Source organism: Prionailurus bengalensis, chromosome E3, assembly GCF_016509475.1.
Source record: "Prionailurus bengalensis isolate Pbe53 chromosome E3, Fcat_Pben_1.1_paternal_pri, whole genome shotgun sequence".
Lineage (NCBI taxonomy): Eukaryota > Metazoa > Chordata > Mammalia > Carnivora > Felidae > Prionailurus > Prionailurus bengalensis.
In genome coordinates this window covers 6,759,018-7,027,193 of record NC_057357.1, presented here as the reverse complement: position 1 = coordinate 7,027,193, position 268,176 = coordinate 6,759,018, and the positions used below count along the sequence as shown (strand labels likewise).

General features: G+C 45.3%; 3 protein-coding genes, 1 long non-coding RNA gene and 2 other non-coding genes across 10 annotated transcripts; 2 read left to right on the top strand and 4 right to left on the bottom strand.

The window, feature by feature from the left end:
• Nucleotides 1-9,887: 9,887 nt before the first annotated feature.
• Nucleotides 9,888-70,913, bottom strand: LOC122471284 (myosin-16). Its single transcript, XM_043559683.1, has 43 exons — nucleotides 70,681-70,913; nucleotides 68,078-68,221; nucleotides 66,431-66,587; nucleotides 65,782-65,809; nucleotides 65,366-65,462; nucleotides 64,513-64,605; nucleotides 63,435-63,498; nucleotides 62,758-62,856; nucleotides 61,023-61,126; nucleotides 60,079-60,217; nucleotides 59,444-59,712; nucleotides 57,623-57,793; nucleotides 56,024-56,203; nucleotides 54,239-54,365; nucleotides 53,402-53,460; nucleotides 52,192-52,279; nucleotides 51,309-51,426; nucleotides 49,994-50,114; nucleotides 46,247-46,383; nucleotides 44,822-44,903; nucleotides 42,102-42,275; nucleotides 40,975-41,202; nucleotides 39,861-39,965; nucleotides 37,388-37,474; nucleotides 37,003-37,148; nucleotides 35,792-35,882; nucleotides 35,264-35,320; nucleotides 34,503-34,589; nucleotides 32,458-32,703; nucleotides 31,462-31,579; nucleotides 30,092-30,219; nucleotides 29,335-29,531; nucleotides 27,494-27,626; nucleotides 25,969-26,185; nucleotides 23,594-23,730; nucleotides 23,397-23,500; nucleotides 18,978-19,170; nucleotides 17,857-18,060; nucleotides 16,547-16,672; nucleotides 15,361-15,531; nucleotides 14,553-14,753; nucleotides 13,344-13,571; nucleotides 9,888-10,076 (listed from the first exon to the last, which is right to left on the bottom strand). The coding sequence occupies exons 1-42, from the start codon at nucleotides 70,888-70,890 to the stop codon at nucleotides 13,371-13,373; spliced, it is 5,838 nt and encodes a 1,945-aa protein (XP_043415618.1). The 5' UTR covers nucleotides 70,891-70,913; the 3' UTR covers nucleotides 9,888-10,076; nucleotides 13,344-13,370.
• Nucleotides 70,914-94,206: 23,293 nt separating this feature from the next.
• Nucleotides 94,207-118,093, top strand: KPNA7 (karyopherin subunit alpha 7). The gene is made up of 10 exons (XM_043559682.1): nucleotides 94,207-94,292; nucleotides 94,985-95,113; nucleotides 99,523-99,605; nucleotides 100,036-100,304; nucleotides 101,686-101,768; nucleotides 103,774-104,037; nucleotides 105,441-105,674; nucleotides 107,785-107,967; nucleotides 114,299-114,445; nucleotides 117,381-118,093. Exons 1-10 carry the CDS (start codon nucleotides 94,227-94,229, stop codon nucleotides 117,492-117,494), a joined length of 1,572 nt encoding a protein of 523 aa, XP_043415617.1. The 5' UTR covers nucleotides 94,207-94,226; the 3' UTR covers nucleotides 117,495-118,093.
• Nucleotides 118,094-138,394: 20,301 nt separating this feature from the next.
• SMURF1 (SMAD specific E3 ubiquitin protein ligase 1) lies at nucleotides 138,395-249,104 on the top strand. 5 transcript variants are annotated; one of them, XM_043559677.1, is made up of 19 exons: nucleotides 138,465-138,784; nucleotides 217,264-217,302; nucleotides 218,456-218,564; nucleotides 219,844-219,977; nucleotides 220,142-220,207; nucleotides 221,473-221,548; nucleotides 223,486-223,727; nucleotides 224,449-224,533; nucleotides 225,137-225,214; nucleotides 226,139-226,285; nucleotides 227,625-227,823; nucleotides 229,558-229,661; nucleotides 238,095-238,209; nucleotides 238,982-239,160; nucleotides 240,337-240,474; nucleotides 241,502-241,622; nucleotides 242,530-242,731; nucleotides 244,201-244,276; nucleotides 245,776-249,104. In XM_043559677.1, exons 1-19 carry the CDS (start codon nucleotides 138,730-138,732, stop codon nucleotides 245,873-245,875), a joined length of 2,265 nt encoding a protein of 754 aa, XP_043415612.1. In that variant the 5' UTR covers nucleotides 138,465-138,729; the 3' UTR covers nucleotides 245,876-249,104. The 5 variants fall into 5 exon arrangements, with proteins under 5 accessions (XP_043415615.1, XP_043415612.1, XP_043415611.1 ...); XM_043559676.1 differs by having other exon boundaries at nucleotides 138,466-138,784; nucleotides 244,192-244,276; XM_043559679.1 differs by lacking the exon at nucleotides 138,465-138,784 and adding an exon at nucleotides 139,470-139,942 and having other exon boundaries at nucleotides 244,192-244,276.
• On the bottom strand, nucleotides 179,658-179,764 carry LOC122472096. The gene has a single exon (XR_006294347.1). It is a non-coding gene; the product is annotated as a U6 spliceosomal RNA (small nuclear RNA).
• On the bottom strand, nucleotides 217,310-256,135 carry LOC122471282. The gene is made up of 3 exons (XR_006294162.1): nucleotides 255,750-256,135; nucleotides 254,726-255,197; nucleotides 217,310-217,646 (listed from the first exon to the last, which is right to left on the bottom strand). It is a non-coding gene; the product is annotated as an uncharacterized LOC122471282 (long non-coding RNA).
• A 6,673-nt stretch (nucleotides 256,136-262,808) lies between these two features.
• LOC122472103 lies at nucleotides 262,809-262,914 on the bottom strand. Its single transcript, XR_006294353.1, has one exon. It is a non-coding gene; the product is annotated as a U6 spliceosomal RNA (small nuclear RNA).
• Nucleotides 262,915-268,176: the final 5,262 nt, after the last annotated feature.

Sequence of the window (268,176 nt, the reverse complement as noted above, 5' to 3'; positions counted from 1 at the left end):
AGTCTGTGGCTTCTCTTCATTTATTATCTTAATTAATATCTTTCAAAGAACAGAAGTTCTTAGTTTTGAGGAAGTACATTTATCTGGTGTCATGTCTAAGAAATCTGTGCCTAATCGAAGGTTATATAGATTTTCTCCTATGTTTTTAATAGAAGTTTTACACATTGATTTTAGAGTGTTAAACTAAACACATGTTGTTGGGATAAGTCCTACTTGGTTCTTTCTAAAAAAAAATTTTTTTTTAATTTAATGTTTTTGACAGAGAGACAGAGCATGAGTAGGGGAGGGGCAGAGAGAGAGGGAGACACAATCTGAAGCAGGCTCCAGGCTCTGAGCTGTCAGCACAGAGCCCGACATGGGGCTCAAACCCACCAGCTGCGAGATCATGACCTGAGCTGAAGCTGGACGCTCAACCGACTGAGCCACCCAGACATCCCAGTCCTACTTACTCTTGGTGTATTATTATTTTTATATGTTATTGCATTCAGTTGCTAAAATTTTCTTAACAATTTAGCAATTTAAAGAGCGTCTGGCTTGCTCAGTTGGTAGTGCTTGTGACTCTTGCTCTTGGGATCTTGAGTTTGAGCCCCATGTTGGGGGTGGAGATTACATAAAAAAAAATTAAAACAATTAAATCTTTAGAGGCTATAAGCAACTTGCTCAAAGCCATACTATTAAAAGTAACAGCAAAGTATGGGGACCCTGGATGGCTCAGTTGGTTGAACATCCAACTCTTGATTTCAGCTCAGGTCATGATCCCAAAGTTGTGGGATCAAGCCCCACTTGGGGCTCCGTTACTGAGTGTGAGCCTCTCTCACTAAAATGGGATTCTCTCTCTCACTAAAATGAAATAAAAATTTTAAAAAGTAATAACAAAGTCAAAACAATTGCTTAAAATATTTAGCAATTAAGATCTTGGCTTATGAAGGATATTGTTTTGCAGTTTACTTTTCTTGTAATCTTTTTTTCTGGTTATTAGAGTAATTCTGGCTTCATAAAATGGGCTTAGAAGTACTCTTTGTCTTAAATTTTTGGAAAGAGTTTGTGTACAATTGGCATTTCTTAATTTCTAAACTTGGGAGTTTTATATTTTTGTTATTGATTTCTGTCTTAATTGCATAATTTCTAGCTTAATTACTCATTTGTTGTTGCTTGCTTATTCTTTTGATTACTAAGAAAGGTGGGTTAATATCTCTCAAGTGATCGTGGGGTTGTCTATTTCTACTGTCTGTTATTTTTTCTTTGTATACTTTGAAGCTATATCATAGGTGCCTCCATGTTATAGAATTGTTATGTGTTATGAATTGGACATTTTATCATTTTGAAATATTCCTTTTTTTTTTCAAGTAAGCTCTACACCTAATGTGGGGCTTGAACTCACAACCCTGAGATGAAGAGTCCCATGGACTACCAAGTGAGCCAGCCAAGTGACCTGAAATATTCCTTTCTGATAATGCTTTTGCTCTCAACATTTACTTTGCTGATATTAATATAGCCATATTAATATAGCCAGTTTTTTGAGGGGGTTAGGGTTTGCCTAGCATATCTTTTTTTTCCTCTTTTTACTTATAAGTATTCTCTTACCTTATGTTTTTAGATGTGTTGCTCATAAACAACATATAGTTGCAATTTATTATTATAGTATATTTATCTTTGAAATATCTATCCATTTACACTTAAAGTAATTGCTGATATATTTGAGTTTAACTCAACCATCTTGTTATATGCTTTTTGTCTTGCCTATTCTGGTTTTTTTCCTCTTTCTTGCCTTCTCTTGGATTGTTTTTTATTACTCCATTTTCTTTTTAAAAATTTTTTAATGTTTTATTTATTCTTGAGAGACACAGACAGAGTGGGAGCAGGGGAGAGGCAGAGAGAGAGGGAGACAGAATCTGAAGTAGGCTCCGGGCTGTCAACACAGAGCCCGATGTGACCTGAACCAAAATCAAGAGTCGGATGCTGGACGCTTAACCAACTGAGCCACCCAGGCGCCCCTTTCTGGGATCACCTTAATCTAATTTTAGGATTTGAGAATTTTCTGGGTCATCCAGATGACTCAAAGATGGACTTCAGTCTCTGGGAAAGATGTTCATCTTCTAATTCATCCTTACTCCTATTGTCCCATCCCAAAGCACAGATGTGATGGCTAATTTTGCCAACTTGACTGAGCCACAGGATGCCCAGATATTTGGTCAAATATTGTTGTGGATGTTTCTGTGAGGATCTTTTTGGATGACATTGACCTTTAGACTGGTAGACTGACTAAAGCAGATTGTCCTCCATAATATGGGTGGGCATCATCCAATAATAGCATCTGTTTACTACTCAATAGAACAAAAGGCTGACCTCTCCCAAGTAAGAGAGAATTCCTGCCCGCTGACAGCCTTTGAACTGGAACATTGGCTCTTTCTGGTTGTACAGCAGCTTTTGGCCTTCAAACTTGAACAAGAATATCCACTCTGCAGATTTTTTGCTTGCTAGTCTCCGTAATCATATAAGCCAATTCCTTTTATAAAGTCTTTTTATGTCTGTCTACCTGTATAACCGTGTATCTATTTCTATATCTACATGTCTTTTCTCCCCCTTTCTTCCTTTTTTCATTTATTTTATTTTATTATTATTATTTTTTTTACATTTATTTATTTTTTGAGAGACAGAGAGAGACAGAGCACAAGTGGGGGTGGTGGTGCAGAGAGAGAAAGAGACACAGAATCCGAAGCAGGCTCCAGGCTCCGACCTGTCAGCACAAGAGTCCGATGCGGTGCTCGAACCCAAAAACTGTGAGATCATGACCTGAGCTGAAGTCAGATGCTTAACTGACTGAGCCACCCAGGCGCCCCATGTCTTTCTTTCATTTTTAAGCTTATTTATTTATTTTGAGAGAGAGAGAGAGGCAGAGAGAGAGAGAGGAGAGACAGAGGATCCCAAGCAGGCTCCGTGCTGCCAGTGCAGAGCCCCATGTGGGGCTCCACCTCATGAATCGCAAGATCATAACCTGAGCCAAAATCAAGTCAGATGCTTAACCAACTGAGCCTCCCAGGTGCCCCTGTATTTCTGTCTTTGTTTCTGTCTTTCTCCTATTGGTTTTGTGTCTCTGGAGAACCCTCTCCAATATAATAGATGTTTACCAGGACCTTTGTCCTTGGAGGGTCCTGGACTCCATCTTTTGTCTCTGTAGTATGATAGACTATTAAAAGTACTGCTTGGGCTCTCAGCCAACTGGTTTGGAATCAACAAATAGTCCTTGGGGTAAAGCAGTCCTAAAATACTAGGCTCACTCTCTGATGTTCTCTCTTCTTTTGGATATTGACTTGTATTGACTACCTGATTAGCTCTCTCTTATCTCTGAGCAGATGTTTTGTATATTCTTCCACCTTTCTAGTGCTCATTAGCGGGAGAGTTGTCTGTCACCCTAGTCCTCCATTACCAGAATCATTTGGTAAGTAATTATTTTTAAAAATTGCTCTATTTTTAGGATGCCTGAGTGGCTCAGTTGGTTGAACATCTGACTTCAGCTCAGGTCATGATCTCGCAGTTCGTGAGTTCGAGCCCTGCATAGGGCTCGCTGCTGTCAGCCTGTCAGCTCAGCCTGTCAGCTGCTGTCAGCTCAGAACCCACTTTGGATCTTCTGTCCCCCTCTCTTTCTGCCCCTTCCCCATTTATGTTTTCTCTCTCTCTCTCAAAACCTAAATAAAACATTAAAAATTTTAAAAAAATTGCTCTATTTTGTTTTGCTAACTTCTATTGCATTTATATCTTTGTTTTATTATTAAAATTTTTTTAATGTTTATTTTTGAGAGATAGAGACAGAGCACATGTGGGGGAGGGGCAGAAAGAGAGGGAGACAGGGGATCTGAAGCAGGCTCTGCACTGACAGCACACCCCCTGACACAGGGCTTGAACCCATGAACCGTGAAATCATGACCTGAGCCAAAGTCGGTTGCTTAACCGACTGAGCCACCCACGCGCCCCTAATTATGTATCTTTAACACATTATCACATTGTTATTTGCTTTGCAATACATGTTTGTTGCAGGTTAAAGGGAATATTTAATTGTCATCTGATATAGTGCATATCATTGCATACTACTGGCAAATGTAATCACTATGGAGTGTTTATTAAGTGTTAAATAATTAGGTAGTGATACATATAAACATATAAAATGTTTATATTATGTGGAAATGTTTGGAGAATTGTTTTATGGGTGTTTAAGAGGGTTTTAGTGATATTTAGAGAAACCGGTTGGAGTTTTTGGGCAGACAATGCATGCATTCTTTTCTCACTTGAAATCTAATATAGTCTCCTTTGATCTTAGAATCATTTTCAGAAATGGATTAACTTGGGATGACTGTAGTTCAGTTGTGATATATAGCATACCTTTGCTTTTCTGTGCTCATATCCCAGATATATTTGTGGGTGTCTTATTTTGTCAAACTCCCAAATGAAGATGTTGGTGAAAAGTTGAGTAATTCCACACCTGGAGGGAAACTAACCAACACAAAGAGTGTCTCTCCAGGAACAAATTTAAAATGGTGGAGAATTGCAAATGTGATAAATATTTTTGTGAGAGGACTGAATGAAATAGCTGGTTTGCTTATGAGTATAACTGTTCTTGTTTGGTTCCTACCTCTGGGCCTGAACTTCAACTACTGATGAATTCAAGTTTCTGCCTCCCTCTGCACACACTTCCTAAGTGATCTCCGTAGGCTCGCAGCTTCAACTACCATACAGAGGTAGCTGACTTCTGATAGTTCTGACAACCAATGAGTTTCTCCATCTGATGTCCTTCAGCTCCCATTCCAATTCAAAATATATAAAACCTGTTATTTCTTGTCCCCTCCCCACCTCAGATTCTATTCTCCTCTCTACCTCTCGCTTCAAGGTATCATGCTCTACCACAGATTGATTACTGGTTCTCAGGCAGTTAGTTACCAAGTCATGTCACATCAATCACATCTGTATTTCTTACCCCCTCCCCCCAAAAGCTTTCAAACCTACAGAAAGATTGCAAGAATAGTATAATTAATATCAATATACCTGTTTACTTAGATTCACCAAATGTTAGCATTTTGTTACATTTGCTTTCTCTCTCATATAATAACAGTGGTTATTATTTGTTGAATCATTTGTAAGTCACAGGCATCATGACTCTTCAGGAGCCCTAAACACTTCAGTATTTATCTTGAAGAACAAGGGCCTTGTCTTATGTAACTATAATACAACAATCACATTCTGGATATTTAATATAAATTTAATATTATTTAGTATCAAAATAATTGGCACGTTAATTATAAAACTTGAATTATATAATACATAATTTTAAGTTTGTTATGTTTGTATTCAAATTTCACCAATGGTGTCCTTTCTAGCAATTTTTTTTAAAGATTTTTTTTTAATTAAGTAATCTCTGTACCCAACATGGGGCTCGAACATGCAACCCCGAGATCAAGAGTCACATGCTCCACTCACTGAACCAGCCAGGCACGCCTGAATTTCTTTCTCTTCATGCCAGAGCAAATCCAAGATCATTTATTGTATTTAATTGTCATATTTCTGTAGTCTAATAAGAAATAGCTCCTTAGCCTTTTTTTTTTTTTTGGCCTTTCACAACACTGACCAGTCTTGAAAAGTCCACACCAATTATTTTATCAAATGTTCTTCAATTGGGGTGGACACCACCTTAATCAAGTAATCAAACTGAACATCACAAACAGTGACACAAACTGACATCATGTATTTTCTGGTGTGATGCAGTGGGTGGGACACAACTTTGCTTGTTAGTAGTCCTTTCCCACAATGCATAATCTGAATTGAATTATGACAAACCTCTCTTGCTCTCCAAATAAAGTCCATACTCCGTAACAAGTTGTCAAGGTCTCCCATGCTCTGTCACCTTCATCTCTCACCATGTCCTTTGTGCAGCAGACACTGTGGCTCTCTACACATCACCTTTACTCTCTTGGCATCTCTACTTTTGTTCAGGTAGTTCTCAGAGAAGCCAGGCCCTTCCCTAGTCCGGGGAACGAGCCACAATTGGTCCATGCCTCACGTGGCAGCCCCATTGCTGCTTGCTGCTAATTGGCTTAGGGATGGGCGTGTGACCCATTTCTGCCAATGGACTCAAGAAGTTTCCTAGGGACCTTCTGGGAACAGATAAGGTCCCTGATAAAAAGGATGATGAGGAAGTCTTTCTTTTTTTCCTGTCTTAAACATGGTTGTGGGAAGATAAGATGGTTAGAGCTGTGGCAACTGTCTTAATAGACCTGAGAGTAAAGTAGTATGGAAAGGTGGAGACCTAATTCCAAAACTGTCTGGGACTGCAGGGGTTGGTGTGTAAGATCATTAAATGTCTCTATTGCTTGTGCCACTGTTGCTCATGTGCTGCTATCTGCCACCAAGCGCACGCTTAGCTGGTCCTCCCCACACCCACCTTCCGTTCCCACATGCTCTACCTCCCCTTTATGTTTAATTCCTGCTCATCCTTAGACTTCAGCAAAGACATGATTTCTTCTAGAATGCCTACCTTTATCTTCCAAGACTGGGCTGAGCATGTGTCCTGTACCTAACCCCACAGTAGCCTTTCTAATTGCTAAACTCTCATAATACACTTTTCCCCTTGGTCTAAATGTCTGGTTACTATTTTGCTGCCTATACTTAAACTTTTTTTTCAATGTATGTAGAGAAAAGTTTTATGGAATCAGTGCTTCAAAGCTGCAGGGTACAGTTTTCAGTAGTCTAAGCCAGGGTTCAGGAAGTAGAGGGAAGAATTGTCCCTTATAATAGCCAGCAGGTTTCCTTCCAGTCTTGCAATTTTACTGTAACTCAGGGTTGGCCTTTTCACAATAGATCTCCAGGCCCAGTTCCTGGTAGCTTATGAGTGGAAGGGTCAAGGGGCCTTTGTGATGATTTTGTGATTTCTGGAAGCACCCAAAGATGTGTTCCTTGGGAAGACCCAGACATGCTGGTTTCCCTACAGGGACTCAGGATTGGTTCACAAGTGAGAGGAGGGGGAAGATAATTGGCGTTTTTAAATGTACCTGGGATTTGTTTTAATGGGATATAAGACATACAGATATGGAAATGATCATCATGAGGGAAAGTTTCTATACTCACAGACCCATCCCTAGAAGCAGGAGCATTGGCATGTCATGCCCCTTGGGGCCATGTGGGGAAGCACCAGGGTAGGCCAGGAGGGAATGAGTGCACACAAGTCTTTACTGTGGTTTCATGGGCAGGAATGGGTGAGGCGAGGTGAGCAGGTTTAGGATTGGCTAGTTTGAATAATTTCATTAGGTTCTGGAACATAGCAGCTGTTCCTAGTTGTTTGGAATCTGGCCCTGGGATGATTAGGACAGAGGAATATTGCCTCCTAGAACATGAGAGCTAGATGGAGGAGGCAGTTTGGAGTGTGGGCTCTGGATTGGTTAGTCTATATGGAAGTCGTTTGCTATCTGTAAGAATTATCTAGCCCTGGGAGAGGCAGTGTCTCCTTGGTCAGAGAGGCCACAGATGGCAAAGTATCAAAAATACAGAAAATAAGGGACTCCCGGGTGGGTGGCTCAGTCGGTTGAGCGGCCGACACTTGATTTCAGCTCAGGTCATGATCCCAGGGTCGTGGACTGAGCCTCACATCAGTCCGCACTGAGCATGGAGTTAATATAATCAGCGATACAAAATTTAACAGCCTTGAAAGCTAGCCCAAAAACATTTAGCAAAACCATTTGAATAGTTGTTGCTCCATTTACTCTGCAGTACCTGGTGCCAGTGCCCTGATTTTGGTCATCGTGGATACTAATTTAATGTTATTATTTTGCAAAGCCATAGATTATATCCTTTTAGGCTTTTGCGCCATACTGAAATTACATGTCCTTGGGCAAAAACAGCATGTGTGTCTAAGTGAAGTCCATTCTCTCATAAATACTGGGTCTAAAAGCTTCCCTCACCCCACTCAACAAAGGATGTTTAGCTCTGTCATTAACTGAATGGTCTTGGGCAAGTCACTGAGCCCGTCTACATCTATTTCCTCTGCCTCCCCTCCCCTTCCCCCAGCAAAGTGAGGAGCTGCTCTGGAATTCTCCAAATGTGGGGAGACCATGAGTAGACCATCCACCAGGAAACAATGATAAGTTCTTAAAATTCCACGGAATTCCCCTTGCATTTGTCCAGCAAGAGGCTTGTTGCTATAAGCTGCTGGACTGGTAGGCCAGGCCTAGCCTCCCTTGGGAGATTGAGTGTTAAGTCCTAAAGAATGCTAGAAGAAACGTGGCAAGTGTCTAAGTGTTATGCATAATAGGCTCTGTGCCAGGTTATCTTGTTTAAACTTCACATTCCTAAGAGGCAGATACTGTTATTATTCCTCATTTAGTAGTTGAGAAAACAGGAGGTGAGATAGGTTAAGTTGCCCATGGTCTCACTGCATGAGAAAGAAAGAAAGTGGAACTCATATTTATCTGACTTCAAAGTATAAGAATTAGACTTACTTTATGTAATTACAGAGGTGAAGAGTAGATCAAAATGAAGGCAGAATACAGGGAGACATTTTGGTTCAATATTATTTTGAACCGTGAATGTCAGTCAAAACTGCAACGGGCTGCCTTTTTTTCCTCACTGGAAGGGTTCAGGTACAAGTTGGGTTACCATTTTTTCAGGGATGTTATAGAGGGGAATCTCCAATTGGCTAAGAGTTGGACTAGAAACCCTCTGAATATCCCTTTGAACCCTAAAATTCCGATATGTGTAATTCTAAGATTTTATGATTTGTTGTCCCCCAGAAAATTCACACAATGCCATTGGAGACCCCACCGCCAGAGGGCAGTGTCTCCATGTTTGATCCACTTGCACAGAAGGAACTAAGTGGTTCCCTCTGGAGCTGTCTAGAAGAAAGCCAGCACTGAAATGGGCCAATGTGAAGAGAGAGAGGGAGTCACCCACGGAATGTTAACATCCCTTCCTTTACCAGCTGAATAATGATTTCCGTAGGCCAGGGGACTGGAGAGAGGTCAGAGTGGTGAAAGTCAAGGGAAGACACCATTTCCAGAGAGTTGGAGAGAGGTGCCTTCTGAGGGCTGTGCACTGGCAGGGAGCCCTCCTGGTGCCATCTCTTCCAATCCTGCATTCCAAAGACTAGGAAAGTGAGGGGAGGAACAGGGTTGAGGATGTTAAAAGGTGACAGTGGAAACCCTCTCACACTTGAGAACGTTGAAGGACCCAGGTATATTCAGCCTGGAGAAGAGAAATCTTGGAGGGACTGTGGGAACTGTCTTCCTCTGAGGTTGTTATGCAGGGTCTTAGGTATCAAAACCAGTGTTAAAAAAAAAAAAAAAAAGATACCACTAGGGGGCAGGTCTCGGCTTGATTTAAGGAAGAACTTGTCCATGTCTGAACATCCTGGGAGATGCCTACATAGAGCATGTGGGGGCCTTGTGGGTCATCAGCCTGGATGGATCTTAACATCCCTTCAGGGATTCTGTAGCTTTCTCGGCTTTACGAGACCTAGTTAGTCTTCATATGTCAGAACACCTTTTCACCAAGACTGCATAGTTTTCATGGTTTCCAATAGAAGTAAGCCTGTGAGTTAGGATATAGGGATAAAACAGAATTCTGACATACTGAAAAATTGCCTTTGGGTTTGGAAACCTTAGAAAAATAAAATTTCTTCACTTACAAACAATCCCTAGTCTATTTTTCATGTTTCTTTTATTTAAACTGCATTGGGACAGGGCATTACAATTGTCCACATGAGGAATTATTTCAAGAAACAGCCAGGTCACACAGACAGTTACATATTCCGTCTTTGACATGAACATGTAGGATCTCAACTAAAACAGACCCACTGTTACTGTTATCCAAGTGCTTGCACATCTTGATACAGTCTCAGAGAAGCCACACTAATTTTAGTTCCTCTGATGCCTGGGTATTTACATCCCCAAACCCTTTCCTCCCACAGCTATCTTTATTCTGTAGCACCTCTTTCTGGCTTATACTTTCCTTTGCATAGTAAACATTCTCAGGATACCCAGTTTCCTGTTTTCATGTATTTTCCCTCTCGGTGGTCTGCTGTTGAGATCTGTATCACCCTGAAAGAAAAAAGAGAGAGAGGTTGAGAAAATCCTTGTGGACCAGAGCCAGGAGTTCTGACATCTCTGCCTCCTTCTTAATAGAAAGACAGTGTCCCCAGGATGCTTCCTCCCTCATAATGGACACCATCATTGGGTCATAGCTGGTTCATTCCGCCTGAGGTTGTGAAGGTTTAGACATCTTTGGGCTTGGGGTGCCCAACTGGGCCTGGACTCTATACAGGCCATCGAGAAGGCTGGAGTGCCATCCCCTGGGACAGAGTGCCCACCACGAGCCTGCCTGTGGTGTCTCATGAGGGGCCAGCAGTCTTGTTTTGCCATTGTGATATGTCTTCCCAAGAAGGAAAAGCTACTGCTCATCACATCCCACACGTGGATTTCCAAAATTAGCAAGATTTCCTTATGGAAATTATGGAACACTCGTACCCAACGGGGCCCCTCACAGCCTCACACATGGCAGTGGTTCTAGCTTCATCTCTCACCCCATTTCTCTCCCCTCTTCCTGAGCTCCTCTTCTCTAGCTATGCTGTTCCCTTGTATGAATCCAGCTTCGGCATTGTTGGCATATGAATTCCATCTGGAATTCTCTTCTTTCCTTCTCTATCTGGTGAGCAATCAATTTTACTTATTCTTTTTAATTTCCATTAAACATTTTGTTCTTTCTCATTTATTTTAATTAATACCAGAAACTAATACTTTTATAAAATACATTGATCATGCACTTGGATGTCATAGCAGTATCAATTGTTATAAAAGTTTCTAAAAGCTTCCTCTCAGTTTCTGTATTTTTGTTGTCTTGGGCAGATGACAAACAGGGACCACTCGTGGAGTGGCACCGCCTTAGGCTTTTCTACGGGTCACATCCTCCGTGAAGGTGCTCCACCCAGCCACCTCAGGTTAAACCAGTCACTCCTTCCCTGTGATCCTCCCCGGTGAGATGCAAACACAGCATCACAGAACATTTGCTCATAGCCCTGTGGTGATGTGTGCTTCTTCCTCTCCACCAGATTCCGAGCTCTGCCAGGGAGGGTGTCCTTTCTTATTGATTATTCATCTCTGTGTCTCAGAGTCCAGACCTAGGCCCTGTTCAGAGCCTGGTCAGTATTTGTGCCACTGAATATAAAGCCACTTTGGAAAACTAAACTCTTGTGGGGTCTTGGCTCAGTGTTGACTCATGTACTGGTTTGCTTATGACATCTCAGGGCTACGGATGGCATATCTAGCCTTGTGACCAGCTAGGGGAGATGGGATAAAAGAGCCTCATCACCTCTGGGTGCTTGTTGGCAGGACTGTGGCCTCATGGTATGGAGACAGAGCAGTTGGACCAGGACCAGCAAGCCCCAGCAATTAACAGTCCCCAGGCCAGGGCAGAGAATCTGTTTTACAAGATGGCTAATACCGGAGACTAAGACTTTGCAGGTGGAAGGACTCTAATACCTCCTGAGTCTGGGTGGTGAGTAGTAACCCCCACCAAGTGAGAGTTCAACAGAAGGGACCCCTTTTGGGTTTTTGCCCTGAAAGGAGATGGCTATACATTAATTGTAGGACTCGTCCAGAGGCAAGCCTCTGGTTTCCTTAACTTCCTGAGCTAACCATTATTTAAGAATTAGAGAATTAAGAAAAAGATTTTTTCCTATCTTTTGTTCCCTCCCTAAGCACATGGTAAGAAAAGGCTCAGCTTGAATTCAGAGGCCAATGAGGTTATCACTTTTGGCTAAAACCCAAACTGACCCAGTACTGAGAGAGAGCTGTGAGTGAGTGGGGAACCTTACCCTCACTGGGGGGCTGATTCACCCACATGTTTGAACACAAGGCCAGAAGAAAATTCCCATAATCCATGGGGGTTAAACCATCGGTACACAGAAACTTCAGTCCCCTTCCCTCCTGACCTAAACCAGGTCCTTGATCTTGAGTTGTCCTGGTTAATCCTAAACAGAGGGCAGCCTTATCAATCTCCAGAGTAATTAAAATAAAAGACAGTTTGCCTTTCCATAGCATAGGGCTCGTATGACCATGAGCAGGTCACTGAACCTCTCTGAACTCATTTTCCTCACCTGACAAATGGAGATATTTATATATCTCCTTATCATAGGGTAAATAAGATAGTGAAAACTACTACCATGTGCCTGGTTCTGATAAAAGGAGGAGAAACATCTGTTCCCTAGCTCTGCGTTTCTGTAAGGGGAGATTTCTGCTACAGTGTTGGTTTTAGCACACGTGATCATACATGTGATTACTGTAGGGGTGATTAAACCACAGACACTGGGCCCACCTCTGTAGCTTCTGACTCAGTAAATCTGAAGTGAAGCATAAGAATTTGCATATCTAACAACTTCTCAGGTGATGCTGATATTGCTACTGGTCAAAAGGACCACGTTTTGGGGGAACCACTGCTCTAGAATAATGTTCTTTGCCCCTCTCCTCATCTTTCCCTTGCTCCTCTCATGGAGGAGGAATGATTTATTCTGTGTTTGGAAGATGGGGTCAACATGTACCCCATCTGGCCTCTCCTTTTGGATCTGCCTGTAGGGTTGATGAATCCTGGTCATCTGTCTCCTTGGAGTAAGGGTTGGTCTTTATGGAGCAGGGCTGTGGTTGATCAGTTCTGCAGGTACCTTTAATTCTGGGGTAAAACACAAGGATGCCCAGGTTGGACACCCATTAAATTCTCAATCTAGAATTGTAACATAGTAAAACTTGCATTTTGACTTTTATATATTTGCCTCCTATACTTTTTTTTTCCTCGGTTGATTCTGAATTAAAGAAAACAAGAAAGGATTACTTTACGTTGTCCCCCTGGGGGACAGTAATAATTATTATTTCCTTAATATTAGAAACCTAAATTCAACCAGTATTGATGAAATCCTCAGGAATAATGATATTGTGGGGATGTGAAAGATGAACACATACTGCCCGTAGGCTTGCAAATGTCCCTGTGGTTCTCCACTGAAACAAGCATTGGCACCTGTCTGCCAGGCCTAGTGTCAAGTGGCATTAGACATTATCTCCAAGGAGCTTCCACCCAGACAGAGGAGTGTCATGACCGCTGGCACCTGTATCACAGGTGGAGCTCACACGCTCGAGGGCTTTGAGAATCCAGAGAGGGAGAGGGAAGTGTTGCAGCTGAAGGGACAGGGGAGGTTTGGAGTTGGCACTGCATGAGGCCAGGGCCTGGCAGACAGGAAAGCAGAGAAGTCGGAAGGAGCAAAGCGGGAGCAGGGAAGGTAAGCTTGGAGCACAGGCATCGAGAGTGGAGTCCATACCTACCGGCCGTGGGCTGGAACATGGAGAATCTCACTCCTCAGAAAGGGTTTTGGAGGAGCCTGTCTTGGACACCTGGATGATCTCCACGGAGGTGATGCCCTTGCCGGCCACGCGGTGTCTGGTGCGCAGCTTGTTCAGGGCGGTCTCTGCCATGCCAGCCCGCTCCTCAGCGTCGTCCAGCTCATGCACCGTCTTTCTGTAGCGAGCCAAGGTCTGGTTGGCCTGCTCCTCCTGTGGCAGAAGCACGGTGGAAAATAGGGCGTAAACCTGGGTTCTCCTGGTTAAATGTGCATCGTTATCGGTTGGTTCAACGTGGACACGTGAGAGTCCAGTCTTTCAGTACTTTTAGCTGATTCTTTTTTGGCCTTGACATCCATATTTCTAAATAACCTGTGCTGTGTTGATGCTTCTATAATTTGTAGTTTTAGCCATTAGCTACTGGTGCCCCACTATGAAAGGTGTGGATTTAGCATTTTTCCCCAGCCCCCACCGCACAGCTCCCACCCCCTTATCTTCCCAGTAGAATCACAGTGCTATTTCGGTTAGAACCATATGAACTGTAAGCCTGATCTTTATCGAGCCATTTGGGAAAGGCGCTGGTTGTGTGGGTGGCTGATGGATTCAGCGTAGTAGCCCCAGAACTGGCAGCAAACAATGGCAGAGTCCAAGTTCTATGTCAAGGTGGGGGTGGGGGCGTGCTGGTAGGCAGACGTGTGGTATAGGGTTGAGGCTTGAAGCCATCATTTGCTAACCATTTGACTTTGATTTTGACATTTGCTAACATGACATAAATATCCCACTCTGGGCTATGTCCTCACCTGTGAAACAGACTAAGAAGATCAGTGTTCCTGCCTTGTATTCGGAGGATTAAAGAAGGGAAGGGTCTTGTGTTTAACGGTCTGAGCAGGAGAGAGAAGTTATCCTGGCAGAGGCCACCAGGGGCAGTGGAAGCAGGACAAAGGCAGCAAAGACTTTCCCTGGTTTTAGATCACACCTTACAGGTGTTCTTGGGGGATATTTTCATTTTCTACGTGTTCTTATCTCCAGTGTGTGGTGTCCAGTCCACCCATGAAGTGCCATGGACACGAAGCTCACAGGGGCCATCTTTTGGCAGGGCTCGATTCCTTTCCTGTGGTTAATGCCAACCAGGTGCTGAGACCTGGACTGGGAAGGGAGGGCACGTTAGGGACACACATTAGGGCGAGCACCCACCGCCTCTTCAATCTGCCGCTTGTAGATCTTCAGCTTGTTCTGCAGCTTCTCCACCAGCTCCTGCATGCGCTGGTTGGTCTTGTGGTCCTCCTCCGTCTGGAAGACCAGCTCTTTGAGGCGACGCTCATTCTTCCGCAGCGTCTTCACTGTTTCCACGTGCTGTTTCTGCTCACCGTCCAGCTCTGTCTCTAGTTCCTTGATCTGAGGGAGGAAGAGAGGGACATGGCTGTGAGAACACAGGGTTTTGAACTTGAGAGCCCAGTGGCCTTGAGTGGGGGCATCATGGTGACAATGTCCATCCACCTCTTCCCCACAGGAGAGCAGGCAAACCCTGGACAGGAGGGTCACACAGGTTCTGCCCCTCATGGGTCTGCTGTGGTAGTCAGATGGGTCCCTTTCCCTGAGCCTCACATTTCCTTCTCTGGGAAGTGGGGGAGGGAGGGGCCTGACAGGGTCGCCCCTCTAGCTCTGACACCCCATGGGTGAAGACCAAGGCTGGTTTTAAGGAAGTTGTAAGGGAGGAACAGTGTTGGAAACAGAGACTGGGAACAGGCAGAGGAAGAATCCTGGGAGCTCCCCTGCTTGGGGGCACAGTCTGGGGGAAAGGTGACAGGAGAAGAAGGAAGAGGAGAGGAGAACTATGTACAAATAAATTACAGCTCTCCTCTCATTTTCCTTTCCCTTCCTCGCATCTGAACAATCCAGTTCCTCATCAAGCACTGGGTGCTTTGGGAAGCTTTGGGAAAAGGCCCCTGCCCAGCCATGTCTCCCTTCTCTCCCTCCTGGCCCACCTCGGGGTCGCCCTCACCCTGGCTTCCAGTTTCATGATCGTGCGCTTCCCTCCCTTCAGAGCCAGCTGCTCAGCCTCCTCCATCTTGGCCTGCAAGTCTTTGATGGTGATCTCGTAGTTCTTCTTGATTTTCTCCAGGTGCATGCAGTGGTCCTGCTCTTGCCGGAGCTCCTCCGCCATGCGGGCGGCCTGCGGGAGGGGAGCAGAGTGGGGACGGGAGCTGGGTTCCCATGCTATTGAGAGATGAGGGACCTTGACCTCTGGAGACCAGAGGACCAAGTGGTTGACAAGGAGAACCTTGCCGATGTGCTGCTGGGTTTTGGTGGAGCGGGTGCCCCATGCTGCTGTGTCTCTCCCAGTGACAGAGGAGGCGGGCTCATGCACTCACCACCAGGGCCCCCAGTCCCACAGACTCCCACCAGCCTGGGGCTCTCCAGCCACTCTTTGCTGCCTCCTCCATCAGGGGCACAGCACAGAGGGTGGGCATAGCGCAGATCTGGAGGAGGAAGACGAAGGTCTGCATGTAGCTCCTGTGTGGCCTTCAGCAAGTCACTTTACCCTCTCGTTCTTGCATTCATTCCACAAGTATTCATGGAAGATCTGCATGCTGGGTATGGGTCTGTTCTCTCAAGACCCAGCACTAAATAAGACCTGCAATGGTCCTGAGCTGGCATTTCAAGCAAGTGCAACAAGCCTGGCGATAGCATCTGTATTCCTTCGTCTTTAAAGTGGGGTGCATGGTATCTGCCGCTCAAGGTCGTGTGAGTCCCCAAAGAGAAGTGGGGCAAGACCACTGGCAGCACGTCCTGCTGAATCTGCCCCTGAGCACCTGGGCATGGCTCCCATCTTCCTTTCACTAATGCTTCTCCTCAGGCTGCTTTAATGCTCCTCTTTGCCAAAAGACCTGCCCAGGAAAGCCCACTTTCGATGGCTTCTTTGACCCATGTCCCCAGGCCTCAAGCTCTGATCTCTCACATGGTCGTGTATAGCTTGTAATTATTCCTTACTTGTATGTGTTTGGCTTTTCAGAAAGGCCTCCAGACTCCTTAGGACAAGGACCACAGCCCTACTGGCAGGGTGCTGGCGCTGCACAGTGACCTTTGAGGGGAGGAAGTGGCCTTCCCTGCTGAGGGTGGCCTGGTCCTCCACAGGCGGCCCAGGCCGGGCCCCCCTCCCACCAGCACCAGGCAGCGTGCACACTTACATCAGTCATGGCTTTCTTGGCCCTCTCGTCGGCAGAGCGGAACTCACTGATGAGCTCCTCGTGCTCGTTGGAGATGCGCTGGACATCCGACTCCAGCTTGCGCTTGACCACGAGGAGGCTTTGGTTCTGGAAGAGAAAATAAAGACATTGCCACGAGGCAGAAGTCTGCACAGCCCTTCCTGTGTCCAGGAAAGAGAAACAACTCTCTCACAGACATACTTGCCAAACCCCCCAACAGGAAATGGCCCTGGACCCCCTGCTTGAGGTAAGCGTCTCTCCCTGCATTTTTCTCTGTGTTTTAGAGCAGAACATGTATCACAAGGAGTCCAGGAATAACGCCATTTCGGCCTGGGATGGGTGGGAACTCTAGAACAATCCTGAACTCAGAGCTGGGAAAACCCAGGTTCAACCCCGGTACTTCTACCTATGTGGATAAATTCTTTACCTCTAGGCTTCGGTCTCATTTCTAAAATGGGGTTGTGATCCCTATATGTCCCATGCACATTTTTTCTTTTGGTGAATTCACATGAGATGCTAAGTAGGAATTAAGTTTGTGCTGGCAAAGTATTGCACTGTAAGCAGTATTGGTGTTACCGCTGGTAGATAAGGGTCCCCTTTTTTGACCACACATAAGCCACTCAACTCTCTGGGTCACGGTTTTTCATTTGTAAAATGAATGTCAGACTTTGTTTTTATTTACTGATTTTTTTTTTAAGTAGGCTCCATGCCCAGCAGGGAGCCCAGTGCGTGGCTTGAACTCACAACTCCGAGATCAAGACCTGACTGGAGATTAAGAGTCAGGCTTAATTTAACTGACTGAGCCACCCAGGTGCTCCTAGACTTTGGAATATTCTAGATCCCTTCTAGTTCTGAAGTTCTATCCTCAGTGACACTGAAGGTAATGGCAGTCCTTAAAATTGGCTAAATCATCAGAATCTCCTGAGGAGTTTAGATCCAAAAGTTTAAATTTCTGGAGTCCCACCACAGACCAGATTCTGGATCACAGTCTCCAAGGGAGAGAGTCTAGGAGCCTGTCTTTGAAAGCTCTGCACAACAATGTGCATGTAGTTCACACACTGTGTGTGCACTAAAAATGGTTAAGAATGGTACATTTTATGTTACGGGGGTTTTTGCCATAACAAAAGAAGTCTCTGCAGGTGAGTTCTGAGGATTTCCCAAGTGGGGACACCATCTGCCTTTGAGTTTTGAGGGGAGCCCACAGGGTTTGGGCACCATCCTGGCCCTGCCCCCACACGCCAAGTGTGAGTCTGCATAGACGCCCCCCCACTCCCAGGAAGCCACCATCCTACCTGGATGTTGACCTCGTTGTGCCGCTCGGTGATCTCTACCATCTCCTGCTCCAGCAGCTTGCGGGAGCGCTCGCTGCCCTCCAGGCCCGCGCGCACCTCCTCCAGTTCCGTCTGCAGCAGGCTCAGGCGCCGCTCCTGCAGGTTGTACTGCTCCCGCAGCTCCTCGTGCTGCCGGGCATCCTCGTCCATCTGCATCTGCAGGTCCTGGGGGGGCCAGAGGACCCGGCCTGAGCCCATCTCCCGGACCCTGGCATGGTCTGGGCTTAGCAGGGAGCTGGGGTCTGGCTGGGGAGTTCGAGGCCACAGAGGAGGAGAGTGGAAGGTATCGATCTGCGCTGGGGGAGTTCCCAGTCTGGCTGTGGCCTAGCAGGCCAGGGCCCAAGCGCCCCCAGAATTTGTCCAGTGAGAGGTAACCATAAGGTCAAGGCTGTTCTGAGGACAGAACACCTTGAGTTTCCAGCAGGCCCTTCTCACCGAGGCCTTCCTCAGTGATCTTGACCATTACACCCCCACTGGCTAACCCACATCTCCCTTCTCCTATCTGGTTGTTTCTCTGTAGCACGTATCGCCGTTTTTAATACTACAGTTTTATTTATGTGTTGTTTATTGTCTATCTGCAGGGATGTCTGTTTATTATATACATTCTTGTACCCCTAGCACCTAATACAGTGCCTACGCTGGGCAGGTCTCTAATAAAATGTATGTTGAATGCATGGATCCAGCTACAGATGCTTTAAAGACCAATGATAGCAATAAAGGAAGACTTCAATTCTATTTGTGTTTTTTTCTTAAGATGAGTGGTGGGCATATAAGTATTTACTATGTTCTTTATTTTTCTGTCCTGAATTCACTTATAATAAGTCAAATGACTTTAAGAACCAAGACAGGCCCAACTTTCTGTTTTCCTTCTTTCTTCCCTCTTTTTAGTGGTTCAGGGTATGGACTTAGGTGGTTGGAGCCTCTCATATAGATAGTCCCCAAGTGTCCTGTTCCCTAGACTTCCAGCCACCCCATGCTGCCACTTTCATGCTTTTCTCCTAGCTGCAGACATGCATGAAGTTAGTTTCCTGGACCTGCAAGCTTGGGGATGGCTTACTTGTGATTAGGTCCCAGATTGCTACCTTGATTTGCTGTTGCAGCCTTTTCAGGGTCTTTACAAGTTCGCTGTTGTTCTTGTTGGCATGGTCCAGCTGGATTTCCATCTCGTTCAGGTCCGTCTCCATCTTCTTCTTGAGCCGAAGTGCCTCTGCCCGGCCCTTGGCCTCTGCCTCCAGGCTGGCCTGCAAGGACTCGATTGCCCGCTGGTGGTTCTTCCTGCACGTGCAATCAGAGAAGACCCTGGCATACTGGGCCCGCTGGTCAGGCTGTGCTAAACCTCCCTAGTTAAGAGGTCTGTGAGCATCAACATGCATATGGCCACCATATTTGAAATTAGAGTGTATCTTCCCTTAAAGCATTTAAGTGGGGGAGCGTGTGCTTTGGGAAAGGACACAGAAGGTCAATGTTGACCTCATATCTTTTGTGATCTCAATTCATTCAACATGCAGAATAGCCCTGCAAGGAAACTGAGGCTCCAAGATGATGAAAAACATGCCAAAGGTTTAGCCCATGACAGAGACAGGATTCAAACCCAAATGCTAGCTGTTTTGTTTTTGTTTTTTTAATTAGAAAATGTGAGCTTTGGCTATACAAGCCAAAGCTTGTCTCTCTGTAAAACAGCAGTTATTGGTTGATTGTATTTAATATATTTAGTTATATTGTAATCAGTATAATGAGCATTTTCATAAAACCCTCCATAGAAGGAGACTAGAGGAGGCAATTTACATGTTCAAAAAATATTTGTTTCATTGAGGGAAATAAATGGCTAGCATGAAAGGATCCTGTCACCTGCCCCTTGTCTGTGGTGTTCACCTCTGCTCTACCCCTGCACACTTTCTATTGTGTAGGCACATTGCTGGATTTATAGCACTCTGAGATGTATTTAATTTCTAGACATGAGAGAAGGTATCATGAAATTCTCAAAAGTGAACAGAATTTTTATTCAATTTGACTTAAAAAATAAATACAAGAAAAAAACTATAAAACATGTTGAAAAAATATAGGTCTAAATAAATGGAAGGACATTCATGTTCATGGATTGGAAAACATAATGTTGTGAAGGTGGAATTCGGTGCAGTCAGTATCAAAATGCCAGCTGATTTCTTTGCAGAAATTGACAGGCTGATCCTAAAATTTATATAGAAATGCAAGGGACCCAGAATAACCAAAATAATCTAGAAAAAGAACACCAAGGTGGAGGACTCACACTTCCCAATTTCAAAGCCACAGTAATCAAGACATTGTGGTCATGGCATAAGGATAGACCTATAGATGAATGGAATAGAATTGGGAATCCAGAAATAAACCCAAGCCAATTCATTTTCAACAAGGATGCTAAGACCATTCAATAGGGAGAGAGCAGTCTTTCCAGAAAGTAGTTCTGGGACAACTGGATATCCACATGCAAAAGAATGAAGTTGGACCCCTACCTCATACCTTATACAAAAATTAACTCAAAATGGACCGAAGACCTAAATGTAAGAGCTAAAACTGTAAAACTCTGATCTCATCTAGGAAAAATAGGCAAGAATCTTTGTGACTAAATTAGGGAAAGAGTTTTTTAGATATGATACCTAAAATACAGGCTACCAAAGAAAAAAACAGGTACATGGACTTCATCAAATTTAAAAACATTTGTGCTTCAGAGGGTATTATTAAGAAACTGAAAAGGCAACTCACAGAATGGGTGAAAATATTTGCAAATTACATATCTGATAAAGGATGGGTCTAGTATTCAGAATATTTAAAGAACTCTTACAACTCAACAGTAGAAAGACAACCTAGTTTTTAAAATGGGCCAAGGATTAGAATAGACATTTTTCCAGGCAATATAGAGAAGTGGCCAATAAGCACATCAAAGATGCTTAGCAGGAGCAGCTAGGTGGCTCAGTTGGTTAAGCATCCAACTCTTGATTTCAGCTCAGGTCACGATCTGATGGTTCGTAGGTTTGAGCCCTGCATCAGGCTCTGTGCTGATGCGTGCTCTGTCTTTCTCTCTCAAAGAAACTTAAAAAAAAAAAAACAACTTAAAAAGGTGCTCAGCATCATTAGCTATAATGGAAATACAGTTCTAAACCACAGTGAGATACTACCTCCCATACACTAGGTTGGCTAGGATAAAAAAAGGTAATGATAAAATGTTAGAGAAGATCTGGAGACCCTACAGCCCTTATAACCCTGAGAATGTAAAATAGTACAACTGCTTTGGAGAAGAATCTGACCATTCTGCAAAAAGTTAAACACAGAGTGAACATATTACCGGAACTTCTAGTCCTAGGTACATACCAAAGAGAAATGTAAACCTCTATCTACACAAAAACTTGTATATGGATGCTCATAGTGGCGTTATCCATAGTGGCCAAAAGGTGAAAATAACCCAAATGTCCATCAACTGATGAATAGATGAATAGATAAATAGATAAAATAGATAAACAAAATGGGATCTGTCCAAACTATGGCATAGTATTCAGGAATAAAAAGGAATGAAATACTTACACTTGCTCCAACATGGATGAAGCTTGAAAACATGATGCCAAGTGAAAGAAGCCAGTCACAAAGGACCACATATTGTAGGATTCCATTTATATGGGATGTCCAGGATAGGCAAATCCAGAGAAAGTTGTTGGCTAGATTAGTTGTTGCCTAGGTCTGGGAGTGGGGGTGGTGGGGAGAAATGGGGCAACACTGCAAAAGGATATGGGGTTTCTTTGGGGGAGTGATGAAAATGTTCTAAAATTGCAGTGATAATTGCACAACTGAAAACCATTGAATTTTTCCCTTGTCATGGGCAAACTATGTAAATTATATCTCCAATCTGTTGCAAACTCTCTCTCCTCCCCTCCCCCCGCCACGCCACATAGTGGCATATAGCTAGATATTTAGGGTTTATTCTAATGGCTGCGGAGTCATGGGGCTTCTCCCTCCAGTGGCTCTGCCTACAGCTTTGTTAGGGGTGATTGTGGGGGATGTTGTAAACTCAGGAAGCAATAGTGCAGGAAGATTTCAGGCAGGCAGTTTAGGCAAGATGCCAATGTGGACAGTTGCAAATGTGTTGATCTTCTCAGAATCACAACAAATCATATTTCTGTAAACAAAAACTTAGTGCTGAGTCCAAAACTTACTGGAACCTCAGGCAGCAACAGTGGACACTGATTTAAAAAGAAATCTCCAAATCCAGCACCCAGCAGATCAGTTCTTTTCCATGACGTGGTGGATGTTTTCTGAGGGTTCATGAATGTTCATAGTAATTTATATCTGTGTGGCTTTGCAGGTTACGGAGTACTTTCATATTTATCATCTCAGTTAATCTTCACCACCCCTGAGAGGGGTGACGAGAAGCTGTCGTCATTCACATCTGTCAGATGGGGCAACTGCATCCATCTCACAGGGGGGCTTTCTGATTTTTTTTATTGTGGGAAAATACGCATTACGTAAAATGTCCTATGTTAACCATTTTGAAGTGTGCGTTTCCGTGGCATTAAACACATACATCATGCTGTGCTTCTACTGGCACCGCCTGTCTCCAGAACTCTTTTCATCTGATAAAACTAAACCATGTCCCCATGAAACACTAACTCCCCAATATCCCTCTTTCCCCTGGCCCCTGGCAACTACTATTCTGCTTTCTGTTTCTGTGATTGTGACTGGTCTAAGTACTTCCTCCTGTAGGTAGAACCATGCAGTATCTGTCTTTTTGTGACTGGCTTTTTTTCACTCAGTTATAATGTCCTCAAGGTTCACCCATGTTGTAGCAGGTGTCTGAATTTCCTTGCTTGTGAAGGCTGGATAAATTTGCACTGTGTGTAGAGACCACATTTTGTTTATCCATTCCTTTGTCAGTGGACTTGGGTTGCTTTCATGCCACAGCTCTTCTGAATAATGCTATGAACATGGTATACAAGTATCTCTCCAAGACCCTGCTTTCAGTTCTTTTGGGTAAATATTCAGAAGTAGAATTGCTGGATCATATGGTAATTCTATTTTAAATTTTTTGAGGAACCTCTATTGTGGCTTTCACATCGGCTGTACCATTTTACATTCCCACCAACAGTGCACAAACGTTCCAGTTTCTCTACATCCTCACCAACACTTGTTATTTCTTGCGTTTTGGATGGCAGCCATCCTAATGGGTGTGAGGTGGTATCTCCTTGTAGTTTTGATTTGCATTTCCCTCATGACTAGTGGTAGTGAGCATCTTCCCATGTGCTTATTGGCCATTTGTATATCTTCCTTGGAGAAATGTCTGTTAAAGTCCTTTGCCCATTTTTGGATGTTGATGATGATGATGATGATGATTATTAATTATCCCATGGTGTTTTGTGATCGCTGAAGTACTATGTTTCAGAGTATTCACCTAAATTGCCCAAGGCCAGATGACTAGTAGGTGGCAGAGGCCCGTCAATGCTACCCAAAGTCAGCCTCCCATCACCTCAGCCCCATACCTCGTAGCTTCAAATTCCTCTTCTTTCTCGTGGATTCTCCGGTCGATGTCAGCTTTAACCTGAGCCAGTTCCAGCTGAATTCGAATCACCTTGCTCTCTTCAACCTGCCAGGAATATAAACATCAGTCTTTCTGGCCAAGTAGGTGCATAGTCCCTGGCCAAGGGTCTAGCCTTCAAGGTGATGGCCACATGGTTACCTCCAGGGAAGATTCCGCTTCCTCCAGGGCCACCTGGAGTTCTTCTTTCTCAATCTCCAATTTTTTCTTCAACTTCTGCAGCTCATGCACACTCCGTCCTCCCTCACCCAGCTGATCAATCAGTTCCTTTATCTCCTCTGAGAAAGGAATATTCTCGTTAATAAGGCACACGAGGACCACCAGCTTCCCAGGGCCATGGCATGTGACACAGACATTCTTACATCAGGGCAGAAGCAGGCACTCCTAGCCTCACTATATCCAAAGAGAAGCAACATACTCCAAGTCGTAGACTCATGGAGCATCAGGGCTTGGGCATTGGAGAACAGTGAGTTCAAGCTCCTCATTTTACAGATGAGAGGCTGAGGCTCACAAAAGAATGGGTAAGCGCTGAACAGCTTGGGGGGCCAGTGCCCAGGACTCCCCAGGCCCATTAGGCCTAAACTCCAGGCCTTCCTTTCTCCCCCTCTGCATCCCCCCACCAGGTCTGAAAACCAAGAAAAGGTGGGAGGAGTAGAGCCTTTCTGATCTCCTTCCTCAGTTGGGAGACCTGTTGCCCACCCAGAGGAGCTCCCAGGGACCCACCCAGCACCTTGGAGCAGCCATAAATATCAGCCGCAACCAGAGGTGTCCAAGAAATGTGACTACCTTGACTAATCCATGACCAAACTCCATTCCTACATCAAGCCTCCCTGAGTTCAGAGAAATCTCATTTAATCCAATATCTTCCTGCTTGGGTTTCTAAGTTCCAGGTAGAGTGGAAAGCACTGGGGGCATCATCTAAGTCTCAGCTGTTGGGGTCCATCTGTGCTGATGTCACAGACACACTCATAGCCCACATGGCTTCCCGTCGCCTGTCCTGGACATAGTGGCTGTTTCCAGAACATTCTCTACTGCACTGCTCTGGGACCGTGAGGAATGCTGTGATGCTGCCTCACACCCTCTCAGCCCAAGTAAGCTGCTTGGCCATTCTCCTCCATGGCTCCCACCAGGCTGGGGCTACTTTACTTAATTTCTTTTTAATTTTTTAAAAATTTATTTTTTGAGGGGGAGCGAGAGAGAGAGAGAGAAAGAGAGAGAGAGAGAGAGGGAGAGCGCGAGCAGGGGAGGGGAAGAGAGAGAGGGAGACACAGAAATCCAAAACAGGCTCCAAGCTCTGAGCTCTCAGCCCAGAGCCCAACACAGGGCCTGAACTCATGAGCCACAAGATCATGATCTGAGCTGAAGTTGGATGCTTAACTGACTGAGCCACCCAGGTGCCCCTGACTGGGGCTATTTTACAAGGTTTGTGCCCACCTATGCTTCACCGGCCAGGTGAAGTGCATATTCCTCTGCTCTTAACTCCTAGGTTACTGGGGAGCTTTCTCATCTGCACCAGGAGTTGGAGGTGGGATGGGGGTTAAGGGAGGAGGCAGGGCCCTGGGACCTTCAGCAGAACCTAATCAGCAACCACCTCCTATTTTCTGTCCTCTCCTAGTCCAGGCAACCTTGATCTGGGTGTTCTGGTTGTTTCTCCCCTATATTAACTCAGGTATTTATATTTAAGACCTTTAGTATTCACACTTTTGAGACTACAGAAGCAGAGCCTTCATACCTCACATGCTGGGTTCTTGAGATTATACCCTGTGAGCTGACAACTCCCCAGGGAGGGACTCATAGGACCTTGGGCAGGTTTGGGGGACAATCAGGGACCATCTGCCTCTACCCTCCATTGCAGTGACCCTACATCAGGCACCTAACCTGAATTGAGGAAACCCTGTGTTGACTGAGATTTTTGCTGCTCAGCAGAACAGTTCTTGAAAACAAAAAAACAAAACAACAACAAAAAACCCTGACCTATCTTACACAACTGATTTTGTGGTTAGAAATGTGTACCTGCCATAAAAACTCATTAATGCAGTCAAATCCCTGTATCGCAAAACATTCTTCAACAGATAGGCACCAATTTTCAAACAACATCCGACAGAACGGAGTTCCAGCATGAGACTCCTATACGTAAGAAATCTTGCATGTGTGTATGTTGTGTGCATAGGACAGATGTAAGGGCTCAATACATAAAATCTGTTGAGCCCTCATTTCTGCCAGCTACTCTACTCAGTGAAGATTTTACACATTTTATCTTATTCCAACTGTCTCAACCTTACAAGGAAGACATTATTATTTCCCCAATTTACAGATGAGGAAACTGAGGCACAGAAAGGTTAAGTAACTCACCTGCTCGAAGTCATGTTGCTGAGTGCCCAAGTGCTTCTACAAATTGCTTGCCAGGCAGTTGGCATTTATCGTGTGTACCTACTATGTGCCAGGTACTCAAACATGTGATGCGCTCAGGAGGAGGGAGGCCCTGCCTGGGTCTTTGTCCCTGCCCTCAGACTCACCCTGCAGAGTCTTGTTCTCCTTCTTCACCGACTCAAGGTGCTCCAGGGACTCCTCATAGGCGGTCTTGATCTTGAAGCTCTCGGTCATGTACATGCGGCACTCCTTCTGCGCACTGTCCACTTCCACCTGCAGCTCTTCGCACTTCTGCTGCCACTCGGCCAGCATCTTGTCAAAGACCCGCTGCTTCTTGTCCAGGGCAGCAGCCGCAGCATTGGCCTGGGGAGAGGTGGGGATGATGGTCTCCGGGGGTTCTGACTCTCCAGCCAGTTCCTCTGCTTCTGCCCTCCTCCCTGCCTTCCCCAGCCCTCCCCAGTAACTCTGGTGACCACAGATTTCTTGGGGATTGGGATATAATTCAACATTTATAGCACAAGCACAGGGCAAGGAGCCTGGAAAGAGTTACCCTCCAGTTCTAAAACTCCTACTACTAGATATGTGACCTTGGGCAGTACATTTTATCTTCCCAGGCTAGGATTTTCTTAGGTGTATGATGAGGGATCTGGGCCACAGTGGCCTTCCCAGATTTATAACATTCACCCAACCCCCTGTAACATTTTTCTCTATGACTTACTAATACCTGTTACATGTCATTGTCCAACTCAGAGATGGGTTTGGTGTTATTTTTCTTGTGAATCAAAGCTGATTATTTTCAGACCTTATTTTTCATAGACCTTTCCTCCTTTTCATAAGTGTCCAGCAACTATGTATTTATTTTTTAATGCTTATTTTTTGAGAGAGAGAGAGAGACAGAGCGTAAGCTGGGGAGGGGCAGAGAGTGAGAGAGAGAGTGAGAGAGACACAGAATCTGAAGCAGGCTCCAGGCTCTGAACTGTCAGCCAGAGCCCTATGTGGGGCTCCAACTCACAAACTGTGACATGACCTGTGCCGAAGTTGGATGCTTAACTGACTGAGCCACCCAGGCACTCCAGCAACTATGTATTTATTGCTGTGCAATACTGGATTTTGTAAATTTCTGCTTCATTTATTAATTTTGGAGGAGCAAAACCTTTTCAGGTTTTGGGGCTATTTTCCTGAAGCCTCTCACATGGATATGCCCCTCTGCCCCTCACCACTGGCATGAAGCAGTTGCCCTGAAACACCAAGACCAGGTTCCTGTGTACCAGTTGAAATCTTATTTAATTTGGCTGAAGTCTGGCGAATCAGTCTGAACCAGGGATGCAAACAGGAATATTTAGCCACACAAAGTGTGTGTTATGTGGTTTGTGTGAGGAAAAGGGGAACAGAGACGATAGGTTGCATGACTTCCTGGGACTGTTTTGTCCTCACCACAGAGCTATTTGAATAGCGACCTGTTGGGTGTTAAGATAGCAGAATTATGAGTATATAAACACATTTGCAGGCGAGAGCCTGTGTTCGGTGGGCCTGAATACAGACCCTGTGCTCCATCCTGTTGGCCCACCTGTTTTTTCTTGGTAAGCCCAGACATGTGACAGTTTCCAACAGCTCCCTGGGGTCCCTTGGACCCAGCAAATAGGCAGCCTTCAAACATTTTGACCCCCTGACCTTCTCCAAGTCGATGGTGAGGTCCTCGATTTCTGCCTGGAGTCGCTGTTTATTTTTCTCAAGGGAGGCAGCCCTGGCCTGGGCGGCTTCGGCTGTCTCTTCTGCTTCCTGGAGTCTGGCGGCCAGTTTTCTCCTGTGGGTGAGGGCAAAAGAGGCCATCAAGGAAACATAGAAGCCCATGGGCTAGGGGGCTGTGTTTGTGGTCCTGAGCTCTGGGGTCACAGTGGAGAAGATGCAGACAAAATGGAGAGTATTAGAGGAAAGCAACCACTGTCTGTCCGTGCATCCATCCATCCATCCATCCATCCAACAATTACGTATTGTTTCTACTCTGTCAGGTATTGTTACAGGCGTTCGAAAAACAGCATTGAATAAAAAGAGACTAAGACTCCTGCCTTCACAAAACATCTGTTCTAGACGAGGGATAGACCTAGAGACAGAAGCACCATGGAGAAAGTAAAGCAGGAAGGGGAACACATGAGCGGAGGCCGGAGGGAGAGGAGGGCAAGGACCCTGTGGGTGTCTGGGGAAGAAGGTCCAGGCAGAGAGAGGTGAGGGATTGAGATCTAGAGTGAGCTTTGGGGTGGGACCAGGCAGCTGCTGGCCGCTCTCAGCAGAAAAAAGAAAAGGGCCAGAGCTCAGGAGCTGGAGGCTACAGGAAGGCAGATTTAGGCTCAATGTATGAAGACCTTCTGATAAGAGATTTACGTCAGCTGGAGGGCTCTGTGCTTATCCCTGTCATGTCGCCACAAATTTCCAGGGGGCGAGCAAGACAGGCAAGCAGGCCGGGGTACCCTCCCTGCCGGGTGCCTGGTGGCTCACATGCAGGGCTTCCCATGGGCAAGCAAGCCAGCCTGTTCTACAAGACGGTGGCTCTGAGCCACATTCACGTGTCCACTCTTACTTCCTCAGGCCCATCAGGCAGAATGTCCACCACTCTAGTTTGCAAATGAGGAAGAAGGCTTGCAAGCTTTGAGGGCATTTAGCACAGAGCTGGGGAACCAGCAGAGTGAGGACCTTTGGGAGTGTGGTCTGAGCCCTCCCAACATCGCCCAGAGGCCCCGCCACAGACCTAGCAGACCTGTGGAAGCTTCCTGAGCACTTTAAGGGCAGAGAAACCCTGCCTGGAGATGGAGGCCCTGTTCTTGACTTCCTTGCAGGAGCCTGAGCACTTTCATGCTGACATGTAGAGATCCTTGAGGATGGAACCCAAAGGCTGACAGTGGCTACTTTGCTAAGGGCACAAAGTGGGCTCTCCTATCTAGACACACATCCCCTCCCGGCCCCCACTTTAAGAGGAGCCTGTGCTCAGGTCATGATGTCACAGTTCATGAGTTTGAGCCCCACATCAGGCTCTGTGCAGACAGCTCAGAGCCTGGACCCCGCATCGAGGTCTGTGTCTCCCTGTCTGCCCCTCCCCCACTCACACTCTGTTTCTCTCTCCCTCAAAAGTAAATAAACATTAAAGAAAATTTTAAGAGGGGGCGCCTGGGTGGCTCAGTCGGTTGAGAATCTGACTTTGGCTCAGGTCATGATCTCGCAGTCTGTGAGTTTGAGCCCCGCGTCGGGCTCTGTGCTGACAGCTCGGAGCCTGGAGCCTGCTTCGGATTCTGTCTCCCTCTCTCTCTGCCCCTCCCCTGCTCATGCTCTGTCTCTCTCTTTCTCTGTCAGAAATAAATAAACATTAAAAAAAATTTTTTTTTTTTTAAATTTTAAGAGGAGCCTGTGAACTGCTTTCTCCTGGATGTGACCCTGGCCTCAGCAAGTGTCTGATGTGGTCAGACCACCAGCACCACCCACACCCCAGCCTTCCCAGCTCTCTGGCACAGGGTCACACTCACTTGGTCTCCTCCAGCTCCTCGGTCCTCTGGATGGCATCCGTCTCATACTTGGTCCTCCAGGTGGTCACCTCAGTGTTGAGCTTGGACACGAGGCGCTGCAGCTCTGACTTGCCTCCCTGCTCCTCCTCCAGCTGCTCCTTCACCAGGTCCAGGTCATGCTTCGTGTTGGCAAGACTCACCATGGCCGTGCTGCGAGACTGTGGGGACCAGCGGAGGCCGTCAGAGGCCCCGCTGGTCTCTGTGGACCCCAGGGCCGTTGCTTAGACATCCACAGCATTGGATTGACAGTGCAGCAAGTGAAGGGGGAAAGGGCACCGATTCTACAACCCAGGCCATCAGGGTTTATTTTCCTCATTTTGTTCCAATTACTGTCCATGAGGATATGGGAGTTCATCACTTTCATTTAGTCATACACGTAGCATATTACAGTTTTGTAGTTGACTTAAAAAATTTTTTTAATGCTTTTATTCATTTTTGAGAGAGAGCCAGCGAGAGAGAGCAAGCATGAGCCGGGGAGGGGCAGAGAAAGAGGGGGACAGAGGATCTGAAGCAGTCTCTGCACCGACAGCAGTGAGCCTAATGCAGGGCTCAAACTCACAAACGCGAGATAATAGCCTGAGCTGAAGTCGGATGCTCAACCAACTGAGCCACCCAGGTGCCCCTAGGTACCACTTTTCATGTTCCTTCTACATCTTCATAACCTGTAACTTTCTTCAGGAAGGTAGCTCTGTCACCCCCACCCCATCACCAAACAAACCTTGGATTCTTCATCCAGCTGCCTCTTGTAATCGTCCACCTGTGATGTCAGTGATGTCTTTATCCGCAGGATTTGATTGAGCCGGCTCTGTGATTCTTCATACTCCCGGCTCAGTTCACCATTTTCAGCTGGGCAGGAAGGGGAATGGGAGAAATAGTGGATGAAAAACTGGCTCCCCAGCCAGATCCTAAGCTATCCCAGTGCATCGTTCTCAAAGTACCCAATAAATATGATGACTTGGTCAAGTGGGCTGGAAGGGGGAGCAATGGCGAACCATTGCCGGCCGCCTAAAGTAAGCGAGCCCAGGAGGGGAGCAGTTGTCCAAACATTGGTGACATCCAGGTGTCTTGCATGAGGTACAGGGCTCCAGATAACGAAGTCCCAGCCCCGGCACGAGATCCCGCAAGGAAGTTTAAAGGAAACAGTGGGGCAGAGAGCCTTTACTTTGAAAATGTAATTGTCACGGTCCCAGAACGTATGCTCCTGTCATCTGTGAACTGATTGTGGGGGCTGGAGGCCAGGAAGACGTGCATGAGCCGGAGAGCACGAGCGAGCTTGAGTCCTGCCCTGTAAGTCATTCTGGTTTTGTGGGAAGTTACCTCGTCCCGCTGAGCTTCACTTTTCTTATCCATCAAAGGGAATATTGATTTTAGAAAGTATTCAGGATGTGGGAAATAAGGCCAAAGGATGCCAGCGGGTTCTCTGGGGTCACACTGCAACGTGGTCTAACTGGCCTGAGGAGTGTTTACTTCTCTCAGGGAGTATGTGTCTGTGAGGGCCCAGCCTCTGCAAGGTTAGGTGTTAAGTGAATAGTGATAAATCACAAATTATTTTTGTCCTAGGATGCAAAGGATTTCTTCTGGTAAAAAACAAAACAAAACCAAGAGGTTGCAGTATTACCGTGTGGTAGGACATTAACCTGTTCTGCCTCTAACTTAGTAAAGTTATTGAAGCCTCCCTTCCCCCAAATGACTATAAATCTCTGTCCTTCAAATGCCCCTTGAAGGCAAGTTCACCATTTTCTGGCTCCCTTACTGGTGACACATGTTTGCTCTTAATATGTGGGTCATGTTTTAAAATGTTTAAAAACTGAATTTTGTCTACCGCCCCTCCTGCTGATCTCTCAGGGTGGTTGGGACAACTGATAGGGAAATGCTTTGAATAGTGTCACTTGTTTTATGTTGCAAAGATGCTGCTTGGGGCAGTCCATGGGTGGAATCAGATCTCCTGTCTCATCACAGCGGGTGTGAAGTTTCCAAGGCCGAGAAAGCTCCGGGAAGAGGACATGGGTACTCTTTCGGTTTCCTTGAGCATCCCTGTTCTGTTCCACACACTGTTCCTCGGGAAGCTGCAGGGAGAGGCATGCTCACCTTGCAGGCGGGTCCTGATGGCATTGATTTCTGCCTGGTTTCGCTCCAGCTCAGCCACCTTGGCGTTGGCTTCTGCTAAACTGTCTTCCAGCTTTCGGATGTGGGCCTCGGCATTCATCTGCTCAAGGAAGATGTACCCAGTAGGGAAATGGAGAAGCCAGGCCAAACCCTCCCTGCTTTCCACCTGGGTTCCCCTAGTGCAGCCTCCTAGACTACCTCCCTCGTCCTTCTAGAACGTGCCTATCTCAGAACCATCTCCCCCGATCCCCCTCGCCCTGCCCCACCTTATCATTTCTATACATAAACTTAGAGTCTTTGGGTTGGCACACAGACCCTCACTCTCTAGCTCATCCCCCTTTTCTAGCCACTCTGGACCCCTGAGGACTTCACCCAGTAAGAAAATGCAATGGGCCAATTTAAGAAAAAAATACTAGCCTTAGTTCCAGGGTGTGCAGATAAGATGGGAACTGTGAAGATGCCTCATGAGTGTCTGAAGTTTGGAGATACTGGTTGGCTGAGCCAGGGACCCCAAAGCATCATCCTTGCTCACCCTCGGAGCCCCCTTTCCCTCATGTCACAAGAAGGCTCTTTCTGTGGCAGCTGCTTGATAAATGCGTGTTGAATGGCTTACTCGCTTTTCCTTCTTGCCATGCATCACTTTTTCATTATGGTGATGCATGCATTTCTGTTGTCACTCTTCCTAGTCTGTCACATTTATTGATCTTTTCTTATGTGCCAGGAACTGTTGAAGCCCTCACAACAGCTCTATGAAGCAGGGATTATTGTTATCTCCATTTTACAGAAGAGCACAGTTAGATTATGAACTTGGCCAAGGTTATACACCTTCCTGTGGGATCTGTGACGGGCTCATCTCGATTCCCTTCACAACATCTAGAACATGCCCCGGGCTTGCTGGGGGCTTGGGGAATATGTGTGAAGCAGTCAGATGCTGGGGCACGTCCCTGTGACTCTGGGGGGGGGGTTCCCCCACCTCACCTTGGACTTCTGCACCGTCTCCATGCTGGCATTGAGGTCGTCTATCTCAGCCTTCATGACTTGCTTGTCCTTCTCCAGCTTGGCCTTGACCCTCTGCAGGTTCTCCACGTGCTCCGTCAGCTCAGCCATGGAGTCCGTGTGCTTCTTGCGCAGTGTGGAGGCCGCTGCCTCACTCTGCAGGGCCGCCTCCTCCAGCTCCCGCCTCAGCTTTAGCAGCTCTGCCTCCCGCTTGCGGTTCTGCTCAATCTGGGAGAGAGAAGCAGGGCTTTAGCAGAACTGACCGGCACTGGTCTCCTTAGGGCAGACGCTGCCCGCCTGCTCAGTGGTGCCCCGATATTTCTGCGCTCCTCTAATAGGATGTCTTGATAGAGATGTCAGTCCCGAGCCTCTGGGTGGATTGCCCATAGGATTCGTTTAGATGGTGTTGTGTGTCCAATTGTGCCCCCCGAGAAGATATGCTCAGTTCTTAACCCCAGATACCTGTGGATGGAAACAGGGTCTTTGCAGATGTAAACAAGGTAAAATGTCATACTGGACTAGGGAGGCCCCTAACCCAATGGCTGGTTGTCCTTATAAGGGGAGAAATTTAGATCCAGGGAGACCTATAAGAAGGCCATGTGACCATGAAGGCGGATGTTGGGGTGATTCAGCTACAAGCAAGGAACACCAAGGATTGCCAGCAACCCACCAGAAGGCAGGGGAGAGTCCTGGGACAGATTTCCCCTGAGCTTCCAGAAAGAGCCCGCCAGGTAGGCCTTGCTCCAAGGCTCCCGATGTCACAGCCCCATGACCCTGCTTCTTCCCATCCCTCTGGTGCCCTACATCCTGTCCCATTGTCTTCACTTTCCCTGCATTGCTGGATGTAGTCCTTCCTTGATGCCTGTCACTCAAACCACCTGGGATGATTTTGTTTCCTCCCAGGATCCCGACCACAGCCACATACCAGCTTTGGTTCTCAGCACTACCCCCTACAACAAGCAGCCTGAGGCCAGGATGGTGAGGGAGTGGGGTGTGCAGTCCAGGGAGCCTCGGGAAAGGATGCCTAGCCTTCCAGTGCTCAGGGACCTCATCCACTTTCCTTCTCTCAGCTCCGACCCAGGGGCCACATTTGTAAGCGACCTGACTATCCGGAATTAGAAGGAGAGTTTCAAGCTTCTGTTAGTCTCCGTGATGCCTTTATGTGAGTTGGAGGAAGAGGCATTCCACACCAGAGGCCCAACTTGGATTCCAGCCCTGGCAGTATGGGGTCACCCCTCTGTATTAACCATGTCTCTATTTTCTGTATTCTTATGCCTTGTCCTCTTGGGGTTTTGCTGACCCTGGACAACAGCCCCTCCCAGGGTAAGCTAACTCCTAGAGATAGCAAACAGCTAGATTTCCAGTGCAAAGCAACCAGTCTAGAGCCCACACCTCCAGCTCCTCCTCTCTGGGGTGCTCATACTCTCAGCCACTGTCCCCCTGCTCTCATTACCCCCATGGTCAGGTACCAACTGGGCTCAGCCCTGGTGCCCCAGAGCCCACTGAAATTATCCAAACTAACCAGTCCTAAGCCTGCTTCCTCTGCCTTACCCGTTCCTTCCTCAGAAACCACAATAAAGGCTCTTGCCTGCAATTCTCCCCTGCCTCTGCCGCTACTGACCCTGCTGCTTCCCGTGTGGCCCTGCATGGCACGCCCCCTCTTAGGAACTGTAACAGACTGTCTGCACAGTGGCAGTCCTTCCCCTAATCGGCTGGCATTACCGCAGCTCACATTTTCTGAAAGACACGTTGTATCTTACAACGTCTGCCCTCTGCATTCAGTCCTGTGCCGCGTCTGTCCTCACCACTGAGCTAAGGATCCCCAGGAGAGAGGGGACCAAACCAGCCCCTCTCTGGCCTCTTCTTTATTATTAATTGTTCTCTCCTCAAGTTAGCCCCAGGAATTCAGCAACAACTAACTGGTCCTATTCTCACTGCTTCTCATCCAGGAGTTTTTTTTTTTTTTTCTCCCTGAAGGCAGGCAGGAACTGGGGTCCCTGGGCCCGTCCCCTCCACAAGGATGGTACCTGAGCAGACGTGGCTCCCCCAGCCTCTTCCAGCCTGTCACTGAGGTCTTCAAGATCCCGGGACAGGTCGCTGCGTTGTTTCTCCACCTGGGGGTGGGGAGGTTGGGTGACCGTGATGGGGAGCCATGTGGGAGCCCCTCCCTCTGGTAAAGACTGCAGTGACCGCATGGTGTCTGTGGGGCTGGGGGCCCGCACTTTGGGAGCTCTGCACTCTGCCTGCCACCCCACACACTCAGTGAAGGATGTCTCTGTCCTCCTCCCTGCACTGGGTGGGTCTCCCTGCCCATCCTACCCCCGGCCCCAGTTTGGCTGAATCTGGAGTTTAGGTGCGTGACGATTCCTCTCCCACTGGCTCTCTGGCCTCATCCTCATCTAAAGCCTCCTTCCACTCTTTGCTGGTCCTTTAACATCTTTGTACCTGTGCAGGGAGGTGCCGTCTCATTCCCTCCGTCTAGACATTCTTTCCCTCGTCAGCCTGTTGAGTTCAGTTCTCCGAGTTCCCAGGCTCATGTTGTCTCCTCTGCCTGCGCTAGGTGGGGCCACGCCACGAATCGTATCTTTACGCCTTACATCCTAATTGATACTGCACCTGTAGCACAGTGCCTGATGCACGGTAGGGGCTCAAGAAACAGCGAGGGCCTTTTCAGTTGGAAACCTGCCCTCCCCTCTGGTGCTTTCCTGAGTGGAGTGTCTACTTATGGTTGGATCGTGGCTGGCACTGGGTCCTTAGACTCAAGTAAGTGTAGAAGTAGTTCATTTACCTTGGCTCTCATTGCCCTCTCAGCTTCCAGTTCTTCCTCCAGCTCCTCAATTCGGGCCTAGCAGACAAATCGGTGGGGGTGGAGGGGTGGGATTTATCTCTTCTGTGTGAAGTTACACACTTACCCACTTGACCTTTTAGTAGGGAAGTGATGGAAAGGGGCTGAGCATGTGATGGACACTGTCAAAAGCAGAGGGAAACAGGGCACAGAGAGTATGTGCAATGGTCCTGAGGCAGGGGAGAGGCTGGGGTATGAGACCCCTCAAGGAGCCAGCATGGCTAGGGAGTGGGGGGCAGGGACGCTGGGTGACAAGGTCAGGGAGGGGGCAGGGGCAGATTGTGGAGGGCCTTGTCCTCATAGTGGGGGCGTTGACTTTAAGCCTGCATGAGGTGAATGTGGATCAGTGTCAAGGACTCTGGGGCAGCCTTGCTCCTCAGGAAACCCAGGCGGCCAAGCAGCTGATGGGGGCCAAGCTGCCTGGAAGGGCGTTTCAGAAGGAGAGTTGCTCCTTCTCGGTCCTGAACACACCTGATGCTCCTTCAGTTTCCGCTGGAGTGTGGAATTCAGAGACTGTTCATCCTCATACTTGGAGTTGACAGAATTGATTTCCATATCCCTCCTGCAAGAGAAGGTGTGATCTCCTGAGGAGGAGCTCTGAGGGGATACCAGCCAGCTGGTGAGGGAACAGAACCTGGGCTACCAGAGGAGGCCTTGAGCCTGCTGAAACCCATTCATCCCCTAACCCCCTGACCCTCTGCGGTGACAGCCCAGAAGTTCTCGCCCTACAAAAGCCCTCAGAATCTGCTGCACAGGCCTCCCACTCACTCATGCATTTGTTAATCTGACACACGTTTATTGACTGTCTACTATTGCCGGATGCTCTTTGGGGCTCCAGGGACACATCCGTGAATAAACCAGACAGAAATCGCTGCCCTGGTGAGCTTACATTCTAGGGACTCCAGAATCACATGGGCGCTTTGCCTTTTTAGGGAAAATTTTCTTCCAAAAACTTTCCACAAAAGGCTGTCTCCTTCTGATATGTGGGTTCCACGTGTCAAGGAGCCATGTGTGAGAACTAAGACACCAGAGACCAAGTAGGTGAGCAGGATGGTCAAGGTCACATGCAGCTTCTGGGTGTGCCACAGAAGAAACGAGCCGCGATGCAGCATTAGCCACACGCGTCTCACAGCAGCTCGTGGAGCTGTCAAACTGCCTTGGTAAAATGTACTTCAAAGTTGTGTCGTGCCAATTCTGCCCCCTGAAAGCTTGTCCGTCTCCTAATCTCCATCCCCTCAGCCTCTTGCTTTAGTTCAGGTTATACCTGGACTATTGCAGTAGCCTTCCGGTTGCCTTCCTGCTTCCAGTTTTTCTCTGCTCCACCTGTCCCCCATAGTTACTGCCACAGTGATATTGAAATACCCCTCGACTCCTTGTGATCTTTGAAAGCCCAGCTTACAGGTTTCTGCCAAGACTCTCTGCCTATTGGGGAGGGGCATTGTTCAGTACCAGCCCCCTTTCTGGCGCCCAGCTGGCCCTGTGTGAGACTAGGAGCTCCCTGTGGATGGGCAGCATCTACTGTCCCCTCCCTATGTGCTCTGTAGCGGGCACCGTGCCTGGCACATAGTGGGTACTAGGGACGTGCGTTAATACATGTGAAGCCCTCGGCACGGTGCCCAGCACCTGGCACCACACAGAAAGTGCTAATGTTACGGATGAAATGAATGACCACACGGGCGTACTTTTTCACCACTTCCTCGAGGTCCAGCTTGGACCGCTCCATCTCGTTGAGGTTGTCAATGGTTATCTTCAGGTCACTCTCAGCCTTCCGACGGGCCTTCTCCACCTCCGCCCGGATTTTCTTTTCTTGTTCCCAGTTATCCTCCAGCTGCAGAAACAAGAAGAGCGAGAGAAAATGCGTGTGTTGAGGGGAGCGGGGTGAGTCTGAGGCCAGAATGCAATTGAGGAACCAGACTGGGCCTGGTTCCTTAGCTGTGGCAACAGAAAGGCCCTCATTTCCTCAGGGGGACGTGTCAGTCCAATTCCCCAAATGTATATGAGGACCCTGGGCCCCATGACAGACCTGGCCCTTGAGCTATAGAACTGGCCCCAGCAACAGGGCATTACCTCATGGATCTGGGTGCTGAGCTTGCTGTTGGTCTTGGTCAGGTGGTTCACCTTGTCCTCCTCAGCTTGCAGGTCGTCAAGGGTTTTCTGGAAGGAAAGATCTTGTATGTCCCACGAGACATGCAGAAGCAGCTGAACAGACCTAGTTCTCTGCCATCACTTCGGAGCTGGGTTGAGTTGACTTCAGGGAACAGCTACTGAGTCCCTGGCCCTGGTGCCAGGTGAGGCAGGGGCAGACCCGAGCACCCGTTAGCTGTAGGTGGGCCCTCAATGGTCAGTGGGGCTCTGGCTCTCCATGGGGCATGCAGGAGGTCTGTTGGGGGGCTTTTGTTCACCACCATGATTGGGGGCCCCACTGGCACTTAGTGGTTCCAGGGATGCTGGACATGCCTCGCTCTGGACATGCCTCGCTCTGGACAATCCGGTACCGTGAAGCATAATTCTGTAGTCCGCACACTTGATGCCCCACCTGGGCATTCACGTACGTAAAACAACAGTTCTACTCTTCTAAACCCAGCAGCCAGGACCACTGGACACATAACTCAACTTTTTTTTTCATTTAGTATACACTATATTTTTAAAGAATGATCTACCATGAAAACTGAGAGATTTGTTATTGTCAAAATCTCCCTGAGAGTTCTTCACCATTTTGTAAACCCGCATCACTGACGGCAGCCACACTTTGCCGTCAACGTCACCAACACACCCTCTGTGCCCGTCCGTCTTCGGCCACCTAGGCAGGCTCGGGTGTTCAGCCGACTGCTCACGACGTCTTCTAGTGGATCCGCCTGAGCGCTTACACACGGACAGCCCCGTTATTTATTATAAATTATATTCCATTCATTTCCCCCTTAAAAAGAAGGGCACTCTATTGATTTTTTTGAAGGTATGTATTAGCTATAATAATGTTTATTTTACGATAGTAAAGAGAGGCTTCCAAAATGCAGTCTGCCCTCATTATTTGTGGATTATCTATTTTCCAATTTACCTACGAGCTAAAATTTATGTGTAATCCCAAATCAATACTTGTGGTGCGTTCATGGTCATTTGCAGACATGCGCAGAGCAGCGAAAAGTTTGCATCTTCTGGAGCGCACATTCCCAGCTGACGTCAAATAAGATGATGCCCCGCCTTCTTGTTTCAGCTCATACTGCAAACAGGTGGCTTTTTCATAGTCTATTTAGCGCCATGTTTTTTTACATTTTTTGTGCTTTTGTCTTGGTGAGTTTGGCTCATAAAATGGTGCACCAAGCACACTGGTACTGTGCTATCTAGTGTTCCTAAGCACAAGAAAGCTGTGCTGTGCCTCACAGAGGAAATTTGTGTGTTAGATAAGCAACAGGCATGAGATACAGGGTTGTTGACCGTGAGTTCATTGTTCAGGAATGGACAGTGTGTACCAAGTAGTGTCTTACACAGAAACACACATAAAACAAAGTAATGTATTGATTGATTGACGAAAACATGACCAGAGGCTTGCAGGAACCTAACCTTCTATTTCCCCTTAAAACCGAGGTTCAGTATTGGGGCACCTGGGTGGCTCAGTCAGTTGGGCATCTGACTTTGGCCAGGTCATGATCTTGAGGTCTGTGGGTTTGAACCTCATGTAGGGCTCTGTGTTGACAGCTCAGAGCCTGGAGCCTGCTTCGGATTCTGTGTCTCCCTCTCTCTCTGCCCTTCCCCTGCTCGCTCTCTGTCTCTCAAAATTGAATAAATGTTAAAAAAAATTTCAAAACAAAAATGGGGGTCCAGCATTTGTTTATTCAGTGTTTGTGGTGACTTTATGGGACATAACTACCTGGGATAATGAGAATCGACTGTATTTGTTATAAAAGGGGGCTCTGAGTTTGAAATGGTTGAGGGTTACAGTTTAAGGGGAAGTATTTCCAGAGGCAGCAGAGAGAGGCACTAAAGGGGATGTGCTGTGGGTTCATGGTGTCAGCAAACATGGTGATGGGGGTCTGCTGTCTGGTTCTGGGCTTCAACTTGCTCTCTGCACCTGTGTCTTCAGAGCTAGGAAGTGGTCTGTGCCAAGGTCAGCACTGGTGGCTGGTCAGAGCTGGCTCTGCCTCCAGGAGCCTGAGCTCATAACGGTCAAACGGGTCTCCTCACAAGAGCTCATGCCCTTTGTCACCGAGATGTATTGGGGTTCACTGGTGCTTTAGCACCGGCAGGGCACTCATCCTGATAAGTCTGGGGACCCTAGCTTCCAGTGCACCTGGGATCATCTCCTCATGCCCGCTGCCCCTCTTTCACTCTCAGACTAGTCTGGGTGATAAATTATATGGTCGCCCCACTTATAACAAACTTGGGAGGAGAACAACAAGACATGACAGTGCCCGCTTCTCTGATGAGGAAATTGAGATTTAGGAAGACTGACTTCCCTATAGGCCCCAGCTGAGGGGCAGCAAAACCAGGGTCTCCAGTCTCCGAGCTCCACCTGCTGTGCCAAGTAGAAGCCCGTGGTGCCTACCTGGTGCAGCTCCTCCAGGGCCCTCTTCTCCTTCTGGAGCTTGGCGATGGAGTCTTCACGGAGCGAGAGGTCCCCGGTTAGGGTGCGGACCTTGTGATCCAGGGCCTGGAAACGGGCAGGAGAGGGACAGGCCTTTAAGGCTGGGAACAGCCTTGGAGGGGGAACAAAGAGGGAGGCGCTTGCTCCGAGAGAGGGGCTCTTCAGCTTGGCTGCGGTCCAGAGTCACTTGGGAGCCTGAGAAATGCTAGTGCCCAGGGCACGCCCCAGGCAGGTCAGAATCTGAGGGTGAGGGCAGCAGTGAGAACCACCAGTCAGGCCTTGGCTCTTCAAAGCCTGGCCCTCAGACATCAGCAGTGTCTGAGAGACGTGGACCCTCGGGTCCCAGCAGACTTGCTGATGCAGAACCGGCATGTTATCAAGATGCCAGCACTTTGTGTGCACATCAGAGCTGAAGAGGCACGGGCTTAGGCAGCATACACCTTCCCCTGCTCTGGATCCCCCCCGCCAACTTGTGAGGGTAAGAAGGGGGCTTCGGGGCCAAGGGCCCACCAGATGGTATCAGGAGCCAGGGGCTCCCCCTGGAGCCGACTGGAAGGGCAGCAGCTGCTTGTTTGGGCAGAGATCCAACAGCTAGTGGTGGCCCCACGCTAGAGAGAGGGTTGTCTCTTCTGGGAAGAGGGGAGAAGGCAGATGTAGTGAAGAAGAACGTTCTGTGAGGGGCCCAGGGACGCTGAGTCTGAGTGGGCCACAGGCTAGCACAGACACCTGGGCTTCACGGGCACAAGGAGAACCAGTCAGTCCTGAGCCTGGATGTCACCATGAGGGAAAGAGCCCTCATCCCTCTAGCTACTTTGTCCCGACGGAACTTTCTGCGGCAACAGCCACGTTCTCAGTTCAATGCGGTAGCACTAGCCTCGTGTGACTATTGAGCACTCGAAATGCTGCTAGGTCAACAGAGGAGTCACGTTTTCCATGGCGCTGAGTTAAGTTAAACTAGCCCCATGTGGCTGGTGGCTAGGGTCCTGGGCGGTGCTGCTGAGGGGACTCCAGGTGGGACCCCCACAGGGTTTCCTGTTCCCGAGGGGGGTGTAGTGAGGCCCCAGGGCCTCCTCACCTGCTTCTCCTTCTCCATCTTGGCCAGTGTGGTCTCCAGACCCTCCAGGTCCCGCTTCAGGTCACTCATCTCGCCCTCCAGCTTGCGCTTGGTGGCGCTCAGGGAGGCCGCCGTGCCCTCCTCCTCCTCCAGCCGCTCCCGCATGTCCGAGATCTGGCTCTCCAGCTCCATTTTCGTCTTCATCATCTGGGTCAGGCGCTCCTCGGCATCTATCAGGTTCTCTTGCTCCTGGTGGAAGAAAGAGCGCCGGTCAGAGGGGGTCCCACAGGGGTCTGGGCACTGGCCCCGAGCTCCTTGTGATGCGTGTGACAGAACAGAGTCTCGCAGTGCCGTCCCCAGGCCACCAGCTGCATCACTCGTGAGCTGGTTAGGACGCAAGATCTCAGGCTCCACCCGAGACCTGCTGTGTTGAAATCTGCCTTTGAACAGATCCCGGGTGGTCAGGTGCACCTGAAGGATGTAGCCAGTGGTCCAGGACAAGTCGAGGACACACAGGCTGCACACCGCTGGTAGTTGGGGCTGAGCCCGGGAGTGCCTGTGCTTCTGTCTGCCAATGGGGAGTGACTATCTGCCCAAATGACTCCCAGCATCGATCTAGCACCTTTGTGTTAACGAACCATTTCCCACCCACAGTTCCTCCTTATAACGACCCCAAGAAGCAAGTGAGGCAGATGTCACTGTAAGCGACGGCTTAGAGATGAGGGACCTGATATTCGGAGGAGGTGGGGTCGTCAAAGGTCAAACGGACAGTACGTGGCAGAAGAGGGACACCCTGGGTGTCCACTGGGGTCTCCCCAAGATGGGGTCAGTGGCGTAAACAACAACCGGCCACAGACTCAAACCAGACCAGCTGTGTGACTTTCGGTTCGTGGCATAACATTACTGAAATTCAGTTCTTTGTCTGGAAAATAAGGGAAATCATCACTGTGAGGCATTAAGGGGTGGGGCCCATATGTAGGTGCTCCCATAAGCGGGTGATTCTTTTGTTACGGGGGTCTCTCTCGTATGCTGATTCTCAGAAGGCTCACCCCCCACCTGCCTCCCTGGGTCTGGCTCTTAGTGGCCCCGGGGATCCTGGTAGTTGCCAGGGCCCCCAGCTCCCGCCCTCCCTCCGGGGCCCCACATACGGCCTGTAGCTGGATGGTGAGGTCATTCTTCTCCTGGCTGAGTGTGGCCATCTTCTCCTCCAGCTCCTTTACCCTGCTTATCAGCTCCTGTGTCTTGCACATGGCGTTCCTCAGCTCCTCCTCCTTGGCCTTCATCTCCTCCTCTTGCCGAGCCACATTCAGGAGCGGCTTGACCTGAGTGGCGGGCGACACCCTATGGCGTTAGGGGGATGGGCCGCGGGGGGGGCTCGGCGGTGGGCTGTGGGCTCTCCCTCAGACAGGACCTCACACCCCCATCGGGGCGGAAAGTAGCCATGAGGGAGTCCCTCTCCACAGATGCCAGCAAGTATCTCTCGCCTCCACAGAGAAGGCCCTTCCTTGCCTAGGACCAATTCTCAGGGGTCTCTGCGATCCTGACAGACACAGTTAGGTGTTCCTCGGCGTCTAGCCCCATTCAGGGCTCACACCATTCTCTAAGCTGTGTGTGCCTGGCTGAGTTCAAGCTCCGGTTTCCCTTGCCTTTCTCCCTTACGGGGTCCTCCTCCTTGCTGTCTCCCTCTCTTCCTGTCTCTCTATCTCTGTCTCTCTCCCCGTTTCTGTGTCTCCGTCTCTCTGTCTGTGGGGACCTGGGATACTGCAGAGGTAAGTTCACATAAACGCACAACTACACGACATTTTTATTCAGTGAAAGCCTACCGGAACGTGTTGGGTTTTTTTCCCCACTGACTCATCCTATCTGGCTTAGATAAGACTAGAGCATAGTTAAAAACTAAGAGTAAAGGATTTTTATTTTATTTTACTTTTTTTACTCATTGGAACAGGACCTTGCTTTGCCATGTTCAATTAGTGAAGTGTTGCTTTCTAGTAAAGAACAGAGAAGTTTCCAGGCTTTGTCTCCTCATCTTCTCTGACCACTGGTGTCCTGCTTGGGAGGAATCTTAAAGGCTGTTGGTCTGGGGCTTCCCAGAGGGCAACACAAATACCGAGGGGGCAAGTGAGATAGATTTAAGCCTTGCATAGAAATGCTTTCATTTTCATTGTTACACAGTTACTTTAAAAGTAACTTTTTTAGGGGCGCCTGGGTGGCGCAGTCGGTTAAGCGTCCGACTTCAGCCAGGTCACGATCTCACTGTCCGTGAGTTCGAGCCCCGCGTCGGGCTCTGGGCTGATGGCTCAGAGCCTGGAGCCTGTTTCCGATTCTGTGTCTCCCTCTCTCTCTGCCCCTCCCCCATTCATGCTCTGTCTCTCTCTGTCCCAAAAATAAATAAACGTTGAAAAAAAAAATTAAAAAAAAAAAAAAGTAACTTTTTTAAATTTAAAATTGTCTCATGTTTATATGTTTTGAGAGAGAGAGTGAGCTTGAGCACAAGCGGGGGAAGGGGAATGAGAGAGAGAGAGAGAGAGAGAGAGAGAGAGAGAAAATCCCAAGCAGGCTCCACACTGTCAGCACAGAGCCCCATGTGAGGCTTGATCTATAACTGTGAGATCATGACCTGAGCTGAGATCAAGAGTCGGACACTTAACCGACTGAACCACCCAGGCACCCCTAAATTTCTTATTTTTTAAATTTATTTTTAGGGGTGCCTGGATGGCTCAGTCGGTTAAGTGTCTGACTCCTGATCTCGGCTCGGGTCATGATCTCACAGTTCATGGGTCTAAGACTCACGTGGGACTCTGCACTGGCAGTCTGGAACCTGCTTGGGATTCTCTGTCTCCCCCTCTCTCTGCCCCCCCCCCTCGAATGAACTCTGTCTGTCTCTCTCAAAATAAATAAACTTAAAATATATACAAATAAAAAGTAAAATAAAAATTTCAAAATAAAAAAGTAGCTGGCATCAGGAAAGCTCAGTCATGGAACAAGTGGGGGAAGGACTGGTAATGACCGAACTTTGAGAAATGCTCATCTGGACTGCTCTGGGATCTCAGGCCCTCGAGGGGGCTGGCCTGTGTGGGAGAGCCTTTGGGGAGGCAGAACTTACTATCCCTGCTTTGAATCTGTGGTCAGCACTGAGTGTTAGAAAGCGCTTTCCCATGGGGAGGGGAAGGAAGCTTCCACAGGAGCCTTGGGGGCCTCAGGGCCACCAGAGATGACCTAGAGCCTGATCCACCCTCCTCATGGCTGTCCCTTGAGACACCACCATCCTCCGACTCCTGAATGCAGCCCTGCATCCGGCCTATGCTGGTGCCCAGCAGCACGTTCCCTTTGAATGGAGGCCCGAGGTGGGGACCCCATCACCCAGTATGATTCCACCTGCACCAGGAGGAAGGCTCCCTGCCTGCTGCGTTGGTTAAGGGCTGACTCACTGCCCTCTCAGCTGTCTCGGAAGGACCTGGGAAATAGGCTGGATCCCACGATTTCCTGAGCTCGCTCCAGCTCTGAAGCTGAGGACCTCACTGAAGGAGCTGAAGATGCCTCAACATGTGCAGGGGGAGGGGCTGACGACCAAGCCCCCTTTTTGTACTGAGGGGCTTTCCATCCTAAGGGGGTGTTATTTGGAGGGATAACATGAGGCGGGAAGGTCCTCTGTGGTTTTTCTCAGGGAGGAATTAGCCCCTGACTGGAAGGGGACTAGATTCCTCATTTGTCTCCCAGGCACCCTCATTGGTGGACTGTCCCTGCTGCATCCTGTGGCCTCCCACCCCCAAGAGGCACCTCCCCCCCAGGACTTCCCCCCCACCCCCCCAGACACACACAACGCACTGGTAGCTGCAGCCCAGCTAGCCTGGCCCCTCAGCCCTACCTTGTTGTATAGCTTCCACCAGCCCCAGAAACGCAGCTCCAGGAACTTGCGTGTGTTCCGCTGGATGACTTTCAGGCCAATTCTGCAAAAAAAGGAAGCCGGGGTTCCCTGGATGAAAGTGCAGGTGTCAGGGCCTGGCCTCCCTGATGGAACGGTTCCACCCAGACAGCACAAGGCTGAGACAGACCACTCATTTCTTCTTACATTTCCTCCCTTCCTCTCCCTCATGGGAAATCACCCATTACTCTCTGAGTCCTATCCATTCTGCAGTCTCTGGAACCCACCACCCTTGTCCCCTCCAGCTTCACTGGACTGTCATTTACCGAGGACCTCCTGCGTGCCAAGGCCCTGCTGTCCTACACTCAGCCCCTAACTTGTGTCGCTGCCTTCAGTCACGGTCCCAGGGAGGGCGTGGGGGGGGGGGGCAGTGGATATCAGGACCTCATTATTGTTATTTGCTCATTACTGTTATTATTACTAATACTATGCCCACAAGGAACCAGAGTCAACCACAGGTCAGCCAGGGTAGCCTGAGTTATTTTCTGATGATCATTTTAGAAAGATGGCTGGAAAACACAATTCAGAGGGCAAGGATTTGGAGTGAGGACTTCTGGATTCCAGTCTTGACTCTTTCTGCCTGGATCTGGGCCGGTTCCTTCACCCTTCTGACCTCAGTTTCCACATCTGCGAAGCAGGGGTGCCAGCCCTGCCACCTCCCTCTGACAGTGTCATCACATGGACCAATAAGGGGAAGTCTGGGAAAGTGACTTGTAGGCTTTAAGAGAAGGGTCTGTATTAGGTGGTCCCTCTTATGGGTTGAATTGTGTCCCCTCCCAAAAGATCTGCTGAAGTCTTAACCCCCAGTGCCTGTGAATGTGACCTTATTTGGAAATAAGGTCTTTGCAGGTGTCATTACTTAGGTTAAGATGAGGTCATACTGGAGAAAGGTGGACCCCTGACCCGAGATGGCAGGTGTCCATATAAGAAGAAGGAAGGCCGTGTGGAGACACAGAGAGAAGGTCTTGTGAAAACAGGCAGAAACTGGACTGATGTGGCCATAAGCCAAGGAACGCCTGAGGCCACCAAGACTACAAGAAGCAAGAAAGGATCCTCCTTTAGAGCGTTCAGGGGGAGTGCAGCCTGCAATATTCCTTGATTTCAGACTCCTGGCCTCCAGCGCTATGAGAATTGCCATTGTTCTAAGACACCCAGGTTGTGCTGCTCTGTTCCAGCAGCCACAGGAAGCGAATACAGACCCCAAACAGGGTTCTCTGGGCCAGTGGAGATGTCGCCGCCCTCCCCTCATCTCACAGCCCCGAGTCGCTACTGGAGCTGACCGCTGGGTGTGTGGCCGGGTGCCCGGTCATTCTGCATGGATGCGCGTGGCTTCAGTGGCCCCACCCCACCCGTGTTTGTGAGTGCTACCTTCGCTCCAGCATCTTCTTGAACTCGATCCTCATGAGGAAGCCCCGCAGGCGACACTGCAGCATTGTCATGATCTTGGCCAGACGCTCGTCCCGCATGTCCTCAAGCTTAGCCAGGATGCCCGCTCGGAAGAATACCTGTGGGAAAGGCACACTCCTCTGCACGTGGCCCAGCTGTTGCCGATGGCGGCCACTTGTGAGGCAAGCCTCAGAGGTTCAGAAAGGGCCTTGAAAGTTAAGAGACCCAGTCTGGTGCTGGTGTTTGAGGCCCCTTGGGAACAGCTGGCCCTGGCCTGGACGTCCCCAATAGCGGGGCCACTGCCAGCCTCTGTGTCTGTTTCCTCTCAGCCTCCTATGGGTTCCAGCTCTGGCCTTGCACTCGCCGGCTGGGTCACCTTGGATGCGCCTCCTCACATCTCAGGGCCTCAGTTCCCCATCTGTGAAATGGGGATGGTGATCCCTCCCTGACAGGGCTGCTATAAGGAGTAAATAGAGATAACTGGGTGGGAAAGTCTCACGTAAACTGTGAAGTGGTAAGTAAAATATGATAGGCTGGGGCACCTGGCAGCTCAAGCATCTGACTCTCGATCTCACGGGTTCATGGGATCGAGCCCCACGTTGGGCTCTGCGCTGACAGCTCAGAGCCTGTTTAGGAGTCTCTCTCTCCCTCTGTCTCTGCCCCTGCCCTGCTCACACTCCTTCTCTCTCAAAATAAATAAACATTAAAAAAAATGTGTTAGATCGTCATAATCCTCACTGCTGTGGTGACTGCCCAGCACGACAGTGGCAAGGGGCCTCCTTTACTGCTATGCAAACGGCCTTTAGACAGTCACCGTCTCCCAGGATCTGGGAGTGAGAAGAGGGGGTGGTGTTGGGCGGGGGAGAAGTTGACTTTGTAGAAAGGATACAGAGCTTTACCAATGCTGCACAGTTTCAGGCACCCAGCTCTGGTGTGTGTGAGAAAGCTTTGCAGTGGGTTAGAAAGATCAGGAAATACCCAACTTTGCAGTGTGTTAGATCAGGAAACACCAGATTTCCAGCAAATACAGATTAAGGTTGCAAGGTAACATTCACTCCTCCCTCCACCTGTGACTTTTAAGACTTTTCGAGAGCACGGGTGTTGGCACGGTTGTGGATCAGGGGAGGGTAGGTTGGTACAACAGTTTTGGAAAAAGGGTTGGCATTCCCTCATCAAGTTAGTTGTTTGCATACCCTGAAACAGTCAACTGTCCTCTGCCGTGTTAGTACGTCTCAACCCCGGCTGCACATCTCTCCTACCTAGAGGGTTGGAAAGATACCGATGCCTGCACACAGTGATTTCAAACAATTTCTGGAGTGAGGCTCAGGCATTGGTATTTTTATCTCTCCCCAAAGTGATTCTAATGTATAGCCAAGGTTGAGAATTTCGTTCTGGAGAAACCTCTACATGGGATCATGTGCAAAGATACTCAAAGCAGCATTTGTTGATAACTGCAGGGGGAAAAAAAATCAATTTCCAAGGGCAGGAGAAAGGATAATTGTTATGTGGCTGTCTGAGGCAGCATGATATGGTGGTGACAATGAGTCAATGTCCTATACTGACCAACGAGAATGAATCTTGGAAACATGAATGAGTGTTAGAAGCATGCTACAGAAGATTATATCGAGTGTGGTACTTTCATGTGCATATGTGACAAAACTATTTTTTAAAAGGCAGGGGGATGGTTAGCATTCGGAGCAAGGGGTTACTCCTGGGGGTGGGGAGGAAGGGGAGGAAAGAGATGAGAAGAGATTCTGGATTTTTAAGTGGGCCCATGGGTGGTGACTTTATTATCAGTTATGTTTCATAATGTAACATCTTTTTATAGGCTTCCAATAGGACATGATAGAAACTTCTAGAGGGATAGAAGGAGCCAGGAGACCTGTACCTGGCCTCAGCCTCCTTGGATGTGCTATGTGACCTTAGCCAAGCCACTCCCTCTTGGGAGGCCTCTAACTCCCCTCCTGTTCAATGGGAGTGCAGGACCCTGAGTCCTCCCAGCTCTAAGACTCTGTAACTCCACACCTTGAGGCCAGGAGCAGAGCTCTTGATTAAATCCTTTATGCGGATGCTATGGATACCAACAGGAAAAGAATGGAAAAGAATGCTCCCTCCACCTGCCTTCCTCCCCCACAAAAACCCAAAGAGCTAGCTAGCCATGATGGGGTAGAGACATTGGGCTTGATTTCATAAAATGTTTCTTGATATTTCAAAATGAATTGTCATTGAGTTGTGTCCTTTTAGGAGCAGTGAGGTGAGCATGTGGCTGGGTGTGGGGACACAATTTACAGGCAAAATCATCCTGTTCTCTGTTCTGCCTCTGCCACCAGAGCCTGCCTGGTCCTTGTCCCCAAGCATGATATGGAAGGGACAATGACTGAATGTCATGTACCAACCAACACGGTTGAATCTTGGAAACTTGGGTGAAGCTTGGAAAGCTATCCCCAGGATCCCCAGGACTCTACCTGGACCTGAGGTGCCCAATGCAACATTGAACAACAGCAAAATGCAGTCCATTTGCCCAGCCAGTAACTGCATCAAATGTTGGCAACAGCAGCCCCATCCCCTTTCCCATGACCCAGTGTCGTGCGGCCTGGGGCCTGCTCCATTCTGCCTAGTACTGTGGAATTGGGCACATCACCTCCACGACCCTCTCCAGGCTTCCTCAAGGTTCCGCTCCTTCAAAGGTGGGGGTGGGGAAAGGAACCAGTCTCTGAGGTTCTCTCCCACTCAAGTATTCAGCGACTCTATGACAAAACCTGCAGTGTTCCTATAAGTCAATTTAGCTATACACAGCATTTCTCAATTGTGAAGGAGGCCAGAGCTCGCAGTTCTGGAGGATTCCAGAGCAGCATTACAATTCTGCTAATGCTCACTACCACGAATCGAGCTCTAGGGGCTTAGGGACTCTTCCTGTTCTGTTCACTGGTGTATTCCTAGAGCCTTGAACCATGCTTGGCACATGGAGGTGCTCTATGAGCATTTGCAAAGTGTCCACGTCCTCTACCAAGCCTGTAGGGAAGCCATGTTGCCTGTGCCATCCATGAGACTTGGAGAGGTAGTTGATCTGTCCTGGGCTACACAGAACTAGGCTTTGAGCCTGATGCTCCTGAATGTAAAGCTAGTACCCGTCCTGAGTCGCCCTGCTTGTCATGTTGGGTGCAGTCTGTTTGGGCAGCTATAGATGGACACCTTGCACCATTAGCCTGGCTGGCCCTTACAGTCCCGACAAGATTCTGCAGGGCCAGGAAGTGGGACAGACACACGGCAGCCCAGACCCTGTGAGTCAAGATCAGGCAGCCTCTCTGAGTCACCCCCAACTCACCTGCCAGCTCAGGGCTGGAGCTTTCGGTGTGGGTGGGCTGGGATTATGGTTCTTTGCTCTCAGACCTCACCCCCACACACATACCTCCATGCCCCAGTAAAATCCAGGACCTTGATTCTGATTGGGGCTCATACAGTACTAGGAAATAACCTACCATTTATTATGTACCTGTCCAAGCTGGGTTCTCACCCACGTTATCACTAATCACTGAATCCCTGAATCCCATGAGATCAGCTGTATCAGCCCTACTTTTGCAGAGGAGGAAACTGAGGCTCTCAGCAGCCGTGGGGCTTGCCTAAGGCAGGCAACTGGTCAGCGGCCAAGCTGGAACTCACACCCTGAAGCCCACCTTCTTGGGACGAGGCTGAGTGATGGAGGGAGGGAGTATCACCAGAAGCCCCTACCTTGGTATGCCCAATTTTGTATTCATTCACATCCAGGTCAATGGACCCGAGCAGCAGCTCTGAGGCCTTCTTGTTGTCTACAAACCCCTGAGGAATCACATTGGGGTTCAGCACTTGGTACCTGTTGAGAGAGAGATGATGACAGCCACCATCATGCCCAAGCTGGCAGTTCAGGAAGTACATCCATGCAGTTGACCCATCCATTGGTCTTTGTGATGGCCGTGGAATCATGGTTAGACCTGTTCTGCACATGCCTGCGGCAGGCACTGGGGTGGGACTGGCAGGAGACATTGGGGAGTGAATGTCTGTGTGGGTCAGGAGTTCAAAGGGCTGGTGCTCCTAGAAATGAAAACACTAAAAACTTTCCTTCCTGATCTTTTCTTCCAGACATAGGAGAAGCACTTCTTTTTCTGGCCTGCAAGCAGCCCCCTTTGTGATTTAGACAAGTCCTTCCCTGTTTAGAGCCTTCAGTGGGCTTGGACAGGATGACCTCTAATGACTTGTCCATCAACCTGTGGTCCTATGTTCTAGCATGTAGGGAGTGGGTAGAAGGGAAATAATCCCAAAGGTGGAGGTGTTACTTTGGGTTCCCCCAGAAGCAGACCCTGGGACAAGGTATCCACATGCAAATAGTTTACTTGGGGGATGGCAGATTTGGGGAGGGGGACAGGGCAGTCAATAAGAGGCATGTTATCAGGTCAGTTATCAGAATGGGCAGCTGGGGATTAATGTTGCTAGGGGGTACTGGGAACAGTGGTGTGCTGAGACCAACTCCTACCGGCCGGCAAGAGCCAATTGGGTGAATCTCTCCCCAACCCCACATTCACTGGTGTCACATCGCTTGGCTCGAAATCAGCCATGGGAGTGTTTACACCATGGAAATCTAAAGACACTACAAATCAGGGCTTTTTAATTTCTTAATTTTTATTATTTTTTAAAAATGTAACCTGGAGAACCTGTTGTTAGACATTTATCTGGGAGCCTCACTCATAGTTAGCCCACCAGAAGAGTGAGGGAATTGAAATACTGATATGCCAGTTGTCTGTAAGTCATTGGTTATGGGCCGCTCCTGGGGAAGGCATTAATTCCTGAGACTTTCAGCCTGCCAAGTAACAAAGCTGGTTCAAGAGCCAGAGAAAGCCCTCAGGCACAGAAATGCAGGTTCTGGCAGTTGAAAGTCAGGCCAAGGTGTACTCAGGTAGTGAGCTGCCGTCATCGTACCCGTAGCATCTGCTACAACAGGACTATATTTATCAATCAGTCCATCCCTGGAAACTGAGAACTGTACTCAGGCTATCAGGAAGACGTCACTCACCTCTGTTTGAACTCTGGGTACTGCATCCTGTTTGGGAAGCCCTTCCTGCAAATACGGATGCCTTCCAGGACTCCGTTGCAAGCCAGCTGGTGCATGATCAGGTGGGCGTCCACCACGCCTGCCAAGAGGGAGGGTGCAGGATGTAGTCAGTGTTCTAGGGTGGCACAGGCCACTCCTTGTCACTGCAGAAAGCTAACTGAACGTCTGTATTGTCAACCCCAGTCTCCTCCCGTCATTGCATGCAGGGCCCCACAATTCAGCCAAGACCAAAGGCCCTCCTGAGTATGACTTCTAGCTGGTTCTCACCCAGCCAGAACATGATTTTCGCTTTCCAAAACAGCTAGAATATGATTTTGGGGGATCCTTTCAGTGCCCCATTTTGTGCCCTAGTCATCCCTCATGATTAAAAGTGAACTTAATTCAGGGCACCTGGGTGGCTCAGTCAGTTAAGTGTCCGACTTCGCCTCAGGTCATGATCTCACGGTTAGTGAGTTCAAGCCCCACATTGGGCTCTGCATTGACAGTGCAGAGCCTGCTTCGAATCCTCTGTCTCTCTCTCACTCTCTCTCTCTCTCAAAAATAAAGAAACATTACAAAATTTTTAAAAAGTGGATTTCATTTATACCTGGCTCACAGTTTGTGTGCAACAAACATTAGCTATTAACGGTTATTGTTTCATTGGGTCAAAACTGTCCCAAGTTTGAAAAATTGGTGGGAGGAGAGGTTGGCAAAGAAGAGAAACAATACATAAGGTTTCAAAAATACTAAACTGCTCTCTACGTGTTCACTATGCTAAAAACAAGAAAGGGTATGTAGTTTAAGCAAACACTAACTTCACAGAGCCTGAGGACTTCCAGCAGGGAGACATGTCCCCATGATGTACCTGATTGCTTGAACTCGTTGGGCACAATGCAGCGGACAAAATGGGGAGCCGTGCTGTGGAGGGTGGCCATCAGCTTATTCAATTGCTCCTGGGGGTGGAGGAAAAAGGAGAAGAAAGACTGAGTTAATAAGCTCAGTGTTGGTGTTGCAGGATACCGATGCTCAGGACAGGTCTTTATTTAGATTTCAACTAATTCATGTCTTTTTAAAAATTTTTTAATGTTTATTTACTTTTGAGAGAGAGACAGAGCGTGAGCAGGGGAGGGGCAGAGAGAGAGGGAGACACAGAACCCAAAGCAAGGCTCCAGGCCCCAAGCTATCAGCACAGAGCCAGACACGGGGCTGGAGCCCACAAACTGTGAGATCATGACCTGAGCTAAGGTCAGATGCTTAACCGACTGAGCCACCAGGTGCCCCTAGAGTGCAATTAATTAAGTTAAAATGTAAATTCAAATTGAGTTCTTCTGCTGCACCAGCCTCTTTTCAAGCACTCACTAGCCATGTGTGGCTAGTGGCTACCATCATGGATGGCATATTGGGCAGTGGCCGTCTGTCATCTCAGAGGGACTTGCCCAAGGTGACGTGGTTTTCAATAAGCAGGGCCCTTCTTGATTCAGCGCTGGCTCATCATAGAGTCTCCATACTAGAAGGAACCATAGTGCCTGTGAGGACGAAGCCCTGCCCGTTGTTAACCTCCCTATGGAGGCTCCCTCCTCCTCTGCTTGGATTCCTCCAATGAGGTAGCCCACTCCGCTTCCAGGCGGCTAGATCCTTGGCAAATATTGAAATCTTTCTTCGGGCCACATCTCCGTATTGGCTGCCTTTCTGCACTTTGGAACGTATCCCCAGTAATGCCCCAAATCTGTGGAAGTTGTGACCGGCCCAGAGGATCTGCCAGCCAACTCTGGGGCTCAAGATCTTAGGCACTGATATCTCCAATGATGCTACTCCCTGGGTTTCAGTCCGAAATGATGTGATTGGACTGAACCATCTCTAAGGGTCTTTTCTGCTCTGAGGTCCTGTGGTTCTGTGACCCCTTTGGAAGGAAACAGACTCCTTACATGGAAGAGGCAACCATAGGCATAGAAATGAACTCATCCTGTCCTGGGCTGGGAGGTGGAAGCCAGACCACCACACCATTAGAAGGGAGTGTTCAGTGGAAAGGAGGGTTCACTGGATGCACAGTGGCCTCTGGGGCAGCCCCTACTCACCCTGTAGAAGTTGGAGACTGTCATGAAGGAAGACCCCCTCTTCTGCTTCTTGCTTCCAGCTGAGGAAGAAAAACACACGTTTCATGTCAAAACGCAGCATGGAGACAGGCAACCCCATTCAGTGCTCCATGTCGAGGAGACACATTCTCTGGTTTAAAAAGGCTTTTCTTAGGAATAGGTGAGGTGGGGGCCCTCACACCAGGAAAAGGACATCTACCAGGGAAGGGTTGAGTGGGATGACCATGGTCTAATGGTCAAAAGGAGCGCTATGCTCTCTGGAAAGGGTGTAGCCCTTTGTGACTTAGGGCTACACATAGGGACAAACTGTTCCCATTGCCTGGGCAGGAAGAAGAGCCTGCAGACCATCTGGAGGCATTGCACGTTGGTGGTGAAAACGTCAATGAATTCAAGGAAATTTGCAGCTCTTGCCCCACTGAGTGGCAGCCACCTTGGGCAGCTCCCATCCAGGCCGTTCCCTGTGGGCCACATGACCTCGATTGGGTAGGAGGCAGGGCTGGGCTTGGTCTGAGCCTCAGACAGAGGAGAGCAGGGAGCAGAAAATAAGCACACGCATTTGGGCATCCACTCTTCCAAAGCAGTATTGCTCCACCCAGAGGTGACACGGGCCCAGCGGGCAGTACAGTTGACGGAAGCTCTCGCAGGATGCACGCGCACCTCTCCACTGCACTGTCATCCATGGCCTCCCTCAAGTAACTTGTCACCCATTCATCCACTTTGCAGGAGTTGAATACGGTGAGTTTTGTTTCCTTGTTTCCATTTTGGCCACTAAAGGGCATCAGCACAGGGGGACTGGACACAACAAGGGGTCATTCGTACCTGGAGCCTCCTCTTCTTTGAAGAGAAGGGCCAGTAGCACCAAGGATGATTTCTGGAACAAGCCCACCACTGTTTCATTCAGGGGGTCTTTGTTCTTCTCCAGCCATCCTGTAATGTTGTAACCCACCTGGAGGGGACAAGCGCCAGTGGTTACCTTCCAGGTCTAGCATCCACCTTTTGGGTCCCACGGCCAGAACCTCTACCTACAGGTTCTGCCTGCTCTGGGTTCCCAAGATCAACCTCCAACCCCATCTCCTGGGGCTTCAGCTCTTGACCTGATGACTTTCCTGGAGTCCTGGGATGTCCCTGAACCACAGTAAGAGGTGGAGTCCCCATTATCTGCTTTCATGGGCATTTGCAGTTTGCCTGTTTAGGTCACCCTGTCTCTGAGCTTTCCCCACAAAACAGGACTCCCCAGCTACTTTCTGTCAGGGTGTGACCTCCTCTTGCAAGTCTGGTTCGGCTGGCTACTCTGAGCCTCCCTGACCTCCTGGCTCTTTTTCTACCCAGGTGGGTTGATCTTCTTCCAGGCTCAGCCCTTGCTCTGACTGACTGGCCTCGACCAGGGAAATCCTGAGCTACATGAAGAGCTCCCTACAAGGGTGTCTAGTCTCCCCTTGCTCAAGGGCACACATCCCTTGGCCATTGCCTGGTGGAAGGGGGGCTCCATCCAGCCACACCTAGGATCCATGTGTTTAGTTAACTGGACATCCATTAATTTCTATTTCCTGTTTTGCTACGTGGCCCTAGCTGGGGAGGCAAAGAGGAAGGCGCATTTCAAATTCTTCCACTGAGCGTAGGGAACCGAGGAAAACAGATAAGAAGCAGAAACCTTTGGGCTTTCCTTCCCCTGTAGAGCATAAAGACATTCATCACCTGCTGGCCTTACTTTAGAGCCTTCTTGGAGGTGCATGGGTCCCATTAGACTTTGAATATCCCATTGCTATCAATAGAGAGCCCTCTCATTTCATCGTGGGAGGTGAGGCGGAGCACTGCATTCGGCCTCCAAAGCTGCTGTTTACTCTACTTGTTGGCATAATTCATTTTGCAAGTAATTGGCATTGTTATGGTTGATGAGGTCATAAAATCCTGGCCCCGATGCCCGATCCAAGAGCAGCTTTCCTGACAGCTCTGTGCTAAGGCTGCTGTTTCCCTGCAGTTAAACCCACAGAAGCTCAACAAACTCCAGTGGTAACAGGGAGCACGGGCGTTTACAGTAATACCGCAAATCGCAGGGAAATAAAACACATTCTCAAGAGCTGGCTGAACAAACGTGGTCTCCCCTATCAGTTATTCAAATAAGAAGCTAATTCCCTCTTCCCCAAGGACTAAGTTTGTCATGAGTGAAAAAGCCACTCCAGAGATGTCGTTTTGTTGCTTTGGTGGCCATGAGCCGTCAGAAGGGTAAGTTAATACATTGGGGGATAATTGATAGGCTCGTGGACTTTTTTCCCTTTTTTGCACGTGTTGTAAATTCTGTCCAAGATCTAAGTGCAGCTGTCAAACCAAGGGCTGCAAACAATGGTGTGGCCCTGGCAGGTGAACTGCTGGCGGTTCCCTGGCAGGCATCCTTGGCTGGATTGCTTTGGATTTCTCAGAGGGAGAAGTGATGAGGAAGTATGAGTCAGGGGTCATTTCACTGAGCTGATCACCCTGTTCTATGGCCGCTGCACCAGCTGGAGGCAGGAAGCCTCAGCAAGGTCACGGCAGGAAGGACCTACAATAGCCAGAGCCGCCTGCAGCAAGAAGATAGATGGCCGCAGGAGGCGCCAACAGGGTACTCACAGTGCCTGCATAGTGGACGAGCTCGAAGTGGGCCTCGGGCCCCTTGCCTTTGCCCCCCTTGGGCTTGAGGAAGTTGCTGGATTTTCCCAGGTGGTTGTCATACAGGGCCGCCTTGAAGGTGGCGTCGGTGGCCTTGGGGAAGACACACTGTTCCTCCAAGATGGAGAAGATGCCCATGGGCTAGAAGGAAGAGCGGTGGATGTTGTTAGAGGAGGCCATAGGACCCCAATGGGGCCACTCAGGTGTTGGCCTGGGGGTGGTGGGAGGGGCGCCCCAGACACCCGCGTGGCCAGCCAGGAAGCAGAACTCTGGGCATAGACCCCCAGGAACGGTGAAGCTGCTCCAAGGTCTGGTCTTCGAATGCCAAGGCCATTTACACTTGAAAGAGACTAGAATTCATTGAGTCTAACAGAAGGGGAGATGGAAGTCTGAAAGGGCTACTTAGCTCCCCAAATGCTAATCCCTCCCAAACAGTGGTGCCAGGCAGCCTTGGCCCTCAGGGAAATGGTGAAATCAGTGACACCCGTCCTCTCTGCATTTAATTCTCTGTTATCCGCTCCTGCCCTCCGTGACATTCCCGGCTACCAAGAACCACATATGGTTCTTCTCACAGAAGAGGAGAGCTCACATGGGAGCTCATAAAACTGTCAGTGACTTAATATCTATGGAGGGTCTGGATTTCTAAAAATTTCTAGAAGAGGGCAGTGCTTAACCCCAAAGCTCAAACATGAGGGACATTTCAGGCTCTGTGACAGCCGGACAGGGGGGTATTTGTCGGTGTTAGAGGACAGGTGGATTGTGTGTGCAGCCTGTTTGGGGAGACTCTTTTCCTGGGAGGTTGAGGCTGCGCTCACATCGGGGACCCCAGCCTGCTTTCTCACCCCTAGGCTGAGTCTCAGAGACAACATATATTCTTTCTCCTATCTCTTAAATTTTTACTTTTTAATAATTTTAAACTTGCAAAAGAGTGCAGAGCATTCCTACACGTCCTTCATTCAGCTTCTCCAAATGTTAATGCAACCTTGGTAACGACAATGAAAACCAGAAAATTAACATTGATACAATACTATGAACAGACTGTTCACATTTTGTCATCTGTCCTGTCAATGTCCTTTTCCTGTCCCTTTTCTGCATTTGCTTGAACAGTATATATTCTTGAACTAGGCCATTTGCTAGGACATTCCTGATGGTGTGACTACAGGGGTGGCGATTAGGTTGTCTGGGTTAGAACCTGACTGTGCCATTCACAGGGTGTATAATCTTGGACAAGTTTCTTCCCTTCTCTGTGCCTTAATGTTCCCATCTGTGAAATGGTTGTATTGTGTCACACACACACACACACACACCCTGCCATATATATGGTAGCTTGTGATGATCCAATGAGTTGAGGCATACAACAGCCCAACTAATGGTGACCATTGCAATCACTGTTGTACCCATTTTGCAGAGAGGAAGCTAGAGGTCAGACCAACCAAGGTCATTAGTGGTGTTGCTGGTGTCACTTCCCTGCGGGTCCCCGTGAAGTCCCCTTCTGAGGGGCAAGCCCTGATCAGGGTCCTGGCCTCTCTCTTGAAGCCCCTCCTCTGAGCAGCGAGTTACCTTTTCCAGGAGATCAATGCAGGCCTGCAGGTCAAGGCCAAAGTCGATGAAGACCCACTCGATGCCCTCCCTCTTGTACTCCTCCTGCTCCAGCACGAACATGTGGTGGTTGAAGAACTGTTGCAGCTTCTCGTTGGTGAAGTTGATGCACAGCTGCTCGAAGCTGTTGAACTGAGGAGGGAGGGCAGAGAGCAGAGTGTCAGCCGGGACCCAGACAGAGCCTCCCGGGGGCCGGGACTGAGGGACAAGTGACAAGCAGAGCTCAAATTTGCCGAGGGCCAACTAGCGTCAGGCACTGCCCAGATGCCTGAATGCCGACCCCGGGACGGTGCTGCATCAGCCCTGCAAGAAGCCCTTCTCGGTGACCATCCCCTGCAAAGGCATAGAGCAGCTTAGCACCTGCAGAGGAGGGTGGGGGCAGGGGGGGGCAGAGGGAAGTAGGAGGGAAGGGGAGGACAGGGGGCGCCCAAACCTTGGATGCCGTCTCCTGTAGTTAATGAAAATCATTATGGAGGGGCGCCTGGGTGGTGCAGTTGGTTAAGCGTCCGACTCTTGATCTGAGCTCAGGTCATGATCTCACAGTTCGTGAGTTTGAGCCCCACATCAGGCTGTGCACTGACAGTGCGGAGCCTGTTTGAGATTCTCTCTCCCTCTCTCTGTCCCTCCCCTGCTTGGGCTCTCTCTCTCTCTCTCAAAATAAATAAACTTAAAAAAGAAAGAAAAAGAAAATCATTGCGGGAAGAATCATTTTTTTTTTTTCCAGGATAGAAATCATTTGAGAGGCTTTATGGATTCTGCCCTGCTGTGTGCCTTTGGACAGTTCTCTCTGTGTGTGTAGTTTTTTTAATCCTCATCTGTAGGATGAAAGGGCTTGAGGGGTTTACAAGCCTTTAACAAAAAACCAGAGAGTGCTTTCTCTTGATGAAACCCCAGGCTAAAGCAGAGGTGCCATTGTAGTCCCAGAGCACACACACGTGCTAGACCCTGCACTGAGATGCCTCTGCTTGAAACCTGACGAGGCAAGAATGATTAGTGTCCCCATTAATACGTGGAGAAACAGAGGCACACGGCTTGGAAGTGGCCCAAGATGGGATTCGAACCCTGTTTGTCTATAGCACACACTTTGCTGTTGGCACATGTCATCCTCCCTTCCTCTCGTCCCTCCCCTGCTGGCTCTCAGAGGCTCCCCAGGATACCAGGGAGCACAGTCCAGAAACTCTAAGCCTCCTTCTACCTACGAAATTAAATGACTCTCTTGGAAACGGCAGCCAAATTAGCCTTTTAGAGCCTGAAAGAAATTGGAGTAAGCTTTTTTTTTTTTTAAATCCATCTGTGGCCAGTAGAAATTCTTAAAATAATAGGATAGTGGAGTGAAATGGACTTTGTAGATCATCTCTCCCCGTTGGTTCATTTTAGACTTGAGAAAACTGAGGCTCAGAGAGGGATAGCTACTTTCCTAAGGCCACATAGCTAGTTGATGGCCAACCTGAGTCCAGAACCAGATCGACTGACTCCTAATCATGCGGCCTTCAGTTACAAAGCTAAAATATTCCTGACCCACTGCACTAGCCTGGGATGAGACCCGAGTCTCTCTTGTGTAGGAAAAAGGTGAGAGGTCACCAGTGTTGTGCTGGTACATTAGCTTGCTCACTCGCTCTCTCCCTCCCTCCCCCTCTAAATAAATAAATAAATAAATAAATAAATAAAGAGCAAATAACTGAGATTGGCCCGCCCCAGGTCCGAGATGAGAAACCAGAGAACCACGGTAAAGAAGAAAAATGGCCACCCCAAAGCAGAAACAGAATGCCAGGGCAGGCACACCTCAAAGATCTCGAAGCCAGCGATGTCCAGCACGCCGATGAAGAATTGCCTCTGCATCTTGGTGTCCAAGGTCTTGTTGATCCTGACCACCAGCCACTTGAACATCTTGTCATAGATGGCCTTGCCCAGAGCCCCGATGGAGTTGTGGCACTGTTCCATATTCTGGCCCTTCTGCACAAACTCATTGCCTACTTTGACCCGGGGCCTGGTGATGCCCTTCTGGAGCTCCCCGGAATTGAGACCCATGAGATGGGCAACTTTGTCAGCCACTGAGTAGGGACAGAAAAAGCAGGCGAGTGAAAGAAAGATGATGCCCTACCCCGGAGAAGCCCGGCACCATCTATTGTGTTTAGGGAAGGGGGTGGGGGCAGGGTGGCAGAGACCCCGTGTTGCCAATGAGAAAACAGAGGTCTGAGATGGTTTCCACACTCGCTCAAGGTCAAGTGGCAAAGCAGAGTAAAGAAACCGAAACTATGGCTCTGACTCTCTGTCCTGTCTCTCTGAGATTATTGATGTCTGGACATCCAAGGAACATTCTTGGTTTATAGCATGTCTCTGAAATGTTCACAAAGCCTCAGAGATCTGTGAGCCCCCGCCACTGGTGCTGCCTCCTCCCTGAACAGCCAAACACCTACCCTCCGTGGTGTCCACTTCAGCCTGCTCCTCTCTGGGCTTCTGCTTGAACTTCATGTTGCCAAAATGCATGATGCCCCCGGTCAGCTTATAAATGCCAATCTTTTCGTCGGCGCTGAAGCCCAGCACGTCAAAGGCAACCTGCAAGTCCACAGGGAAGAGAAAGGCAAGAAACTCCTGGCTTCTTGTTCCACAGAACAGAGGCCACGGCACTGCAGTTGTGGGCTGGCCCTGATGGGCCACTGCGATACGGTGTGGGCTCTGGAGGTCAGACACACCCTGGCCAGAGACAGGTCTGTTTTCCTCCCAGGAGCCCAGACCAAATGCTGTGCACTATAGTCATTTGTGTTTATCTAACCTCCCCGGCCTCTGTTTACTCATCTGCAAAATGGGGACAGTAGGTGGTCATAAGGATAAACTGAAATGATGTGTAAATGTTTAGGCCATTACTTCACACACAGTGAGAATTAGATACACAATAACACATTGGAGGTGGCATTATTATTACCATCATTATTACTGTTCAGGCTTCATGCTAGGTCCTGGGAGAGGGAAAGGCCAAGATGCATCACGAATCAATTCTACCATCAAAGAGGAGAGTGGACACAAATACCCTAACAGAAGTTACAGGTGCTTGGAGTGAGAAGAGGAGAGAGAGAGAGAGAGAGGGTGCGGTGGGAACTTAAGAGACTGGAGGGTCACTTCTAGCCAGGACGTGAAGCAGATGGCCCCTTAGGTTCTGTGGAATCCTAGTTCAATTCTGCTTGCTGTGATGGGCGGGAGAGAAGAGCCAGCTGCAGCCCGGGAGACCCCCGGGGGGAGAATCTGGGCCGCTGCCTGGCTGCTCTGGGTGGCCCCACCCCAATTCCAGTGGCAGCGCATGCAGGGCCCCACAGTTTCCGTCTTGGCTGTCCCTGTGGTGTGCCGGCCACGCCCACCCACTCACGTCTGTGATCTGCAGCTCTTCCCCGTCGTCCATGTTCTCCACCACTGTGACGCCCTGGCTCACCCAGTGGTACTCCTTAGGGTTGGGGACCAGCAGCAAAGTCTCTGCCAAGAGCAGGAAAGCAGATTAGCAGCTTGGTGACCTGCGGTTTTCTTCTCTTTCCTTTCTAAGCCGTATCCCCTAAATGCCTCTCATGTGCCCGGCATGATGCAGGGGGCATCATGGGGCTACAGAGCTGAATAAGATATGATCCCTACCCTCAGGGATCACCCAGAGTCATGGAGAGATTTGAAAAGGGTACTTGAGGAGTTTTAGGATAGCAAGAGGGTCTCGGGAACTTGGTTGTGTCCTCCATCATTTGGCCCAGTACCTGGCACCTCCTGGGCGCCCTGTAGATATTTGGGGAATAAATTAATTCCTATTTATTTTCCCCTTCCTCTCCCCTAGAAAAAGCCATTTACATTCTAAGGCAGAAGGTAACACAATGATTGCAGCGGGCAGTAACAATCACTGGCACGTAAGAAGCATGAAGATTGTGCTTTTACAAAGAAAGATACACACTTCGATTTTTCCTCAAATGTGTGCCCCTCTTGATCTGTCTTTGTTTTTCTGCTTTTGGAGGAGACGTTGGTGCAAGAAATACTTTAATTTTCCTACATCTCTACTGTTGAGAAAAACTAGAGCCCAAGAAGGAAGATAAATGTGGGCGGTCACCCTGCTCGAGGGTCAGGGATGCAGTGGGGCTTGGTGGGGAGTGTGGCAACCAGGAGAGCTTGAGCCCCATCTGAAGGGGCCACCACCATCCGACTGCCTTGATTGGAGCCGTGTGGGAGGGCAGGGCCATGGCTGCTGGATCTTCTATAACTTCAGAGAAACAAGAAGTTGGTGATGTTTTTGTTTTGTCTTGTTTTACTTACAACAGGGATTACTATCAAATTCCACTCATTGGTTCAGAGACCCTAGTGTTGTCAGTGAAAGACTTGCCCCTCATGGAGCACACTACCCACGCTTGTGAGTTTATCAACAAGCCAGTGGCCTCAAATCCAAGGGTGGTGGTTTGTTTTGTTTTGTTTTATGTGAAGTCTTCCAATTTCAAAATGCCGTCCGTTAATTAAAAGGGACAGTGTGTCCAACACAAATAAAGCCCACTTGTGAGTGGGGAGAGGTCCCTAGTCTTTGGTGGGGTTAGAAGGTGTGTGTGTGTGTGGAAGAGTGAGTCTTCATCTCTCCCCTGACTTTATACCCTGAGCAGGTCTGCCATGAACAGTTGAGCAGGTTGGTGCCTGCACAAGAGCATCTAGGTGAGTGAGTGAGTATACTCTGCTCATCAGACTATGCACTCTGTGGGCTCTGTCCACCTAGAGGGGAGCCTCTTGTTATTGCATGTGCAACGGTCCTGGGCTGACATCTCTGCTCCTGTCTAGCTCTGGGCCCAGAGGCAGCAGGTGGAAGCCCGATATCTCAGGTCTGTGTCTCGGCCCTGAGTTGCAGGCATTCCAAAGCCCCGTCTGTGGTATGGGCCAACAGCGGTGCTAAGTCTCATGAGGCTGTTGTGAAGAGGAGATGTGAGGAGAACCTCAGGCAAGTTCCCTGTAGCCTATGCACACAACTGTAAGAAATTCATGCAGAACCACAAGGGATGGCACCAGACCCTCTGCGTTCGGGAGTCTGTTTGTTACTGAAACAAGAGGAGAAGCAAGTTAAGGGGCAGGTGGACAGACATCACGATCTTTACCAATAAGTTCAGGCTTCTTGTTAGAGAGAATCTGGTAGAAGATGTGGTAGCCCCTCTCAGCTGCTTGCTGTGAGATGACACGAGATTTCTCTAAGAGATCTGGAGAGGAGGAAGTACAGGAACATGAACACAGACCCATGCTGTCTGGGGTGCAGGGTGCCATCGCAGAAGGGCTCCCCTCTCCGTATAGTCCCATGCGATAGCCAGCTCCGGGGCCATTTTCTCCACCCCAGACACAGCTTCTGGGGGCCTCACTGCCCACGGAGGGGACCCCCGGGGGGAGAAGGGCCAGCCCCCTGGGCATGAGACAGCAGGCTGCCTTCAGATGGGCCCTGCCCTGGTTTCATGTTCCTCTGTTGCTGTTTTGAAATTCTTAAAAACTTTTTTTTTAAGTTTATTTATTGTGAGAGAGAGAGAACTAGTTGGGGGGGGGCAGAGATAGAGGGGGACAGAGGATCCAAAGTGGGCTCGATGCGGGGCTCGAACTCATAAACCGTGAGATCATGACCTGAGCCGAAGTCTGATGCTTAATCGACTGAGCCACCCAGGCACCCCAAATTCTTAAATACTTTTTTTTTTTTTTAAAAAAGGAGCCTCTCATTTTCATTTTACCCCGGGCCCCACATGCTATGCAGCTGGTCCCTCCCGGAAGAACCCTCCAAAGGGGCCTGACTCACAGCTCTCGATGTCCGCTCCAGCCAGTTTGCCTGTAGTTCCGAAGTGGATTCGGATGAACTTGCCCTGAGCACGGAGGAAAGGGCCGTGAGGGAGGACGCGTGTGGTGCTAGACCAACACGTGGGCCGGGTTTGGCCACAGTCCCCCACTGGCAGCCCCCCTGAGTTCCAAGGGCGCTGTTTGGAATGTAACTGGGCCAGACATGGCTGTACGTGGAGCCGCGGATTTCCCGTGCAGAGGAGTTAGATGGGGCTTGGAGCTAAATTTAAGGTCCGTGGGGTAACCCCACAGGGTATTTGTGGGGAGAGGAGCACCAGCAGGAGGGACTGGGATCACTGGAAAGTCAGCTTAGAGGCAGGCATGGTGAGAATTTGACCAGCGGGCGTGGGGGGCACACTACTGAGTCTCTTTATTGAGACACCACATTCCTCTCCCTGCCCTTTGGCAGAACCACCAATAAATTCTCCTGGAAAGAGGCTTCTCTGTGTCTCCGCCTCTGCTCCTCCTGGCCCATCTGCTCACCTCTATTCCTCACCTGCCTCCACTTCCTCCCTACCCAGCCCTGTTTACCTAGGCTCCCCGCCAGCGCCCTGGTAATGAGGGGCCCCCCAGCAGGAGATTGGGAACCAGGAAGGAAGCCCCTCACATAGTGCCCCGGTAGAGGTCCCACAAGAGAGCTGAGCTGGTTCCAGAATCCACCAGGGCCCTTCGGATGGACGGCACCCTTCCTGCATCCCTCCGGCAGGGGGATGGGCAGAGTTGTCTGCAGCTGGGGGGATGGGAAGAGCTGTCCACAGCTTCCAGCCGCTGTGAATCTCTGGCTCCCCCGTCTGACTTCGCAGCCCCTCATCACCCTGTTACCAAGTCTCTGCATTCAAGCTCTTTGATTTCAGTACTGATGTGGGCTATGTGTGATGTAGACCTTGACAGATAAGGCCTTAAAACTCTCTGGGAAGGAGATGCTGTGACTTGCCTCATTCCATTTGCATGCTTAAATCAGCCCCAATTTGCTTACCTGGAATAGGGTGATGGCACCTGTCCCACCACCCCCAGGGGCCACTGTTGTTGTTCACACTTACAAAGCGAGAAGAGTTGTTGTTTCTGATGGTCTTGGCGTTCCCAAAAGCCTCCAGTACAGGGTTTGCCTGGATGATTTGATCCTCCAAGGACCCCTGGCCCAGAGAGAGACACACACACAAAGTTGGGTGCTGCCTGGGGATTCAGGGCTTTCAAATGACTCTGGCTTGTGAGCTGGGAACCAGGAGGGGAATGGCCTTGGGGAGGCCTGGAAATCAGGGCAGGAAGGAACCTGTGAAGAGGGCCACCCCCTGATGACCATCCCCCTATGGCCCTGACACCGGACGGCCACCTGTCAGATGACAGGCCCTGATTCTTAGCTGGTGCTGGAGAGACTCCAGAGTGAGCCTGAAAACCCTTCCCTGGGCATCCCTGGTCTTCCTCATGAGCCTTTCCTTTGTCGGCTTTTGTAGCTGCCCCTGGCCCGGCTATTGCTCCTTGGGCCCCGGGGCCATGGGGGCCTGTGGAAGCAGCTGATGAGGAGCTGATGTCCCCCATCCTCCCCTGCCAGGCACAAATGGCTCTGCCACCTACCCCTCTGGGGACAGACATAAAGGGGGGGGGCAGCAGAATACATCCTGTAGGGGGAGGCCCAGGTCTGCGGCCTCCTCCTCCCAATGTGATCCTTCCTACCCTTCTCTCCAAGATGCCTCCTCCTCTGTAAAATGGCCCAAACCCCAGGACACCTATGAGGGTCACATGGGCTCTGCATGTGTGCTCTCCTGTGTGTGTCCCCCTGTGTGTGTCCTCCTGTGTGTGCCTCCTATGTGTGCCACCCTGTGTGTGCTCCGCTGTGTGTGCCTGAAGACAGGGTGGGCTGGGGTGACAGACTCTGAGTCCGCCCATCAGCCCTACCTTTCCATCCGAGGACTGTTTGCCAGTTCCCCCGACATTGGCAAAGTACTGGATGACCTTCTTCGTGTTCTCAGTCTTGCCAGCACCGGATTCTCCACTGCAAATGGATAATAGGAGCAGAGTGAAGTGCAAGGAGGGGCTTGGCTGCAGAGAAGCAAAGCAATAAGCGGTGGAGGCTGAGTGTTGCCATGATTCATCCCTCAGCCGGGACACAAAGGTGGGGGAGTGGGGACACAGACCCCCCGCCCCCCAACCTCAGTTTCACAAGTGCAGCCTTAAGGTCCTGCTAAGCCCATTCACAGCCTGCAGATCTCCATACCAAGTCCCACCAATTAATTCTAAGAAGGCTTAATTACATGTGTAAGACACAGACCTAATTATATGTATATAGACCGAGAGACAGAAGGGACACTTACGTGATTAGCATAGACTGATTTTCACGATCTGCAGGGAAGAAAACGGCAACAGGAAGATGTAATTAGGAATCACTTAGGAACTAGACATTTGACATCGCCCTGGCCAAACAGTCTGCATCTCCCTGCATCCCACCCAGCTTAGAGGTGGGCTGCAGTGACCAGCAGAGGCCAAAGCCCCCAGATCCTGTGGAGTCCCCTTCTCTAGCATGCATGTTTGTAGAAGGGCCAAGAATTTACCAGCCACTCTTTCCACCAGCCCCATCCCGTATAGATAGCTACCAAGTCATTAGCAACATAACAGAAATTGCTTCACCAGCCGCTGTGCCACATGCCAGAGTCCTACAGGGAATGGTTAAGTGTTGGCTTGAACTCTGGGCAAGTCGCTTAACCTGGCATCTGTGTGTTTTGTGAAGCTTAAATGAGATGGGGTGTGAGGTAGGGCCAGTACTTGGCAAGCACCCTCACTGAGCCCTGGTACCCAGTGTTAGCATTACATGCTGCTGCTCAGCACTTTAGCAAAGAACGTCAGCAGGTGGCATGGAGTCCAGGTTGGGATTGGGTAGCCCATGGTTCTCATGCATTTGGAGCCAGTGGCAAAAGAACTTTTGTTGCCCACCCCAAGAGCCCCGGCAGCCCCTAGCCCACTCACTCATGAGCATGTCATGGTACGCATTGTCAGAGATGGAGAAGAGGTGGGGTGGCATCTCTGTGCGCTTTTTGCCTTTGTACATGTTGGCCACGCGGGCCCCGTAGATGGGCAGCCACTTGTAGGGGTTGACTGTCACACAGAACAAGCCTGAATAGGTCTGGTGGGAGGGAAGGGAGACAGTTAGCTGGCCTTTCCTCCTGGTGCCCTCTTCCTTCCAGGCCCTAGCCTGCCCTGGAGCAGCCTGGCTGGAGGTCACTGCCAGCCTAGAGGGATACAATGGTGTCCCCTCTGGATGCAAAATCTATGTCTGAGCGTCTATTCAGTAAGCAAAGCCATCTTTCTCTTTCATATATATGTGTCTCATTTTATTTTGGTTTAATTATTTGGATAGATAACATAGTAATTCGTATGACAAATAGGCAGCAGAAAGCCCGCCCCCACCCGCACCAACACACATTGCTCCCCTCCTCCTCCCACACACAGGTAAACATGGTGTTAATTTCTAATACCTGCCTTCTGTGGTTTCTGTTGCATATACATACAAACCCAGGGATACATTCTTATTGCTCCCTTCTTGTTTTTAAAACAAAAGATAGCTCTCTATAATACTGTTCTCTATCTTGCTTTTTCCATTTAATACATCTGGGAGGTTTTGTGTGAGTGTTCACAGAGAGACCTCTGTGGTGTTTTAACAGCTGCGAAGTGCTCCCTGTGTGGACACGACCCCTCCTGGCGGACAGCAGGGTTTGATCTACTCTTAAGAAGAGATGCCAGCTTCTCTTTTCATTATAAGGCAATTTTATAAGGAAATCAACCCATTGAAAAGAAAAAAAAAAATCAGAAAAACCAATGAGGTAGTAGAAGAAATTGTCTGAGGGGAGAATAAGTGAGGGCAGAATAAGTGAGGCCAAATCTGTGGGTCCCCATCCATGAGTCCCAAACTATCCTTCTCCTTGCTGGACACTCACATCAACCTGATACTCCTGCCCACCGCCCCCGTGCCTCTTTTCAGTTGAACTGAAATCTTCCACTTCGGCCTAGATGGGAATAAACACCCACCCTGCCCCAGCTTCTTCTTAGCATAGCTGTGATATACATAATGAGTTTTAAAAGATATCTTATTACATAGAAAGTGATCCCAAGAAAGAGAAACAAAGATGAGATAGAGAGAACCCACTTAAGGAGTTGAGAGTATGACACACAGTGTGTTACCCTGGAACTCCTGGTGCTGAGTCACTCTTTCCCGCCAGCCCTGTCTCAGGGTGGGGGTAAGGCAGACAGCAGGTGGATGGATGGACAGACGGACGGACAAAGGGTGACATCTAACAAGGCTGTGTGAAGTCATCAGGGGGGTAAATGATGTTTTGATTGGAGAGTTTGCAGGGGTGTGGTGGGGAGGAAGACTTCTGGATAACAACCTCAGCAAAAGGTATTTAAGCTGCCCATGAGATGGCACCGTCACGGAGACATCGAAGGCTTGGAGTGGAAGTTCTAACGTGTCAAGAGCATGGTCCCTGTGCCCTTGTCTGAGCCATACTGTGTGTTGGTTGCTGGGAAGGTAGAGGAGCAGCTGTGCCCTTCCCATCAGGAGAGGGGCAGAAGATCCGCAGTCACCCCTCATCCCCAACCCCAGCCCCAGACACTCACATAGATCCTCATGTTGGTGTAGCGTTGGCGCAGGTTGTTCAGGACGCTGGCCTCATTCAAGAAAGTCATGTCCGCCATGTCGTTGGCTTGGTAGAATTTGGGCGGGTTCATCTGCTGGACATCATCCTTCTTCACAGTGACAGTCTGGGTGAGGGGAGTGTCAAGACGCAGCAGGAATTAGGAAATAGTACTGTCAACAGCCATATGGGCTCCTGGCACAACGTACCCCATACTCTCTGGTATCCTGGAAGGAGCTAGAGTCAGGTGACCATTGCGCCCAACTCCTGGTCCAGCCATCACCGGGCAGCTTGGGCTGAGGAGGGACCTCCAAGGCCATATGAGCCCTAACTGCCTCCCCTATGAAATAGGGATGACAGAAGCTTCCTCAGCTGGTTGCTGTGAGAATTATATTAACGTAAGTGGGAGTGTCTAAAATACCTTATGAGCTATCAAGTCCCATTCCTAAATTCAGAGCACCTCTGGGCTCTGCTTCTCTTCCCACCAAGTCCATTCTGGTAGCTGATCAGAACTTGCTCTTTGATCCCAGGGACACTTTGCAGAGGTGTGATTCTTGGATCTCTGCCTTGGGAATTGGTGGTGGTTTCTAAACAGCAGTGAACTTTTTCATTAAAAAAAAAAAAAAAAAAAGAAAAGAAGAAGACATTTCCCTGCTCCTACCAATCCACCAAGCCACTTTGAAAGATAAAATTGAAAGCAAGCAAGCAAACAAGACAAGACCAAAACAAAAAACAAAAAAAAAACAAAAAAAAAAAAAACAAAGACAACAATGAGTGATGAGCAGTACATGTGTCAGGGTGAGGATAGCACAGGGTTGGGAGTCTGGAGCGCCTATGCATGGCAGGCAAATCCCGTCCCCCCTCCGCGCCCCAATTTCTTAATCTGTAAATGAAAACTAGCAGCAGCTCTTAAGTTCCAGCCTCTGGGACCGAAGCTCAAGACATGTGATCCAGAAAACAAACATCTTTGAGCTGCTACAGCCTGACGTGGGAGGCTTGAACACATACTGGGCTTTCTGGGACTTTTAATAATTTATGAGTCCAATAGGCAGATAATTTGAAACCTTGACAGTTCTGGAAAATCTACCCACTAATGGTCCCCACGCCCCCTAGTAAATCAAGCTGGGTTCTATTCAGAGTCCATTTCCCCGGAGTTCCCAGATCTCTGGGCCTCGCCCTCAGGCAGACACTTCTCTCTCAGCTCCAGCACAGGACAGAGGCCTTTGCCTTGATCTCAGAAGCCAGGTGAGTCAGTCTTTCTGTCCCAAACCTGCGGATTCACACAGAAGTTACGTGCTGTCCTTAACGTGTATCTAGACAGGGGCCTCCGGGGCTCCACACTCTCCTTATAACACTGCAATGCTCTGCCCTGCTGCAAAGTAGTTTCTCTGGAGAAGTGAGCTGGACTTTCATGTTCCAACTCGCTTGAACCCAGCGATGGCCTCATCTCCCTCCTGCACTCCCCTGGAAGCAAAACAAAGCACGAGGCTCAGATGCCACAAGTTGTGATCACACAAGGTCTCTGGTCTCATGTATTCCCGACCGTGACCAAAGACCGCCTCACGCTCCTGCTGCATAGCCCACCATGGAGAGGTGATGTGGTGGTGTGGGGGCATACGGGTGTTCAAGCCAGATACAGCTAGGCTTGAATCTGAGTTCATCATTTGCTGTCTTTGTGACTATGGGCAAGTTACCTAGGGTTTCCTTGATCCTTTACAAAATAGGAACTCCTAAAATCCTACTACATAAGATTCTTGAAAGGATTAAACAAAATGTCCAGCGCCTCACTGGGAGTCTGCTGTGGGGTAGGGGTTTAATTAACCAAACTTTCCATTCTCTCAAGTCATTCCCCCAGTCAGACACAGTGAGAGACTGTGAGAGACTGTGATGTCATACACAGCAGAGAGAGCGGTGTATTGGTAAACCAGCTATACAGGGGGTGGGGATGGGGAGAAATCCCTGATTTATACCATTTGTCAATTCCCATGGTGTACATACATCTGCCATTGTTGACATCAAGCTGCTAAATGTTTAATATGCAGCTGCAAAGCCCCTGGAGTTTTAGCATTGTGTCCTCACAAGCTAGGACAAACCAGCTCCAGCACACTGCCACCGTGCAGCAAGGGGATCTGAAGCCACCATCTATGCTCACACAGCTGGAGAGCCCCCGGGGCCAGCCAGGGTGTTCTGGGCCTGTCCCACACTCCTCAAGCCATCATGGGCACATAGTGCACCTGCTGATGGCTTCTTCTCACTCCTTCACTTGAAAACCATTTGGGACTTTGAAGGTAAGTAACTCCCTTGACGATCTGGTGCACAAATGGACTATTGCAACATACAAAGTACTTCCATGTGCCCTACCATGTTGGAGTCTCTATTGGGAGAGAGTCAAAGCTCAGAGAGGGGAAGTGTCTTGCCCAGGGCCACAGTCTGAGTGCAGCTGAGTCTGAACTTGTACCCGGCACAGAGGACCCAAGAGGCATCTACTCTTCTTTCCACTCTGCCTCTTGAGCAGAAGCATGGACAGCAGCACCTGGGTGTCTGCCACTCCCAAAGTTTCATCCTTGGAGATTATTCCTCACTCACCTGGTTGTTGACAGTCTTCACGGTGACCTGGTCACCCTGTTCAGACTGGATCTCCCCAGCGATGAAGCCCTCCTTCTCGTCTTTGACCCAGCAGGACCTCTTGATGTCATAGGGCTTGTTCATGGCTTCTATCCTCTCCTTTTCGGGAGGTGCCAGAAAGGGCATCGGGTCCACATCGTCCCCACATTCACCTTTGTATCCACCAGGCATCGCGGCTTGGCTAAGGGAGGAGCGGGAAGGAACCGAGGGAGGGAACCAGGACTTCCCAGGGTGCTGTTGGAAAAGCAAGGACACTTTGCCAAGGCTCATGTGTAGGCTGGAATGAGTGCCCTGAGAGATGGGGCTGCTTCTCTCATGTCACTTTGGGTGTCTTGCTGCCATTAGGTTTTTAAATTTTTATTTATTTTTTTTATTTTGATGGGGTGCCTGGGTGGCTCAGTCAGTTAAGTGTCTGACTTCGGCTCAGGTCATGATCTCATAGCTCATGAGTTCAAGCCTCACATCTGGCTGCTCTGTGTTGTCAGCTCAGAGCCTGGAGCCTGCTTGGGATTCTGTGTCTCCCATTCTCTCTACCCCTCCCCTGCTTGCGTTCTGTCAATCTCTCTCAAAAATAAATAAATATCAAAAATTTTTTTATAATGTTTATTTATTTTGAGAGAAAGAGAGTACGATCTTGATCTCACTCACTTGATCTCACAAACTGCGAGATCGTGACATGAGCCAAAATCAAGAGTCAGACGCCTAACCGACTGAGCCACCCAGGGGCCCTGGTGCCATTAAGTCTTAATAATTGAGAGTAAGAAATGAGGTAATAACTCCACAGAGTTGCTTACCCCCCACCAACCACAAAACACTTCTGTATCTGCCTCTCTCATATGCCCCTCACACCGGGGCTGTGAGGTAGGGATCAGGAAGCTCATTTTATGGAGGAGAAGATGAGAGCCTTAAAAATTTTAAAGTAAGGATTTCAACCATGAAATTGGGACAGGAAAACAATAACTACTTGGTTTCCGCTTTCCCTTAAGGTATGAGCAGAGGCCACAAGCCACATTAATACCACAGTCACACAGTTTCTGTCGGGTTTGTCCCCAACAGAAAGCACAGCTAGTCTCCTTTCATTTTAGCGTGGTTGCAGACATCTCAAAATAGTATTTACCCTCAGTTCAACTTTGAAATTATGGTTTTATTAGACCCTCGGTTAGTTGCTATTTAAATCTACTTATGCAGAAGTGTACTTTTAATTACTATATCACAAATTGACTTTTAAATATTTTGATAACTGTATTTTAATACAATTGGGTTTCCTTTGTAACCCTATGTAGTTTTTTTTTTTTTTCTAAATGTATTTTAAAACACTAATGTGAGCTGAAGTCTACAGGCTTCACCAGATGCTAAGCAAACACTCGGTTCAGAATAATTGCCCAGATTCAATGATTACCTGTCTTAAGACAAGGCCAGCCTAGGGTCAAGTGGGGGCCTCTTGGTCTCCAAATCTAGACAATTTCACCAAACCATCAGGAGGGAGGAGAACTGGGGACTCGTGGTAGCAAAGAGAGAAGTCAAGGCATCCCAATTTATCTTGAAGGGGAAGAACCTTCTTGAAAGTTTGGGAAGGGGTGTGGTTCTGACAAGCAACACTGTTCTCCAGGCTGAGTATGGCCTCCAGCTCTAAATAAACCAGTTGGAGATGGAAGGGTCTCAGGACTGTGCCTCCCAGGCCCCTGCTGCACAGAGCTATCCTCCAGGCAGCTCCAGCTTTTCCTGTCTGGGGCCCTGGTGTTTCCAAAAGAGGCTGATCCAGGATAGGCAAGAGGTGGCGGTGAAGCCAGATACTTCCTCCTAGTCTCACCTCTCTGTGGGCCCAGCTTAGAGAGTTCTGCTTGCAGCCTGGGTTCCCCAAGCCCAAAGTGGGTCCCTTTCACAGGAAATAATGAGGCCAGCAGGGTGGGCCTCCTGTGCCAGATGGTGATGTCTGTGTTCCCACTGGACACACTTTTAAATTCAGGTAGTAAAATGCATAGGGTCACCAAGGAAACAAACGGTATGAGAATATAATTAGCAAAATAGTAAACAACGCGTGGTATGGCAATCCACGTAATCCTTCACTAATGCATCAAATTACATGATCTAGGGGCGCCTGGGTGGCTCAGTTGGTTAAGCGGCCGACTTCGGCTCAGGTCATGATCTCGCAATCCGTGAGTTTGAGCCCCGCGTCGGGCTCTGTGCTGACCGCTCAGAGCCTGGAGCCTGTTTCAGATTCTGTGTCTCCCTCTCTCTCTGACCCTCCCCCGTTCATGCTCTGTCTCTCTCTGTCTCAAAAATAAATAAACGTTAAAAATAAAATAAAATAAAATAAAAAAACCAAATTACGCGATCTGACCGCAGCTCTGACAACCACTGTATTTCTGAAGCAACAATGGAAACTGACAGTCTTTCGAGCTCTCTGCATCAATTGTACCGCGATATGAAAATAGCAGTGATTTCCATTGCCGACAAAGTCACAGGTGTGGGTGACTGAGATTATAAAGGGTGGGGATGATACATTCCAGTCAAAGGATGTGAAAATCAGGATGGAACTGTTTTCCCACTGAAGATCCCTGAGCCTAGGGAGAGAGCCTGCCTAACCCGTCCTGAGTCCCATCCAGGGGAGCACTGGGCTGAGAGTCCTCTGTATCCCTGAGAGCTTCCAGCAGTTTGTCCAGCACCCAAGACACTTGGGTCTCCCTGGGCTCTGCCACAAGTCACCTTGGGCAGTTCAGTGGCTGCCTTGGGCCTCCCCCACCCCCTTTCTGGAAGAGAGGATTGTGCGACATAGACTTCCATTTGTTATTTGTTGTCCCCGATGGCTCAATTGCTTTGTCTTTTTGCTGCCTCATTTTCCTGCTTCTGTTTAACACAGATGGAAGTCACCAGGGAAATGAGACCAAAATCCACATGAAAAGAAAATGCAAGTATCAGCAAAGTCAGATTAAAATTCATTAGACTTGTTGTTAAAACAGAACCACTTTTAAGACTAGGACTGGGTGCCTTTTAAAATTGCTCTAATGTGGGAGGAAGGGCCAGAAATTCTTTGTTTATTCCAGTGAGGCTGTGTGTGTGTGTGTGTGTGTGTGTGAGTGTGCACGTATGTGTGCACTTCATGGTTTTGCCATGAACCACAAGCTGAGATATCGTGGCTATTGTCCTGACCTGGTGGCCCGGGGCACAGACCCCTGGAACCAGGCACTGCCCCAAGGACTATACAGGTCTTGGACACCACTCACCCCCCTCAGTGGCCACCAGCCTCTTGCTCAGTTGTGAGCTCACCTCCCAGGCACCCCCTGCACATTCAAGCTACTCCTGTCCCCCCAGACAACAGCTCTTTCCAGGCATCCTTGATAACTAAGCCCACTTTTTCTTTTTTTTTTTAATTAAAAAAATTTTTTTAGGTTTTTTTATTTTTTAAGTAATTTCTACACCCAATGTGAGGCTCGAACTCACAGCCCCAAGATCAAGAGTTGCATGCTCTTCTGACTGAGCCAACCTGATGCCCCTAAGACCCATTTTTTAAAATCATGAAGCACACAGAAAACACTCAGGTCAAGGAATGCAGAGGCTGAAAGGGTCCTGGAGGGGAGAGGGGGAGCAGAGATGCATTACAGAGGGTGGGAAGGACAGAAGGACAGGGCTAGGGTTGAGCCCGACATGAACCCAGCACCTTCTTCCTCCCCCACCCCAGAGCAGGGAAGGCAGGTGGTACAGTGAATGGGACTGATCTGGGTTCAAATCGCGATGGCTCCTGTCTCGCTGTGGAATGTGGCACGAGCCCCCCAGCAGCTGCCTCCTCACCCTCAGGTCCACGTCCCCTGGAGCACTGAATGAGGTGCTCCCTCTGCAGCCCCTGGGGCAGACTGGTGCTCAAAAAAATGCTCATCTCCTGATCCCCCTTTGCCAGTCTCTCATCATTACACCCACTTTCCTCAGGTGGCCCCTCCGCAGCCCCCACCTCCCCCTTTCCCATCTCCCCCCGCATCCCCCATGGTACCCACCTGAGACAGCACTGGAAGAGACTGGGTGCCCAGCAGAGGCTGGCCATTCCCTTTTATACCTGCCCAACAGGTCTGAGCCAGCAAAACCTTAAAAAAGAAAAGAACCCCCTCAGGGCTCTGGTGGCTCAGCTGGCTTCACCTTCCAGCGTTTGACTGGATGCTCCCAGGTCCCTCAGGGGGGGATCAGTGAATGCTGTAATTTTAGGACATCCTCCTTCCTCCCATTGCCCTTGTGGGGAAACTGATGACCTCAGCCCAGGGGTGCGGGCAGTGGGCAGAAATAGAACAGCTAGCTAATGTGTTTTCCACTTAAAGCTGGGAATCTGCTCATGGAGGGAGTCGACTCTCAAGGAGGAAGACCCAGGTTGAGTCATCTGAAGCCTTTGGCATGGATGAGCCCAGATAACCAACTGGTTGATGATTAGCCTGGAAGGCCGGTGTGAGCTTGGACTTCACTCATTTGCTCGCGGCCACAGGCCCCCTCCAGCCCACCATGGCCAGCAGAGATAGCATGATGTGACTCCAGCTTTGAGTCCTAAAGCCCGGTGGTCCCCAGTTCCTCCGTGGCTTCTCATGCACTTAGTGACCTTGAGCAGGTCATTGCCCTCACTGGGCTTGCCTTTCCCACCTGTAAAGTGTGAAGAATGGACTCTAAGTGACTTTTGTACCCTTCTCCAGGTCAGAGATGGTCTCTGAGTCTGGAAGCAACATGCGTCTGGAGGTCTTTCTTCCTGGCATCTGTCATCACCCTTCTCTCCACCCCCAGTCACTGTTTTTTGAATTGAGAAAAATTAATAGAACATAAAAGTAACCATTTTAAGTGAGTAACTCAATGGCACTGAGTACATTCACCATGTTGTGCAACCGCCACCTCTGTCTAGTTTCGAAACATTTTCATCAGCCCCAAAGGAAACCTGGGAGCCTTTAAACAGCCTCTCCCCAACCCTGGCAACCACCAGGCTGTTTTCTGTCTTTGTGGTTTCACCTATTCTCGGTTATTTCATGTGAATGGAATCATGCGGCATGTGACCTCTTGGGCTTAGCTTCTTTCATTTAGCATCATGTTTTCAAAGTTCACCCTCTTTGTTGCAGACGTTAGTACTTGACTCCTTTCTGTGGCCGAACAGTGTTCCATTGTATGTATCTGCCATACTTTATCCGTTCACCCATTGGTGGACATTTGGGTTGTTCTCAAATTTGGCTTTTGTGAATTGTGCTGCTATGAACATAGTTACATTTATTTGTCTGAGTGGCTGTTTTCGGTTTTTTAAAAATATATCTATCTAGGAGCCACTCGGGTGGCTCAGTAGGTTAAGCGTCTGACTCTTGATTTCGGCGCAGGTGGTGATCTCGCGGTTCATGAGATTGAGCCCCTTTTCGGACTCTACGCTGAGTGCAAAGCCTGGTTGGGATTCTCTCCCTCTCTCTCTGCCCTTTCCTCTCCCTCCCTCCCTCTCTCTCTCTCAGAAATAAACTAATTAAAAAAATTAAATACGTATTTACCTAGGAATAGAATTGCTGGATTGTTTGGTAATTCTGTGTTCAGTTTTTTGAGGAACCACCTGTTTCCACAGTGACTGAATCATTTTACCTTCTCTGTATCCTCACCAACACTTGTTATTTTCCTTTTTTGTTGTTGTCATTTGTTTGTTTTGTTTTGTTTTTAATTATGGTCATCCTAGTGGGTGTGAAGTGGTATCTCACTGTGGTTTTTATCTACATTTCCCTAATGACCAATGATGTGGAGCATCTTTTCATGTGCTTTTTGGTCATTTGCATATCTTTGGGAAAATGTCCATTCAAGTCATTTGCCCATTTTTAATTGGGTTATTTGTCTTATCTGTTGTTGAGTCATAAGAGCTCTTTATATATTTTTAGATACTAGATCTTTATCAAATATATGATTTGCAAATATTTTCTCCCATTCTGTAGGCTTGATCAATGTCTTGACAATGCCCTTTGATGTACAAAAGTGAATTTTAACAAAGTCCAATTTATCTATTTTTTTTCTTTTGTTGAGTGTGCTTCTGGCCTCATATTTAAGAAGCTACTGCCAAATTCAAGGTTATGAAGATTTGCCCCTACGTTTTCTTCTAAGAGTTGTATGGTTTTAGAGTTTATATTTAGGTTGTGGATGCCTTAATTCACTCTTAAAGGAAAAAGGAACCCACTTGAGCACAGAACTGATTTCCTTTTTTGTTTCTCTGGGTTTGGGCCTGTGAAGAAGCTACATTACTGTGGTAATCAAAGAACTTTTTTTCCAATGTTTTTAATGTTTATTTATTTCTGAGAGAGAGAAAGGGGGGCAGGGGCAGAGAGAGAGGGAGACACAGAATTGGAAGTGGGCTCGAGGCTCTGAGCTGTCAGCACAGAGCCCGACGGGGGCCCGAACCCACGAACTGTGAGATCATGACCTGAGCCGAAGTAGGACACCCAAATGACTGAGCCACCCAAGTGCCCCGGTAATCAAATAACTTTTAATGTAGTACATTTTAACATTTTGCAGACACTTCCCTTTTATCAGCTGATTCCTGTGGCGTTGTTATTGTGTTCTGAAAACTAGAATCCATCAATGAAGAATTGTATTAATAAGCAGTTATGACATGGAAACTTTATTAGCACCTGCTCTGCCCGAATACTTGACACCCTTCTCCCATGCTGGGCCTCAGTTTCCCCAAAGGTAAAATAAGAGTTTGGCTGAGACACCTCCAAGCATGGCTGTTATTGATGTTGCTGAGGTGCCATTCCAACCAAATTCTGATCACCTGACAGAGTTGTTTTCAATTTCTTTAGAACTTTGATTTTTAAGTTTATTTATTTGAAGAGACAGAGACAGTGCAAGTGGGGGAGGGGCAGAGAGAGGAGAGAGAGAGAGAGAGAGAGAGAGAGAGAGAGAGAATGAATCCCAAGCAGGCTCTGCACTGGCTGGAACCCACGAAGCTGTGGGATCATGACCTGAGCCGACACCAAGAGTCTGACGCTCAACTGACTAAGCTACCCAGGTGCCCAGTGGCAGAACTTTGAATTGGCAGATCTTTGTACAGAAGTCTGGTTTGTCAACATATGTAAGTGGACCATCTTTGGGTGGAGCAAGGGTCGAGGCCTCCCCATGTCCCACCCTCCCCCGGGGCCTTTGAAGATAGTTATCCAGGAGAGACTTCGAGGGGCTGGTGGCGGGGGGCTGGTGGCGGGAAGCTGGGGCCTGGAGTGCATCCTTGGAATGCCCCAACCAAAGCAGGGATGCTTCCAGCTTATTCCTACAGTCTCTTACTGTTCAGTCCAGGCCCCAGCAGGAGAGAGCACCTGCACACTCAGCCTGGGGTTTAATAGAGAGACTACTGGCTAAGGTGGACCAGGGTTAAGGGGAACTGACAGTGGGTAGAGAGACATCGAGAAAGCCACCACCCCCCAGATATGGTTGTGGGAAAAGTGAGGTCCTCAGAGGCCCGGCTACTGCTCAACCAGACCCACCCAACCAGAAGCCAGAGAGCAGGGACTTGGGGAGGCAGCCGGGGGCGGGGGGGGGGTCAGCCTCCTGCAACATGAGGCAAGGTGGCAAACAGATCTGGAGCAACCATAGGGTATCTAGCACCTGCCCCTTGGTCTCTCATGGTTTGAGCTTCTCACTGCGGACTTTTTTAGTGGTCGGTGTTCCAGAAAGTTCCATTTCAGTAAGAGTGCTTGGTTGGGGGAGAGCCCTTGAAGCAACTGTCAGGTGACTAGTACCTCCCAAGAGTAGGTGGGGACACGTGATGCTCTCTGCTTTTAGAAATACAGTAAGAATAGCACTGGACTTGGAATTATCTGGCTCATAAAGATATATGGGGGAAGTTTGGTTATGCCTTTCTATAGAAAGCAAGCTGACTTAGATCCCCTAGGGGAAAAAATTTCCCTGGAGTCATGGGTTGTTATCGATTCAATTAAGACAAAGGGCTCCTGTGTCCATTAGCTCATTTGGATCTTTCCAAAGACCTGGGCAGGTGGGTGGGGCAGATGAATAAGGTCCTGCTTTTAGCAGATGAAAAAGACAGAGGCTCAGAGAGGTGAGGCAATTTGCCCAAAGACACACAGTGAGTCAGCGTCTGAGACATGGCTTTATTTTTCTTTCTAGCACTTATCACTCTCAAGAGGGCATTTTGGATCCATTAGATGATTTCTGGGCTCTTTCCCTCATAGAATGTAAGCGTGGTGAGGGCAGAGACTTGGCCTGGAAGACAGTAGAGTATGTTGGTCAAAAACAGGACTCTAAAACCAGATTTTCTGAGAGTGCCCCTTACTAGCTCTGTGACCTCTCCAAGCCTCCATTTTCTTGTCTGTGAAATGGGGATGGTAGTGGCACTTACTAAAGAGGTTTGTTCTAAGAATTAAGTGAGTTCATAGATGTACAGTACCTGGCATCTCTGAGATGATCGATAAATATTTGTTGTATGAATGAAAGCTGGAACCATACGGTGGGAACAGTGACTCGAAGCACAATACTGTGTTCGGGTGGCAGCTGAGATAGGAATTATTCTTGGCATCTACATCCAGAAACCCTTGGACTTAGACACACAAAGAGCTGGGCCCTGCCCCCAAAGGGCTGGCTTAGGAAATAGGGCCGTTGGCCCTTATGCGTCAACCTCTCCCCCGCCTTCCTTCCTTCTGCCAGTTCTGTGAGCTCTGGGCTAAGTTCTTTGCTCTACCCTAGCAACGATAGACAATTAGTTAGATACTTTCTCTGCCTTCGAGGGCTTTGCACTGTTGCCCCTTGGCCTCTGGTGCGAAAACACTGTACTAAGTGCTATAATGGGAGACGGACTGGGGAGGGCAGAGGAGATACAGCAGATAAAGGTGGAAGAATGGCACCTGATCAATCCTGTGTCCACTGTTCCGTCTGCCTGAGGACCCCCAACCTCAGTGCCCTATGAGGCCTCCCCCCCTGCTGCCCCCAGTGCCAGGACCAGGACCCAGAAACTCAGGTGCAACCGAGTTCTCAGTCAAGGTATGTTGAAGAAACTCAGACCCTTGTCCAGATCCAGGACCAGGAAGTCAAAGCTACAGATTTCCTCCCGTGTGTGCCAGGCCCTGGGCTGGGAACCAACTGCTCCTGGAACAGATCCCCTTTCTATGAAGCAAAGAGCCAGCTATGGAAGGTCCACATGGTAGGTGTTCCAGCCTAAGAGAGGCTGTGCTATTGGACATTCAACAGTCACTTGCTCCATATGTTCCCAGGCACCCAGAGGGGAAGGCCCTGTTCTAAGTCCTACTTAGGCTTACAAGGTCAGCCTGTCTATCCATGAAGGTGGGAGGTATGTGGGTCTGGCGTGGTCTTCTTTCCCTGCTTGAAATGAAAAGTGTGACCTTATCCAATCAGATACTAAGTGCTTGCTTCTAGAACATTCTTAGATCGCAGAAACCTCCCAAGTGGAAAGAGCTCCATGGCTTTGAGTTTCAGTTCTGTCCTTGGGCAAGTCACTTAAGCTCCATGAGCCATTATTTTTTCCACTATGAAATGGGAATAATAATAATAATAATAATAACGACTATTAATCTCACAGAATTGATGAAATGATCAAGTGGGATTATGGACTTGAAAATGCTTTCTTAAACTTTTAACTAATCATCACCAATGAATGGTGTTGAGCATATTTTCTTTCTCTCTTTTTTTTTAATGTTTATTTTTGAGAGAGAGAATGTGGAGAGGGGCAGAGAGAGAGAGAGGGAGACAGAAAATCTGAAGCAGGCTTTGCACTGACAGCAGAGACCCCGATGTGGGGCTCAAACTCACAAATGTAAGATCATGATCTGAGCTGAAGTTAGTCACTTAACCAACTGAGCCACCTAGGTGCCCCTGATGTTGAACATATTTTCACATGCTTATTTCCTACCCACATATCTTCTTTGGTGAGGTATCCATTCAGATCTTTTGCCCATGTTTTGTTCGTTTGTTTTATATTGAATTTTAAGAATTCTTTATATATTGAGGTGCCTGGGTGGCTTAGTTGAGCGTCCAACTTCGGCTCAGGTCATGATCTCATGGTTCATGGGTTCGAGCCCCGTGTCAGGCTCTGTGCTGACAGCTCAGAGCCTGGAGCCTGCTTCAGATTCTGTGTCTCCCTTTCTCTCTGCCCCTCCCCTGCTGGTGCTCTGTCTGTCTGTCTGTCTGTCTCTCTCTCAAATAAATAAACATTAAAAAAGAAGAATTCTTTATATATTCTAGATACAAAAGCATTGTTGGATATGTATTCTGTAAATATTTTCTCTTAGCCTCTGGCTTGTCTTGAAAATGCTTTCAAGTGGGAATACACTTCCTACCTATTAAGGGTCTCCCCAAATGACACAGGATGGAGATGCCAAGAGATTCTACTTCCATCTAATTCTGCTTATCTCCTGTGATGCTTCCATGGAGGATGTTGGACTCCTCTGAGCAAGGTCAAGGGTTGGAGCCGGGAGTTCTGATAGCCTGGTTTGTGGCTGGAGTTGGGAGGAGACGGAACGGAATTGGAATATATTTATAATGCCTCCGTGTTCCTCAGCCTGCTTCTGCAGGTATCTGCAGGGTTTGTATCCTTAGCACCCTGATCCCTGCCCCCTAGGGGGTGCATCTCATTGCCATCTCTCGGTTCCAGCTCCACATTCCACACAGTTTGAGTGTGTGGTTATTGTTAGGCTGATGGGGCTGGACCCACAGCCCTAGAGTAATTCAGGCTCTGGAACCCTCTGATCTGGAAAAGCCACTGATACAGGCCTGAGGCTTCTGGCATTTTCCTCCAGCCTTAGACCCAGAGCTGCCTCTCCTCAGGCACCGCCCAGCCCCAGGCTCCCGCCTCAGCCCTCTTTAGAAGCTCAAGGGTCATCCTTCCTTCTTCCCTCCCTTCTCCCTTCCTCCTTTCCTCCTTTCCTCCTCTCCCTCCCCCCTTCCTCAGGCAGCTCTGAGCTGGCTTTCCACAAAACGTTGGAAACAACTTAAATGTCCATCCATAGGGGATTAGTTAATAAAGTGAATACAAGTAATAATATAAATTATGTACATGTAAGTAAAGTTAAATTAAGGTACAATGAATGTTCTTTTTTTAAGTAGGCTCCATGACCCGCATGGAGTCCAACGTGGGGCTTGAACTCACAACCCTGAGATCAAGACCTGAGCTGAGATCCAGAGTACGGCACTTAACCAACTGAGCCACCCAGGCACCTTACAATAAATATTTTTTAAACTGACAATGTAAATTCATATTCATTGGCATTCAACAAAGCCCACTGCATACTGTTGGGTTTGTTGTTTTTTTTTTTAAAGAAAGATTATAGAATAGCTTGAAGCCATTTTTGCAAAATGGCACCTGTGTGAACAGATGCGCCAAGAGTTTATTTGAAAGGATGTTCAGCCAGATGATCATGCCGGTTAGCCCTGGGAGGCAGAATTTCAGGTGATTTTTTGGTTAAACCTTCTTTAAACATATCAGTGTTGCCTGGAGTTTTTTCAATGAAGACTATTTTTAGGATCTCGAATTATTTTTTAGGGGGGGGGGGGAAGAAACAAATGTCAGTCGATGTGTCTCAAGAGGCTCCCTTCGTTTTTCTGCCCCAGGGCAGTGGTTGGAGGGTCCTTCCTGGTAAGGGCCAGAAGCTGCATTCTCAGCTGTTGTTTGCCGCCTTGGAGGAAAGGGGCCCAGTGTCCTCCCAGGAGGGCTGCGGGGAGAAGTCTTGGCAGGTGGAGGAAAGTTCACAGTGTGCTTCTTGAAGACCAAACATGGACACAGAGCCTGGGCCCAGAAATAGCCCCTCGCCCCAGAGACCCTTGGAATCCTGCAGGGTCATGTCAGGGAAGGGTGAGCCCCAGCAGGCCACTGCTGGAATCTTCCTTGCAGGCTCTGAAACAAAAGGGAGGGCCTAAGACAGGCTTTTCTGAACACAGCGCTTTGCAGTTGGGACAGAGACAAGCTGGAACCTGGACAAAAAGTTCTCCAAAGTCAGCCCAGCCTAAAAAGTCTCTGATTCCAAGCCAACTGGAGATTTCCTAATTAATGGTGAATTTTATGGTATCCCAGAAATATGGTGGTCAAGGCTGCTGAAGATCAATTTCTCCCACTGCACACTTTTTTTTTTCTCATACCACACTGAGACTTATATCTCAATTTGATTTTTTTTGGCACCGAAGTGCCATTTTCATATCATTATTTAAAAAATATCTAAAAATCTTTCCAATTTTTCATCCCCCAGGGAATCATTCCTCTTTGTCAGGAAGTATTTATTCTTATTTTTCCGTAGGAGTCTCTCTACTTTCTATAAATCTCCCAAGGTTGAATAAAGTCCAGTGACTGGAAAGCCCAGGGGAACTCAAACCCCAACTCAGCTGGGTAATCTCTCATCCATTCTTCTCTCATCATCACCCATTTGTTCATCCGTTCATCCATCATCTATCCATCCATCCATCATTCCTCCATCATCCATTCCTCCATCATCCATCCATTATCCATCATCCACTCATCCATTAGCCATTCATCCATCCATCATCAATCATCTGTCCACTCATCATCCATTCACCCATCATCCATCCATCCATCCATCCATCCATCCATCCATCCATTATCCATTCATGCATCATCCACCCATCCATCCGTCCATCATCTATTCATTTATCACTCATCTGTCATCCATCATCCACTCATTCATCCATCCATCCATCAGCTACTCATCCATCATGCATCACCCTTCCACCCATCATTCCTCCATCATCCGTTAGTCCATCCATTCATCCATTATTTACCCATCATTCTTCCATAATCCATCATCCATTAATCCATCATCTTTTCATCCATCATCAATCCATCATCCATTCATCCATCACTCATTCATCCATCAACCATCCCTCCATCATCCATCCATCCATCCATCCATCATCCATCATCCTTGCATCCATCTATCCATTCAATCACCCATCTGTCCATTCAGCGGGCACCCTCTCTGGAGCCAGGGACTGGGTTGGAGTGAACTTTGGCCTTATTTTCCTGCACTCTGTGAAGACAGCATATCCTCCACAGAGCCATCACAGGGAGTAGGAGCATTATGCTGGACATACAGTGCTGTCATTGAATACCTACCCCATTTAGTTATCTGGGATGATAATAATATCTATCTTACCAAGTTGTAAGGTGAGGTGCTAGGTGAGGTGCATAGGTGAGGTGCTAATGACAGAGGGAAAGGTCTTGTGTGATTATTAGAGTCCAGGTGCTCAAGTGATGGCAGGTGAGTTCTAAGTTCCTTGGCAGCAGGGACTCTGATTCACTCCTGCACCTTGCAGAGCCAGCATAGGGTGGGTGTCCAGTAGCTGGTCTCTGTGGAGCCTTGTCCACAGCCCAGCTCCTGGGTCACATGGTGTCTGATGAAAGCCACACATGACCCTGGACTCTGGGCATAATCTGTGCCTCTGCTAATCAGAGGTCCCAGAGAGAAGAAACTTCTTTTTTTTTTTTTTAATGTGTATTTATTTATTTTTTGAGGGAGAGAGAGAGCAAGCCAGGGAGGGGCAGAGAGAGAGGGAGTGAAAAATCCCAAGCAGACTCCATGTTGTCAGCGCAGAGCCCAGCTCGGGGCCCAAACTCACAAACCGTGAGATCATGACCTGAGCTGAAACCAAGAGTCAGACGCTTAACCGACTGAGCCACCCCGGTGCCCTGAAAGAAGAAACTTGGGTAGACTGCCCCCACGTTCCCAGAAAAGAAAATGCTTAGGGTAATGAGGTGGATGAGGAAACTTGGGAGCAGTGATGCTGGACCAGGCCATTAAACAGAACACACTCTTAGGAAATAGCTACTGTATTGAGGAATTCAGGTTCCGATTTTACCAGAGAGCCTGCAGACCTGATGAAGTATCAGCCTTTGGTTTCCTTTTCCAGTATCCCACCCTGCCTGCCTTGTTCTTTCCTTAAGATCCCCTTTTTCCTCATCTCCTGCTTCTAGGCCAAATAGCACCTATGAGGAATCTAAACTTAGCTCCTAAGGGTCATCACCCTGGAGGATTAAATTTCCCTAGGCCCTGGGGGATTTTCTGACACATGTGTGTGTGGACGCACACGCATACACACACACACTCACACATGCAGAGGCCAAGGATGTTGACAGCTGCTTTTGTCAGGAGCAGCGGATTCCCAAAGACTGACTTCCATCACAGAACTTTTCCTAAATCCCCTGAGGAATTGTTACATCAGCTCTCCAATTCCGGAGTTCTTTTTCTGAAACTCCTTTTATATTATAATATGATGACTAGAAATTTATAAATAACCAGTGAATGACCATGCCGGGAGGGTGGGGGGAGCAGTTGACCAGGAACACGGGCAACAAGGCGATGCATTGACCATAGAGGATTCGAGACAATGATGAGCACTAACTAGAAATCAGCCTACTTTTATTACCCCCCCCCCCCCCCGCATTGGCCATTATAAGAGATGTGACATCAGTGATAAACACTCCTTCCTGTCTGGGAGGACGTCTGCCCCACACCACCCGCCCTTGGGATGCCAGTAAAAAAGTATGTTCCTAAAGACAAAAAACAAAACCCCCCAAAAACGTGTTCCTGTTTCAAAGAAAGAAGTCGGAAGGAAATTCTGCCACATGCTAAAACATGGATGGACCTTGAGGACGTTATGCTAAGTGTAATTAAGCCAGTAACAAAAAGACAAATATTGTGCGATTCCACTTACATGAGGTCCCTGGAGGAGTCGAACTCTTAGAGACAGAAAGTAGAAGGTCAGGTGTCCAGTGCTGGGGGAGGGGGCTGTGGAATTAGGGTTTGATGGGGACACACTTTCAGTTTGGGAAGATGAAAAGGTTCTGGGGATGGAGGGCAGTGATGGTTGCACAGCAGTGTGAGTGTACTTCATACACAAACTGTATACTCAAAAGTGGTTAAAATGGTCGATTTTTTTTTTTAAGAAATTAGGAAACATATGCCAGGTATTTCTTTTTTTTTTAACGTTTATTTATTGATTTTTGAGAGAGAAAAAGAGAGAGAGGCAGAGAGGGAGAAGGAGAGAATCCCAAACAGGCTCCATGCTTAGCACAGAGCCTGAAATGGGGCTCAATCCTGCGAACTGTGAGATCATGACAAGCTGAAATCAAGAGCCAGACACTCAACCAACTGAGCTACTCACGAGCCCCAAAATGGTGGATTTTTAAAAAAAATTTTAATGTTTTAAATTTATTTTTGAGAGAGAGAGAGAGATGCGGAGAGCAAATGGGGGAGGGGCAGAGAAAGAGGGAGACACAGAATCCAAAGCAGGCTCCAGGCTCCGAACTGTCAGCACAGAGCCCAACGCGGGGCTTAAACTCACAAACTTCGAGATGATGACCTGAGCTAAAGTCGGATGCTTAACTGACTGAGCCACCCAGGTGCCCCCAAAATGGTCGATTCTATGTTATGTGTATCTTACCACCATAAAAGACAGAAGGAAGAAAGGGACAGAGGGAGGGAGGGAGGGAGGGAGGAAGGAAGGAAGGAAGGAAGGAAGGAAGGAAGGAAGGAAGAAGGAGGGAGGGAGGGAGGAGGGAAGGAGGGAGGAAGGAAGGAGGGAGGGAGGGAGAAAGGAAGGAGGCAGGGAGGGAGGAAGGAGGGAGGGAGGAAGGAAGTCAGGCACCATCCCAACACAGGTCAGAGCCCTGAGGCAAACATGGGGCCGCACAGACCTGGCCTTCCCCCATCGTGTAACCTCAGGTAAGTCAAGTCAATGTCAGCAGCCTCAGTTTCCTGCTCTGTGAAACCAAATTGGTAATCCCTACTACATCAGAGGAGTCAAGGCAGGTTAAACAAACCAGGTAGCGGTGACTGGGTGGCTCAGTCCATTAAGCATCTGACTTTGACTCAGGTCGTGATCTCATGGTTTGTGAGTTCGAGCCCCACGTCAGGCTCTGTGCTGACAGCTCAGAGCCTAGAGCTTGCTTTGGATTCTGTGTCTCCCTCTCTCTCTGCCCTTCTGCAATTTGCACTGTCTTTTTCTCTCAGAAATAAATAAACATTAAAGAATAATTTTTAAAAAACCACATAAATAAACCCATCTGGGTAATTCACTCTTGAAAATTTAATGTGAGAGTTTGTTGGACAGGTGTTATAGGAAAGTGTCGCCAGACCAGTGGGCAAGTGGCCCTTGATGGCCAGCAGAGCAGAGGTCGGGAGGGCCAAGGAGCTGGGCTCAGTGGAGGGCGGGCTGATGGAGGAAGGAGACGGGGAGTGGGGGGCTGATGTCAGGCTCCCAGTCTGGTGGATGATGTGGCTGTTACTCATGACTGGGGCTTAGGCGTAGGGGAGGATGAAGTGACTTCCATTTGAGGACTCGGGGTCCATCCAAACTGCTTTTCCTCCTGCTTCTCTGAGTCCTTCACATAGCAGCTGTGGGCACCAGTGTGCACGCTGATTCGATTTATTCAAAGGACACCGGCTCGATGCCTGGCTTGGGAAGGTTACTGAGCATGCCCACTGTACATCCTGGGTACATTCTGAGTGATGGAGGAGGGACACCTGTAACACAGTGGGGGCAGGGGGAGAGCCTGGCGCTGGGACCCATAGGCCCATGCATGCATTCCACAAATATAATGAGCAGTGACTCTTCCTGGCAGTGGGGATAAAGCAGCGAGTTAAACAGACAACACCCCCACCCTCATAGAGATTGCACCACCAGGCTCTGGGGGCTGGTGGCAGAGCAGGAGGTGGAAAATAAACAAGTAAATGTTCTGCATTTAAATGTTAACAAGTGCTGCTAGGGAGTCTGATGGGAATGCAGTGTTGAGGTGAAGTTTGATTTTAGACAGGGTGACCAGGAATGGTCTCTAAAAACTAAGACCTGAAGGAAGTGAGGGAGGCACAGGCAGTAGCAGGTGCAAAGGCCCTGAGGCCAGCACTGGCCAGATGCATTTGACTGGCAGTGAGGAAGCTGTGGTGGCTGAAGAGGGACAATAGTGGGAGTGAGGCCAGGAGGAGTGGAACGGGGCAGGGTGGGGGGGGGAGGCAAGGCAATGCGGGGCCTCATAGGCGATCTGTAGGCATGTTGGGGAGCACTAGTATAACCTGAGTTAAATGTTGCAGGGATCCCTCCAGCTGTGTCTGTGGAAAAGCCCAAAGGGGAAGGGGCACGGGCCAAAGCAGGGATGAGGATGTGAGGGGGATTCTGGAGCAGGGAGAGTGATGGGTTATCTCAAATGCCTTGGGCAGAGCAAGGGGGCCTGGGATCGTCCCTCTGATAGCCTTGGATCCCACAAGTTCAGGCCTCCTGTAAATCATCCCGAATGCCCACTACTCACCAGCCACCTCGGTTTGAAACTACATCAACTTATGTGTCTCTGTCATTGTCACCCACCACCACATCCAGTGGGTCACCAAGTCCCGCTCCAGCCCTGAATCGACTGGCTGCATCCGCACTTTGATGGCCTCCAGGAACCTGGGTGTGAGGGTCCAACCCTGAAGCTCCACGCTTCACTCACTCAGAACCTGGCTTCTCCCCATACTTCCCCCTCCAGGAACCAGGAGGTCTTGGAGTCAGACCCTCCCACCTTCACCCCCACCAGCCACGCCCCCATATGCCCCTCCTCCCTCTAGCCCCGCCCCCAGAAAGAGTCCTCCTCAGCTCTCCGAGGCTAGCTGAATATTCTAAAATGACACACTAAAGGGGCGCCTGGGTGGCTCCCTCGCTTACGCGTCGAACTCTTGATTTCAGCTCAGGTCATGATCTCACGGTTTGTGGGTTCGAGCCCCATGTTGGGCTCTGTGCTGACAGCACAGAGCCTGCTTGGGATTCCCTCTCCCTCTCTCTCTGCCCCTCCCCTGCTTGTGCTCTCTCACTTTCTCTCAAAAATAAATACATAAACTTAAATAAACTAAATTAAACTAAACTAAAAATAAAGTCCCCTTCAGACAGCACAGCCTTCACTGCCTGGACCAGAGCGGACAACCCCCACGGAGCCCTCCCCTGTACACCAGGTCACCTTTGCCCTGGCACCTGACCCTGTCACCCCTCTGGCAATCCTGAATGGCCTCTGTTTCCAGGGGAACCATAGCCATTTTTCTGGCCTCAGTGCCTTTTCCTATGCTGTTTCCTCTGCCTGGAGCCTTTTTCTCCCAGTGTTTTACCTGCTAACTCCTGCTTCTTCTGAAGACTTGGTTCTGGTATCACCTCCTCCAGGAAACCCTCCCTGATCTTCGTTGCCTTATGTTCCCAATTGTGGTCCTGCTCCCACTCGGCTGGGAAGGGCCCATGTCTACTTCTGATGGGAGGGTGGGGACCAAGTCATCTTGTTCACCGTTGCACTCAGGGTCTGCCACACAGTGAGGACTCAATAAATATTTGTTGAATCAACATGTGAAATTTTGTTCCCATTTCCATTTTGATGCGAAAGCCAACCCCATTCTCACCAGCACCCAATCTCCCAGTCTGATTTGGGAATAAACACTTGGTAACTGTTCCACAGCAGTGTTAAGCCTAATACTCCCATTTTAGGAGGAGGCCAATCTAGCCAGATCCCGGATACCTAAACACCCAGAATGCAAACCCCTTCCTGGAGGGAGATATCCCCACCCCACCCTGTCCCTTTTCTGTGGATACTTCATAAGGGTCTCAAAAGGCCACAGCTGCAGAGGCTGAAGGTCCATGGTGCCTCCAAGGCTCCCGTCTGTGCCTCATCCGGACATGAGAAGCAGCTGGAGTCCGGGGCCTCCTCTTAGACCAACTCCATCCGCCTCAGGGCTGGGGCCCAGGCAGCAAGCTGCTCAGAGCTCCCCATGTGGTTCCAATGCACATCCAAAGCCCAGATCCATTGACTTGAGTCAGAAACCAACCCTGTGGGGAAGGGCCAAACGCCCCGAAACACCTGCTGATTGCTGAGGGCATTTAAGGCCCACAGGGGGCTGGAGGCTGTGCTTCCTTTCTAGGTGAGTAATGACTGGGTGGGCGCTGGGGGTTCCGGGTGTGGCCGTGTCCTCCTGGAATCCTCTGTCTGGGCATCGATGGGACACCTTGCTCCTGTTTGGGGATTGGGTGAGGCTGCTGCAGCCTTGTCCCCTCTGCAAAAGCCTGCGGCCTGCGTAGAGGGACGGCTCCCAGGGAGGCTAGGCCAGGTCTCTTCCTGTTGAACTCAGCCTTGGTTTACAGAAACTGTGCTAAGTGGTGCTCGGCTTGCTCTCTGGGTGGGTGAAGAGGATGTGACCATTGTTGGGTGTCTGTTTACTCCTCAGAGCCCATGTTGGGGCTGACGGTGCATGGGGCCTGACCACACGGCAGCCTATAGGTCTGTGTGCCTGTGTAACCTCTCCCTGAAATGCCCACCAAGACATGTTCACCTGTAGGAATCACTCCCAGGGTGGTTCTGCCCCCTCCCAGAGCCTTCCCAAGCCTCACAGTAGGACCACCAGGAAGAGGACCTGGTCTCCTGACTCCTTTCTTGCTGGGCCCTCTGCTTCCCAGCCTTGGAGGCACACCTGACTGTGTGTTTCCCTGCGCCAAGCTTAGTGTCTGGACATGTTTTGCCCACGTTGGTAAGCCCCTGTGAGTGTCAAGTTGGGGTCCCTGTGTCCGTGGCACCCCACCCCCAGCCCTGTATGCCCCCATGGTTGCTTCTTCACCCTGTACTCCAGCCCTGCTGTGCGAGCTTTCGGACCCATGCACACTCAGTGACCCCAGCCCTTCCCGGGGAATGACCCTTGATCCAACCCCATGTGTAGTTTTAGCTTAAAACAAATCCCACTGTTCAAAGAAGTGTTAGTGATGCAGTTCTGAATATACGTCAATAGATGCCCCCAGTTGGGGTGCCTGGCTGGCTCAGTCAGTAGAGCATGTGACTCTTGATCTCGGGGTCGTGAGTTCGAACCCCATGTTGGGCGTAGAGATTACTTAAAAAAAAAAAAAGTCCACAGTACAGGCAAGTGGAGAAACATGTGGCCAAACTGTGTCTATCAAACCCCCCTTCTATAATTAGCTCCTTGGTACGCTTGTGAATTTTTAAAGGTTAACTTGGAGGAGGGGTAGGTTATGGAAGTTAATGTTCAATCCATTTCTGAGGTATGGAATTTTCTATACCATGAATGCGTGTAAAAATCTGAAAAATACTTTCTAGAAGCTGACTCTTGGATGATCTAGATCTTAATTGAAAACAGTTCTCAATTCCTGAAAGATGGTAACAGTCAGAGCTCGGCTGGATCTAGAAAAGTATTTAAAAATTGGCCTGTAATGCCCCAACCAGAGAAAGTGACTCTGTGCCATCAACAAGACTTAGAAGTCCCCTAGTCTCCCTTTCCCCCAAAAGGAACAAAAAGTCAAGAGCAGCTTGGGAGCCTGGGAGACCATGAGGTTGGCCAGGGTCCCTTGCCACCTACTCCTCAGGTTAGGAGTCTCCTAGTGTGTGGGGAGCAGCAGAGGTGGCCAGAGGTTGGGTCAGTAAAGCCTCTACATTGGTGATGTTTGCCTAAATAGCTAATTTGGCTTTCTTTGGATCTCAAACTCTGAGAACCGACGAAGACAGGTTCTGACTTTGATCTTGTGCCTACCTCCGAGCCTGGGCTCTTTCCTGCGACTGGTAAAAGGTGGCAGGGTAATGGCTCTCTGGACGCTACAAATAGGAACGTGAGGGGAAGAGAGCACACTTGGAGCTGAGGCCAGAGAAACTTGCGAAAGCCAGAAGAATTTGCTTTGCTTTGCAGACTATCCCCAAATGAGTGGTTTGGCTAAATCCGTGACTTTCAAACTGCTCCTTCGAGATGCCCCCGGGGGTGGGGGAGGGGAAAGGACCCTGTTCCATCTGAAGTTGAACTTTTTCTGCTTGGGCATCTCCTACCGGCCTTTCGCTTGATACTTGATTTGGAAGGAAGGTGGCGATCACCTGAACCCCTGGATCTACTTCTAAGCTCCCTTGTGGCCACAGGTTCCGGGCTGTGGCAGAAGGATGTGTGGTTCCCGTGGCAATAGTCCTGGAGCAGGCACTGCCTTGGGTCTCTCCCGAAACAAAAGCATTTCATCCCCTTGTACCAAACTGGCCTCATGCACATTCAGAGGGTCTCCTGGACTGAGCTGGTCGGGCCACGAACAGTGGATGAGAGGGCAATGAAGTGGCCTCCCTCGCTAAAACCTACGTTTTCCTATTTTCCAGCGTCTCCCCCGTGCATTGAGTGCCACCCGTGGTAGTGACTTGTCTTCCTCCTCAGACCTCGTTACAGAGCTTAGTGATCCGAAGCACAGACGTGACAGTCAGATTGAGGCTGAAGTCCTGGCTCTGATGTTTCACAGCTGTGGGCACTCTGGGCTTCTGTGGGAAGTGACCTCTGACACCGTTTCCCCACTTGTAAAATGGGGCTCTCTCCACCTTCCTGTTAATGTTGCTTCATTTAATCCCGAGTGTCCGACATTCCTGGCATGCAATAAATGTTTTGGCCATTGCTCCCTGAACTGAGCCCTTAATACGACTCTACTCCAGACTGATAAAATGCCACGTGCCTTATCTCCTGGAGATGTAAGGTAAAGCTCCTTGCTCTGACACAAATCTGTTTCCAGCTGATAACTGTCTTGACCCTGGTTATTCTAGCCGACTAGCAAAACTCTTTGGAGATGCTGTTTTAAAGAGTGTCCCAGGGGTGGCTGGCTGGCTGGCTTAGTAGAGCATGTGACTCTTGATCTCAGGGTGGTAAGTTCAAGCCCTGTGTTCGGTGTAGAGCCTACTTTTAAAAAAAAGGATGTTCTGTTCTTTTGGTCCTTAAAAGCAACTCTTCTTTCTTACGGAGCAGAATTTGAGATTATTTAAAAGTAGATGAAAGTCTAGAACATGATTACTCTCTGGCTTGAGGCTTAGCCCGCTTGCTCTTTCAAGCTGTGGCTGGCCGGTGGCACTGTGTTTAGGGAATCGTCCTCGGTGGCCTGGTAGCTGCTGTTACAGCTTGTGCCTCAGACACTATCATTCTTTTGTTCTGACTCAAACTCTCTTTTTGCCTGGTCCCTTGCTGGTTCTTTCTTTTAGGCCCTACCAGGAATGTCATCGAGACTCTGTTCTCGTTCTGTTCTCAAACGGAGTTCATCTGTCTTCTTAAGACCTCGGTCTTGGCTCTCTACTTCTGGAATTCTACTTGCCTACACGGTCCCATCCAAACTGATGTGTCTGAATTAGTCTTTCCTGGCCAAATTATTCCCAGCTGTTATATGCTCAAGAATAGAGGTAATAGACTCTGGTCTTCTTCTTCTTCTTTTTTTAACAACTTAAAAAATTATTCTTGAGAGAGAGAGAGGAAGGAACAGAGAAAGGGAAAGAGAGAGAGAATCCCAAGCAGGCTCCCCACTGTCAGCACGGAGGGCCAACTCATGAACTGTGAGATCATGACCTGAGCCAAAATCAAGAGTCTGACGCTTAACAGACTGAACCACCCAGGCACCCCAACTCTGGTCTTCTTTATCCAGTTTTCTCTCCAGTGTTGTCTGGCTCATCCCGGATTCTTGGGAACAGATGGACGTTCATTGCACACTTGTAAGAAATGTCATTCCCAGCTGCCTTGTAGAAAGTTAAAATGTGGCCTGATTTGAATAACCTCCTCTAACTGGGGACCAGCTCTCTTTGTGACCTACCACCCACCACCTTCAAAGATTTGAGTACCTACTCACTATATGTCATGCATCGTGAAAGGGCTGAGGAATCGTAGCTAGGACATATGTGACCCCATTGTGATTGGGAATAGGGAAAGGAAGATAAACAAGAAAATATTGGGTGGGTGGTAAAATCTGTGGAGATTATAGAGCAGACTGAGAAGATCCTTAGATGCTTACATAGGAATTCAAAGTGTTGCTGCAGGTGAAGTGAGCTTGGGCCAGATCACGCAGGATGGGTATCACAGGAACTGAGTTTTCTTCTAAACTCAGCAGGCAGCCAGTAGAGTGTTTTAAAGCAGGGAGAATTAAATGATCAGATGCTCATCTTTAGGAGATCACATGGCTTCTGTGTATTGAACAGATTGGAATAGAGCAATGGTAGAAGCAGGGAGAACCATTGGGAGGCAGTTGCTCTAGTGTGGCTGAAAGGTGATGGTGGCCTGGTTCGGGTGGAGGCAATCTACCAGAGTTAGAACGAGCGGGTCATGCTGGAGACCATCCTGACCCAAGGGCTGGTGGATTGGGTGTGGGAGAAGAGGGCCATCCTCTTCCTGTCCTAGCCTGGTTTGGGCACCACCGGCCTGCACGTATGCTCTGTACAGAACTCCTTGGACACAGCCACGTGAGATGGCTCTGTGCTTGCCTTATAGCTTATCCCAGCCACCACAGGCCAGGTTCAAGCCAAAAGGCATCTAAAAGGCATCCCTTACTCCTGCAGCCCAGGGCTGGTCTCCTTTGTGCTTGCACGGTGCTCATTGCTTGTTGAGCTGGTATGGTGATGCCCGTGCAAGCTGGCCTCCTGAGTCTGCTCTCCGATTCACCGGGGGCCCCTTAGGGGCTTAGAGCAAGGATGGCCGTCACATAGGAGCCCACACACTGGGCACTGAAAATCTCCTGGTAACTGCCCTACCTACAGGTGGTTGACTGTTCCAGTCAATATGCCGACTTTGGATGCTCCAGAAGAGAGGCTGAGAAAATTTAAGTACCGAGGCAAAGATGCATCTGTGAGTACCAAGCAACTGCTTCGCCCTATGAAGCAGTAGTGCAGTAAAAATCTCATGGCTGGAATGTATCAGAAATGGAGGGGAAGGTGATGTGGGGAACCCAGGTTAGATCATTTCCCCCAGGATTCTCAATAGAGTCGAGGAGTTTGTCCTGAACCAAGATAAAAGGGTCTATTTTGTTTTGTTTTTAATTTTACTCTCCCTCGGTCTGGCATCCAGGGCTGGATCAAGGCTCCAATGACCTGTAGACTGATCTCTAATGGTGGAAATGGTCAGGGACATGTGGGTCATGTCTTCAGAGGCCATGGTCCCCAGCCCTGCCTAGATCTCCAGTTGGGAGGCCCAGGCCTGCCCTTGCGGGACCAATCAGTACTGATAGAGATGTGCTCAGACTCGGGACAATGGTACACTTTGCTTGGATGGTTCTACAGCTGAGAGTCCTGGCCTGCCGAGAATGTAGACAGGCTTCCTTCACTTTGGGAAGAAAGTTAACTACTTTTCTGGATGTGGTGTTAGGAGAAAGCAGAGGCAGTAAACCGTGCTATTTACTGTGTAATATTAACTCTTCTGGGCTGTTTACTGTTGTCACTGTAAAAGTGAAATCAGATGCTTTGAGGCATGTTTTAGCTAAATGGGGTGACAACCTGACTCCCCTGCTCTAAGGGCTCTGGTTCTTTCTTTTTTCTCGTTAGATGAGGCGGCAACAGCGGATGGCAGTCAGCCTGGAGCTCCGGAAGGCCAAGAAAGATGAGCAGGCCTTAAAGAGGAGAAATATCACCAATGTCTCCTCTGACCCAGCTTCTGAACAACTAACCAAAGGAGTACGTACATTGGGAATATGGCATTCAGGACGGTGGCTCAGCAGGTTTCTCTGGCTTGAAAATGTTTAATACATTCGGAACTTGGAAACGCTAATCCCGGGTCTTTAAGGAGGGGGGTAGAGGTAAGCTGGTGGTGTTGGAAAGCAAAGGGCCATTACCTTTGTGGCTGTGAGTCTGGGATCTATGTTCTGAGAGAGATGGGGTAGATGAAGTGCAGCTTCTAATGGAAATGAACTTACCATCCCTCGGCCAGAAATAAGAAATGAGGGGTTACATCTAGTCACTCAGCATATAAAGTCTTGCCTAGGACCCGAGTGCTGTCCTTCATCATCAGTTCCCCATCCACCCCAACCTCACTCAGTGCAAATTCTGCGTTGATGTGCAGCCTAATGCTGTCTTTCGTGGGTCCTTTCCAGAATACCTTGACTGGGGAGTTTCTCTTCTTAGACTCTGATAGTCGTGGCTCTACATCCTTTTATGATCTGCCACTGTCTGTGTCCCATCTTAACCATCCACATGCATTATTGCACCCTGCTAGGATTAGGAGTCTTACAGGGCAGAGCTAAATTCGATCTGGGCAAGTAGATCTGATGACACATTAGCAGCCATTAAACGGAATGGCTGTTAGCATTCTCTGACTTTCTGTACATGGCTTCTTTCTCTCAGCATAATGTTTTCAAGGCTTGTCTGTGTTGTAACATATGTCAATACTTGATTCCTTTTTTTTTTTTCAAGTTTGTTTATTTTGAGAGAGAGCATGTGCGTGTACACATGTGAGTAGGGGAGGGGGAGGGAGGGAGAGAGAGAGAATATGAATGAATGAATCAATCAATCAATCACAAGCAGGTTGCACACTGTCAGTGCAGAACCCAATTTGGCACTCAAACGTACAAACTGTGAGATCATGACCTGAGCTGAAATCAAGTATCAGATGTTCAACTGACTGAGCCACCCAGGCGCCCCAGGACTTCATGGCTTTTATGGCTGAATAATATTTCATTGTATGGACATGCCAAGTTTTGTTTATCCATTCGTTAGTCGGTGGACATTTGCATTTCCACTTTTTGGCTATAATGAATAATGGTGCTTTGTGCACAAATGTTTGTGTGGATGTGTTTTCAGTTCTCTTGGGAGCATGCCTAGGAGGAGAATTGCGGGGTCATATTGTCATCCTGTTTAACTCTTTGAGGCTGGAGGTAAACTGAACAGTGGCTCCCCCTCCAAATACCTCCATCTCCTAATCCCCAGGACCTATAAATGTTGCCTTGTATGGCAAAGGGGACTTTGTAGATGTGATTAAGTTAAGGGTCTTGAGATGGGGAGATTATCCTGGATTATCTGGATGGACCCAGTGTAATCACATCGGCCCTTACAGTAAGGATGAAGGACAAGTCAGAGCAGGTGATAGGACCACAGAAGGGGAGATTAGCATATTGTGCTTTGAAGATGGAGGGAGGGAGTCATAAGCCAAGGAATGCACGTGGCCTCTCTAGAAGCTGAACAAGGCAAGGAAGCAGATTCTTTCCTCAGAGCCGCCAGGAGAAGCCAGCCCTGCCTTCAGTCCAGTGAAGCTGATTGTGAACTTCTGATGTCCAGAACTAGAAGATGATGTGGTGTTTTAAGCCACTAAATTTGTGGTAATTTTTACAGAAACAATAGGAAACAAATATGTTGCCAAACTGTTTGCCTAAGTAGCTGTATCATTGTACATGCTGGCTCTCTTACCAACACTTGTCCATTCTGGGATTGTAGCCATCTAGTGAGTACAAAGGGCTATATTGTTGGAATTTTGGTATGTTTTCCTAACGATTAATGATCATTTTTTGATGTGCTTATTGGCTATTTGTGTATCTTTTGGAGAAATGTGTACTCAAACCCTTTGCTCAATTTTAAGATTGAGTAATTTGTCTTTCTCTTGTGGAGTTGTAAGAGTTCTTTACACTGTCTATTCTGGATACTAGACCCTTACCAGATACATGATGTGCAAATATTTCCTCTTACTCTGTAGATTGTCATTTTTACTTTTTTAGTAGAATCCTTGAACAAAAGTCTTAAATTTTGAAAGTGTTTAATTTATCTACTTTTTTATTTGGTTGCTTGTGCTTTAGGTATCATATTTAAGAATCCATTGCCTTGGGTGCCTGGGTGGCTCAGTTGGTTAAGCAACTTCAGCTCAGTTCATGATCTCATGGTTCATGAGTTCAAGCCCTGCATTAGGCTCTCTGTTGTCAGCACAGAGCCTGTTTCGGATCCTTCGTCTCCCTCTCTCTTTCTCTGCTCTTCCTTCACTCATGTTCTCTGTCTAAAATAATAAACATGAAAAAAAAAATCCATTGCCTGATCCAAGGTCACAGAGATTTATGTCCAAGTTTCCTTCTAAGAGTTTTATAGTTTTAGCTGTTACATTTAGACCTTTGATCCATTTTGAATAAACTTTTGTAAATGGTGTGAGTTAGGGGTCCAATTTCATCATCCCATGTGTGGATATCTCATTGTCCCCGTATCAAAAAGACCGTCCTGTCCCTGTTGAATGGTCTTAAATCCCTTGTCTAACATCAGCTGACCATACACGTGAGAGTTTATTTGTAGACTTCGGATTCTCTTCCATTGATCAACATGTTTACCCTATGTCCGTGTAGCACAGACTTGATTACTGTAGCTTTGTGGTGGTTTTGATATAGGGAAGTGTCTTCCAACTTAGTTCTTCTTTTTCAAGATATTTTAGCTGTTTGGAATCCCCTGCATTTCCACATGAATTTTTGAATCAACTTGCCAATTTCTTCTAGCAAGACAGCTAGGATTTAGGCAAAACATAAGAGACTCTTAAATACAGAGAACACACTGAGGGTTGATCGGGGTAGGGGAGAAGGGAAATGGGTGATGGGCATTGAGGAAGACACTTGTTGGGATGAGCACTAGGTGTTGTATGGAAGCCAATTTGACAATAAATTCATTTTTTTTTTAAAAGACAGCTAGGATTTTAATGGAGATTACACTGAATCTGTAGACCAGTTTATAAGAGTATTGCCATCTTAACAACATTAAGTCTTCCAATTCATGATCATGGGGTATTTTTTAATATATTAGGCCCTCTCTAATTTTTTAAAATAGTTTCAGCATGTAAGTCATGTGCTTCTTTTGCTAAATTTATTCCCAAGTCTTTTATTCTTCTTGATGTTATTGTAAATAAAATTATTAATTTCAGCTTTGGAGTGTTCACTGCTACTATATAGAGATACAAGTGATTTTTGTATGTTAACCCTGCAGCCTAGCTATGTTTGGTTGTTAGCTCTAATTTGTGTGTATGTGGGGGGATTCTTCAGGATCATCCATATACAAGTTTTTGTCTTCTGCAGATAGAGACAATTTTACTTCTTTTTCCAATCTGGATGGCTTTGTTTTTCTTACCTAATTAATCTGTTTAGAACTTCCAATACTATGTTGAATAAGAGCAAGGAGGTATCCTTGTCTTGTTCCTGATCTTAAGGGGAAGCTTTCCATCTTTTACCATTAATTGTGATGCGAGAGGTGGGATTTTTTTATTTTTTATTATTTATTTATGTATTTATTTTAATATGAAATTTATTAAATTGGTTTCCATACGACACCCAGTGCTCATTTCAACAGGTGCCCTCCTCAATACCCATCACCCACCCTCCCCTCCCTTGAGGGGGGATTTTTTTTATAGAAAAAAAAAATGACCTTATGAGGTTAAGGAAGTTTCCTTTTATTTCCAGCTATTCTATCATGGAAGGGTGGTTGAATTTGTCAAATGCTCTTACCCTGCATTTATCGAGATAATTTTATGTTCCTCCCCCATTAATTCTATTAATAGAATTAATATTCTATTAATATGTCCTACTACATTGATGCTCCCATGTTGAACCACCCCTGCCTTCCCAGATTGGATCCCAGTCGATCAGGATGTATAATCCTGTTCATACGTTGATGCATTTTTGTTTCCTAGAATTCTTCAAGATTAGCTGTTTTTCTTGAATAATCTCTTTTTGGCTCAAAACAAATTGGGCTACAAGCCTTTGGTTAGTTTCTAGAGTTTGGAAGGTTGATTCTATTTGTGTTGTTGTTGGTGGTGGTAGTGGTGGTGTTTTGGAGAAGAGAATTTTTGGAGATCCTTACTGTATTTTTGCTGATCATAACTAGCATGTTCTTCATGGAATGACAAGGTGCTGGGAATCCAAGTGATTATAAGAATTACCCCTTCCCCAGAGCATGGGAAGGGTCCCACAGATCTGTGTGTCCTATAAGACCACCAAATGTCTTTCTCTCCCCTAATGCAGACCAGCATACTGCCCAAGCCAGCTTGTTCTAATCAGATAGATGGTTAGACCAGATGACCTTCATGGTTCCTTTTCGCAGAGACTCTGACCCAAAAGCATCTCTTCTTGCAGGTCAGCCTCAACCTGCAAGAAATAATCAATGGTGTGAATGCCTCAGATCCAGACCTATGTTTCCAGGCCACCCAGGCAGCCAGGTATGGCTAAACAGACTTCTGCTATTCATAGGTTCCAAGCTAGGAATAAGTTTCAGGGGCCTTCCTGGTTTTGTGGCAGTGACAAAATGCCCATGCAACATAAGAGAAGGTGAGTCTGTTCAAAAGCAAGACTAAATTGTTCCTCTACACTGTCCTTGAGAACATCTTAAGATATGCAAGTGTTGTCAGAGATGAATTGCTTAATTTAAATTGGCCTCTATAGGAATCTCTGCTCATAGATAATACCTGAAGGGAAAAATGTTGCTTCATCACTGCCAAGTGCCATGGGCTGGACTTTAGGATATTAAGTGGCTCTGGCCCAGCTGTTAGTCTTGTTTGATAGCTAGAAATGCCAAGAGCATTTATAAAGGAGGTTCTTAATATCAGACTCACATGACTTGCTTTTATTTTTTTCCCTCTGATTGCGAAGGAAAATGCTGTCCCGTGAAAGGAACCCTCCTCTAAAACTGATTGTTGAAGCCGGGCTCATTCCCAGGCTGGTGGAGTTCCTGAAGTCATCACTTCACCCCTGCTTGCAGTTCGAGGCAGCCTGGGCTCTGACCAACATTGCTTCTGGGACTTCAGAGCAGACTCAGGCGGTTGTGGAAAGTGGGGCCATCCAACCTTTGGTTGAGCTCCTGTCTTCCCCCCACATGACTGTGTGTGAACAGGCAGTGTGGGCCCTTGGTAATATAGCAGGTAAGACACTCCTCATAAAGGGCTAGGAAACCAGTGGGTCAGGCACCTGGCCTGGCATGCTATGGGAGTTCTTTGGGTAGCATCATAGACTTGATCATCTGAGTTTAAATATCCAGAAACAGTGGGGAGGCCTGACAGGCTTTTCCAAAATTCAGAGTCAAGTTCAGAGGCTGAAAATTAAAGCTGAAACTAGATGATGCAGTACGTACTGAAAGCTAAAGGCCGCCTAAGGCCATCTGCCAATACTGGGGTCCTACGGCCTCAGGTCTCAATGGCCTCAGGAACAGAAGACCAGTCTTTGACCCATGCACTGTGACATTTATGATGCACCCATTCATAATGCAGGACCTTGAAAAAATTCTACCTCCAGTAAAAGTTGCCAAGGGAATGTAACAAAAGATAATATTTCCTCAGTTTGGGGTAAAAGTCTTCCCTGAAAATGCAATCCTAAAATGGCCTTGTGAGTTTGGGGCTTGCTGCTGTATTCCCTGCATGGGCCAGGAAAGCACGAACTGAGGAGTTAGTGCGACAGTGTTGAAAGTTCTAGCATTCCTGGCTGGATATAAATACAATACTCTTGGGAGGGATATGAACTCAATTGGGCCCCTCTGGATTTTGACAAATTAAGATCAGCCAAATGTTAGCAGTTTCAAGTTCAGAGAGTCAACAACCCACCATGACTGAATCAGCAGAAGCAAACACTGTGATGAGACCTCCAAGGACTTAGGGTATTGGGATAGCAAATGCAGAATATAAAGTAAGTCTGCGTGGTAAATGCTTGCAGAAATGAAGCACCTATTACAGAGACTTTGTCCCTCATTTTGTCTGGTTCAGTAAGGAACAGGCAAAATCGGGTAGTATAAAGTAACATATGCCTTGTCCTGGTGGTTGAAGAATTACAAACTGAGACTTCTAGGGTCTCAAATTGGTATTCTCACTTGAGCAGCAGATAGCAGATGGCTAGCATCTACCCATCTCCCAGACTTGGTTTTGAGTTGCTTTTGGAAGCCTCTGTCCCATGTCAACATCTTCTGGGAAGACAATTTGGCCTGTAATAGCCTTCATCTTCTTGAGAACCATGCTATGAAGTACCATCGGCATTTAGAGTCTCGAGGACGCTTCCTGGGCTATTGGCTGGCTCCTTGATGTGTCCACAGACTGCCTATGACAGTCATTGCTGTGTGGTGCACACATCTGGTCTATCTACCCAACCAACATGATGGAGACAGAGAATCTAGTTCATGGGTATCCTAAGTATTTGCCCAACCCAGGAATGCATTTTGGCATCTCACCCTTTGCACAGGCTTTTAAAAAAGTAGTCGCTTACCTCCAGGATTCTCTTTGTTCCCTGTTCAGATGTCACATTCTTATCTATTTGAAGGTGATGGCCCAGAATTCAGAGACCTGGTTATCTCGAGCAATGCCATTCCACATCTGCTGGCCCTGGTTTCATCAACCATACCTGTAAGTGTCTTTAAAGTAGAAAAGCTAGCTAGGTGACACGTTTCTGAAATTGTGGAAGTATTTTCAAGTCAGTTAGGTCATATGGGTGCTGCCTTGCCCCTTAGGACAGCACTTATAAGCAAGACCTAGGACTGAATATCACCTTGGGTAGAGGTTGATGGAAATTTGCCCCCAGGGGCCACTAGTGCTGATTTTACTTTTGGGGGGGTGGCATTGGAAGAGTTCCATTAGAGTTTTTCTAAAATTATAGTCCTTCAAAAGTAGATGACTAAGCTCTCCATTCAAGGGGCACAGATAGAATTAATGGGTCTCCAGTTATGTTCCTGGGTACTGGGTCTTGATTTGAAGCTTAGAGTCAGAGTTGATTGATGTGGCAACAATAGAGCTCCCCCACCCCGACCCCACTGGAGATAAATTTGGGTTTTAGATTTGCTTCAAACAAAAATGAAGAGAAGGTAGCTTCTAAAAGCCAAGGGAATACCCAGCCCTCAGGGTGGGAGAAAACCTGACCTAATGGAACCAGAAAAAAGCTGACATGACCAGGGAGTTCACAAGGAGAGAGCAATGTAAGAGGAAAAGTAGGGCAAGGGACTTAGACTTCCTCATGCTGACAGAGGGAAGGCTTTGAAGGATCTCAAGGCAGGAAGTGAAGTGATCTGATCTTTTAGAAAGACCCTTCTGGCTGCTTGTAAAATGATAGCAAACAGAGATGGGATGCTGCCATGTTGGACATGGGAGATAGAAAGAAGCAAGGATGCCCTCTGGTTTTGGGTTACCTTGTTATGACGGTCCTCCTAGAGAAATGGGAAGATGGAGGGAAGAAGGAATCAGAGCCTTAGTTGTACATATTAAGTTGAAGAGTGTGAGAGACACCATCGTAGCAATGTCAGGATGGATAATGTTGGTCTAGATGATTGTGCACACATCTGTCATCCAGCTTGGCAAGATCAACTAGAGCAGGGCTAGATGCTTACTTTTATAAATAAAGTTTTATTGGAGCATGGCCATCCCCATTTATTTATGCCCATATTGTCGGTTGCTTTTGTAATGTTACAAGGGCAAAGATGACTTGTTGCACCAGAGAGACCCTATGGTCCATAAAGCTGAGAGTGTTTACTATCTGGCCTTCTATAGAAAGAATTTGCCCCAACCCCTGACCTAGAGTATGAGGAGAGCCTGTGACTAAGTCTCAAGAGTTCTGACACTCCGAAGACAGGCAGAGCCCACCCCAAAGACTGAGAAGAAACAGCCCATTTGGCGATAGAAATGCAGGTTTGGGGTCATAGGTGCCAAAAAGAGCTTTTTCAAGAGGGGTACTAAATACCTCTGATAGGGATGGTAACTTTAAGACTGAAAAAGCAGCTGTTGGATTTGGTGACTTGGAAAAAGCTGATTTCATCACTAAGTAAAAAGAAGTAGGGGCAGAAATCAGACCAGAGGGGTGGAAGAACAAGTAAGAAGCTGCAAGGTAGATGCAAATATAGACACATCCTTGAGGGCTGGACTCTACAAATAGAAGCAGGACCATGGCTAGAGAGACGGAGGGGTCCCAGAGTGTGGGAGTGATCCAGGGCAGAAAGGTGGTCATGGGGACAGAATCTTCAAAGGCAAAAATGGGATCCAGATGTGGAGTAGGAAGACTGACCCCTGAACAAAGATCAGAAATGTGGTTGCCACATGTTGGTAGGGTTACTAGGCAGACCAAGCAACTCCTGCTTGACCTTTGTTTTGTCGATGAGAAGTGAAAACAGGGTCATCAACTGAGTCCAGGTGGGAGGGACATTTTGAAGAATCCAAGGAAACCTACATATAACATTTGAATAGGAAACCTAAACTCGTTCTCAGTCTCCCTAGTGTGCATCACTACTGAGAACAAAGTCTGCGTGAAGCTCAAATTCTTTGCTTCACACTCGTCAATAATATTGATGAAATATGGCAAGGACATGTAGCCATTGGCCTTTTTCCTCCTTTGCCCCTGATGCTGGAAGCAGTCTCCTTGTTACAGATCACATTTCTGCGGAACATCACATGGACTTTGTCCAACCTTTGCCGAAACAAGAGCCCTTACCCCTGCAAGAGAGCAGTGAAGCAAATGTTGCCCGTGCTCTTCCACCTCCTGCAGCATGAAGATGGCGAGGTTCTCTCGGACACCTGTTGGGCCCTGTCCTACCTCAGTGATGGCTGTAATGAGCGCATCGGCCAAGTGGTAGACACGGGCGTCCTACCCAGGCTGGTCCAGCTCATGACCAGCTCAGAGCTCAATATCTTGGTAAATGTCCCTGGTCCTGCCTGTCTCTGTATGAACCTTCCAACTAGAATGTGGGAGTCATACTCACTTGAGTGAGACCTCTCCCACCATCAGCTCTAATACTTTACCTAGAACAAAGCTTGTGGTCTGTATTGCCCTGGTCTCTGCTACTGTCTAGCCAAGGACTTGAATGTATTTTGATCGAAAAGCCTAGTGGATGTTAAGTAACTTACTTTTTCTTAATCTGGTAACTAGAAAGTATAGAAAAGCAGCACATTGAAATTGCTTCTGGTCCCTCCACCCTTTTGTGGCCTTTCCTTCCAGTGGTCCGTGCATGTGGATGTTAACCAGTTGGCTAATGCAGGGTATGCGTGAGTGTGTGTGTGTGTGTGCTAACGTAAAGCTCATTATAACATTTAAATTTTTTACTCGAGGGTAAAAGAAAATTCCCTCTTATCCTCTCCCTAGTTTGTTATTAGACTACTGAAATAGTCTAGGTAAAAATGAAACAAAGTCAACATCAAATACTTGGCTAGGATAGGAAACATGTCACTTATAAGCTTCTTGAAGATATGCCTTAAAACATGGGTGCCCCTTTTGACTTCTATGGCTAGCCTTGTATATTTATGCAGGCTTCACAATCATCTGTGCCTAGATTAGCATAATATTATTCAGACATCAAGGTTAGTTTGGGGGGATGATATTGAGAGGAGGGAGGGTATGAAGAGAATAAGAAGCTGTATGTCCTGGGTGTCGAGGGCCCATTTGGAACCATCCTTCCAAGGCTGTGATTGGCCTATTCCACCTCTCACTTGAGTAGCAGATACCTAGCATGAAAGGCTAGGAAAGCTCTAGAACTGTTGGTGGTCTGTGCTGGGGCAGCCACTACAGTGCAGAGAAACCAAAATGAATGCACAGTCAGCCCTCAGAGGACTGTTGTCTTGAGCCCAATTGCAGACCCATCCTGGGGACCTTCAGAGTTGAGAGGGTGTTTGTGAACACATCAACAAATGCCATTGGGATCTCATTAGCTCCAATTAAATATACAGCAGGAACCTGACACTCCTGCTAAATACAAATTCAGTAGAAGTTACCACATTATAAATACTGTAATCAATTTAGCGATTTTCCCAGTGTAAGATTATGGAAGGACAGCATCATTTCTTAATAAAGCCATCCCTTGACCTCTGTCTCACTGAACCTGGAACTGTTGAGAGGCTAGCAAGTACCTTCAGACTATGCAAATGGCTATGGATGTGCTGAATTAATAAAGATCATGGATTTGATCATCATTCACAGGTTTCCTGAGCACCATCAACATAGCAGGACGCATATTTGGGAGTGTACATAGCTTGGTGTGACTGTCCCCTTCTGTTGTGATAAATTGGCAAAGCTTGCTTACACTTGCAGCCTTGTTCTTCCAGACCCCCTCTCTCCGCACCGTGGGGAACATTGTCACAGGAACAGATCACCAGACCCAGGTGGCCATTGACGCGGGCATCCTGAACGTGCTGCCCCAGCTCCTGATGCATCCCAGGTCTTCCATCCAGAAGGAGGCGGCTTGGGCCTTGAGCAATGTGGCCGCAGGGCCCTGCCAGCACATCCAGCAGCTGATTGCTTGTGGCACGCTGCCTCCCTTGGTGGCTCTGCTAAAAAATGTAAGTGGTGCATTCTGTGACAAAAGGCTGTTTTCCAATTGGCCCCACGTTGAACCCCTTCAGGAGTTCAGACACCACCTAAGAAGCAAATTACTCGAGATCACAACAGAGCTATGAAACCTTAGTTTCCTAATTCTCCCTGGGAAAAAAAAAAAGGAAGAGGCATCCATTTTGGACAACCCATTAAAGACTTAGGAGACTAAACAAGCATTGTTCAATGAAAAGGTGACCCCTCCCACCCCTGCCCCCCCCCCCAGCTCAAATATTCAGAAAAAAAATCCTGAGCTGGTAAATATTGGCTTATCTTTGGTGTTAGAAGAATGTGGCATCCACTCTACTTGTCAAGAGAGGGGGAAGTTTTGTTCTGTTTGAGGAGGAAGAACCTATTGGGTTATGGTGATATTGTACACTGGATTTTTTTCAGCGTAAAAAATCACATTGATTGGAGTGGTAATATATACTGAAAATCCAGATATAAGAGTAGAAGTAAAACAAAACCTCCTTCTTCCTCCAGATTCCCACTTCCCTCCCCAGGACAACTCCTATCCATCAGCATTTCTTTTTGTCCCCTTTGAATGGATGGGCTCAGTTTAATTATCTATAGGTGACAAAAGCCAGGAGTGGTTTTGTCTGGTTGGGGGCAGGGAGGCAAGTGGAATAGGATGGGATAAGAGAAGCTGCCGGTGGTGTTCCTGTCCTCGGGTGGATGGTGGGTTCCTAGGTGTGCAACCTGAATCAAGGCATCTTTTGATCTATTAGATGCTTCCTATCCTGTGTGCTACCATGAGTCTATATAGATTCTCATCAGAAACCTCCAGTCATGGGGGCACCTGGTGGCTCAGTCGGTTAAGTGTCCGATTTCAGCTCAGGTCATGATCTCATGGTTCCTAAGTTCGAGCCCCACATTGGGCTCTGTGCTGACAGCTCAGAGCCTGGAGCCTGCTTGGGATTCTTTGTTTCATCTCTCTCTCTCTCTCTCTCTCTCTCTCTCTCTCTCTCTCTCTCAAAAATAAATAAACATTAAAAAAAAATTAAAAAGACATCCAGCCTTGAATCAAGAAGTAATCTTACTTCAAATTGCTTTTTTATTTTATTTTATTTTATTTATTTATTTATTTTTTATTTATTTTTGGGACAGAGAGAGACAGAGCATGAACGGGGGAGGGGCAGAGAGAGAGGGAGACATAGAATCGGAAACAGGCTCCAGGCTCTGAGCCATCAGCCCAGAGCCTGATGGGGGGCTCGAACTCCTGGACCACAAGATCGTGACCTGGCTGAAGTCGGACGCTTAACCGACTGCGCCACCCAGGCGCCCCTCAAATTGCTTTTTGAACTACAGTTGGCTTGGAGCCCGAAGTTGTTTTTGGTTATTGAGTTTCTTTTTTTTCTTTCTTTCTTTCTTTCTTTCTTTCTTTCTTTCTTTCTTTCTTTCTTTCTTTCTTTCTTTCTTTCTTTCTTTCTTTTTTTTACACTGAGGTCACAGTTTTCCCCAGCCATAAAATGGGAATAACTCCTTCTGCACAGGGATAGAAGTATCTATGATAAATTACTCCCAGATCTCTGGGCAAAGTGTTTCTTACAAATGCAAGGAATGCATTGAGTGATATTTCAATGGTCTTCCTCTGACACCTCTGGTCTGGCTCATTCCCTGAGATCACTTTGTGTGCTCAGCTTTGTAGCTATGGAGCTTCTTGTCCATAGTTCCCCTGCATCCGAAAGACTAAGGGCATCTTCCCTTCCCCTCCTCACACTCTGTCTCTCTCTCTCTCACAAGTTAAAAAATAAAATAATTCCAAGGATAATTTCTAATATATATAGATTATCTGGATTGGTTTATGTTCGTTATATTATTCCCATAACCTGACTTAAGGAAATGAGTCCATTCCAATTTAGAACTTCCCTCTAAGTCCTAATGGGAGCCTGTCTGCTCCTTGGCTTCTCAAAGGTGCTATCCTCTGTTCAAGAACTAGAGGCAAATTGCTGATGTGTTCAACGTAAATTATATATACAGTCTTGGCTGTCACCAGCCTACCTAGAAATTGAACTAAGTTAGCATTGCTATATTTAAGTTCTTAAGGATCCATAAAGATTGTAAACATTGTTTCTTCAGGGAGAATTTAAAGTCCAGAAAGAGGCTGTTTGGACCGTGGCAAACTTCACAACTGGAGGCACCATAGACCAGTTGATCCAGCTTGTCCACTCTGGAGTCTTGGAGCCACTGGTGAATCTGCTTACCATCCAAGACCCCAAAATTGTTACCATCATCCTTGATGTTATCTCTCTTATCCTCAAGGTGAGCTGCTCTAAGCAGGTTGGGTTTTTTTGTTTTGTTTTGTTTTTTTAAGCAGGTTGGTTTTGAAATAGCAGTCTCCAAACCGAAGGCATTTATTTTGGTTCTTAAAATCCCTATGTGGATTCTCTTTCCACTCCCCCAACCCTCCTCCTATTCATGCATCCTATGGAAAACAAAAACAAGAGGCCTTTCAAAGAAGGCCCATCTTCATTTTTTCAAGTGAGTGACCATATGCCTAACATTGTTTCAGATGCTCAGGATACCACAGAACAAAGTCCTTGCTCTGGTAGAGCTTATATATTAATGGGGAGAGTAACAGACCCAACAACTGGGAGTTTATGTGATGAAGGGTCAGTCGCTGATGGCTCAGAGCAGGAAGGTAATGGTGATCCCGTCAATGTAGTAGTCAGGAGAAACTTGTCTCACGAAGAACATGCATGCAAAGATCAAAGAGAAATGAGTGAATCTTATGGATATCTGGGGAAAGAGGGCTCAAGGATGGGCGGGAGCAAAGGGATGGAAGGTGGTGGTCAGGCTCAGAGCATCCATATCACATAAGGTATGTGAAAACCTTGGCTTACTCTGAGTGAGATGGAGAAACCAATCAAATGTTTGAAGCCGGGAAAAGCAGTCCTGTACACCACATGGCTGGCTCTTCTAGAAGGCTAAAACATAGGGTACACCTGAAAGAGAAGCAAGAAGTTAGCAGAGATAGATGCTGAAATTGGACTACAAAGCCTTGAATTAGAACTCCAGGAAAGTTTTATTTCTTAAATAAAGGCAAATTAAGCCAATGTTCATAAACCATTTGTGTCAGTTCTATATTGCTGCATGATCAGTTACTCCCTACTGGTCTAAAACAAATACAATAAAACCTTGGATTGTGAGTAACTTGTTCTGTGCATGTTCTACAAGACAAGCAAACATTTATAATAAGTTTTAACCTGATAAACAATCTATGCCTTGCAATACAAGTCATACATGATGCCGAATGTCCCATGATCACAACTGAGCCAATGTTTCTTCTCTCTCTCTTGCTACTGGATTGTGGGCGATCATCTTCCACGCTTGGATGCTCAGTTTCAGGCTGCAGTGTTTGGCAGAAATTGACGATTTTTCAGAATGTTGGAAGGTGCCCACAACTGGCACTATTTTTTGTCACTTCAAAGCACCTGTGGACAGTCCTTTGCTTTTCCATACAAGAGTAAGCTTAGGAATTCTCCCATTCTAGGTCAGGTTGCCTGTAGATATAGACCCTTTACTCTTGCTTTTCCATACAAGAGTAAGCTTAGGAATTCTCCCATTCTAGGTCAGGTTGCCTGTAGATATAGACCCTTTACTCTATGCCTTATTGCTAGTTACATTAAATACAGTATATGACAAGAGTTTAATAATTACTATAGTCAACATCCATGCGAGCTTAGACGTGGCCCCCAGGCAGAAAAAGATTGAAAAGAAAGATGGTAATAAGGAGATGATTACGGTGGAAGTGAAGAAGGAAATCAAGAAGTATGAACGAGGTATGTGAGTGGCTAAAACTGCAAGATTTTAGAAGAAGTCGACGTTGACCATTTGCACAATATTAAAGAAGAAAGAAGGGGGCTGGATGCAGCAAAAGGATATCAAATATCAAAGCAATGGCCACATGTTCTGGAAGATGTAGAAAAGTTGCTTTTGTTTTAGATAGAAGAAACTAGCAGGTGATGCTGTGCCCAAGAACTTTGTCTGCAAGAAGGCAAAGGCCTTGTACACCAACCCTGTCAGTAAACTGCCAGGTATGTCAACAGAAAGTGAAGTCTTCAAAGCAAGCAGGGACTGGTTTGATAACTTTAAGAGGAGAAGTGACATCCATAGTGTTGCAAGACATGGAGAGGCTGCGAGTTCTGACGCTAAGGCAGCTAAAGCTACTGTCACCGAGTTCCAGAAGCTCATGGTTTCCAAGTGTGACCTGCCAGAACAAGTTTTTAACTTGATGAGCCAGGGCTTTTTTGGAAAAAGATGCCAAAGAGGACCGACATTACAAGATAAGAGCACATAATGCCCAGTCACAAGCCCACAAAAGACCATCTCACCCTCATGCTTGGTGCTAATGCAAGCAGGGATTTTATTTTGTTTTTAATAATTTTTTAAGTTTACTTATTATTCAGAGAGCACAATCTGGGGAGGAGCAGAGAGAGAGACGGACAGACAGACAGACACAGAGACACAGAATCTGAAGCAGGCTCCAGGCTCTGAGCTGTCCACACAGAGTCTGATGTGGGGCTTGAGCCCATGAACCATGAGATCATGACCTGAGCCAAAGTCAGAAACTTAACTGACTGAGCCACCCAGGTGCCCACAAGTGGGGATTTTATTTTATTTTTTTATGATTTATTTTTGAGAGAGAGAGAGTGTGTGCGTGTGTGTGTGTGAATAAGGGAAAGGGAGAGAGGGAGACACAGAATTCTAAGCGGGCTCTGAGCTGTCCACACAGAACCCGATGTGGGGCTCAAACTCACAAACTGCAAGATTGTGACCTGAGCTGAAGTCAGCCTACTGAGCCACCTACTCAACCTACTGAGCCAGCCAGGTGCCCCACAAGTGGGGATTTTAAAGTCAAGCCCCTGTTCGTGTATGATTCCAAGAATCCATGAGTCTTCAAGAAATGCAAGGTGCAGAAGAGCCAGTTAAACATTATGTGGAGGTCCAACAGTAAGTCTTGGGTCACTCATATCTTGTTCATTGGGTGGATCAATGAGGCCTTCAGTCCTGCAGAATTTTAGAAAAGAATTTGTCACACAAAACCTTACTGGTTATGGATAATGCTCCTGTTCACCTGCCAGGCTTTGAGGACCACTTACTGAAGGAACTTGAGTTCATTAAGGTCAAGTTCCTTCCTCCCAACACCATTCCAATTTTCTAGCCCATGGATCAGGAGGTTCATTTCAAACTTTAAAAAGCTTCATAGCAAAGCACTATTTCAGCAATGCTTCAAGGTAACCAAAGGAACAAACCTTACCCTCTCAGGGTTTTGGAAAAATCATTTGCACATCATGAACTGCCTCAAGATCATTGATAAAGCCTGGTATGGGATCACCAAGAGAACCCTTGATTTTGCTTGGAGAAAACTGTGGCCCGATTGCATTCTTGGACATGACTTAGAGGGGCTTGCTTATGAATAGGAGCCAGCAGTTGTTGATGAAATTGTGTTCTTGGGAAAGGCCATGGGACTGGAGGTGAAGGAGGGTGACATTCAAGAGCTGGTAGGGGAACATGGCCGGGAGCTGACCACTGACAGACTGATGGGTCTGCTTCGTGAGTAACAGCAAGAGGTTTTGCAGGAGATCGCCTCTGCAGAGGAGAGAAGAAAAAGGCAGAGGAATCCCTCACTTCAAATGAGATTATGGAGATGTGTGAAATGTGGGAGACAGTGCAAAATTTTGTAGAAAAGCCCCACACAAATAAGACTGTAGCAGTGTGAGCAATTAATCTGTTTAACAACAATGCAATGTTATTTCTGCAAAATCCTCAAAAGGAGCAAAAGCAATGTCATCGGATAGGCTCCTTGTTAAAGTTGCATGAAAAGAAAAAGATTCTATTGAGCCAATAGATAGCAGTGATTCTGTTAGTGATAGTGAAGTTCGTCCCACACAATAACCCTCCTCTCCCTTGTCTCCTTCACACCAGCCATAAAGATTTTCAAAGATAAGTGCAGGTTAATTAGTGTTTCTTTATACCTTGTATTTATTTTGTATTATATTACAGTATTCTAATGATTTTTATATGAATATTTTGGGGTTGTGGAATGATTCATCTGAGTTCCCATTATTTCTTTCAGGGAAATTAGCTTTGATAGACAAGTGTGTTGGATTACGAGCATGTTTCTGGAACGAATTATGTTCCCAAACCAAGCTTTTACTTCATTATCTCATCTAGTTTCTGGGGTTAGGAATCTGGGGATAGCTTAGCTAGATGGTTCTGGCTCAGGGTCTATTATGAGATTCAAGGTGTCAACTGGGGCTGCAGTTTCATCTGAAGGCTTGATGGAGGCTGAAGAGCAGCTTTCAAGATGGCTCACTCATATGCTTGGAAAGTTGTCACTTTCCTGGACCTGGAGCTCTTCATAGGACCATTTATGTGTATTCTCATCATGGTAGCTGGCTTCCTCTGGAACAAGCAATCTAGGAAAGCAAGGTGGACGTCCCAGTGGCTTTTATGACCTAACCTTGAAAGTCATTCCAACAACATGGTCCTATGGGTTACACAGATCAGCCCCACTCAACATGGGAGGAAACTATACAAGGGTGTGAATATCAGGAGTTAGAGATCATCTGAGGCCATCTTGAAGGCTGGCTATATTCATCTGGTTAAGGTCCTTTTATATGCGACGAAGCCGTTTGAAGAATTTCAAAGTAACACCAGGGGATTCCTTTTAAAAGCTCACTTTAATCATCCTTTTCATGTAACTGTCTTAGAAAGAACTGACCTGAGTCAAGAACAGATTTGAAATAGCACCCAATTAGACATGAAGACTGAACAAATTACATGGATGAAGCATAGAGACTTGGCCGCCCATAGACAAAGTTGGACATAACGACATAACACATTGGTGAAAGCACACTTGTGGGCTGGAGAAATTGAACTTCATCTGTTTCATTTGAATTAAACATTTGGGATTTTTTTTTCCTTGGAGGCATCTGGGAAAACCACATCTGATAGATCAGAGAAAGGCACTGGAATAGCAGGTTAGGAGGACAAGGTAGCAGAGAGCCTCTAATGGCCGGCAGAGTGCAGCTTGAAGTGACTTTGGGGCTGTTTGCTCTTTTGCCAACATCCAGAATCCTTCTCCAGGGCTCTGCTTGCCCTGGGTCATCCCACATCCCCCAGCTTTCTTTCTGAGGCTATCCTAGCTCATTGGTCCTGCCTTGGTTTCTTCACTGAAAGCCAAAACTCATTTTGGACCCCAGATAGATCAAAGAGTGTCCAGCTTTAGACAAGACAGTACAGACTCTCATCAGGTAGACAGTGTGACCTAAATAAGGTTTAATTTGGACCACAGGAGGTTATTGCTCACAAAATAAAGAGCATAGCCCTTCGGAGATGACACCAAAGCTGCCTCTTTACTTCTCTTTCCCCAAATAGGCTATTTAGCTAGCTGGGTTATTCCCTCTTCTCCTAATAAGCAACACTTAACCCTTCAAAAAGTTGTCCTTGCCATTCCTTGTTTTGGGAATGCTGGGAGTTTCCTATGGTTGGCCCTGGCACAGCACTGTTTTTCAAGAAGGTGTGCTACTTCCCAAGCCTTTTATGCACATCTTCTATAACGTAAACCACTGATCATTTACTGTGTTCTACTTTCTGTATTGCAACAATTATCTACCTGTATGCCCCAAAAATGAGTTATGAAAAGGCCTTTTCTAAATCCCATCTTGAGCTCTAGTTTTGTAGGCCTCGCCCACAGTCTATGTACAAGTGTTTGAATGAATGAACAGCCCCAGATGATAAATCCGATGATCAGCATTGGATTAAATCCACTCATGTTATTTGTTTCCAGAGACTTGGTTATTTGCCATGGTGTTGCTCAGGGTCCCCTTAGTCTTACCTCTCAAGGCTTTACCGTGAGGGTAGGGCCAGAACACCTGTATTTAAATAGCATTACTTAGGGTGCCTGGGTGACTCAGTCGGTTGAGCATCCGACTTCGGCTCAGATTGTCATCTCATGGTTTGTGGGTTCAAGCCCCACATTGGGCTCACTGCTGTCAGTGCATAGCCCACTTCAGATCCTCTGTCCCCCTCTCTCTTTGCCCCTCCCCTGCTCATGCTCTCTCTCAAAAATAAAGCATTACTTGAACATTCTTTCAAACTGTATTCCTATTTTTTTTTTGAGAGTGAGAGGGCACAAGTGAGCAAGGGGAGAGAGACAGGGGAAGAGAGAGAATACCACGAAGGGCAGAGAAGGGGAGACAGAAGCAGGGCTCCCCCAAAGTGGAGTTTGAGCTCACGAACTGTGAGATTATGACTTGAGCCAAAGTCAGATGCTTAACCGACTGAACTATCCAGGTGCCCCCCTCAAACTGTATTTTAAACCATTTCCATTAATTAGAAGGGAGATAGCTATTAAACAGTAACAGCAATGTATTTGTGGAGGGCAGCTTACTTGGCAAAAATTGTATTTTGTGCAATTAATATAAACCTAAATATGTGTACTATAAATACCCAAAAGAGGAGTAAGATCCTGCAGTCTTAATTAGGGAAAAATAAAACTATGGCTGCCCATTCTGGAACAGGAGCCCTTGACTCCCCTGAGGCGAAGCTCCGCCTCCAAAGAGCTTTTTTTCTTACATGCCCACAGGCAGCAGAGAAGCTTTCAGAGAAGGAAAACATGTGTCTCCTGATAGAAGAAATCGGTGGTGTTGATAAAATTGAGGCCTTGCAACTTCATGAGAACCCTCAGGTTGCCCTGACTGCTTTGAACATTATCGAGAACCATTTTTGTGAGGTAAGTGATTGCAGAGCGGGAAGGAGCTCTCACACCTCCTGGTGAGGCCCCTTAGCAGGTGATCACTGGGCAGGTGCCTGTGCTGCCCCTGGGAGGTGGGTGACCGGACAGGTGGGCTTCTCTTGTGACTTAGCTCTGAGTTTCTCCCCCCGTCCATGTTGAATGGACTGCCTTTGAGGGGCAGCTTCCCGGCTCCTGGAAATCACTCTAGTCCCATAAAGGCTTGCCCTGCTGTCTCTGGTTTAGAATTTTGTTCTTTTTTTTTTTTTTTTTTTTTTGTCTTTCCCCCTGCTTTCCTCTTGTGAGGAAGGGAGCAGGAGGGAAGGGCTATGATGCTGAAGTGATTTATTTTTTATCTCTATTTAAATGTTTTTATTTTTGAGAGAGAGACACATGAGCAGGGAAGGGGGAGAGAGAGAGAGAGAGAGAGAGTGACAGAGACACAGAATCTGAAGCAGGCTCTAGGCTCTGAGCTGTCAGCACAGAGTCTGACGTGGGGCTCGAACTTGGGAAAGGCAAGATCATGATCTGAGCCAAAGTCGAATGCTTAACCAACTGAGTCACCCAGGCACCCCTGAAATTATTATTATTATTTTTTTTACTGAAAAACCCTACTAAGGCAGTCCCAGCTTCTGAAAAATGATTTTGCTACTTACTGCATTTTGTTTCTTTCCAGAACACAGGGTTTGGGATAAACTGCACACAAGGCTTTTAACTTTTCTGCAGGAGCAGGGAATAATGATCAGACAGCATTAGACATTTCTTTATATGTGTTTTATTTAATAAAATATGTGCAACATAAAACTTAGCATTTTAACCATTTCTAAGTGTATAGTTCAGGGTCATTAAAAGTACCTTCATAGGGGTACCCGGGTGGTTCAGTTGGTTAAACATCCAACTCTTGATTTTGGATCAGGTCATGGTCCTAGGATCATAAGATCAAACCTAAGTCTTAAGATTTGAGCCCCAAGTCGGCTCAGAGTGGAGTGTGGAGCTTGCTTAAGATTGTCTGTCTCTGGGGTGCCTGGGTGGCTCACTAGATTGAGTGTCTGACTTTTCAGCCCAGGTCATGATCTCGAGGTTCATGAGTTCAAGCCCTGCACTGGGTTCTGTGCTAACAGCTCGGAGCCAGGAGCCTGCTTTGGATTCTGTGTCTCCCTTTCTCTCTGCCCCTCCCTCACTCTTATTCTGTCTCTCAAAAATGAATAAATGTTAAAAAAAAAAAAAAGATTCTTTCTCCCTCTGTCCCTCCCCTGTGTGTGCTCCTTCTCTCTCTCTCTCTCTCTCTCTCTCTCTCTCTCTCTCTCTCTCTCTCTCAAAAAACAAAACAAACAAAAAAAACTTTCATGTTGCTGGGTAGCAGTCACCACCATCCTCTCTAGAAGTCTTTCATGTTTCCGAAGTGAAGCTCTGTTCCCAGTAAACACGGACTCCCCATTCTTCCTCCCCCGAAGTCCCTGACAACCACCATTTAACATTTTGTCTCTGTGAATTTGACTACTCTAAATAGCTCATGTAAGTGGAATCATACGGTATTTGTGCTTTTGTGATTGGTTCATTTTACTTGGCATAATGCCCTCAAGGTTCATCCATGTTGTAGCTGGTGTCAGAATCACCTTTGCTTTTTTTAGGCTGAGTAATATTCCATTGTGTGTATATACTACATTTTGGTTTATTCATTCCTCATGGATCTTTACTCGGACTGTTCTTTTGACTATTGGGAATAATGTTGCTTTGAGTATGAGCAAATACCAAACAAATACCTGTTTGGAATTCCTGCTTTCAGTTCTTTGGGTGTATATACAGAAGTGGGATTGTTGGGTCATATAGTAATTCTATTTTTAACTTTTGAGGAATTGCTATACTACTATCCACAGGGAATGCATCATTGTACATTCCGACCAGCAATGCACAAGGGTTCCCATTTTTCAACATCCTTACCAATACGTGTTGTTTTCTGGTTTTTTGATCCTAGTCATTCTAATGGGTATGAAGTTGTGGCTTATTGTGGTTTTGAGTTGCGTTTGCATTAGATAGTGTTCATATGAAGGTGAGCTCAAAGTTCTTAAGTGGCCCACTAAACATAGGGCTGGGGTTTTACGGAATGAGTGACACTCCATTAGGCATCAAATTGGAATCGTCAGCAAAATCCAGAGACATACAACAAATACGACCATGTTGGTGGTTTGTTGCTACCTGAAGTCAGTCAATACTGGTTTGGGACCAAGGGGGTGCTCTCAAAACAGAGAGGACCCAGAACAGCAATCAGCATCTTCTGGGTTAAGGCTCCTACAAAACTTTGTAAGTAGGAAACCCATCTCTTAAAGGAGTTTCAGATTCCTAGGACTCATCCAAGGGCTCCAGGCTAAAGACTTCTGATGTAGAAGTAACAACTACCTACACTGTGTCCTTACTCACTGTAAGGGCACTGTTCTATGTATCAAAACTGCACTTAAAAAGAATCCAGACACAAGAGGACAAATACCATATGATTTCACTTACATCAGGGACCTAGGAGTATCAAACTCACAGAGGCCTGCAGGAAAATGGTGGGTGCCAGGAGCTGGAAGAGAAGGAAATAAGGAGTTAGTGTTTAATAAGTACAGAGCTTGGGTTTGAAATGACAAAGTTCTAGAAATGGATGGTAGTGGTTGCACAGAAATGTGAAGGAACTTAATGCCATGGAACTCTCTACTTACAAATCGTTAAAAGTGGTGAATTTTATGGCACGTATGTTTTACCACACACATAAACTGTATTTAAGGTAGAGCCTGAGAAATATTTTGGTGCTTTTCTCCTTCACCCTCTTTTCTGAGGGAGCCTTGAGGCTGATTTTGATCAAACTGTTAATCCATAGAAGATGTTAAAGAGTCACCTGTAAGGCAATAACATGCTGGGAGCCTGCAGGTATAATAGTGTCTCTTCTTCCCTGAAGGGAGAAGAAAATGGCACAATATTACCAGCCCTGGACCAAGATTGTGAATTCTTAAACCACTTAACAAAAAATTACCAAGGCCCCACGACTTCTAAACCAAGGACCACACCCTAATGGGTAACTTCTTTAAGAATCTTCTAGATCTTGGCATGCCGCAGGTGTAAAGCTTTTTAAACTGAATGTTAATAAAAGTTTCGACACATTCACCTCCATCTATCAAAAACGCCGTTAAAACAATTGCGTCTTAAAGCCATGTGGAATTCATCTCCTAAGAATGTGTGGTTTAGTGGTTACCTTTAAGGATCTTAAAGGAAGACACTAAAAACAGTAAAATGGTCTATAGCTATTTAAGACAAACTTTGGCTTGTAGACTTGATTTAACCAGTAATTCGTATTTCTTTCCCCTTCCCTTTTCATGGAATGCCTGTTAGTACAGAACATTCTTCAGGGAAAGCTGTGTGGGTGATGGTCATAAGGAGAGTAGAATGGGCTGGGAAGGACCTAGGACCACAATACTTGGTAGTGTTGTGATGGATGTGGGATATGCTCTGAGGATTGGACTTGATTTATATTATTTGAGTGTAGAGATGGGATCAAATTCTATTGTGGTCTGAAGCATCACACCAAAATGTCATGCCCAAAGCATGTCTTCGCTGGTCCTTGATAAGTGAGGAGGAAAGATGTGTGGGTGTCCGTCTAAAATACTTCTGGGGGCTGGGGCACCTGGGTGGCTCAGTCAGTTGAGCGTCCGACTTCAGCTCAGGTCATAATCTCACAGTCCATGAGTTCGAGCTCTGCGTCGGGCTCGGTGCTGACAGCTCAGAACCTGGAGCCTGCTTCGGGTTCTGTGTCTCCCTCTCTCTCTGACCCTCCCCTGTTCATGCTCTGTCTCTCTCTGTCTCAAAAATAAATAAACGTTAAAAAAATTTTTAAATACTGCTGGGAGGTATCTGGGTGGCTCAGTCAGTTAAGCATCTAACTCTTGATTTCGGCTCAGGTCATGACATGGGATAAAGCCCTGCATTGGGCTCTGCACAGATAGTGCAGAGCCTGCTTGGGATTCATTCTCTCCCTCTCTCCCTCTCTCCCTCTCTCCCTCTCTCCTTCTCTCCCTCTCTCCCTCTCTCCCTCTCTCCCTCTCTCCCTCTCTCCCTCTCTCCCTCTCTCCCTCTCCCTCTCCCTCTCCCTCTCCCTCTCTCGCTTACACGTTCTCTCTCTCTCTCTCTCTCTCTCTCTCTCTCTCTCTCCCTCCCTCGCTCACATGTTTCTCTCTCTCTCTCTCTCTCTCTCTCTCTCTCTCTCAAATATTAAAAAAAAAATAGGGGTGCCTGGGTGGCTCAGTTGGTTAAGAATTTGACTCTTGATTTTGGCTCAGATCATGATTCCACAGTTTCTGTATCAAACCCTGTGTCAGGCTCTGTGCTGACAGCATGGAGCCTGCTTAGGATTCTCTCTCTCCCTCCCTCTATGCCTCACCCCCCCTCCAGGATCTCAATAAATAAATAAGCTTAAAAAAATACCTTAAAGAAATACTCTTGAGAGACCATTCATGTTCTCACAAATGTCTCCTTTAGTGGTGAGAACAAAGCTACGATTTAGTGGACATTAGATCTTCCAATGAGCATCCTCATCAACTTTTGAGGTGACTATGCCCGCTGCTGAGGGCTATGTTGGTGGGATGAGATCTTTGGTGTTTTGCTTTCCCATGTGGAAGTGGACCCAAGAGACTCCGTTTCAACTCCCTCTTTCATTTATCAGCTCAGGCCATCCTAGCTTGGCACATCTCTGGCCAAGGACTCTGAATCTTAGACCTAGGGATTGAGCACAGAAGAAACAAATAGTTGGAAAGCATTCACTCAGTCCAGTGGCAGGGCCTTATGCTCAGTGGAATGGACATTTTTCTGTGGTTACCTGCTTCCTGCTTCTCCAAGGCTTCTTTGTAGTCCTCTCTGCTCTCCCATACTCTTTAGAATAGGTTCTCTTTTTTGTTTAAGTAGCCAGAGTTAGTTTGGGTTGCTTGCAACTTAAGAATCTTTAAAGATACACATAGGGTGAAAAACTAAACCATAACTAGTTATTATTTAAGTCCAAAAGATTTATTAAATCCCATTCTGTTAAGCCATTGTATAAAATTTGAATTTTAATTTAAAAAATACAGTGTAAAAAAATATAACCTAGGGGCGCCTGGGTGGCTCAGTCGGTTAAGCGGCCGACTTCAGCTCAGGTCATGATCTCCCGGTCTGTAAGTTCAAGCCCTGCGTCGGGCTCTGTGCTGACAGCTCGGAGCCTGGAGCCTGTTTTGGATTCTGTGTCTCCCTCTCTCTGACCCTCCCCCATTCATGCTCTGTCTCTCTCTGTCTCAAAAATAAATAAACGTTAAAAAAAAATTAAAAAAAAATATAACCTAAATTGTATATAAAACATTACTATATAGTTCTATATATATAATTCTATATCATATATAAACATATATATAACTCTATTTTATATATAAATATATAGTTCTATATACATATAGTTCTATATTGTATATAAATATATATTTTAATTAAAAACAAAACTAAGAATGGAAAAATGATCCTACCATTCCAACACAACTATTTTGGATTGATTAATTATTTTTATTCTCAATGCTCAATGTAGAGTTTGAACTCAAGACCCTGAGGTCAAGGGTCCTATGCTTTACTGACAGAGCCAGCCAGGTGCCCCATCAACACAACTGTTTTTATGCTTGTGTTTTCCCTGCCAGTTTGAGTCCACATATACCTATTTTTTTAATCTGATTGAGATCAGCTTCTTTTTCAACATTTTTCTATTTTATTTTTTTATTTAAAAAAAAATTTTTTTTTCAACGTTTATTTATTTTTGGGACAGAGAGAGACAGAGCATGAATGGGGGAGGGGCAGAGAGAGAGGGAGACACAGAATCGGAAACAGGCTCCAGGTTCTGAGCCATCAGCCCAGAGCCCAACGCGGGGCTCGAACTCACGGACCACGAGATCGTGACCTGGCTGAAGTCGGACGCTTAACCGACTGCACCACCCAGGCGCCCCTTTTTCAACATTTTTAAATGCTACTTTTACCCCCTATCAGAAGACTGAAGTTGGGGGAAAGGCAGAAGGTGAGGTAGTTTACAAAAATATTTTGAGAAAACTTTTTAATGAAAAAAAGTTTGAAACCCTGTTGAGGTGAGTCATGGTTGCCCAAATGGTCTAACCTTGTTGGTTCAAAATACTACTAGCCTCTTTTCTCTCCTCCCAGTCAACTATTTTTTACTAAAATTGCATAAGAAAGGAGCATTTGTATTTTAAAGATACTGATACCAACTTGTCCAGCGAGGTTTAAAAGAAAAGGAGCTATGTGCTTATTGTACATGGCTTGGGTGCAAAGAGATGGTGTTAGTCACCTTCTGGCTGGGTGCCCATGTGCCTGAACTCCGTGTGTTGGGGTGACTGGCAGGGCAACAGAAAGGAGGAGTTAACTGACCATTTGTCAGCTTTACGATATTAAAGCTGAATTGAAACAACTCTGACTCTCTCGCATTTATGCCGAGTTTGTCATAGTTAGAAAAAATGGAATTATCTTGGTCTACCATCTACGATCTATAATTTATCTGCTGTCTATTTTCCTGAAACGTGGAGTGACCATGTTTAATGATAATAGCACATGAGATTTTAGGTATAGTAGCAAAAATAACTGAACCTGGAGTCATGAGCCATGGGTTCCAGTTCTGGCTTTTTTTTTCTTTAAGTTTTTATTTAATCTCTATACCCCACATGGATTCAAACTCACAACTTCAAGATGAAGAGTCACCTGCTCTTCCAACTGAGCCAGCCAGGTGCTCCCTGGCTCTTTGTTGAAATAGTTGAAGCCTGGATAAGTTCTGCAATTCCTCTGCTTCTTGATGCTTCATCTGTCAATTCTTTTCATTCCTTTGGGCTTCCAGTTTTCATCTGCAAAATATGTTGGGTTTGATAGTTGTATAATGTTCTTGTATATTTTATGTGCAACTCATACCAACCTTGAAAAGTGGGGCAAAAATGGTCATTGGTCTCCAATGAAAGAAACTGAGCTCACAAGACTATTCATCTTTTAATGCAAGATGTCTTGCATCGTTTAATTAGTGGTAGATCAGGGAATCAGGTACAAACCTTGATGCATTGTTATCTGCTATATACCAAATTCCCCCAAACTTAACAGCTTAAAAAAAACTTTATTACCATACACATTTTTTTGTGTGGGCCAGGGATCTGCAGACAGCTTAGCTGGTGGTTCTGGCTCCAAGTCTCATTAGATTACATTCACGCTTCTGTTAGAACTGCATTTTCATCTGAAGGCTCAACTGGGGGGGGGGGGTCATGCTTCAAAATTCACTTATGTCATAGGTAGTAGGTTCCATGGCTGTTGGCTAGAGACTTTAGTTCTCTATCACATGGGCCTCTCCACAGACTACCCAAATCTCCTGACCATGGGACAGCTTGCTTCTCCCAGAGCAAATGATCTGAGATTGTGTGCGTGGGAGAGAAAGCGTGCTCAAGACTGAAGCCATAGTCCTTTATAACCTAATGTCAGAAGTGATACATTATGATTTCTGCCATATGCTATTGGTTATACAGACTCACCCTGGTAGAATTTGGGAGGAGTTACACAAAGGTATGAAGAGTAGGAGACAGGGATCATTAGGAGCCAGCTTGGAGGCTGACTACCCCATTCTGCCACTCTACCATGTGCTCACATTTTAAAAGACATCATTCAGATGATAGCCTAGGGTCAGTGAAGTCTCAGCAAAGAAATAGAACAGATGAAAAACCAAATTGAAATTTTAGAACTAAAACATAATGGAAATGAAAAGTTTACTAGATGAGCTCAACAGCAGAATAGAGCAGACAGGAAAGAATTAGTGAACTTGAAGATAGAACAGTAGAAAGAAACCGTTAAATATCTAGATCCAACTACCAATTTACAGAAAATGAAGAAGACAGAGAAAAATGTTAAACTACACTTCAGAGATGCGATCAGCAAAATCCAGTCTGTGAGAAACTCTGGAAGACAACTCTATCTCCTCATTGAGTAAATTCCAATGAAAAAATTGTACACGAGGGAAACTTATACAGACTTAAAAGACTATTAACTATGGGGTGCCTGGGTGGCACAGTCAGCTGAGCGTCTGACTCTTGGTTTTGGCTCAGGTCATCATCTTGTGGTTTGTGGGTTTCAGTCCCATGTCAGGCTGTGTCCTGACAGTGTGGAAACTGCTTGGAATTCTCTCTCCCTCTTTGTCCCTCCATCATTTTCTCTCTCTAAAAATGAACAAACTTAAAAAATATTGACCAGCCAGAATTTGTGGATATTAGTTCTATTATTGCAACAAATGAATGTAAGAATAAATAAAACACATGACGTTTATGAGACAATTGGAAACTTGAACATTAAAGAAGTGTTATTTTTGATATTAAAGAAGTGTTAATTTTTTCAGGTTTAATCATGTTAAGGTTATATTAAAAAGTCCTTAATTTGGGGGGCACATGTGTGGCTCAGTCGGTTGAGCGTCCGACTTCAGCTCAGGTCATGATCTCACGGCTTGTGGGTTTCAGCCCTGTGTTGGGCTGTGTGCTGACACCTTGGAGCCTGGAGCCTGCTTTGGATTCTGTGTGTCCCTCTCACTGTTTCCCCCTCCCCTGTTCATGCTCTCTCTCTCAAAAATATTTTTTAAAAAGTCCTTAAGTTTCAAGATCTGTACTGAATGATTATAGATGGAATTATGTTCAAAATTTGTTTCAAAGTAATATGGAATGAGGGAAGTGGAAGAGAGAAATGGGTAGAACTGGCAATGTGGTAATGGCAGGTGGGGTTGGTGATTATTATGCCATTCTGTTTTTTTTTTCCTGTGAATATAGGAATTTCCCAATAATTTTTTTAAAAGCTATTATAGGGGTGCCTGGCTTGCTCAGTTGGTTGAGTATCTGACTCTTGATTTTGGTTCAGGTCATGATCTCAAGGTCGTGGGGTTGGGCTCTGTGCTGAGTGTGGAGCCCACTTAAGACTCTCCCTCCCCCTGCCCACCTTCTCCACTTGTGCATGCTCTCATTCTGTACAATAAAAAAAAAATGTTTTAAAAGCCATTATATTCTCTCACTCCACAAAGCTGATCGTCTGACCCTTCCCCACTCTGGGAGTAAACTGGAAGTTTGTTTTCTCAATTACGTAAAAAAAAAAAAAAAAAAGTCTCTGTACTAGAATATATTGGGCAAGGTTAAAAACAGATTCATGATGAATACAGGGGGATTAAGTAAATTGCATAGGGAATGGTGAGTCCCCACTTATCCCCATATCTCATTGGGTAAATGGAATGCTATCAGACAGGTGTATATCCTCTAGGCAGGAGCCTAGAAGATCTTTCTCTGGGAAATATGACCATCCCTAGAGGGAAAACCTAAAGACACTGACACTGTGAGTTCCACAAGGAAACAAGCCAGCTAGATTACCCCAAGGTCTCAGCACTTCTGATCAGCTTTTTAGTATCTCACTCTTAAATAGATCAAGAACCACAGATATTTAGGAAGATCTCTGACACGATAGAGACAAAAACAAATAGTGCTGGCAGGGGGTTTGAAAGAAAAGCCATGCAAGGGAAAGAAAATTGAACAAAAAATAATATTAGCATACTTGAGAGATACGATACTGCTTCCATGAAGCAAAAATAAGATTCTGTTTTTAAAAGGCCAAGATCAGGGGTGCCTGGGTGGCTCATTCAGTTAAGTGTGACTCTTGATTTCAGCTCAGGTCATGATCTCACAGTTGGTGAGACTGAGCCCCATGTCAGGCTCTGTGCTGACAGCGTGGAGTCTGCTTGGGTTTCTTCCTCTGCTCCTCCCCCTGCTCGCTTGCTCTCTCAAAAATAAACATTAAAAAGTCCAAGATCAAAAAGGACTCTTGGAAATTAAAAATGATGGTAGAAACGAACAACTCAATAGTAGGGTTGGGAGATGAAGTTGAGAAACTCTCCCATGCAGCAGAGCAAAAATGACAACAATCTAGAAAAGATGAAGTTATATGAATCTTGAAGTCTAGGCAATCCAAAATCTGAATAGAAGCATTTCAGAAGTACAGAACAAAAAATAATAGAGGATAGCAAATTATAAATAACTCAAAGCAGAAGTAAATATTTCCAAATTTAAAGGTTCCAATGAGTAGCCCAGAAAAATAGATTAAAATTAACCTGTGCCAAAGCACATCATTGTAAAATTTCAAAATTCTGGTGAAAGAAAAGATCCTACAAATTTCCAGACAGTAAAAACAAGTCATATACAAAAGATCAAGAATCACAATGCATTTCTCCTTACCTGCCAGTTAAGAAATGTTTTATCACCTCCATACGACACCTGGTCAGCTAATCTATTCATGGGAAAATCCTAATGGGAACACATAGATGTGTATATACAAAAAATCCAAACCATTTGTCCAGAAAAATTAACCCACGCTCCCATTCTTAAATATGCATGATCAGGCACAAGAAGAAAACCATCAAGATAGAAACACCCAAGTGAATGAAAAAACTGTCTGCAGGAAAAACAGACACAACTCAGAGAAGGTACGGCAATTGCTCTCTATATTCTCAACAGATTTGAGAAAACAGGGACTGTAACCATTGAGCAAGAAGCTATGAAACAGGAACAATATCAGAGATTAAATAATTATCAGGACAAAATTCATGGGAAGGGTTTGAAGATAAAGGCAAGGAAAGATTCCAGACTACAGACCAGAAAGGAACAAAGTATTGAAAAAGTTGGGAGAAGAATGAGGATCAGTTCAGGAGGACCACCATCAGAGTAACTGAAGTTCCAAAAAAAATAAACAAGTGAGAGGGAAAACACAGGGAAAGACATTATCAAAGAAATCATAAAAGAAAATTTATCAGAATTGAAGGAATCTCAAGGTTGAAGGACTAACTGAATGCCAAGCCGAATGAGAAAAAGACAAATATCTATATTCAGTGTTGTGAAATTTCAGACTACCAAGAATAAATAGTAGATCCAAACAATTTCCAAAGAGAAATATTATGTACAAAAGAATGAGAATCAGACTAACATCAGATTTCTCTCTGGGGACACCAAAGTGTAGAATATAATGGAACAATGCCTTGAAAGTTCTGAGGGAAAATTACTTACAAATGAGAATTCTATATTCATATAAGGCATAATGGTATTTTCAGATATAAACTCAGGAGGATTACCTTTCAAGTACTTTCTAAGTAAGCTACTTGAGAATGTACACCATCAAAAAAGGATGAAAACCATCTTACTTCCCCCATTACCAAAAAGAAAAACATAAGATACAAGAAATAATGCGACCAATGAGGAAGTCCAGTGAAATGCAATCTCAGGATCACAGTTGAACAGTGAAGCTAGAAAGCTGTTTGTTCCATATTAGAACAGAAAGGCAGCTCCAGGTAGAATGTTTTCAACAAGAGAAATGAAATAGATCTAAGTAATAGAATGATTAAGAAGTCAGATCATGTTCATGACTTGAAGAAAACATGTCTATTCCATCAATAAGAAGAAAATAAGACAATTAGAAATAACAGGTAAAAAAATTACATAAGAAACTCAAGGCCAAACAGGAAGCAAACAAAATGTGGTGTGATTTGAATCTTGATTCTGAAATAGTCAACTCATGGAACCAACAGACAAAACGGGAAAGTCAACTCTGCCTGCAGAAGAGAATATGAATGTTGTCGTCCTTGACATTGTCAGGGTTCAGCTGACAGATATGAAGGTGGGACAAGTGGAGCAGAAGGTACAGGCACCAATATCCTTACCTAAACATGGTGGGGATCATGCATTACATATGGGCTGATAAAAGAGCAAACGCGAGCCCCCCCAAATTTTTAAGTACAAATAGAAGAAGTAAAAATACAAAGCATGTACAAAAATGGAGGCAGGAGAAGGGAACTCCTTATCTTCCACAATGGGGAGCCTGATAATGTCTTAATTTTGTAAATCAAGAAATACCAGTGTAGGGGAACCTGGGTGGCTCAGTTGGTTAAGTGTCCAACTCTGATTTCCACTCAGGTCATGATGTCATGGTTCGTGAGTTCAAGCCCTACGTGGAGCTCTGTATTGACAGTGCAGAGCCTGCTTGGGCTCTCTCTGCCCCTCCCCTCCCTGACCCCGCCCCCCCATAAATAAGTAAGTAAGAAATACCAGTGTATATATATTATTTGTAAGAATATTACATATCTGGTAGTATATGTGTAGAAAAAACATTCTGGGAGACTATTCATCAAACTGCTAACCTCTGGCTACAGGAGAGGGAGAGTCCCAATTGTGTCATTGCTAGGGTTTTAATAATAATTAAAAATAAAAAACCTTGAAGACATTAGAATTGTGTATTCTCAAGGTGTGCTGCATGAATATGAATTTGAGTCCTAAATTCCTGAAGCATAATTCCATACAATGAAAGTCAGAGAAATGACTTGGGAGTTACCAGTAATAACAAGGCGTTTCAGCGTGTGAGTTTCTCTTCTCCAAAGTAAACACCCTTTCACTGGGTTTGGGTGAATTATAAATGGGAAAAGACTCCATATCTCTGATTTGCTTGTCTTTGATTTTTTTAATGTTTATTTATTTTTGAAACAGAGAGAGATCGTGAGCAGGGGAGGGGCAGAGAGAGAGGGACACACAGAATCTGAAACAGACTCCAGGCTCCGAGCCGTCAGTACAGAGCCTGATGCGGGGCTCGAACTCACAAACTGTGAGATCATGACCTGAGGTGAAGTTGGATGCTCAATGGACTGAGCCACCCAGGCACCCCATGATTTGCTTGTCTTTAAAAAATGTGATTGTTTGGAAAACTTTTTAAGTGTTTTTTTTTTGGGGGGGGGGGGCGTGCAGGGCAAGTGGGAGAATCATAACATTTGACAATTAGCAAAACTATGGGAACTTTTATTATTTATAAAGTGTGGTTACTACCTACACATTCAGGTGAGTAAATTCATGAAGGAAACCAAAGTCCTTCTCTGGAAGCCTGCAGGCTTAGATACAAATAACCCTAGATTAAGAACAATTATTTAAATGATACTTTCACCAAGGGTTTTCACAGATAACATCTCCCATACCAGTAATTCTTATAAAAACAGCATGATATTGGGATTGTATCTATTCTGTAGATGAAGAAATTGAAGTTCAGAGACAGACTCACCCATGATCACATAACCAGCAAATAGGAGAGTATTTTAAGACCACTCTGCTGAAGCCAGATTCACTCCCAGTTGTATCCCGAATGTGGGGATTGCTAGGGAATTAATCGCTCTGGGTTTATCCTGGTTCTTATATGCCTTGGGTTCTTAGTTCTCTGTGCATTTTGAGGAAAGGAAACTCTAATGACTGTTAAATTGTGGTATGTCTCTAGTCTTAAGGAAAGGTAGGGAAAGTAACGTTTGGGTGATCAAGATATTAGAATCCAAAGGAGGTTCGAAAGTGATTTTGTTTGTTTGCTTGTTTAGGACCCTCCACCATCCCTGGTGGAAAGGTAAAGACACAGATGCAGACATGGGAGGCTTGAAAGTGACTTTATGGGGCTTCTCTAGAAGGATTTCCAAGGAATATACCTACCCTAATAAGCTGGTGTGCTCTAGATACAGGCTTGCTTTCTCTTTGCCCACAGCCATAAATCTGGCTTCCTAACTACAGGTACTCTTCTGTCAAAACCCCAGGATGTTCTAATCTGACTGACCCTAAGGTCAAGTTGGCAACTCTGTCTTTTGAACTTGCAGGCCAATTCTTCCCAATAAGAAGAGAAATGGCTCTTTGGCGAAACAACCTAGTGCTACCCCGTTGCTGTATTTCAGGCACTGGAACATTCACAGCTTTCCTAAGTCATTGATTGTTGGCACCAATCCCCAAACCCCATTTTCCCTCCTGCTTACATAGGAATTATTCTGCAAAGGATTGCATTCAGAGCATGGAAACTCCTTTAGGGGAAGGAGGCATTAACTGATATGTTCCATTAAACATCTCTAATGATACTTAGCTCTACCCTTTTTCCATGGGAAGCATTCTCCTCCTAAGAACAGCCCATTATTATCAAAATATTCCATTCAGATGCAATATAGTTTATTTGGGATAACAATATCCCAATGTTGTTAGATACATCCCATAACAAGCCTCTTAATCTTCATCAGTGAGATGAGAATCCAACCATAATTCACAAATGCAACCGTAGTAAGTACAGTTTTTCTCCTTTGCGGCTAGTGCTTTCCTTAGAATAAAACTGTATTCCCATTTGATTCCAAAGACTCTCACTTATTAGAGAGAGGCTTGGCAGCCCTGTCCTGTGCTTAGTTAAGACATCACAGACTTTGCTCGCTGAGCAAACAACAATGTCTAAATTGATTATACCTCTAAGTGACAACCTAAGATGAAAACTCACAGCAGAAATAGATGTGGCTTGTTGAGAAAGCTGCTTGAGTCCTTCAAAAAGCTAAGGTTTAGGGGTGCCTTATGAGAAATAAAGTTGCCAATCATACATCCTGGGTATAAAATTTAAACTGGTGATGCTCCTGAATTAATCACTGTGAATTTTTGAAACTCTTTAGAAACTTGCTGCTTAAGGTATATGGCAAAAACACTCAACAAGCAAGTCTCCTTCCACATCCATCCAGGTGAAGCAGCCAAACCCTTGCCCTAGTCTACTGATACCAACAGCATATTGGTGTCCACAAGAAAGGGAAGCCTTTCTTCTGCCCCATTCATACATTATTTGCTTATGTGATGGTCTCCACTACCAGAGGTGAGCCACAAAATGCAGGGAAAATACCTTTTTGACCTTTAAAAGTTCTTTGCCAAACAACCTGATTCAATAATGGACAAAGAACTTGAATATACATTTTTCCAAAGAAGACCTACAAATGGCCAACAAACACATGAAAAGGTGATAAATATCATTAGCCATCAGGGAAATGCAAATCAAAACCACAATGAGATACCACTTCACAGCCATGAGGATGGCCACTATCAAAAACCAGAAAATAACAAGTGATGGTGAGGATGTAGAGAAATTGGAACCCTCATGCACTGCTGGTGGGAATGTCAAGTGGTGTAGCCATTATGGAAAATAGTATGGTGATTCTTCAAAAAATAAAATTAGAATTGCCATATGATCTAGCAATTCCATTTTGGGTATCTACCCAAAAGAATTGAAAGCAGGGTCTTGAAGATCGATATTTGTATACCTGTGTTCAAAGCAGCATTATTCACGATAGCTAAAACACGGAAGCAACCCAGATGTCTATCAACAGATGAATGGATAAAGTGTGGTCTCTCCATGCCATGGAATATTATTCAGCCTTGAAAAGGGAGAAAATTCTGGCACGCTACAATGTGGATTAATCTTAAGGATATTATGTGAAGTGAAACAGGCCAAAAAGATAAATATCGTATGATTCCACTTATATGAAGTCTCTCTAGAATTGTCCAATTCCCTGAGACAGAAAGTCGAATGGTGATGCCCAGGGGCTGGAAAACAGGGAGAATAGGGAGTTGTTGAATGGATACAGAATTTGTTTTACCAGATGAAATGAGTTCTGGAGATGGATGATGGTGGTGGAGCACAACATTATGAATGTATCTAATACCATTGACTTTACAATTAAAGGTGGTTAATGTGGTAAATTTTATATAATGTATATTTTGCCACAATAAAAAAAAATTGGGGAAAAAAACCCTGACAGCTGATATCCAAGCCACACAACAAATGCCTATAAATCAGTAAGAAAGGCAGAAAATCCCACAGAAAAATGAACAAAGAAACCCAAAACATTGCATATGTGCTTTGCTAAAGGGATTCCAAATAGCCAAAGTAACACCCTATTAGTAATCAGGAAATGCTATTTAATATTATGTTCATATTAGTCAAAATATGGCTTAGCATAATGTTTACATTAGCCCCAAAGTGGAACATTCAAATGCCCATGAATGGATAAATTGAAGTGTATTCAAAGAATACTATGCAAACAATAAAAACATGTGGACTATAGCCACAACACAGTAATATGGATGAATCTCAGTGTTGAGTAAAAGAAAGAAATCAGACACAAAATAGCACCTACTGTATGGTTCCATTTATAGAAAGTTCAAAAACAGGCAAAAGAAAACTATGCTTAGGGATTCATAATTAACAGAACTATGAATAAAAACAAAGAAATTATTATAAGAGGAGAATGGTTACCTGGAGAGGAGGCTGGGAATGATTGTAATCAGGAGGATGAATGCAGGTGTCTTCTGGGGTCTGGAGATGTTGTTTCTTTACCTGCTGGTGACTATCTAGGAGTTTCACTTTTCCATACGTGTGTTGTATTTTACAACGAAAATGTTTCTAATAATTTTATTGTTTAATGTTTATTTATTTTTGAGAGACAGCTCATGAGCAGGAGAGGGGAAGAGAGAGAGGGAGACACTGAATCTGAAGCAGGCTCCAGGCTCTAAGCTGTCAGCACAGAGCCTGATGCGGGGCTTGAACCCATGAACCATGAGATCATGACCTGAGCCGAAGTCAGATGCTTAACTGACTGAGCCACCCACGTGTCCCCCAACAAAAATGTTTCTAATAGCAGAAAAAATTCCTTGCACATTAGCACATTGCATGGCACACTGAATTTCCTAATAAATGTTTGCTTATATCCTACAGTACAATAAAGAGGAAAAGTGAATGTATACTATAAATCGGTGCATACAAATGACTAGACCGTGTTTTCTAAAATATCGTTCCTGGGAAGAAAAAATGGGCATCGTCGAGCTATTCTATGGCTTAAGCCCCACCACTCCCCCATCCCTCCAGGGAGATCCTGGGCAGACAGACGCTTGATGCAGTCTAGAGAGACGGATATATGAACAAAGAGTCTGCTTTAAGTACATGGACAGTTCTATGGACGGGCACTGAAGAAAGCGTGAACTTGGATTGGAAATAGCTATCCTCAAAAATCTTTATCACGTTCACTAAGCAGGAATAGAAGCTAATAATTATATAAGCATCCCTCCCTCACACAAACCAGAACCGCAAATTAACTTAATTTGTTTACATGAATGCCTTTAAATAATGAGGTACACAGCTCCCGCCCCTTTCTTGGTACTAGGAGAATCTTTGTCACATTCATCTGTACTCGTTTCTATTTTTTGCACAATCAGGGTAAGATTAGAGCCTTGCCGGATCTCGGCAGAAAGATGAGTTTGATTCAGACACTGTGCAGAATGCAGAGAGAGCAGGGATTTGGTTACTGGTTCAGCGCATCTGGAGGATCGGGGAATTGGGGCACCTCCTTGCCATCATAGACCATGGTAAATGATCGTCACAGACTACAAGTCTTTTTTTTTTTTTTTTTTGATAATTAGTGCAAGAGTGTGCGATTTGCGAATTTTCCAATTTGTTTTAAATCATAGAATTCCTTCTGCCTTTCCTCTCGTTAGGTTTCTTCTGTCTTCACCTTAGAGTCAGTGTGTGCTTGGGGAATCAAAAACCAAACTCTAAGTTATTGGTATCAGTTTAATCAAATCATATCAAACATTAGTCTGCTGCCCTCCCTCTCCCATCATGTTCATGAGGCAGACATTAGCCATGTAGGGGTTGTTCAGTTCCCTTCCTGTTAGGGAGAAAGCCCTCCTGTGCATCGTTTGGGCACGAGGTGGTGGCTCAGTTTCCCACTACAAAAGTAACAGTGGCTTTATCTTCCCTTCTCGCTATCCCCAGGCAGCCAGGGCTTGGGGCCTGGTTTAGACTTAGCCAACCGGGAACGCCTTCTGGTGCTTACAATCTTGAGTCATAAGGACAGATGGCATTAATTCCTAGGGGAGCATTAATTCTAGGGGTGTCGTCCTGGCCATACTGTTTCTGATTAAGAAAAAAATCTGCTCCTTGGCTGTTCAGATGTGTTGATCACTGCCCATTTTCCATCATAAAATCTAGCAAGGATTCTGTGACCTCCCTGAAGCTCTTTACTAATATATCCCATTTTTGCTTAAGTTACCTATAGTAACTTAAACAACCTATAGTTGTTTTTGACATTGTGGCCCAAATACCTTTGCTTTGGATTTTGCACATCACTGCTGTCTTCCTTGAGTTAGAACAAGAGGAAGGTAATTGTTTGCCTTTCACAGTGGTTCTCAAACCCAAGCCTGCATCAGAATCACCCCAAGGTTGGTTCAACCGTGAATTGTTGAACCTACCGTCTGAGTTTCTGATGTAGTAAGTCTGGGGTGGTGCCTGAGAATTTGCATTTCTAACAGTTCCCTGGCAATGTTGCTTTTTGGGTGACCATACTTTTGAGAACCAATAGCTCAGAATATAGTGGAGCTTCCTCTAATTCTGTCCAAAAGCTAGCATCAATTTTTAGCCAATAAACAATGATTCAGGGTCTTACTTGGGAATCCTTTTGTTTTGTTGATTTCTCTGGTTATTGTTGCTTAATATATTACAGATGAGCTACAACAAACCTAGGGAATATTTATCTTATTTTTCTAGACCAATAGAAATCATGAGATTTTTAAAACCATTTTTTAACGTTTATTTTATTTTTGAGAGAAAGAGAGCACAAGCAGGGTAGGGACAGAAAGAGAGGGAGACACAGAATCCAAAGCAGACTCCAGGCTCCGAGCTGTCAGCACAGAGCCCAATGTGGGGCTCAAACCCATGAAGTGTGAGATCAGGACCTGAGCCAAAGTTGGACACTTAACTGACTGAGCCACCCAGGAGCCCCCATGAGATTTTGAAGGAGGAGTAGATCAGAAGTCTGGACATCACCTTTGTTTATTTACGAGAAAAATGTCATGTCTGAATTTTTTACAATGAGCTTATTCTTAATAGTGTCTTAACTACTTTTATTAGGATAGTCAATTGTTTAAAACACTGCTCATTTAAGTGGGAAGCACTCCATAGACAAAACTGTATTAAGAAAAAATTTTTTTAATGTTTTATTTATTTTTGGGAGAGAGAAAGAGAGAGAGAGCGAGCATGAGTGGGGAGGGGCAGAGAGAGAGGGAGACACATAATCCAAAGCAGGCTCTAGGCTCCTAGCTGTCAGCTCAGAGCCCCACGTGGGGCTCGAACTCACAAACTGCAGGATCATGACCTGAGCCAAAGCTGGATACTTAACCAACTGAGCCACCCAGGTGCCCCATAAACGACATTTTAAAATGTATAATAGCAGTTCATTTTCTCATGTTCACTTTGACCTCAGCTGTTTCTGAACATAGACTGTGGGGTTCAACTAGGATCTTTAAAGAAAGACTTTAGAATTACATTTTTCTAGAATTGTCCTTAATCCCTTGGCTGCATATATTTGAAGAAATAATCTAAATCTCAAATAATTCCACAGCCATGAAACACAACTACACACCTATCAGGATGGCTAAGAGGAATAATAGTGACAATGCCAAATGCTGGCAAGGATGCCAAGAAGCATTGCTTGTAGAAAAGTAAAATGCTACAGCCACTTGAGTTTAAAACACTAAACTTGTAATTTCCATATGACACAGCAATTGTACTCTAGGGCACGTATTCCAGAGAAATTAAAACTTATGTTCACGCAAATGCCTGCACATGAATGTTCATAGTAGTTTATTTGTAATAACCAAAAACAAGAGTTAGCCTCCAAAGGGTGAATGGTTAAACATTCATGTATTAAAGGTAATACATCCAAACCATGGAATAGGGCTCAGTAATAAAAAGGAACAAACTACTGAAACATGTAACAACTTGGATGAGTCTGCCAGCATTATGCTGAGTGAGAAAATTCCATTCGAAAATTCTACATTGTATATGATTCCCCTTATGTAACATTTTTGAATTGACAAAATTTTAGAAATGGAGGATAGTTGTTGCCAGGTGTTGGGGGGGTGGGACAAAAGGTGGGGGTATAAAAGGACAACATGAGGATGGGAAGGTGTTGGAACTATTCAGTATTTTGACTGTGGTGGTGGTTACTTGAAACCTACACAGGTGTTAAAGCTGTGTAGAACTTAATACACACACACACCAGTCCAGGTAAAACTGGGAAAATCTGAGTATTAATGGATTGTATCAATGTCAATATCCTGGTTGTGATATTATATTACAGTTTTGTAAAATATTACAATTGGGGAAACTGGGCACAGTACACAAGAGATCTCTCTATATTATTTCTTACAACTGCATGTCAATTTACAGTGATCTCAAACATTTTTTTAATAAACAGTTGTATTAAAAAAAAAGACCCTACCAATGATAATAAACCCTGCCAACGATATTACCCTGCATATTGGTAATATTAAGCTTAGGGTGTAATTTAGAGGAAGATCCTAAAGACTTCTCCTTTTTATGCAGAGAAACTGCATAAAAGAATAAATAAATGTGCTAATTAATCATAAATTTTGTATATCTGATTGTTTTAAAAACTTAATGTTTAGGTGAAAAGCAAAAGAGGCCTAGATCCTAGATATAGAAAAGACCTTAGGAGCACCTGGGTGGCTCAGTTGGTTAAGCATCTGACTTCAGCTCAGGTCATGATGTCACAGTTCATGGGTTCAAGCCCCGCATCGGGCTCTGTGCTGACAACTCAGAGCCTGGAGCCTGCCTCAGATTCTGTGTCTCCCCCTCTCTCTCTGCCCCTCCCCCACTTGTGCTCTGTCTCTCTCTTTCAGAAATAAGTGTTAAAAAGAAAAAGAAAAAACACAACACCAAGACCTTAAGGCTGGTCTGATCTAGCCACTTGCCACAGAGGCACCAGCTCAGGTATAGCAGTATGCTCTCAATGGGTATTTGGTATAGCCACCAGGGATCCTTTGCATAATAGCCTCAATTTCCCTAGGGTAATAGTACTACCAAGTTTGGGGGAAAGATTAGCATATGTATTTTACCTGTACTAATCAGAACTACCATTTACCATGTGTCTGCTCTAGTAGACTGTTAAATCTACATCTAATTTAAACCTCACAATAACTGTGGGTGAGAGGCATTATTATCTCCATTGTACAGATGAGCAAAGTGAGGCTTGGCAAATTTAATGAACCCGCTCTGGCACCAATTGGTAACGTGGTGGAGCCAGGATAGAGTGTGGATGTGTGTGGGCCACAGCTCTGGGGCACTTATTCCAGAGAAATTAAAACTTTTTAGCAAGAATACCCGCTGCCTTCAAAAGGGGCTACCCCTGTATTGGCTCCTCAACACCCATAAATGGGGTATTCCCAGTGTGATTTGCTTGATCATTTCCTTTAGGAGTTCTTAATCTAGGGGCTGTGGGACCTTACAGGGCCCACAAATTGGTTTCAGGAGATCATGCATGAACCACTGAAATTGGATGTAAAATTTGGTGCAGAGTTGCACACATGAATTTGGGGGAAAGGATCCATTATTTCCACCAGATTCCCTGAAAAGGTTTGGGACTCCAAAGACAGGTTAAGAACTACTGCATCGTTGGATCCAAAGAGAGATTTTTTTTTCCTCCCCCACTGGAAAGCGTTTCAAATGCCCAATAACACCGACAAAGGCGAGTGATACATTTGGGAGAAATAAAATGAGCTGCCAAATCCTGCAAAGAAAGCAGGGTCAAAACTGCTCGTTTGTAAAGGCATTGCAAAGAGGATCCTTGAAGACACTCACCAAATTTCATCTCTGTCTCAGCAGAATTGTTAAGCATTTCCCATCTATTTGTTCCCGATGTCTTTAGAAGATAGTATTTTTGACAAATTTGATACACGATCAAAGGAAATCAAGGTACCTGAAGTTCAATATAAGGGCTGGCCCACAGGCCTAGCCCAAAATTGTGGCTGTTGAATTTGACATGGGCCAATACCTTTTATCATCTTTGTCAGCTTTTAATAGAGTCAGGTGTGAGGATAGAAGATACGGCAGCTGTGTCACTGTCCTTGTGCCGTGAACGGTTGGAGAAAACATTTATTTTCATGCCTCTGTGCCAGCCCCTCCCTCTGCCTACAATGTCTTTGCCCGACGAACTTGGACACTGTGTTTAGGTCCTAGATCAAGGTATTCTGGGACTCTTCTGTGATCTTCCCATCTCCCTCCTCCCAGGTAGAACGGTCCTGTAATCAATGTTCTAGCCCTCGGTACACACCTCTGTCACTGTGTCCTTGTCAGCTGCTCCTGTCTGTTTCATCCAGTCCACTGAGCCTCTGAAATGCTACAGCTGTGACTTATTTATTTTGTATTCCTTGTCCCTAACCACATAGTAGGTGGCTGGTGTTTGCTGATGAATAATACATTAGCTTCCAGTTAGGAAAGTCTTACTAGTGCAGGCTGTGTTGAAAGACACCATTAGGTGTAGCTGGTTAAATGACAACAGCAATTACTTGTTAATGAGTAAATGAAATGCCTTTCAGTAACCTCCAGAAGTGACCTCCTGCCTCAGGTGTTAGGGAAACAAATGATCAGGAAAAGGAAGGCCCAGACATCTAGGCAGGTGAGAAAACAGGAAGGTTAAGAAATGGAAGGATTTTAGGTCAGGAATAGTTGGGGATTAGAACAGGGGCCACCACTCAGGTAAGCAGAGAGAGAGAGAGAGAGAGAGAGAGAGAGAGAGAGAGAGAGGTTTAGCTTGGTTGAGAAAGAAGGGACTTCTTGAATGTGGGAATGAAAAGAAGGGTGAGATACTGGGGTGGACTGAAAGAAGAATGGAGATCACTTGGAGGTGAGGATTAGAGACTCTGAAAGGATTTATTCAGACCCCAGGGACTCACTCATAGTGACAATCGCCTACAGAGAAACTGCTAGATTCTGGGACTACTGCTCTGTTGCTTAAACATAGCTTGTATTCTTGGATATTTCACTAGAATTATTGAACGTTTGAGCTGCAAGTGGGCCATAGAAATGATCTAGGCCTGTCTTTTTATTTGAATGACTGAGACTCAAGAAGCAGCTTTGAATCCAGCCCAGCACACACTCCCCTCTCATTGGGCTCAGCCAATGAGCCCATGCAGGGGGGCATGTCAAGGGGCGCTAGAAAGAGGGCTCTAGTCTGAACTGTGACTCCAGGAAAATTCCCTGGCTGCAATGGCTCAGAGCCTGGTTTCCTTAAGACACAAACCAAATAAAGGCTTTCAAAGAATTAGGTAGTTGGTCAAAAACAAATTTGGTAAACACGCCCAGCTTTTCCTCTCTATTAACATAGTATTTCCTCTCCATTACAGGTTAACAAAGAGAGGAGTTTGTTGGAGAAAGCCTAACGAGATTTAGTTCTACCCTGCCACTCGGGAGGAGGGGAAATGTTAGCTTTTAGTCCTACTGTGCAAGTCTGATAGGGGGAAGCGTTAGCGGAAGGCAGGCTGTAAAGCTGCCTTTGTGTTGGGTTGAATTGTATGCAGATTGGATAATCACAAACATCCACCTCTCAACTTGATCCTTCTCTCCCATCTTGTTTACCGTGGCCATAAATGACACTTCCTGCGATTCTGGAGACTTTGTCATGGGTCAATAGAGCGCACTAGTTGCACAGAACACACCTAGGGGACTGTGTCTTTGAGAAATCTCTCCGTTGAAAGTGCATTATTTAAAAGCCCTTTGCTCAAAAAAAAGTGTTGCATGACTATTTGTGCAAGGTGCTTGGTGTAGTGACAGGCCACGGTTTCACGTAATCCTCTTTTCAATAGCTATCGGGGGCCCCGAGGCTTGAGACACAGACCTGGAAAATCAATTCCGTCCGCATCTGCAAACCCGTTCCCTCGGAGAATGTGGCGAAGACCGAGGGTAACGGCTCGCGGGCCCAGGCGGACCCGGTTCCTCTTTCCGCGGGCCTCCAAGGCGCGCTCGACTCCCAAGTCCCGAACGCCTTCGCTCATCTCCCAGCGGGAAGACGCGGGAAGCCGGGGGCCCCGGCTCCCAGAGCCCGCGCGCCCGAGGCTGGGCCGGCGACGTAGCCCCGCAGCGCGCCCCGCCCCGGCGTGTCCGCGGGTGCGCGCACGCACGCAGGCGCGGGGGCGCACGGCGCGGGCGCGCGCAGGGCCGGGCCGGCACGGCGGCGGGAGCGCGCGCGGCTCCGGGAGGCGGCGGCGGCGGCGGCGGCGGAAGCGGCGAGGGCGGCGGGCGTCCGGCTCTGAGGAGGTGGTGGTGGTGGTGGCGGCGGCGGAGGCGGCTCCGGACTGGGCTCGGCTGGGAGCGAGCGAGGGTCGGGGGCGCCGGGTCGAGCGCGGATCCCCCGGCTCGACCATCCTCCCGCCGCCCGGACGCCTGGGCCGCGGAGTTTGTGTCCCGGCTCGGACCCCGGCGCCCAGCCCGGAGCCGTAACCTTGAGGCGGCGGCGGCGGGGCCGGGCCGGGCCGGGCCGGGGGGCGGCGGCGCTGGATCCGCGGCTGCCCGATCGTTGGCGGGAGATGTCGAACCCCGGGACGCGCAGGAACGGCTCCAGCATCAAGATCCGTCTGACAGGTACGGCCGGTGGGAGGCCCACCTGCCCCCCCCCGCTCCCCCGACGCCCCCTGGCGCCCCGCACGGCCCCCCAGCAGCCCCGGAATTTCCCGCAGAGCGCCCCGGTGGAGTGGCCCTCCCCCACGCCGGCCGTTGTCCCAGGACCTCGTCACCCCCCTCGGCGAGTGCCCCTCGCTCCTCGCTCCCGGCCCCGCCCCCTCGCTGCTCCCGGCCCCGCCCCCTCGCTTCTCACCCCGATTCCCCCCCGCGGCCCTCTCGCTTTCCTCCTCCTTCCCCCACCTGCCCCTTCGCTTCTCCCCTCCTGCTTTCACCCCTCCACCCCGGTCGCCCCCCTCCCTCATCCCCGCCTTGTCCCCTCGGTTCTCCCCCTCGTGGCCCCGCCCCTACTCCTCATCTCCCCCCCGCCTCTTTCCTACCCCTCGCTTTCTTCCCTCTCCCCTTACCTGCCTCCTCGCTTTTCCCTCCAGGCCCCGCCCCTTGCTCTCGGTCCCGCCCCTCGCTTCTCACCACCTTCCCGTCGTCTCCCGCTCCCCTGTCTGCCCTCGGACGTGCCCCCTAGCTTCTCCCTCCTGCCCCCGGCTCTCGCCCCCTCCCCCACACTCTGTACCTTCCTCCCGCTACCACCCCCCCCACCTGCCCCCCGGCTTCTCCCCTCCCGGCCCCGCCCCTTTATTCTCCCTTGGCCGGGCTCCCTCACTTTCCCCCTAAGCCCCGCCCCTCATTTTCTACCTAGTCCCTCCCTTGCTTATCTCCCGGCCCCGCCCCCTTGCTTCTGTCTCGCTGCCTCCACCCTTTCCTTCAGCCTCGAATTCCTGAGTCCTATCTCGTGGCTTCTCCCCGTCCTGTTCTCCTCACTTCCCCGCTGGTCCAGACCTCTTCGGTCTGCTCCACTTCCTTTCGCCCTCAGGCCAGGCCACTATCTACTCCTGACCGTGCTTCTTCAATTCTTTCCTTCTCTGCATTGCACTTTGCCGTCACCGCCCCCCCCCCTCCCCCCAGCATCCTTGAGCCCTGCCGAGGCGCTGAGGGACCCCCGCCCCGCCCCCCACTGGAGGCTCTGGCAGCTGCACTAACGCAGGCTCCTTGATTCGCTCCCGTTTAGTCTTTTCAATGAAATGCCCGTGTCTCCTAGGAGCCTCTGTAGTGCCACCTTCAAGGGTGAGCGCGAGGCTCTGCGGGCCGGCGACGCGCGGGTTTGGAGGAGTGTGGACGCGAGCTGTCTGCGGGAGGCGCCCCTCGCTAGCGGGCCCCGGAGGTCCCGGGCCGGTCTGCGCCCTCGCCCGCCCCTTCTCGGTGTCCTCAGGGCTTAGGGCGCCGCGGCCGCGCCTCCCAGCTCACATTCACACCTGAGGCGGGATTGTAGGGCTGCAGATGCGGTTCTGCTGCGGGACTTTCCGAACTCGAATATTTCCAGCCCTGGAAAGGAAATAAAAAGTTCAGGCTAATTCCTGACGGGGGCTTTCCCCTGGATTTTTCTGTTCGGTGGCCCGTGTGGTGAGGACTCCGAAGTCAGAGTCTGGTCAGATCCTTTCACAGACAGAATGAGCATTTTGGACACTTTATCGCAGATGCGTAACACTAATTCGTCGGTAAAATCCATGAAAACAACAATGGGTGATTGTTTAAAAACTAAAGTTTCCTTTGAAGGTACATGGTTGTTGCATGATTTTTTGTTTGTTTCGAGAGAAGAGTTATAATTTTTTTTTTTTTTTATAAAGAGGTCACATTAGGTTATGATGAGATGATATGTTCAGATCAGATGATTTGGACCCAAATCCAGACCCTGGTTTTGTGGAGTGACAGCCATATATTCCAGGGATCTTTGCTTCTGGAGAAACATCATCCTTTATTCCAGGACTTGTAGGAAACACTTCTCACTATGGAGATACAATGTATAACATTGTTATTTTTATGGTTACATGAAAGCCATGTTTTTGACTTTGTGATGCTTGTAAAACTTTAATTACTGACAACTTTAATTTGATTCTCATTTACAGTGTAAACTGTAATTGACATCAGATTGGTTTCATTTTGTTAAAAGCAGAAGTACCTGACTTCATGAGTTTTGGTAGAAATATGATTAATGTTTCACAAGGAATAGGTTCTAATGAGAGTGTGTCAGGTGTAATATATATATTAATCAAGCCTAATTGGCAGGTCTGGGCCTTTCCTGTGTGAAGGGGGTGGGGGGGACTTGGTTTGTCCTCCCAAATTATTTTTGGATTCAGAAATTTAGGTGCCACAGATGTAGAAATGCTTTGGAGAGTTTTGGATGGCATTTGATATTGAAGGATCAGGTAAAGGGTGTTGTTTCCAAACCACCTTTTCCCTTCACCCCTGGTGATGTTATTGGCGGTCTGAGATGATCTGTGAGTGTGGTCATCCCCGCAACAGGATGGAGAGTTGAGTGGTCATTGTAGACCCACGTGCAGTTGTCTGTTGAAAGTTCATTTATGTTGTAACGTTGGAACCAGATATTTCGTTGAAGAGGGGGTGGTTTTGGCCTCATCTTCAAGCTTTCAGGGGCAGTTTGAACTCCCTTCACTTCTGGCCTGTTGGATAGCCATCTTTTAAAAGTTGTATGCTTTTGTTACAGGTTTCAGAGTTTATTTCTACCTGTGATATTTGAAAAAAATATTTTTAAAAATGAGGGACATTCTAACCAGTCAGTAATACCACACAGAGCATAATTCAAGGCGACATCTGATGGCATGGGAGTTATAAAGAGCATTTAGAACTTTGGGGTCCACAGTTGTATTTGGTGATGAAGAGAGCATTGGATTTAGAATTAAGAGACTTGAGGGGCACCTGGGTCGGTTCAGTGGGTTGAGTGTCTCACTCTGGATCTCAGCTTGGGTCTTGATTTCAGGGTCGTGAGTTCAAGCCCCACATTCGGCTCCGTGGTGGACGTGAAGCCTGCTTAGGGAAAAAAAGACTTGATTTTGTTCAGCTCTATCCTAAACTGCATGATATGGAACAAATTATGTGACCTTTTGGGGTCTCAGTTTCATCATATAAAATGAGATTTCAACTTAAAAATTTTATTTAAATGTTTATTTATTTGGAGAGAGAGATTTAGAGAGTGAGCGGGGAAGGGACAGAGAGAGAGAATCCCAAGCAGGCTCTGCGCTAACAGCTGAGCTCGAACTCACGAGCCATGAGATTGTGACCTGAGCCAAAATCAAGAGTCCAACCGCTTTACTGACTGAGCCACCCAGATGCCCCGAGATTTCAACTTTATTCTAACATCTTTGATTCTCCATTTGGCTACCTACTTATTCTAAATTATGTTGGGTACTTATGCTTTGTGTTATTAAATCTCAATGCTGATATTCAGAAATTTGTGGTAAAACACAGCTCTTATGTTTGATTTATGCTAAGCATTAATTTTGTGTATTGATTATGATATATTTTTTTCCTTCCTCTGGAGCCCTTTCAGCTTTTGAAAACTGTTGAGTGGTATATGGAGCTGCTTTGGAAGCCTGGCCTATGTAGTAGAAGAATATTTGAGTCTTTATATTTAAAAGAATTTAACTTTAATGAATGTCTTTGTGATGTTTTAACAGGAAAATAGTTTTTAAATAGTTTCAGTAGGTTTGGGGCATAATATGTGCAAAATCAAAGTGATCTTAACATTATCTTGCAGACATTTAGAGTTCACTGGCAAATCAAACACTTCGGAAACGGTTTTAAGTTCAAGCAGGATTTGCAAAAACTTTTGTTTCTTATGTGGTACACAAATGAATTTAGGCCACTTTGGGTAAAAGAATGGAATTTTGGGCTCTAAGGGTTCCACAGTGCTCTTAAAGCAAATTAAATTTTATTCCAATGTTAACCAGTTAGTTGAAATAGCAGATGCCTAAACTTTTTTGGGTATTTAGGCCTTGAAACACTCTCAGACCTCCTTGTGTTTTTATATCTTTTGAAGCGTGACTGCGTGTTGCAAAGAGAAAAATTCTAATTCCAAGTAGAGAGAAGGGAAGAGGCCTTCCTTGATAGCATATGGAAATGGAGGCTATTTTTAAAGTTGTAGCACATGGAAAGTAAGGCCGACTTGGGGTTTGGCGTCCAGATGATGTGACTTGGAGAGAAACAGTTGTAGTAATAACTGTTAATAACTGTAATTGATCAATAACAGGTGGTCTAATTGATTTGAAATAGTTCTGTTTCTCTTAAAGGTTAAGAAGGCTGTTAAGAGAGTTCCCTTTATTGGTTTATGGCAGCAGAGAACCTCGCTTATGTAAGGCAGGCAACACTTTGGTTTTTAACGACGAAACCGGGATAAGCTGGCATAAGTCATCAGTGTTTAGCCCTGAGCTGCTTCTGAGTTTTCCTCGGGCTCAGCCTCAGATTTATGAAGGTACTGTGAAGGCACTTCTTTGGCTGGATTAATGCTGGTTAAGGGTGTGGGATGTGCTACCTCAAGTAACTATTGCAAAAGTTAAGCTTCAGTTTTACTTGAAAAGGAATCACATTCTGCCAAATATAGGTTGTATTTGTGATTTGACCACATTGGAGAGGTCTTAAGAAAAACCTTTTTTTTTCCCCCTCAAATCCGTTTTTTAAAACTTCTTGACCCCCTAACTGACCTGAGAGATGAAATACCTTGTACACTTTATTTCTGTCTATAGCTCGATAGTAATTGTAGTGATATCCAACTAGAATTTTTGACTTCAAGTCTAATTATTTCAGTTCACAACTCCTATTTCTGCAACCATAAAAGTGGTGTCTGAACTTTGAGTTTTTCCTTCTAGTCCCCAAATTTTCATTTTCTCTGTTTGGTCGAATTGTCGGGTTCTGGCGTGTTGTGCTGTGTGTAAGGGGAGGTTCTGGGGGCTGAGTCACTTGGGAAGAAGTATTTCCTCATGAATTAAAAAAAAAAAAAGACTGACCCATAATATTTCAACATCAGCTCAATGATCCACTTAACTAAACTGGCTGTTTTGTAACATGTTTGTGGACACTGGTTAAAAGTTAAAGTAGCTGAATTGTGCATTTTATTGAGTGCCAAGAGCAAAAGGGAAGTTCAAAAACCTTCGGAAATAGATGAAATAATTTAGTATCCTGGCAGTGCTCTGATTCTCTGGTTGAGAAACCCTAATTTTTAGGATTCTTACTTGGATCAAATTGTTGTAATTTCAAACCGTTTCAGAGGTTAAATATTTTTAAACCAGTAGAGAATTAAAAATATGTGGTTATTTATTTATTTTATTTTTGTCACTGAACAATCTAAGTGACTGGTTTGCTTGTTGTTCTGTAAGTGAATGTTATTGAGAGACAACCCCTAACTTAAATTGGCTTGTCATCCACCTCATTCTAGCTGACCACGTCCCTAAGGCATGCTACTTAAAGATGAGCTGGAAAGCTCTGTTGAAAACACACACACACACACACACACACACACACACACACACACACACACACACACAAGCACCTAGCCATGTGGACTGGAAATACCTTCTTTTTAAAACGTTAGAATTACTGTTGTGTCTATAGATGCAATGTAATCCGTTTGGATATTTAAACTAAGTGGAATGTTGTTTCCATGCTTCCGGATTAAAGTGGGGGGAGCTCTTTTATTATTTTAAAACAAGGCTTAAATAATGTACAATCATTGCGCCTGGTGACGCGCCCCACTCTCATTCCAGCTGTGTTCACCTCCATTGCAGCTGAAAGGAATTCTAATTGGCTGAGGAATGTCAGCAACATCGTGTATCACTGAGCATGAACCTATTTTGCCGGCTGCTGGGTGATACATTTCAGATGTTTTCAGCTCCCGAGTCCAACTTGGAGGTTGCTTTCAGGAGTCTGGAAGAGAACGTTGTGAGGCTGCGGGATGTAGACAGCGGCCTGCGTTTTTCTTTGTACGTTGGGCATTCGCTAGATTCTCTAAAGGCCACGCACGGTACTTTCTTGTGGCTTAAACACTGACTCGGGGAGTCAGAAGGTCTGAATTTGATTTTTAACTCACAGAAGTGAAGAAAGGGGGTGGGTGGAATTACAATCTTTTAGCCTCCGTTTGCCTGTCTGTGATGCAAGATACCTGCCTTTGCATGTTGCACAAGGACTTGATGCGGATTAAATATTTTGATGCGTAGTTATGGATTATTTATAGGGTAGCCTGGTGTAAATAGAGGGCCATAGGTTCCTGTTATTTCTTATTCCCAAATAATTATGTCAGTGCTAACACTAATGGTATGCTTTGACACTGAAGAAAATCTATAAAACCTACTGATAAACGTGAAAAGTAATACTCAAGAACAAATTGTTAAATTCTCTATGCATTCAGAAAGTTCCCTGGAGAAATAGCATTAGTTGCCAAAGCCAGCCTCATCTTTAATTGTGAAACCTTGGAAGCATTCCCATTAAAATCGGGAACAATACAGGGATGTGCTCTGTCAAAATTGTTATTAACTAGAGAAAGGCAGCAGAAAGCAAAATTGCTATTATTTGTTTTAGAAGTCCAAAAGAATCAGCTGATAAACAATTATAAGCAATTAAAAAGACTTAAGTAGTTGGATAGAAAATTTCTCCGTGAGAAAAAAAATGGATAGAAGTTGATATGCAGAGACAAACTAGGAAAAATAATTTGCAGTCTATACGAAAATGAAAGTCTAGCTTCCTTAATATATAAAGAGCTTTCAAAATCAATTAGAAAAAGGCCAATAACCTATTTGCAAAGAATACAAACACTTCAGAAAAGACAGAGAATGGGTTTCAAACATGGGAAAAGATACCCAGCCCTACATACCAAACAAAATACCAGTTGAAACTGGGAGTGAAACAGTTTTTCACTAAGCAGATTGGCAGAGACCAAAGAGTTTGAAAATATGTTATGATGACAAAGGTGTGGAAAAGTGGAAGCTCTTTTCCATTGTTGGCTGAGAATGTAAATTGATACAATAGAGTAAGGACAGCAGCTTGGTACTGTCAGATAATAAATGTCTATGCCTTTGATTGACCAATTTTGCCTCCAGGAATTTGTCTTACAGATATATGCAAGGGGCGCCTGGCTGGCTCAGAAGAGCATGAGACTCTTGATCTTGGGGTCACGAGTTTGAGCCCCACATTGGGTATAGAGATCACTTAAAAATGAATAAGTAAATAAGTTAAAAACACATCTATGCAAAATCATTGCAGCATTGTTTGAGACTAGGAGAGAAAACAACCTAAATGTGCCATTAATAGAGCACTAGTTAAATCAAGTATGTTATATACCCAAGGATGTGTAGCTGTTTAACAGAATAAGACTGTGCTTATAAGATTCTGATACAAAGCACTTTCTAAGACACATTATTGTGTGGGGGAAAAAGATTCAGAGGAGTGAATGTTGTAATACTATTTGAGTAATAAATAAAAAATAAAAGGGGAAATTTATTGACCTATTTGTATAGGGTATCACTGCAAGGGTACTGCTGAAAATACTGATTGTGATTGTCCCTGGGGGAGAACCAGGGCCTGAGGATCTGGGTGAGAGGGACATGTTTTCACTGTATTCCTTTTGTACTGTTTGATCTCTCCCCCTCTTTCCTCTTGAGAATAGATTGCTTTTCAACAATTAAAAATGTTGAAAACAAAAAAGAATCTACAGCTCTTAATCTCTTAGGACAACTAGTACATTGGTTGAAATTGTTTTCAAATGCAGGTGTTCTGAAAATTCAAAATAATTGTGTCAAATATATTTTAAAAGGCTAAAATAGTGTCTAAAGGCATATAGCCATGCTTATATGTATTTCTTCCCAGGAAGATTCCTGGGTTCTGGAGAGTGAAAAATACTCTGCATACTTTGTAGATCTGAACAAACTTTTTTCCCAGAGAATATGTTTATTCTGATACTTAAACACACACACAAACACACACACTCACACACAAATTGTTCCAGCATGAAACTAAGTAAGCCCCAATTTTTTCCAGATTGAGAAATCTGGTCCCGAAATCAATCTTTTTTCGTTCTTCTTTTCTTTTTGGTTTTCTTTTCTTTTCTTTCTCTTTCTTTCTCCCTCTCTCTCTCTTTAAAAATTTACCTTTTTCTTTTTTTAAGATTTTAATTTCAAATAATCTCCACACACCACGTGGGGCTCAAACTCATGACCCTGAGATCAAGAGTTACATCCCCTCCGACTGGCCAGCCGGGTGCCCCTGAGATCTACTTTCTACAGTGAGCCCTTTGAAAGATTGGGGTCTTGGTTCTAAATAACAGTGCTGGTTTATATCATTTATTTGGAATGTCATTTGGGGTTCCCTCTGACCTATTTTCAGAAAATAGCCTCATCCCTAAAGTGGGGACAAAAATGCTAACTTGCATAAACCAGCATCAATAACTTGGTATTTTCCCTAAATATTTATGATCAATATTTGCTTTAAACTTTTTATGGGCTTGCTTATTAATTTTAGCTGTGCCTAAAGAAGTAATAACTGACTCGATAAAAGTAGAAAAAGTTGTAACCATCTGTAATTTATTGCCTTATAGTTCTCCTAGATCTTTGGGATAAAAAGTCTAAATTTTACTGAATTGTATTTCTACATATATTACCTACAAATGATAGATTTGAGATTTGCTTGATGCTTGCTCGTACATGTCAATAATAGCAATGCCTTCTCTGTCTGTGTTTCTTCATTTCCAAAGAGTTCTCAAGTATATTTCCTCACTTGAGCCAAGCTGTCAAACCAAGCCCCAAGAGCGTTGTATGTTTTGTTTTGTTTTGTATGTGTTTTTATTTCTAGGTTAAAAAAGATAGCAGGCAACTTGTTTTACTCTTTAAAAACACATTTTACAGGACAGAAAAGGATAGTTCCTCTTGTCCTAAATGGATAATCATATCATGTGCAGTTACAGAAATACTCAGAAGCACACTTAATCTAAACTATAATAAATTCATATACTTTACAATAATCAATAATCCTATGCAGGAGAAGGCCTACATGTTCTCATGGGACGTTGATTTAACTCTCCTTAGGCTTCAGTGAGGATAATCCACAAACTCACAACATGAGGTAAGGTGTTTTCTGTTTGTTTTTTTTTTGTAAGGTAGCCTTTTTTTTCCTCCTTGATTGTGCAATATTGGAAAGGTGATGTTCTTGTTCCCACACACACCTAGTAGACACCTTCAACTTTACATGTCCCAGTCTTCCTGATTTTCTCCTCCCCAGAAACCTTTCTGTCCCCAGTCTTGCTCGCTTCATTAAATCCACTCAGTTGCTCAAACCCCAAACCAAGACATGTTGTCATATCCTTTGTGTCTAACTCCTCAAGCCCTCTCGTTTCTGCAGCCATGGTTCATCTGGAGCGTGTCTTCTCTCTATGCCCCTTGCCTCTCTCTTAGTTCAAGCTGCGAGCATCTCTTGTTTAGACAGCTGCCTCGTGCCCTTTTCGATTTGAATGTGACTTGCATCCAAAACCATCCTGCTACAGCATCAGCTATTTCTCGATTTCCAAGATGTTAAAAGATTAACTACAAAAGCCCTCATTTTCGTTTCTTCTAAAGGGGAGCTGGAAAGAGATTTGTTCACATTGTCCTTTCTCTTGGCTAGGACGGCTCCGTCACCGTCTGCTTCGGTGTTCACTGCCTCTAGCTTCAGCTCCAGGAGCATTGGTGAAGACGGCCGGTTGTCTTTGTCAGGGTCGTGGAGCTTCTCATGGTCGGATGATTTAGGGATGGACACTGGCAAGTTGAACTGTGTACAACCACGGAGGGAGATCAGGAGACCAAACTAAAGACTACTATTTGAAAGAACCGAGAAGGGGAAATAGATAGTCTTTATGGTTCAGAGCGCCATTACATTCTCTTGCACAGGAGCAGCCAGTTGCCTCTGGATAGCTCATGATTTTATTCCCACCCCCTTGCACGGCAGCCATTCCCCAAGGCGCTCTGATCCTAGTCCACACCATCTTAGTAAGTGACATCATTGACCAGGTAGGGTGTTCGCTGAATTTTACCCTGCCTCCTTTGTTCAGCCAGTGTCACGTTTTTATTTCTGCCATGTATTTACAATACCACACTTCATGACATTGAGGGGTTTTTTTTATTAGTTTTTAAAAACAAGATGCTTTCAGATGTAAGTGGTTTAAACCCTAGCTTAAATTGGTTCAATAGAAAGCATTTTATTCAGTAAGTTAACTGAAAAGTCCAAAAGTAGTTTCACTGTATGACAAGGACCCAGTTTCTCTTTGGTTCTCAGTGCTGTGACCTCAGAACCATTCTTGGCTGTCTCTTTCTCTTGTGATCAAAAGATGGCTCCACATGCTCCCATAGTGATTTCCTTCTGGCTTTAACCAGCAGAGATGTTAAAAGTCCACTTTTCCAATAGTTCTTTGCTGGAGTAGAAGTCCTGGAGTTGAATCCTCTTGTTGGGTTGGCCTGATTTGGGTCATGCATCCATCTCTGAACCAACCACTGTGGTAAGGTTGTTGGGATGTGTGGGTTGGGCAGTCAGGATCCATCTTGGCATCTAGTAATGGTGTTAGTCCTACCCAGCATACAGGACTGGGACATTTTGAGGGAACAGAAAAATGGATGCTGGGCAGGCAACCAACAACCAACTAGATGATGCCATTAAAAAAATGTATAATTCTGGCTTTGTGTATGCTGAACATGAGGATGAGAAAGCTACCATTTAATGAACTTCTGAAAAATAAGTATGCCTTCTTTGTGTGAAGCAAAAGATGTATTTCTGTAAAGGTGCCAAATATTTTTGCTAAGAGTTAGGAATGGTAGCTTTATATGTAAACTTACCCCAACAAATGTTATTGTTGATTTATGTTATAGAATGTTTCTGGATTGTTGTGTTATTTGGGACTATTTCAAGTAGTAAGACTTAAACAAAATTCAGGTACAGATTCTAGAAATTCTTGTCATTTCCCTAGAGATGATAGGGTATTTTTTGAGAGGGGAAAAAATGCATGTTAATTATTTGTTCATTGAATTCAGGATGAATAGAAAGAAAAAAAATTGTTCTTTATGCAAGAATATAATTTTTTATAAGGCGATTACCAACCCTTCTTTATAATAAAGTCTTTGAAATAATATCCATTGTGATACTTGGAGCCCTGCATTTTCTTTGCCATTTTCCTAAAAAACAGGGAGGGGGGCTTATAAACAGGCTTAAAAAATGGGGGGGGGGGCGCTCATGGCTGAGCTTTGAACCCATGTTCCAAGGAATGGTTGGCACTCTCATCTGCAAGTTCTTTCCTCTGTGGAGCCAGCCAGGTGGGGTGGTTAGGAGCTGGGCTGGAGCCAGCCTGTGCCTTTAGATGAGTGACCTCATCTCTAAGTTTTCTCAGCTTAAAAAAAAAAAAAAAAAGACGGTGGGAAATAGTTGGAGCCGCTTTAGAGTTTATGAGTATTAAATGAAATAATCCACATGCAGTGTCTGGTACATAGTTCTATGTTAGCTAATATTAATATTGTCATCTTTCAGTGAATCTAAGGTGACTTTGAAAGTCACACCATTGCCTTATGTACCACTAAAAAAGAAACACCACTATAACACTACAGCATGATTCATTTGAAGATTTCAGAGATGTTAAAATAAGAGAAAATGTCTTCGAATCAATGGTTCACGGTATTATGGCTACTCTGACTTGCAAGTCCTGGAAATTGTGTGCACACCCACAAAGTACCACAAAGTAATATCATCTGTCTTCAGTTTAGACTGAAGACATGGTGTGATCTGAAATTTCTCTTCGTTTTGGTGTTTGTCCTAAGCTTATGTTGGTGTTGGTCTCGTGTTGCGATACTGGCGGTTTAATAATTGCTACTTCATTCTGTAGGTTTAATAATGGATTATACAAGACCCATGATAGGCTTGGAAACTGGTGATTTGCTTTCTTCAGCGCTTTAGAAAAAAGTGGAGATAATGTTTTTGGAAATCATCAATAATTGGTTGGATAACACTCATCAGAAGTTCAAGGTAGCTGAAATGATAGTGCCCGGAACGTTTTAGAACAGCACAGGTTGTTGGCAGAGAGCCTGCTTAGGAAGGCGCCTTTGATACACGCAAACACATTCAGTTTGGAAGGCATAATATTGATATTTGGAAGCAATGCGTGGTATTTGATTTTCCAGTAAAATTTAAATGTGGAAGCACATTGTAGAGTTTGAGCAGTAGTCACAGGCTCTTCAAGTACCAACTTGGTGCAGTAAAAAGTTGCTATGTGATATGCTACGCTGGAATTTAGAGAAAAATCTATGAGGATAGCACATAGCCTCGATAGCGTGCTGTTTCTCTTGGAGCCTGATATTTCGGGTGTTGTGACGGGAGCAGTGTAAGCCTGTTTTGGCTCTCTCTCTCTCTCTCTTTCTTTTTTTAGGTCTATTTTTGATATTAACTTTGAAATGAATCACGGAAGTCTTTTTGGAGACTTGTCATACCTGTTTACTTATTGCATTATTTATGGCTTACTTCACAAACTGAATGTCAGTGGGGTTCCACTTTTGTTCACGACAATTGCAGGAGAGGAACAGATGTGCCGATGGCTTACCTCGAGCCTCGAGCCTCGTCATAAGCCCCAGAGGCTGTCCTCAGGCACATCTGGCACATGAAGTATTTAAATAGTATTTGAGGGTGTTGGTGATGATTTTGGAAAAGACTCACTCTGCACATTCCATAATTTCATGCATTCTGAGACAACAGTGTGTGTTTTCTTTTTGGAAACCCAGGTTTGGCTTCTGGATTTTGTCTAGGGTTCAGCCTAACGGTAGGGAAAAAAAAATTTATGTTTTATTTCAGACAAGGAGTTTGACTTTAGGAAATGGTACCTCTGTTGAAATACCAACAAAAAATATTTCCAAAAGGAAACAGTTTATCAATGTCAGCACTTATCACCTGTACAGTAGCGATGTTTATGTTTAGAATAGACAGGAGCCAGTCAAAATCTCTCAGCAAGGCTTTGCAAAAGGGTATGATGATGTCGGTGTTACTCCAGGTGTTTAATTTCAGGCAGTGTGAGTCAAGGATTTGGCATTTCTTATATTAGAATAGATGGGACTTTATTCAGGAAAGAAAAATAAAACAACTCATTAATTTGAAGTGTATACATCACAGCCTAAAAACTTCAGTCGGAGTTTTTAAATAGATGATGTACACGTATGATATAAAAGGGTATTCATTAAAAATAAGTCTCCTACCCTCCTTGTCTTTTGTCAGCCAAGAACTTGCCTCTAGAGAAGTAGCTATTATTATCATCGCACTACTGGTTTCTCTTGGATTCTTCCAAAGGGTCTCTGTTCATTTCCCTTTGTCCCCCGCCTCTCTCTCTAACACAGATGACAGTATATGATGTGCACTTTTGTTCACCTTGCTTGTTCACATAATATAGATCAGGGATCGCTCTATTGTCCGTACACCCAGAGCTGTCTCTGTAGCAGAAACATCTCTGTTGCTTAGGTGGGGCCACGTGACTTGTTCTGGCTAGTGAAGTGTGAGAAGTGATTCGTCCCACTGTGGGGCCAAAACAGGAAGAGCCTCCAGCTCTTCCGTGGAGCACTGGGGACCATGTGGCACATGGTGGGGCCTTTGTCAGCCTGGGTCCCTGAATGATTACGTGGCACGGAGAGTCCCCTTCTGCTCTGGTCCATGTACTCCCCCCCCCCCCGCCCCCCCATCCCGCCCCAACAATGACAACACAACCTGTGTTGGACATGTAATGATAGCAGAGAATGAAACCTCTGTTATGTTCATTTGTTTCTACATCATGTCAGTCTTTCCTGATTGGTGTTGCCTATTTCTTTTTAACAGCTGTGAAATACGTAACACCAAATAAACCCAGTTCAGATTATCATTAAAGAACAAAAGGGCATCTCAATAAAGAATAACCATTTTAGAGGCGCCTGGGTGGTCCAGTTGGTTAAGCATCCAACTCTTGATTTTGACTCAGGTCATGATCTCATGGTTCGTGACTGTGAGTCCAGCATTGTGCTCAGCACTGACAGTGTGGAGCCTGCTTAGGATTCTCTCTTTCTCCGTCTCTCTGCCCCTCCTCCATTTGCATGCACGAATAAATAAAGTTTATTTTATTTTGAGAGAGAGTGGGGGAAGTGTCAGAGAGGTAAAGAGAATCCCAAGCAGGCTCTGTGCTGTCAGCATAGAGTCTGAAATGGGACTTGATCTCACAACTGTGAGATCCTGACCCGAGCCCAAATCAAGAGTCAGTCGCTTAACCCATGGAGCCACCCAGGTGCCCCCAAAGAATAATCATTTTAAATAAACAAATACCAGAGAAATTGTGACTACAGTGTGTTACTACATCATTGTAGCCTATCTATCCTTTAAGGGAATATATATCTATTGAAAAATACAAAGAAGAAATAAGCACTTTATTATTTGAGTGAGGCTTCATTCTTTGACATTATAGTTTATAATTTTTGCATTCGAATTTGATATTAATTTTCTAGTCAGATTATTTTCAAAGGAGGGTAGGCACCGAAGTCAATTCACTGTGTTACTCAGGATTGAGCACAATACTTACAGGTGTTAAGGATGAGAGAAAGGTTACAAAAATAGTCTCTACCCAGAACTTAACAGTACAGTAGGGAGTGAGACAGGCACTAGAAACAGTTAAGCATTAAAAAAAAAAAAAAAAAAAAAAAAAAAAAAAAAAAAAAAAAGGTGCTAGATTGAAAAGACAGCTCCTTGTGGGCCACAGAGGCCTAGCTGCTGGGGAGGCCAAATTTGAAGTCGCTCCGGAAAGATCTGCATGGGGACAGGGACTGTGGGGTAATAGCACATTCAAAGACAGAATGGGGCAAGAGGGTGGCCAAATAGAGGGAACAGAGGACACAGGCTTCAGTGACAGGCCGAGGGGTCTGGGTAGCAGTAGAGAGATTTGATCTGGAACTGACCTGATAAATTCTGATGTGTAGAAGGGGGTCTTTTGTGTCCAGAGGGCAGCACAGGATCCAGTGAATGTAGTACCATGGCTAAGAGCCAGCCACGCTAGAGGCCTGTGCTCCAATTCTGGCTTTGCCACTTTCTAACTCTAGAAAGTTCTAGAAAAAGGGTCTGCAGGGTAAGTGCTTGGAGAATGACAGTTGTGATGCCTACTGTGTGCAGCTGCCTGTTGGAGGGGAACTTGGTAACAGTGAGAACTGTCTAATGAGGGAATAAATTCGGCCCCTTCACAAAGTGAGTGTTGCGTGTTGCTGTTTTATGCAAATACTGGATGATAGTCTTTCTAGAGGCTTTACCAGGAATCCTTTGTGGGGGCCAAGTTTAGACTAAATGGTTTACAAAATTTCTTTTTAACAAATATTTATTGAATAACAACTAGGTGCTAGGTTGTCTGGAAAGTAACATACTGGACACCAGGAAGGGGTCAGAGACCAGATGAAGGGAAATACTTGTTTACCCAGTCTGTGCGTTGTTACAAAGTTAACGTCAGATTCCCTGTATGGCCCTTGAAAAACCATTCCAATTGGGTGGGTGTGTGTGTGGGGGGGGTCGGAGATAAGTGTCTGTGAAGCAAGTTAAGTGATGTAAATACTAAATGATCTTGAACATCCTGATAAAACACAGCAGGTGTTCAGGGAAGGCTGCCTTAGCCTTTCCTCTGATGTGCTCACTTTAGTATCTTGCTGGTTTATTGCAACATGCTTTCTGAGAATCCTTCTTAGAAATTCTAATTGGAGCCCAACTATGGCTCCTCCAGTATGGATGGTAAATTCGTGTTTGTGGAGTGATTTTTTTAATCTTTTTTTTTTTTTTTTTTTTTTGACACTGGAACTATTTCCATTTACAGTCAGGTACTGTTTAAAATCTTTTTGCGGGCAAAATAGGTTAAACTTAAAGTGCACGGAAGGGAATTCCTTGAGGTGGGGAGGCAGATCCCGTGGAAGGTCCAGGGCTCTTGCCCCGGATCACTTATGCTGGGGGCTGTACAACCTTCACACCCTGTTTGGAGTCTCTCCAAAGAGATTCTAGATTGAGAGTCTGACAAATGCCAGCTTGAAGCTTTAGTGTTGGGACGTTATTCTTTGGAGTGCCTCTTCTGGCCTTTGGCTCTTTTTATGGAAACTAGGTCAGGTATACAAACTACATCCTGTGGAATTCTAAGGTGAGCGCTGTGGTTGGATGTGGGTTTTAGGATACACCTGACCGGGGTTTCCTGTTCAGGTTTGCTGTTCAGGATTGGGGTCACTCTGGGCAGTAATGATGAAGCTATTTGTCAATTATTGAGGTTTTTACTACTCGCCAGGAAGGCACGATGCTAGGCACTTCTCACGAGTTTCCTCTCAGTAAACTTACTTAGGTAGGTACTCCTCCTGTCCTCATTTTGGAGACTGTGGAGTCAGTCCTCCCAGTTTCCCCGAATACCAGTGTCCTTGGGCAAGCCCTGCATTTCAGCTTTAAGCCTCAGATAAGACCTACCTCATAAGGCTGTTGCAAGGAATAAATGAAGTAATTTGGTGCCCAGCTGTTGCCCAGCATATGGTAGAGGCTCCCTGGCCTAAGGCTTCACTGAGTTATCTTGTAAGTGGATTAAAGGTGACGGCTTTGTGAAGTTAACTTTGCTTCTTACTTTCTTTTTTTTTTTTTTTTTTTAATTTTTTTTTCAACTTTTTTAAAATTTATTTTTGGGACAGAGAGAGAGAGAGAGAGAGCATGAATGGGGGAGGGGCAGAGAGAGAGGGAGACACAGAATCAGAAGCAGGCTCCAGGCCCTGAGCCATCAGCCCAGAGCCCGACGCGGGGCTCGAACTCACGGACCGCGAGATCGTGACCTGGCTGAAGTCGGACGCTTAACCGACTGCGCCACCCAGGCGCCCCTGCTTCTTACTTTCTATGTTGGTGTAAACGTTGTTTCTGAAGCTAGTTCTTTTCTTCAAATTAAAATCGCCGTTAAACATCATTCAGTTAGGAGCTCACTTTCTCAACCAACCTTCCCAGAAAGTGATCGCTTCAAGATTGTTTATGGAGGGGGCAAATGGCACTGGCATTATTGTGACAGAGATGAGTAACAATATAAAAAGGAAAGTGAATCTTCTCAAATTTCCACCACCTCTTACTAAATATTTTTTATTGCCGTTTCCTAGTTGGCGTACATTCCTATTGATTATTTACTAAAAATCAGAATAAACTGTGCCTTGTTATTATGTGTCACGTATATTATCACTGTAACATTACTCGGTAATTACACTTCTAAAAAATAAATACAGCTGACCCTTGAACAACATAGGTTTGAACTGTGTTGAATTATATATATTATTATATATAATAAATGTAGTACAGGACTGTAAATGTCTTTCCTTCCTTAGGATTTTCTTAACTTTCTTTCTCTAGTTTACTTTATTGTAAGAATACAGTATATAATACATATAACATAAAAATACGTGTTAGTTGACTGTCTATGTTATCAATAAGACTTCTAGTTAATAGTAGGCTACTAGTAGTTGTATTTTGGGGGGAGTCAGAAGTTACACAGAGATTTTCAACTGTACAGGGATGGGGGATGTCAGTGCCCCAACCCCCCCCCCATCCCCTCATTTCAAGACTCAACTGTAGGGGCGCCTGGGTGGCGCAGTCGGTTAAGCGTCCGACTTCAGCCAGGTCACGATCTCGCGGTCCGTGAGTTCGAGCCCCGCGTCAGGCTCTGGGCTGATGGCTCAGAGCTTGGAGCCTGTTTCTGATTCTGTGTCTCCCTCTCTCTCTGCCCCTCCCCTGTTCATGCTCTGTCTCTCTCTGTCCCAAAAATAAATAAACGTTGAAAAAAAAAAAAAGAAAAAGAAAAAAAAAGACAAAGAAAAAAAAAAAAAAGACTCAACTGTAAAATTTTAGTGATTCCCAAAAGTTTGAAGTCACCTTTTTTCCCCCCTCTTTTGTTAAATGAACTATAGTTGACATACAATATTACATTAGTTTCAGGTGTAAATATAGTGATTTGACAACTCTGTACATTATGCTGTGCTCACTACAAATGTCACCATCATCTGTCACCATACATACAACGCTATCACAGTACCATTGACTATATTCCCTATGTTGTACTTTCATCCCTATGACTTCCTCCTTCTTGTGCTTTCCTCTCTCCTTCACCCAATTTGCTCATCCCCCATCCCCCACCCCCCATCGCCTTTTCCCTCTGGCAACCGTCAGTTGGTAAAAGTTGGAGCATTCTTGGTTCAGGCTGTGCCTGTGCTGTTTTTCTATTTGGTTTGGTCCTCAGGCCTCATCACCACCCTCTCCCTGTGAAAGAATGGTATGTTTTATTTAATGGTATCATGAAACTGGTTGCCCCTCTGAGATAGAGCGTTTTGTGGTTCCACTTAATCCAGCGTTTGAACTCATGAACCAAGTTTAGGAAAAAATTTGCTAGCGTAGATAATGGTTGGGTCTTGGAGACGTTTTTAACAGAAACCGAGTGTGACACCAGTGGTTAGCCAAAAGACACAGGAGAAAGGATGTGAAATCGTGATTATGGAAAAAGAAATATGGTTGATGTCTGTGTGATCGAGTCCGTCCTTTTGGTAGTGCTGGGCCAAGGACATTAACATTTCAGAAATACTAAAAACAGGTCCCTGTAGCTATTTTGTTGTGTCCCACCAGCATCAAGCAGCCGTCTTGTAGGAGTTATGCGCAGAAGCGATGTTAGTGGACACTGCTCCCCTTCCGGCTCCCTGATTTCCACAGGGGGTAAACGACATGGGGAGCTCACTGGAACCATAGTTTCCCTGAAGTCTCAGGAGCTTGTTTTGGGTGTGGTGCTCTCTCCACCATTTGTATAGTTGCCAGACTGCTAGGATTTTATCACTCAGTAATGTTCCAGGAGGTTTTAGTGAAAATCTAAAACTGCCTGCCCACCCTATCAAGTGGAGTTTGAAAGAGGTCTCTTGGGAGAGGATAGACCGAGTCTTCTAAGTGGTCTGTGATCCAGAGCATTTCCTGGGCTACGTGTTTATCAAGGCTCAGCTTTACTTCCAAACTAAGCTTGAGAAGAATCTGGGAATGTTTCCCAGCTGATGGGGGGTGGGGAGAAGAGGAGGATGCAAGGCGGAAAGAACAGAGAAAATTTCACTCTCTTTTTATCTTTTACACAGTTATCTGCTGAAATCTGTCTACAGACAGGGCTTGCAAAATAGAACCTTTCTGGGGTATGAAGTAGGATAGGCTGTTGAATGTTAACTTTCAAATTATATATTGTATTTTAATTTTATTGGGAGAGTGGAACATTGGGAAGATTAGTTTTTAAATGGATCAGACAAGGGGCGCCTGGGTGGCTCAGTCGGTTGAGCGTCTGACTTTGGCTCAGGTCACGATCTCACGGTTCATGGGTTTGAGCCCCGCAGCGGGCTCTGTGCTGACGGGGTGGAGCTTGGTTGGGATTCTCTCTCTCTCCCTCTTTGCCTTCCCCCTACTCATGCTCTCTCACTCTCAAAATAAATAAATGGATCAGACAGACTCACTCTTCAAGGCGAAAAAATAATGCAGAGGAGAGAGTGCTATCTCCTTGTTAATTGCCATTAATATCAAGTCATCCCAGTGTGACTTACCTCAGAGTTCAAGGTCTAAATTGACACACTTGGGAAGAGTGAGGTGTTGGGGAAATAGTAGTGTTAAGTAGGTGGTTTTTCCTTCCTGTCTGACTCAGTGTTAGAGAACTCTTTTTAGGCAATATGTTGATCTTAATACTTCGATGCTGGACTTAAGTCATTACAGACATCCTGGTATATAGAGTAGTTCCTAGCTCTCTTAGTAGAAATCTCGTACAGAAAACCTGTCTCCCTTATGTCACTGCTCCTCTCCCTAAAAGTTTCTGTAATCACTACTCCTTTATCAAAAACCAAGATGTTGGTAGTACCAGAAGAAAATTTCTTTGGACTGAATAATTCTAGCTTCAATCCCTCGATGATGACACTTTTATGTGTATTTTAAATTTGTTGTTTCCCCCCCCCCTACTGTGCTGCTGTGCGTGTGGGTTTCCTAGCTGGAGAGGCTGGCATTGGTGGTGAAAGACTTCGATCTAAATTTAGATTCTTTTTGGAGGTTTCATAGAATACTTCCTTAAATTAAGTCACAGACCACAAAAGCAGCTGCTATGTGGGGCTTCCAGGTTTGGTGTTGTTTTTTTCCCCCTGCTCTAGAAATAAAGAAGATGGGGCAGGAAGGGACTGGCTGTCACCCCCAGCTGCTTCAGGGGGTTCTGTCATGGTAGCCAGAATCACTAGCAGCTTCTGTGGTGAATTTAAAGGTTAGGAGGCAAGATTTGATGGTAATCCAACAGAAATGGGAAACAGTCACCAGTCCAAGGAAGTACGGCTAAAACCAGCACTTTGTCTAGGTTGTATTGTAGGTAGTGATGGGTAATGATAGGACTTCCTTTTGTATGCTTGTAAATGTACCTGGAGACTTAGAAGCCATGAGTTAATAAGCCAGTACATTTAATTTTTTGGGAGAACAATACAGCTGCAAGATCTTTCAAGCTGACAGAAAGAGTTGAAAGGGCGTCGTTGATGGCAATCATGGGTGTGCTGCACAATCTCCCTCTTTCTCCCAGAGTCCGAGAAAACATGTTTTTACATCCTTTCAACATGGGACACCTTACTTGTTGGTGCCCACAGGCCCCAGCTGGAGAGCTTGATCTGAAGTGGAAGGAGGGAGGAACCAGGCTTCCCTGCCCCTAGGGAGTCAGGGAGCCTGAGGACGGCTTCCTGGGCAGTATTTGTAGCTGGACCAGCCAGACTCAGGCTGGTCATACTGAGGCTGTCACATACTCAGACAGCCATTCAGTGTCTGTTGTGCAAGCATCACACTATCCATATGCCCTTATATTTGGGACTTGTGTAATTATATTCTAAAACAGTATACCAGTCCCTTACATTGTCAAACACATGTAGAATCTCATTCCCACCCCGCTTTCTGCCCCAGTGTGGGTCAACAATCTTCCCATTAGTGTATTTTCATTATATAACCACCCCTTTATTTAAATATTTCCCCTTTCACAAAGGTCAATTTGTTGTTGTTGCTGTTTTCTGGCAGGGGTTGGGGAGGATCTATACATGGAGCAACATGTAGACTGTACAAGATGGCTTATTTTAAAAAGGAAGTGTTTTCACACCAGCCCCTATCCTTGAAGTTCTTTTCCCCAGAGACAGTCTGGTGGTAACCTTCTTGTTTATCTTTGCAAAGGTGTATTAGATAAAAATGCTTATATATTTTTCCTCTCCCTGCGCACCCCTTCTTCTTTAGGGGGAACATATACTCAGTTCTATGCCTTGCTTTTTCACCCAGTAATATATCTTGGAAAGCTTCCATATATATCAGTCTGATTGATACATACTGGTGTCATGTATGATTCAGTGGCTTTGGTACATTCCCAACGTATAACCGTCATCACTGTCGAACTCCAGAACATTGTCATCATCCCAAAAAGGAAATCCAATACCCACTGCGCAGTCACTCTCCATCCCCCTCACCCCCACCCCCCCCCCGCCCCCCAAGCCTCACCCTGGCAACTACTAATCTGCTTTCTAGCTCAATGAATTTGCTGATTCTGGGCATTTCAGAAAAATGCAGTCCTATACAATATGTGGCCTTTTTTAGTCTGGCTTCTTTCACTTAGCATAATGTTTTCGAGGTTGATTCATGTTGTAGTGTGTATCACTACTTCATTCCTTTTTATGGCTGAATAATATTCCATTGGATGGATGGACCACATTTTCTATATCCATCAGTTGATGGACACTTGGGTTGTTCCCACTTTTTGGCTGTTATGAATAAAGCTGCTGTGAACATTGATGTGCAAATTTTTGTGTGAACATATGTTTGCAGTGTTCTTGGATATATACCTCAGAGTAGAAATGCTAGGTCATTTGGAATTCTGTGTTTAAAAAGCAACAGCTAGGGGCGCCTGGGTGGCGCAGTCGGTTAAGCGTCCGACTTCAGCCAGGTCACGATCTCATAGTCCGTGAGTTCGAGCCCCGCGTCGGGCTCTGGGCTGATGGCTCAGAGCCTGGAGCCTGTTTCCGATTCTGTGTCTCCCTCTCTCTCTGCCCCTCGCCCGTTCATGCTCTGTCTCTCTCTGTCCCAAAAATAAATAAACGTTGAAAAAAAAATTTTAAAAAGCAACAGCTAAATTGTTTTCCATAGTGGCTGCATCATTTTACCATCCCACCAGCAGTGTATGAGGGTTCCGGTTTCTCCACATCTTAGCAAACGCTTATTCATTTTTTCTTTCTCTTTCATTCTTTCTCTCTCTGTCTCTTTCCTTCTCTCTCTCCCTCTCTTTTTCCTTCCTTCCTAAGAGTTAACTATTATAGCCATCCTAATGGGTATAAGGTGTTACTGTGGTTTTGATTTGTATTTCCCTAATGACTAAAGATGTTGAGGGTCTTTTCATGTGCTTATTGGCCATTTGCATATCTTCCTTAGAGAAATGTCTACCAATTGTGTTGTTTGTATTTTTGTTTTGAGTTATAAATGTTTTTTTTAAACATATTCTGGATTCTAGACCCTTATTTGGTATGATTTCCAAATATCTTCTTCCAATCTGTAGGTTGTCTTTACACTTTCCTATAGGGTCCTTTGATGCACAAGATTTTTTAACTTTGATAAAGTCATTTATCTGTTTTTTTAATTTTGTTGTTTGTGCTTTTGGTGTCGTATTTAAGAAACCATTGCCTAATCCAAAGTAATAAAAACTTTACCCTTGTGTTTCTTCCTCAGAGTTTTATAGTTTTCGCGGTTAGATAGAGGTCCTTGATTCATTTTGAATTGATTTTTGTATATGTTGTGAGATAGGGGTCCAAATGTATCCTTTTGCAAGTGGATATCTAGGTGTCCCAGAACCATTTGTTGGAAAGACCATTTGTTGAAAACCCTTATTGATTGGACTTGGCACCTTGTCAAAAATCATTTGACCATAAATGTATTGCTGTATATCCGGACTCTGAATTGTATTCTGTTGGTCTAGAATGTCTCTTCTTATGCCAGTTTCATACTATATTGATAACTATTGCTTTGTAGTAAGTTGAAATAGGAAGTGTAAGTCTTCTAATTTTATTCTTTTTCAAGATTGTTTTGACTTCAGGATCCTTTGCAATGCTGTATGAATTTTAGGATGAGCCTATTTCTTTTTATTAATTTTTTTAATGTTTATTTATCCTTGAGACAGAGAGAGACAGAGCACGAACGGGGGAGGGTCAGAGAGAGAGGGAGACACAGAATCCGAAGCAGGCTCCAGGCTCTGAGCTGTCATTACAGAGCCCAACGCGGGGCTCGAACCCACGGACCATGAGATCATAACCTAAGCCGAAGTCGGACGCTTAACCGACTGAGCCACCCAGGTGCCCCGAATCTGTCCATTTCTATAAAAAGGCAGGTGGGTCTTGATAGGAATTGCTTTGAATTTGTAGATTAATTTGGGAATTATTTCCATTTAAACATTATTGAACATTATAATCCGTGAAAAGGGATATCTATTTATTTAGGTCTTTTACAATTTCATGTAACAATGTATTGTAGTTTTCAGCGTCTAAGTCTTGTACTTCTTTGGTTAAATTTATTGCTAAGTATTTTGTTCTTTTCAATAAGGTAAAGTGGCATGTTAGCTTTTTTTTTGGATTGTTCGTTGCTAGCGTATAGAAATATAACTGATTTTAGTATGCTGATTTTGTGTTCTGCAGTTTTGTGGAGCTCATTTATTAGCTTTCATAGCTTTTGTGTGGACTCTTTAGGGCTTTCTGTAGATGAGATTATGTCATATGTGAAAAAGATAGTTTTATTGTCTCCTTTCCAATCTGGATGCTTTTTTATCTGGCAAGAGTAGACATTCTAATCTTAGTCCTGTTATTAGGGGAAAACCATTCAGCCTTTCATCACCAAAGATGATGTTAGCTGTGGGTTTTTCATAGCTGCCCTTTTCCAGTTGAGGGAGTTCCCTTCTGTTCTTAGTTTGTTGAGTGTTTTTATTTTTTGTTTATCATGAACAGATACTGGAATTTGTCAAATTCTTTTTCTGCATTAATTCAATGATACTGCAGTTTTAAAAATTCTGTTAATATTATATATTACATTAAATGATTTTTTATTGTTCGGCCACCCTTGCATTTCTTGGATAAAACTCACTTGGTTCTGGTATAGAATCCTTTTAATATGTTATTGTATTCAATTTGCTGGTATTTCACTGAGGATTATTTGCATTTCTCTTCACAAGTTTTTGGTCTGTGATGTTTTTGTCTGACTTTGGTATAAGGGTGATAGAGGCTTCATGGGATGAGTTAGGAAGTATTCCCTCTTCTTCTAGTTTTGAAAGAATTTAGGAAGGTTGGTGTTAATTTTTATTTAAAATTTGGGCGGAATTCACCAGTGAACTCATCTGGTCCTGGGACTTTTCCTTTTTGGATGTGTTTTGATTACTGAATCTTTACTTGTTCTAGACTTATTCGGAATTTGCTCTTTTCTAGTGAGTTTTGGTGATTTCTGTGTTTTTAAGATTTTCTGCATTTCATCTAGGTTTTCTAATTTGTTGGCATACAGTGGTTCATAGTGTTCTCTTATCCTTTTCATCTCTCTAAGATCAGCAAGAATGACCAACCTCACTTCCATTTCTTATTTTAGTGATCTGAGTAGTCTTTTCCTTTGGTCAGTCTAGCTAAACATTTGTTGGTTTTGTTGGCTTTTTCAAAGAACCAACTTTTCGTTTTGTTGATTTTCTTTTTTAATTTTCTACTTCACTTATCTCTGCTCTGATCTTTATTGTTTCATTATGCTTCCTCTGGGTTTAGTTTGCCCTTCTTTTTCTAGTTCATTTAGATGGAAGGTTAGATTATTAACTTGAGATCCTCCTCTTTCAATCAATGTAGGCATTTATAGGTATAAATTTCCAGTTCTTTGCACTGCTTTTGTTGCATCTCCTATGTTTCAAAACGTGGTATTTTTATTTTCATTTATCTCAAAGTATTTCCTAATTTACCCTGTAATGTTTATGTGACCCATTAATTTTTTAAAAGTGCATTGTTTAACTTCAACACATTTGTGAATTACGAATTTCCTTCTATTATTGATATCCAGCTTCATTCCACTGTGTTTGGAAGGGATACTTGGAATTATTTCAGTCCTTTAAAGTTTATTAAGACTTTTTTTTGTGGCTTAATGTATAGTTAATCCTGGAGAATGCACTTGAGAAGAATGTGTTTTTTGCTCTTGTTGGATGGGATGTTCTATTTGTCTGTTGGGTCTAGTTGGTTTGTAGTGTTAAGTCTTCTATTTCCTTGTTCTATCCATTATTCTAATTGTTCTATCCATTATTGAAAGTGGGGTGTTGATACTTCCAACTATTAATGTGGAACTTCCTTTTTTTTCCCTTCAATTCTGTCAGTTTTTCCTTTATATATTTGGGGCTCCATTGTTAGGTGCATATATATTTATAAATATTTATAATTATTTTATCTTCTTCATGAATTGACTCTTATTATTACATAAGGTCTTTATTTGTCCCTTGTTACAGTTTTTGTCCTAAAGTCTATTTTGTCTGATATTAATTAATATAGCCACTCTAGCTGTTGAATTTGGTTACTGTTAGCATGGAATACCTTTTTCTATATGTTCACTTTTTTTTTTTTTAATTTTTGGGACAGAGAGAGACAGAGCATGAACGGGGGTGGGGCAGAGAGAGAGGGAGACACAGAATCGGAAACAGGCTCCAGGCTCTGAGCCATCAGCCCAGAGCCCGACGCGGGGCTCGAACTCACGGACCGTGAGATCGTGACCTGGCTGAAGTCGGACGCTTAACCGACTGCGCCACCCAGGCGCCCCATCTATATGTTCACTTTTAACCGATTTGTGTATTTGAATCTAAAATGAATCTTTTGTGAACAGCATATAGTTGGATCATGTTTTGTTATCCATTTCATCCATCTCTGCCTTTCAATTGAAGAGTTTAATATACATTTATGTATTTGCTGATAAAGAAAAACTTCTACCAATATCCGTGAAGCTTTTACATTTGTGTTACATAGCCAATTATACTAAGGAGACTATAACCAGGTACAGCTTTTAGACTTGGGCTTTATTGTCGGGTCCATAGTGAAGAAAATAAAATGCTAATTATTGTCACTGGCCAAAAAAAAAAATTACAAAGATGTCTATTATTTTTTTAAAAGCTTTTGTTTTTAAGTAATCTCACACCCAAAGTAGGGCTCAAACTCAACCCTGAGATCAAGAGTTGCAGGCTCCTCTAACTGAGCCAGCCAGGCCCCCCTGCCATTTTGATATTAGTTTTCTGTATGTCTTACGTCCCTTTTTTTTGGTTACTCTATTCCTCCATTACTGCCTTATTTATGTTAAATTGCCTGACCATCTTTAACGGACATATAGGGTGTCTATAGTCTTGTACTTTTACACACAATGCTGTAATGCATGTGTGTCAGTTTACCCATCAGCAAGCCTATCTGTGGATAAATTTCTACATTTGGAAATTCAGCTGCTGCTGGAGCGATGTTAACAGAAATAGGGAAACAGGCAAGAAGCCTCTTTTTCTTCCTCATCTCTCACCCTCTCTCTAGAACTTTGCATTGCAGAAGTGAACAGGGAGCCTGCCAGCATGGGATCTGGGAGTCCTAGCCCCAGTATCACAGGATGGAGTATAACAGAGTAGGGAAGAGGAGAGAACATGGGTAAATAGTTGCACATAAGACATCATCCTATTCCAGGGGTGCTTGGGTGGCTCAGTTGGCTAAGCGGCCAACTCTTAATTTTGGCTCAGGTCATGATCTCTCGGTTCGAGTCCATGTCAGGCTCTGCACTCATAACAAGGAGCCTGCTTCAGATCCTCTGTCTCCCTCTTTCTGGCTTGTGACTTTTCTCTCTTTTTCTCAAAAATAAATAAACGTTAAAAAAAATCATCTGATTCCCTTAACATCTTATTTCCAAGGGTGCAGACTGATTTTCAACTTCTTAGAATTAAGTGAAATTAGGTTCTTAATATCAATTAGAAGAAATTAATCTCTCCACAACACAGGTTTGTTAATCTTGTAGATTGAGAATTCCACCCATGGTTCTTAGTAACCCTCTCTCTTGATTTAAGCTGTGTGTATATTACTTTAGGCTTACAGTTGTGTCTTTAGTGATTAAATTGAAAAAAATGACTCTGGAAAGTGATGTGCATCTAATGGACAATGCTTCTGTGTCCTTTTCAAATCTTGGATGAGCAGGAATGCTATCAGTTTCTGCATTAGTCTATTGGACAAGATATTTCAAGACTTAGTCATATCTTGCCTTCCTTTTCCCCCAGGTTCCAATTTATCTGCCATTATCAAATAGCATGCCTAAGAGAAGGTGATTTATTGCATGTTTTGGCATCTATAGAACAGTAGAAATGTCTCTTGGAAGTGGAAAAAAATTTCATCTGGTGGGCATATTCTAGGGTAACTGTATTTTTTTGTTTCTGTCTGGAACAATTCTGTTTTAAACCTGCTGTCCTGGCATAATCAATAATAGTACCCTTTCCTTTTCTAAAACGTGCCCTAGTTTGGTTGATGCGGTCACTGGATTTGAAACTTACCCATCTGACTGATGTTTAAGCCATCTTATCTGGTATAGTTCTATTCTAGGCAATTTGAAAACTTAACCTCTGAGATGTTAGCTGTGTCATTCATTGGTCACCATGTGGGGAAGTCATACAGAGAGAGAGTAAAGTCTGGGGTTGAGGTTAACAAGAGGGGCCTGTGACTGCATATGTAGTTGCATAGACATAACATATAAGGATCTTTATTTAACATATGTGCTTTCACAGGATGTGCACACATACCTCCAGGCACGTGCACATCTCTAAAAAGAGGGAGAGAGAAAATCCCAATCAGGCTCAGAGCCCAACGTGGGGCTAGAACTCACGAACCATGAGATCATGAACCTGAACCGAGATCAAGAGGTCATGAACCTGAACTGAGATCAAGATTAACCCACTGACCCACCCAGGAACCCTCCCCCTTTTTAATGTTCATTTATTTATTTATTGAGGTGGGGAGGAGGGACAGAAAAAGAGGGAGACAGAGAATCCCAAGTAGGCTCCGTGCTGTCAGTGCAGAGCCCGATACGGGGCTCGAGTTCACCAACTGTGAGTTCATGACCTGAGCCAAAATCAGGAGGTGGATGCTTAACCAACGGAGCCACCCAAGCATCCTGGTGTTGTTATTCTTTATTAAAAGAATGCTTCTTTTCAAGATGAGAGATCCTATTAATCTTTTAAAGATTGAAAGTCCTTGTTGGGATGAGCGCTGGGTGTTGTATGTAAGCCAATTTGACAATAAGTTATATTAAAAAACAAATTGAAAGTCTTGAGTGCAAGGGTGTAACAGGGAATGCCTGGTATGGACCAGCTGTTGAGACTCCACACAGCAACAATGGCCGAGTGTTCTTTAGGTTGTGAGCAGGGTTTGACTTTCACTGTGGTTTGAGTAGCTCTGTTGTTAGTGCCTTTCACACATTTTCATGGGATTTTCTTAAAAGTTTTTAAGTGAGTTTAGACATGTCTATTATGAATCCTTTTTTTTTTTTTTTTTTTAAGAACAATTTTGAAAGTGTTCTCAGATAGGCAAATTAGAGTGACAACCTCAGTTTTCCTCCTTTTCACTCTTTCGGGATATTTGTCACATATTTTCTGGGCCAGGTGTAGATAAGTGCAAATAAATTTGCTGTCGAGGTGGACAATCATGTGTCTCACTACCCCAGTGTTGTTACTAATACTCAAAAGAACAAGTGCGATTTCATTAAGGGTAACCTCTTTTCTCTGGGAATACCATTTGGTGCCACTTTGGAATTGGCTTTGGAAAGGCTGGGACCAGCTTAATATTGCTTGCTTCCTATAACTGTATGCTATTTGGCACAGGCAGTCTCGCAAATCGAACAGAAAGATCATCTCCGGTGGAAACTGTTGGAGGTCATGTGTATGCAACTTTCTCTGAGTTTGAAGATAGTTGTTTTCCTGTTTTTAGTTGTCTTATACGCAAGGGATTTCCAGGAACTCCTAATGAGTGTGAATCAGAAGGAATCAACCAAGTCCAATCAGAAAGACCTCAAGGTGGGTTTTATTTTGGGGGTGAGAGGTGATGGGTGCCTGGCTGGCTCAGTCAGTAGAGCAGTAAACTTATAAGTTTATTGCAACTCTTGATCTTGGGGTTGTAAGTTTGAGCCCCACTTTGGGTGTAGAGTTTGCTTAAGAGGAAAATCTTCACAAAAAATAATAAAAGTGAGGCTTTAGTTTTCTGAAAAGAATGCATTCTTTCAGATGCTCCTTCTGGCGAGGGTTCCTCATGGTGGCAGAGGACTTCATGTGTCAGGTGGTAAGGGTGGATTTCATTTCTACCCCTTCCTACAGATGGCACAGGAGGGCTCCTTCTGTGTTTGATCCACAGGTGGTGTGGGCAGGGAGTTGTCTTTGTTGATGCAGGAATCTTCTTTTCCCCAAAACTTGTCATAGAATCAACGGTAATAGTACGTTAGTTCCATTTGGTTAATAATTACAATTATTTGGATTTCTTCCTGCCATTTTCCACATTTACTTTTCCAATATGGGAAAAACTCAAAGGGAATATTTCATCTTCACTGTAGGAATGAGCAGTAATTCAGAAAATGCAAAGAGCTTCTTAGCTTTGATTTAATCCATAAATGACTTGAGGAAAACCAAAGAAGGAAGATAAGAGATACAGAAGGCAATGGGGTTCTATTTTGAGAAAGAGAGCATGAGCTGGGTAGGGGCAGAGAGAGAGTGGGACAGAGTGAAAGAGGGAGAGAGAGAGGCCCAAGCAGTCCATGCTGTCAGCGCAGAGCCCGATGTGGGGCTCGATCCCATGACCTGAGCCACAATCAAGAGCCGGATGCTCAACCGACTGAGCCACCCTGGCACCCCGGCAATGGGTTTCTTAAAGTGAGAGCAGACCACCTGTCTGGTTTGCCTGCAGTTATAACCCTCACTGCTTACTATGGTGGTGGCCAGAGTTTCGACTTTTTCTTTGTGGTTCATATGACCTTGTGTTCCCAGTATTTACCAAATGTTTTAAATAGTTTTCCAAAAAATTTCCTTGTTCGTTTCCCACAGTGTGCACATTCAGACCATAAAAGGACCTATTGAGATACATGTTAAAATTCCACAAATGATAGTGTCTCTTAATGATAGGTGTTGAGATTTCTATTTACAGGGATTTAGAGTAGCTTAATGATAAGCTAAATTTTTCTAGTTCTTTGATATTTTCCTTTTTGCTTCTTTGGGATAGTCTCTCTCGATAGATTTCCACAGCCTGCTTCCCTTAAGCTCAGTCATCATTAATGGAGCAACTACTTCTTGCGATAACTTTTTTCTGTATGGTGGAGGGTACCAAGTAAAAGAAGAGAATTTATCAGATGTAGTCAGTCTCTGCTTTCTAGAACCTTACATTGGGAAGGGATGGATGGGGAGAAAAAACTAGCAGATTGTAATGCATGCTCTACTGGAGGTAAACAGAATCACGGGACTATGGGGGCAGGCGGATTCATTCCATCTGGATAGGCTTGAGGGAGGTGTGTGGGGATTGTGGCATTTGAGATTGCCATTTCGTTCCTGGATGGGAATAGGCAGGTGGGTGTTGGGTTCGGAGGGTGTTTTAAATAATGGAAACCGCTTGAGGGAAGGCTTAGAAACGGAACAGCACTTGGCATTTGTTCGGGGAGGAAGGGGAATGATAGGTTGTTTTGTTTATTTTTATTTTTTAATGTTTTTTTAATTTATTTTTGAGAGAGAGGGAGACAGAATGCGATTGGGAGAGGGGCGGAGAGAGAGGGAGACACAGAATCTGAAGCAGGCTTCAGGCTCCGAGCTGTCAGCACAGAGCCTGATGCAGGGCTTGAACCCACGAACCGTGAGATCATGACCTGAGCTGAAGTCGGACGCTTAACCGACTGAGCCACCCAGACGCCCCATAGATTGTTTTAGGTACTGGGATCATACATAGTCTTAGCAGGAGAAGCCACGGTAGAAGATGAAGTACTTACTGGAGTTCATCTATGTGGGAAATCTCCCTTTGCCATTTATATCCAACTCTGACACATAATAATGAAGACGTAATATGTGATCATAATTAAAAAATCTGTCGTTATGAGACAAAAGTCAAGAAGCAGTATATATGGTGGTTGAAAACATAGGTTTTGAAGCTGGATTGCCTGGGTTCAAATCCTGAATAGCTGTGTGACCTCGGGCAAGTTACTCAGTCTCTCTGATGCCTCACTTTCCTTGTGTATAACATGGGGATAACAATAGTGCTTACAAATTTATTGCCACGATTAAATGACTAGCAGGTAAGCTATTTACAACAGTACATAAATATTACTAGTTATTAGTAGTAATAGTAGTATTTGCAATTTGATTTTTTTTTTCCTCTGAGAAAGATTGGATTGGTCTTTTTATAGATTATATACTCTGTGTAATTAATTGTAGCATCCCAGGCCTATAAGTGCATGAAGACTCTCAGAGCAGAATTTTCACTGGGATAAAAATGTCTATCTTTCAGAGAACTTCGGTGCTTTGCACTAGAGCTGTCTGGTTTTACCTACTCCTTCCTGGGACACAGCTGACTTGGAGAGGTTGGATGGTGGCATCATTATTTGTGTGTGTGTAATGGAGTATTACGGGAGAGAATGTTATCATGTGTATCAGGAAAGTGCTTTGGTGACAAGTAACAGAAACGGACTTTGGCTAATTTAAGCATAAGAGAATTTATTGCAAGACTGTTGGGGACTCACGAATGGCCAGGAGGCTGGGCACCAAAGGTGAGAAGCCTAAGGTGGCTCAGGTGGCCGGGAGGCACAAAGGCCATCTCCTAGGCTAATGGCCTGGTCTGTGTGTGCATAGGGTCTCTGTCCCTGAGATTTAGGACGTTTACCTCCCAGCCGTTCCTGGTCTCGTGTAAAGGCCTGTTGGAATAGCAGACATACTGGGAATGGTTAAATGCCTGGCTCTGAGGGTCAGAGTACATTGTGGAACAACTGTGTAATGGAATGCATTGTGGCCCTTAAACATAAAGGGTATTTAATGACATGGAAACTGGTTCACGCTTTTTTTTATTAAGCGAAAAAGCAGGTAGCAAAACTGTATGTGTGGGATCGTTATATTTAAAAACTTGATGAAGGAGCTTCTGTTATTCCTACTTGACAGACAGGCACAGAACTGTTGCCTAGTTGGCCCATGATCACTCAGCCAGTGAGTAGAAGAGGTCGGACTTGAATCTGTAAGTCCGGCCCACAGCTGGGCCCTTGGGCACTTCATCGCTCGCTCTCCGACCTACACGGAAAGGCTCCACGTGACAACAGGAATGGAAGTTAGAGCTAGGTGGTGAGATTATGGTACGCTTTTATTGTTTACTCTTGATTTCTGATGAGCATCCGTCACTTCTATAGTGACCCAAATGATTAAGTTATTGTAAAAATGGAAAGTTTTGCAGTACTTTTCTTCCAGCTGAAAAGTTGCGTCCGGGTGTATCCACTGCAAATTGCTTTTTATATGCAACAAGAGACCCCGATTATCACCTCCATCAATACGCGGGTTTCCCTGAACTTGTATATGTCCTGCAGTGATCATTGACCATTAATTGGACAGGTGATTAGCATCATCAAAACCAGAAAAATGTTCCTGGGCTTTTAAACTCTGTGGCTCCTGCAATTTCAGGATTACATCAAAGCATTGATAAAATAGTTTGTGTTTTAAATGGGAGATTCAAATCTGTGAAGCTTTTTAAGATTTGTGTTTGTCACGTCTTGGCACGAGTTTCTCGTTTGTAGTCTAGTTATGAAAAGACTCTGGTTTCCATATGTATTTTTAAAATACTCTGAGTCATGGCTCCAAATGAGTAATAGACATTATATCTGTATTAGATTTCTGCTGTGTCATACCTCCATGTGAAGCCAGTGCCTTCTTTGAGTGCTTGCAACAGCCAACACGGAATTTGGCCAAATGGTATTCATTTCACATAGTCTTCCTGGTGCTTTTTTATTTTCAGAAATTACTGTTTGGGAATGCAAATGTATGTGTGATTTCACAGGTTGCTTAGGGAAAGGGCCCATGTGTGTGTGCACGCGGGCCCATATGTACATGGTGCTGTGAGTGGCGTGTGCACACTGATTGCGAGACGCGCCGTTACAGGTGCCCCTCGATGAGCAAAATGCTGAGAGTCAAACAGTGACGTGGCTTTCTTATGATCTGACATTTTTATTTTACAGTCTTGAACAGATAGCTCATTGAAATATAGATTTTTATCGTGTAGTGTTCTTGTGCGTTATAATTAAAAAGAAAAAGCAGGAGAGATGAAAGAATTCCTAAGATATCTTCATATTCAGTGTCCATCTCTCCTCAACCGTTTGGCACAGAATCACCGATAATTTGTATATTTCCACGTGCTGTGCCATAGTGTTGACACTGACACTTTTTCAGAAGGATGGGCTATTCTTAGCTCCCCAAGTTTTAAAAACCACTTTATTGAGATACAACTCACATTTCATACAGTTTACCCATCCAGTGGGTTTTGGTGTGTTACATTAGTAATTTTTACAAATTGTGGTAAAAATATCTAACAATTTACCATTTTAACCATTTTTAAGTATACAATTCAGTGGCATTAACTACATTCATAATGTCACCACTGTGTATTTACAAACTTTTTTTTTAATCATCCCAAACAGAAGCTCTGTGACCATGAAGTCATAACTGCTCATCTCCACTTTTCTCAGCTTCGTGGTAACCTCTCATTTACTTCCTCAAAGCATTTGCCTGCTGTAGATATTTCATAAAAGTGGGGTCATACAGGGGCACCTGCGCGGCTCAGTCGGTTAAGCGTCTGTCTCTTGGTTTCGGCTCAGGTCGTGATTTCGTAGTTCTTGGGATCGAGCCCCACATTGGGCTCCGTGCTGACGGTGCAGATCCTGCCTGCAATTCTCTCTGCCTCTCTCTCTGTCCCTTCCCTGCTCGTGCATATGTGCACTCATGCGCTCTCAAAATAAATGGACTTAAAAAAATAGTGGAATCATATAGTATTTTGTCTTTTTGTGTCTGGCTTCTTTCAACTTAGCATAATGTTCAAGGTTCATTCATGTCTGTGTGTCAGAGTTTCCTTCCATGGTATGACTGAATACCACTTCACTGCACAGGTATGCTGTAATTCGTTAATCCGTTAATCAGTTGATAGATACCTGGGCTCTTTCCACCTTCTGGCTATTGTGAATAACGCTCCAGTGAACATGGGTGTACAAGTATGTATTTGAGCTCCCGCTAACAATTCCTTTGGGTATATACCCAGGAGTGTAATTGCTGGGTCATATGATAGTTCTGTGTTTACCTTGTTGTCTAAGTTTTACTACTGGTGCTTTTTTTTTTTAATGTTTTAATTTTTTAAAATATTTATTTAGCACATGTATGAGCGAGGGAGGGGCAGAGAGAGAGGGAGAGAGAGAACCCCAAGCCGGCTCCACACCCAGCAAGGAGCCCATCACTGGGCTTGATTCCATGAACCAGGAGATCATGACCTGAGCTGAAATCAAGAGTGGGATGCTTGGGGCCCCTGGGAGGCTCAGTCAGTTAAGCGTCTGACTTCGGCTCAGGTCATGATCTCACAGTTTGTGGGTTCGAGCCCTGCATCGGGCTCTGTGACAGTTCAGAGCCTGGAGCCTGCTTTGGGTTCTGTGTCTCCCTTGCTCTCTGCTCCTCCCCCACACACATCCTGTCTCTCTTTTCTTCAAAAATAAACATTTTAAAAAATTAAAAAAAAAAAAAAGAGTGGGACGTTCAACCCACTGAGCCACCCAGGCACCCCTAGTGCTGGTACTTTTGATCGCCACACGCATCCAGGCAATGACAACTGTATCCCAACTGTCACTGGCTGATTGTAAGATGCATCTTGATTTCAGAGATGTTAATATGTAGGCCTTAAAATTGATGAAATATTTATATGTTGATATTCCATAAAGCTGGATACTTTTAAGGAAGTGGTGGGTCAACATGCCTATACTAGAAGATTCTCATCTGAGGATATTCTTAAAAATCGTTTGTAAAAATACAAGTTCTCCATTATAAAGGAATATAGCTGGTTTGTATGATATTTGGGGCAAAACCCAGAAAAACATGAAGGGAAAAAATAACCTGCCCATTCTTTCTTTCTCTCAGAAATACTGCTATTAATCTTTTACTCTGATTTTGTTTCTCAGTTACTTTTTTTTAAATTTTATTTATTTATTTTATTTATTTATTTTTTCAACGTTTATTTATTTTTGGGACAGAGAGAGACAGAGCATGAACGGGGGAGGGGCAGAGAGAGAGGGAGACACAGAATCGGAAGCAGGCTCCAGGCTCTGAGCCATCAGCCCAGAGCCCGACGCGGGGCTCGAACTCACGGACTGCGAGATCGTGACCTGGCTGAAGTCGGACGCTTAACCGACTGCGCCACCCAGGCGCCCCTCTCAGTTACTTTTCTAGGCGTACGTGTTTTAGTTTATATTCTTTATCTTTAGGATCCCTGACAAAAGTAATATATATTCATTTTTATAGAATATTTTTATTTTTTTAATGTTTATTTTAAAGAGAGAGAGACAGAGCATGAGCAGGGAAGGGGCAGAGAGAGAGGGAGACACAGAATCCGAAACACGCTCCAGGCTCTGAGCTGTCAGCACGGAGCCCGACACAGGGCTCGAACTCATGAACTATGAGATCATGTCCCGAGTTGAAGTTGGATGCTTAACCAACTGAGCCACCCAGGCACCCCAGGGTATATTCAATTTTAAAGTTACAGTATTACTTGGTATAGAAAGTGAAAGTTACTTGCTGTTCCCCTACCCCCTGCTCCCGCCCCATTAACCCATAAGATAATTTGGTATAGGAGTTTGAAATGTGAGCCTACAGGGGCGCCCAGGGTGGCTCAGTCCGTTAAGCATACGACTTCAGTTCAAGTCATGATCTCACGGTTTGTGGGTTCAAGCCCTGCATCAGGCTCTGTGCTGACAGCTCAGAGCTGGAGAATGCTTCAGGTTCTGTGTCTCCCTCTCTCTCTTCCCCTCCCCTGCTTGTGTTCTGTCTCTCTGTCTCTCAGCAATAAATAAATGTTAAAAAAAAATTTTTTTTAATTAAAAAAAAATGAGCCTACAGATTTTGTTCTGTGCCTGTATCAACATTTCTTACTATCATTGTTATCATACTCTATTGTCATGGGATCATATGAACACTGTTTTCGAATGTTTTTCAGATTAGAAACAGATCTACTGTGTGTATAAGGAGATCGAACAATGTCCTTTTCTTTCATCCTTAATTAAAATTTTTGGTCTTAAAAATTGAATACCTGCATTTGGTAATAAATAAAATGGTAAAGTAGTACCGAAGAGATTAGGTTGAAACATTGACAATACCTTTTCCTTCCTTTGTCCACGCCCCTGAGTTTCCATCTTTTAGTTCCTTTGGTAACTCCAGATAATACAAATACACTTCTCAGTGTTTACTTAATTTTGCAGAATGCTGTGACTCTGCTGTGAGAACTTCCAGGTTTGTGTAGATTCTGCTAGAAGATAGCTGCCATCTGTAGTTTCAATTTTTCCATCACTGCTCCCTGCCCACTTTTGTTTGTTAAGTATCGCACCTGCACATCAGACCAGCACATTGTCTCTGCTCTCAGTGAATTTCTACCAGACCGTTTACTCCCTAGTCCTTGTTTTCTTTAATCACTGAATCCAGAAATTTATCCCCACCCCACCCCCCGCCACCGCCATACAGCATGCCTTTGTTATAATATTGATTTGGCTACAGTAGATAAATTCTCTTTCAGAACTCCTAAGAGACAAATGTATGGGATGTTAGTACTATGTACAAATAACAAAAAAATATTATTTATTTTTATTTTTATTATTTTTTTTAACCTTTATTCATTCTTTTGAGAGACAGAGAGAGACAGTATGAGTGGGGGAAGGCCAGAGAGAGAGGGAGACACAGAATCCGAAGCAGGCTCCAGGCCCTGAGCTGTCAGCACAAGAGCCTGACATGGGGCTCCAACCCACCAACTGTGAGATCGTGACCTGAGCTGAAGTCGGACGCTGAACAGACTGAGTCACCAAGGTGCCCCTAAAGAACAGAAAAATATTGAGATGACTCCATTAAAATGTTAGTGACATTTTAGAATAGGATATAAAAATTTCAAGTTTCTGTTTATAGAAAATCATATTTTGCCTGTATTTTGTGCAGAGTATAGATTTAAATGGGATCAAAATTCATAATCCTAGTATGCTCCTATAAAAGGAGCCAACTTATGGTTCCTTATCTTTTTTATTTCAAATCCACACCATAATATATGTATTTTTATTTCCCCACCCTCTCCAGTATCCTACTAAAATAGTCTTTTAAGCTTGTCTAGACATGGGAATGCAAACTAAGAAAAACGAAGTTACTGTATATTTTTGTATATATTATTTTCCTCCTTTGACGTAAAATTAAAATGTTTGGATCTTCAGATGTGGAGTTCACACTTCTAATGCAAAAATTGATTGCACGTCATACAATAAATATATCTATTGCGTTTCAGCTTGAAATTTAATTGTGCATGTCTCCTGTAGTGTATTTAAAAATTTTTTTAAATATTAAATATTGTTTATTTTTGAGAGAGAGAGACAGAGTGTGAGTGGGGGAGGGGCAGATAGAGAGGGAGACACAGAATCTGAAGCAGGATCCAGGCTCTGAGCTGTCAGCACAGAGCCTGACGTGGGGCCCGAACTCACGAACTGTGAGATCATGACCTGAGCCAAAGTCAGATGCCCAGCCCACTGAGCCACCCTGGCGCCCCTCCTGTAGTGTATTTATTTGCATGTTTAAACCTCTACACAAGTATGAGCCAGGAACATAGTATCCCACTATTTAAGTTAGTGGAAATGGCATGTTAACATTGCTGGAACATTCTTACCATGACTGCCCCTTCCCCCGCCCCCAATTTCTTTAGGACGTAATAGTAGCATTGCTCGTCAAGAATCAGGTTCATTGGTAACTTTTCAGAAGATTGAACTGAGTTCTAACATGAAAATAAATGGCAGAAAAATTAGAGTGCAGTTAAAATTTGGTTACCTCTTCATCTAATTGCTTAAAAAAAATTTTTTTTTAATGTTTAATTTTGAGAGAGAGAGAGAGACAGAGTGTGAGCCGGGGAGAGGCAGAGAGAGAGGGAGACACAGAATCTGAAGCAGGCTCCAAGCTCTGAGCTGTCAGCACAGAGCTGAACTCAGGGCTCAAACTCACAAACCGTGAGATCATGACCCAGGCTGAAGTTGGACGCTTAACCAACTGAGCCACCCAGGTGCCCCATAATTATTTTTTTTAGTCTCAAAATCACTTTACTGGGGTGCCTGGGTGGCTCAGTTCATTAAGTGTCCGACTTCAGCTCGGGTCATGATCTCATGATTTGTGAGTTCAAGCCCCGCATCTGGCTCTGTGTTGGCAGCTTGGGATTCATTCATTCTCTCTCTCTCTCTCTCTCTCTCTCTCTCTCTCTCTCTGCCTCTCCTCTGCTTGAACTTTCTGCTCTCAAAATAAATAAATAAACTTAAAATCACTTTACTAAGTAAGGATTTCTTTGGCCTGCCAGATTTATCTCTAGCCATAGTTTCTTGGATTTGGACTTGAAATTTGATGAGTATTATCTTGTGTCTGTCTTTGATTCTGAATATTCTTGTTGCTTCACAGAGTCTATCTACATTTCCTCTCTCCTTCAGTCCACATTGTGCAGTCTTCCTTGTCTAATCTTTGAGTTTGGTCTGTTTGATCATTGATAGAATGTGTCCCGTATTAACTTATAAACTATTAGTGGGAGCTAATGATTGTCTTCTAACAAAGATCTAAAACTTACTCAGATAAATGTGCTTCTTTTCATGCATTCCCCAAGAAGGCTGGAGATATATATATATATATTTCTATAATGTTTGGCTCAGAATTTGGAACTGTATTTTTATTTATTTAATTTTTCTTTTTTATTTTGCGGGAGTCCAAGAGAGCGTGAGCAGAGGAGGGGCAGAGAGAGGGAGAATCCCAACCAGGCTCTGCGCTGTCAGCACAAAGCCCGACTTGGGGCTCGAACTCATGATCCGTGAGATCATGACCTGAGCCAAAATCAAGAGTCCGAGGCTTAACTGACTGAACCACCCAGGTGCCCTATCACTGCATTTTTAAATTGAGGTGCTGGTTGCTCTCTTTCTTACTAGATGAAGTGCAACATCTTTCCGGGACCAAATTCACAGATTTCCTGCTATCTGGCTTGTTAACCTCGGTGTATTTTAAGTTAACGTTTGAGTACGTTAACCTTAAAAATAAAACAGTTGTTTTACCAGCAAAAATAGGTTTATTTGGTAAAAACAGAGAATTGCATTTCAGGACAAACAAGCTACAATAAAGCCATAGGCCAGTCCAACAAAGGACAAGAAGGTTATTTTATGGAGAAGAAGGAGGAAGTTGAGAGGAAGTCCAGTGGAGAAAGGCAGGAGTTCAGGGTGACGATTTCTCATGGGCCGAGTTGCTGGGATGGTCCATTTCTTGTAGGAGATGCAATGCACATTTCAGTATCGGGGCCTGGAATCCACGATTCTTTCCTGTCAAGGATTCTTCTGTTAACGGTCTGTAATTGACATTGAGTGGTGTCCCTCTAGCCTCCTCTTCTGGCATCCTGAATCCACTTTCGTGGGATTTCCCTTCATTAATTTTCACAAGTATTTATAAACTTAGTTGTTAATAATGACCCAGGACTGATTGTTAAAAATACAAGGCAGAGACTCGTTTAGTTTCAAGCATCGTTTGTTGCAGTCCCTTGGAAACCATTCTGGTTCAGTTGTTACAGCCCACGTTTTCACCATGTACTTTTCCCCCTTTGGTGTTAGTTAACCCACATGCCTGAATAGCTCTGGACTTCGTAAAAACAGACTGTTCACGCCGAAGAGATTAACCCGACAATTTTAAGATAGATCTTAATTGCATATGTTTAGAAAGAGAATAACATGCTGGTGGTATTTAAGGTTAAAAATCTTCAGAGAGTCCTATCTCTATGCTGTCCATCCCACCTTTGTGATGATTTTCTGGTTTAGTATTTTTCTAAATAATTTTTAAGCTTATTGGTAATAGAACAAAAAATAAGCCATTGATGCAGATGCCGATCTAGTTGATAAACCACAGGTGGGTACTGTCTTAAAAATATATACATGCGTAACAGCTTTATTGAGATATAATTCATGTGCCTTTAAAAGTATACAGTTCAGGGGCTTTTATTATATTCACAGTGGTGTGTAACCATCACCATGTCTTGTTTTAGACCAATTTTTTGAAGATTTCTTTCTTTCTTTCTTTCTTTCTTTCTTTCTTTCTTTCTTTCTTTCTTTCTTTCTTTCTTTCTTTCTTTCTTTCTTTCTTTCTTTCTCTTTCTTTCTTTCTTTTTCTTTCTTTCTCTTTACAGACGGAAGGAGAGAGTTTGCAAGTAGGGGAGAGGGCAGAGGGAGAGAAAGAATCTTAAGCAGTCTCCTTGTTCAACACGATCCTGATTGTGGGCTCGATCCCATGATACTGGGGTCATGACCTGGGCCAAAATCAAGAGTTAGACACTCAACCGACTGAGCCACCCAGGGCCCCCCCAACCTTTAAGTTTTAATTTTAATCACCTGGTGCTCACTCTTTAATCCCGATCCCCTATTTCACTCGTCCCCCCACCCGCCTCTCCTCTGGTAGCCATCAGTACTCAATAAATAGTTAAGGGTCTTTCTTGGTTTCTCTCTCTCTTTTCTCCCCCCTTTGCTCGTTTGTTTTGTTTCTTAAATTCCACGTATGAGTGAAATCCTATGGTATTTGTCTCTCTCTGACTGACTTATTTCACTTACTTGGCATTATACTCTCTAGTTCCATCCATGTCATTGCAAATGGCAAGAAAACAATGTAGAAACCTTCACAGGTGTGTGTGTCATCCTTGTGCAGGGGCCATGCTAATCTTCTGTGTATCATTCCAGTTTTAGTATATGTGCTGCGGAAGTGAGCACGAGTATTTTCATGGCCTAAAAAGAACTCTGTACCCACCGGCAGTCACTCCCCATATCCCCTCTCCCCAGCCCCTGTAATCACTAATCCGCTTTCTGTCTGTACGGGCATTGTCTGTTTTGGACGTTTCATAACGATGGAGTCATACAATATGTCATTTTTTCTTTCACTTTAGGGAAGTTTTCAAGATCACCCATTCCTTTTTATTGTTGAATAACAGAGTAATATTCCACTGTGTGGGTATGCCGTATTTTCTTAGTTCATTCATCACTTGATGGGCATTTGATTTGTTTCACTTTTGGGCTATTGTAAGTAATGCTGGTGATAAAAATTCATGCACACATTTTTATGTAGACCTACATGTTTTCAGGTCTCTTGGGAATATACCTAAGTGGGGAAATTGCTGGGTCATATGCTACTCTGTGTTCAGCATTTTGATGAACTGCCAAACTATTTTCCCAAGTGGCTGAAACGTTTTACAGTCCCACCAGTAAAGCTTAAGTGTTCTGATTTCTCCACATTTTCACCAGTACTTGGTATTGTCATTTTTATTTTAGCTATCCTAATGGGTGTGAAGTAGTTAAGTGTCTGTGGTTTTGATCTATATTTCTCTAAAGGCTACTGATGTTGAGCACCTTTTCATGTACTTACTGACCATTTGTATGTTTTCTTTTGAGAAAAGTCTTCAAATCCTTTGCCCATTTGGAAATTGGTTGTCTTTTTATTACTGATTTTTAGGAGTTTTAAAAACATTTTTATTGAAGTAATCAATGTTATATTAGCTTCCAGTACAGCATATTGAGTCAATAATTCTGTATGTTATTCAGTGCTCACCACAATAAGTAAAGTCCCCATCTGTCACCAGACAGCATTATTACAATATTATTGACTATATTCTCTCCTGTACTTTTCATGTCTGTGACTTATTTATAGCTGGAAGTTCATACCTCTTAATCCCCTTTATCTATAAATAGATATCTTTACATCTATTTTTTATTTTTATTTTTTTTTAGTTTATTTATTTATTTTGAGAGAGACAGCATGAGTGGGGAAGGGGGAGAGAGAGAGAGAGAGAGAGAGAGAGAGAGAGAGAATCCCAAGCAGGCTCCACTCTGCCAGCACAGAGCCTGATGTAGGGCTCAAACTCACAAAGCCGTGAGATCATGATTTGAGCCGAAATCAAGAGTTGGATGCGCTTAACTGAGCTCCCCAAGCATCCCTCTTAACATCTATTTATATCTACATTGATAAGAGAGGCTTTTTAAATATATTCCATATACAAGTCCCTTATCAGACATTTTCCAATAGTTTTGAAGTATTCTGTGGATTGTCTTTTTACTTGATAGTGTCTTCTGAAAGACAAAACTTTTTAATTTTGATCAAGTACAATTCACGTATTACTTTTGTCACTTACACTTTTGGCATCATATCTAATAAGCAACCATTGCCAAACCCAAGATTGTAAAGATTCAGTCCTATTCTCTTTCTGTAAGAGTTTTATAGAGTTTTTTTCATGTTTATTGTGAGAGAGAGTGTGCGAGCATGTGCCAAGTGGGGGAGGGGCAGAGAGCAAGGAAGAGGGAGAATCCCCAGTAGGCTCTGAGCTGTCAGCACAGAGCCCACCCAACACAGGGCTCTATCCCGTGAACCATGAGATCATGACCTGAGCCAAAATCAAGAGTCTGATGCTCAACCTACTAAGCCACCCAGGCACCCCAAGAGAGTTTTATAGTTTTAACTCTTACATTAACTTTGGATTATCTACTTTGAATTAATTATTATGTACAGTGTGAGGTAAGGCTCCAGCTTCATTCTTTTGCATGTGGATATCCAGTTGTCTCAGCACCATCTGTCGAAAAGGCTATTCTCTCGTTAACTTATGTTGGCGCTCTTGTCCACAACCAGGTGACATAAATGTAAGGATTTTTTTGTGGACTTCCAGTTCTCTTCCATTGACCTATGTATGTTCAGCCTTCCATCAGTCCCACATCAGCTTGGTTATCATAGCTTGGTTGTGAGTTTTGAAATTGGTAAGTGTGAATCTCCAACTTTGTTCTTTTTTTTTTTTTTTTCTTCAAGATTGTTTTGGCTTCTGGGTCCATTGAATTTCCATGCAAATTTTAGGATCAGCTTGTCAATTTATGCAAAAAAACCCCCACCAAAACCAGATGGAATTTTGATAGGGATTGCATTGGGTAGATGCTATCTTATTTTAAATCATCTACCACATCTTTACGATTGATTACATTCAGCTTCTGGAACAGTTATTGGGAGTATCCATTGAAGATTTATATCTTGATGGATAAATCAGTGCATATCCCAAACTGGCACTACCTATACATTGACCCCCTTACTTGGTTTCATTATTTGAAATGTGTATGTGGCATGCTCTGGCCAGGGTATTTGCTTAGCAGGTTTTTTCAAAACTCTTTCCACTAATGTTTTGAGATGAGTGAAAATGTGATAAAATGAAGACAAGGAAAATCTGTGAGAACCCAGATTCTTAAGGATCTTAGCTGTATATTAGGATGGTGTGAAAGGCATTGGTTATGAGTGTATATGATGTTGTGGCTTCTTCCTCCCCTCCCCCCACCCCGTCTTGAGGAAGGAATTGTCTCAGGAAACAGAAAAGCACGTTGTAAGCAACTTAGGTATTTTCCTTCTTGAGTTAGTTCAGTCCAACATTGTTTTTGTTTGTTTGTTTGTTTGTTTTACTATGCATAAGGTTACTGTGTACTAGTTGCTGCAGGGGGAGGAAATCGAAATAAGATCTCCTTAGACTATTTAAACAGCCTCCAGATGGGTCAGTCTTCCCGCTTCCTGCCTCTTCCAATCCATTCCCTCTCATTTTCTACTCCAGTACCAGAGTTTATAGCTTCCTAAAAAAGCCAGTCTGATCCTGTTTGGCTCCTCATTGCCCACAGGGTAAAGTCCAAATTCTTGAGCAGTTGCTGGTGAGACCTTTTCTAATATGGCCCAGCCCTTTCTCTGCCTCCTAAACCAACATCCCCTAGAAGCACACCCTTGTCCCTGAATGTATCAGCCTCTCCAACATGTCCTCGTACATGTAGAATGACCTCCCTCTGTGTCTCCTGCTTGGCAGGGGCTGGCCCCTCTTTCGTCTTCCTACAGCAGTGTCTGCACAACCTTTTTCACATTATACATGTCTTTGCTGCTGCCAAAGATGAGAGGCGGAGACTCAATCACCTCTATTTCTCCAGTGGCACAGGGCTTGGCCAAAGCAATTCTTAAATCTTATTTTAATTTTTTGTAATATTTAATTATTTTTGAGAGAGAGAGAGAAAGAGAAAGAGCCTGAGTGGGGGAGGGCAAAGAGACAGGGAGACAGAATCTGAAGCAGGCTCTAGGCTCTGAGCTGTCAGCATAGAGCCGTAGAGTTCTAGCCCACGAACTGTGAGATCGTGACCTGAGCCGAAGTCGGATGCTGAACCAACTGAGCCACCCAGGCGCTCCTTAAATGTTATTTTAAAGGAATGAGGTAGAGTAAACTGCTCAAAGGACCTTATAATCTTAATGGACAGGGAAGATGTTCAAAGGGTTGAAAATCCCTAATACATGGCTGGATGGAAAACTGTATTATGCAGTTAAGTTTATCTGCAGTTTCTCTTGACCAGATATGGTACAGACATGAATCTGTCCAATTTTAATCAGTCACAAAGCTTATTAGTGTTCAGTACACTTTTTTTTTTTTTAATGTTTTTAATGTTTATTTTTGGGAGAGAGAGACAGGGTGCCAGCGGGGGAGGGGCAGAGAGAGCGAAAGGGAGACACAGAATCCGAAGCAGGTTCCAGGCTCCCAGCTGTCAGCACAGAGCCCGACACGGGCTCGAACCCAGGAACCGTGAGATCATGACCTGAGCTGAAGTCAGATGCTTAACCGACTGAGCCACCCAGGCGCCCCTGTTCAGTGCACTTTCTAGGTGCACTGTGTCATTTTCTGTTGCTGTCCTTTGTTCCATATAGCTCCAGGCAGAGTATTTGTGAATAGGGGGCTGATGTGTGGTGACATGGGGCAGAAATATGCATCAGTTAGTGATGAAAACAAGGAAGTGGAGTGTTCTGTGTTATAGGCCCAGTGATAAAATGTCAGAGTTCTAAGAATTATTCCCTTTACATTGTAAGACCACCTGGCATACTGTGTTTTATGATCTCTCTACCTCTTTCTTTGGTTAGCATGTTCATAGATGTCCTTCTAATGCAACTGCTTTTTGTAATGTCCATAAGGTATTCTTTTGGAATTAAAATATTATAGTTTCCCTTTCCCAACCTCCATTTCTTTACTAAAAATAAGGCAATTATCTGTTATATTTTATTTTTTTAATGTTTTATTTATTTTGAGAGCGAGCTCCTGCACGCGTGCAGGGGAGGGACAGAGAGAGAGAGAGAGAGAGAGAGAGAGAGAATCCTAAACAGGCTGCATGTTGTCAGCACGGAGTCTGATGTGGGGCTTGAATTCACAAACCATGAGATCATGACCTGAGCCAAAATCAAGAGTTGGACACTTAACCACTTAACCGACTGGGCCACCCAGGTGCCCCCATTTGCAACTTTTCTAATAAAAATTTCGTATGTAACATTTTATGGGTAATGATCATGACCTCTGGTTATTTAAAGATGTGAATTTTTTTATGTTTTATCACAAGAAGCTAGCTAATGGAGATTTTTTTTTCTTCAGAATTCCTGTGCCATCTTTTTCTATTACTTTTACTGTATTTTATTTAGTTTGATTGGAAACATAGCCTTTTAAATGGTGTGTGTTGGAAATATTAAGCCAAATTGGTTGGGATACTCTTTGGACATTGATGTACTCAACAAAAGATACTTTCAATATTCTGTTACTGTTCTTCTTAATGACTTTTGAGAAATTGTAAAAATGCAGTTTAAATTAGAGTTAGTAGGTATTGATTTTTTTTATTTTTTAAAGTTTTTTTTTTTTAAGTTTATTTGTTTATTTTGAGAGAGAGCACAAGTGGAGTAGGGGCAGAGAGGGAGAGAGAACTGAACCCCAAGCAGGCTCCATGCTGTCATCGCAGAACCCGATGCAGGGCTCAAACTCAAAGAACTCAAAAACTGTGAGATCATTCCCTGAAGTGAGATCAAGAGCCGGTCACTTAACCGATTGAGCCACCAGGCACCCCTGATTTCTTAATCTTAATGTGATTACCTACTGGTGGGTCCTCTGCCCACTTTTACAGTATGGGATATCAAGCCCCAGAAAGTAACTAAATTTTAATTTTCAGCTATGACTCCACTGTGCCCTTTACATTAGAAAAATAGAGAAATAATTAAAAAAAAATTTTTAATGTTTATTCATTTTTGAGAGACAGAGAGAGACAGAGCACGAACGGGGAAGAGGCAGAGAGAGGGAGACACAGAATCCGAAGCAGGCGCCAGGCTCTGATCTGTCAGCGCAGAGCCCGATGCAGGGCTCGAACTCACAAACTGCAAGATCATGACCTGAGCCAAAGTTGGGCGCTCAACCGACTGAGCCACCCAGGCGCCCCGAGAAATAATTTCTAAATTTCCTTTTAAGTACAGCTTCAGCTGGATTCCACAGATTTTGATGCAGTAATTAAAATTTTTTCTTTCCGTTCTAAATATTTTTTTATCCCCTCCCTTAAGATGTTCCCTTTCATCCATGAATTATTTATAAGTGTGGTGTTTACTATTCATGTGTTTGGAGGTTTTCCTGTTACCTTTTGTATTGCTTTGTAGTTTAATTCTGTTATGATCAGAGGACCTAATTCTACAATTTCAATTCTTTTACATTTGTTAAGATTTTTTAAATGAATGTTCCATGTGTGTTGAAAAGAAGGTGACACTGCTGTGGTTGTGTGGAGTGCTCGATGAATGTCTGCTCGATACAGTTAGTGGAGGGTGCTCAGTCCTCTTGTGTCCTTGCTGACCTTCTGTCTGTCAGTTCTGTCGATTACTGGGAGAAGTGCTGAAGTCTCCAGCTGTAATTTTGGATTTTTCCATTTTTCTTTTCACTTCTGTCAGGTTTTACTCGATGTGTCTTGAAGCTCTGGTGTCAGATGCATACACATTTAGGACTGTTCTGCCTTGTTGGCAAATTAACCATCTTTTCCTTATGGAATGTCCTTCTTTATCCCCCATGGTTTTCTTTGTTCTGAAGTCCACTTTGTCCAATATTAATGGAGCCACTCCAGCTTTCTTATCATTAGTGTTTGCATGGTCTATCTTTTCCCCCATGTGAGTGGCAATTCCTCGTTCTTTGTATGCTGACTAATTTTGGATTACATCCTGAACATTTTGAATGTTACGCTATGAGGCTCTGCGTCTTGTTTAAATCCTATGGTGAATGTTGATGTATTTGTTTTAGCAGGCGTTGACCTGGTTGGATTCAGGGTGTGTGTTCCAAACGGCTTTCTGTGGGTTGTGGTTTCAGTGTCTCAGTTCTGTGTTCACAACCTTTGCAGTGCTATTTGTATCTCACCTGTCTGTGGCCCACAAGTGACCACCTGGAGCTTGGCCAGTGGTTTACCCCATAGTTCAAGGGCACTAGACATTTGTATTTGAAAGTTGTCACTAGTAGTCCAGAGTCAAGGCTTGAGATTTTCTTGGCCATCCAGCTAATACAAACCTGGGCTGCTCAGAATTCTTACTCCCAGCCTGCTGCCTTTTGAGGGCCGGCCCAAACTGAGATACTGTTCACCAGGACCCCATCCTTGGCAGTTAACAGATTCCAGCCCTCATCCCCCAAGTCCTAAAAGGGCAACCTTTTAGCAAATAACTGAAGGGCAAGATGCAGCCGGACTTCTTGGTTCTCTCTGGGTCAAGTACTGACTTGAATTAGGGTTCAGTACATCCTCCCTACCTTGTTAGCTATTTGGTGCTTTTAGGAACATGCTTGTCATATTCTCGCAGCTTTCACTGTTTTCAGCAGATCGACTTACCTCATCTGCTGTTACCAGGGGCTGAAAATACTGATGGTTTTTAGTATTTTTCCAGTTTGTGAATTAGATACAGGTTGTTATGGGTTGCATTTTGACCCTCCAAAATTCATAATATTAAAGTCCTCAGTCCCTGCTGTACCTCAAAAGGTGGCTTCCAATTTCGGGGCACCTGGGTGGCTCAGTCAGGTAAGCGTCCGACTTCAGCTCAGGTCGTGATCTCGCGGTTTGTGAGTTTGAGCCCCGCGTCGGGCTTTGTGCTGACAGCTCAGAGCCTGGAGCCTGCTTCGGATTCTGTGTTTTCCTCCATCTGCCCCTTCCCTGCTTGTGCGCTCTCTCTGTCTCTCTCTTTCTCTCTCTCTCTCTCTCAAAAATAAAAAAAAGAAACAAAAAAAATGGTGTCTTCCCATTTGGAAATAGGTTCATCACAGATGCAAGGTGAAAGGGAGTCAGGTAGGCCCCTAATCCAATTATGACTGGTATCCTTATCAAATGGGGAAATTTGGTCGCAGCGAGCACAAAGGGAGAATGCCATGTGAGCATGAAGGTAGAGATCAGGAGTTGTGTCGGTCATCCAAGGAACACGAGAGAGAGCCAGCAAACCCCCAGACGCCAGGAGAGAGGCGTCCAACAGATTTCTCCTTCACAGCCCTCAGAAGGAGGTGACCCTGCAGGCACCTTGATCTGGGATTTCCAGTCTCCAGATATGTGAGCTAAATTTTCTGTTGTTGAAGCCCCCAGCACCTGGTACTTTGTCACGGCAGCTTTGGCAAACTGATGAAGAGACGGTCCTTTCTCTAAGCTGAGATCTTTAAGAAAATATCTTCTTTTTAGGTCCTGAAGTTTAAGCGAGCTTTTTGTGCTATGATGGAATATTTATGTTCATGAAAAATCCTGTATCCTGCAAATCATGCACTAAAAACAGTGTCTTGGTGGTTCAGTCAGTTAAGCGCCCGACTCTTGATTTTGGCTCAGGTCAGGATCTCATGGTCATGATCTCATGGTCATGGAATTGATTCCTGCATTGGGCTCGCGCTGGGTGCGCAGCCTGCTTAGATTCTCCTTTTCTCTCTCCCTCGGTCCCTCCTCCCGCTTAGGCGTGCAAGTGTGCGCATGCGCACGCACGCTCTCAAGAGAAAGTGTCTTACGAGTAAGGAAGGTTGTGGCAGATCTCTCAAGATGTATGCTGCTTAGTAATTACTAGCAAAAGCATAATTGGTACCTCAGTTGATTACCTGGACCATAGGCACAGGTTGCTAAAATGGATACTAAAAGTATACAAAAACAGCAAAGTGGAAATTCTAGCAATGCTTGAATTGGTGCATGGATAGTGGGTGTCTGACGATGCAAACACAAGTCGAGTTCGGAGCCAGTGGCGCCGGCCTCACAGGGAGCGTTGACAGGAACCAATGCCACAGCCCAGCTGAGTGAGACCTTGGCCTGGCTGTGGCCGCACCCCTCTGGGGAGTGAGGCCCGGGTGCAGGCTCCCGTTCGCAGCTTGCTTAAACTACAACTTGTTGCTAAGGCAAGTTAGGTGAGGGCTTGTTTTTTGTTTTTTTTTTTTTTTCTTGCCTGAGATTTCACGTAATTCCATTCCCTCCCCTTCTTTGCTTTGGAAACTCACAAATGAATCGGCGGCGCTTCCATGCTGTAATGATGTCATTCCCACTTACCAATCAAACATGAGGTCATCTGTGTTACAGAAACTCGCAGCAGAACAGGTGGTATTTGAATTGAATTCCCTTTTGTATTCTCCAAATTCACCTGTTAGTGTCCTGTGCAGCTGCCGAGGTTAACGTGACTTAAACGACACGAATTTAGTCAGAGCTATAAGTATTTTAAAAATGAGTTGTGGAGGGGCGCCTGGGTGGCCCAATCAGTTAAGCATCCGACTTCGGCTCAGGTTTTTATCTCACGGTTTGTGAGTTCAAGCCCTGCGTTGGGCTCTGTGCTGACAAGCTGGGAGCCTGGAGCCTGCTTCAGATTCTGTGTCTCCCTTTCTCTCTCCCACCCCCGCGCTCTCGCTCGCTCGCTCGCTCGCTCTCTCTCTCAAAAATAAACACTAAAAAAATTTTTTTTAAAAAAGAGTTGTGGAGTTACTTAAAAATTGATAAGTATTGCCCTCAACTTGTTAAGTTTTAACATTTTCAATTAATAGGAGATATTCTCTTTATGATCTACAAAGCTGCTCGTTATAAGAGGGAATATTTATGAATTTTAAAAATTATTGTAATTTATTATTCCATCACTATTTTATTTAATTGATGTGTGTGCGCACAGAAGATGGGGGTTCCAACAACTGATGGGAGATCCTGCAAGCTTTCCGTGTAACTTATGCTCACTTTCAACCTCTAGATGAATTTTTAGTTTGGTCTCATTTGTAGTTTTAGTATTTTTAATTTGCTGTCCTGAAATATTTAAGGTTACTTTTAGGTAACAACTACTGGACTGTAATTTTGAGATATATGTGTTTCAAACAGCTTTCTTCAATTATTTTTCATCTCATGCATATCAACTGGGCTATTAATGAAACCCACAATTTGACTTTTGTTATCTGTTATTTTTGAAAATTCACATTAATGTGTTACAATGTAGAAAGACTATCAAAGCTTTAATATTTTGCCTGCAAAGCTTTCATTTCAGCAGATTATTTATAATCATTTCGTAATTGAAAAATTGGCTTATCTCAGTTTAACCTAGGGTTATGTACTTGGCTTTTTTTTTTTTTTAAGTGTATTTGTTTATTTTGAGAGAGAGGGAGGGAACATGAGTGGAGGAGGGCAGAGAGAGAGGGAAAGAGAGAATCCCAAGCAGGCTCTGCACTGTCAGTGTGGAGCCTGACATGGGGCTCAAACTCATGAACCATGATGTCATGACCTGAACCTGAACAGAGACTCAACTGACTGAGCCACGCAGGCACCCCCATTTAATTGAAGTATACATACAGCAGAGTGTACATACAGGACAATATATTTTAGAATTTGTTTTAAATGAAGACCATGTCTTCAAGAGTAGTCCTTTACATGAGGAGAAGAGAAGTCAAATTGTGCCTAGCTTGGCATAAAATGATTTTTTGCATGAGAATTTTAGGAACGAAATGACAAAAACTCTTCAAAATTTGGGTGCCTTTTCTGTAGGGCTCTGGTGATTTGGGTAATAATTTAATGTTGTTATAGGGTATTTGCTTTGTTGTATTTTATTGGATTTGGGGGAGTGAATTCCAGGGAAATCTTTGTTTTCCGGGACGAAACACAATACATCTTTGTGGTGGTAGGACTGTCTGCATTCTGTCCTAATTGCTAGAGCTAGAGCTGAGAGCAGAGAGGAGGTTGGCTTTGCAGTGAGAGGAAAGGAAATTTGACAGTATTGAGAATGCCAGATTGAAGGCAGCTTTAAATTTGAGTAATTCGTAATTCATTTTGGGAAATGTTTTCTGAATATAGGGGTTTCCGAGATTAACAAAGCTGCTTATAATTCTGGAAGTAGGAAGGAACAGCGAGTAACGGCGTATATTTTTAGTGTGTAGCTTCCATTCCCCCCCCACCTTTTTTTTTTTTTTAAATGTTTGTTTATTTTTCAGAGAGAGAGAGGGAGAGAGAGCACAGCTGGGGAGGGGCAGAAAGAGAGGGGGACAGAGGATCCAAAGTGCATTCAAGCTGACAGCAGAGAGCCTGATGTGGGGTTTGGACCTCCGAACTGTAAGATCATGACCTGAGCTGAAATCAGACACTTAACTGACTGAGCCACCCAACACCGCCCCCCCCCCCCCCCCCCCCCCCCGCCCCTCGCCGGTAATTTTAACAAGTAGGCAAATTCACAAATACAGACTTCATGACTAATGAGATTCAGCTACTCCAATGACTAGGCTTGGGTCCTGACCCACCATGCAGTACATGTATTGTTATCTTAAGCAAGTACGCCTCTCTATGTCTGTTTTCATGTTTGTAAACTGGGGATAAATATTACCTACACCAGGAGTTAGTGAATTGAAATGAGTAGAGTTGCTGTCACATTGTCAGATAAACAGTTAAGTCCTTGATGAGTAGTAATGTTAGTAGTAATTAGTAAGATAGTTAATTCTAACAGCAACTGTCTTTATCACGTGCCTGTTCTGACGCTCACAATAACCCTGAAAAGTAGGAAGTATTATCTCTGTGGTACAGATGAGAAATTGGAGGCCCTGAGAGGTTGGGTAGTGTGCTCCATGCTACCCATTTGCTAACTAGCTGGGCTGCAATTTGAACCCAGGCCTTGATAATTTCAAGTGAAGAAGGATTCTGTATGGCTTTGGGTCCCTCGTGATCCAGCTGGGATGGATCTGTACATCCGGGTGAGGGCGGAGGTGATTAGGCAAAGAGGACTGTCTTAGAAGGAGGGAGCATATGCTTCCGGCCCAGAGTGGGAGACGTTAGGGAGAGATAGAGCCCAGAGTGATCTGCATGACGAGTCTTGGGCTACAAAGACAAAATTATCATAACATAGATTGGGGTAGAGGCCAAAGGAGGCTCTGAAGAATAGAGGTCTTAGCCTCAGTTGGCATGAAGACCTGGGCAAGGACCCCTTATGTTTGAGGGAGGCGATGGGCCCAGAGATGGGTCCTTTCTTTGGGTGGTTTTGGAGAAGGGCTTCCCGTATTCACACAGTTCGTGTTTGTGGGTGGAGTGAATTGGGAACCATCCCAGTTCTCAGAGCCCTAAGGGCCTGGCATTTTGGGAAGTAAAGGCCTCCGAAAGGCAGTTTCCACTCTCCCCTCGGACAGTGACACGTTTTTCTGAGTCAAGGCCGAGCTGAGTGTTGTGAATGCCCAGACTCTCGGAGAGACACATGGACATTTTCCATCATTTTCTACTTGTAGTCTGCAAATGGTTTTCAGTAGACTACAACATAGCAATTTGAGAGGAATGCTTCATGGTGTTCTTGTGGAATGACTGTGTCTGACATCTGGTTCAAGTTCGGTGGATATGCATTGCGAAAATTTCAAATTGTTTTTGTATTTAGCATCCATATAAATAAATGAATAAGTAGTCAAAAGCCAGGGTGGTATTTTGGGGATATGTTTTTCTTCATGAATCCTCGAGAAGCTTGTCCACTGAGGTTATTCTGTGTATACAGTCAGTACTATTATAAATTTGGAGCAGGGGCTGGCAACCTTCTTCTGAAAGGCCCAGATAGTAAATATTTTATGCTTTGTGGGCCATATGGTCTCTGTCACAACTATTCAGTTCTGCCATTGTAGCCACAGACACTTAGTAAACAGATGAGCGTGGCTGTGTTCCATTTAAACTTTATTTACAAAAACCGGCAGAAGGCCTGTTTTTTACAAAAATTTGGCCCACGGGCCATGGTTAGCCAGTCCCTGGTCTAGAGCATAGCTGTTACTCTAAGACATTGCTGACTCCTTTGTAGGGTTAAACCCTAGCAGAATTTTGTGTGTGCAGCGTTTAAAAATTTGCAGTGTAACCTTGGGCAGCGAAAGTGACGTCATATAGAAAACTTGTCATCTCTTATGACTTTTGCTCTAAGAAAAAGATTCTAAACCAAGATATTACATTTATGGGACATTTTTGGTTGGTGGTAGGAAAAGAAAATTGAAATTAAACACCAGGAACTGTAACAGCTTACTCACATTTCACCAGTTTTTTTTCTGTTACGAATTGTGCATTTAATGATAAGCTCTGGGGTATTTAATGTCTCAGGACAGAAGGCAGAGGTTGCTAATTAGTTTTCCCCTAAAATTCATTGCCTTCACTCTCCCCTTTTCCATCTTTCCCCCTCCCCACCCCCCCACATTGGGTTACAGAAGCTGCCTGTAAGGGGCATGGATTTATGTGGGAAGAAGAGATGGGGGCAGCACGGGGTGGTGGGGAGGGGGGCGCTGGCAACAAGCTGAGGTAGTGGTAAGCTTCAGGGAAAGAGAGGGCAGGCTGGTAGCTCTCAAGCCCTGAGCAGTGTGTTTGACCTTGACGGTTGCTTTAATCATGATCAGTGAGTAGAAGATCCATTTTGTGAGAGCTTTGTTCTAATGCCCCCCTCTCAAAACACCTGAGATTATACCCAGACCCCTGCACCACCTGGTCTAGGTCACAGAGGAGTCACGTGTTCGTGTGCAGCTTCTACTGGGAAAAATGGTGCACGTTTGAGAAGCATCAACTGCTCTCCACCTGTTTCTCACCATCTTTTTCCTCCTCTTCTTTTTTTTTTTAAATTAAAAAAAAATACTTGTTTTTGAGAGAGAGAGAGGGACAGAGTGTGAGGCAGGGGAGGGGCAGAGAGAGAAGGACACACAGAATCGGAAGCAGGCTCAAGGCTCTGAGCTGTCAGCACAGAGCCTGATGGGGGGCTTGAACTCACAAACTGCAAGATCATGACCTGAGCTGAAGTTGGACGCTTAACTGAGCCACCCAGGCACCCTCCCACCATCCTTTTCTAAACTGACTTTTACTAATTTATGTTCATGATTTTTTTTTTTTTGTAGTTTCCAGTCTTCATAAATTCATGTGTTTTTTTTTTTTTCTTTTCAGGAAGTAAGCTCTTTTTTACATGCTGTCAAATGAAGGCCAATGTCCTTTAAGCAGTTATAATAATATTAGCATATGAAGAATGAGCCCCTTCCTACTGCACACATACCATCTATTTGGAGATTTAAATTGAGCAGAAATTCGTAGTGTGATAAAAAGATCCATGTAGGTGGATTTGCAGAAAAGTTAACCCAAAATCTTATTACAGGTGAGTAACAGGCAGAAAATGTAGACTTCTGTGTCCATGCAAGTGCCAAATTATTCAGGGGATCATTGCTAGTTTACTTTTCAATGTGATATTCATGAGTAGTGTAGAGTTTTGAAAGGTTTTGAAGACGAAAAAACCAGTTAATTGTATTTTAAAGATTCGATTTGTATCGGTGTGTAGATCCTCCCTGTGAAACGCAAGCATTGGGCACGTGGGTCCCGTGATACGCCTCCTTCCCCCTGCACACCCCATCTAATTTCTGACACTGCGTCCTCTTCATATATCCAAAACTTGTCGCTCTTTGAAGTTCAGCCTGTCTCACCTCCACAGAAATAAGCACATGCAACCCAAGCATCCCCACAATAATGTTCTGTTTCTCTGCATTCTGGTCATCTGTACGGCTCATTTGGAAGTTCGAGTCCATATGGCAGTGTTTGTTGAGCAAGATGTTAGTCTTAGATTTACCTCTGTCATGGGTCCTACTTTCAATGAGTTTATAGTCTGTTTGAAGACTTATGTAAGTAACCAATAAAAAGTGTAACTTGACAGGGCAGTACAGGATAGGGGATGGCTGATGGAGGAAGAGAGCCTTGAACTTGAACTAGGCTCAGAGGGAAGCAGAGATCTGGATGGTGAAGAGGAGGAGGAGGTGGTGGTGGGAGGGACCCCAGCAAAGGAGTGGGGGGTAGGGGGATGGGGACGTGCAGGGGGGAGGGGCGTGGGGCAGGGAGTAATTTGTACTTCACTTTGGAAGTGGAGTTAACCTCAGAGGTTTATGTGTAGGGGAGTTACATAATGAAGAGTGTTCTATTCATTTATCCAACAAATAATTACTTCATGATTCAAATGAATCAGAGAAAAGAGATGCCAGAGCCTATTGTAAGAACCCAGACATGAGACCGGAGTCGCCTGGAATTGAGCAATGGCGCTGGGACTGCAAAGAATAGATTTAAGATACTACAAAAGACGAATTGATATGACTTGATGAGTAATTGAATGTTGGTTAGCAAAAGTGAGCTGCTTTGCACTATTGTTTGGTTTTCCTGTTGATGCGTTTTGTTTCTTGAGTTAAACTGTAATCTCTTTTGGGACAGACACTACATCATCTACTCCTTTCATTGTAGCTGGCCATTATCTTTTTAGCCCCGCCTGAAGAATTTATTTAACACGTATTATTGCACACAGTCTGCAGAACATGTTAAACAATGACCTGTAACTTACCAATAAGAGAAAGCTGAGACTGAAGGGTTTGTCTTACAAAACACGAACAACACTTAGTCCTCTAACCACTAGTGCATTTAATATTTTAATTGCAACATAATGGTCATGCCATAAACTCTACCCTTTAAATTCTACAAGTCAGGGGTGCCTGGGTGGCTCCGTCAGTTAAGCATCCGACTCTTGATTTCGGCTCAGGTCATGATCTCATAGTTTGTGGGTTCGAGCCCTGCATTGGGCTCTGCAATGACAGTGCAGATCCTGCTTGGGATTCTCTCTCCCTCTGTCTGTCCTTTCCCTGCTCGTGGGCACACACTCTCTCAAAAAACAAAACAAAACAAAAACAAAAACTACAGTGTTGAATGTAGTATAGGATGTTCACAGAGTTGCACAATCATCATCTAATTTCGGGATTTGTCATCACTTCCCCTCAAGACAAAGCCCACATACTGTGGCAGTCAGGCTCTGTCCACTTTATTCTCAGCCCTTAGAGCCACTAATCTACTTTCTGTCTCTATAGATGGCTTAGTTTGTTCAGGCTGCCATAAAAAAATGCCACAGACTGAGTGGATTATAAACAATAAACACTTATTTCTCACAGTTCTAAAGGTTGGTAAGGCCAAGATCAAGGTGCTGGCAGGCTCACTGCTTGGGGAGCGCGGCTTCTTGGTTCATAGATGGCACCTTCTCGCTGTGTCCTGACACGGCTGAAGGGGTGCGGGAACTCTCTGGGGTCCCTTTTATAAAGCACTAATCCCATTCCTGAGGCTCTACGCCATGACCTAATCATCTCCCAAAGGTCCTGCCTCCAGCTACTGTCATGTTGGGAATTAGGATTTAACATAGGAATTTTGAGGAGACACATTCAGTCTATAGCAATAGACTTGCCTATTCTGGGCATTTCATATAAATGGGATCATGCAGTTTGTGGCCCTTTGTATTTGGCTTCACTCACTCAACATAATATGTTCAAGGTACATCCATGCTGTAGCATATATCCTATATCAGGATTTCATTCCTTTTTATGGCTGAATAATATTCCATTGTATGGAACATACCACATTTTCCTTATTCATCAGATGATAAGCATTTGGGTTGTATCTACTTTTTGGCTATCATGAATAATGCTGCTATGAACACTTGTGTGCAGGATTGTGTTTTCAATTCTCTTATGTGTACCTAGGGGTGGATTGCTGGTTCATATGGCAACTGTATGCTTAACAGCTTGAGTAACTGTCAGAGTATTTTTCAAAGTGACACCAAATGGTATCTCCTTATAGTTTTTATTTGTGTCTCCTTGATGATAACTTGATGTTGAGCATCATGGACTTATTGGTCACTTATATATCTTTTTTTTTATTATTATTTTTTTTTACATTTATTTATTTTTGATAAAGAGAGACAGAGCACAGGTGGGGGAGGGGCAGAGAGAGAGGGAGACACAGAATCCGAAGTAGGTCCAGGCTCCGAGCTGTCAGCACAGAGCCCAACGCAGGGATCAAACTCACAAACCGCGAGATAATGACCCAAGCCGAAGTCGGATGCTTAACCAACTGAGCCACCCAGGTGCCACTTATGTATCTTCTTTGAAGAAATATCTATTCATGGGCGCCTGGGGGGCTCCATAGGTTGAGCATCAGGCTCTTGATTTTGGGTCAGGTCATGGTTCCAGGGTTCTGGGATCGGGCCCCACATTGGGCCCTGCACTGAGTGTGAACCCTGCTTAGGATTCTCTCTCTCTCTCTCTCTCTCTCTCTCTCTCTCTCTCTCTCTCTCTTGATAGTGTCTTTTGAAGCAGAAAAGTTTTTAATTTGATGAAGTTCAATTTATATATTTTTTATTTTGTTGCTTATACTTTTGATGCTACATCTAAGAAATCACTGCCTAGTCCCAGGTCATAAAGATTTATGCCTGCAAGTTCTTCTAATTTTTGTGAATGTTGTGAGGTAGGGGTCTAGCCTCATTCTTTGCGTGTGGATATCAAGTTGTCCCAGCACCATCTGTTGAAAAGACTGTTCTCTTCTCGTTGAACTGGCTTGGGACCACTATTTAATTTTTTAAGTTTGACAACACATTCATGAAATAAGGTACAGACATTTCCCATTTTAACAGATCAAATTTAAGGTTTGAATTTTACAGAGGTTGCTTAAATTAGTGGTGACTGTGGATATGAAGAGTATTGGGACTTTCTCACACAACACTGTGAGAACTATCGATAGTGTCCTGAAACTTACAGTCCTTTCCAAAGCCACAATAGTTGCAGCCAGGAGATGTCTGGCCATGCATCTCCTCATGTCTATGGATTGGCTTGGTGATACCCCTGATATCTTCTGATAACTCTGGTTTGCAAATCAGTAAGGATAACTTCAAAGAATTTGTGTGTGGAATTTTCACCAGCTTAGTAGGAGTTTAGGACTCTTAAGGTCCCAGAGGTGACCAGTTCCAGCTACATGTGCGAGCTGCAGGTGTTTAGGACCCATGGTTAGCCAGGTTTGCTGTGGATTGCACCCTTAGGATCTGGGCACTTGCATCCACCACAGCAGACACAAATCTGCAAAATGACAAAATCGGGACTAGCCATGTACCTAGGCTGAGGCTTTATTGGGTTAGTTGGGGTTAAAGAGGCATGGGAACATGGGGAGCAGGTGTACCGCCCGCAAGCCTGTGTTCTTCTGCATAGCTTCCAGTGTGCCATGAGCCATCCACCTGGTAACTGATGGCTGCCACGGAATAGAAGGGCTACCCATGGTCTTCTATGTGAAAGATAAGACTTTTCATTAAATATTAAATATTTAACTATTGGGTGGTATTACTTCCCAAGGTGAAGGAGCAGTATGGCTACTCAAAATAACTGATATATTTAAGCTCAGGGGCACCTGGGTGACTCAGTCAGTAGAGCGGATGACTCTTGACCTTGGGGTTGTGAGTTTGGGCCCCATGTTGGGCATAGGGATTACTTTTAACAAAAGAAAAAAAGAAAAAATTAACCCGAATTTATAAGACATAAAAATGTGAAAAATAAAAAAAAAATAACACAAGGGCCACAGATAGGGAGAAAATACTTTCGGAAGCTATAACTGATAAAAGACTGTTAATCCAAAATATAAAAAGAACTCTTAAAACTCAACAACAAGAAAACAAACAACCCAATTAAAAAATGGCAAAAGACCTGAATGAACATCTCACCAAAGATCTAAAGATGTCAAATAGGCATATGAAAAGAGACTCCCTATCATATATCAACCAGGGAAATGCAAATTAAGGCAATAGTGAAATACTACACACCCATTAAAATGGCTGCAGTCCAAAACACCAGTGCCACCAAGTACAGGCAAGGATGTAGAGCAAAATAGGAACTCTCATTCATTGCTGGTGGGGACGCAAAATGTCCACACAAGAACTTGCACACAGATGTCTGTGGCAGCTCTGTTCGTAATTGCTAAAACTGGGAAGTGACTGTGATACATCCAGACAAGGGGACTATTATTCACTACTAAAAAGAAATGAGCTATGAAATCATGAAAAGACACGAGGAACCATAAATGCCTGTTACTAAGTGAAAGAAGATCTGAAAAGGCTACATACTGTATACTTGCAGCTATATGACATTCGGGAAAAGGCAAAACCCATAGTCAAAAAGATCGGTGCTTGCCAGGAGTCAGCAGGGAGGGAGGGATGAACAGGCAATGTGCAGGAGTATCAGGACACTGGAACTCTTCCGGATGCTACTAAAATGCTGTATACATGTCATTACACATTTGTCGAAACCCACAGGATGTACACTACTAAGAATGAACCCTGATGTAAAACTGTGGACTTTGGGTGACCGTGATGTGTCAGCACTCCGGTGAGGGATGTTGATAGTGGGGTGGGGGGTGGGCAGGGAGGATGTGGGAAATCTCTGTACTTTCCATTCAGTTTTGTGGTGAACTTAAAACTGCTCTAAAAAAGAAGGTCTCCCCCAAGTCAAATTCAGGTAGGGTAGATTTACGTGTCAAAGGCAGGAAATACTTCAGAAGTTCAGAGAAAGGAGCAATTGCTGTCGGTTTAACAGGGAAGAGATAGGGTATCAGCTGTAGCCCAAGAATGAGTAGAATTTCTATCGCCAGACAGCGGGTCGGTGCATGTAGCCTCTCAGACCCTGGGTTTCTTCACAGGGTTTGTGGAAGGAATAGGAGATAACTTAGGTGAAGTGCTTGGGACAGAGCCTAGCATCAAACAGGAAGTAGGGTTCTTCAACAGATACCGAGTGCCGACCGTGCACCTGCACTATTGTGAAGCCCATATTATAGGTCAGGAAACATTGGTTAGATGTCATAGAGGACAGCATGTGACACGAAAAAAGGCCCAGAGGTGTAAAAATTGCCATGTTGTCTAGAAACAGTTAAATGAACCGTATTTAGGTGATAAGGTTGGTAAAGTAAATCAAGAGAAACCATATGTTGTGCTTTGAACGCCAAAGAAAGCAGTTTGTAGGCAGTGGAGACCCTTCAGATACTATCAAAAAGGATTTTGACAGTGTTTTAAGAACAACTGGATTCGAACCAACAGAGGAAGCAGGGATTTCAGTTGAGAGGCTGTCTGAACAATTTTGAAACCATCGCAGCTGCCTTTAGGTGGTTTGCTTAATGGGCAGGTGACTTAATGTGTCACTCTGAAATGCACTTGGTCAACATTAGAAAAGTAAACAGCAGAAGCTTTCTTTCCCCCTCCCCCTAGCTTAATATTATGGCAGTCATGGCAAACTTTGTTGCAGACCAACTTAATAGGAGTTAGTGTTTCTAAGCAACCACCAGTGTATTAACAGTGTCTTTGACATTGGCCTGGGGAAATGGAACGGTCTTTCCTTTTGAGATAAATGGGAAAGTACAACATGCTAAGTTTGTTTCATCTACCCGATAGGGTTTGTTCTATGTGTCACTCTCTGTCTCTTTCTCTTGTAACATTTTTATTGAGATAGAATTTGCATCCTATAAAATCCACCCATTTGAGTATACCATTCAGTGGTTTTTAGTATATTCACAGACTTGTACAACCATCACAACATGCAACTAACTGTAGAACGTTCTCATCACCCCAAAAAGAAACACTGTTACCCCTTAGCTGTCATCCCCACCTTTCCTTTGCAGCCACTAATCTACCGGAAAAGAAATTTAAAAACCATTCCCCTTAAAGTAATACAAAAAGATTTAGCAAGACTTGTACGCCAAAAACCACAACAAAACACCGTTGAAGAAAACCTAGGTAAATGGAAAGACGTCCTATGTTTATAAACTGGAGACTTAAAATCGTTAATATGGCAGCACTCTCCAGATTCCTGGACGGATGCCGCACAGGACCTGCCTATCCAAATCCCAAGTGGCTTTATTTGCAGAATTTAACAAGCTGATTGTAAAATTCATATAGAAATGCAAGGGATCCAGAATAACCAAAACAGTTGTGAAAAACTAGAACAGAGTTGGAAACACACTTTCCACTTATAAAACTTACTACTAAGCTATGGCAATCGAGACAGAATGTTGTCCACGGTAAGAACAGACACATGTAGATCAATGGAATGGAATGGAGCAGTCCAGAAATCCACACATTTATAGTGAATGGATTCTTGACTGTGATGTCAGGATGATTAGGTGGGACGAAAGAATGGTCTTTTCAACAAATGGTGCTGGGACAGATAATAAGAGGTAGTGAGGAGGTGGAGAAGTTGGAACCTTTATACACTGCTGGTGAGTATGTAAAATTGTGTGGCCACTTTGGAAAACAACTGGACAGTTCCTCAAAATGTTGGACATAGAGTGACCCTGACCCTGCAATTCACCCCCTAGGTATATACCCAGGAAAATTGAACACAGAGAGACCCTGTGACCCCACAGTTCTCCCGCTAGGCATATACCCAGGAAATTTGAACCCATCAGTCTCCATAAAACCTTGTTACACGAATGTGCATTAGCAGTGTCATTCATAGTAGCCAAAACAGCTCTTGAAATGTAGTAATAACAATAATGTCCATTATCTGATGACTGGCTAAGCAGAATGTGGAATATCCATATAGCTAAATATTATTTGACAACAAAAAGGAATGAAGTGTCGATGTTTGCTACAACATGAATGAAACTTTCAGGATGAAATGGTAAACATTATGCTGAATGAAACAAACCAATCATAAACGACACATGTGTATGATTCCATGTATACGACATGTTCACAAATGCACAGAGACAGCAGATTAGTGGTTGCTGGGGACTGGGGAAAAGGAGAATGGGGAGTGGCTACTGATGGACCAGGGCTTCTTTGGGAAATGATTAATATATTGTGACATTAAATGGTTGTGGTTGTACAACTGAATATACTAAAAACCTATTGAATTGTATTCATGCTTTATTTTCTTTAATAGGTTTATTTATTTTGAGAGAACGAGTTGGCTATTCCAGGGGTAGAGGGGGAGGGGCAGAGGATCTGAAGCGGGCTCTGTGCTGACAGCAGAGAGCCTGATGTGAGGCTTGAACTCACGAACTAGAGATCATGACCTGAGCCAAAGTTGGATGCTTAACCGACTGAGCCACCCAGGTTCCCCTGTATTCATACTTTAAAAGTACAGTTTTCATGGTTTGTGAATTATATCTTAACAGGTTGGTGTATTTTAAAATGTACACTTAATGAGTGGCAGTTGGGTGTCTCAGTCGGGCGTCTGACTCTTGATTTCGGGTCAGGTCCTGATCTCACATTTTGTGGGTTCCAGCCCCACGTCAGGCTCTGCGCTTGCAGTATGCAGCCTGCTTGGGATTCCCACCCCTGCTCTTTGACTCAAAATAAATAAACATTAAAAAAATAAAATGTATACTTAATGAAGTGCCATTACTTTACGACTGTTTTCCTTTCTCTAGTTAGAAGAGTTGCCTTTTTTTTTTTTTAAGTCATCTTTGTTTACTTTTTAAAAAAAATACATGTTTCTCTCGAGTATTTTGCCTTCCTTGTGTTGTATGTCAATTTGTCACCATAATTATACCTTTTCAAAACACACTGTAGCAAAATATGATGCCGCATAGAGCTTGGGCTTCAGACTCAAGATTTTCCTCCTACGGGCTGGGTCTTGGGCAAGTAACTTAACCTCACCTAACCTTGGTTCCCTTATCGGTTGTGAATACTAGGTAAAGTATCATCTGTAAAGTGCTATTAATAGTGTGTGGCCTAGAGTAGGCTCAATAAATATCAGAAATTGTGGTCAGTCTTACAGTTAGTAATTATTCACTTTACCCCTAGATATATGTCTGCACCAGACATGTCTGCACCACATTGCTTCCCACAAAATCAAACCTGGAAACTTTTTTGAAAAATAAATACCATGTTTATTTCCCCCTTGGTTTAAGAAGAAGATAAACGGGGGGAGGAGAGGGGAGTATCAATAAATAGTTTCAATCTGTCAAAAGGGTAATGTCAAAATTTCTCCCAATCCAAGATTCTACAAATACTATGAGATTCTTCTCCAGATGTTAAGTGAATTTCTTCCCTCTTCAGGTTTTCCTTCTTCTTTCCCTCTCCTGTGTCTATTATCTTTTTCTCTTTTTTCTGGGACTGATGAGATTTAGTTTTATTTTTATTTATTTTTTAAGTTTATTTATTTTGAGAGAGAGAGAGAGAGAGAGAGAGCGAGCGAGCATGAGTGGGGGAGGGGCAGAGAGAGAATCCCAGGCAGGTTTTGTGCTGCTGGCATACAGCCTGATGCGAGAGAGAGAGAGAGAGAGAGCGAGCGAGCGAGCGAGCGAGCATGAGTGGGGGAGGGGCAGAGAGAGAATCCCAGGCAGGTTTTGTGCTGCTGGCATACAGCCTGATGCCAGGCTTGAACCCACGAAGCTGTGAGATCATGCCCTGAGCCAAAACCAAGAATCGGTTGCTTAACCAACTGAGCCACCCAGGCACCCTGAGATCTCTTTTTAAAAAGCAATATATAGGGGCGCCTGGGTGGCTCAGTCGGTTAAGCGGCCGACTTCAGCTCAGGTCATGATCTCGCAGTCCATGGGTTCGAGCCCCGCGTCGGGCTCTGTGCTGACAGCTCAGAGCCTGGAGCCTGTTTCAGATTCTGTGTCTCCCTCTCTCTGACCCTCCCCTGTTCATGCTCTGTCTCTCCCTGTCTCAAAAATAAATAAAACATTTAAAAAATAAATAAATAAATAAATAAATAAATAAATAAATAAATAAAGGCAATATATAAATAAATACATCCTTCTCATAGAAGAATACAAATGTCAGGCCAAAGTCCCTCTAGTCCATTAATTCCTAGCCTGGTATTCTCCCTGTACCATCCTCTGTCCCCTCGCTGACCCTCCCTACCCACTCTCCTCAGGTTACCATTATTTACTTTTTGTACCTGTTCACTGCGAGTCAGTGGGGGCTGTTTTCCATATAGTCAGTCAGCTTTCTTGGCTGATAGGGGTTCTGCTGGTCTACCATCTCATGGAGGCACAGAGATAACTTACCAGTTATGCTGTACTTTGGCCCAGAAGTGACACACACCACTTCTGCCAGGAGTACTATGGTCACATGGTCCCAGCCAACTTGAGGGAGCTGGGAAGTGTAGTCTTCCATTTGTCTTAAGGAAGAGGAGAACCAGATACGGGGAGCATTATGGATATCTACCATGGTCTGCCATTTTCTTTTCTTTTCTCGTCGTTTCTGGTTTTGACGTCAGCCTCATGAACTTGGTTGGAATCGCTCCTCTTATTATAGGGTGGGAATTATCTGTATCTGGAAATCTTGATAGAATTCTCCTGTAAAACTGTCTGGGCTTGATGCCTTATTTTTGTCGGGAGCTTTTCAGTTACCATTTCACCTAACTATGAGTAGTGGTCAGGGTTTTACTACTCTGGGGCCCAATTTTGGCAATGTATATGTTCCTAGAAGAGTTTCCACTTTAACCATTGCTTTAAAGTTGCACCTGTGTACTACTGCGATTTGTAAAATTTAGTCTTTGGGTTTTATCTCCTCCTTTTGTCTTTGCATGGGTTATTTATGCTGCCTTTCTTTTCTCTTGAGCTTACTTAAAAAAGATTTGTTCATTAAAAAAAAAACTAAGAGCACTGGCTTCTGATTTTATTGGCAACTCTTTTCTTTTTCATTAATGTGTGCTGTTATCTTTATTAATTCCTTTTCACTGCCTTTGGATTATTTATCTTAAATTTTTTTTAATGTTTATTTTTGAGAGAGAGAGAGAGAGAGAGACAGAGTGTGAGCAGGGAGGGGCAGAAAGAGAGGGAGACACAGAATCCGAAGCAGGCTCCACACTCTGAGCTGTCAGCATAGAGCCCCATGTGGGGCTTGAACTCACGAACTGTGAGATCATGACCTGAGTGAACTCAGACGCTTGACGGACTGAACCACCCAGGAGCCCCTTTATCTTTTTTGAGTTGGAAGCTTGGTTCACATGTTTTCCATCTTTCTGGGTTTTTAATGAAGTTAAGCCTATGTATTTTAACATACAGTATTTTTTGTTTTCATTTGATTGTAAATAGCTTCTCCTTTCCACTTTGACCACAAGAGTTATTTAAAAATAGATTTAAAAATTTCCAGAAGTGAGGATTTGTTTAGGCTATATATTTGGTGTGGATGTTTTATTACATTTAGTGAATGAATGTGGACTGTTTATCAGCTTGGGAAATTTGTTTAAGTTTCCTTTGTGGCTTAGAACACAGTCCTCTTTTCTAAATTCCACATGTGTTCGAAAAGAATGGGTATTCTCTGTTTTAGAAGGAAAATGATTTTATTGAGTTTATTTTCTCTCCCATGATGCAACTTCTGTAAACATTTAGTGATTCCTAGTTATGTATTTCTTTCTGCAACTGGGATTTCCTGCTTCTCAGTCAAGGTGTGAGAGGGATGGAGGGATGAGGGAGAGACGTGCTGCAGGAGAGCTGTTATTCTGTGTGATGAATGAGCTCTGAACTTGAACCCCGCCCCTTGCTTCTGCCCAGACACCATCCTGTGTCCCAGAACCACACTCTGCAGTCAGTCCCGCAGCTGGAGGCAGAGACTGGCCCTGGGTCGCTGGCTCCCATTGGACAGTGGGCATGCCTGACGAGGAACCTTGCCACACCTGCCACAGTGACTCGCCACTCCTGTGGCCATGCCTGGGATGCCACAATGTTGGTCCCACCTTCTGCAGTCACAGTCACCTGCCTGTGGCTGTGTCATCTGTTTATGGCTAAAGTTTTCCTCTTTTTCTTGTTTCGTCTCTATCTTTTAGAGGTTCCTTTAATTTGTGTGCAGAGCTATGTGTATGTGTGTCTTATGTATCTATTTCATCATTCCTATTGGTGTGTGTTCTGTCATTCTGGAAACCTAGTAAGTAACATGTCAGTTTTATCCAAGTTGGAAGTGTGGTGGGATTCTATTTCTTTCCCTTTGTTTACTTTTTCTTTCATTCCTTTTTTCTTTTCTTTTCTTTTCTTTTCTTTTTTTTTTTTTTTTTTTTGGAGCATTTTCTTACTTTTTGTCACTACAAGATGCTCACAAGTATATATTACGTGTCCTGGTCCTAGAAGCATACATTTCTGCATGGAGCCTTTTTTTCTTTTAATGGTCGATGATAGTAGAAATGTAACGTTTTGGGGTGTCTGAGTGGCTCAGTTGGTTAAGCATCGTACTCTTTCGGCTTGGATCTCCATCTCGTGGTTTGTGAGTTTGAGCCCCACATTGGGCTCCACGCTGACAATGTGGAGCCTGCTTGGGATTTTCTCTGCCCCTCCCCTGCTTGCTTGCTGGTGTCTCTCAAAATAAACTTAAAAAAATTAATAAAAAAAAGAAACCTAACTTTTTCCAATAAAATATACCGATTATCTTCTCGTGTCATTCTGTATTCTTGTCCACCACTATGACTTTTCTTACTTTTAAAATGACCTTTATTGAAATATAATTGACCTAGAGTAAAGTGCACTCATTTTAAGTGTATCTATAGTTCAGTGAGTTGTAACAAATGTATGGCACTCATATAACCACCACGCAAGTCAAGATCTGTAATCTTTTCATTACTCTGGAAAGTTCCTGATGACCTTTTGCAGCTAGTTTTCCCACCTAGCCCCTGGACCCAGTCACCCGGTGATTTGCTTTTTATAATGATTAATGTTGCCCATTCTAAAGTATCATATACATGCAGTCATATGGCATGTACTCTAAAGTGTTTTTAATGCTACTGAGATTTACCCATGTTTTGACTGTATCAGTAATTCATTCTTTTTTATAGAGATACCACCATTTGTCCGTTCACTTGTTGATAGATGCTAGGTTATCATTTTAGTGATTATGAATAAAACTGTTGTCAGCTTTCACGTACACATCTTTTTGTGGCTATTATATTTTCATTTCTTTGGACAAGAATCCAGGAGTAGAATTGCTAGGTCATAGGGTACATGTCTACTAAACAGTTGTCCAAAGCAGCTGTTCTGATTTACACTTCCACCAGCTATGTCTGAGAGTTGTTCTTCTACATCCTCGCCAGCACTTAGTATTGTCAGTCTTTTTAGTTTTAGCTATTCTAGTGGGTACTGTAGTGACACCTGGGGCATGTCACCGATCACTAGTGATGTTGGCCATGTTTAATTGTGCTTACTGGCCATTTGATATCTTCTTCAGTGAAGTGTCTGAGTTTTCTGTGATTATTTTTTTTTTATTGTTTTTAATGTTTATTTATATCTGAAGGAGAGAGAAACAGAGCATGAGTGGGGAGGGGCAGAGAGAGAGGGAGACACAGAATCCAAAGCAGGCTCCAGGCTCCAAGTTGTCAGCACAGAGCCCGACGTGGGTCTTGAACTCACAAACCATGAGATCATGACCTGATCCGAAGTCAGATGCCCAACCAACTGAGCCACCCAGGTGCCCATTCTTTGCCCATTTTTAAGTTGGGTGGTTTTTCTTTTGATTATTGAGTTGTAAGAGTTCTTTATATATTCTGTTTACAAATCTTTTGTCAGATATATGTATTTTGAAGATTTTTCCCTGACTGGGGAAAAATGCCTTTTCATTTTCTTAATGGTACGTAATGTTTAAGTCTGTGCTCCATTTCAAGTCAGTTTTTATGTATGATGTGAGGTAGGAGTTGAAGCTTGTTTATTTTTACCCTAAGGATATCCGATTTTCCCATATCCCATTTTCCAGGCTGGAGAAGACTGGATATCCCATTTTCCAGGCTGGAGAAGACTATCCTTTTTTCCCCCTCATTGAATTATCCTGGCACTTTTGATGAAAATCAATTGATCTCATACCTATGGGTCTATATTTGTATTTTCTGTTCCATTGATTTTTATGATTGATTTATAAATATTTAAGTGTACAGCTCACCGAATTCTCAAACTGAACACACATGTGTCATTAGCACCCAGATCAAGAGACAGAGCCTGGCCATATCTGACTTCAACAGTATATATTAGCTCTGTGGATTCTGTGTTCTGTGTAAATGGCACTGTGTATAACATCTGCCGTGTCTTCCATTCATATCGTGTTTGTGAGATTCCTTCCTAATTTTGTGTGTAGTTGTGTTCATCTGTCTCAGTGCTATATAATACTCCATTTTGTGAATACAACTTCTTTATTCATTGTACTCTTGATAGATGTCTCATTGGTTCTTGGTCTTTGGTTATTGCTAACTGTGCTGCTATAACCATTCTATGTGGTGAACATACGTGTGCATTCCTGTTGATTCTATGCCTAAGGGTGGAATTGCTGGATCATGATTGATCTTTTTTTTTTTTTTTAATTTAAGTGATCTTATGAATCCAGTGTTGGCCACATTGAATTGAAATTTTTAATGTAATTGTTATCTTAACACTCAGTTGTCGTTTTTTTTTTTTTAATTAAAAAAATATGTATTTATTTTTGAGAGAGAGAGAGAGAGAGAGAGAGAGAGACAGAGTATGAGCCGGGGAGGAACAGAGAGAGAGGGAGACACAGAATCTAAAGCAGACTCCAGGCTCCGAGCTGTCAGCACAAAGCCCGATGTGGGGCTCAAGCTCATGAACCGTGACATCGTGACCTGAGGCGAAGTCGGATGCTTACCCGACTAAGCCACCCAGGTGCCCCTACTTAGATGTTTTAAATGATTGAGATACCTTAGTTTTCTGTATTTATATCACTGTTACTCTCTCTGGCTTTTTGGTTCTTGCTTATCAGAGTCTATGTTTCGTGGCTGTCGATTGTTTGGCCAGCTCTACATGAAACCCCTGTCGAAGCCCCTCTCTTACCTGGGGGGGGGGGAGTGGGGGGGGGGAGGCCCGCCTGTGTGAAAAGTAACAGTCAACTCAACCATATGGTTCCTAACTAGGAGCAAGACGAGGGAGTAGATTGCTGGTGGTTACGAGCAGCAATTTTCAGATCAGGCGAAACTAACGTAAATGTAACATAAGATTGTCAGCTATTTATTTTGCCAAGTCACTGGTGAAACTATCACTATTTTCTCTTACCTCATTTTCAGTAAGGATGGGATATCGTAATAGGGAAAAAATAGAGAAAAGACCTAACACCAGAACACAGGACAGGCATTTAAAATGATTTAGTTCCCTTTTACAAAAACCACACCATATTGTCCTCACTTTTTTCATTTTGGCACTAGTGAAAGTGTTATCACTGAGTGGCATTCAGGAAATACCGGTCTGAGTGGCTTCACCGACAAGGGGCCTTGCCTGGACTGTGAAGACTGGAGCTCAGCAAAGAGAAGGAGGCTGTTGAGTGGGTTGAGTGGAAGAATAATGGCGTAGAGGTGGTAACAGTTGGGGTGGTAGGAGGCGGTGATGAACCAAGCTATACTTTGAAGAATGGTGGGAAACACAAGTGATATGAGGGAATGGAGCACCTTTGAACCCAGGGAGAAATTTAGATTAGCGGTAAAATATGCATTGGAATAAAATAAGCCATTGGAGCTTTTAGAGCCTCGGGACATGCAAATAGCGTCTCAGAAGGTTGATGTTGCGGCTGAGTGTCCTGAGGAGGGAGGGCGCCATTGCTTTTCCATTGAGCTGTGAGTCAGTGAAGCCAAGAATGGGAGAGCCGGTACAAAAGTAGGGGAAGGGGCAAATTTGAGAGACCTGTAGGAGAAGGAAAAGATAGGACTCGGTGACACGTGTAAGTACAGGAGCAGGGGGGAATAAAAATGACAGCCAGAAACAGAAAAACAGTGGAAGTATTGACACAAATTAGAACGCTTCTTGGGACACCTGGGTGGCTCAGTCGGTTAAGCATCTAACTCTTGGTTTTGGCTCAGGTCAAGTCATGGTTTGTGAGTTTGAGCCCCGCATCAGGCTCCTCATTGCCAGTATGGACCCTGCCTGGGATTCTCTCTCCCCCCTCTCTCTGCCCCTACCTACCCTGCTCTCTCTCGCTCTCTCATTCTCTCTTTCTCAAAATACAGAACCTTAAAAAAAAGACAGAAAATTTCTAAAGTTGGTTATTATAATAAAGTACTAAATTTGTGCCATGGCCACTCATCCTGGGGGTGGGTGAAACCACAAGCGGTGTTTTAGGGAAACTGCCTTCGTCAGCGACCTAGTGAAGAGGGTGTCTTACTAATTGAAGATACCTCAAGTTAAAACTTCCATGCATTTCCCGACGCGAAGTGAACATTATGTAATTTGCTCTTATCCCCAACATTAGGAGATTGTGGTATGTGATTAGGAAATTATGGAATGTAAGAGACAAGATGTGTCCACAGTAGAGGGGCACCCAGGAGTTGGGAGTTGAAGCCACCACGCTGTGGTCTACACTGAAAGAAGTAAGCTTCGTTTTTCTGTCCGTTGTTGTATCCTCAGAGCCTCACACAGAATTGGTGTCTAACATATTTGTTTAAAAATGAGTCGTAGTTCTAGATAGAGTACGATTTTATGCTGTGATAAATTACATTTCATCATTTTATCTCCTAGAGTGGGCAAGATCACAAAATTATTCTAGTAGGAGAAATCTTATTCCACTAACCAAACTAGATTCACTATGGCCCTAAATGATCTTTGCACAAAATTGAGGCAGTATTATCTTTGCTGACACTATTGAGACCTTCTCCACTTCACAATGTCATCAAATTCCACTACAATGAGCCTTAAATTAAAACATCGCTAGTCTTGTAAATATGAGCGAAGATTCACCTTTTTGAGACGTGAGCAGAATTCTTCCACTCAGAAGCAGCCCAGCACCAGCACCTTAGAAACACGAGGGCCTGGAGCTGGTGGATAATGTTTGAGGCTGGAAAGGCAAGGTAGGTTGGGGTCAGAACATGACAGACAGAATTTTGCAATGGGAAGCCAGTATGGAATTTTTAAAAAGGAAAGAGATCAGAGGTTTAAATTTTGAAAAGAGTACTTGGTGATGGCCGATGTTGGGGACTTGAACAAGGGTAGAGATGGTGAGGAGTCAAGGCATTAGAGGGAGATGGAGAAGGAAAAGCATAGATTTCTGGCTTGTGCAGCTGTTGCGCGTAGCTGACCGTCTCTGAAGTAATGGATTCTGGGAGAGTAGGAAGTAGAGTAGGAAGGTTTCAACTTCAGTTTTGAACATTTTAGTTTGATGTGAGAGCCTTTGAGACTTTCAAATTGTGGGAAAGAAAAGAGAAGTTGAAGGGAACAGAGCATCGCAGGTGCATTTGAAGAGAGTTGAAAATGATGGCTGATGTTAAATTAATGGAAGAAAATTAATAGCTCTCCTATATCCAAAGAACAATTAGAAAATTCAGTGAAAGGGACACTCCCATTCACAATAGTAACAAAAAGACAGTTCAGCATAAATGCAATTAGAAATGTGGAAAACTTTTATGACACACTTTAAAACATCACTTAAGAGCATTAAAGAAGAATGTAATAAATGGATCAATGTACTGCCTTCAACAATAGGAATACTTCATATGGTAAAGAGAGAGATTCCCCTCAAATTTATTCATGAAGTAATTTTTTTGAATTTGCTCAAAATGATCCTAAAATTAATTTTTTTTTTATACCATATATTCACTTTTTGAGAGAGACAGAGTGTGAGCAAGGCAAGGGCAGAGAGAGAGGGAGACACAGAATCCAAGGCAGGCTCCAGGCTCCAAGCTGTCAGCACAGAGCCCCACACAGGCCTCGAACTCATGAACCATGAGATCATGACCTGAGCTGAAATCGGACACTTAACCGACTGAGCTACCCAGGCGCCCCAAAATGATCCTAAAATTTAGTGGGAATGATAAGCATGTGTAACTAGCCAGGAGAATCCTAAGCAAAGAGTAATGATGAGATTTCAGGGGCATTCATTTTCTACTCACATTTCCAAGTTTTCATTTTTTACAAGTATTTTTGTAATTACAGAAACAAAACAGCAAGCAGGAGCTATAAATTATGATCTACCCACAGAAAAGATGAAAAAGAGAGAAAGTGTGTGTATGTGTATTTCCAATGGGAAGGAAGGGCATAAAGATTATATTGAAGAAAAATATTACTACTGACAATATAGAAATAAAAAGGATTATCAGGGAATGCTGTAAACAACTGTATGCCAACAAATTGATAACCTGTGTGAACTGACAAATTTCTAGAAAGACACAAGCTACCAAAGCTGATTTAAGAAGAAATGAAAAATCTGAATAGATGTATAAAAAGTAAAGAGATTAGATAAGTAATTGAAAACACTTTCCACAAGAAAAAGCCAGGTCTAGATGGCTTACTGGCAAATTCTACTAAATATTAAAAATGAATACTGGGGTACCTGGGTGACTATTGGTTGGGCGTTCAACTTCGGCTCAGCTCATAATCTTGTGGTTCATGGGTTCGAGTCCCATGTTGGGATGTCTGTTGTCAGCGCAGAGCCCGCTTCAGATCCTGTGTCCCCCTCTCTCTGCCCCTCCCCCATTTGTGCATACATGCGCACTCTCTCTTAAAAATAAACATTAAAAAGATGTTTTTTAAAAAAAGAAAAATGACGGGGCGCCTGGGTGGCTCAGTCGGTTAAGCCTCCGACTTCGGCTCAGGTCATGATCCCACGGTCTGTGAGTTCGAGCCCCGCGTCGGGCTCTGTGCTGACAGCTCAGAGCCTGGAGCCTGTTTCAGATTCTGTGTCTCCCTCTCTCTCTCTCTCTGACCCTCCCTCATTCATGCTCTGTCGCTCTCTGTCTCAAAAATAAATAAACGTTAAAAAAAAAAAAAAAGAAAAATGAATACCAATTCTTCACCAACTTAAAGAGAAAGAACAGAAGAGTCCACTTTTCAACTCATTTTATGAGTCTTTATCACCCTGATACAAAATGAAAAGGAAAGGAAATCTATAGACCAATATCTATTATGAATATAGAACAAAAAATGTTGATAAATTCATAGCAAACTGAATACCAGCAGCACACTAAAAAGATGATGCACCATAACCAAGTGGAATTTATCTCAGAATGCAGGGTTGGCATACCATCTGAAAATCAATTAATGTACTACCTCATACCTACAGATACAGGACAAGCACTAAATGATCATCTTAGTAGATGCAGAAAAAGTATTTGACAAAAGCTAACAGTGCTTCATGATAAAAACACTCAATACACTAGGAACAGAAGGAAATTTCCTCAACTAAATATGGGTATTTACGAAAACCCCACAGCTAACATCGTACTCAATGGTTGAAAGTCTGAATGCTTTCCCCTTACAATAAGGACCAAGATAAAGGATGTCCACCCCTTCTATTCAGTATTGTATTGGAAGTACTGGGCAGTTAAGCATGAGAAATGAAGAAAATCATTCAGATTGGGAAGGAAGAAGTAAGCTAGATCTGTAGATGGTATGATCTTACATACAGAAAATTCAAAATAATAAAAGTATTAGAGCTAATAAATGAATTCAAAATTGTAAGATACAAGTTGAATATACAAAAATCAGTTGTATTTCTGTATACTACAAATGAACAACTTGAAGGGCCCCTGGGTGCCTCAGTCAGTTGAACATCCAACTCTTGGTTTTGGCTCAGGTTGTGATATTGTGGTTCATGGGTTCAAGCCCCATGTTGGGCTCTGCGTTGACAGTGTGTAGCCTGCTTGGGATACTCTCTCTCCCTCCCTCTGCACCTCCTCTGCTCACTTGTTCTCTCTCTCAAAATAAATAAGTAAACATTAAAAAAGAAAAAAAAGAAACAATTTGAAAATGTAATGAAGGAAACAGTTCCATTTGCAATAGCATCTAAAAGATTAAAATACAGTACTTAGGAATATGTTTAACAAAAGAAGTATAAAACTGATACTCTGAAAATTATGAAACAAAGTTAAAGAAGACTTAAATGAAAGAGGGGGGCATCCCATGTTCATGGAGTAGAAGATTTAAGCTTGTTGGAATGACACTACTCCCCCATACACCCGCAGGCTCAGTGAAATCCTTTTCAAATTCCATGCTGGCTTTCCCTCACTGCCCCTCCAAAATTAACAAGCTGATTCTAAAATTCATGACAGTTTAACAGATCCAGAGTAACCAAAACAGTCTTGAAAAAGAATGAAATTGGAGGAGGACTCATGCTTCCTAATTTCAAAACTTACTATAAAGCTAATGGTAATTACTATGGTCTGAATGTTTATGTTCCCCCTCCCCCCAAAGGTGACAGTATTAGTAGGTGGAGCCTTTGGGAGGTACTTAAGTCATGAGGGTGGAAACTTAAAGAATAGGATTACTGCCTTATAACAGATTCCAGAGGGATCTGTAGCCCCTTCTGCTGAGGATATACAAGAAGTCTGCATCCTGGAAGAGAACCCTTGTCCAACTGTGCTGTCACCCTGATCTCAGACTTTAAGAACTGTGAGAAGTAATTGTTTTTTATAAGCTACCTAATCTGTAGTATTTTGTTATATAGCCTGAACAGACTAAGACAGTAATCAAGACAGTGTGGTCATGGTATGAGGAAACACATGTAGATCAACGGACTAGAATTGAAGGACCACAGATAAGCTCTCAAATTTACAGGGAATTAATTTTCAGCAAGAGTCCAGACAAGTCAATGGGGAAAAAATATTCTTCTCAGTAAATGGTGCTGGTATAACTGGATAGCCATCTGTCAGGGAGTGAAGTTGGACCTCTTCACATCACACACAAAAATGAACCCAAAATAGATCATAGGCTAAATGTCTAGTTAAGAATTGAAAGTGTAAAAGGGTGCCCTGGGTGGCTCAGTTGGTTAAGCAGCCAACTCTTGGCTTCGGGTCAGGTCATGATCTCACTGTTTCATGAGTTCAAGCCCCGAGTCAGGCCCTGTGCTGGCAGCACAGAGCCTCCTTGGGATTCTCTCCTCCTGTCCCTACCCCACTTGCACTGTCTCTGTCTCTCTCGAAATAAACTTAAAAAATTTTTTTTGTAATAAAAAAGAACTGAAAGTGTAAAAAAGCTAAAAGTATTAAAACTCTTAGAAGAAAATAAAGGAGTAAATTTCTAACACCTTTGGTTAGGCAAGGCCTTCTTAAACATGACCCCAAAAGCACAAGCGACAAAGAAAATAGGTACATTCGGCTTTCTCAAAATTAAAACTTTGTTGCTTCGAAGAACACCATCAAGAAAATGAAAGCCCACAGAATGAGAGAATATTTGCAAATCCTGTATCTGATGAGGATATCTTGTCTGTAGATATCGACATATTTAGAATGAAGAATTCTCACATAAAAGGGCAAATAACCCAACTTAAAAATGGGCAAAAAAAAAAAAGTTTTAAATAGAAATTTCTCCAGAGAAGATATACCAGTAGCCAGTAAGCACATGAAAAGATGCTCAAAGTCATTAGTCATCAGAGAAATGCAAATGACAACCAGAGAGATGAAAAGCCACGGAGACAGTAAGTATTAGTGAGGGCGTGGAGAAATGGGAGCCCTTAGACACCGCTAGTGGGAAGATAAAATGGTGCGGATGCTGTGGAAAACAGTCGGACACGTCCTCGAAATGTGCAGCATAACGGCTCGTAGGTTCCCAACAAGAGAAACAAAAATCTATGTCTACACAACAACTTGTATGGCATTATTCATAGTGGCCCTGAATTGGAAACAACCCAAATGTCTATGAGCTGATAAATGGATAAAGAAAATGTGGTCTTTCCGTACAATGGAGTATCACTGATTCATGCTACAACATGGGTGAACTTTAAAAAACCTGCTTAGTGGACAAAGCCAGTCACAAAATACTATGTACTGTATGATTCCGTTTATATGAAATGACCAGGATAGGCACATCCACAAAGACATAAAGTAGATAAGTGGCTGCCTAGGAGTGGGGTAGAGGGAGTTGAGGTTAACTGAAGAGTAATTGCTGATGAGTAGGGGATCTCTATCTGGAGGGATGATGAAAATGTTCTAAAATTGATGGTGATGGGGTGCCTGGGTGGCTCAGTTGGTTAAGTGTCTGACTCTTGATTTCAACTCAGCTCATGATTTCACAGTTTGTGAGATCGAGCCCCACTTTGGGCTCTGTGCTCACAGCATGGAGCCTGCTTGCGATTCTCTTCCTCTCTCTCTGCCCCTCCCCTGCTCACGTTCACTCCTGTGCTCTCTCTCTCTCTCTCTCAAAATAAATAAACTTAAAAAAATAAAATAAAATTGATGGTTGTACAATCCTGTGGCCCTGTGAATATACTAAAAAAACCACTGAATCACACACTTTAAATAGATGAGCTGTATAGTGTATGAATTATATCTGATAATGCTGTTACACAAAAAATATATTAAGTGAAAAGTTTGCAGAGCAATATATCATATGAATATATTAAAATGTTTATAGTAAAACACTATATTCTTGGGGTGCCTGGGTGGCTCAGTTGGTTAAGTGTCTGACTTAGGCTCAGGTCATGATCTCATGGTTTCTGAGTTCGAGCCCCACTTTGGGCCTGGAACCTACTTCAGATTTTGTGTCTCCCTCTCTCTCTGCTCCTCCTCTGCTTGTGCTCTGTCTCTCTCTCAAAAATAAATAAACATTAAAAATTAAAAAAAATACTACATTCTTCAAAATTGGCAAAATTTGTGAAGCACTCTAAAAGTGCCATTGGTGTATTTTCCCTTGATCTGGTAAGCTTTAATCATGTGACAGATTAGGTGACAAAATTTCTTCACAGTAATTGATGCCACCTCATTATTACAATAATAACAGTCGCTTTAATTGTATTCTGTCTCTATGCCAACATTGTGCTAAGTTCTTTTTTCTTTTAACAAAGATTTTATTTTTAAGTAATCTCTACATTGGACGTGGGGCCTGAACTCACAACCCCAAGATCAAGAGTCACATGCTCTTCTGCCTGAGCCAGCCAGGCACCCCCATGCTAAATTCTTTTTTTATTTTTTTAATGTTTATTTATTTTTGAGAGACAGAGACAGAGCACGAGTGGGGGAGGAGCACAGAGAGGGGGAGACACAGAATCCGAAGCAGGCTTCAGGCCCTGAGCTGTCAGCACAGAGCCCAAAGCAGGGCTTGAACTCATGAACTGTGAGATCATGACCCGAGCTGAAGTTGGACACTCAATCAACTGAGCCAGCCAGGCACCCCTGTGCTAAATTCTTAATATGTATTTTCTCATTTGCTTTTGACAGCACTTGATGATGGCCCAATATTTTCTATCAATCTCCCCTTGCTTTCTATTCTCTAGCATTTGCAAAATTGTCTTACTTATTAGACTATCAGAGATGCACAGCTCCTTTTGTTGCTATCAGCAGGAGCTATGCAGGTAAATATTGTAGGTCTTCATTTGAATTGGCATTCATGGGATCCTATGCAGTCATAAGAGCATATTGATAAATCCATTTCTGTGTGTTTCAGATTTCAAGTTTAAATTAAAACATTTTAGGGGTGCCTGGGTGGCTCAGTTAAGTGGCCGACTCTGGCTCAGGTCATGATCTCATGGCTCATGAGTTCGAGCCCTGTGTTGGGCTCTGCGCTGACAGCTTGGAGCCTGGATCCTGCTTCAGATTCTGTGTCCCCTTCTCTCTCTGCCCCTCTCCTGCTTGTGCTTTCTCTCTCTCTCTCTCTCTCTCTCTCTCTCTCTCTGTCTCAAAAATAAGTAAGCATTAAAAAAAAGTAAAAGAAAAAATTATATTTGTTATGGCTGACTCCCAATTGAAGGAGAAAATACTTTTTAGTTGCTTGTCAGTTTGTGCGTGCGTGCGTGTGTGTGTGTGTGTGTGTGTGTGATGTGCTACTAAACTTGAAAGACATCATTGGCAAAGATAATTTTTAGAATTTTTTTTGTGTTGCAAATATAGACTTGTGTCTCAATTGTTTGTGCTGATATAACAGAATACCATAGACTAGATGGCTTTATTTCTCACATTCTGGAGGCTGGAAAAGCCCAAGATCAAGGCGCTGGCAGATTTGGTTCTTGGTGAGGGCCCACTTCCGGCATATAGACAGCCATCTTGCTGCGCCCTTACATGGACAACAGACTGAGAGCGAGCTCTGTGGTCTCTTCTTATAGGGCACTAATCCCACTTAAGGCCCCACCCTGATGACCCCATCTAAGTGTAAGCACCTCCTATAAAGGCCTCTTGCAAATGCTATCACAGTGGGGTTAGGGCTTCAACACGTGAATTGAGGGCCAAGGGGTGGGTCCAATACAATCCAGTCCATGGCAACTAGGTGCGATGAAAATCTTCTCCATAAATGCTAACCCTAGCATTTCTGTTTGTTTTCAGTGTTATGTGCCAAGAACCTTGCAAAGAAAGATTTCTTCAGTAAGTACACACCCGCTTTTGCTCTCTTACAGTATTAGTATTCTTCACATATTTTTGTAATTTGAACTTAAAAAAAAAAAAGGCAACACTGGACATACTCCCCTCAGAGTTCTGCCTTCTACCGAACGGACCCATGGTTTGACAAACTTCATTTCCAAGTTGGCAACAATGTGGAGGCTTCGAGCTCCTAGGCGTAGCGTTATAACTCATACAAGAGAAACTGTCTCACTCCCTGTTCCGGCCGCACCCTGTCTTCTCCGTCTTTCTAGCCCTGAATCTGTTGCTTTCTGCTGGATGAAGTGTTCTCAGCTCAAATACACACGAGACGCTTTTCTGTAAAAGAGCTGGGTTTGAGTCAAATTGTTAGTCAAATTTTAGAAATGAAATCACATTTTAAAAGCCTCATAATTAAAGGAAGCGTAAAAACCAGAGGGGATCTTTTTCCGAAGGGAGAAATCACCCCTTAACTGCAGAAATTCACCACTATCAAGTTGGTGCCTGCAGCAGGAACTTCTTCACTCTCTGATCCTCACAAGAATGCAGCTCAGTTCTTAAGTGGTATTATTCACACTTTAAAGGTGAAGAAACTTAGGTTCACAGGCCTTATTCAAGGAGCTGGGAACCTCCAGAGTAGTGGTCCCCATCAAGCATGTCTCTAAAACCCTTAACTTGCCGCCTCTCTGATCCTATAAATCTGTGCGACTCATACGCCAGCATTTAGGAACCCACCTAATTAAGACTTGGTGAATACTTGGGTTCGTAGATAAAATAGACAAAGCCCAGTAAGTAAGATTGCTAGGTGTTATTTTTTTAGGAGGTATAAATATAATGAATTATAGATCTCTTTTCTTCCATTTAATTAGCCCAGTTGGTGATCATCAGAAATGATTCTAAATTTAAGCCTAGTTTTTGTAGTTTTCTAGCCCCTAAAAATCTGTGGTGTCAGACTGGGTTGCCTTTCTTAGAAAGCTAAATAGAAATAACTTATTTTGCTGATCAAACTAACCCTAAATTAGAGAATACAGTGCCCCAGGGTAAAGTTCTTCACCAAATTAGATGATCTCAAAGCTCTCTGTAGCCTGTGAGACTGTGTTCTGTGTCACATGGATGGATGTGTAGTCTCATCCCGGTGTGGCCGTCTCCTCTCCTTTAGGACTCCCCGACCCCTTTGCAAAGATTGTGGTGGATGGATCTGGGCAGTGCCACTCAACGGACACTGTGAAAAACACATTGGACCCAAAATGGAACCAGCACTATGATCTGTGAGTTGAATATTCTGTTAAGCCATTTGGGGAGCACCAGGAATCTAGCTTTCAAGAGAAGCACTTAATAATAAAATAAAAATGATTACTAACTTCTCACTGATAACCAAATGAATACATATTGCCTAATTTTATTGTATACTTGGAAGTTCTTGCATTTGACATGTTCATAGATTTTTATGGTTTGCTTCCGTACTGTGTTTTTCAAACTTCTCCATCTCCTGGCCATGCTGACAGGAGAAAAAGGGGTATAGTTCAGGTCCTTTGTATGCTGTTCCCCCCCCCCCCACAGTGAACCTCTGAAGCTTGTTGTAGAGTTTTACTTTAAAAATGCATTATTATTGGGGCATCTGGCTGGCTCAGTCGGTGTAGCAAGGAACTCTTTGATCTCAGGGTTGTGAGTTCAAGCCCCATGTGGGATGTAGAGATTACTTAAAAATAAAATCTTTTTGAAAATGCATTATTATTGTACATACTTATTATTCAAATATATATTGCTTATATTTCTATTGATTTTTAAAATTTCTACTTTTTAGTAGGAACTATATTTTCTACAAGAGAAGATGAGATTTGTTGTAGAAAATATAGCTGGTATGATTGAATGGATGTAACATTCATTCCTAAGATGGATCGCACTTTGAAGACCATGATTTTAGATACACCATGATTTTAGATACCCTGCTAAGACAGTGTCATCAAAAGAATACTGAGTGGTTATTGGTTTTGTGTTAATACAGATTGCATGGAGTCTGGGTGGGATTTTTTGTAACCAGATTCCAAGACTCATTTTAGTTACACTCAGGAATCCTAAGTGGCTTGGGAGATGGTTGTTGCCCCTTTTCCCGAAAACTGCCCTCTGGTTGATTTGCATGAAGAGTAGGTGGAGGTAGAAAGCACTCTTTAATGTGCTTTGGGTGCATCTGTGGTTTATAAGTAGGCCCTTGCTGCAAACTAGTATTCTACGTTACGCTTAATTGGTGAGATTTTATGAATTATGTCATCGTCCTTTGGAACTATAAAAATAGAGTGAATCTCTGTTATAGGATGATTATCATGATGTAGTTACGCACGTATGCTTCTTACATAACTGGCTGTCGGCCTTTCCCCAGCCCCTTGAAGTTAGTAGATGTGTATTTATTGAGCACCTGTTATGTGTGGGGTATATAGAGCCAACGTCATTTTAAAAGGATTCCTTTGTACTAAGAAGTCAATCAGATGAAATCTCAATGGGCTATCGTAATTCAAAGAGGCAATTAAAAAGGAGTTTGTATGTTTTCAGATATGTTGGGAAAACTGATTCCATAACCATCAGCGTGTGGAACCACAAGAAGATTCACAAGAAGCAGGGAGCTGGCTTTCTGGGCTGTGCGCGGCTGCTTTCCAACGCCATCAGCAGATTAAAAGATACTGGATGTAAGAACCAAAATGCTCTTCTGCCTTATAGTACAACTGAAGAAGGGTTATGAGGCATCTTTTCGTTTTGTTTTTTTTTTCCTTTTGAATACCGAATACAGAATTCCTGCCCTCCTCCCTAGTTAACATTTCCCTGGGTTAAGTTTTGAATTATTTGTTTGCAGACCAGCGTTTGGATCTATGCAAACTAACTCCCTCAGATACTGATGCAGTTCGTGGCCAAATAGTGGGTAAGAACTTTCTCATCTGTATAAAGAGATGCTTTTTCAAAATTTAACATTCAGCTCTCCATCACCGAGAAAGCGCACTCGGGCACTGACCGTGGTGACATATTTTCAAAGGACGAGCCACATCTGGGGCCATCTTTTCCGCGCTAGAAACTTTCGTCTTGTGTGGTTTTATTATTTTATTGAATTCTCTTCATCCTGTCATTCCAAGTTGAGTTAAAATGACTAGGCTACAAAAAGATTTCAGGTTATAATTTTTAAATATAATTTTAATCACCACGTTAATAGACAATTAATTTGCCACGGTCTTAACCAAGTGTACGTGACAAGAGTGGTGGCCACATGTACCAGAGTTGAGAAATAGTTTCTTCAGGAAGACCTGTAATATGCATAAAAGGCAAAGATGACTTCTGAAGACTTCCATGTGATAGGATTTTATAGAGTCAGGAGTGAATTCTTTAGGATAAAAAAAAAAGATCAAATGTGCTAGTGTTACAAGTGTTGACTGGAGGTGTTCCATTGGAAGTGATTTATTTATCTGTTAAGTGGCTTGTTCTGTTATCCACCCCATTTCATTAGCATTTTAGGGTAATTCAAATGTTGCCTGTGTGCATTGCAAGGAATCGGAGAAAACCTCGTATTTTAGCAGTGTACCGGAGTGAGTCACGACCCCAAATCTTTTAGGTATTGTCTTGAATATATTTAACCCAAAATAAGTCAACAGCGGGTATGCATCCTGAAAACTATCATAATGAGAAAGTTCTCACTTAATGCTTTTCCTGTTTGTGATTTCTTTTTCTCTGTGGAGTGATGTGCCAGGGGAAAAACGAGTAACTAGAAGCAACTTTGTAAACGTCTTTGTTCACAGTAGGGACAGAGAATAAATATTTAAATTCATCTAGACTTTGCAGATACTGAAAGTGCTCTCTGTGTCCTTATTAAACATGAGTCAAGATCTTCTTAAAAAGTGAGGTAACTTAGAGGAAGTGAATACCAGGCATTTGTTATTTTTATGGAGAGCGTGAAAACACAGCCTCTCCTCCACATTTACAAGGAATGTTCAAACAGTATGCAGTGGTGTAGAGCTAATGTAATGGAGTAAATGCTTCAGACGTGAAAGCACAGGACTAGCTGTGTTTATGGATATACATGTGCCTCGCTTTGTATAATAATATTGTACGTAAGTTACACCTTTGCAATGGCTCACTGTATCACAACTGTATGGAATGCCACTGGATTTTAATGCAAGACGTTCTTTTCTGTTTTAGTCAGTTTACAGACACGAGACAGAATAGGCACTGGAGGGTCTGTGGTAGACTGCCGAGGACTGTTAGAGAACGAAGGGTACGTATCCCCGTGGCGATGCCTGCTGAGTTCTCTACTGCCTTGGGCTCTCACTGTCTATGAAACAGCCTTCACACCTTTGTGCCGAATGCTTGAGATGCAGTTTGGGATAAAACTGGGGTCCAGTTTCCTTGTTATAAAGGAAGCTGTAAAGACTAGTGGGGTTGTGCTCATAAGACTCAGGATCCAATTTAAAGAGGTTTGTGCTGGCCAAAGATGGGTGTTTGAGCATCAGTAAGAATTATAACCGTAGGGGTGCCTGGGTGGCTTAGTCAGTTAAGCCTCCGACTCTTGATTTCGGCTCAGGTCATGATCGGGTCTGTGAGATTGAGCCCCATGTTGGGCTCTGCGCGGACAGCACGGAGCCTACTTGGAATTCTCTCTCCCTCTCCCTCTCCCTCTGCCCCTCCGCCCCTCCCCCATTTGCTGCATCTGTCTCTAAATAAATAAATAAACATTACAAATTTAAAGAAAGAATTATAACTAGTGGATTGAAACAAATCAAATATATTAAAATTCTTGAGTTCATAATGACTGACACTCAGCAGAAAAACCCTAAAACACACACAGAAAAACTTAAAAGCTCATTGGTCACTATCACAGTTTTGTGATCCCCAATGCCTTAATGGAGCTGGGCAGTAACCATTAATAGCTGCTAAAACAGCACAAAAGAGAGTTAATCTGACATTAACACACCCCTTGGAAAGAGGACCGAGAAATTGCTGCCGAACACTAAGCAGCATCCAGAAGGGGGCGCTCTGGAGAGTGTAGAAGACAACTCTTCAACAATTACGTTGGAAGAGAAATAAAGAGGAAGAGAATCTACAAATTCATAATAAAAGAGACTTAAAGAGTCATACCTACCTACTAGATGTACGTTGGGGACCTTGTTTATATTCTGAGTAATGAGACAATTGGCTGGGGAAATTTGGACACTAGTATTTGATGATATTTTAAAAAAATGAGTGTACTGTTTTTAGTCACGATGATGGAAGAAGTCCTTGTTTTCTCAAGACATAAGCTGAAGTATTTAAGGGTGAAATGGAAACACTTCGGGACTGGTTTCAGAATAACCTGGCAGAGGGGAGACACTGGAGGAGTAGCTGTGAGATGCCCATTGTTGTAGCTGGGTGACAAGTTTGGGGGGGTTGTTGAGGTAGTCTCTCAATTTGTGTATATATTTGAAAGTTTTCAATGTATGATTTTTTTTAATGCTAATGAGGGAAAATAGGCTTTAAGGTGAATAGTCTTCAAAAAATAGCCTTTAAGGTGAATTGTCTTCAAAAAAGTTTAGGAGGTAAAGATTTATGTTAGAGAGCACTTAAAGTCATTGCTGTATTTATGTAACCTGAAGGTCTACTAGAGAGTAAAGTAACAAGGAAAGTGGAGTATGGATTTGACTATATATATATAAATGTTTATTTTTGAGAGAGGGAGAGTGAGAGAGCCGGGAGGGGGTGGGCAGAGAGAGAGAGAGGGAGACACAGAATCTGAAGCACGCTCCAAGCTCTGAGCTGTCAGCACCCCGACGTGGGGCTCAAACTCACAAACCATGGGATCATGACCTGAACAGAAGTCGGACGCTTAACTGACTGAGCACTCAGGTGCCCCCGTGGATTTGATTGTAAAGCAAGAAATATGAAATTTCATTCTGCGAGCTCCTTACAGTACAAGGTTGGGTTTTTGAATCATTCAACTCTCCCCGAGGATGAGATCCCGCCCGTGGCCTCTCTGGCACTTGACAGATGGCTCCCTCTGGCTGCTTGTTCCTCATGAAAAAGTCTACCTTTCTGTTTAGATGGGACAGAAGGAATCTCGTACAGCTGGGCACTTGGGGGCATCTATCTTGTTGAAGAAAAGCACAGTAAACGGGTGTGGCTTTGGGCACTTGTGTTGGGCCGGTGTTCCCATGTGTGCTGTGCTGCTCTCCTTTCTAGAACTGTGTATGAAGACTCAGGACCTGGAAGGCCTCTCAGCTGCTTCATGGAGGAGCCAGCCCCTTACACAGACAGTACTGGTGCTGCGGCTGGGGGAGGGGACTGCAGGTTTGTGGAATCCCCAAGTCAAGATCAAAGGCTCCAGGCACAGCGACTTCGAAATCCTGAGGTCCGGGGGTCACTACAGACACCTCAGAACCGTCCCCACGGCCACCAGTCGCCAGAACTGCCCGAAGGCTATGGTGAGAGAACCCACCCAGCCACGCCGGAGTGTGAGCGGCAGGGTTGCATTTCTTAAGCTTGTTTTAGTAACTTGTACGTGCGGTAACTGTGGACATTTACAGAGTGGGGCCGTGCGATGGTCGTGTCAGAAGAAAGCCAAGTGAAAAAGGTGGTGATAAATCTGGTGCATCATGAATTTGTCAGCAATCACTCCAGTCTCCCAGTTTAGCAATCGTGTGAAAATTTTAGGCAAATGAATACCCAAAAAAATCCAAAACGATGCGTGGGCTGGATGAGGGTGGATGGAGCGTTCAGTAATTTGAATGTGGGAAGCTCGGCGTCGGGTACAAGGGAAAGAAGGGACGGAAGGGATCATCTGACCGCCGCAGAGAGGAGAACCCGGTGAGGGAGGAATATAATTTAGATGTGCAGAGAACAGCAGAAGTGAGAGCAGACGGAGGTGACGGGGCCAAGGTGAGGTCAGCACCAAGATGGAAGGGACTCCTGGGGTGTGGCCAAGTAAGGAGATCGCTGCCTCCGCAGGTGTGGGCAGGAAGAAGTGAGAGCCGCCCAGATACTTCCATGGGGCTTGTCAAGTGGGAGGTCAGGCGGAAGCTACCCACTGTCCTTTCCTCCCTGATTTTAAAGAATATTGAAAGGAGGCTTAGACTCTGTGCTTAAGAGGGTTCGTTGAAAACTCTTTGGAATTGAACTAATTGCGCCCTCTGATTTCTTGTGCAGAGCAAAGGACAACGGTGCAGGGGCAAGTTTACTTTTTGCACACGCAGACTGGAGTTAGCACGTGGCACGACCCCAGGATACCAAGGTACGTTTGCTACGGACGTGCACCGTCAGCGCCCCTCCGCCAGCACTTCTTCCCTCACCCCTGCCCTCCGCGATAGGGAGCACCCCTGCGGCTTGAAGGAGTCATCCCAGGGTCTCGGGCCCAGGCTCTCTGCTGCCCCCTTCAGACTCCGCGTGGTCAGTGGGCGGCTACTGTACCGCCCGTGGGTCCTTTAGGAAGCAAACCTGTGTCTTGAGATCAGATCACGTAACTGAAAGAGACCCTCGCTCTAGATGAAATCGCACGTGCCCTTGCTTGAAAAGCCAATAAGCCCTTCGAGATGTGCTGTTCCCATTTTACACTAAAAATACCAACGATGTATTGATATCAATATTGATATCATTTCGGGTGATGCAATGATAGCACGTCTGGGATTTGCTTCAAGTAACTGGGGTGGGGGGAGTGGAGGGGGGGTTAGGTTTGCAATAGGGTGACGAGTTGATAATTGTCGAGGTTGGTTATTCATTAGTGGTCTCTCTCTACTTTTTTATATGCTTAAAGTTTTCCATAATAAAAAGTTACAAAGGAAATGTAAAGACTCTATTACCCTTTCTCTCTTCTACTTTACTGTCCCTCTTGCCTCAGTCCCTTGGGGACCATTCCTGGGGGAGATGAAGCTTTTCTATGCGATTTCCTTCTACAAGGCCATACATCTGAGCCCAGGTCAGAGAGACCCCCGTCCCTCCCCCACCCTGTAATGGAGTTAAGTTTCTTCTTTTTTTTCTTCGTTTTGCTTTCCTTTCCAAATTTTGTTTTGTTTTGTTTTGTTTTGTTTTGTTTCAGAATAGCATTACTACCTAATAACATTTCTAGTAATGCTCACATCCTTTTTATTCATCACTTGTTTCATCTGAGAAAGACTTCTTGTTGCTGACTTTCCAAGTCTCTGTTGAATTTAAGATTCAGTGTCTATAATTAGAATGGAAATATTACCTGCAAACGAATGAGGTGTCTCTAGTACCCGCTGTAAGAAACGTCAGGCTTTGTGCTGATTAGACAAGCAACTTGGCCAGTAATGTTGTGTTCCCATGTGGCCGGATTGTACTGAGATCATTCACCGAGAGGTTAGAATCAGAGACACGCGTGTAACAAAGGCAAGGAAAGCACGAGAATGCCGCTTCCCGGTGCTGCTGTTCTGAACTGTGAGATTTTGAAGGGGTGTCAGTATATCCCCTTGAACTTGCGCTTCTGGGAGCCTTTCAAGTGAAGCCGCCTTTGTGACCTTGAGCATTTAATTTAACTTGTAAATTCAGATGGTTTTCTGACAACAATCATCTACCTCCTGCTACTTGGCCCTCTTTCGAGGAAGAAACGCTGTTCCCCGGGTAGACCATGAGCCATGTTCCCCATCAGGGTCATGGGCTCCTAGAGCTCCGTTTTTATCTGTCGGGTTTCACTGCCACCTGCAGCACGGAGTCCTGGACTCGGTGGGAGTTTGGCGTGAGTCGCGCCGTGACTGTCCCTCGTAGCAGAATGGGACGTTGGCCGCATTGATCAGGGACTCCTGTGGTTCCTCTTGCTGACATTTTGGTTTCGTGCCTCCACACTCAGACGGACAAACCTGTCTGTTCTCTTCCATTTCGGCAGAGACCTTAACAGCGTGAACTGTGATGAACTCGGACCACTGCCACCAGGCTGGGAAGTCAGAAGTACAGTCTCGGGGAGAATATATTTTGTAGATCATAATAACCGAACAACCCAGTTTACAGACCCAAGGTTACATCACATCATGAAGTAAGACTTGTACAGAATCTTTGTAGATTTCTTACGCTTGTAATTTAATGTTTTCTACTAATATTTCTCTTAATTTATCGACTGTGTTGTTAGTGGAGGTTAAGTGTAAGCGAAATATAATAAATGTCTGGTGGACAGTTGCGGGTTTTTAAACTCTCAGGACAGCCGTGAGCAGTTTTTTGTTTTTTGTTTTTTTCCTTAATGTTTATTTTTGAGAGCGAGAGCATGAGTTGGGGAGGGGCAGAGAGAGGGAAACACAGAATCTGAAGCAGGCTCCAAGCTCTGAGCTGTCAGCCCAGAGCCTGATGCGGGGCTCGAACTCACGAACTGTGAGATCATGACCCGAGCCGAAGTCAGAGGCTTAACCGACTGAGCCACCCAGGCGCCTCAGTTGTGAACAGTTTTGAAACTGTATTGTTGCCGTCTTTTCTTGCTTGCAGCCTAAATAAAAGTCACTGAGATGACAGCATTAGGCAGTACAGCTCCATGCTCAAAGCTCCCGCACGTGGCTCTCTGAGGGAGTGTGTGGCCCTTGGCACGAGAGCCCCTGAAACCAGGCTCTTCCTTAGTGCCCGCTCGTCACCATCTGGACGGGCTGCCGCAGTCCATATTGCTGCTTGCCAGAGCCTTCTCCTGGGCCCGTCCTTCCTGGATGACTTGGAACTGGGAGTTATCTTGGATTCCACAGTCAGGGTTCTGGCTCTGTCGTGTTCTCAAGAACGTAAGAGCCCCCTGTGGCTCTTCTCACCGACACCTGACCTGAGGGGCCAAACCTGGACAAGACGAATGCCACTTCATCCCTCTACTAGTCCTAGTCCTTGATTTTGCTGGAGTTTTGTGAGTGGGCTTAGAAATCTCTCGGTCGTGAAAATGAGGAATAGTTCCCATTAGATTCCACTTGCCTTGTTTGCTCTTGTACGATAACCTGCTCGTGAAAGTTTTCACGTCAGCTCCATTGAATTTTGACTACCAAGGCGCATCTAGTAATGCATCGGTCAGTCTCTCAGATACATACCAGATGTGTGATAAATGACAGCAATTTCTGTTTTTATTTACAGCAGTGAATTTTTTTTTATTCTGTTTTTATTACCACCGAGTTGCTTGGAACTGGGGTATCTTCTTGATTGAAGCCATATTTGGACCTCTGTATTTAGGCCAGTGGTGGCCACTGTCAGTGTTTATGTGCCTTCATACATGGTTATGTCAGCAGAGGGAACATCTCTTCTTGCAGTTCTGTGTGATGAGCTCGCTTCTCAGTCCCTCACCAGTGGGGGGCATTGCTTGTGGCTCCCTGGGCCGCTACTTTAGGGGTGACCTTGATGTCTCTGTTCTTCTCAAGTCACCAGTGCCAACTAAAGGAGCCCAGCCAGCCGCTGCCATTGCCCAGCGAGGGCTCGGTGGAGGATGAGGAGCTTCCCGCCCAGAGATACGAGAGGGATTTAGTCCAGAAGCTGAAGGTCCTCAGACACGAGCTTTCGCTTCAGCAACCCCAAGCTGGTCATTGCCGCATCGAAGTGTCCAGAGAAGAAATATTTGAGGTATGGAATTCGGCGCGACCAGCAGGGAGGCATAGACTGTTAAACCCTGTCGACAGACAGCAGGTTCTTTCTGTTTGGTGTTTCAGGTACCGATTTTATCACTCAGCGAATTGCAGGGCTTTTTCGGGATTGATGGCCATATAGAGAGACAGACTGGACTTCCTCCTGTGGTAGGAGTTTAAAAGCTAGAGAGCTTCTGAAACGAAAATATAGAGACTCACACAGAAACTAGCACTAAATAACACTGTAAATCCTCTTCTGTGTGCCGGTTATATATTCCTGCAGTCCGCATGGTTTCTCCAGAACCAATCCCTCCTTCTGCTCTTGCCATCTCACCTGAGGGCATCGCCTCCTCAGACAAGCTTCGGGGCCAAGTGGCCACTTTATTGTCTTTTCTGGAAATGGGAAGATCCGATGGTTCCTGGAAAGGGTTGTCTTTCATACAGCTCCCCTGTGGGATCAAGGCCACCAAACAGGCGGGACCTCCTGTAGACAGGGCCCTTTCCTCAAGGCAGGTGATGGGAAGGTAAAGTCTCGGTGATGTTTGGGCTGCGTCCTGCCTGCCTTTGTGGAATCATGGGCAGGAGTGATCAAAAGAGGCTGGGTGAGACCAGAAGACACAGCGGCAGGCAGCCCAGTGCCGTCTTCACTGGGCGCTGAAAGCTCCCAGGGCCATGTTCGATGCTCGGGCACAGACGACGGTTAGGCGAATGGATGGACTGGCCAGAATGGCCATTGAGCAGGGAGGGAAAAGAGCTGCATTCTTCACATTTTGCTGCTAGATCATTTCCACTCAGCATCCCCTTTCCCTCTGGGGATGGGAAGGCTTGAATTACATTAAATTGAAAGCAGGGGAAGAGTCTGAAGTGACTTATCACTGAAAATATCTACAAGCGTTTAGCTAGTTGCACTTAAAACAAAAAAGTAGCTGAAGGTTAGGCTAGCCGCCTGTGTTCTGTGTTTTGGGTAAGCTCCCATAGGTCTTACTTTATTAAAAAAAAATTTTTTTAAAACATTTTAATTTATTTTTCAGAGAGAAAGAGCGCTAGCGGGGGAGGGGCCAAGAGAGAGGGAGACACAGAATCTGAAGCAGGCTCCAGGCTCTGAGCTGTCAGCACAGAGCCCGACACGGGGCTTGAACTCACACGCTGTGAGATCATGACCTGAGCCGAAGTCCGACGCTTAACAGACTGAGCCACCCAGGCATTCCCCCATAGATCTTACTTTAAATACTTTTTTGCTTTTTTTGACTCCCTGGAAATTATGCGATTTTTCACCTCAGATACAAAAACAGGCTCCGAATTCTTTTACTATTCAGATTCTCCAGTGACATCTTCCTTTTGGTTACAATACACAAGTCGTTCTTAGTATGGCCTCATTAAAATCAATTTGTGTAGAGAAAATGGACTCTGGTGAGGATGTCTGTCCCTAGGCCTTTAGCGATTGTGCTGAAAATGGGGGCGTGCGTTTCCTTTGGGTATGACGTTGCCCGGCACGAGCTCCTTGTTCCTGAGGGACACCCGGGGAGATCAGGCGACAGGGGCTACCCCACATCAGACACTGGACATCAGACCAACATTCTGACCAGGAATCAGATCAAACTCAGATTTAAATGACTATTTATCCTGATTCGGGCTCCATTACCAACAACCTTGAAACTCTGTAGAACAGTAAGAATGCGACCCGTTCTTCTCTCTGACGCTGTCTTTTTTTTTTTTTTTTTTTGCCGTGCAGGAGTCTTATCGCCAGATCATGAAGATGCGGCCAAAGGATCTGAAGAAGCGACTGATGGTCAAGTTCCGGGGAGAAGAAGGTTTGGATTATGGCGGAGTGGCCAGGTGAGGCTCTCGGTCAGCCCCGCTTCATGCTGGGCGTGTCTCCGCATGGCATTCGGTGCTTCTGGGAGTAAGGGTTTGTCGGGGGCTCTGTGAGCATGTCCCGAGAACCACCGGAGGACACATCTCCTTCTCCGTTATTTTGTGGAAAGATTGGTTTAAACTTTTCAACTCCCCCCCCCCCCCCCCTCCGCTTCATCTGGCAGCTCTAACCTGAGACGTGAGAGGCCTGCTCCTGAAATTAGTCTGGGAGGGAGACAGCCTTACTTTTCTCAGTAGAGGACTTTCAGGGTTGGAGAAGGGCATGTAAATTGCATTTGTGTCAAAGGAATTTTGTCAAGTGAAATGCTGGTCAAGATCATTTGTGCCAATGACCTTAAAAGTAGATGAATTAAAAGCTGCTGTTTCCCGTCCTGCCTCTTTTCACCTTTGAGACCACTGCCTTTTAACAGTTTCTTCCGATGGATGACTTTATGTCACTAAACTGATCAAGTTCAGGCATAATCCGTTGACTTCAGGATTTATGGTCACAGACACAGATAGACTGGATCTAATTTAATACTGTCACTTCCTAGTCTGGCGCCGTCACAATTTTTAGATCTTCCATCATTGCCCTGGTAACTTGACATGATGTGTTTTCACCATTATTTGTTGGTTTGTCAACTGGACACATTGTCTCTTGACCTCTTTCTTCATAAGCAAGAAGGATATAAATACTTTTGACTTCCCCTCCAGGAGTCCTTCTGCCCTCCCCTCCTATGTTCTGTCATCCAGGGTTGGAGATTTATAGTCTGTTCTGTAGCCAAAATTAAGTAGCTCCCCGCGCTTACCTACCTAGTATTTTTGTGTTGAAAATCAGTACATTATTGGGGCACCTGGGTGCCTCAGTCAATTAAGTGTCCGACTTCGGCTCAGGTCATGATCTCATGGGTTCGAGCCCCACGTCGGGCTCTATGCTGACAGGTCAACCTGGAGACTGCTTCAGATTCTGTGTCTTCTCTCTCTCTCCCCTGCTTGCATTCTGTCAAAAAAAGAAACATTACAAAAAAAATTTGTCTTTAATTTGAAAATCAGTACATTGTTTACGTTATTAGGACCGTTTAAATACTGTTCACTGAGGGGGTTGAGTGGTTTCTAGGATTTTTGCTTTTAGAACAAATTTTAATTTTCCAAGAATTTCTTCATCTTTGTCTTCTTTTTTTTTTTTTTTTTTTTTTTTCAAAACCAGGCTTTGTCTTTACTTTGTCCAATTAAGCTTGATCTTTTGCCCCCCTCCACCCCCCGCCCCCGCTTCCCCCGCGTGTCTCCCTCGTGGACACTGCCCAGTCTGACTGGTGGTTCCTTAGGTCTTCTGCACAGTCATGGTCACGGGCATCACTGCTTTCCCGGGTTAGAGCATGGTTTTGTGGATCCTGTAGTTCCCTCTTCCTTGGTTTACTCCCTTGTGTTACTGGACTGTACCCTCAAGCAGCTTTCTTAGAAAGGACGTGTGGGAGGTGAATTTTCCAAGGTCTTACGGAAAACGTTCATTTGCAGTTTGCCCTTTTTATAGATTTCTAGGAAGAAAGTAGTTTTCATTCGGGACTTTGAAGGCATCGCTGTCCTATCTTCGGGCACCCAGCGTCACCGAGCAGTGGTCTGGAGCCAATCTGATTTTAGTCCTAACTTCACCCAAAGTGGTTTGGCCTCATCCAGGACCACCCGTCACCCTCGGAGTCTGCTACCTTGTTTCTGTTCTTTGCCCCCCTTCCCATCCCTGCTCCCTGCTTCCGCGTCGTCCGCCGTCACTATTACCCCCTCGCCGCCCTTTCGGCCTGCTGCCCCTGCCTGGCAAAACCCCGCCTCTGAACAGTCCCGTCCTCGGGCCTGGAGGGTGGCCGGGGGGTGGTGCGCTCCACTTTGTGGCCTCTCCCACGCTGGCGCCCATGAGCCCCGGGAGGTCCCTGCGGCCGGTGCAGCCATGCTGTGCTCCTTGCGTCCCTGCCTGTGCAACCCCCGGGCCTCTGCCTCGGCCCCGACACCTTCACCCTCGGCTGCCAACTGCGCCTCCTCTGCCGCTGACAACACACGGCCCCAGTGGAGTCTCTCCACCGCCACCGAGTATCCATCTGTCGGCACCTCTACCCACGTGGCCCCGTGTTCCCTGCACGGCCCCCTGTAGGAGAGCCACCCTGTCCCCCGCACAGTGCGTGTCCTCTTATTTCGTATCCGCCTCGCTTCCTCACCGTGTTCCTTTCTGTGGGGTCAGTCTCCGCGTGTGTGCGCTAGGACGGCGCCCTTCTTGAACCTTGCCCGGACGCGATCCCCTTCCTGTCTACATGTTAAGGAGGTACTCGAGGCAAATAAAGCAAAGAAAAGAGAAATTCCAGGAAAAACACAAATTTGTTCAAAGGTGCTTCTGCCTCAGTCATTGACCTGTTTTTTCTCAAGCAGGAGCCCTCGGGGGACTTGTGAGCATCCCTCGTCCTGCTCCCATGTCTCTTGCTTCCTCTCGACACCGCCCCTGCCCCGCTTCCTCGGATGCCCTCCTTGGCTTCCATCTCCCCCAGACCCCGCGATGACTCCTGGGCCTCTACGTCCCCTGGCCTGTCAGCAGAACGTGACGCCTCTGGTCACTCCCTATTCTCGAAGCACTTTTTCCACTTGGTTTCCGGACGCCCCCGTCTCCTGGTTTGCCCCCTGGCTCCCTGCCAGTCCTCGTGCGGGTGCTCCTCACCCGGAGCATCGGCGGCCCCCGGCTCAGTCCCGGGGTCGCCGAGGGCACCCTGGGTTCTGTCTGTGTGCTGCTCCCGTCAACGCCACACTTGCTTGCCCTGGGCTCTCCGTGGGGGTTTCTGAACCCTTCTAAGCCTGATGGTCCCGAATCTCTGAGGGCCCCTCATCAGCTTCTCGTTTGTCCTACCTCAGTGCCCGCCCTCACCCCCTCCCCTGTCGTCTCCCATTGCCCGTGTCCGTGGTCCTCAGCAGACGGCGCTGCCCCGACCGCATGTTGCCCTCCAGCTCCCTGGCCCCCCCGCTCGGGGCCTATCTGTCCTATCTGTCGTTGTTCCTCCGAACGTGCCCCCTGCTTCTCACTGTCCTGCACAGGCCGCTGCTCGGCAGCAGCCGGCGTGAGCTTTTTGGAGACTCGGCCATCGTCCCCTGTCCCCGAGCCCCCAGCTGAACCCCCGCAGATGCTCCAGGCTCAGCCCTGGCTGCTCCCCCTCGGCTGCTGCACTCTCGCCGTGGCTGCCTCGGGCCTTGGCCTTCACCTCCCCTCTGCCTAGAGTGTCTCCGAGACCCTCATGTAGCCCATTCCCTCTGTTCCCTTGGGTCTGCTCACACGCCCCCCGACAGGGCCTTCTCTGCCTCCGAGATCCCGAGATCCCTGGCCCCGGTCTGCTGCGTGGCCCACAGTCACAGAGCGTGCACTCGGAGCCTTCCCGTCTTCTCTGAAACCCCAGTTCCCATCCCCTCCTCACGGAACCCCCAGCTCCTACGAGCACCTGCCACGCCAGCGTACCTCCCTCCTGGATCAGCCGAACCAGCAGCAGCTTCTTGCTCAGTTTCCCCTCTTCTGTTTCCCCGCTTTGCTCTTTCTGAAATGCCAGTTACGCAGATGCTGGACTCCCTGGATGGACCCTCCAGGTCTCTCTTTTTGTTTCCCATCTTTGCTTGTTTTCCCCCACCTTCTAGGAGCGTTCAGCTTCCGGTGCCTCAGGATTTTTTCTTTACTTGAACAAAAGTGGTGATTCTAGGCAGTCTATTTGATTTTACTCGCTCATCTCCGAGTTCCTACTTTTCACGAGGCATAGTTGACACACGATGTTACTTTAGTTTCAGGTGTGCAACGTAGCGTTTTGAAAAGTCGAACACTCTGCTCGCTACAAGCGTAGCCGTCATCTGTCACCAACAGGGAGCGCTCTCTGACCTCCCTCTTCCCTTCACCCATTTTGCCCGGCCCCGCAGCACCTCCCCTCTGGCAGCCATCAGTCCTCCGTATTTATGGGTCTGTTTCTGCTTTGTTTTGTTGTGTTTTTAGATTCCCCATAAAAGCGACATCATGTGGTGTTTGTCTTTCTCTGACTCATTTCACTTAGCATCATACCTCCTAGGTCTATTCGCGTTGCCACACCCGGCAAGATCTCCTTTCTTTGGTGATTAACATTCCATCATGCGTATATACCGCATCTCTTTATCCGTTCATCTGTCCACGGACACTTGGGCTGCTCCGTAGCGTGGCTCTTACAAATAATGCTGCAGTAAGCATAGAGGTGCGTATATCTTTTTGAATCCGTGGTTTCATTTCTTTGGGTAAATACCTAGTAGTGGAGTTACTGGATTGCCTGGTATTTCTAGTCTTAATTTTTTGAGGAAGCTCCACACTGGTTCCCACAGTGGCTGTACCGCTCCAACATTGTTTTCACTTTTTATGTGATCGTAACATACTAATTTATTGATTCCATTGCAACAAAACACTTTAAAAATTAAAAATTTCAGGGGCGTCTGGGTGGCGCAGTCGGTTAAGTGTCCGACTTCAGCCAGGTCACGATCTCGCGGTCCGTGAGTTCAAGCCCCGCGTCAGGCTCTGGGCTGATGGCTCAGAGCCTGGAGCCTGTTTCCGATTCTGTGTCTCCCTCTCTCTCTGCCCCTCCCCCGTTCATGCTCTGTCTCTCTCTGTCCCAAAAATAAACGTTGAAAAAAAAATTTTTTTTAAAAATTAAAAATTTCTTATCTATGATTGAATCTTCACTTGATTGAATCTTTAAAAAAAATGTTTTTTTAATGTGTATTTTTGAGAGAGAGACAGAGCGTGAGCAGGGGAGTGGCAGAGAGAGAGAGGGAGACACAGCATCAGAAGCAGGTGCCAGGCTCTGAGCTGTCAGCATAGAGCCTGATGCGGGGCCTGAACCCACACACCGTGAGATCGTGACCTGAGCCAAAGTCGGACGCTCAACCAACCAACCAACGCCACCCAGGCGCCCTACAGGATTGAATCTTCTTAAAGGAGAACACCCCTAAAATTTGTATGCTCTTGTAAGAATTGTGTTTATTTATTAACCATTAAATATGGAGACTCTACCATGTACTAGGTACTAGAGATACAGTAGTGAGCAAAGTAACATGTTCTCTGCCCCCTTCACCCCTCCAAAGTCCCCATCCAAAGGCGTTCTCAATCTGACGAGGTACAGGCGTTAATTAGAGAATTACACAAATACATGTAAAACACCAACTCTGGTTAGTGTTAGCTAGAAGTCACAATCTGCCCTTTGGCCCTGGAGAAAATCATTCCTCCACCTTCTTTCCACTCCTGGCTTTGCCCTTCATCCTCCTGCCCTCGGCTGCTCCTGAGTCCACCTGGGATGAAGGGCACAGAAAGGCACGCATCTCCCCAGTAGTGAGCTCACAGCGGGCACTGGCTCTCCATGGGAAATGCTTTCCCTTTCAAGACTGTCCCAGGGACGCCTGGGCGGCTCAGTCGGTTAAGCATCGGGCTCTGGCTCAGGTCACGATCTTGTGGTTCGTGAGTGCAAGCCCCGTGTCGGGCTCTGTGCTGAGAGCTCGGAGCCTGGAGCCTGCTTCGGATCCTATGTCTCCCTCTCTCTCTGCCCCTCCCCTGCTCACACTCTGTCTTGCTCGCTCTCAAAAATAAATAAAAACATTAACACAAACAAAAAAGACTGTCCCAGAGTTCTTCCTTAATCATCTCCATCTCGATTCTAGAAACCGTCTTTCTTTTGGCAAACATAACTTCTGTTTGCCCGTGATAAAGCGAGTTCTGTTTCCTGCCAAGTGGATCAGGCTTTCTGCCCCCTTTTTAGGTGAGAAGCTTCCTAGTTATATGTTCATGTTTGCCCCAACAGTTCAAATCAGACTACTTGCATTTTCTCTTCTCTGCTATTTCCTTTACAGTTTCAGGAATTCAGGACCCTAAACTGTTCCAACCTACCATCCGTCTTAGCGTGGCTGTATTATGTATCCCCAGGCACGCATGTGAATAGCTTGGTTTGATCTGATAGGAGTTCTGTTCCTTTCTGCATGTCCCAGTTTTTATCCAGTCTTCCACACAGAGAGGCCTTTTTGGAGGTCCCTTGGTTGACACGGTGGTCTAGCGGAAAGAGCTGTGAGTCCTGGGTTTCCTACTCCAGTGTGATCTTGCATTGTTTCACCCCTCAGATCCTTCCTCACATCTACAGGGGATCAGACCTGTCTCAGAGAGCTGCAGAGAGATTTAAATCACGTGTGTGTGTGTGTGTGTGTGTGTGTGTGTGTGTGTGTGTGTTCGTTCGTTCATCATCTGGCCGATGAGAATCAGTCTATACTCACTTCCCCGGTGTTTGGTTCTCAACCATTTCCTGTATCGTTAAAAATCCCTTTTGCCTGTATAGTTAGCTCTCCCCTCACCACTTCCTTAACATCCCTAATACGCCTCCCTCCCTTGTGCGTGACTCGGTCAGAATATTTGCTTGTGTTTTGATCACTTCCTGTCTAGACAGTTGCAGGTCCTCAGCTTTTGAAAAGGATTCCTCTCAAACCCAAACTCTCAACCTTGGTCTTATAGCCGGGAAATTCTGCCTTTCTAGTAAAGAATTGTGTGACATTTGGAGTCTCCTGGTTTCTGCCAGTTCCTTTCTGTTCTCTTGAGTTCGATACGTAATCTTTTGCAGTCTGATCCTTTCTGTGTATTGTCACTGTTGCCTTGGATCGTTTGCACGTGTGCTCATCCTTTTCCTGGTTGATCTCAATTCCATGCCTTTTGTGTTTGACAGAGTAAGAAATTCCAGAATAAAATCTGGGGCTGCTGTCTTAACGAAATGTATCCATTAGAAAGGAGATTTGAGTAGAAAGAATAAAAGGGTCACTGTAGAAGTGACACAGGTGTTTGCATAAGCTTTTTCCCCGGTCCTGGGCTCCTCGCCCCTGACCCTGGAGCCAAATCACACAGATGCTGTTGAGAGTGCTTGTTTTGCCGGATTGTTTCTTTTTAATTTTATTTATGTATTTTTTTTATTTTTTCAAAAAAAATTAAATATAATTGTCAAATTGGCTTCCATACGATTGTTTCTTAAAAACATTTTTTTAATGTTTATTTATTTTTGAAAGAAAGAGAGTGTGCACGTGAGTGGGACAGGGGCAGAGAGAGGGGGACAGAGGATCTTTAGTGGGCTCCATGCTGACATCAGAGAGCCCAGTGTGGGGCTCGAACTCACAGAACTGTGAGATCATGACCTGAATTGAAGCTGAAGTCAGACGCTGAACCAACTGAACCACCCAGGCGCCCCTGTTGGATGTTTCTGATTTGGGGCTTTTTGTTTTGTTTTGTTTTTTAATACATAATGAAATGATTGGAATATAAAGGAATTCCAAAAATAATTTATTCTTATGTATCTCGTCCAGATTTCAGAACTCATGAAATTATATCTTGTTATGGATTCAGCTTGTTTTTTAAAATTATAAAAATGATAAATGTTTATGACAAAAGGTAGAATCGACAAGATAGAAAGTCATAAAGGGTAAGGGCGCCGGGGTGGCTCAGTCGGTTAAGCGTCTGACTTCGGCTCAGGTCATGATCTCGCGGTTTGTGAGTTCAAGCCCCGCATCAGGCTCTGTGCTGATAGCTCAGAGCCTGGAGCCTGTTTCGGATTCTGTGTCTCCTCCTCTCTCTGCCCGCTCCCCCCTCCCCCCCAATGCTCATGCTCTGTCTCTCTCTGTCCCTCGATAATAAATAAATGTTAAAAAAAATTTTTTTTAAAAGAAAGTCATAAAGGGTGAAAGTCGTTCTCAATCCCTGTCTGCCTGGACTGCAAACTGTTTTCTTCTCACTTAAATGTGAATAACATGTTCCTGTCGGAAATGTAAAAACTCTCTAGCAAGAGGCAAAAGAAAACTGAAGATCCCCCAGAATGCTGATTCTAAAGTTAACTACTGTCCAAGTGTCTGTGTAAATCCTCTTCCTCCTCTTCTTCCTCTCTGCTCTGCATATAGATCTTTCCTGTTTTGTGTACATACACGCGTGCATGCACACCCTTTATAAGTAGAAGGATATGACTGCTCTTTATTAATTGCTCTTTTGTCCATTGGAACCACACGATTGACATCATCACCTGAGATCTGGTCTTTGCAGAGTCCCAGAGAACACCTTAGCTGAGGTTCTGGCAGGCTGATGAGTCCCCCTGCCGAGAGCACTGCCCGTAGCAGGTGGTGCTGGGTGAAGCCCACCGCCGTTCTTCCTCGGCTTCGGAGCCACCGTGGGAGTTTGGGCCAGAAAAGCCATTTCTCAGACGACCGGACGCAAGTTGTTACTTCCTCAGACTAATCTGCCCAATCTACACCTTTTCTCAGGGCCTGGTTATCCCGCATTGTGGCCTTCTAGGACCCAGGGAGTCAGTCCTTTTGGTAAGACCTAAACTGGACATTTTCACACATATAAAATGGTTGTCATTTTGTTGTTCCTAGGGAGTGGCTCTATTTATTGTGCCATGAAATGTTGAATCCGTATTATGGGCTCTTCCAGTATTCTACGGACAACATTTACATGTTGCAAATCAACCCGGATTCTTCGATCAACCCCGTAAGTACCCGTGAATAAAGAGAGGGCGAATTGGAAAGTTCTTTAACTAGATTTCCAGGTCCAGTGTCAGTCCTTGGTTTATCCATTGTGGACTTACTCAGTCTCTGGTCAATAGACACTGAAAGGTAGAGCAGGAAATGGAAATGGGGTTTTCATTAATTCTGCTTATAATTCCACCTCGAAAGCAGAGATGTGAGGTTCCCCAGTTAAAAACCAGAACAGCTCTGGTTTTAGAATGATTCTGTTACTTGGGCTGTCCATGATTTTCCTCTATGTTCCTCTTTGGTTTTTTATTTCCTTTGGATTTTCTTCTCTTCTGCTTTCTCCTGGGACTCAGGGAGAATTGCCCCCTGCTCTGTTTGTAGTGCAGTGGGGAAAACGGGGGGCCGGCTACCTGGGCGCCTGGCACTTAGAAGCGCCTGTGTTGGTTTGATTCTCCGTGGCTGCCATGTTGAAATTCTTAATAATTTTTGAGCAAAGAGTTCTGCATTTTCCTTTTAGGCTGAGTACCACAAATGATGTAGCAGTTCTGAGGACATGTTTGAACGAAGGGCATGTAAAATGTTCAGATGATCTATAAAAAACGCATGCTCTGAATTTTGACTACCTAACTAGCCTTCTTTCCTTTGATCGTGAGCACAACCTGTGAGCAACTGAGTCAGTGTCGGGTTGCCCATGGGACAGGTCTCCCAAGAAGCTTGGAGAAAGCACAAGGTATCCACCCCTGGCTGATCATTTTCCTAATAAATGTGTTCTCTGGTGCCCCCTACAGGACCATCTGTCTTATTTCCATTTTGTGGGTCGGATCATGGGTCTCGCCGTATTCCACGGACACTACATAAACGGGGGCTTCACGGTTCCCTTCTATAAGCAGCTACTGGGGAAACCCATCCAGCTCTCTGATTTGGAGTCGGTGGACCCAGAACTCCATAAGAGCTTAGTGTGGATTCTGTAAGTACCGACTCACTGTTCAGTTGATGGAAGATGCCTCATCCATCTTACTGTCCACCAAATACAATTGTTTTGTGTGCAGATGTGCGTGCATGTGAATGTTTTCGAGGGATGGGTGTGAAGTCAGGGAAGAGAAGTAAAGAAAATGCTGTTTTACAGCCAAAAACATAAAAGTGGATTTAACAAGAAATACTCAGTTGACTTTCTTCCTTCATGATGTTTGGCCAGTTTCACTTCATAGACTAATTTCTTCCTCAAATTATTAAGGTCTGGCCACAAAATTAATCCCCAGGCCTGATAGGTGGGTGGTGGGTTTTGTTTTGGACTCTCCAGTGAATCTCGAGAGGGAAAGCACCCAACACAAAATTAGTGGCAGAGTATTTGATAGTAAGAGAAAGTATCAGGAAAAACTATATTTAGTCGACTTTGTTTTAGAATTATCCTAGAACTCTCTTGGAAGCTGTCTGCACAGTCATGTGGTAACCGCGGGGGTTGCGGGTCCTTGTGAATGAGCCGATTTCACAGGAGGGAGAGATCCAGGCTCTGCAGGGGGAGAGCGAGAGGGGGAGCTGGAGCCAGCTGCACCCCAAGTGCCGGTCGGCCTCACTTCACGTGCCCCGGCTGGAAATGGGTAGTCCGGGGGGGTTAGGGCCTCCATCCTGTACAAAATCGTTTACTCTGCTTGCGTCTCAGCAAATGCGGGGGGCAGAGGAGTCCACTTGAACTTCCAAGTGCTACTTTGTTTGAATGGATGCATTTGGAATGGCTGCCTTAAAGGAGGGGTTGCGAATGTTTTCTAGGTGTGTCTTCTGCAGGTTGCTTTTCCTTTGACCCCGTTTCCTCTTCGTGAATCCTTCTGTTCGGAGACTCAGTTTACAAGGCAGTCAGGCCACCGTGTCTCATAAAATCCCAGAACGAGAGAGCTACCATCACCTCCCTGTGAATGAGGGAGCCCGGAGTCCGGGCACATGCAGAGTGGAGCGGTGGTACCCCTTCAGTACCCGCACCCCTGCCCTCACACGTGCTCTGGGACCTAGGTTTTCCTCTCCCCCGCTGCAGCTCTGGGGTGATGGACAGGAAGTGCCGTCTTTCTCCTGGAACGTTCCGTCTAAGGTTCTGTTCGCTGCTGCATGCTGGCAGAGGTCTGACATCCATCTTGTGTCTTAACTTCAACAGAGAGAATGATATCACCCCTGTGCTAGACCACACTTTCTGTGTGGAACACAATGCTTTCGGGAGGATTCTTCAGCATGAACTGAAACCCAATGGTCGCAACGTTCCTGTCACAGAGGACAACAAGAAAGAATATGTCCGGTAATGTTCTGGGGAACCTTGGAAGTTGCCAGCGGGGACATCCAGGTGCCTGGGACCATCTGGGCAAGGCTGGGTTCACATTTAGGTTGTCAAGGCTCCTTGGCTGTTTGAGGCTTCCCTTCCCTGCCGGCACCTATGACCAGAATCCCAGGAACAGAACAGACTTCCAGCAACGGTCGGGTTCAGTGTTGGGGGCTGTGCACAGAGGTGCCCCTAGTGCCACCAGAGCCGGCCCATTGAAGGGAGGATAATGACTCCAGAGCCCAAGCTGGGGAAGGGATTGCAGGTGACCTCCCAATCCTGGGTGTGAAGGTGGTGAACGCAGGAGAGAATAGAAGCCTAGGAGTTTTCTTGAGATCAGTCTCGAGGAAGTCTACTCCATAGTAGTTTGTTTTCTCTTCTTTTTTTCTTTAATGTTTATTTTGAGATAGACAGCAGACAGGGGTCGGGCAGAGCGAGAAGAGACAGAATCCCAAGCAGGCTCCGTGCTGTCAGTGCAGAGTCTGACGTGGGGCTCGATCCCACAAACCCTAAGATCGTGTCCTGAGCTGAAATCAAGAGTTGGACCCTTAACCAGCTGAGCCGCCCAGGCGCCTACCTCTTCAGGCAAATAAACGTCCAGTCGCTCGCACTGGGGAATTGGAAGCATGCGGGCGTGTCCGTGTGCAGAGGCTGCCAGGCTGGCGCGTGTTCTCACGGTATCCTGTGTGTCATTTTCAGGTCTACTTTTCAGTTATGGCGCTTGCTCTAACAGGTCAGGTTAATTCCTACAGCTATTTTTAGCGAAGCATCAGCATGTGTAAGGGCCTGTGCTGACTTATTTTTAACCTGATACTGAGGCTAGGCAACGTCGGCCGGTGGGGGTTTCGTCCCATCTGCCCCCACCTCCACCCCCTCCTCCCGCCGCAAGGGGAGGCCCGGCAGGCAGGGTGCCAGGTTCAGATGTCAGAACCTTCTGTGGAGAAAACTTTTTTTTTTTTTCATGAACCACTCGATGCTGCCTCCAACTTGTGAATTTGTTTCTCAGGTTGTATGTAAATTGGAGGTTCATGCGGGGGATCGAAGCCCAGTTCTTGGCTCTTCAGAAGGGGTTTAATGAACTCATTCCTCAACACTTACTGAAGCCGTTTGACCAGAAGGAACTGGAGGTACGTGCTCGCCGGGCCGAGCCAAGGAGGCATTAAAGGGCGCAAATGAGATCGGTGTTTTCTTGTTTTACAACCTGCCTGCAGAATGAGGCTTGTCTGTCCCCGCGGCAAGGCCGGGGGTTTGTCGGGGCTCCCGACTAATAGGCCTAGAGCCAGCGGGGTGTCGAGGGCGTCTGAGCCTGTTATGACAAGGACAGGTGTCTGCTTGGTGGCAACGAGTCCACATCATTCTCCGGACATTGTTCGGGGTGTCCTGTGGCTTATCCTCATGTTCAAGATCTCCAGCCGTGGCGGTTTCTAAACCCCTCCCACGTATTTACCTCGGATCGAGGAAATTCTCTCGCGTATAACCAGATTCTGCCAGCACGTCAACTTTGTGTTTCTGTTCTAGCTATTATTAGACTCCGCACAAAGTGTTATTGTCTTCTCGTGTCCCACTTCGCGTGTGTGAACATAGAGACTCATTCATCCCTTACCCACGTCCGTGCCAAGTGGCTCACGGCTTTGAAATCCTTGTCTTTCTGCCGCGGCGAGGCGCCTCCGTGGGCGGGCAGCAGCTCCGGGTGGGCCTCCCACCCGGTGCAGAAACTCGCACACCACTCCCCTCCCAGCCCTGCTGTGACGGCCCCTGGGGTCCCGGGGAGGTGGCCCCGTTTTACAGTCAGCCCCTTCAGTCTCGCCGGTCGGCCCTTTGGTACTGACTCCTCGCGGATGAGGAGAGCAGACCTGGTTGTAAGAAAAGGCGCTGTTGGGAGCGTGGGCCCGTCTCCCTCTCCGCTTGTCTGAGTCTCTGGCTAGTTTATTCGGACGCCATGAATTCCCTCCTTTCAGACGCTGGGAACCCGGGAGGCTGCCATGACCCGGTCTGTACCTCTGAGAAATAACTTGCCTCTAAACGCCTTTGCAGCTGATCATAGGCGGCCTGGATAAGATCGACGTGAGCGACTGGAAGTCCAACACTCGGCTGAAGCACTGTGTGGCCGACAGCAACATCGTCCGCTGGTTCTGGCAGGCCGTGGAGACCTTCGATGAGGAGAGGAGGGCCAGGCTGCTGCAGTTCGTGACTGGGTCCACTCGGGTCCCTCTCCAAGGCTTCAAGGCTTTGCAAGGTGACTGATGTGGAGGCGGGGCTCCTGGCCCCACGCGTCTCCGCCAGGCATGTCCCCTGCCCGGCCACGGCAGGAAGAGCTGGACCGCCATGGTGGTGTTTTCCTGAAATGTCTCCTAGGAAGTGGCGCGGCCTGTTTTCTCGTAGCAAACGCTGGGGGCGTGGAGGTGCTCGCCTGGCGGCCGCGGCCGCCCCCACCCCCGGGGGCCCTCTTGTTGCCATTCTCTCTGCCGGCCCCCCAGTGCTCCGGGGGTGCTAGCCTCTGCCCAAGCTGAGAGGAGATACCTGTAGACGCAAAGGGGGTGAGAACCTCAGCAAAACAAAGCCCAGCTTCCTGTCAAACCCACCTTTCTCGGTGTCCCTGCAGCCCACGTGCCCAGCAGGCGGGGTGTCATCTGGGGCGCGCAGCTGTGGCCGGTGCTGGCCAGCCTGGTGCCCGCCCAGGGCTGAGTTGGGCGAGACCTGAGCGAAGAAGGACCCCATGGAGCCGGTCCCTCCCCACCCCTACAGAACTGGGGGACAGAGGGAGGGTACAAATAGCAGCAAGGCTTTGGGGAAAGAAATTAGAGGTTCTAAAGTGCACCATGGATTCGTTCCTGAGTCTTCTGGTAGCAGCCGTCTCACTGCAGCCCTGAGGTGAGAGCGGCCCGGCCTGAGCGCCAGGAGATGGAGTCTCCTGCTGCCGTGTTGGTCATGAGCTCCAGGGGTCCTTCCTGAGCCTCGGTTTCCTCCTCTATGCAGAGGCACTGCTTGAGGGGCTCCGCTGTCTGGTGTAGGTACCCATCCCCTCTCTGGTCCCTTCCGATGCTGATAAAAAACCTGATATCCAGATTTTTGATAGCCCTGAGAGCCAGAAGGAAAAAGGTGAAGAATGTTAGTATGTTAAAATGTAGCAGATGGACCTTTGCATGTTCCTAGAGATAGCAGGTGTATTTCATGTAGAGAACATTCCCTGTAGACTTTTCCAGATTTGAAGAACTTCTTTGAGTGACAGAAGCTACTTCCATCCCCCTGGGCTGTTGTCCTAGGTGTTTGTGTCTTTTTCTTTTCCCACCGTCCCTCCGCCTGGGGGATTCATGACTGTGTATCGTGCTTTTGTCATAACCCTGCTGTCCTCTGCCAGGGGCGGGCCCACTTGCTAAACATCTTGTTTAAAAAAAAGAAAAACCGTCACTGGTGATTTAAGGATTTTGTCCTTCAAATATCCCCACTTGAGTGGGCCCACGGCCAGGGTCCAGGAGGAGAGCTCTCACGTGTCTCTGCCCCTGCGATTTTCTAGAATGGCTGGGATAGGTCACTGAACGGTCAGCGTGTCCTAACCCAGGTGCAGGCTGTGCCGCCGCGTGAAGCCCACGGCCGTCCGGCAGGACGACCTGCCCGGGCATCGGGCCGAGGGTGTGGTTGGCAGTGGGGCCCGGGGCCCGCCTCTGAAGTGCATTAACTAGAATGTTGTCTCGTAAGGTTCTACAGGCGCGGCAGGGCCCCGGCTCTTCACCATCCACCTGATCGATGCCAACACAGACAACCTTCCGAAGGCCCACACCTGGTAAGGACCTCGCTGTGGCATTGCGGGGAGCCTGTCCCTGCGCCTGCCACCCCGCGCGTGACTCCCCATGCTTCCTTTACCTGCGCCCCAGGACAACTGGCCGTGGAACCAGTGTCAGGTGGGATGAGCGCTTGGCCGTGTGTCACATGAGGGTTATCGGAAGTCTCTTTCGTGAAACCAGTTTTGTCGTGAGATGTGATTAACGGCGGCCGGCACTCGGCAGCTCCAGCCTTGCCTTTGCTGGGCCGCGCGTGTGCACACACGTACCTCCCTGCGGGGGAGTTGTCATTTTCAATCCGGAGTTCCCAGTCTTTGCTTCCTGTGTTTTCCTTCTTGGAACTTGGTGATGGATGCATCTTGCACATTGAAAACTTCTTAACTTTCCTAAATTTTAACATCACTCATACCTGTAGCAGATGATTTTCCCTTGCGGTTTAAAAATCAAGTCACTTATGTACGCTTTGTCTCAGAAACCACGTATCAAAAAGACCAGCGTGTCCGGTTCGCGAGAGCCAGTTCTTTGCCATCGAGATGTGTAACACTGCAACAGAAGCTTCCTGATTGGGAACCCAGGGGTGTGGGTTCAAGTGCTTACATGGCCAAGGCCCTACCGAGGCTGTGGCGCCCAGCCCCGCGTGGCCGTTACAGACACAGCATTGTGTTGACCCACGGCAGCCGCTTTCTTCCCTAGGACTCTGCCCTTTCATAGTTGAAAGTTTAGAATAAAATGGATGTGAGAACTGTCCTCAGATGCTGAAGTCCCAACTTTAAGAAAAAAACTATCACACGGTTTAGCCCAGTTCTTTCTTGACAAAAACCATCCTTAACTGCTTGACCACTAGTAATTCAGTAGGTCACTATCTCGGTCAGAATTTTGTATATTTTGACTTATTAGGAGAGAATATCCTTCTTAAAGGATGCCTTTTCTGTCTTTTTTTTTTTTTTAATACAACACTAGAATTTCTCCAGGGAAATGTTGATTTATCTCCTCCTATCAGAGATTTGACGTTTTACTAGTTTTGAGATAATAGTTTGTTTCTGCAGGAAACATCCCAGACTGCCCCATTTGGTCTCAGGTCAAGTCACGGAGGATTAGACAGACAGGCAGTGGATTGTCAGTGGTGATCCGACAGTCGGCCAGTCTGGATTACGGGGGTCCACATGCGAAGAAGACAACCACCACTGCATCAGGAAGGATCTTTGTCCTGATATAACCAGGACATAGTAATCGGTTTAATTTTGGCTTTCAAGATCTTAGGACTTATTTTGTTCTGTGTTCCATGAAAAATCTTTGCTTTCGAAACAGAAAAGCACCAGGGGGGAGTGGAAAACTTGCCTGTACCCCCCACCCCAGCTGGGCAATGAGATGCTTGGCCCCATCCGCCTGTATACTCACATGCTGCTAGCTCGAGGCCCTGAATGCTCTGCTCCCGCCTGGACCAGGGCCTAGGTCCAGATGGCCCCAGCAGTGACTCTGTCGCTCTATTGTCCTCTTTCAGCTTTAATCGGATCGACATTCCACCTTACGAGTCGTACGAGAAGCTCTACGAGAAGCTGCTGACGGCCGTGGAGGAGACTTGCGGGTTTGCCGTGGAGTGAAGAGAGCAACCAAAGGCAACAGATTCTAGCTCATGACCACCAGACCAAAAGCAAGCTTTCTGTGCGCCTCCTGCGAAGCTGGCTGAGGCCCGGGAACCCTAGATGACCCGAGGGAAAGGGTTTTCTCCCCTCCTTTTCGTTGGGGGAGCGAGGGGGGTGGGGGGACTTTGGTTGGCGGCTCCCACCCATATTTTCCTCCTTTCTGACAGTGATCCCCGCCCCCCCCCCCCCCCCCCCTTCCATCGCCCATCCAATAAAATGCAGCCAGGTTTAGCATTTGGCTTCGGTCACACAGGATACCCTGCAGCGACTGTAACCCACATGGTTGGTGATAGGCTCACTGCCCTGTGGTCTTTATAGGAGGATCGACCCACAGGTTCTGGAACTGAGCTTGGCTTACTGAGGGTTTGTAACCGGTAGCTCTTCTGTCTCCAGACAGTCCTGAGGTCCCTTTTCAAGTTCTGCAGCTCAAATTGCAGTCACACCCTAGCAGCCTGCTCTGGGAAGCAGATTAATTTCTAACTGAAAAATAACCGTATTGTCCATTGGAATTCTGCCCCAGCAGGAAGCTTGCATCCAAAATGTGCTTCCCTTTTGGAAAAGTAAAGGAACTGGGGCAGCTTTTGCTGGAGGCCTGGGGTATTTTTCAGGGGATCCTGGCTGAAAAAACTTGTTTTGCATAGAGAAAAATGATCTTCCTTTTAAGAGTCCCTTTTGCCACATTATCTATCTAGCTTGAGATATTTTTCCAGTGAAAATACCACATAACAGAGCTTATAAAAGAACACACCAAACCAGCCTCAGATCCATGCAGCCAGTCCCGGGCTGCGGCTCCCCCACCACCTGTATGTCGAGGAGGGTCGGCTGGGTCACTTGAATACTAACCAAGTGTTGTGCCGAAGTTGCTAAGAGCTGAACTAACAGAATTCTGCTGTTGTAGCTGCTGGCTTGGTGCAAAGTAGCCTCACAGGGAGAGAGGGAACGGGCCACCCCACTGACTTAAATCCACCCTGAGTTACGGTTTGACGAAGAGTAGGGCACGAACGCAAACCTGTCGGTGGAGGGGACCCTTCACCCTGGCTCATTCTGCTCGTTTCCCGGGTGTCGGGTGGAGACGCGAACAATCGCTACTACTCAGTTCGCTCGCCCAGACGTCCTCACATGACGAGCAAGGCCAAAGCAAGCCTGGACCCTGAGTTTCCAACACCATTTTCCAATTTGCACAGAAGTTCAACAGTATTTGAATAAGGTGGTTTGATTTGCGATGAACTTCCGTGAAGGGCAGCAGCCAATCGTCCTGTTTGGTTTTTTGTTGTTGTTTTGTTTGGTGGGGGGGTAGGGGGGCAAATGTGGGGTAATTCATCAGGAAGACATTTCACTGTCCCAAGTTTGCCGTTGGTTTCGGAGTTAAGCGTTGGGATCCAGCTGCGGGTCTGAGGTGGGTCTGGAAGGCTTTCGGGTGACTCTCTTTTTGTCACGGATACCTCCGGAGCTAGGTGAGTTTGGAGGCGAGCTCACCCTTGTGGGTCTTGCCGTGTGGTTCTTCGGCTTGCCCCGAAGCATTCTGTGGCTGCCGTGCGGGAGCTCGGGAACCCCTGGGAGATAGACCCTCCCTCGGAAGAAGAAGTTCACCTGGTTCGGTGGGCCGTGGGCTGGCGGCTGTGGGTTCCAAGAGCTGTGAGAGAGCGCGCGTCTGGCCATTTACGGAGGAGGTGCCAGGGTAGAGAGGATGTCAAGTGTGACTGCTGCAGAGGAGAGATTAAATCCGTTCAGGAAGTCCAGGCCGTATCATGGGCTTGGACTGTCAGAAGTTCTGCCTTGCCCCGGTCAGGCTTACCCCGAGTCTCGCTCGTTTACCATCGTCCTTCAGAGGGCGTTCTAGAAGCTGGCTCCCCCTGACTCTCTAGTCCTCCCTCTTAACCTTCCTCTGCGAGAGTAAGGAAATGTCGGCTATGGCCCTTCCCCCACAGAGGCCTTCTCTCGAAGGTGCACGTCAACCCCCCAGTGTGAGGAGGAGACCTCCACGGAGAGCTGAGGGCACATCCAGACCGAGCGGGGGAACCACGGATTGTTCCTGTGGTTTGGCCCAGAGCTGTAGGAATGAGCGGGGAGACGAGGGTCTAGCGGGACTGTGGCACGTGGCTCCTGTAAGACGATCTTCCTGCTGTTGGGAGGAATAGTCCTTAGAACCCGTGCCTGCCAGCCCCATGCTGCCCGTGGGTGTCAGGCGTGGGCCCAGCACGCGGGACCGGCCTGTAAGGCGGGGCTTTCCTCCCTCATCAGTCGTCCTCGTCAGCTGTGCGTTACATTGGGGCCTGAAAGAGCAGAACTTTCCAGAGCCCTGGTTTACTCTTGCCAGACAGGCCCGTCAGTAGCATTGCACTTCTAGAACCTCGGATTAGGCCTTTTGAACCACGGAAAGAGCAGTGTGGCAGACAGTGGGTAAAAGCTCCCGATGACTCCACTTTGGGTCCACGTGGACCCTGTTCCCACGAGCTCTCGTTTGTGGCCCTTGGTGATCCCCAACACCCCCCGCCCCCGCCGTCCCCTTCCCACCCGTTGGCCCAGATGCTTCAGGGGCCCGACTTGCAGGCTTGCCCTCACCAGCGGTCATCAGCCGACCCTCAGGGATGCAGCAAACCACCGCTCTGCCAGCGCTGTAGGAAGGAGAAACAAAGGGGCTGCTTGGGGGACACCGTCAGGGCAGCTCTCCCTGAGGGGAGACTCTGCCCGCCAGGAGTCCCGTGCTCCCCGAGCTTGCTCGGCCGCGTGGTCCCAATTCAGGTGAGGGGGTCCTCCACCCTGAGCTGTCAGGAGTGGCCTTCCGCAGAGAACCCGCCCCATCCCCCCGGCCCTGTCCGCAGCCAGGCGCGTGCCGCACGGCAGCCTTCCCGAAACATAGTATGAATTTTTAAAATTTGTTTATTTTTGTTTCTCAACCACTTTATAATGTATTTTTTAATTTATTTTGTAATGTCTTGTTTTTAAGTATTGCTGCTATCCTTGTTATTCTTCCCACTGTTTTTATTGCTGATTTATTTTGTGAAAATTGTACACTAATGTTCCGTTTTATGTCAAAATCAAAAGTATTTAAAGAAATACTAGTTCTATTTAATGTGGTTATGGAACCAGCTGGAAACACAAAACAAACAGTGATTGTACAGCAGGCTGGACCCAGGAGGTCAGGTTCATTTTGTTACATATGCAATAAACTCACGACTTTACATTTTTTTGGCGTCTGATACTTTGGTGTGGAGATGAGATTCCTTTTTTTTCTCTCCAGTCCCGCAAAAAAGAAAGTCAGTGGCTTGAAATACTGACAAGGACCTTCTAGGGAAAAAGGACAGACTTCAGAATTGTAGAAGGAACTGAAAAAACACGGCAGGCAGTTGAAAGTGCTCTACCAAAAGCAGAAACTTGTGGGATCGAGAAATTTTTGAAGCTGTTGACTGGTTCCTCACATGCTGGTCATGTTTGTTGGTTTGCATTTTTATTTTTCTTTTTTAGATATTTTTATTGTGGTAAGAAAGATACACGTAGTATCTGTCAGTGTATCCACTGGTTAAGGTCTACCTCGGTGGCATTAAAACATTCACAATATTGTATCACTGCCAATGTACCCAAACACTTTCATCCTCCCAAACTAGAACCTAGACCCACTAACCAGTAACTGCTGCTCCTCCTTCCCCCGACACCTGTCCTACTTGGTCTCTGTGAACCTGCCTATTCTAGGTACTTCATGTAAGTAGAATCATAAAATATTGGTCTCTCCGTGTCTTATTTCACGTAGTGTAACATTTTCAAGGTCTACCCATGTTGAAGCATCTATCAAAATTTCACTCCTTTTTATGGCTGAGTGGCATGCCACTGTAGGGATGTACCACATTGTGTTTTTCCGTTGATTTGATGGACACTTGGTGGGATAATTTTCTTTGTCGACTTGACCCAGCCAGGATACCCAGAAAAGGCATTACAGAGTAACATCTGTGCGGTCTTGGATTTCTCTCAGCAGTGTTTCGCAGTTCTCAGTGCGTAAGTCTTTAGCCTCCTTGGTTAAGTTTATTCCTAAGTATTGCATTCTTTTTGATGCTATTTTAAATGGAATTGTTAATTTTCTTTCCAGATTCTTCATTGTTAGTGTCTAGAAACACAACTGATTTTGGTGTGTTGGCTTTCTAGGCTTCAACTTTGCTAATTTAATGATGTGTGTGTAATCTTAATGTTGTCTACATATAAGATTGCATTGTTTGCAAACAGTTTTATTCTAATTTGGATGCCTTTCCTTTCTTTTGCTTGCCTAATTGTTCTGGCTAGCACTTCCAGTACTATCTTGAATAGAGGCAATGGGAGTAGACATCTGGTCTTGTCCTGACCTTAGAGGAAAAACTGTCAGTCTTTCACCTTTGAGTATGATGTTAGCTGTGGGGTTTTTCATATATGGTTTTCATCGTGTTGAGGTATTTTCCTAGTATTGCTAGTTTGTTGAGTGTTTTTAACATGAGAAGGTATTGAATTTTGTCAAATGGTTTTGCTGTGTCAGTTGAGAGTATTTACTTTCCCTTCCGTTCTGTTAATACGGAGTATTAAATCAATTGATTTGTGTATACTGAGTGATTCTTGCATCCTAGGAATCCTCTTTTATCATGATGTGTATAAAACTTTTATTCTATTGTTGGATTCGACTTGCTCATGTTTTGTTGGGGATTTTTTGCATCCATATTCATGAGGGATACTGACCAATAGTTTTCTTGTAGTGTCTTCATCTAGCTTTGGTATCAGGGTGATGCCGGCCTTCTAGAATGAGTTAGGAAGCATTCCCTCCTTCTTTTGGAAGAGTATGAGGAAGATTGGTGTTGATTCCTTAAATGTCCGGTAGAATTCGCTGATGAGGCCATTGGGTCCTGGGCTTTTCTTTGTCGGGAGGTATTTGATTACTGATTCAATCTCCTTAACTAGTTATAGGTCTATCCAGACTTGATATGTCTTCATGATTTAGTCTCCGTAGGTTGTGTGTTTCTAGAAATTTGTCCATTTCTTCTAGGTTAACCATTTTGTTGGCATATAGTTATTCACAGAGCTCTGTTATAACCCTTATTTCTGTAAATTTGCAGTAAGATGCCCTCTTGTGTCATTGAGTCCTTGTCCTCTTCTCCCGCTGCAGGCATCTAGCTAAAGGTTTGCCATTGTGTTGTTTTTTTGTTTTTGTTTTTTTGGAAGAACCACCTCTTGGCTTTGTATTGGCTTTCTCTATTGTTTTCTGTTCTCTATTTTATCTCTGCTGTAATGTTGTTTCCTTCCTACTGCTGGCTTGGAGCTTAACCTTCCTCCTTTTCCAAGTTCCATAAGGGATAAAGTAAGTGGTTGATTTAAGGCCCTTCTTCTTTTTTAATGTAAGCATTTATGGCTCTAAGTTTCCTTCTTAGCACTGTTTTCAGTTCGGGTATGCTGTGTTTTCAGTCATTTGCCTCAAGATGGGTTCTAATTTCCCTTGCGATGTATTTATTGCTTGGCTTTCACATATTTATGAATTTTCCTTCCGTTATTGGCTTCTACCTTCAGTACATTGTGGGAAGAGCAAATATTTTATATGCTTTTTTTTTTTAATTTTTTGAAACTTGGTTCGTGGCCTCACAGAATGTCATTTATTATGGAGAATGTTCCACGTGCACTTGAGGGAAATGCATATTTTGCTGTTGTTGGATGTTGTATATATGTTGGTTACGTCCATTTGGTCTGTTGTGTTGTTCAAGTCCTGTCTTTCCTTACTGACCTACCTGGTTGTTCTAGAGTCCGATTACTGTAATGTAAAATTTCCATTTTGCCCTTCTGTCTTTCAGTGTTTGCTGTGTGTGTCTCAGGATTTATCTGTCGAAGTCTGTTGAGTTTCTTAAAGTTGTATATTCATTTCTTTACTCAAATTTGAGAAATTTTTGTCCATTACTTCTTCAGATAAGTTCTCTGCCCCTTTCTCTCTCTCTCTCTTTTTGGGAGTCCAAGAGTGCATATGTTTGTCTGTGTGGTGGTGTCCCATAAGTCCCTTAGGCCTGCTTCACTTTGTTTTCCTTTTTGCTCCTCTGTTTCAGTGATTTCAGATGACCTGTCTTTGGGTTCACAGATTCTTTTCACTATTCAGGTCTGCTGTTGAATCCCTTTATTGCATTTTTTCAGCTCCAGAATTTTTTAAAAGATTTTATTAATTTAATTTTAATTTTAATTTTATATTTTATTTTATTTGAGAGAGAGAGAGAATCCTCAGCCGGTTCCATGCCCTGCACAGAGCCTGATGCAGGGCTCAATCCCACAATTCTGGGATCATGATCTGAGCATCAGATGCTCAACCAACTGAGCCACTCAGGAGCCCCTTAATAACATACATAACTTTCTGATATTCTCATTTTGTTCATGTATCAGTTTCTTGATTTCCTTTAGCTCTTCGAGCATATTTAACAGTTACTTGGTTGAAGTCTTTTCTAGTAAGTCGGATGCCTATGTTTCTTCAGGGATGGTTTCTGTGGTTTCTGGAGATAAAGATTTTGTTTCTTTGTGCCCTGTTTTCCTGTCTCTTTGTATGCCTTGAGATCTTTGTTGAAAAGTAGTCATTTGAAAAAACAGTCCTGTCTGCCCAGTCTTTGCACAATGGCAGGAGACCTTCACTAAATTGCAGGGTGTGTTCTAAGACTTGTGATCAACCCAGGGTAATGGCTTAAGTCTTGGGTCTTTTATGGGCACGTGTTACGCCTGGGCCTGTACTTCCCCCAATCCCCAGCCTGTATACCTGGCTGCTTTTCAAAAGTCTTAGTTTTCCAGAGTCTCCCCCCAGCTTCTTCTCAGAACCTTAGATGTTACTGTATTCTTCTGCCCATGAGAGCGTGCCCCAGCCCTCCATGGGTCATCTTTCCCTGTCTGAGCTCCAAGTCGGGCACAACAGAAACCCCAGTCCCCTGGGCAGTCCACAGACAGGTCAGAACATTGCCAATGAGTTCTGCTCTCCTCCTTCCAGCAGGAAGGGAGGAAGCCAGGAGGAGGCTGCTTCCTCCCAACCACACATTGTCGTGCCAGGAAGGGTTGAGGCAAAGGCAAGTAAAACTGCCACAAAATCCCCTACCATTTTGACCATGGCTTTTTCTCGATTGGGCGTTTGCCTGGTTGCTGTAGATTTTGGAATGATTTCCAGAGGTCCCATAGTTATTTTAGTCAGTCTGTAGGTCCTTTTATGTATTTATTTTCAATGTTTCCATGGGGGTAGCACAGGCCTGGAGCTTCCTACTTGGCCATCTTCAATCTCTGCCTTTTGATTAGAGAGTTGAATACATTTGCATTTAGTTACTCCTAAGAAAGAACTTGTTTCTTCCATTTTATTGTTTTTTATGTGCCTTATAGCTTTTTTTGTCCATCACTTCCTCCACTGCTGCCTTTTGCATTTGATTTTTTATAGTGACATTTTGATTCTCTTCTCATTTCCTTTTGTGTCTATTCTATAGATATTTTCTTTGTGGTTACCACAGGGATGACACTTAACATCCTAATGTTACAACAACCTAATTTGTGCCAACTTAAATAGCACATAAAAGTCCCTGATCCTGAATGGCTCCGTCTCCCCCTTCTGTTACTGATGTCACAAATTACATCTGTATATAGTTAGGTTTTGTAATGCATGTGCCTTTTAAATCCTGTAGAAAATAAGTGGACTTAACAAACCGAAATTATAATAATAATAGCTTTTATAACTGCCCATGTATTTACTTTTACTGGAGATTCTGATTTCTGCTTACAGCTTTGAGTTACTGTATCCTTTCATCTCAAATGGAAGGACCTCCTTTAGCATTGTTTGTAAAGCAGTTCTGTTGGTAACAAACTCCCTCACTTTTGAAGAGCAATTTTGCTGGATATAGAATTCTGGCACCTTCTTTCATCAATTTGAATAAATCAACCCTCTGCTTTCTGACCTTCAAAGTCTGATGAGGAATCTGCTCATCTTCTGTGGATTCCTTGTATGAGAAAAGTCACCTCTCTTGCTGCTTTCAAGATTCTTTGGTATGTCCTTGAATGTGTTCTGTCTTGAGTTTATCCAACTTCTTATAGTTGTAGATTCATATCTTTCATCAAACTGAGAAGGTTTTTGGTCATTGTTTCTTCAAATATTCTTTTGACTCCTTTCTTACTCTCTGTTCTTTTGGGATTCCCACCATCTATGTTTTTCTATTTAATGGTGTCCCATGGGACTCTGGTTCTGTGCACTTTTTTTCTCAGTTTCAATTGTCCTATCTTTAAATTCATTGATTCTTTCTTCTGCTTTAAATGTGTTTTTGAACTCCCCTAGGGGATTTTTCATTTTAGTTATTGCACCTTGCAGTGCTGGAATTTTCTTTTGGTTCTTTTGTATAAAACTTCTGTATCTATTGACAATTTTTTTTTTCAAGTAGGCTCCATGCCCAGCACGGAGCCCAGTGCAGGGCTTAAACTCAAGATCCTGAGATCAAGACCTGAGCTGAGATCAAGAGTTGGACACTTGACTAAGCCACCCAGGCACCCCGATATTCTTATTTTTGGCCACATAACAGCTCACCTGTCTTACCTGATGGTCAGAAACAGATGGATAGATACAAAATGCCCTCAAGAGGCAGAATGGCAAGACCTGGGATTGAATCCTGGCTTTGTAATTTGACCTTGAACGTGTTACCTTCCCTGTGCCTCGGTTTACTCATTTGTAAAATGGGGAAAACATCATCTTTCTCCCAGGGGTAGTGCACCACTGAAATATGTTGCACACAGACAAGCTCTGTCGTAACGGATCATACTGTTCTGTCGTAATGTTCATGTGAGGCAACGCTTTTCACATGAGAGTCTTACCTTTCTGCATCTTGCTCTCCTCGCGCACCTTGGGCACAGGATGGCGGGCTGCTGCTGCTTCTCCCCATCTGGCCAGGAGCTGTCCTGGGAACCTGGGCAGCCGCTGACAGAAAAAACAGCTCCCCAGGAGATGCAGAGAACTCCGGCAAGGGTTCCCTGCCGCCCAGTGCGCCGGATGGGAACCAGAGTCTCCAACCATCTTTCGGGGCCCTGGGCCAGGAGATGAAAGGATTAGGAGGGGTTGGGAGAGTCTTGAGTTTGAATCCTGCTCCAGTTCATAACCATGTGACGTTGGGGGGATTACTTAATTCTTGAGCCTCCGAAAGAGCAACACAGAGGATTCTCGAAACGTTGACAAATGACTCGGGTAAGGTGATGCTGTGTCAGAAGAGTCCTTCCGTCTGAGGATGGTGATGTCCAAGAGGGGCCTGCAGGAAGCTTCTGGGCCCCTGGAGATGCACGGTTCCTTGGTCTGGGTGGTGGTGAGGGAGTGATTACAGATGTTAAGAGTCAAGTTGTTTGCTTAGTGAAACAGAGGACGGGCCCACCCTCAAACCTGCAGCCACAGCCTGTCAGAAGAGACCCCTGAGGGGCATCTGCCCTGTTCCTCCTGGAAGAGACCTCCTGGTCTCCACACAAGGGCTGGGACCCCAGATCCAAACCGCCTCAAGCCCTGGACAGAGGAGCAGTGCTGGGTGACCTGGGGAAGACTCTGTGCCCGCATATGGTCTAGAAACCCCACCCCACCATTCTTTCATTTTCTGTACGGGGCTGTGCAAGCTCCCCAGCTGACACTCGCCCCATCAGCTGCCCTCCCTGGGAGCCCTTCTCCGCGCCAGCAGCTGATTGCACCCCAGCCGCCTTCCCACGGCTGTGCTCTCTGGCACCGGGTGACCTTTGAGCTGGGGGGGGGGGTGCCTGGATGCAGGGGCGGGCCGGACGCAGGCCTGTCCATCTGCACCTCCCCAAGACCACCCCAGTGCCCCCATACTGCCCTCTTCCTTTTGCCCCCTTTTCCACTCACCACACGCAGAGGAGCTGTGAACACGTCACCGCAGGGCACCCTCTCTGTTGCCACAGGAATGGAAGGATGTGGGGCAGACTCGCCTGTGGCCTGGCAGCTCAGCCAGGGAGACTCCGCTTCCTCTCAGGGAACCTGCATGGAGCTGCTTGGGGGCTGGCCAGGGCTCAGCCTCCCGGGACCCAGACGCCCCAGCCCCAGCCGTCCGGCCCCTGGGAGGAGCACTCGGCCCCCCGGGAGTCCCATTGTGACATCAGCGTCCCCTGGGAGTCCCACTGTGACATCAGCGTCAAGGACTTGCGGGATGGGTTCAGAATCAGGTTTCCTTGCTCACAGCCAGACCTCACATTCCTGAGACATGAACACTGAACATCCCTCTGGCTTTTAAGGGACCCGTAGTGCAGTCACTTGTGTGGGACCCTCCAGAACCCCTCCCACAAGCCTCTCCATTCAAAGCCAGACCCAAACCAGGAGGGGCCCGTGAGCAGGAGTCTTCTGTGCGCCCTGCAGGGCAGGTAAGGCCTTGGGCCCCAGAATGATGCAGGGAAGGAAGGGTGCTGGCCTGGCTGGCACGCCGGCCCCCGCGGCTCATGGGCTCATGTGATAAGACACACGTGTCCTGAGCCCTTGGGCTGACGGGTAGGGCCGGGGTGACCCGAACTCCAGGAACCACCTGTGGCCCCCGGGGCCCTGTCCACCTGCCCCAGGGGTTCCTCTGTCCTATGCTGTGGGTGCCGGGGGAGCGCCCGGTGGCCTGCTGACGGCTGCAGTGCTTGTCGCCATGCTGGTCATGGTGCCCAGTGGTGACACGGTGGCAGGGGACCCGAGACGGATCACTGGGGGAGATGGCCACGGTGAGGGTCGTACTTGATTGTTCATCACGGAACGCCTGCTCTGGGTAGACAGGACAAGGTGCCCTCCCCGGAGGAGCTCAGCTTTACACCCGAAGAGTCTAGAGGCCTTGGAACAAAGTTAATGGAAGCCAGATGACCAGAAGAGAAATCAAGAAAAATGAAATTTGGAGGCCATTCATAAAGATCTGGAAAGCTCCTACTCTGTACTTGGGCTTCATGTCAAGTTTCAGAGGTGAACTGAGCAAAGAGAAATCTCAGCGTGTGGAACAACGGTGCCGTCAGTCGTCGGAAGATGCCCCAAAACACACCCAGTGGCGAGGGGACTACAACCAAAACGGCCTCCAAAAGCCAGCAGAGGAATGAGCCCCAGGAACGCCCGGATTCAGCAGTGTCCTCTCCAAGGAAGCAGAAAGCCTCTTTCAGAAGCAGGAGAGGGGCTGGAAGAGACAAGGGTCAGCACATCGAAGAGTCAAACCCAGAGGGTTCACGGGCCCAGAGTCCGGGTCAGTTCCCCCAGTGACACTGGCCACCCCCAGCCTGTCCTGCAGCTGAGCCCCAGGAAGTCTTGGCCGGTGTCATGGAGAGGACACGGAGGGAGGGGGGCGCGGGTGGGACGGCTCCTTCGGGACCTGGAAAGCCCACAGAAGGCAGGTCACGAAGGGTTTGGAAGAAACTGACCGATGCGGCTCAGTGAGATGCTTTCACAAGTCTTGAGAAAAGACAAAACCACGTGTGTGTTAGAGTAGCAAGGAAAGATAAAACCACCAGTGCCCTTACAGGTCACATTTAAACTCCCCAGAGAGGGGCGCCTGGTGTGGCTCAGTTGGTTAAGCGTCCGACTCTTGGTTTCAGCTCGGGTCATGATCTTACGGTTCATGAGTTTGAGCCCCGCACCGGGCTCTGCGCTGACAGTGTGGAGCCTGCTTGGGATTCTCTCTCTCTGCCCCTCCACCTGCTTGCGGTCTCTCTCAAAAATAAAGTTAAAAAAAATTTTTAAATCCCCAGAGAATGCTTCACTGTAGTCACACACACAAAAACACGGTGATGGATACACACATCAAATCATTATGTCGCATGCCTTGAATGAATACAATGTTCTGTGTCAGTCGGGTCTCAATAAAATTGGAAAAAATGAAAATTTATAAACTTGCATAAAAAAGTACACATTTAAAAATGTGTCAATAATAACTCACATATGAGAGTTATAGGATCTTCTGGGTTTGAAATAATATTTTTTTTGTGGAAGTATAGTTGACACGATATTACATTAGTTTGAGGCATACAACGTAGGAACTCGATAATTCTAGACGTCATGCTGTGCTCCCAAGTGTGGTTACCACCTGTCATCATATGACGTGATCACAGCACCACTGACTATGCTCCCTGTGCTGTGCCTTTCATCCCTGTGACTTACTCATTCCATAGACGGGAGCCTGTACCTCCGAGCTCTCCCCTTCGCCCATTTTGCCCATCCCCCGTCCCCAGGGTTTGAAAAATATTCAAAATGGGTTTGGTGTTTACCTGATGGGGCTGGTGTAGTCCGAATCACTGCTTCTAGAGGAACCAGGTTCTAATTCTAGAGTCAGAGAACTTACATTAACTCGTGATCACCTAAGAAAGCTTGTGCTGGGCATAGAACCTGGATGTTAAAAACTTCCCATTTTCGGGGCACCTGGGTGGTGCAGCGTCTGACTTCAGCTCTAGTCTCATGAGCTCGCAGTTGGTGGGTTTGAGCCCCACCTCGGGCTCTGTGCTGATAGCTCAGAGCCTGGAGCCTGCTTCAGATTCTGTGTTTCCTTCTCTCTCTGTCCCTCCCCTGCTCACACTCTGTCTCTCTCCCTCTTTCAAAAATAAACATTAAAAAAAATTTTTTTAACTTTCCATTTTCTTTTATGATTCCCTAAATAAAGTCACAGATAGTGAAAGGAGTTCCAGCAGAAACTGCAAGAAGAAATGAATCTCCACTGACCATTTAATCAAGAATGAATTCCCTGTGTAAAGAGAAAGGAGAATCTTTCTGCAGCAATTTAGAAGATCAGACACATGTGAAGAGCTGGAACCAGGTCAAGAGACCAAAATTCTTCCGGAAACGTCAGAAATCCTCAATGGCCTCTCTCAAGGCCAGCTCATTTCCCATGAGGAAACAAAAAAGGTGAGGCAGACTTCAGACAAAAGTTACTCAGAAGAAATTAAAAGCCTAACATATGTCTCTAATGTTTCTGGCAAAGCATCTGGCAGGGGCTCATGAGGCCCAGCAGGGAATCCTCTGGAACCAGACTCCTCAGGAATAAGAAGGAACGTGGAGTTGTAAAGGTGCAGGGTCCAAGTGTGACCACGTCCCCCACAGGCTCAGGCCCGCTGGACAAGGGACCCTCCACTGAGTGCGTCATCCTCCTGAACCCAGGCCCAGACGCACAGACACTCATCTGTCCACAACAGCTGGCTGAGATGCTGGACTTCCCTTCCGACTCAGGCGTCACCCAGGAACAAGAGGTCCCAGGGACTGAGACCAAGAGCACCTGTCCTTCCCTTCGTTCAGGAAAACGAGGATCCTGCCCTCCAGGGATTCTCTCCTCCAGCGGTCTTTGCTGGCCCAACACATACTCCACAGGCAATAGAAATGTCTACATCCGGTGCTGGATTCCACCTCTGTCCACATGGTCCGAGGTGGTGATTTGCCTTCTAACGCAGCGGTCCAGGACCTTACCTAGGTAGCTTTATTTATGCACTCAAGTAATTTTCAGTTTTTTTCTCTTTTAGCCTCCTTGCTCTTTTAGTTCAGAGAGTATATATAGCGGGGTTCAAATTAGAATCTTGATAAAATTTTTCTCAAAATAATGATTAATAACAGAAGAATACTCAAATGTGAATCTTAAAAGTTAAATGATTCCGCTTCATTCTATTTGAAGGTAGTATTAATACAGAATTTTTGTTGTTACTAAGTCTGTTAAAATCTATAAATAAAGCACTAATTTCTAAGGCAATTTTGACCATTTTCCTCTTTCAGTTTTATCACTGTTACTTACATGATTCCATAATAGCTCAAATGATAGTGTCATAATACTAGAATTCTCAGGACAGGATTTCTAAACGTGCATTATAAATATGTGAATCCTTGGGGTGCCTGGGTGGCTCAGTCAGTTAAGTGTCTGACTTTGGCTCACATCACGATCTCACGGTTAGTGAGTTCGAGCCCCATGTTGGGCTCTGTGCTGGCAGCTCGGAGCCTGGAGCCTGCTTCGGATTCTGTGTCTCCCTCCTTCTCTGCCCCTCCCCCGCTCATGCTCTGTCTCCCTCTGTCTCTCAAAAATAAATGGTTAGTTAAAATTTTTTTTTTAATTTTTAATTTACACCTTTATAAACTATACCTCAATTTAAAAGTAACAAATTTAGGGGCACCTGGGTGGCTCAGTCGGTTAGACGTCCGACTTTGGCTCAGGTCATGATCTCACGGTCCGTGAGTTCGAGCCTCGCGTCGGGCTCTGGGCTGATAGCTCGGAGCATGGAGCCTGTTTCGGATTCTGTGTCTCCCTCTCTCTCTGACCCTCCCCTGTTCATGCTCTGTCTCTCTCTGTCTCAAAAATAAATAAATGTTAAAAAAAATTTTTTTAAAAATAAAATAAAAGTAACAAATTTAAACGAAAGGCCTAGAGAGTGACGTCAGCAAGATGGAGGATTAGAAAGCTCCGGGCCCGTTCCCCCACCCCCACCACCTGACACGTGACAAAGAACCAGAGACCGGCTGAAATACCTTTGCGGGAGCTCTGGGAATCTACAGCAAGTAAGCAAATGCCCAGCCAAGAAAAAGCTACATTCAAAATGATAGAACATTTCAAGGTGTTTTCACGTGCCCTTTCCCCCACGTGCTCCCTGGTGTGGCACAGCACGATTTGGGGGAAGTGGCAGCCAGGTCCCGGGTCCCCCTTTTTTACAAACCAGAGAGCAAAGCAGCCTGTCAAGGGTTGTCTGAGGGGCTGATCTTTGGGTCCCTTAACTTGGAGCCCAGTCAAAAGCAGCACAGCTCAAATCTCAGAGCATAGGAAGCAGCAAGCAGCAGCAGGCATGGCCTGTGGAACCCACAACAGGACTGTCTGCAGACACCCGGCACAAGGTTACTGATTGAGGAACACGATAGGGCATCTGAGGCTCGAGAAGACAGGGGTGGCACTCTCAGGAACATTAAGTCATTCACTGATTCATTGATTCATTCATTGACTGACTGATTGATCCATTCGTTGTTTAAAGTCCAGCATGGTACCCAATGCAGGGCTTGAACTCATGACCCTGAGATCAAGACCTGAGCTGAGATCAAGTCAGATGCCTAACTGACTGACCATCCAGGCGCCTCTGGGAAATTAAGGCATTTAAAAGCAGCCAGGCTTCCAGGAAGGATTAGGCACACACACAGGCCCTGGGATGATGCACACCCAGATAAAACCCACACCTTTAAGCCCTCATGTTGTGCTGACCAGCAAAAGTCTTCCTCTGCACAGAACCAGTCTCTGAAAACTGGGACATGTTTCAAATGCCCAATTTTCAACAAAATATCACAAGGCAGAAATAAGAAACCATGGTTCAAATAAAGGAAAAAAACCCCAAAGACCCAGAAATGGTTCTTGAAGAAACAGTATAAGACAAAGGCTTAACATTAGCTTACGAACATAGAAAGATTCTGTGAACTTGGGAGACAGGTCATTTGAAATCACTGACTCAGAGAAGCAGAAAGAAACAGAATGAAGAAAAGTGAAGAAAGGCTAAGCGTTAAGCGTTGTCTAGCATACCATCAAGGGGGCCAAAATGGGCACTATGAGAATCCCAGAAGGAGAGGAGAGAGAGAAAGAGAGAATTCTTTGAAGAAATAATGGCTGAAAACTTCCCAAATTTGAGGACAGACATGGATGTATAAATCCAAGAGGCTCAAGGACTCTAAGGAGGATAAACCCAAAGACACCTATACTGGGGCACATTATAATTAAACTGTCGAAAACCAAAGACATAATCTTCTAAAGCAGCAAGGGTGGCTCACCGTGTATGAGAGATCCTTAACAAAATGATCAGCAGACTTCCTAGCAGAAACCATGGAGACTGGAAGAGTGGTATGATTAAAGTGCTGAAAGAAAAACAAAAACAAAAACAAACAAACAAGCTGCCAGCCAAATTTTCTATATCCAGCAAAACTTCACAAAATGAGGAAGAAATTAAAACATTTCCGGATAAATAAAAGCCAGAGGAATTCATCACCACTAGAGATGCCCTATAAGAAACAGCTTAGGCCTTCATGTTGGAATGAAAGGGTGCTAGACAGTAATCAAAGCCACACGAACATATAAAGTTCTCTAGTAATGGTTAAATACATGGGCAAATATGGCGATTCGGTTTGGTAACTTGACTTTTAATTTGCTACACGACTTAAAAGCCAAGTGTGTAAAACCTATGTTTGTGGATATACAACGTTTAAAGATGTGGTTTGATACATCAACAACAAATGGAGGGCAGAACTATAAAAAAGTAGAGTTTTTGTATATGGTTGAAGTCGCTATCAATTCAAATGAGATTGCGATAATTTTAAGGTATTAAGTGTGATCCCCATGGTAACCACAAAGAAAATATCTGTAGGATATATAGAAAAGCAAATGAGAAGGAACTAAAATGTCCCCACAGAAAAACAAAACAAACGAAAAACCAACTGAATACAAAGGAAGGCAGTAACCGGGTGAATGGGAGAAAAGCTCTAAGACACAGAAAACAAGTAACGAAATGGCAAGAGTAAGTCCTCCCTGGTCAGTAATTAGTTTAAATGTAAATGAATGAGGGGTGCCTGGGTGACTCAGTAAATCATCTGACTCATTTACAAAAATTTTTTAAAGTTTATTTATTTTGAGAGAGACGGAGACCACGTGAATGGGAGAGGGGCAGAGAGGGAGAGGGAGAGGGAGAGAATCCCAAGCGGGCTCCACACCGCCAGCACAAAGCTCAACCCAGGGCTCGAACTTATGAAACTGCAAGATCATGACCTGAGCCGAAACCAAGAGTCAGACGCCGAACCAACTGGGCCACCCCACAGTGTCTGACTCTTCACATTGGCTCGGGTCATGATCTCACGGTTGTGAGATCGAGCCCCAGACCGGGCTCTGGGCTGAGCGTGAAGCCTGCTTGAGATTCTCTCTCTCTCCCTCTCTGTCCCGCCCCCAAAATAAAGAAATAGATTAACTAATTTGAAAAAGTGAATGTAAACGTATCATCCTTGCACAGGGGCCACGCTAACCTTCTCTGCATCCTTCCAACTTTAGTATATGTGCTGCCGAAGCAAGCACAAAAGTGAATGTAAACGAATTAAACTCCATGATAATAAGACAGATTGGCAGAATGGATAAAAAGCCAGGGTCCATCTGCACGCCGTCCACAAGACTCACTTTAGATAGAAAGACACACACGGCTTGAAAGTTAAAGGATGAAAAAGGGTATTCCACACAAAACAGTAATGACAGGAGAGCAGGAGTAGCTATATTGATGTCAGACAAAATAGACTTTAAGATAGGAACTATTTCAGAGGCAGAGAAGGGCAGCATATAATGATAAAAAGGTCAATTCCCTAAGAAGACAGAACAGGTACAAACATACACGCACCAAATATCGGAGCTCCTAAACATGTGAAGCCAATATTGACAGAATCAAAGGGAGAAATAGCTCTACGGTAAGTGTGGGACATTTCCAATACTCCACTTCCAATACTACACAGAACAAGCAGACTGAAGATCAGTAATGAAAACTCTAAACCCATCATACCCAAAAGACCCCTGCAGAACACTACCCAACATAATCCTACATACAGAAAAACCTAAGAAAATACATACCAAAAAATTGTTAGAACAAAAAACAAATATATACCATCTTCCTAAGGAGCCTTTTAGGTATTTTTTATCAAATCAGCCCCCATAAGAGGGGAACAATACTACTCCTGTTGACAAAGTACGGTCTAGGGGTGCCTGGGTGGCTCAGTCGGTTAAGCACCTGAGTTCGCTCGGGTCATGATCTCACGGTTTGTGAGTTCGAGCCCCACGTCGGGCTCTGTGCTGGCAGCTTGGAGGCTGGAGCCTGCTTTGGATTCTGTGTCTCCCTCTCTCTATGCCCCTCCCTCACTCTCACTGTGTCTCTCTCAAAAATAAATAAACCCTAAAAAAAATTAAAAAAGAAAAAAAAAGAAAGTATGGTCTAGGGGTGCTTGGCTGGTGGCTCAGTCAGTGGAGCATGTGACTCTATCTTGGAGTCGTGAGTTCAAGCCCCCGTTTGGGTGTAGAGATTACTTAATGTACATACATACATAAGAATGAAAGTATGACCTAGTGTAAAAATAACGTGTTGTGACGTTAATAACGTATGTAAAAGTAAAAATTATAATATCAATAGCACAGAGAATGGAAGGGGAGAAACAGAAGTTTACTGTTGTAGGATTGCACTGTAAGCGAAGTGGTATAATATCATTTGGAAGCAGACTGATACGTTTGAGATGAGTACAGTAACTCTAGATAATTGACTAAAAATAATGCATGTTATTCTAAAAGACGTAAAAGTTTTTGTCACCCTACATTCATGAAGTGTAGGAGTAAAAATAGTCCTGAATTATATTTGGTGTCATTTTAAGATTTTTCATCTTTTATGTATGCACGATGTAGGTTCACACGTTTTTTTTTTTAGACTTGTCATTCAATTTTGTAATTAAAAATCAGCTAAAGATAAGAACTATCTTACTACTATACAGAATCCTATATAATTATGACTTGTTTAGACTCATATTTCCCAAACTCTTCTGTTTTACAGACCAGTAAAATATACTGACCATAATCAGTAGGCTGGTATATATTAAAATTTTTTTAATGTTTATTTATTTTTGACAGAGAGAGAGAGAGAGAGAGAGAGAGAGAGAGAGAGACAGAGCATGAGCGGGGGAGGGGCAGAGAGAGAGGGAGACACAGAATCCGAAGCAGGCTCCAGGCTGTCAGCACAGAGCCCGACGTGGGGCTTGAACTCACAGACCATGAGACCATGACCTGAGCCGAAATCGGACGCTCAACCGACTGAGCCACTCAGGCGCCCCTAGGCTGGCATATATTTATTAATTCTTTAGTTGTCAGAGATGACATAAAAAATTAGTAACAATTATCTGTAACGCTAGCATTTCATTTCATAAGGACATTTTAACAGCACAACTTTTCACGATAAAAGACTATGGTTGATTATCCATAAGAAACCTCAACTTTGATGCATTAATTTTTCTCACTTTTCTACTGATGGGCAAAAATTTCAGCACCAACTCATAGACGTTCATAAGCTAGTGTTTGTCACCCCCTGGTTTTCACCCTTTTCTCCCCTCCAGCCCCTGTTAGCTGGTTCATTCACCAGAGGGGCCCAAGTGTCCGTCAAAATACTCGTTTCCCCTCCTAAAGTGCCCCCATCACCTTTGCAAGCTTATTCTCCCCCATCTAAACTAAAGCTACCTATCTTTTCAGACTTTTTACCATGTTTGTCTGGCAACTAAAACGGTTTTCCCCCTAAGAAAATTTATGCCAACACCATCTTGGAAGAAATGTCTTTTCTTCCTGATAAAAACGCACAAAAAGACTGTTGGAACTTAAAAAGCGAATTCACTGAAGCTGTAGGATACAAAGTCAACACCAAAAATCAGTTGTGTTTCTACAGGCGAACAATGAGCAACCCGAAGAGAAAAGTAAGAAAACAATTCCATTTGTAGTAGCATCAAAATGAATAAAATAGGAATAAACTTAACCATGAAAACAAAACACTTATACACTCAAAACTATACAATCATAAACTGAAAGAAATTGAAGAAGACACAAAATAAATGGAAAGGCATTCAGGTTCATGGATTGGAAGACTTAATATTGCTAAGGTGTCTTTGCCATCCAGAATGATCTGCAGATTCAAAGCAACTCCTACAAAAATCCAGAAATAGAAACATCTACCCTAAAATTAATATGGAACCTCAGGGACCCCACAACTAGCCAAAACAACCTCAAAAAAGAACAATGTTGGAGGTCTCACACTTCCTGATTTCAAAACATATGACAAGGCTGTAGCAATAATCATAGTTTGGTGTTGACATACAGACATATATAGTGGGTACGCAGCTGACTCAGTGGAAGATCGTGAGACTTTTGATCTCAAGTGTTTGAGCCCCATGCTGGGTGCAGAGATTATAATCAATTAATCAATCAATCAATCCAGACATACAGACCAATGGAATAGAACACAGAACCCATAAACAAGCCCCCTCTTATATGGTCAAATCAAGCATTCCATGGGGGAAAAGGCAGTCTTTCAACAAATGGCACTTGGAAAACTGGATATCCACATGCAAAAGAATGAGGTTGAACCCTCATGAACCCTTTACACCATATATAAAAATTAACTCACAATGGATCAGACAACAAAAGAAAACCAGATAAATCAGACTACATCAAAATTTAAAACTTCTGCATGAAGGGGCACTATCAACAGAATGAAAGGACAGCCCACAAAGTGGGCGAAAATAGTAAATCATCTATCTGATAAGAGGTTAGTATCCAGCGGCACCCGGGTGGTTCAGTCTAACTCTTGATTTCAGCTCAGGTCGTGATCTCATGGTTGTGGGACTGAGCCCCACATCAGGCTCTGTGCTGACCCTGCAGAGCCTGCTTGGCATTCGCTCTCTCCCTCTCTCTCTGCCCCTTCCTTACTCCCACGCTCTCTCTCAAAATAAATATAAAAAAAGGAGGGCAGTATCCAGAACACAGAAAGAACTCCTACAACTTAAAAAAAAGACCCAAACAACACAATTAAGAAACGGACAAAAGACGTGAAGAGACGTTTCCTCCAAAGAAGATACACAAGTGGTCAGGAAGCTCGTGAAAAGATGCTCAGAGTCACTAGTCACAAAGGGAAATGCAAACCGAAGCCACAAAGGAGGTGGACGCCACTCTACACTCCTAGGATGGTTATTACAACAAAGGAACAAGTGTCGACGAGGACGGGGAGAAACCGGAACCCGTGTACACACGCCAGTGGCGAGGGTTTAAAGTGGTGCGGCGGCTACGGAAAACTACACGGCAGTCGTTCAAAAAATTAAAAACAGAATTACCATTTGGTCCAGCAACTCCGCTTCTGTGGGTAGTCCTGGAAGACCCAAATGCCGGGGGTCCCGCAGGTATTTGCACACCGACGTTCACGGCAGCGTCATTCACAGTAACCAGAAGACGGGAGCAATCCAGGTGTCCGTAGACGGACGAACAAACGAAACACCGGTATATCCACGCAACGCGATATCATCCAGCCTTAAAAAGGGAGTTCTTACACCTGCCACGACACAGAAGCACCTTGATGTATATGCTGAGGGAAGGAAGCCGGGCACGGGACAAATACCATGTGGTTCTACTTACAGGAAATTCCTAGACACATCCAGAGACAGAAAGAACAAGGGTGGGGGATGGGGGCTGGGGGTCAGTGTTTAACGGGTGCGGAGTTTCAGTTTGGCAAGATGAAGGAAGTTCTGGAGACCGCCGGTGGTGGGGGTTACACGACAACGTGAATGTGCTTTATGTCCCCGAACTGGACACTCAGAAGTGGTTAAAATGGTGAATTTTATGTTTATTTTCCGATAATTAATAAGCGGCTAATAACAGCACTTACCTTGCAATAGTGCTTGGAGAACAAGGGGCACCCGCCACGTGTGGCCCCCATAAACAAGCCCGTGCTCTGGCCTCCCAACTCCAGGTCCCTGATCTTTCCAGCTGGAGCTCCGCTGAGGAACACCCTCCTGCCTGTTCGAGGGCTGGCTTTCCTAGAAACCAGGGACAGCATGGAGGGCACGGTGTCGTGAGCCTGGCACAGAACCTGGGGCCCTCGGTACACCAACTTCCCTTCTCCGAACACCATCCACACACGTCTGCAGCCACCACACCCCCCGGCCAACTCTCCAAGGGCTACTCCCCACTCTGAGCTGGAAACCCGTCCTCTGAGGGCCACCCCCTCGGGGCTCACGGACCCATCTGCCTCTGAGGACAAACGCCCAGTATAACGGCCCCACCTGCGGCCACCCACACAAACCGGAGCCCTCACGATCGTCTACACTTCTTACGGCACACTGGTTTACATGCCTGGGACTGGACTGCGTGGTGAGACCGCACGAAATCAGCTGCAGGCTTCCCCTCTGTGCTCGCCTGGGGACAACGGGGCACAACGAGGAGTAAACGAAAGGTGATGCCTGGGAAGGGCTTGGAGTTCTGGCCCTGGAAGGGGTCTTGCTGGCCAGGCCCTGACTTGGGTGAAGCTGTCCTCACAGCAGATGAAGCGCTTCCCAATGGAGCGAGTCCTTAAAATCCAGAATCCTCATTTTCCAATTAAAGCAGCAACTGCCGTCCCTCCCCAGTCCTGCTTCGCCGTTTCTCATCCTCGGACAGGAGTTACACCGCGTGCTCAGGAACTGCCTCCCCCTCCATTCTGCACCGTCCACCCCCATCCCACAGGATGAAGGATGCACAGGGGGAAGGACACCACACTGGTGGTGCGGGGCCGCCTCCCCC

Bases quoted from the DNA above. Each gene is read 5' to 3' on its own strand.
- LOC122471284 (XM_043559683.1), bottom strand. From the start codon at position 70,890: ATGCCTGGTGGATACAAAGGTGAATGTGGGGACGATGTGGACCCGATG. The intron at 61,127-62,757 runs GTAAAGATCGTG...TGCTCTTGGCAG, and splicing joins CAAGAAGCCTGAACTTATTG to AGACTTTGCTGCTGGTCCCC. The intron at 51,427-52,191 runs GTACATCATGGG...CCCTCTTGGCAG, and splicing joins CAACGAGTTCAAGCAATCAG to GCGTGGTGGACGCCCACCTG.
- KPNA7 (XM_043559682.1), top strand. From the start codon at position 94,227: ATGCCGACTTTGGATGCTCCAGAAGAGAGGCTGAGAAAATTTAAGTAC. The intron at 101,769-103,773 runs GTAAGTGTCTTT...TCCTTGTTACAG, and splicing joins TGGTTTCATCAACCATACCT to ATCACATTTCTGCGGAACAT. The intron at 104,038-105,440 runs GTAAATGTCCCT...TTGTTCTTCCAG, and splicing joins GCTCAGAGCTCAATATCTTG to ACCCCCTCTCTCCGCACCGT.
- SMURF1 (XM_043559676.1), top strand. From the start codon at position 138,730: ATGTCGAACCCCGGGACGCGCAGGAACGGCTCCAGCATCAAGATCCGT. The intron at 225,215-226,138 runs GTCAGAGAGACC...CCATTTCGGCAG, and splicing joins GGCCATACATCTGAGCCCAG to AGACCTTAACAGCGTGAACT. The intron at 226,286-227,624 runs GTAAGACTTGTA...GTTCTTCTCAAG, and splicing joins AGGTTACATCACATCATGAA to TCACCAGTGCCAACTAAAGG.